The sequence below is a fragment of the Euleptes europaea genome, chromosome 11 (genome assembly GCF_029931775.1).
Source record: "Euleptes europaea isolate rEulEur1 chromosome 11, rEulEur1.hap1, whole genome shotgun sequence".
Classification (NCBI taxonomy): domain Eukaryota; kingdom Metazoa; phylum Chordata; class Lepidosauria; order Squamata; family Sphaerodactylidae; genus Euleptes; species Euleptes europaea.
The window spans coordinates 4,705,575-4,993,932 of record NC_079322.1 but is presented as its reverse complement, the minus strand read 5'-3'; the positions used below and the strand labels follow the sequence as shown (position 1 = coordinate 4,993,932).

At 46.5% G+C, this 288,358-nt stretch overlaps 1 protein-coding gene and 1 non-coding gene across 3 annotated transcripts; one reads left to right on the top strand and one right to left on the bottom strand.

Moving 5' to 3' along the window:
• The first annotated feature begins 88,669 nt into the window (after positions 1-88,669).
• EPHA5 (EPH receptor A5) lies at positions 88,670-256,744 on the top strand. 2 transcript variants are annotated; one of them, XM_056857022.1, is made up of 15 exons: positions 88,670-89,333; positions 156,123-156,278; positions 164,472-164,807; positions 209,383-209,507; positions 211,797-211,956; positions 218,509-218,611; positions 227,655-227,722; positions 230,193-230,318; positions 233,071-233,256; positions 239,851-239,912; positions 241,835-242,044; positions 243,683-243,832; positions 247,151-247,344; positions 248,334-248,489; positions 256,550-256,744. In XM_056857022.1, the coding sequence occupies exons 1-15, from the start codon at positions 88,736-88,738 to the stop codon at positions 256,653-256,655; spliced, it is 2,736 nt and encodes a 911-aa protein (XP_056713000.1). In that variant the 5' UTR covers positions 88,670-88,735; the 3' UTR covers positions 256,656-256,744. The 2 variants fall into 2 exon arrangements, with proteins under 2 accessions (XP_056713000.1, XP_056712999.1); XM_056857021.1 differs by having other exon boundaries at positions 218,506-218,611.
• Positions 129,409-129,483, bottom strand: TRNAT-GGU (transfer RNA threonine (anticodon GGU)). Its single transcript has one exon. It is a non-coding gene; the product is annotated as a tRNA-Thr (tRNA).
• Positions 256,745-288,358: the final 31,614 nt, after the last annotated feature.

The following is a 288,358-nucleotide window of genomic DNA, read 5'->3' as shown; positions in this document are numbered from 1 at the left end:
CGCTATTAACTGATAATGGCCAAGAAGGCTCCTTTGCACAGGCCATCCCAGAGCCGGCGCAGCATACCCTGAGGTGGGGCAGCTGCCAGGACTAGGGCTGTTGAAATTATATTTTTTGGTAAAATTCAGATTCGGCAAAATTTGGCCCGTTTTGATTCAGGAAATGCCAAAGTCCGAACTCCCCCCCGATTCGGATCCATGGAATTTGGAGAAAAAAGATTTGGAGTTCGGGGGAAAATTCGGCCGTTGAAAGCCATTAAAAACAGATTCGCGCCTTTCCGCGGCTCTGGGGGGCATTTTTGGAGATAGAAATCCCAAAATTTCAGCATAGCTTGAGGGGACCGTTCTTACAAGAACCCCCACGTTTTGTAAAGATTGGGTCAGGGGGTCCCGAGATATGGGGCCCGGAAGGGGTCCCCCCAAAATCGCCAATTGGAATAAAGGCATTAAAAACACATTTGCGCCTTTCCGCGGCTCTGGGGGGGCATGTTTGGAGGTAGAGGTCCCAAAATTTCAGTGTAGCTTCAGGGGACCCTTCTTGCAAGAACCCCCAAGATTTGTGAAGATTGGGCAGGGGCCCCCGAGTTATGGGGCCCGGAAGGGGTCCCCCATCTGCCCATTGGAATAAAGCCATTAAAAGGGATGTACTAAAATGAATGACAAGTCAGCCCATTGGAAGCAATGGGAGAGGCTGCCGAGCCCATTGAAGATAATGGGAGAGGGGAATGTCGGTTGACTTGCATTGACTCCACTGAAATACATTACAGGGGATGTACTAAAACGAATGACAGGCTAGCCCATTCGAAACAACAGGAGCGGCTACACAGCCCATTGGAAACAATAGGAACCAGCCAGAGAGAGACTCACTGATGCACAGTTAACTCCACACGAAGTTGGCAACCGGTGAAAACAGTAGAAAGCGCACAGTCCCACACAGAGGCAATCAAGCCCACCCCCCAGCAGAACAGATAAACCCACCTCCTTTGGCTTCCCCCCTCACACACACACACACACACACACACACACAGAATCTCCCCCCCACATGCACACACACAGGAAAAAAAGTATAGAGAATGATAGAGAAAAGCCCCCAAATGGGTCTTACTGTGGATGTCTTCTTCTCTTCTATCAGGAGCAGGGACTGGGAGTCAGGACTCAGGAGTAATCCAATATGATTCTAGCAGACTCACACACACATACTCTCTGGCACGGGAGGTTTTGCCTTGCATTTGCCGCTCTCTAGATGCACATTAAGGATTGCCTGCTCCCATTCATTCCAATGGGTGGATGGGGGGGACCCCATAACGGGATTAATCGCCTTTTAGTCAGACCCCCGGGCCGGGGTAATGGTACGGCCCAACTGCTGAGGCAACCAGAAACCAGGCCGGGGTAATGGTACGGCCCAACTGCTGAGGCAACCAGACCCCCAGGCCGGGGTAATGGTATGGCCCAACTGCTGAGGCAACCAGACCCCCGGGCCGGGGTAATGGTACGGCCCAACGCAAATGTGTTTTTAAAGGCTGTAATGGGCAGGTGGGTGGGGGGACCCCTTCCGGGCCCCATAACTTGGGACCCCCTGCCCCAATTGTCACCAAACGTGGGGGTTCTTCCAAGAAGGGTCACCTCAAGCTACACTGAAAGTTTGGGGCCTCTACCTCCAAAAATGCCCCCCCAGAGCCGCAGAAAGTTGCGAATGTGTTTTTAATTCCTTTATTTCAATTGGCGATTTTGGGGGGGACCCCTTCCACACCCCATAACTCGGGGGGCCCTGACCCAATCTTCACAAAACTTGGGGGTTCTTGCAAGAAGGGTCCCCTGAGCCCCTGAATTTGTTGAATTTATTCGGCAATCGCCCCGAACTCGCCAAATTCGGCTCATTTTCCAGCCTTTTTTTAATTCAGTTCCATCTGAACTAGAAACCGCCGAATCAGGGAAAATTCAGCTGTTTTTCGGTTCGGGATGAACCAAATCAACATCCCTAGCCAGGACCCAGGACCACCATCCACACACCTGCCCTGCAAAAACACTTCCCTGCCACTGATGAAGCAATCCAGCTGCCTTCAGTTAGTAGAAATGCACAAGTAATTTTCAGAGGAACTTGAGTTGGGCATCCCAGCTGCATGCCGCAACTGGAAACCTCTGCTTGTTGCGTCCGAAGACTGTCAGTAATAAAAATCTGGAGAGGACATAATCTGCAATAATCTGAGTAGGGATAGGGTTGCCAACCTCCAAGTACTAGCTGGAGATCTCCTGCTATTACAACTCATCTCCAGCTGATAGAGATCAGTTCACTTGGAGAAAACAGCCGCTTTGGCCATTGGACTCTATGGCATTGAAGTCCCTCCCCTCCGCAAACCACACCTTCCTCAGGCTCCCCCCCAAAATCTCTAGGTATTTCCCAACCCAGAGCTGGCAACCCTGATGGCAACACATCCCTGCTGAGCTCCCTCCCCAAATTCTGCCCTGCCCAGACTCTGTCCCCAAATCTCCAGGAATTTCCCAACCCAGAGTTAGGGACCAGAATCCAAGCAAGGTGGACCCTTCCCCTCCTGAGCCTGCGACACCGCTGACTGAGTCAAAGCCGAGCTGTGCCTTGACTGACTGTTGGCAGTGTGGGTCCAGGAGGCAACCTTCCCAGGTGCCCACTTATGGCAACCTCCCAGCAATTTTGGTCAGGGCCTGGTGATTTCAGATGGTCAGCAGGCATAGTTAAGCTGGGCCAACAGGAGCAGCAATTGTCGTTCCCACGCAATGACATCACTTCCAATGTGACATGGAAGTGCCAGCATTGTGCTGGGGCAACATTCTAGCACTCAGAAAACTCTATAGAAACCGTAGAGTCACACTGGAAGTGATTTCATTGCTCAGGGACAGTGATCATCACATGTGTGTGTTCTCTCTCTCACACACAGAGTAAGTACCTGCCTTCCCTTATCTCCCACTGGTTGCCACCCAACTGAAGCAGATCAATTGCTGTGATAAGTGGCTAAATTTCTAGGTCTTGTATGTCACTAAAAATATTTTGTCTTACTTAACTAGTCACCTCAAGCAATGATACAACTTTGAATTTTCAAAAAATTCCTTTTTATTGTAATAGTTTAAATAATACTAATAAAAAGTGAAAATCTCAAAAACTAATATATATGAACAGTAGATTACATGAAAAATCTAACAGATTCTAATATCTAAGATTCTAATAAAACAACACAGATCTGAAATACAGTAAAAATTACAATGAAAAAATGCAATAAAGTTACATACCCTTCAATGTGTCATGCCAGGGATAATTCTCAGACAGACAGCATGCAAGCCTGCCTGGCCAAGAATATGCAGCCTCTCACAATCTCAAGCCCCTTTATATACTTTTGGCTATGAGAATGAATGAGAATCAACAAGAAATTGTTATGAAATTCTTGTCAAATTCCCAGACATCAAAAGTGCATAAAAAGACTAAACATCCCTTTAACAAACATCTTTCCCAAACTTTGATCTCATATCAGACAAACAGATGTCATATTAATAACCCAAACATGTTTCCTTTCTCAAAATAACTTCCCATTCTCACACTTTCATCTTCGAGGCTTATTAACCACAAAAGACAAATAAGCTTGTTATTCTCATTTTCACTTGAAAGCACAAAAACCACAAAGATAGATAAACTTGTTTTCACTACTTGGTATTATCAGTAACCTTGACAAGCTATACAATGTCTGACCTTGTTTTGTGGTTCTTGTCGTTTAACATCCTGTCTCACACAAACAACTTGTTTTTCTCAAGCGTCTCTTCACATTTGAAGTCTTAAATGTTAACTTGGATTTTAGATCAATGCTGTAGGTTGTCAATAACCTATTCCTTTAACCATAAATGTATTGAAAACCATAACATACCAGAAGGGGATGCCAGTTTTCTCCTGTTCTGGAAGCCTTCTGAGGACCTTGTGGGGCACTGGTACCCTTGCCACTGTGCCAATACAAGCAGTCACTTGGGGGGCTTGGCTGGAGAACTGGCCCTATGGGCCTGGAAATGCATGGCAGTTGTGGTAGGGAAAACAGGGCCTCCTGCAAGTCATTTTCAGCTCTGATTGTCTGCCTTCAGCCTTTGTTGCCACCGAAAGTTTGAAAAGGTTTGGATGGAATGGGATATAAATGTGATCCATTCTAATACACCATCACAGTCCACTTTCCGTTCTGTTGCTCACACAGAGGTCAGTTGCACACAGGTATTTAGCATGTTTTTCAAGATGACAAGCGGAATCGGTCTTCTGAATGCTTCTTCACATAACCAGGCTGTGCAATACATATTATGGGAAGTGTGGTTTGAACCAGGTGACGTCTGGTCATGTATCAAAACTGTCTGAAGACCCATCCAGCATGAATGAAGATATCCTGACCGTGTTGACTGCAAAACAGACCACAGGTTTGTGCAGCTTGTCCAATTCCCACAATGCAATGCACTTATTTTCAATTATTTGTCTGCCACATGGGCCCAAAGATAGTTTTGAATATGCATGAAACACATACAATAATTATACAAAACAGCAGAGTACATTGGCACAACAACTAACAATGGCTTAAAACCAGACACAGCCAGCAGTGCAAAACTGGCAATAAAGTTTCTTGGGATAAAATTAGGAAAATGCTCCTTGAAATAAAACTCCTTTACAGGCCCTCCTGAAGACCAGCTAGAGCTGCAAACTCTGGCGTGGGAAATTCCTGGAGATTTGGGAGGGTGCCTGTGAAGGAGGGAATTTGGATAGAGATTTCTCCTAGAAACGATGGCTCACCATAACATTTGCCATCTGAAGCAGCCATTTTCTCCAGGGGAACTGATCTCTGCAGTCAGTTGTAATTCCAGGAGATCTCCAGGCCCCACCTGGAGGCTGGCAACAAGCAGTGGTAGCCTGTTCCAGTGGTAGCCTGTTCCAGAGCATTGAGACAACCACCCCAAATCCCTGAGTGTTCCACCACCAACCAAGCCTCACTAGGGGAAGGGACAGGGAAAGGGACAGTCTTCATACGACTTGGTCTCCAGAAAGGGTTGCCAACCTCCAGGTGGTGGCTGGAGAAAATATGCACAAGTACTACAGGGATAATTATGGAAGTATAGTACTAAGCTCAAATAAAAAGATACAATAATACTCAAGAAAACTATGCAAACATATATTGTGAAAGACATCTACAAACTAGTGAAAACAACTATAAATATATATACACGTGAGATCAAAGTAGAAAGTCTTTTTTTTCTTTTTTCAAGGTAAGTGAATGTCTTATCTTAAGGTTGTTTTCAACACGAGGAAAGCTGGATGAGGATGGAACAGTAACGCGGTCCGGATGCTCTTCAAGCGTTTTCACTGCAAAACTGCAGCTTCATCAGCTGAAGTCTTCATAAATATTGTATAATTATTCTATATAATATAATAAATATTTAATAAAAGCTATTTTATAAAAATATATACTTAATAAACAATTTCATACAAATATTAATAATTAACTTTCCTCATATATTCAAAATATCATACCTTTGTAGATGCAATAGTAGCAATCTGATACAGAAATAGGTATTCAGTCTTGCTGCGCCAAAAGGCTGCTCAAAATGGCTATGGCTAAAGTTGCATAGAGCAAGCTAGTCAAATTATTCACTTAAAATAAAAGATTGGTGGCTGAGACCAGATTCTGAAAATACTTAGCAAAAACCTTTTACAAGGTGGCTGAGACCAGATTCTGAAAATACTTAGCAAAAACCTTTTACAAGTAACAGGAAAGGTCTAACTCATTATTGAGACCAAAAGGAAAATATGATTTAAATAAATGGATAAACTTGCTTTCTTGTCTAAGCAAAATTCTTTGTACATTGTCAACATCAAAATTATTTCCCTTATATGTCCAGATAACAAAAAATCTAAGGTCATTTTCACTATGTTGTTTTTCAATAAAATGTGAAGTCAGAGGTGCTTCTAAATTCCGGGACCTGATCCTTGACTTATGCTCACCAATACGCAATTTGACGGGGCGCATTGTGCTGCCAACATAAAGTAATCCACATTGACAAGTAACGCAATAAATAACGCGGCTCGTGGAGCAATTAGAAAAGTGTGTGATTTTAAATTTAAAGTCAGAAGTAGTAGAAGTGAATTCCTTCACTGGAAGACTCAAGGGGCACATAGAGCACGAACCGCAAGGGAAATGACCAACAGTAGTGGGAGGCGGTCGTCTGGCTACAATGTCGGAATGAACAAGCTTATCTCTTAAAGATATATTCCTTTTTAAGCCAAACAAGGGTGGCGCGGAACAGCCAGGGATGGTGGTTAGCATATGCCCATATGCCGCTAGCATATGCATATGCCGCTATTATGACTGATCTCCAGCCGATAGAGATCAGTTCACCTGGAGAAAATGGCTGCTTTGGAAAGTGGATTATGTGGTATTGAAGTCCCTCCCCTCTCCAAACCCCACCATCCTCAGGCTCCGTCCCCAAAATCTCCAGGTATTTCCCAACCCAGAGCTGGCTACCCTATCTCAAGACCCCCCTCCATCTTCATTGCCCTCCTCTGCTTGTCTACATCCTTGTTAAACCGTGGTGCTCAAAAATGAACACAATAATCTAGGTGAGGTCTTACCAGAGCAAAGTGATACCATCACTTTGTGTGATCTGGACATGACACTTCTGTTGCTACAGCCCAAAATCACATTTGCGTTTCTAGCTACTGCATCACACTGTTGTCTCATGCTCAGTGTATGGTCTACTAAGATCCCTATATATATATGATTTTATTTATAAATGAAGTTAGGCTCAAGGTGGCAAACAACAATATATTCAACATATATATGTAAGATCTTAAAAACTAATACATGTCAATATATGTTAAAACCAGTTACTTAGTACTTAAAACTTAAAAATGACACACAGTATGCCAATAAAGGTATCGAAATTGAAAAACTTAAAAATGACACACAGTATGCCAATAAAGGTATCGAAATTGAATTGAAAAATGACACACTAACAATAGGGATTCCCCTTACAATTTTGGTCTCCTAGGGCAGTGGTTGGCAAACCGCGGCTCGCGAGCTGCATGCGGCTATCAGGCCCCTTGAATGCAGCTCTGCCTCCGCCCCACAGCTGCTTATTATAGCCATCTGTCTTCATCCCACTCCCCTTTCCCCTCTGAGGCTCCACCCCCCGAGCCCACATAAGGGCGAGAGAGGCTTGCATCAGCCTCCTCCACCCTCCCAGCCCGGTTGCTCCAATCTCCCTGCCCCCGGCCCGGGCACGCCCGCCCACCCGCATCTCAGCAGGTTGTCGGGGCTTTGAAGAGGCCGCGGTAGAATGCCACGCACCAGCTGGTTCTCTCCTGGCTCTCGGGTGGCTGCGTGGTCGCTGGCCGGGCTGTCTTCGGGGGTTCTGGTCTTCCCCCCACTGGAGATCCTGCTGGGAAAGGGTAGGTGGTAGCTGGTGGCCCCCTCCAGTTCCCTGAGGGGTTGTCCCACCCTTCCCGCCGCACCGGCTGCGGCGCAGAGGTTTGGAGTGGACTCTCCCTCTCCCTGTCGTACCCCTCCTCCTCCTCCCTCCCTTTCCCTCTCCTCACAGCGCGGACGGGTTTTGGACACGGTGCTCGAGGGTCGGCGGCACCAAGGCGGGTAGCAGCAGCCAATCAGTGGGTGGGATTTTTCATGCTGGTTTTGACTGGCGGAGGAGGCGGAGGCGCTGAGGAGGGGCGGACGGGCGGACGACAGGCCGGCTGGGGAGGGAAGGAAGGAAGCAGCCCAGGCGGCGGCAGCAAGGAGGAGGAGGCCGAGAGGCGAGCGCAGGAGGCCGAGGTGGCCGGGATGCTCCAGGGCAGCCGCCGAGAGGTCAATGGGGGTTGGGGGAGGCCACGGGGCCTGGGGGGGGGAAAGCCATGTTTGATTCATTCTCCGCCAGCTCTGGTAGGGAGGATGCTTTTATTTATTTATTTAGTTTCAATCAGTGTACCTATAGTTTAATTAAGACTTAAAACTTTAATTAAAGTTTATTAAGTTAATAAACAGTGTACCTACCTATATAGTTTAAGAAATCTCAATCGTTGTGCTATTGATATTTGGCTCTGTTGACTAATGAGTTTACCGACCACTGTCCTAGCGGAATCCCCTCCTATGGGCGGAAGATGTGCCCACTAGGGGTGCCAGGTCTATCTTTGCCACCGATGGGAGGTTTTTGGGGTGGTCTGAGGAAGATCTCTATCGGCTGTTGTAATAGCAGATGAGTTGTAATAGCAGGAGATCTGCAGCTAGTACCTGGAGGTTGGCAACCCTAGTAGCCATAGAGTCTGCCCTCTGAAGCTGCCATTTTCTCCAGGGAAATGGATCTCGGTAGTCTGGAGATTAGCTGCAATTATGGGACAACTTCTGGCCTCACCCAGAGGATGGCAACCCTAGAAGGGCACAAAGCCAGCTAGCAGAGGTCCCGTTTGTCACCTCCAAGTTTGTCAGAGTTTTTTTGAAACAATGAAAAATGCCCATAAAAGAGAAAATGGAATGGGTGTTACAATTTTCAAGCAGTGAATCTATCTTTAAATGGTTTTCAGTACTCTGAAAAAGCTATCTTCTGTGCCAAGCCAAAGTCATTACAAACCTTGCTTATCAAATCCTACTGAGAGCTTTTAAACTCCCCCCCAGGATCAATGTAATTTTGTTCTTCAGAGATTGTTTTCACCCAGCAAAAGATCCCTAGTCTGTTTCCAGCGGCCGGACAACTACTCAGGACAAGTCTCAGCAACTTGTTCAGCATCAACAATCAATTCTCATGTGATGTGATCCGAAGCCTCTTGGGAACTCAGATGGATTTTGGCCCATGAATGTCTTTATTTTACACCAACCTCACTTTGACCTTAGGTAAAGCACAAGCTTGATTAAAAATATAAGGAAAAGTAGCAGCCCTTAAAATTTTAATTCGTACAGAAACAAATTCCAAGGTGATCCCAGAGGAACTAGAGGACATCCTCTCTTACTTTCAGGTAGGAATGTGTATAACAATCTTTTGGTTCATTATAATTCTCAGAAAGGTTATTATTTGGCATTGTTGTTAAGTATTTTTGTTTTTTATTACATTCATTGCTATTTATTTCAATGGAAAATGTATTTCTGCTTGTAATTTTCTTCCCTTTCAACAGGGATTAAATTCTCTGGGATGGTGTCTCTTGTTGGAAGTGGATTTTGCGCTGTCTCTTAACCTCAGACTTCAGAGGGGGGCTAGACTAGAGAGTCAGAGAGACAGAGCAGGTGAAACCTGAGGAGGGTGGGGTTTAGGGAGGGGAGGGACCTCAGCAGGGTACAATGCCATAGTGCGCACCCTCCAAAGTGGCCATTTTCTCCAGGGGAACTGATCTCTGTGGTCTGGAGATCAGGTGTCATTCCAGGAGACCTCCAGGCCCCACTTGAAGGTTGGCACCCATACCTGTGAATTAGGTTTTCCTCCTTTCCTGGAATCATCAAGTGGGGACTGGCACACATGGGCAAATAAGGTATTTCACTGCTCTTGGCAGATGGATTTCAACATTTCCCCCCAGCCCCAGCTGACTTCCAGCAGCCAGGTATGGTGCCGGTGTTGAGCTCCTTTGCCTGCTTGTTGAGGTTTCATTGTGACCCAGTCTTCCCACCTCTCCTCTTTCTGTACATATAAGTAGGCTGACTCATGCGAGGATCATGCGAGGCAACATGCGAGGATCGCTTTGTTTGACTCTGAACAAAAACGGGCTGCCTGTCTTGCACAGAACTGGGGCTCCATCGCAAACTGAACCCACTCATGGCTGCTTTTAAATAAAAGTAAAGCTGTTGAGGGATTTCAGAAATTTGATCCTCGTTGACAACATTTGGAGTCCACACCACAAGAATTACAGTATCTGCTTTGGAAATCAAACCTTCCAGATGACCTTGACATCACTATCAAAAACCTGTTTCCTTGCATACAGTTTGGAAATGTGTGTGTGTTAAGTGCCGTCAAATCTCTTCCGACTCATGGCGACCCTATGAATGAAAGTCCTCCAAAATGTCCTATCTTTGACAGCCTTGCTCAGATCTTGCAAATTGAAGGCTGTGGCTTCCTTTATTGAGTCAATCCATCTCTTGTTGGGTCTTCCTCTTTTCCTGCTGCCCTCAACTTTTCCTAGCATGACTGTCTTTTCCAGTGACTCTTGTCGTCTCATGACGTGACCAAAATACGATAGCCTCAGTTTAGTCATTTTAGCTTCTAGGGTCAGTTCAGGCTTGATTTGATCTATAACCAACTGAGTTGTTTTTTTGGCAGTCCACGGAATCCGTAACACTCTCCTCCAACACCACATTTCAAAGGAATCTATTTTCTTCCTATCTGCTTTCTTCACTGTCCAGCTTTCACACCCATACATAGTAATAGGGAATATGATGGCATGAATTAATCTAGTCTTGGTGGCCAGTGACACATCCTTACATTTCAAAATCTTTTCTAGCTCCTTCATGGCTGCCCTTCCCAGTCTCAATCTCCTTCTGATTTTTTGGCTGCAGTCTCCCTTTTGGTTGATGGTGGAGCCAAGGAATAGAAAGTCTTGAACAATTTCAGTTTCCTCATTGTCAACCTTAAAGTTGTGTAATTCTCCTGTAGTCATTACTTTTGTTTTCCTGATGTTCAGCTGTAGTCCTGCTTTGGCACTTTCTCTTTTAACTTTCAGCAGTAGTTATTTCAAATCTGCCAATTTTCTGCCAATAATGTAGTGTCATCAGCATATCTCAAATTATTAATGTTCCTCCCTCCAATTTTCACTCCACCTTCATCTAAATCTAATCCAGCTTTCCTAATTATATGTTCTGCATATAGATTGAAGAGATAGGGAGATAAAATACATCCTTGTCTGACACCTTTGCCAATTGGAAACCATTCTGTTTCTCCATATTCTGTCCTAACCGTGGCCTCTTGTCCAGAATACAGGTTGCACATCAAAACGATCAGATGCTGTGGCACACCCATTTCTTTTAAAACCAGACATAGCTTTTCATGATCCACACAGTCAAAAGCTTTGCTGTAATCTATGAAACACAAGCTGATTTTCTTCTGAAATTCTCTCATATGCTCCAGTAACCAGCGTATATTTGCAATATGATCTCTAGTGCCTCTTCCTTTTCTGAAACCAGCTTGAACATCAGGCATTTCTTATTCCATATATGGTAACAGCCTTTGCTGTAAGATTTTGAGCATCACTTTACTTGCATGAGAAATTAATGTGATGGTTCAATAGTTGCTACAATCTTTGACATCTCCTTTCTTGTGTTTGCATAGGGGCATTCTATTCATCAGAGTTGATTTAAGTTGAATTTGTATCTACAAGCAGATCAACCTTTTGTGCCATGGTCAAGTTTTTGAGTCATAGTAGCTCTATTTTCTAAGGTGTTTGTCAGGATGTTGTTTCCCAAGGAACCCTTTGGCAAGCTGTTGATGTCCAACCACAGCCCCCAGTCTATAATATGGAGACAATGATACTGGGTCTACTTCACTGAGACCTTGTGAGTATTACTGGGGTAATGTGTGTGTGTGCTCTGCTCAATATTTTTTATTCTATCAGAGAAAATTCATTAACTGCCACCAGAAATGGGAGCCGCATGAGCGAGCACAGCAGGGTATGTATAAAACAGAGTTGACATCCACCGGTGTCTTTTAACCCCACAGCTCAGTTGGCAGCACTGGGGGTCTGGAGACTCAAGTTGAACATGAGCATATTATGCAAGAACACCTTCTGTCCCTCCTCCACATTTTAAAGTTGCACACAGACACGCTGAAGCCATCTTAATACTCTGATTTATGTGGTTTTGGCACAACACTTTAACTTGTCAACAGACGATTGATACAAGTAACGTGGCATGCTCCGGGTGTCACCATCATCTGAATGCTGATTTGTGGGGCTTTAACTGCAGATGTTAAGTGGGCACCATCCCTAACAGATGTGTAATCTGATTAAACATGCAATTCAATGATATTGTCAAAATCCATTAATCACTCTTTCAGGACACACAAGAGTGGGTCTCTCTGACAGCTGTGATCATTATACAACTGTCTCGGCAGGTAACTACTGCTCATCTGCTCTCTCTAGGACAAAAGGAGCCAAGAATGTATAAAAGGCATTGTGCAGCTATTTTATCTCATCAGAGGCCGCTACAATTTAAGTAGCACTTCAGATAGCTTCAGTGAGTTACTGAGCTGTACTGCTCTGGTATATGGCAAACAGAACAAGCTGTTAGGATTGCCAACCTGCGGGTACCAGCTGGACATCTCCTATTATTACAACCAATCTCCAGCCGATAGATCTCCAATTGCCGCTTTGGCAATTGGACTCTATGGCATTGAAGTCCCTCCCCTCCTCAAACCCCACCCTCCTCAGGCTGTGCCCCGAAAACCTCCTGCTGGTGGCAAAGAGGGACCTGGCAACCCTAGCTGTTAGGTACGAATCCAGAAGCACCTCAGACAGAGAGCAACAAGCCTTTTGAAGTATGAGCTTTCGAGAGTCAAAGCTCCTTTCATCAAATAATCAACTCTTCAAAGCTCAAACCCAAGAATCTTGTTGGTCTCCAGGGTGCTCCTGGACTCACTGTCCTCCTGCAGTCCAACCCAGCTACCTTCTGAAACTATCAGAAGGACCTGTGAATCAGGACACTCCCAGGCCACACCCTGCCTCTGCTGCTAGGGATGGTGATTCAGCTCTGCCCTCGACGTGGTCTCGTGACCCACTGCAAACCGCAATGTAGTGATAATAATTCTAACCTACTTTACAAGGCCCCTAACCTGGATGGGCCAGGGGGGCCCCATCTTGTCAGATCTCAGAAGCTAAGCAGGGTCAGCTCTGGTTAGTACTTGGATGGGAGACCATGGATGAAGTCCAGGGTTGCTACACAGGGGCAGGCAATGGCAAACCACCTCTGAAGGTCTGTTGCCTTGAAAACTCTGACTTACCAGTGCTCTCCACCACTTTACAGGGATGTTGTGAGGATTCTGAGGTACTGTGTGAACACTCAAAAGTATTGAAGAACTATTTCCTTTGCATTCAGATCCCAGGTATGGGATCTATCCTGTTGAGTTCTTCACGATTTGATCCTTTGGACAGTTTCAAAATGTATGGGAGACCTCTGTATGAGATCACCCAGACCTTTGAAGCTGGTGGGGCATCAATATGAAGATGACACCCAGCCCTATATTTCTTAGAATGAGCCAGCAGATAGAGAATTTAAAAAAAAAAGAGATGTGTAGGAGACTTGGCAAGCACTTTGTGGCATCAATTGATGAAGGGAGTTTGTCTAAGGTAGTTGCTTATCTGCTGTACAGCTGGGGGGTATGGACCTTGGTGCTGGGCATTCTCTGGTTTTGAAGTATTCTCCACCTCCACCAATCTGACCATTTGGTGTAGCAGTCAGCAACTGGAAACCCCATTATTGTTTTTAATAAACTCATTCTTGTCGTTTTCTTATGAAAGTGTTAAAATGAAACTTTCCTCCCAGTGGATAATTGCTAGGGTTGCCAACCTCCAGGTACTAGCTGGAGATCTCCTGCTATTACAATTGATCTCCAGTCGATAGAGATCAATTCTCCTGGAGAAAATGGCCGCTTTGGCAATTGGACTCTATGGCATTGAAGTGCTTCCCCAAACCCCGCCCTCCTCAGGCTCCTCCCCAAAAACCTCCCACCGGTGGCGAAGAGGGTCCTGGCAACCCTAATCATTGTATATGGCTATCAGCGCTTCCCCTTTTTTCCCTCACAAAGAGTTGCCAGGTTCATCTGCTCTCCCTCTCCAGCAAGAATTCTGCCAGGGCTCCGGCTGTCAGTGCTGCAATGGGACAGTCAATCAGTCCCTACCCAGGCTTGACCCTCTTGGTTCTCCACAAGGCTCCTGCTCTATTTTCCCAATGGTCCAATAGACCGGCCCCTTCCTCTCCCACCCTACAGGGTAGCTTGCTGATCAATGACCAGAACAGCCACACCAGCGTGGTGTAGTGGTTAAGAGCAGTGGTTTAGAGCAGTGGACTCTGATCTGGAGAACTGGTTTTGATTCCCCACTCCTCCACGTGAGTGGCAGAGGTTAATCGGTGAACTGGATTTGTTTCCCCACTCCTACACATGAAGACAGCTGGGGGACCTTGGGCTAGTCACACTCTCTCACACCCACCTCACAGGGCATCTGTTTTGGGGAGGGGAAGGGAAGGCGACTGTAAGCCGGTTTGATTCCTCCTTAAATGGTAGAGAAAGTTGGCATATAAAAACCAGCTCTTCTTCTTCTTCTTCTCTACCTTTAATAGATGCCTGCTGGCAGGCAGACTTCAGTAGGTAAATCTTAAGAGTGGCATGAACACATATGAACACCTGAAGCTGCCTTCTACTGAATCAGACCCTTGGTCCATCAAAGTCAGTATTGTCTACTCAGACCGGCAGCAGCTCCCCTGGGTCTCAGGTAGAGGTCTTTCACATCATCTACTTGCCCAGTCCCTTTAACTGGAGATGCCGGGGACTGAACCTGAGGCCTTCTGCATGCCAAGCAGATGCTCTACCACTGAGCTACTGCTTAGAGAGAAGTAATGGGCAAAGCATCCCCAGCTACGTTTCTTAGTGCCGGTCTGTTCCTAAAGGAACAGGGGCAAGGACAGCAAAAAAAAATTGACATTGTTTCTCTGGCAGTGAGAGGAGTTAGATGGAACCTAACTGAGGAGTTAGATGGAACCTTCTCAGATCTTGTGTCAATGGTTGTCAGCTGCTGATCTCCAATAAATTGAAGGGATGCTGTACAGAAGCCTCATCAAGCCCAACAGCTCCTCGTCCAGATCTGCAAAGGCTCCAAATGTATTCCTTCTTAGCTGGTAAATCTGATAGTAACTTAAGAGGAATCACTCAATTACTAGTTGCGCTATTGTTTATTCATTATTTTAATCCAGTTTTCATGGCTGATGGGCAGTCCCAAATTTGCCCCTGCTTTGTATGGTGGGTTACTCAGTGAAGCACCAACCTACTCTAGCTAGTTGCTGCAGTCTATTGTAAAGCCATGCTGGAGTGCTGCTACTGAAAAGTGACCAGCCGTCCTCATCTGAACTACTTGGAAGAGGCTCTAGAATACTCCTGGGGTGTCAAGTTCAGATCTACTAGAGAATCTGATGCAAATGTATACTCAACATAACAGACGTAATGGTAGGTATGTGTTACATTGAGTTTGAAAAATAAATGTTATGTCCTGAATACTCCAACTTATTATAAGACATAAAGAGGAGGATACAAGAAGATACAGCCATGCAGCCTTCTCCTGCTTCATCCTGCAAGTAGGTGATGTGAAAGACCTCTACCTGAGACCCTGGAGAGCTGCTGCTGGTCTGAATGGACAATACTGATTTTGATGGCTCAAGGGTCTGATTCAGTTTAAGGCAGCTTCTTGTATACATGTGAGATTAGAATGATGTATGACACTTTCTGTCCCCGCTGGGGAGACAGGCAGGTGTAAATGAAGTAAGTAAAATAATAAATTAAATAAATGACACAACGCCCACCCCAGGATGACATCAGGGAAGCAAATGTGAAAGTCATGGGCAAAAGCCAATAGAGGCCACCCATGAACCGCCATTCTCATGCCTCATTTGGCAGTGTGAGTAGGGTTGCCAATTGCCAGTTGGGAAATTCGTGGAGAGTTTAGGGGTGGAGGCTGGGGATGGCAGGGTTTGGGGAGGAGAGTATAACACTATAGATAATTCACAGTGGGTAGTCGTGTTAGTCTGTCTGCAGTAGTAGAAAAGGGCAAGAGTCCAGTAGCACCTTAAAGACTAACAAAAATATTTTCTGGTAGGGTATGAGCTTTCGTGTGCCACAGCTGAAGAAGTGAGCTGTGGCTCACGAAAGCTCATACCCTACCAGAAAATATTTTTGTTAGTCTTTAAGGTGCTACTGGACTCTTGCCCTTTTCTACTAACACTATAGAGTCCACCCTCCAAAGCAGCCAGGAGAACTGATCTCTGTGGTCTGGAGATCAAAGAGACCCTCTCCACTTTTAAGGATGGGGAGAGATTTACAAAAAGCACCTATTCCCACACCAGCATGGACAGTCTTATGTCAAAGATACATAACAGTAACTGGTAACTGGTCTCAATTGCAGCTATTAACATCAATGGATTGACACATGGGGGCAGAGCTATGCAGGCGCATGGAAGCTGGCCCAGGCGATGCCATGTGGAAGCATTTTAGGCAGGGATACAAAAAAAAAAAAGCCATGTAGCAGCATCTGTGGTACTTCAAATGCTTTAAAATGAGGGTGTTTTTTAAAGGATCCATTCAAAATGAGTGAAAGATATTTGGCTCAGGGAGTCGATAATAATATAGGGTCTTTGCAGGTGTCAAAACATCATATGGTTGAGGGACATCATGCATTTAGCAGATGGTAAAATAGGTTGCAATGCTAGAAATCTGGCGCTTCAGAGACAGCCAGGAATTCAAACTACCTGCAGTTGACTAAAGCAGGGTGGAGATTCAAATTTACACAATAGTTCTTGTAGGTTATCCGGGCTGTGTAACCGTGGTCTTGGAATTTTCTTTCCTGACGTTTCGCCAGCAACTGTGGCAGGCATCTTCAGAGTAGTAACACTGAAGGACAGTGTCCTTCAGTGTTACTACTCTGAAGATGCCTGCCACAGTTGCTGGCGAAACGTCAGGAAAGAAAATTCCAAGACCACGGTTACACAGCCCGGATAACCTACAAGAACCAATGAACTCTGACCGTGAAAGCCTTCGACAATATTTTACACAATAGTGTTGAGTATCTCAGGTTTACTAGAGTATTCCCCATAGATGTAACTGCCTCCAGCCAAAGGTCTATTGTATCTAGACAAAAAAAGAGATTTGCCTATTCCATCTGCTCAAATCTCACAGTCAGGACACAAATTAAGTGACACCTCCCCAGTAACTTGTATACAACATGGCTTTGCAAAAGAAATGTTTAGTTTGCACTCTGCCAGTCCTTAGGGGCAACTGTAAAATAGCCTCCTCAGTAACAACAGAGACCATAAAAATAGGTTTCTCATGTTATCCTTCAAGTGGAAACTGGCCTTGCTAGAATGACCCTGGTTGGTATGGAAATGAGTAAAAAGGTAAAGGTCCCCTGTGCAAGCACCGGGTCATTCTTGACCCATGGGGTGATGTCACATCCAGACATTTTCTAGGCAGACTTTGTTTACGGGGTGGTTTGCCAGTGCCTTCCCCAATGAAGGGACTTCCTCAGGTCTAGGTCAGCCATGTCAACTATATGGATCTGGGAAGCACTTGCAAACTTCCTTGTGGACAAATTTGTAGATTTGGGGAAATAGGACTGTGTTTATCACCACTTTTATTTACCTTTTGCTTAGTAGCTATTAATGATTTCCGTGCTCAGTGTTTGGTTTCTGTTGTCAACCTGGTCTTTTACATGACCCACACATGATTCTAACCTTAGCTCAGGCTAACAAATAAAAAATTCAAGGGGGTGGGTGGTAACTCTCTCCTCGATGTATACATCACAATACAAGCTTTTCTTCTAAGACGTGCCTCTCCCTGTTCAGCATCGATGGAGGCAGGTGGCCAAGGGAAGGCCTGTGTGCTCATTAAATGAAGGAAAGCAACTGGAGGCTCACATTGGCTTTCTTCCGGAGGGCTGGAAAATCCAAAGAGGATATAGAAAATTATAGGGCAGTTAGCCTAACACCGATTGCAGACAAAATAGCAGAAACTGTTGCCAACTGTAGAATTATTAGGCTCATAGGCTAAGGAACAAAGTCTGCTGAGGGGAAATCAGCATGGTTTCTGCCAAGGGAAGTCCTGCCTCATCAGCCTTTTGGGATTTTTTGAAAAAGCAAACAAGCATGCAGTATACTTGCAGAGCCAGCATGGAGTAGTGGTTACAGCGTTAGACTAGGATCTGGAAAACTCAGGTTCAAATCCCTACTCTGCCCCATGCTGGAAGCTTGCTGACACTGACCTTGGGCTAGTCTCATGTTCTCAGCCTAACCTACTTCATAGGGTTGTTGTGAGAATAAAATCATAGAATCATAGAGTTGGAAGGGGCCGTATAGGCCATCTAGTTCAACCCCCAGCCTAGAGCATCCCTGACAAGTGTTCATCCAGCTGCTGCTTGAATACTGCCAATGAAAGGGAGCTCACCACCTCCCTAGGCAGCCGATTCCACTGCTGAACTACTCTCACTGTAAAAAAATAATAATCCTAATATCCAGCGGGTACCTTTCCACCCACAATTTAAGCACATTATTTTGAGATCTATCCTCTGCTCCCAATAGGAACCACTCCTTGACCTCCTCTAAGTGACAGCCCTTCAAATACTTAAAGAGAGCAATCATGTCCCCCCCTCAACCTCCTCTCCTTCAGACTGAATGTTCTCTCTCCACTCCCTCAGCCTTTCCTCATAGGGCTTGGTCTCCAGGCCCTGGACTATCCTTGGGCGAAAACGCATGGTCGCTTTAGCCTCCTTTATTCCCTGTTTCAGCAAGGATTCAGCCAGGATCAAATGCACGTTCGGCGAAACGCATGTGTTCGATCCTGGCTGAATCCTGGCTGAAACAGGGAATAAAGGAGGCTAAAGAGACCATGCATTTTCGCCCATTGTCACTGTCCTGCGTCACACTGGCTGCTCATATTCAACTTGTACCCCAAAATCTTGTTCACACACACTGCTACCCAGAAGTGGTTCCCCCATCCAGTATGCGTGCTTCTCATTTTTGTCACCCAGATGTAGAACTTGGCACTTACCCTTGTTGAATTGCAACTTCTTCACATCTGCACACTTTTCTAGCCTGTTCAGATCTCGTTGAACTCTATCTCTATCTTCTGGTATGTTTGCCGCTCCTCCCCATTTGGTCTCATCCAGATCATTTATAAAAATATTGAAAAGTAACGGGCCCAGAACCAAGCCCTGGGGCACCCCACTGGACACCTTCATCCATTCAGATGAAATGACATTGACAACTACTCTTTGAGTGTAGTTCTCCAACCAGTTCCCTATCCACCTAGCTATCATATAGTCCAGTCTACAGTCCTCTAGTTTACCTATCAGAACATCATGGGGAATCCTATCAAAAGCTTTACTGAAATCAAGGTAAACACCACCAACAGCATTCACTCGATCCAGTAAGCCTGTCATTTGTTCAAAGAAGGAAACGAGGTTGGTCTCGCAGGACCTGTTGGGGACAAATCCATGCTGATTTCCCTGGATCACCAAGTTGTCCTTCAGATGCTCGCAGATTGATCCCTTTAGAATCTGCTCCAGTATCTTCCTTGGGACAGAGGTCAAACTGACTGGCCTGTAGTTTCCAGGGTCATCCCTCCTCCCTTTTTTGAAAATTGGGATCACATTTGCCTTCCTCCAGTCAGTAGAATCATAGAGTTGGAAGGAGTCTTGTGACACATCTCCCGTCCTCCAAGAGGTCTGGAAGATGATGGACAAAGGCTCTGCAAGCTCTCACAAAAGTTCTTTGAGCACTCTTGGGTGCAAATACCGTCTGGCCCGTGGGATTTGTACTCATCCAGTGCAGCCAGGTGCTTCTCAACTACCTCTCTGCCCATGTCAACCAGCAGCCTGAATGCTGTGCCTTGCCTACTATTATCTCTACATGAGCCTGTTCTCTTCTTCAGGAAAAAAAATTGAGGTAAAATAAGCATTGAGCCTTTCTGCTTTCTCTCCGTCCTCTTTCAGAGTTTCACCCAACAGTGGGCCTGTGGCCTCTTTCCCCTTGCGTTTGCTCCTCACATATCTGAAGAAGCTTCTTATTGTAGCCAGCCTCCCTGGCCAGCCTCAGCTCACTGTGAACTTTGGCCTCTCCGATGGCTGACAGATACTCAGCCATCTTCTAGAGGTCTGTCATTGCCTCCATTTCTTGAACTTTTCCTTTTCCTCCCTTATTTCATCATAGAGGTCTCTGTTCATTCACATCAGCTTCTTGGTTCCCCTACCATGTTTCCTTCTTGTTGGAATCGTGAGGACTTGAGCACTCACTTCTTTCCCTTCCAGCCGTCTTGCCCATGGAATGACTCGCATCATTCCTCTGAGTTCATTAAAGTCTGCCCTACTAAAATCTAACAAACACAGGTGGCTGCGAACATCCTTAGTCCCTCACTGCAGAAGGAATTCTAGGAAGACATGGCCATTTCCCCCTAAGGTCCCCACCACCTTCACCTCATCTTCCAACTCTTGCCTGTTGGCTCCTATTAAGCTGAGTATGGCTGAGCCCCTCGCAACTTCTTCTACCACTTGAAAAATGAAGTTGTCGGCTAGGCAGGTAAGGAAGTTGCATGACTGCGGACGCTTAGTATAGTTTGTCTTCCAGCACACATCAAATATGTCATAGTCCTGCCATACACCACATTGGTCAGATCGCTTCTGGAGTACCAAGTTCAGTTCTGGAGGCCTCACTTCAAAAAGGATGTGGGCAGAACAGAGCGGGTGCAGAGGAGAGCGATGAGGATGATCAGGGGCCTGGAGAGCAAGCCCTACAAGGAAAGGCTGAAAGACTTGAAAATGTTCAGTCTGGAGAAGAGGAGGTTGAGGGGAGACATGATTGCTCTCTTGAAATATTGGAAGGGCTGTCACTTAGAGGAGGGCAGGGAGCTGTTCCTGTTGGCAGCAGAGGATAGGACTCGCAATAATGGGTTTAAATTGCAGGCGGAGAGGTACCGGCTGGATATTAGGAATTTTTTTTGCAGTAACAGTTGTTCAGCAGTGGAATCGGCTGCCTAGGGAGGTGGTGAGCTCCTCCTCACTGGCAGTCTTTAAGCAGCAGCTGGATGAACGCTTGTCAGGAATGCTTTAGGGGGATCCTGCATTGAGTGTGTGTGTGTGTGGGGGGGGGGGGTTGGACTAGATGGCTTGTATGTCCCCTTCCAACTCTATGATTCTATTATTATACCTTGCCCTCCCCAGGCTCCATCCTCAAATCTCCAAGGACTTCCCAACCTGGCACCTGCAAACCTAGTCATGGCTGTACAACATGGATGGGAGGGTGATCTGGCTGCGACATCTGTCACCTCGTTGATCGCCAGGGTTGATTCAGCTGATCTGACTGGCTAGGCGGGTGTCCCTGACCTCCCTCACCGCTCCATGTGCGCCCCTCCCAAAGCTGCCTTATACTGAATGCGACCCTTGGTCCATCCAAGTCAGTATTGTCTACTCAGACCGGCAGGTCTCAGGCTTGCACACATATCTCTACATGGGGCCTGTCTCCCTTGAAACCTGCTGAGGTGGTTTTTAGGTGAAGTGATGGTTATATCTCTATGCTAGTCACACACCGGACACTGCCTTGGACTGAATCAGTCCATTGGTCCATCAAAGTCAGCATTTGTCTACTTGGATGGGCAGCAGCTCTGCAGGGTCTCAGGCAGGGGTCCTTCACTGCACCTTCTGCCAGATCCTTGGAGATGTCAGGGATCGAACCTGGAGCCTTCTGCATGCAAAGCAGAGGGTCTTCTGCTGAGCCATAGCCCCTCCCCCAATCTCATCCACACACTCAGTTGTCATTTGATTTTGCAGTCCTCAAGTGATGGTGATGAATGTTGACAGTCAGCTCAATGCGATTCTCGGCATTCGCTGATGCATGTCTGTCTGCCTGTCCATCTGTCCCTCCATCTGTTTTTAGACAGTCACAAAATTCATCCGGGATTGTCAGCATTCATACTGGAATGCCAGCACTTGCCCAGTTTAAGATTTGGGCTGTCCCGCATTTTTAAAAATCCAAAACAAAATGTGTAGATACTGCATATTTTCAATATCTCTTTCTTACAACTTGAAAGCATTTTTTTTCTTTCCCTGGCAAACAAACCCTTTTATTATATCGTGACTCAAATTTGGGGCTGTTGCCAGGGGCCAGATACATCTGTTTTGGAAGCAGATCTCGTCTGCAGACCACCGGTGGCTCGTCCCGGTTTACACAACTGGGTAACAGTAATTCACAGATCATATATTTACGGGTTGTCATGTCGATAAATCACAGATTAAAGGTCCCTCTCCTAATGCAGCTATTGATGTGAGAGTCTGAAGAAGCCATTAGTGTTTATTGTGTCAATGATACATAGACAAGAGAGGCTTGGGAGGATTTTAACAGGGGTTCCCTCCCCCCTTCACTACAATACCATTAGGAGGGAGTTCAATAAAAGGCATTCACAGAAAACATTACTTAGTTTTCTGCAAGGAATTTGATTCCATATCCTTTTCTTATGCAGACCTTTTGCTTTACAACAGTTTGGATGTCACATATTGTATCTCAGCTAGATTTTGTGAGAGCGTGTTGTTCCAACCAGTTCTCATTATTCTTGTCTAAAATGGTTGAAAATCCAGGAGACCTCATTCAATGAATGCAATTAGAAGTTGCGGGTAGTTACGTAATTTCAAAACTTGCATTAGTGTTCTGAGGCTCTCTCACTGATGTAGTAGTCAAGGATGTTTGTTTGTTTTTCAGCCAAGAGGCTACACTTTTAAAATGCCAGGCAGGGTAAGGGCTAGTTAAGTATTTCGCTCCCCAAACCACGTTCTGCTGACAAGCGCCCTCCCCAGCCACATTTCTATTAATGGAGGAAAAAATAAGAGGTGTTCATTGTAATAATATAATTTATTGCAGTCATAGACCAGTAAATATAATATTGCATTGCTATGCTACAAATCCAAAATCTCAAACCTTACATTTAAAAAACTGGTAACAAGACAGATAAAATACTATTTGCAGTATAAAACTTGGAGCAGAGTTTCTATACTTATTAAATTTCCTTATCCTTTCCATCAGCCCTTTTCTTTACTTGTCCTTTACTTATCCCTTAGAGAATCCTCATTCCATTATTTTTTCTTTACTTCTCCAACTATTCCATTGGTAACAGTCACTATGGCTTCGCTCCAGTGCTTAGCAGGTTTCTCAGAGGCTTTCTAGCCTTATTTCTATCCTAGAAGAAAATTCATCTCGTCATAGATTTAAAAAAAATAGTCAAAAAAGCAGATTTTCTAGAACTTAAGGCCAAAGAACAAACAAGGGAGAGTCCAGCAAGTCCTGCTTGTTGCAAGGAGATGGTCCTCCACTAAGGGCTGCACCTAATGCCTTCAGCCATCCAGCTAGGGATGGTGAACCTCTTAGCACCTAACACAGAAGGCTGCCATGACAGGGCTGCAAAAGCGGAAGCTGGAAACCCCGACTTTTCCCTCCTCCATTAAAATAAAATAAAATTGTAATCTCCAGCCAGATGAAGAGTTTGGTGAGCTCAAAAGCTCGCATGATTTGGGAGCCAGTGTGGTCTAGTGGTTAAGAGCAGTGGTTTGGAGCGGTGGAGTCTGATCTGGAGAACCGAGTTTGATTCCCCACTCCTCCACATGAATGGTGGAGGTTAATCTGGTGAACCGGGTTGGTTTCCCCACTTCTACACATGAAGCCAGCTGGGTGACCTTGGGCTAGTCACACTCTCTCAGCCTCACCTACCTCACAGGGTGTCTGTTGTGGGGAGGGGAAGGGGAGGTGATTGTAAGCCGGTTTGATTCTTCCTTAAATGGTAGAGAAAGTCAGCATATAAAAACCAACTCTTCTTCTTCTTCTTCATTTGGGTTGGCCCCAAGGAAAGCTATTCTATGGATTCGGGGGTTTCCCCTCCCCTCGATTTGGCATGGGCCAGTGGAGCTGTTCACACCTTTTTCCAATAAGCAGGGCAGGAACCGAAGAGCTGTCTGGCTGGGGCTCCAAGCAGCCCAGTCTGCTGCATTCTCTACATCTCCAGAAGGAAGACCAGCAGGCCTGCAAACATTTTCCATTACTTTAAAGTAAGAAATCAGTGGGACCTTCCCTGTCTCCTGACACCCATAACTGCCAGTTTTCTTCAAGCCAGTAGTACTGCACAACCTGAAAAATAAACTTGATTTATAGACCCAGTTTAAAGACAAAATAAAATGTTAAAAGTGATGTTTTCTCTGAACAAAAAGAAAAGAAAAAAGGGCCACTGAATAATGCAAGGCTGCAACAAGCATAACTTAAAAATTGGAATAAGTCAGCTGTTTTTGCAATTAATCATTCTGAAATTTGGCTACGTTACACCATGAGTGAGAAAGGTTATTTTTACCAAATGTCAGACTGATGGGAGAGGTATTATTACTGATTTTATGGAAACTCCAATGAAAGCAGTCGGACCCTTCCTCCTGCTAAGGGGTGCCATGAAGGCACGGGTGCCAAAGACTGGCATAAAGGACAAACACTGCTCCCCACAAAATGGAGGCCTCTCAGAGAGTTTTGGGATCCATCTTGTAAGTCAAGCCTGGGCAGGAAGGTAGTTGGCCACCGATCTTTCTCCCTGGCCCTAAAGTGTGCCTGGTTGGACAATGGGGCCAGCTAAGCCCCACCATGTTTTCTCAAACATATACAGTCCAAAAGGTAAGTGTTCATATAAGACGGTGGTCCCACGAAGGTTCCCACGAAGTGAAGCCACTGTTTGCTCGTAACCATTCATATTCCTTTAGGGTGTACACTTATGATGTTATTTGTTTGTATGGCTAGTTGTGGTTTTATATTTGTGTAGCTTTATAAACTTTGCACTTTGTTTAATCTTTTTCGCATCTATGCTGATTTCCAAACCTAAGTACTAGCATAGAGGTGCCTATTTCCTACAATACCTGGAGGTTGGCAACCCTGGGTTGGAGAGCTAAGGTGGCCGTGAGACCCAGAACTGAGTACAGCTATGATCCAGCAGGGGACTCTGCACCAGCTCGGTGAACAGCAATGTTCTTGCGCGTGTACTAGTCATTTCCATGGGTCAGCTGTCAGAAATATGGTTTTGGAGGAAGACAGACAATCAACCAAGCAAGTTGGGAATGGGCAACCCAGACGCATCTTGGTTGGCAGCCAGGAATCCAGACTATGGAGTCATCATCCCAAATAACTCCATTGTTACTGTATCACCGGGAGGCTGCTGAGTTGATATCTGGCCACTTGCAGTGGTCATACTGCAGGTGAGTCTTTGATGGCCACGAAAGGAAGGATTCTGAGTCCTGTTTTGGGCTTGACACTGAAGGTTCTTTAGAGTTAGGTTGTGAAACTTTCTTTTTGGTTTAATCCTTCCAGAAAACCCCCACGTCTGCCTTGGATCCGTGGTACGTCGTGGAGGCTGCCTTTTTTCTTTCTCATCTCTGAGGCCAAAGATGTTTCTGCTCAGAGCATTGCTGGCTGCTTTTTGTTATATGTAATGGCTAGAAATGATTGCAACATCAACACTCAGGGGAATCAAAAGGACATCAGCGGTGCTTTTGTTAGATTAAGCAGTATAGAATTTGGTCGTGGATGTGTAGTAAACAAAATTAAGTGCTTCTTATTTTAAAAGATGGCCTATTTGAAAATGCAATACAAAGTATACTATCCGATAAAACACAATAGTTACAATCAATAGCTACTCACACTGATTCAGAATGAGTGAATGGCTATTAGTTTACCCACAAAATATCTATAAGCTCCTTACACAGATCTAACACAGAATTAATTTATCGATTAGATCTGAATCCATTTAGTTTCAACAGCCTACTGTATTAAGGGAAGTTTGCTGGAAAACATACTGAAGAATCATGTATTTTTATCAGAAAGGGAAAACAGTAATCCCGCCAAGCCCCAGAGAGTTATCAATAATATTTAAGCAACCCTAGTTATTTAATTTCTCTGGATGGCTCAGGCTAGCCTGATCTTGTCAGTTGTCAGAAGCTAAGCAGGATCGGCTCTGGTTAGTACTTGGATGAGTATGCCAAAAAAATCCGCTGCATCCAGATGGAACAACTTGTTGGTCATGAGCTATGGGGGAAGGAAATTAGGACGAGACAGTGGCCGCTTTTTGACCTCTCACTTGCCTTCTTGGGCAGCCTTCGTGATTTCGACCGTGCTTCTGCTTAGTCCTGCTCTGCCTTCCAGGGATCCAGCTGACCTGACATTCTTTCAGCCGTACCCTAATGACCTGGCATCTATTTCCCATCCTGGGTTAACTTTACCTCTGGCCTGATGGGGTGTTCGCCAAGAAATCACTCCCAAGAAATGGAGCCCCTGAGTATGTTCGGGGGTGGGGGTCCATCCTTGGGAAGTATTTCAACCTGCTACCCCCCTAATGTGGAAGAAGAAGAGTTGGTTTTTATATGCTGACCCTCTCTACATTTTAAGGAGAATCAAACCAGCTTACAATCGCCTTCCCTTCCTCTCCCCACAACAGACACCCTGTGAGGTTGGTGGGGCTGAGTTAGGAGAGAACTGTGACTAGCCCAAGTCCACCCAGCAGGCTTCATGTGGATGACTGGGGAAACCAATTTGGTTCACCAGATTAGTCTGCCGCTCGTGGGGAGGAGTGGGGAATCAAACCCTGATTAGAATCCACAGCTCTTAACCACCACACCACACTGTGGTATGCCCTGACTTGGATGGCCCAGCATCATCAGATTTCGGAAGCCAGGCTGGGTCAGTCACAGTTAGTACTTGGACGGGAGACCACCAAGGAAGTCCAGGGTTGCTACGCAGAGGCAGGCAATGGCAAGCCACCTCTATATGTTTCTTGCCTTGAAAACCCTACGGGGTCTTCATAAATCAGCTGCAACTTGACAGCACTTACCACCACCACCACCAGTGTGGTATGGTCCAGGAAAACCTTCATAGCTCAATTCTACTGACTCCATAAACAGGCCCTTAAGTGTAGCTGACTGGCCATACTGGCAGGAAGGGGAGCTGCTGTTTGGATGTAGAGCCCTTGGCGAGCTGCACTGGGTTGGTTTCCAAGGATGTTTTCCCTCTGCCCTTTTGGCACGTCACTAGATTTGGAAGGGAAATTGGTCCTGCTGTTCTCATCTATGTAATATAAGTGATGGGCAATCCTTTGAAATGATTGCCCATCGCTGACCCAAACATTAAAACAATGGGCTAGGAGCAATAGGTTTCTATGGGGTGGGGAATAACAGTTGTCCTCCTCTGAGAAGGCTTCTAATATCTCTCATGGAAGGGAATTGGCTTTCTTTTTAAAAAAATATTTTTTTAAAAGGTAAAGGTCCCCCGTGCAAGCACCAGGTCATTCCTGACCCATGGGGTAACGTCACATCCTGACGTTTATTAGGCAGACTATGTTTACGGGGTGGTTTGCCAGTGCCTTTCCCAGATGCCTACATTTTACCCCCAGCAAGCTGGGTACTCATTTTACCGACCTCGGAAGGATGGAAGGCTGAGTCAACCTTGAGCCGGCGACCTGAAACCAACTTCCGTCGGGATCGAACTCAGGTTGTGACCAGAGCTTTTGACTGCAGTACTGCAGCTTAACACTCTGCGCCACGGTATTTAGACATGGGAATTATTTTGTTCCTTTAATCTTATATTTCAGAAGTTCTTTCTGAACTCCCGTCTCCCTTTAAAAGATGTTTCAGAGCCATCCCATTTTGCCTGGATTAATGCTCAGGCTGCCTTGGTCCCAGGGCTTCTTTCACCTTTGTCAAGACAAATTACTCACACTTTCTGTTTACATTAGCCTCCATTCAGGGGGAGGACTGTGTGGCATTTTTGTTTCCGGACGGGAAAGCTGCGCCTCTCTTCTCCAAGGGAATCTTTGTGCTTGCATTTCTCACCCAGGCAGCTCCCTTAGAGTCTGACTGTGGTTCAGCTCTCTCTGAATGGGGGGTGGGAGAGTGCTGGGGGCAGCCCTTTGCAGGAATGGCTTCCTAGTATCTTGAATGATGCTGTTTATTTACCAGTGTGCAAGCTGAGTAGACAGGGTTGCCAGATGCACCATAATGAAAAAGTACAGAGTACAGAGGTGCCGTTTTTCTCCCCACTACCTGGAGGTTGGCAACCCTAGCCTGGAAAGCTAAGGTGGCCATGAGACCCAGAACTGAGTACAGCTATGATCCAGCAGGAGACTCTGCACCAGCTCAGTGAACAGCAATGCTCTTGCGCATGTACTAGTCATTTCCATGGGTCAGCTGTCAGAAATATGGTTTTGGAGGAAGGCGGACAATCAACCAAGCAAGTTGGGAATGGGCAACTACCTAGAGGTTGGTAGATGAGAATCATGCTGGCAGGCGATGTAGTCCCACAGATCTGACCTTGTCAGCTAGGGCTGCCAACTCTAAGTATACAATGCAAAAAGGGGAGTGATACCTGGAACACACATATATACACAAAAAGTACCACTGATGCACTGGATATGAAAGTTTTATGTGGTTTCAAAAACGTGGTTTCCAACAAAAGATTCCAATTATGCAACAAAACAATTTATACAAGTTGCAACAATCTATGCAAGTTTACGACGTTTCGCGAATCTTATCCTTGTTTCGCTAATTGCATGAGCTTTATCAGAAGTCTGTTGCTGCTATACAGGAAAATCTTGACTTTCTGATTTTGCTCCTGTTCCTTTACACCAGAATTTCCAGATTTCCCCGCTCTATTGCATTCTTCACCAAGAGCAGCTGCCTTTTCTCCTAGTAGTTATACCAGGGCTGGCTACTCAGCAGCCACCCAGGCATTACTGCAACATTTCCCAAAACTATGGAGCAAAGCAGGTTTGAAAAAAGTGAGAGAAAAGCAGAGGAAAACCCAGGAGGTGAACAAACGTACTACAATGCTGGGGGAAGCTCAGGGAAAAAAACTGTCTCCCAACAGCGTTGAACCCAAGGCAGACAACCCACGGGGAAATGGTCTGTCGGTGAACCCAGCAATATAGCTAGGGTTGCCAACCTCCAGGTGTGTCCTGGGGATCTCCTGCTATTACAACTAGGGTTGTGCATATCGATAAACCCGAACCAAAAAATAAACCCCAAATTAGCTGTTTCGGTAAATTTCAGGATTTGGGTTTACCAGATACCAAAGGCTGGGGACAAAGCCGAAGACGAACTGCGATTCCCAAAGAAGCCAAATAGATATTTGGCTTTTTGGGTTCAGCTATTTGCCTTTGCTCAGAGGCATGGCTCTGTGCTTTCTCCCCCCCTTTTTTTCACTGGTTTTTGTTGGGGCCCTTTTGAGATAGGGTTATTTAAAAGTTGGAGCTCACCCAGTCCTGTGTGGAGGGATATACACTCCAACTAAAAGAGCCGGCTTCAATTGCCACCCACCAGGCTTCCGGAGGAGATTTCTTCATCCATGTGGATAAGCAATCTCCTTCAGACAGCCCCCGTGGTCATGACTTCAGTTGGCTCCAATATCAACCTCCCGCCCCCATGAAAACCTGCTTTCCAAAAGAAGGTTGCCCTGAGTAGAGGCTTTGTTTCCCCACACCATGACCATCTCTTGGAATCATTTTTCATGATCACAATAAAGGACTGCTCACAGGATGTCATTTGCCACCAAAAGGAATGTTTCCCGTGCCTTATTTCTCTTGCATTTAAGCCTTTTCCCTCTGTTTGGAAGCTGATTTGCATGGACAACATGCAAAGCGACCCAGAGACGAAGGCAGCCCCCAGAATTTGAGGCACCAGCTTGGAATTGGCTCTTTTCACCAGTCCTCGGCAAAGCTGAACTTTTGAACCTGAAAAGCGATGGACAGCTCGGCTTGCAAATGCCTGGAGGATGGGGACGACCCCTTTGCTAGCCCATAAAATTGGACCCCCTGTCCCAAAGTTCACTAATCTTTGGTGAGCCTCGAAGGAGAGTCCCTTGCAGCCATGCGGCAAATTTGGGGGTTCTACCTCCCAAAATGCTCCCCAGGAGCTTCAAAAAATTCCCATTGACTATAATGGGCTCGAATTTTTCAGGAAACCCAAAAATAAGCTGAATACTGAAATTTACCAGTATGGATATTTGGCTTATTTTGGGTTTATGGGGAAAAAATGGGCCCAATGAACCCGAAATTTACTGACATTTTTTTTTTTGCACAATCCTAATTACAACTGATCCCCAGACAACAGAGATCAGTTCCCCTGGAGAAAATGGCTGCTTTGGAGGGTGAACTCTATGGCATTAGACCCCTATCAGGCTCCGCCTCCTGCAGCAGCCATTTTGTGGCTGTGCCCACCGCCCTGTGCCAGAATTTCCAAGGTGCCCACAGGATCCAAAAGGTTGGGAAACCCTAGCTTAGAGGAGACCTCTACATCAGGCTCCACCCCCAAAATCTCCAGGGGTTTCCCCACCCAGAGCTGACGATCCTAATTATAGCCTAGAGATAGTTTGCTGCAGTATTGTGCCTCTCCCAAGAAGAAGAACGAGAGATAGGAAGAGGGTTATTGCTGCATCTTTGGGATTAATTTTTAAAAATAAATAAATAAAAGGAACCAAAGAATAATGCTCATGTCACTACAGAGTTAGTTCTGTCATTTGGGTGCAGTTAAACAGGAGTAGGAGGTTGCCGGTCTTGGAAGAATTCATAGTCTGAACTGAACAGAGCACAGGATTGCCAAGGGCTCACTCAGCAGCAGGTTCCACCCTCTGACTTTGGGAGTCTCTTAAAATATTCCGGGTCTCGGGGTTTGATCTTCATGAAACTTGCCAATGTTAACCGGGAAAGATGTAAAATCCATGGCAACATGGATTTGAGCACTGAGAGATCACTTGGAAAAAAACGTGGCAGGTATATTAACAATGTATTTTTAATTGTATTTTTTTTAAATTATTTATTTATTTGTCTGTCTGCCTGGAGTTCAAACACCAGCTTGGGTGTTTGGGGGGGGGGGAGCCTACAGTTGTACAATATCTTGTGTGAGTCCTCCTGAGCACCGTGGTTTAGTAGTGGCTTTAGCGGTAAGCATTACTGTCAGTAGATTAGAGTGTATGGGGGGGGGGTAACTAATCCACACTAAGAGATCCTGAGAATGCACCTGCTTGCATGAAGTGCGGCTTTCATGGGGGATGAAAGGGGAAATGGACATTCAGGTTGGCTCTTGAAAGGCCCAGGCGCTACCAGCGGGAGATGCTTTGATGACCACGATAGCAGAAAAGTCCGAGAAGGAAAAGCCGATGAAGGAGGATCAGCTGCTAAATCCATTTATATTTTTTAAAACTGAAATGTGCTTTGTGGCACTGCTCGCTGACTCAGGGACATCTGAAGCGCTTGTCCTGAACAGGGTGCTCAGAATTCTGCACAGGATGCCCCGCTTGACATAGAGCCAGTGTGGTGTAGTGGCTAAGAGGGTCGGACTAGTATGTGGGAGACCCAGATTCAAATCCCCACTCATGCCATGGAATCTCACTGGGTGACCTTGGGCCAGTCACACACTCTCAGCCTAATGTACCTCACAGGGATGTTGTTGTGAGGGTAAAATGGAGGAGAAGAGAATGCTGTAAGCCGCTTTGGGTCCCCACTGATAAGTGAATTAAATGAATTATAAATAAATATATTAGACAGTGTAATACAAATTTACTAGCCAAGCTTTGGGTGGCATAAGATCACATTTCCATCCCTCAGAACCCCAAAAGCACAACTCTTAAGAACACATAACTGTGTGTGTACACATTCCTCCTTCCACATTACCTTTGCCTCTCCCTTCTCATCCCCACTAAGGATTATACATTCCTTGGGGCAATTTTTGTCTTTTTAGCGTACTAAAATGTTACAAAATGGTTCATATACATCATTTTTAATGCCACAATAAGACACCAGTATAGTTGGTCAGTATTGCTCTCGTTCCGTCTTACAGAGGGATGGGCAGGAGTCAGTATATTTTAAGAGCACTTTGTGAAATCTGAACAGGGAATGGCTGCTGCATTGTTCAGTCATGACGAGGGGAGACTACGCTGTATTTCCAGTGCTCATTGAAACAGCCCCTACGGACCTCTGAGGAACCACTGGGTTCGAACTACTGCAAGAATGGACCCTGACAGAGCACAACACTCCAGTGTGGGGAAAATCTGTGCATAGGGAATCTTATGTAACCTTCCAATTAATTCACAAGCTATTATTCCTTCATCTAGAGAATGGAATGAAGAGGCAATGCTAAGCTGGAGGCATTCCAAATAATTAGCCAAGACCCGGTAAAACACAAAGGCCTCATAGACAGGAGCAAAAGCCAGAAGAATCGGAGTGTACAGGAAAGGAGAGAACAGTCTGGTCCATAATGAGAGCGGCCAAGTTGCTGTGGAACTCTGCTCACCCTGCTAAGGGTAGGCATTTCGCTAAAGCCATATAAAAAAAACCTGTTAGGTATTTTGAGGGGGGTGGGGTTACCAGGAACAAAATGGTGGCAATAAAAGGGGGCTGAAAAGGAGGATCCGGAATAATGCCATATTTATCCAGCATTATTCAAGGCCGCTTCGGCCCCGCTGCCCTTTTTTGTACCCCTCCCCCTCCCGCCCTTACCTGCTGGCTGTGTCCAACACTGCAAGGACATAAACCTGAAGGCTGGGTGTTCTGGGAGGGGGGGGGTGCAGCCTTCAGTTCTTCCCTGCCACACCCAAACTCCGTGCCCCATATTTTTCAGGTTCGGGTTTAGCCAAAATAAGTATTAGTCTTTTCTGGATTTTTTGGGAGGAAATTTCTGGATCTATTAAACCCAAACCCGAGAAATACTGAAAAAACGGGTGAGCACCCCACACCCTGCTTTGATCCAATATACAATATTCCCTGAGCTCGGAAGAAATGGGTTCTGTTGGATCTCTCGGCTGAAGGCTGCTTCACATTGCTCCGGTCAGCCTGTCTTTGTGACACCCTGAAGGAGGGGAAGGGAAGGTGATTGTAAGCCCCTTTGAGACTCCTTAAAGCAGGGGTGGGGAACATCAGGCCGGGGCCATATAAGGCCTGTGAAATCATTTGGTCTGGCCCTTCATGGGTCCTGGCAGATCTCTAGCTCAGAAGGATCTAAGACTGGTGATCCGCCCCTTCCCATGGACAGGAATAGCCTCTATTCAAGGCAGATGTGAGTTTGTTTTGCGGAGAAAAGGAACCTTCTTTCCCCCTTGCAAAAGAGTCGTTAGCTATGGAGCTGCTAGGACTGACCAAGAAACTGTGTTAACCCTTTCCCACCTGGGCCGTGAAGAGACGTATTTCTTCTGTACTTGAAGAGGGCTGGGGGCAGAAGTGGCAACAATGGAGGGATTAAAGGAGGCAGGGCCAGAATGTGCTGTGGCGAGTTCTTAGCCAGTGTGTCCTCATTTCATCCCAGCGACGGTTCCTTTGGAAATATTGGCCTCCCTGGTTTTCTTCCCCCTCGCTGCTGACTCCCCCCCATTTCTGTTTGATACCACCTTGGGGGTATAGTCCATCTCTCCGCCCAGCTGCAGCAGGATATTTACTATAGGGCCACTGAACATCTTGATCTTGGTATTAAAATTTCAGGCTGTTTTAATGTTTTGATTGTTTTCTTTTGTGTTTCTATTTTGTGAGCCACTGTGAGCCCTGCCTTGGCTGGGGAGGGCAGGGTAAAAGTGTAATAAATAATAATAATGCAACAAAGCTCATGCAAAGCAGCACCCCAGTGGATCCCAGCCAAGTGGCAGCTCAAGATACTAAGGCCAGCTCCTCAGGCAGGGGTCTTCCTAGCCAGGGTCTCCAACCTTTTTGAGCCTGGAGGAACCTTGGGAATTGTGCCACAGGGCGGTGGGCGCAGCTGCCACTGGAGGCAGAGCCACACACAGAGAAGGAGCCCAAGGGCATGGGAGGAGGGGGATAATTTTTAAAATTGCACTGGGAGAGAGGAGCGAGAGAGAATAAAACCAGCACTGTGGGTGGCAGGGGCCTCTGAAATAGGGCTGTCAATTTGGTTCGGCCCGAACCGAAAAACTGCTGAATTTCCCCCGATTCCCGATGGAACCGAACTCAAAAAAAGCAGGAAAATGGGGAGCCGAATTCGGCGAGTTCGGGGTGTTCGGCAAATAAATTCAGCAAATTTGGGGTTCGGCACAGCAGCATAATTGTCAGTAAGCAGCATTCTCCCGCGGCCAATCGGTGGTCAAGCAGGGTCTTCTTCTGGCCAATCAGTCGTGATTGAGCACGAGCCCAGCTGCTGCGTGGCCCGGGGAGAGAAAGAGAGAGTATCTGTTTGTGTGTGAGAGAAATCCCCGTGGGGGGGGTGCGTGTGCACATTCGCTCCTTTCCGTGGCTGCAGGGGGCGCATTTTTGGGGGTGCAGCCCCCAAACTTTCAGCGTAGCTTCAGATGAGGCTTCTTGCAAGAACCCCCAAGTTTTGTAAAGATGGGATCAGGGGGTCCAGAGATATGGGTCCCCCCTTTTCCCTATTGGGATGAATGGGATCAACCGATCCTATGCATCTAGAGAGCGGCAAATCCAAGGCAAAACCTCCTGTGTTTAAATGGAATCGTATTGGATTACCCAGTCCCTCCTGATGGAACAGAAGACATCCATAGTAAGACCCCTTTTGGGGCTTTAATCTATAATTTTTCCCATGTGTATATGGGGGGGGAAGCAGAGTCTGTGGGGGGCCGTTTCTGTGGGGGGGGGGAAAGCCAAAGGAGGCTTTCGCCCATTCTGCCGAGGGGTGTGTGACCGCTCACCTCTGTGGGAGTGTGTGTACTGCTTTTAAAGTTAAGTTTAAAGTTGAGTCTGTACGGCGGCTAGCGAGTCTCTCTCCGCTCAGCACCCTTGGTGTCGAGCCTCCTCCTTGGTGTTTTTCACTGCTTTTGCCTCTAGCCTGGGGTTGAGTGCAACGGGGCGGCTTGCGTGAGATCCCCTGCGTCTTGGATTTTTCCCCCGTTTGGGGGGTGCATCGCGGCGCCGTATTGGTTGGAGAGGTGGGGGGTGGTGCTGGTGAGACTTGCTTGAGTTTGGTGGGGTTGTTTGCATAAGGGGGGAGCATCCCTCCACCATGAGAAGAAGGAGCAGGGCAGAAAATACAAACTCTGGTTTTTTTTTTTGCACGGTCTGTTTTGCTGCTCACTCAAAAATGTTTTTGCAAAATCTGACTTTCACAATACATTTTCACGGTCCAAGTTACCTGCTCCTTTTTTCCTTTTTGCTATAGCTAGCCTAGTGCGCCTCTGTTCCTTTCCATGGCCGCTTGCGTGTTGCTTTGCATTGCAATGGTTAGCACGGGAGGTTTTGCCTTGGATTTGCCGCTCTCTAGATGCATAGGATCGGCTGATCCCATTCATCCCAATAGGGAAAAGGGGGGGAACCCATATCTCTGGACCCCCTGATCCCATCTTTACCAAACTTGGGGGTTCTTGCAAGAAGCCTCATCTGAAGCTATGCTGAAAGTTTGGGGGCTGCACCCCCAAAAATGTGCCCCCTCGGAGCTGCGGAAAAGCGCCAATGTGCTTTAAGTGGCTGTATTCCTGTCACTGTTGGCGATTTTTTTGGGGGGGGCAACCTCTTCCGGGCCCCATATCTCGGGACCCCCTGACCCAATCTTTACAAAACTTGGGGGTTCTTGCAAGAAGCGTCCCCTCAAGCTACCCTGAAAGTTTGAGACCTCTACCCCCAAAAATGCCCCCCAGAGCTGCAGAAAGGCTCGAGTGCATTTTTAATGAATTTATTCGGCCGAATTTTCCCCCGAACCTGAACTAGGCGCCGAATTCCACGGATCCGAATTGGGGGAGTTCGGACTTCATCATATCCCGAATCGAAACAGGCCGAATTCTGTCGAATCCAAACTATACCGAATTTTTGTTTCAACAGCCCTACTCTGAAATGGGAGTTATTTTAATCCACCCAGCCTACTGGCTCCCTAGTCGCCAGTCTGAAGCCCTGCTGGGCAAAAGACCCATCTGGCCCCACCCACTTTCTAAAAACAGCTGGTGGTCATCAGGAAAGGACACCAGGGCACCTATGGGCACCAAGTTGGCTGCACAAGCCAGCCAAGGAGTCCAGCAGCAGCCCCACATGTAGTCTGTAGCATAGAAATATTTGAAATAAATAAAGTAAATTTGCATCCCAGGAACGAAACAAGGGAGGAGGTCCCATCATGTGGATGGCCTCAAGGGGCATAAGGGTCTTCCTTTACATGAGCAATAGGTATAGTTGCCAACCTCCAGGTGGTGGCCGGAGATCTCCTGTTTTTACAACTGATCTCCAGCTGATAGAGATCAGTTCCCCCGGAGAAAATGGCTGCTTTGGCCCTTGGACTCGATGGAATTGAAGTTCCTCCCCTGTCCAAAACCCACCCTCTTCAGGCTCCACCTCCAAAATCTCCAGGTAATTCCCAACCTGGAGCTGGAAACCCTAGCGATAGGCTGGCCCTGGATGGATGAGTCAGTCCCGGCCACATGTTTCTCAGCCTCCAAAGGCTACCAAGGAAAGACTTGAGGAAGAATTTTCTAACAGTTAGAGCGGTTCCTCAGTGGAACAGGCTTCCTCGGGAGGTGGTGAGCTCTCCTTCCCTGGAGGTTTTTAAGAAGAGGCTAGATGGCCATCTGTCAGCAATGCTGACTCTGTGACCTTAGGCAGATGATGAGAGGGAGGGCATCTTGGCCATCTTCTGGTCACTAGGGGTGTGGAGGGGGGAGGTAGTAGTGAATTTCCTGCATTGTGCAGGGGGTTGGACTACATGACCCTGGTGGTCCCTTCCAACTCTATGATTCTATGCAGAAGCCTCCCCTAAGCCAACCTTTTGGATGTTGCGGGCACCTTGGGAGGGAAGGGGGGTAATTTAAAAAATAAAGTGGGAAAGAGGAGCGAGAGAACAAAACCAACACTGTGGGGGCAGTGGGAGCCCATGGGGTTTGAATCTGGACAACCCCTCAGATCTCCAATGGCCAATCAGACGCCCTGATGACGGTAGTCGCCTTGGCCACAACTGAGAAGTGGGCGGGGCTGTGGCTCAGCGGCGCAGCCTCTGCTGGGCATGCGGAAGGTCCCCGGTTCGACCTCCGGCAAACTCCCCTCCTCCGGGCGGGGGTCCAAACCAACCCGATAGCCCAACTAAGAGAAAACGTATATAAAATGATGTATAAATGGTATTTAACACCGAAGAAATTAGCAAAATCATATGCCTCAATGTCACCAAACTGTTGGAAATGCAATAAAGAAATAGGATCTTTTCATCATATGTGGTGGACTTGTGAAAAAGCTAAGAAATTTTGGGAGATGATATACAACGAAATAAGGTTGATTTCACAACAAAATATCCCTAAAACGCCTGAAATGATGCTATTAAGTATGATACCGGATACCATTTTTACTCATAGAACTTTTTTGATTTATGCCACCACGGCTGCACGACTGATATATGCAGCTCAATGGAAGACAGTCGAGATGCCAGACAAAAAAGATGCTGGAACTGACCGAGATGGCGAAGCTTACAGCTTTGATAAACCAGAATGATAATGTACAATTTTGGGGGGAATGGGAGGCGTGAAGAATCTACCGTGAAAACCAATTTTCAATGGGACCATTTAAAGGGTTACTCTTTGATCGAATCCCTTATTTATACTTTGCCCTAATTTTATATTAGGTTTCGATTTAATAACGTTGACTAGGATAAGGACAGGTTAATTAAAATAATATTGGGATTAGCTCCCTTAGCAAAAGTTGACGCAATTCATTTTCAGACGGAAGAGGGAGAGGGGTGGGGGGGAGTCGCCTTGTTGCTAAATTAGTGATACGACTTGTTTTTCTTTTTTAGCATCACTATTATTTTTAGCATTGGATATGGTTTCTGTCGAGCTGTTGAATGAAGAAAATAAAAAAAAATATTATTATATAAAAAACAAAAACCCGATAGCCCGAGCGGGGGGTCGAACGCGCCGCGTGGCCGGGGGCGGTCGGGCCGCTTCCCATCCAGCAGAGCGCGCGCGCGTGTGCGCGTGGGGGGGGGGAAATCGCTCCGCGCGCGCCTCCCCCGCCGGCCGCGCCAAGGGCCGGCTGGACTCCAGCGGAGCGCCTCGCCTCTCCCCTCCCCTCCCCTCCCCTCCCTGGGCGGCCCCGCCTCTCCTCCGCCGGGGGGCGGGGCCTGTCCGGGGGGCGGGGGGCTGCGCGCGCGGCGGCGGCGGCGGCGGCGGCTGGCGGTGGGAGCAGGAGCGCGGTGGGAGCGCCGCCCGCCCGCCCGCCCGCCCGCCCGCCCGCCCGGCCACGATGCCCGCCGCCCCGCTGCTCCTGCTCCGGCTCCTGCTGCTGCTGCTCCTGCTGCCGCCGCCGCTGCTGCTGCGCGGGGCGCCCCGCGGCGGGCTGGGCAGCGCGGCCGGCAGCCAAGGTGAGGAGGGCCGGGGGGTGGCGCAGGGGGGGTTCCTCAAAGCCCCACGCGAAGGGCCCGCTCGAGGGCGGGGGGGGGAGAGCGGCGCGAGGAAGCGATCGCCCCCCCCCCCCCACACGGCCGCCCTCGAAGGGACGCGCCGCCCCCGGGTTGTTGGATGCCGTGCAGCATCTCCTTGCTGGTGCCGGGGAGGTTGGGCCGCCTTGCGTTCCCCCCAGCCCCCTTCTCCGGACTCTGCCCGGGGGCTGATGGTGGAGCTCCGAGAATCGGGACGGGGGGCGGGAGGGCATCGCAGGAGCGGCGGATCCAAGGCGGCCCAACCTCCCCGGCAGAAATGGCAACGGGGTGGCGGAGGCTTGTCGCCTCCGTCGTTCCGTTTCGTGGCTGGGCGCGCATCAGCCATCCCTTCCAGCCTGTGTGCCAGTCTTGAACCCAGGACTTCATCTCCCCCCACCCTCCTTTTTTTTTTGCATTCCCAGAACCCTGAAACCGGTGCAGAATTGGGGGTTCTGCTTGGGGAGTCTTAGGGATGCGCAGTGGGTGTGTGTGTGTGTGTTAGGTGCCATCAAGTCGCTTCGGACTCATGGCGACCCTATGAATGAAAGTCCTCCAAAATGTCCTATCTTTGACTTCCTTGCTCAGATCCTGCAAATTGAAGGCTGTGGCTTCCTTGATTGAGTCCATCCATCTCTTGTTGGGTCTTCCTCTTTTCCTGCTGTGAGATCCATTGAAATCCTGGCTGGGGTGGGGGGGGGGTTGTGCTGTGTGTTGTGGCCGGCTGGTGGAGGCACTTGACCCCAGCTCGGTTCAGGTGGTGGGAGCCCAAATGACGACTCCCGCTTTGGGGTGATTCAGCCCCCTTGTGACTAGGCGGTGTGGCTGCCCTCGTTCCGTATCCACGCTCTGAGTATCCTGAATAAGCACAGGCTGCTGAAAGGCGGTTCAGCCGAGCCAGCCGCCCGGAGCCCGGCTTTTCGGGATGGGGAGGGCAGGATAAAAATGCAATAAAACAAATAAATAGACCAGGGATTCAGGCTGGCTGCTGCGAGCAGCTGTGGAGGCCCCGGCCCCGTGGCTCAGCATGGTGGCCGTCTGTCCGTGGCTCATTTCGGACACGGCTGCTGGGCAGGCAGGGGCGTGCTGCTCCCAAGGACGTCGTTTCACCGAGAGAGTTGCTAGAACCCAGGGATAGAGATTACAGGGCCAAGCTCAATATATTTATGCTTTTCCAGAGAGCCGGTTGCTCGATTGATGTTGCAGCTGTGTTCCCGGTGGCGCCCGTGTCAGCAGGAGCTACGACTTCGCTTCAAGGTTGTCTCTTTTGGTTGAGGCCGAGAGAGCACGCTCCTCCGGTGGTGCGAAAATGAGTTGTTGTCACCTATTCAGAAAGCCCCCCCCCCGCATTGCAGATTTGTGTGTACAACTTGTGATCAACTAGTTGTACAAGCATTCTTGAAATTCTTAGATCTGCGGGGAGAACTGTTGGATTTTGTGTTCGGCCTTTTGATGTGGAACGATTATATGAATCCCAGTCCAAATTCTATATAGTCTATGTATGAACTGGAGAAGTCACTGACTTCCTGTAACCGAACTTGTGGTTCCACAGCAACAGTGGGAGGAGGGCGCTGGGGGTGTGCTTGTTTCCCTGCCTTTCTTTGGTGTCTCTTCACGTCCCTCTAATAAGCGCCTAGTAGATAATATGGGAGGGAGGCTTAGAGGTGGACCCGGTTTATTTAATTTATTTGCTAATGGCCACTTGGTACCATTTGGAGGTTTGATTTGTCAACAAGCCTTATTTGACAAGCACTTGACGCAGCAGGACGGCCGGGCCAATTACGCCAGCATGTCTCTTTGAAAACGAGTCCTCCTTCGGAGAGCGCCCGGTCCAGTTCGTCGGAAGCACGGCTGCTCCTGTCCTTTTCCCGTGGGCAGGTGGCTTCCAGGGTGTGTGTGTGTGTTAAGTGCCGTCAAGTCGCTTCCGACTCAAGGCGGCCCTATGAATGAAAGTCCTCCAAAATGTTTTATCTTTGTCAGCCTTGTTCAGATCTTGCAAATTGAAGGCTGTGGCTTCCTTGATTGAGTCCATCCATCTCTTGTTGGGTCTTCCTCTTTTCCTGCTGCCCTCAACTTTTCCTAGCATGACTGTCTTTTCCAGTGACTCTTGACTTCTCATGACGTGACCAAAATACGACAGCCTCAGTTTAGTCATTTTAGCTTCTAGGGTCAGTTCAGGCTTGATTTGATCTATAACCCACTGAGTTGTTTTTTTGGCAGTCCACGGAATCCGCAACACTCTCCTCCAACACCACATTTCAAAGGAATCTATTTTCTTCCTATCAGCTTTCTTCACTGTCCAGCTTGCCGGGGTGTAGCTGTGCCCTTTCTGAGACGCTGAGCTCAAATGAGGAACATTTAAAGAACTCTTTCCTGTAGGCTGATGGAAAAGCTTACCCCCCCCCCCCAACAATCATTTTGATTGTGGGCACATGCTCTCCCAAGCCGACTGCATTTGCAGTGCAATGATTGTGGAGGGGAGGTTACCATGTTCTTTACCTCCCCGCAGAAACGAAAGCGCTGTAGAATTGCAGTGGACTTTTATTTCCAAGATTGAATTGTCTGACACTCACCCGTCGCTGCATGATGTTATAAAAGTGCTAGTTTGTTTTTGTTTGTCTCTTATTTCTAAGAGCGAAGTAATTACAATTTTATATTGATCTGTATTAAAACGGAGTCTCGCCTGTGAGGCTTTCTAAGGGCCTTGAGATGAAATCTAGGGTTTTTATCCTCAGGGCGGGATGAGCAATATAAAACAATTCTTTTCTGCTGGCTTTCAGAAGCCTTTGCAAATGGCTTGCCTAAAGCCCTAAAATCCTGTGGGGCTCTTGAGATTTGGAGCTTCCCCCCCCCAGTGTGGGAGGGGGGCACAGAGTTTGCAAAGACTCTCTTGGCACTGTTAGTTTGATGATTAGTTGGTTTGGCCCAGGAATGGACCTAAGACCCATCTAGCTACAGTGCAAGCAGCAACCTTGCCCTTTTGTTTGCCTGCCAGAAACTGGTATCTGGAGGTATACTGCCTCTGAACATGGGGGTTTCTTTTAACCATCATGCATAACGTTTGTTGATATCCCTGTTATTCATGATAGCTTTTTAAAATATAAGTCTGAGTAGATATAACAAAACTATGTGGCAATAAATCCTGTAAGTTAATAGTGGATTTTAAAACTTAAATTTCAACATTAAAAAGCCACAGAATCCTTTAGCCTTTCCACATTTGTCTGAACGTTTCTCATCACTGAATCCTTTTTCCTCATCGGGCCCTCGGCTCAGAACTTCAGCTCCATTTTAAATTGGCCAGCTTTGTTAAAATGGGTTGTCTGTGATGCCGTGTTGGAAGAAAGGCTGCCTTGAAATGCTTATTTTCGCCTGCCTTTTTCATTGAGCTGAGTGAACCGACTGTGGTAGCTGCTGCTTTCCCACCGCAAAAAAGTAGCGGCTGCAATTAACTGGGGATGCTTTTAGCTGAGATTGCAAAGAAACAGTGTAGTTATGGTCATACGCTTTTCTCTAACCCTAACTCCCCCCCCTTTTCTGGGAGCTGATCATTTCCAAAATCATGGCACCCTGTTGATGGACAGAGTAAATACAGTCCCTGGGCGGATTCTTTTTTCTTTGGCGCTGTTTGATAGTCTGCTATTGACAAAAGATAGAGCGGGAGCACTAAAGTAGAAGATTCAGCTTCTGACATGTCTCTCTTTAATGCACAATGTGCTTTATTGTCCAGACTGTTAAGTTGGCAGAGTTTCTCCTTTGTATGATTTCTTTGTAAATCTGAGGATTTCAACTGTGTGGAGCTTGAGTGATGCAGCTTTACAAGTTGCACCTAATATTTGTGGACGAGAGTTTTGTTGTGCTGTGATCTGGGCTTGTTAGCTGTGAAATGAGCCCCAAGGAATTCTCTGGGATTTATTTCTTAGTCAGTGTGTTTGGGATTGTGCTGAATAAAATGATTTCACCCATTTTAATCTGATGATAAGAGAGAAGTAAGCACTGATGGTGACTTTTTCAGAAGAGAGCAGAGATGATGTGTCAGTCTTAACAGCATTATAACTTTCTGAGCCCACTAACTTCAATGGACTTAGAAGGCTATAATAACTCTGTTTAGGATTGCAATGTTAAAGAGGTTAAATCTAGGTATTCATCATTTTTCCAGTGATGTAAGTGGGGAATAGCTGAGTCTTGTGTTCCCGAATACATCTCTCCTGGTTTAATTCCCCCCCCCCAGGTCATGTGAATGGAGGATCTGCTTTCTTTGCTCTCCCATGACAAGAACCTTCCTGCCAGTGTTTCTTTCTCGGGCGGAGCCAGTTAGTGTGATCAGGGAGCATCGCTGCACCATGGGTGTTGCGGCTGCATGCCGCGCTTAGATAAAAACTCATACATCGAATCAGTTAGGGCTTTAAAAAATTCATTAGGTATGGCAACCCTTGTGAGAGGTAGTCGGTGATTCTTGGTCTCTGAGTTTGCAATACACGTTTGTCAACATGTCTGTTGTGTTCACGCTTCAGTTTCAGATGGAAATTTGAAATGTCCTGGGTGTAATGTATGAAGCAGACACATTTGAACATAGGACTATACTAACGTATTGCATGGATTTCTGTTTAGAAATTAGCCTGTTTGTTATCTTTCTTTTAGATGTATAATGTATGCAATCCATTTTGCCTTTCAGAGCTGGTTTAGCGTAGCAAAAATTGTGGTATGGAAGTCCCCAATTCAAAGCCCTGCTGCCACAAACTCCCAGAGTAGTCTCATCCAAGCTTCACTCACTCCCCCCGCCCCCCGGGTACAGGGATAACATTATCCGGGCTTTGCAGAGCATTTGAAGGATTGTGATCATGTATGTGAAGCACTATGCATGCTTGACATGGGCTGGTCAGATGCCTAAGTTCTGTTGAGGCTGCAAGATTGGACTTAAAGAACTTTTTCTCCCTCTCCCAAAATGCTAGAACTCGAGGGGGCATCCATTGAAGCTGATGGGCAGGAGATTCAGGATAAACAAAATGAAATAATTCTTTACCCAGAGGGTGATTAAAATGTGGAATTCATTGCCTGAGGCGTAGACTGCTTCAAAAGGGGATGAGACAGATTCATGGAGGTCCTGGTGACTAAAGGCCACCGGTCTTTACAGTCCTGTACTGCTCATTCCGACTGACAGCAGATCTCTGGTGATTGGCCCTGCCTTCTCTGATCTGTGGCTGTTCTCCTCATAATGAACTGTAATGTAATGCTCAGAAGCAATTGGAGAGGATGTGGTCCCAACTGCAGGATGGTTTGCTCTTTGCGAGGGTGTCTGCAGGCTGCACAACTTCTGCTTGGCATAAAGCCTCCTGTGCCAGGCAGTGGCTTGATAGACCTGGATTTCTTTGATGGTGGCGCAGTCTGGTAGATTTGCTCTGCACTTGGAACAGCTTAATGGCACTAGAAGTAAAAGTGTTCAGTGGGGTTGCTGAAATAGGTGTGGGTCTGTTGTTCTTCTCCCTCCTTTGTGAATTCTTTTAATTGCAACTTGTGATTTGAATCAGCCCAAACATCTAAACTGAGGATGTTGAGGTACATCTCTGTAGTTTCTTGTGGGGGAGGGAGCAATTTCGAAAGGACAGTTCTAAATTATTGATACAGTAATTGCATCAAAGTCAGAATAATTGTTCGAGGCATAATAGCCGTATGACCAGCAGTGCCTCCAAGTGCCATCTTCAAGCAATTATTTTCAGTGATTGGACATTTTGGCACACAAAGGAGCCTTAGAATATAAGAAAAGTTGCTGATGGGGCTTCCATTTATAGTATCACACTACAGCAACACTGTAATTTGATGTATGAAGCATCTGTTAGTAAAGAGTTGCAGTTGGATAAATTGACATGTGGGAAAAGCAGCTTCCTCCCGCACACTCAAGGCTGCTTACAAACCACTGGAACTAGGGTTGCCAACTCCAGGTTGGGAAATTCTCGGACATATGGAAGTGGAGCCCTGGGAGGGTGGAGTTTGGGAGGGGAGAGACCTCAGCAGAGTATAATACCACCGAGCCAACCTCCAAAACAGCCATCTTCTACAGGAGAACTGATCCCTTCTATCTGGAGCTCCGTTGTGATTCTGAAACATCTCCAAGCCCCGCTTGGAGGTTGGCAGTCTTAACTGAAACACAATCATATAATGTTTAACATACAACTTTTGAATTTACAACAATGTCCACCAATAAGGTTGACGTAGAAAAAGCAACTGGACTGTCCAAATTCAGGAAGGAAAACACCAGTAAAGCAAAGGGCAGATGAGACAAATGAGTTTGGATGGTCCGCAAGGAAAGTAGTTTCAGGTGGCTAGCCGTGTTGGTCTGCAGGAGAAGAGCCTAGATTCGAGTCCAGTAGCACCTTGCAGACCAATACGCTACCCAGAGTATAAAGGAGTTTTTGAGAGTCAAAGGTCCCTTCATCAGATACATGTCTGATAAAGAGAGGTTTGACTCTTGAAAGCTCATTCCCTGGGAATCTTGTTGGACTTTAAGTTGCTACGGGACTCAGATCTTGCTCTTCTGAGGAATTTGTTCATCTCACCTCTCAGGGAGAGAGACTTCCATGATCTTGGTGGGCCCACCGGGGACACCTGGTCATGTGTCACCACCAGCTGAACTGCTGCAGGGCCCTGGCTAGAAGGGCTCAATGTTGGCGCAGGCTCACGCTGGAGCAGGATGGTCTCTTCAGTGTCTCATCCTGTTCTATGGAGAGTTTGAACACATTGCGTTATTAGACAGTATATGACTGCACTGGCACAGGACTTACCTGAGCCCAGCATTGAAGCCCAGGCCACTTTTGGGCAGCTGCCTTTTGAACAAAAGTTCCGGAGAGCTTTTCAAAGGCCACCTCACCTAGAGCACATTGTGGGGGTCTCGCCTGGATGACTGTGACCCCTCGGTCACACTTCTCTGGGATGGGCCTACTCTTGACAGGTGCACTCCTGGCCATGGCTGTCATCCACGACACGAACCAGGTCAAGAAGGACCCACAAGCTGTGAACATTTAGGGAAATACAACCACATGCACAGTGGGCTGAATCCCACAACTCAAGTCAGTGGAACTCCTAACTGACAACAACTCCCCCTTCAGTTTATTCACCCTCATTCATCTAGGGAGGCCAACTCCAGGTGTGAAATTCCTGGAAGCAGGAGCAGGTGAGGTTTGGGGAGGAGGAGGGAGCTCAGTGGGGTATAATGCCATAGAGTCCCACTTTCTCCAGGGGAACTGATCTCTGTAGTCTGGAGGTCAAGTGTCATTCCAGGAGAGCTCCGGGGCCCACCTGGAGGTTGGCAACTCTACATTCATCTCATCACTGTCTTCAAGCTGAAGTTCAGCCTTGGGTGTGTTTGTTTTAGCTATAGGCCGGGACACAACAGTACACGACACAGTGCGGCGTTGAAGTCAGCTGTCAGCCTTGCATTGAGTGTTCGTCATTGTGTGTTCTTGATGCAGGTGGCAGTTTCAAAACCACAAATTAGATATGAGTGCGTTTGGGATGAAACAACATTCTGTTAAATTTTGGGTGATTCCAGTACCAAACTGTCCATTGCTTGAGTAATCATTGCACTTAATTGGCAAGATTTTTTGGGGTAAACTAGCCAACGGCCATGAGCAGGCACAGGAGCGACTAAGACATTAGCCAAAAAGGCTATTGCCGCTACAGCGCAGAGTTACTTTGGGTAAGGAAACCCACTCATATGCATGCCTGTGTATTCTGTAGACCTGATTGTGTAGACTTGCTCCAAGCCTTTTTTTTTTATAGAAATGTATTTTAGTTTCCCCCTGTGATTAAACTAAATGTGAGATATCCCCAAGAGAGACATGAGTTTTAGAAAGGTGAACAATTGTTTCCATTACTTGAAGCGTTCAATATTTTCCACACTCTGAACTAGAGTTCTGCCTCCTGGGGCAAGGAGCTGGAGCCTCCTGTAAATTTTCCTTTAGCTGTAAATGAAGGCCCTAATCTCTTCCAGGAATGGGGGCACCTTCCCCACCAACAGCCTCTCTGTCAATTTTGATTGAGGTGCTGAGGAGTCCAACTGTTGCCCCGTATAACCAAACGGTGCATGAGCTCTTGTGGCTTACGTCTGTGGTGTACACACACCTCCTTTTACTGGAGGGAAGGAAGAGTTGTGTAACCTTCCCCTCACTGACACTGTCTGCCAGGATCATCTAGGATAGTGATCCAAAAGAATGCTTAGAATTGGGCATTTCCACTTCCCCGGAGTGTTAATTGCCTTGCCATCTCCAGGCTGGGGAATTCCTGGAGATTTGGAGGTGGAGCCTGGGAAAGGCGGGGTTTTTGAGAGGGGGAGGACTTCGGCAGGAATGTGATGCCAAAGAGTCCACCTTCCAAAGCAGACCTTTCCTCCAGGAGAACTAATCTCTGCAGTCTGGAGATCAGTGGTAATTTTCCACTTGGAGTTCGCAGCCCTGTGAAGAATTTACAGTGGTTGTCTGATTTGGGCGCCTTGCTGCAATTTAAAAAAAAAATAGAAGTTGGAGTTCTGGATGCTTGGTTTCCTCCTGTGTCGTGTGTAGTTTGGTCCTTCTGCATCATTTGCATTAATCAGATTCAGTGTCTGATGCGAGTTAGTGAAGGAGTGGGTTTATACACGCAAACACACGCACAGAGGGATGGATGGGAGGATGGGGGTTTGAAGCTTGGAAGTGGATGGCTGTTTGGGGGCTTGAGCACTTGAACCCCCCCCCCCCGAGAGTCAAGTGTGAGGCTCTCAATCCTGTGAGCTCGGCCTCGGTCTGCTCAGGATTCGGGATCACTGCCGGGTGATGTTTGCAGACTTCTTTTCTTTCTCTGTGTGCAGGCGGACTCTAGAAACATGCTGAATCTGTGTCAGGTGCTGCTCTGTGCTGGGGTGGTGAACTTGAAAAGGCATCGAGAGCTCCCTGTTCAAACCATTATCCTTAGCAGAGGGTTGTGTGTGAGTGTGAGTACTTTACAGCTGTAATTTTTATTAAAGAGGTAGGTATTGATGCAATCAAAAGAAGGCAATGATTCCAGTTCCATCTCCGCATTCCCTGTATGAACTGATGAGGCTTACTTAATAGGCTGATTTGCAGTATGACTTTTTTGAGGGGGGTCGTTTTTCTTGCTTCTAGGCGGGCATAAAAAGCAGAAGCGTTCAACTCACAAAAACTATGGAACTGGAAAGTGTAAGTCGTAAAATCTCTGAAGGGTTTGATGGGGGCCAAGGGCAACTCCTGATATTTCCTGTGTGTAGAAAATGCTCACTGCCTCAACGTTATCGTGTGTTCACCTGTAAGGTTTCCATTAAATTACTTCTAATGACATTTTTTAAAAAAAAGATCACAGAGTTTAGAGGAATTATTGGCAGTGAACTTTGGAGACAGAATGCACATTGTGTTGAAAAAGAATGTTTCAGAATGCAGCACACACAATGGGAAACCATACGTATTGCTCACCTAACCTTAACGGGACTTTTGGCTTAGCCCTTCCATCCTGTCACTTTGAAATGAGGCAGTTCTTTGCCTGAAATTTTTTATTCCTTGTCCCCACAAAAAGGTGTGTGTGTGTGTGAAATGTCTTTGGAAAGGGCGCTCAAATCAGCACCTTTCCACACAGGAAAACGTAGCCCACAGACCCTCAGCAAAGAGCTCTGTGCTGTGTGTTTGGCTGAAAATGGCCTCTCGGGTCTCTGGTGTGGGGATGGTGTGATTGCGGGGCTGATCCAGCCAACCTCCCAATGTTCTTAATGAGGCCTTCCCGCACACCACATACACTCCACCTCTGTCTGAGCCTTCCTGTCCCTGTCAGCACTTCTGTGGGAGTCCATAGCCTCCCCCCACCCCACTCTTTTATTTCTCTGTCCTAAATCAGAAGAGCCCTGACTTGGATGGCCCAGGCTAGCCTGATCTCGTCAGATCTCAGAAGCCAAGCAGGGTCAGCCCTGGTTAGTATTTGGATGGGAGACCACCAAGGAAGACCAGGGTTGCTGTGCAGAGGAAGGCGCTGGCAAACCACCTCTGTTAGTCTCTTGCCATGAAAACCCCAAAAAGGGGTCGCCATAAGTCGGCTGAGACTTGAAGGCACTTTACACACACACAAATCAGAAGAGCCCCCTTTGTGCGGGGACCTTTTGGTACGCCTTTGTGCATGCGGGTGGTTCTTAATAAAAGCTAAAGAGGAGCAATAAATGGAAAAGGGCCGTAATAAATACGCCCCAAATTGCCTCTTGGTCTCACCTTTCCTCCAAACGGACGTTAATGCCCTCAGCATCTTGGGTGTTCATAAAGGAGAGACTATCTAGGCTAGTCCATCCTCACATGAGATAAATGTGTGGCTTATTTCATTTTGTGAGCTTGTTCAGTTGTAATAGTTTTGCCCTCAAATGCGCTGTTGAGTATAAATGCTATTTATAACCAAGTTTTCTTCATAGCCAGTTTCCACTGGCGTCTAAATAGATTTATCCCAATATTTCCCCCTTTGTTGGTGAGCCTGCTTTTTCCTTCATATAATTCAATAATTAATAAAGTGTTTGCTTCATACCACGGCTTTTGATTTCTTACGAGGGCTGAGTGCTTTGCATTTTGATTTCCTGGATTGCGTCTGTCTGGGCTTCAGGAGTGCTGGGATTTACGGCTTTGCTGAATTACTTAACACAACTGGGAGAACAGCAGGGAAACGGGTTGGGGCTGCGATAGGGGTGAAATGGGTTGAGATTTATGAGGGGAGAAAAGTTTGCCTTGAATAATAGAGTTGGAAGGGGCCAGACAGGCTATCTAGTCCAACCCCCTGCTTAATGCAGGATCAGCCTAGAGCATCCCTGACAGGTGTTTGTCCAGCCTCTGCTTAAAGACTGCCGGTGAGGGGGAGCTCACCACCTCCCCAGGTAGCTGATTCCCCTGTCGAATAACCCTTACTGTAAAATTGTTTTTCCTAATGTCCAGCCGGTACCTTTCCTCCTGCAATTTAAACCCATGATTGCGAGTCCTCTCCTCTGCTGCCAACGGGAACAGCTCCCTGCCCTCCTCTAAGTAACAGCCCTTCACATACTTCAAGAGAGCAATCCTGTCCCCACTCAACCTCCTCTTCTCCAGACTGCACAATCCCAACTCCCTCAGCCTCCTGAAGATTTTACAGCTCCTCTTGAGTGAGTACCCAGCTTGCTGGAGGTAAATTGTAGACGACTGGGGAAGGCACTGGCAAACCACCCTGTAAACACAGTCTGTCTAGTAAACGTCATGATGTGATGTCACCCCATGGGTCGGTAATGATCTTGCACCTTTTCCTGGTCTTGGGTTTCTCCAAGGGGACGTTCTTTTGCCAGGCTCAAGAGACTGGTGAAATTTTGCTAATTTTGCTTAGCATGGAGTGTTAATTGCTGCTTGCTTTTCAGTAATGATTATTGTGTTCCAGTGGCAGTAATGTGTTTGCATTTCTTAGGATGATGTGTATCTCATACATTGATCTGAATTCATGTCGAGAAATGGTTTGTAAATACTGAGCTGTGGATATACAGGCTGGACCCACGTTTGCTTATGGTGCCCTGAAATTAAAGATCTGGCTCGACCTTACCCTTAGCCACTCTTTGTCTACCCAGTGGGCATGAAGCTAATTAATAATATAGATCCTGTATTGCTTTGTACATTTGTATTGACCTTGCGTTCGTGGTAATTAGGGCCCTTACAATGTTTGTGGGCTTTACTGTGTGAGACTCCGAGGACTCGATGCTGGGTCAAGGATGAGCAATTAAGCGCAGCCAGCTCACCAGAGTGTGTTACATGTCAGACGGACCTCCCACCCGTGATACTCTAGCTGTGTGGAATCAACAGTTTTATGAAAAAGCCCGGCTAGAGCTGGTTAACATAATGTCAACAAAACTCATTCAATTTTTAAAAATACTTTGATTTTTAAAAATGACTGGCTTTGATACTTAGAATAAATATCCAGTGGCACCTTAAAGGATGATGAATTATTTCAGTAAACCTCAATACTTACAGCGCATTCCTGAGCTCTAAGGGCGAAAGCCCGTAGGAGGCCAGGAAGGCGCTGCGTCGGTGTTCGCCCCCCGCACGCTGGCATCCGAGGCATGGCAGCGCTGCCCTGGGACACTGACGGGGCCTTCCTCTGGCGTCCTACCGCCGCCAAAGCCTGTGCCGGCGTCCCGGGAGGCGTTCCTGTGGTGTTCCGGCTCTGGGCTGGGGGAGAAGCCGCCTTTAGGCCTTGATGGACCAAGGGTCTGATTCAGTGGAAGGCAGATTCATGTGTTCATGTGGATCAGTAGCAGGTGCGCATCAATGGGAATATGTAGTTTGGCTTCTAGACCAGTCGCATTCTTGAAAAACTTTGCTTCTTTTTGCTGTTTCAGCTTTTTAAAAGCACTTCTGGCACCATCCTTTCAGGCTTCTCTACAGCCGTGAGGATTGCAGTCTCTTTATTTGTCCCAATGGAGGTCGTTGGGTGTCTGTGTTCCAACACCTTGAGACTCCTTGCTGTGCTAAGGAGCAGAACCTATGATATGGCTCTGCAGAGAGGACTAGGTTTGATTCTCAGTGTCTGGGGACCCACTGGGGTCAGGGAGGATGTTTAGTCCCCACCCCCAATGGCTTCCCCGGGTCAGTGCTCTTCACATTTGCCCATATCAACAAATGCTATTCACTCATATGCTGGGGGGGGGGGGGAAGGGGAGAGAGAAGTATTTCAATTGGAAATGGGGTGGAAATGTGTAAGGACTGTTCAAGTTGTAGTAAGGTGGATGTTAGGTGGGCGAGCCAAGAGTGAACCCAAAGCAAAGATGTCTTCCACACACCTCCGATTCACCATAATGATGAGCATTTTGCTCATTTGATTGAAAGATTTAGATTCAGACCTGAGCAAGCTTTTAACAATAGGACGTTTGGGAGGTCATTAACTGATAGGGTCGCCATAGATCAGAAGGGACTTCACACACACACACACACACTCTGCTGGAGGCCTGCTTGTCTGGGACTGTGCAGCTGAAATATTGGAACTATTGAGAAAAGTCCCTTAAGGTTTGAGTCCCCTGCATGCACGTGTGTAGCTGTAAGTGTGTAGGTTGTGCATATATCACTTCCTGCAGGTATGTTTCAAAAAAAGTTGACAGCTCTGGGTTGTGAAATACAGGGAGATTTTGGGGTGGAGCCTGGGGAAGGTGGGGTTTGGGGAGGGGAGAGACCTCAGTAGGGCATAATGCCATAGAGTCCACCAAAGCAGCCATTTTCTCCAGGGGAACAGATCTTGGTTGTCTGGAGAGCAGTTGTTATAGCAGGAGATCTCCAGGTGTCACCTGGAGGTTGGCAGCAACCCTAGTCTCAAGTGTGATACCCTCAAATCCTGATATTTGCTGCCTTAATAGCCACAGAATGTACAGCTGTTTGGAATTCCACTAGCAAAGAGGGAGGCTTTCCCCATCTTAACAAGACTTATTTGATAGCTGTGCAGTCTAGATTATTTTATGGGTTGGATTTTGGAGAGAACACTTTTCACTCAAGGTTCACACGCAGGATCCCTTACCATTGAACTACCTTTGGTGTAAAGACCAAGCTGGTGCTTTCCTGTCCATGGGTGTGGGGTTAGTTTTGTATTCTTGCATTGCTCACTGGGGGACGGATCCTGTTGGATAAACTCTTGGTATCGTTAGGAATGCCATTTTTTTCTTATTCCATTCACTAAATTTCTATGAATGCATGCCGTGTAGCTTTGTCAAGCAAACCGAACCTCATTTTTAAAACAATGTTTGATGCTTTAATTAATATATGCAAAGTATCTTGGTATTATCAAACATTCTGTCTAATTATATTCATTAGTTGCATCTCCAGGACAGGTTTTAATTAAGTTATCCAATGTAAATCAATACTCATTGCGCACCCATTACAATTTGAACAATTCAATTATTGCAACCGGAGCAGAGCAGTTTCCTCTGGATATGTTGCCTTGTTGACGGGGAGCTCTTGTTCTCTCTTGTAATAAGAGTCAGGATTCTTCAGTGTATTTCTGGATGTGCAGGATGGACCGGTGAGGGATGGGAATGTGGGTGAAGGCACTGGGGTTGTGTTTTGGGAATGCTGGTGCTGTTCTTGTGGTGACAGTAATGCACTGAGGGAATCTTGTGCAGGAGGAGGCCAGAAGGCATGCAGAGTCAGGAGGCAGAGGGCCAAATCACACCTGTCTGGTTTTTGTCTCTATCCAGAATTGGGCTCAGATAAACTGGTGGGGTCCCCTGTGGGGAGTCTTGTTGCAGACTCTTGCCACGTTGGCTCTTGCTGTCATGGGAAACCCATAAATGCTAAGTTATTTATTTATCAGAGTTGTCTGCTATAGTAACTTGCTGGGAAGTTGTCCCTCGGTGCTCCCCTCAAGAGGAAGTATCTGAATTTCTGGATGCGTGATTATGCTCTTTGATCACCAAAGGTAGGAGCTGGGTTAGGGTTGCCGGGTCCCTCTTTGCCACCGGAGGGAGGTTTTTGGGGCGGAGCCTGAGGAGGGCGGGGTTTGTGGAGGGGAGGGACTTCAATGCCATAGAGTCCAATTCCCAAAGCGGCCATTTTCTCCAGGGGAACTGATCTCTATCGGCTGGAGATCACTTGTAACAGCAGGAGATCTCCAGCTAGTACCTGAAGGTTTAAAAACCAAAAGCAAAAACAACCTATGCTGTAATTAATATTGTCAATTACAAAAGACGACACAAAAGGCTCTATTCATAAATCTATTCAACATCAATTAAATGCAAAGCAAAAATACCCAATGCAAGAGTTACATTCATGCAACATACAACAATGACCACGTATTCCAAAATCATATGCAAAAGTCCATCCAAAGGAACAGTTTGTTATTACAAAAATATTCATATATAGTCCATATATCCTCTTAGAAGGTGAGTAGCTTGATCCACATTGTGTATTTTTGCTTTGTATTTAATTGTTGAATAGATTTATGAGTAGAGCCCTCGTGTTGTCTTTTGTAATTGACAGTACCTGGAGGTTGGCAACACTAAGCTGGAAGTAGGGTTGCCAGGTCCCTCTTTGCCACCGGCGGGAGGTTTTTGGGGCGGAGCCTGAGGAGGGCGGGGTTTGGGGAGGGGAGGAGCTTCAATGCCGTAGAATCCAGTTGCCAAAGTGGCCATTTTCTCCAGGTGAACTGATCTCTATCGGCTGGAGATCAGTTGTAACAGCAGGAGATCTCCAGTTGATACCTGGAGGTTGGCAACCCTAAGCTGGGTAGGGTTGCCAGGTCCCTCTTTGCCACCGGCAGGAGGTTTTTGGGGCAGAGCCTGAGGAGGGTGGAGTTTGGGGAGGGGAAGGACTTCAGTGCCATAGAGTCCAATTGCCAAAGTGACCATTTTCTCCAGGTGAACTGATCTCTGTCGGCTGGAGATCAGTTGTAATAGCAGGAGATCTCCAGCTAGTACCTGGAGGTTGGTAACCCTAGAGCTGGGCCCAGTGTGGCCCCTAGGTGGTGACGACTAGATTTAATTGTTTGGCTTGTGTGGTTTAGGGTTACCATTGGTGGCTGTAGCATTATCAGGAATGTAAAGATTAGGCCTGGTGTAGCAGTTGCAAAAAAGGACTGGGGGAATACCTGACATTCGGTCAGACACAGACATTCGGTCTGTGTATACTAGAGAAAGTAGGTGCCTCCCGTGTAAACAACACGTCTCTCTTGATCGTTGAGTTTTGTGTCTTTTGTGCCTGCTTGACATAAACCTGGTTTTTAAACCTGGGAGGTGCCGTGGCTCAGTGGTAGAGCATCTGCTTGGCATACAGAAGGTCCCAGGTTCAATCCCCGGCGTCTCCAGTTAAAGGGACTAGGCAGGTAGGTGATGTGAAAGACCTCTGTCTGCCTGGGACCCTGGAGAGCCGCTGCCGGGCTGAGTAGGCAATATTGACTTTGATGGACCAAGGGTCTGATTCAGTATAAGGCAGCTTCATGTGTTTACAAAGGCTCAACGGACTCTTAACCGTGAGCCAAAAAGGAAGCTGCTGTAATTTCCCTTGGCTTGTTAAAGAGGGCGTAGATTTATTTTTTAATGTATGGCCTCTATTTGGGCTACCAACTTTAAGCAGTGCAAGAAAATGTTGCAAGCTGGGGAGGAGTTTATTGCCGTTTAATGTAAAATCGTCTGTTAATTGGCTTTGTAGCTTGACAGGGCAAAGCTCTGGGTTTAACCCTGAGCAAATGAACAGGCAGCAGTTCTGTCTGGGAGGGAAAACAGTCCGTCCCCCCCCGGCACTGCCGAGAATCCTATCGTGCCCAGCAGGGCCTGTGACTCCGCAGCGGGGTCTCTTGTCTGGCTTCAGCAATGTAGCAACCCAAGTCAGTATCTGAGATCAGGGGGCTAGAGCAAGTGCCCTATAAGGAGCGCTAAGGGCTGTTTAGTTTGGAAAGAAGGTGGTTAAGGGGAGACACGATAGAGGTCAATAAAATTATGCACGGTATGGCCTTCCTCTGCAGAGTCTTCCTTGGAGGTCTCCCTTACAAGTACTGACCCTGCTTAGCTTCTGAGATCTGATGAGATCGGGCTGTAGCGTGCCACCTTCCCTCCCAGCGTCAATGCTGTTATGACATTATCGAGCTATAAGCAAATCTAGTGGTTTAAAAGAGAGGCTGAAGGAGCCCCCTGGGGAAGAAGGAATGGCTGTGTGTATGTATGTGTGTGTCTGTGGGGGGTAGGGGCTGAGACAAGAAAATGTGAAGGAAAAGGAATACACACATGAACACACATGAAGCTGAAACAGACCCCCTCCCCTTAGCCCACCCAGGTCAGTCTTGTCTACTCAGACCGGCCACGGCTCTCCAGGGTCTCAGGCAGAGGTCTTTCACATCACCTACTTGCCTGGTCCTTTCAACTGGAGATGATGGGGATCGAACCTGGGACCTTCTGCATGCCAGGCTGGAGGCCCCACAACTTGAGGCACGCATCATCCCCCCTCCCTTCCCTTATCCTCGTGGGGGCTGGATTCTTTCTGTCCAGAAAAAGATGGTCCGCTGGGCCCAAGGCAGGGCTGGCCCGGGAACGAAGCCATCTCAGCATCTGCCCAGCAGCTCCTCTTCTTCGCCTGGGCAGCGGAGAGGCTGCTGTTGGCCAGTGGAGCCTTTCTGCCAACGGTAGCAGAGTTCACTGAGGTCCCCCCCCCGGGCCCCCTCATTTTATCTGTGTCAATTAAGACCTTGTTTCTCTTCTTTTTTTTCTTTCAGTGAACTTACTGGACTCGCGATCAGTGATGGGAGATCTCGGGTGGATTGCTTATCCGAAGAACGGGGTGAGTTTCTTCTTGTGCGCCCTGATATATGTATGTGAAGTTCAGGAGTAATGTTCTCAGAGCCTTATAATGGAAATGAAGTTTTGGCCAGATGTGGCAAGGTGGGATGGATCGGCGCCCCTGCGTTTACTTGGGCATTAGTTTTAGCGCTGCATTTCTCTATGCTCTTGGCTCCCAGTGAGGTCACCCAACTTCTGAGTGGTGGGTATTCCGGGGGCAGCTGGGGTCAGCCTCCTCTGGATGAAAGGGCACTCGCAAGGCACTTCTGGGGTCTTCGTAATATTTGCGTCAGTGGAGACAAAGGCCCTCCTAAAAGCAGCAAGTGCCTTGAGCAGCCCCCGCCACAAGGCCTCAGCCCCGGGTTCCAGGTAGCGTCAGCTAGAAACTCCTGGCATTTTTTGAGTTAGTGCTCTTCTGCTGCTCCCTCCCCTCAGATGAAGGGGCCTCTTCAGGAAGTCATCTCCTGGTCACTAGCTCCCATGGATGAACCATCAGTGGATCACCCAGAGCTTAACAGCATGTATTTATGTATGTACTCAAAATACTTATGCCTCATTTTCCCCCTGAAAGCCTGAAGCAGCTTACAAAAATAAGAGCCCCGCTGGATCAAACCAGGGATCCATCTAGGTCAGCATCCTGTCTCACACAGTGGCCAACCAGTTCCTCTGGAGGTCCAACAACAGGGTGTAGAGGCCTTCCCTTGATGTTGCCTCCTGGCACCGATATTCAAAGGTTGACTGCCTCCAAACATGGAGGTTTCCTTTACTCACCATGGCTAGTAGCTACTGATGGACTGATCCTCCACGAACCTGTCCAGTCCCCATTTAAAGCTGTCTGTAATAACTTAATACCAACAAATACTATCAAGCATCAGTCAGCTACCATCCCCGTGGGAAAGCCTGTGAAGTCTGTGAGCTGAAAGGTTCATTTGGTGTGGAAGGAGAGGTGGCCGACATCAGAGGAGAAAGCGGGTTCTGTGAGAGTGCAGTTTTGTAACTATGATTGTGGGGTCAGGGGATAAATGTACCTATGGAAGGTCCCTGACTTCTGCCAAGCAGAGGCATCAGAGAAGCTACTATTGTGTGGAGCCAGCATGCAGTGGTTAAGAGCTGTGATTTGGAGCAATGGACTCTGATCTGGAGAACGGGGTTTGATTCCCACTCCTCCACATGAGCGGCAAAGGTTAATCTGGTGAACTGGGTTTGTTTCCCCACTCCACATGAAGCCAGCTGGGTGACCTTGGGCTAGTCACACTCTCTCAGCCCCACCTACCTCACAGGGTGTCTGTTGTGGGGAAGGGAAGGTGATTGTAAGCCGGTTTGAGTCTCCCTTAAGTGGTAGAGAAAGTCAACATATAAAAACCAACTCCTCTTCTGCTTCTTCTACTACTTCTGCTTCTGTGGATGTGGGTATGTTTTTTCTCTAATATGCTGTTTAACAATAAAACCACAACAGAAGCTTCCCTTGCTCTCTTAAATTTTTCATATGTCATTAGAGAATCCATGTTCCCATGGCACTGAAATAATGGTGCTTTTTTCCCTGATTGTCCCCTTCCCTCTTTTTCCCTCCCTCCTTTCCCATCCCATTTCTTTCCTCATGTTTTCTCCTTGTTGTCCATATCCTCTCCTCCCCTTGAGGTATGATACTAAGCTGAATGGCTGTGTCATAGCCGACATTGTAACATCTCTCCTTATAGGGAATTTTATATGGTGCCATTTACAGACAAATGCATTAGCTCAGCATTGTTTTAACTGTATTTAAAATTATTATATGTATGTAAAATTATTATCAATGATGTTAGCCGCCCTGAGCCCGGTTCGCCAGGAGAGGTTGGTGTACAAATAACATTTCTGTTTTATTCTACATTTGGAAACTTTTGTAAAGCATGCACATTGGTGCATTTTCCCCTTTAATCTCACAGTTGTAGGATCCCTGGAATCGCTCACTTTGGGGCAACTCCACTTCTTTTAATTTTCCCAAGGTGTCCATCGTGGTGAGCAGAAACTTGGTTATAGATGTGTGAAAGGGGAAGAGGCAAACTACCAATGGAAGATCTGAAGAATTTAAGCAGATTTGGTTTCTCCCCTGAAAAGCCAGCCATCGGGGGAGGAACGAAATCAGATGCAGAATTTAATAGAAGAGGAGAGAGATCCAGGCTAAGAGTAGGTTAATACTGTGTATGTTTTGTTGAGGTCCTTGGAAGATGAGTGTGTTACACAAATGTGTGTACTATTTCTACTAATACTAGACATTTTTCTCTGATAGTGAGTCACTGGCACAACCTATTTTATTTTTAAATGCCCTTTAAGCTGGGGAGGCTTTGCTTTCTTCCAGTTAACTGTCAGATTCACAGGGATCTCATAATAAATTAATATTGAGCTTAATATTAATTTTTAGCCTGGCTAAAGCTTTTCCCTTAAATTGTTTTTAAGACCTCACTCAATATTTTCAGAGCTTGCGTCTGGTTATCGTTTAATTGTATTACTCTGCTTTGATCAACTGCTGATTGGATGATGAGAATGTCATTGTTGGGGGCAATGGCTGAATTTGCAGGGCTTTTGTGTTCACTCCCTGTCATAATGGAAGCTGCCTTCAGGCACAATAGACTGTGGAGCAGCAGGCATTCCTCAGGTGGCATTAAGGGCCTTTATCCATTCCCATCAGGACTATCAAGAATGCTTCTAGTGACTTGATGGCACTTGATACAGATCCCTTGAGAGGGGCACTTTGAGAGTGTCAGCATTTCTCTTCCCCCCCCCCCCCCCGCTCCACACACACAACAGCCTGTGCCAAGCACAGGCCTGTTACGTTGAGCTCCAGATCTGAAGACGCGGTCCCCTGGGACGTTTTGTGTAATCTGCATCAAAACTAAAAGGAGCTTCTCAAAAACAGACTGGGTGGTGGGGGGTGGGGGGGTTATCCTGTTCAGTGGGGTTGTGCAGTGGATTTGACTACGATGGCTTAAGAAGTATGTAAGAACTTCCTCAAGCAGTATGTATATATGTGTGTGCGAGAGAGAGAGTTTTTGCCAATATTTGTAGTCCTCCCTAAATCACACAGGTCCTCAGATCCTGTAAGCACGCTCTTTATATCCAGCTATTTTCGCCCGCTGGCGACAGTGGGAGAGGCAGCAGGCAGTTACAATCTGCTGCTTACTGGCTTTAGAACAGCGGTCCCTAAACTTTTTGAGCCGGTGGGCACCTCTCGAATTCTGACAAAGGCAATGGGCACAGTCACACAATAGCTGCTGCAGGAGGTTGAGCCAACCACAGAATATCAGGGAGTGAGGTTATTTATAACTGTGATAGTAACTCTTCAACATTTCAAGCAGAAGCTCTATTTAACAGGATGCCTTTTAATCTGCACAGCTAGTCTGGAGCCCTGCTGGGCAAAAGCCCCACCTAGCTCTGCCCACTTTCTAAAGGCAATTGGTGGGCACCGTGGCACTCATGGGCTCCATGTTGGAGACCCCTGCTTTAGAGTGTCTTCTATGAGAGTTCTCTCCCAATGGATTTGTAAAAATCGCTGTGATGATCGGAATTAAGAATCTCTCAGCTGAGAAATCTCCTTTTAAGGGGCCGAGCCTTATAAAGTGAACCCCTTGACATCTTTGGGAGATTACTGCGAATGGCAACTTTTTTTTTTTAAACTCCCCCATAACAATGCTGAAAAAAACAGGTCCGAGAGCTGTATGTGAGGGTTGGGGTGTGGTAACAGTGATGGCTGTGAGCACTTGGGAGACTGAGATTATAGGAAGGGCTGAATGTGTTGATGTCTGACGTCTCTTTCACCACTGGAGACAGCTGGAAAGAGATGCATGCATCTCCCTTCCAAGTCATGTCATTGGACTTAAACCTTTTGCCAAAGATCATGAATGCCAAACCAGCTTGCAAATGGCTCAGTGCAGGGGGCCTCCTTTTCCTGTTTTCTTTTTTCTTTGATAATTGAAGTTGATAAAAGGCCAGCTAGACCATCAGAATTAATTTCTGTGTGTTCAGGAGTCCTCACATTTTCCTCGTATCTGTGGCTTCTTAGAACAATTATGTCCGTCAGCCCAGTTCGCTGAGATTTGGGCTACGATATATTTTAAATTATGAGAAATATTGAATCTCAAATATCAGTTTGTCAAGCTAGCATTGCTTTTGTTTGGTTCTGTTTAATATCATCTGTCGCTTTCCTTTTCAAGATCTGATTCTTGCTTCTGGTTATGATTGAAAGGGAGAGCTATAATTAAAATAAGATCAGAGAAACAGCAACTTCCTCTTCTCGGTTTGCTGCTGCTGCTTGGAGATGCTTTGAGCAAAGCCTTGGAGTATCAAGAGTGAGCCAGAACACAACTTTGCCTGTCAGTATCTGGCCCAACTGATGCCTCTTATGGCCTTGGACTGTCATCCTTTGAGTGGCTTCCAGCGCTGTACTGATCTTGTGCTGATTGTAAGTTTGCTCTCAACTAGGAAATGAATGACTTCTTGATTTGAAGTTGCATTATACTGTTGTTTTAACAGTGGACAGTATATGTTTAATACTGACTGTAAAATACTTAGCTGAGATCTGATCACATGAACACATGAAGCTGCCTTATACTGAATCAGGCCCTTGGCCCATCGAAGTCAGTATTGTCAACTCAGACCGGCAGCGGCTCTCCAGGGTCTCAGGCTGAGGTCTTTCACATCACCTACTTGCCTGGCCCCTTTAACTGGAGATGCCGGGGATTGAACCTGGGACCTTCTGCATGCCGAGCAGATGCTTTACCACTGAGCCACAGCCCTTCCCCAAGCACTTCACCTCATGATTGTGGCCATGGGACGGCCCACCAGCATTCCAGGTCTTTCCTCCCATTAGGTGATGGGGTTCTTGGGTCTGCAGTGGATACCTCACACCTCTGCCTTGCGGTCAGCATCCTGGCAGCCGGTTAAGGGCGGGTGATGGGTGGTCCCTCTTCTTGATCCAGTCATTGCCCCTCTCCTTGGGGCTCGCTCCTAGCATGACATCACTTACCCCCACCAAATCTCCAGCTGAATGGCTGGATTAGCTTCTTCTTCCTCACTTTCAGAAGAGATTCAGCCACAGTTCCAGAGCACAGTCATCTCTGATCCACATGCTGAGGGACAGCCACCAGCCTCACCCCGAAGGTGGCAGTACAGAGAGCAGGTCATGAGAGGCAGGTCTTCACTGGTGGGCTGGGTAGTATGAGAGGCGGGGGTCCTACGGGTATCCCGGCCCCTAGCCATTTAGGGCCTTAACAATGAGAAACAGCACTTAGAATTGTGCCTGGAATCAGATGGGTAGCCAGTTTAGATCTTATGGAATCATAGAGTTGGAAGGGGCCATAAAGGCCATCTAGACCAACCCCCTGCTTAATGCAGGTTCAGCCTAGAGCATCCCTGACAAGGGTTTGTCCAGCACAATCTTTCAGCACAAGGTTGATATGATCCCTGTAACCAACCCCTGACAGTAACCTGCCTGCCACATCTGGGATCACTTGAAGGTTCCAGACCATGTTCAAAGGCAGACCCATGTAGAGTGCATTACAGTAATCTAACTTAGAAGTGATCAGAGCAAGTACCACCATAGCCAGATCACACTTTTCAAAGGACAGTCATAGCTGGAGAAACAGAAGAATCATTTGCTCTGTAGGCAGACTCATCATGTTTTAATTGTAATGAGAGGCCAATGTAGAACTCCATACATTTCTTTTAAAGCCAGCCAAGGTATTGGCCATCTGAGGCAGATAACTGTATAAATTACATCTTGTGTGAAGAAGTGGTTTTTTTGCTGTCTATGTGGAGTCCCCTCTCATCAGCTTCACTGGGTGATCGTAGTTCTAGTATTATGGGAGAGAGAGAGAAAGTCCTCTGCTGACTTCCCCCTTACAAGTGTAATCCCCCCCCCCAAGAAAATCAGGGTGGTGTGGGGAATGCAGGAAATGAAAAGTCATCAGCCACAGAACTGACGCTCCTGCTCCAGGAGTCCTTTCTGCCATTGCCTTCAGCATCTTTTCCGGCTCAGTGCTACTTTTTAGGGTGGGATGATGTGTCAGGACGTAATAATTCAAAGGCTTTGGTGACACCAATTATAAAAAAGCAATAGGTCTGTTTTATTTTCAACCCCTTTCCTATTAATCCCTGGCATAAAACTTGATTCTTGGAAGGGCAGGCTTCATGATGTGTTGATGTTTTCTCTACCTAATTAACCATGACGCAGAGATCTCTTTCCTGGCTGCCAGTTCAGACCTGGGATGTAAAGTTAGGATGCTTTACCGGATTTAACCAGTTTGGAGAATCGCTCAACTTTGAGCTCTTCATGGTCCACTTGCACAGGGTCCACCATCAGATGAGATGGTGGAGTCTTTCTGACTCCACCATATCATCCGACACTGACAGCTCCTTGGCTCCTCCAGCCTACCTGACCCATTGGGTAGATCAGGTAGCACTAGATAGATCTGGTAGCATTTCTACTCATTGAGTAGATGAGGTAGCATTTCTGAACACCTGAAAATGCTGTGTGGGAAAACCTGGAGTCAGCACTCAGGATCCTAATTCTTTCTTCCTAGATATCACAACTATATTTTACAATATCATTAGTATTGACTCTTCTGCCTTCACACTCTCTACCAGCTGATCTTTGCAGGCCTGTTGTCTGTATCTTCCAGTGAGTCAGGCAGATCCTCATAGGTCAGTTCTGCCAGACCAAAACCATCTTTCTGCTCCTAATGAGAAAATCCCCTACTATACCTAGAGCATCTGTCTTCTGAAGAGGCCACATTTGCTTGAAAGGGTTATCAAATTGTCATCCAAGGAATAGGTCATTGAATGATTTCCCTCTTCCTTATAAAGGCACTGTCCTGCGCTAATGGTCTTCTGCATTAATGTTGGCCTAGGAGGAGGAGAACAAAATAGAAGTCTTTAAGGTTCCACCAGACTTTTATTTTGTTTTGCGACAGTAGACTAACCATGGCTGTTAGTGGTGGAAAGTGCTGTCCGGTCACAGCTGACTTAATGGTGACCCTGTAGAGTTAAGGCAAGAGACATTCAGAGTTGGGTTGCTGTTGCCTGCCACCACGTAGCAACCCTGAACTTCCTTGTTGGTCTCCCATTCAAATACTAACCAGGGCTGACCCTGCTTAGCTTCCGAGATCTGACGAGATCGGGCTAGCCTGGGCCATCCAGGTTAGGGCAACCCCTCTGGAATTATCTAGAAGGAGGATGCCCTATGACAGCCCTAACAGCCTCATTTAATCACCTCTCTGCCTCTGTCAGCTTTTACAGGTCTGTTCTAGCATCAAGGGAGTGAAATGGTTCCATGAGACAGGCATTCATTGCTTTGAGCACCTCCCCCCCCCCCAACTACTGTTCAGTGGGCAGATAGTCTTTAAAAAAAAACCTGTGTTGCTGTTACACCTCTTCTGGGTCTCTGTCTTCATAACGGTTTATGTTTTTAAGGGATCTTGTTTGTAAAAAAACTTGGCTTTTATTAGAAGTTATGGTGCTAATTTTTCAGCTTTTTGTGGTTTGGGGGAGATGCTCCTTTGATCTTGGCCTTCTTCCCTGCAGCTGAACTCACACAAGTGTTTCAGTCACCTGGCTCCATTACATTTTTCTCAACCCTTGTCTGCTGGCACTTTGGCACAGGGGCAAGTGGCTGGAGAGGACGTTGGCTATGCATTGATATGTCCGTTGCATTGAAAACAGTGGAATATACATCTTGGTTCCTAAAAGTAATTATATTTGAGGAGCTCTCCACAGAATGTTTGCGGATATTTGAGGCTGTGAACCGGAAAAGAACGCGGACCTTGTGTGGGTCAGGGCAGGCTCTGCAGATGATATCTGCTTGGTAATGTGGAATTATGTGTAGTTGTCCAGTCCCCCCCCCCCCCCATTTGGCTCAGACTGATCAATTGCAAATAGTCTGTCTGGAATGGTCTGAGTGGTGACCCTGATGGAGTTTTTCTTCTGAAGGGAATGCCAGGGGAGGCAGCTCCAGTCCCTTGCTTGTTCTCCAAACCACTTTATGATGGGGCAGCTGGCAAAGTTTGTTTTGAAGGGTGGCATCTGGAGGGCAGCTGTGAGTTATGGGGTGTGGATTCACTTGGTTGAAGATTTGCTGATGAATTAATGATGCAAAGGCCTTGTCTTAATTGTCTCTTGCTGCAGTAAGGCAAGGTCGACCATCATCTTCTTGGATCCTTATACGCTGGGCTGGAGGTCAAGACGTTTCATAGACTAACCTGCTTCTGGCGCCTTTCTGCACTGTGTATGATCCGTGATGTATCTACTTTTTGTCCTCTTTTGTGAAGAGGATGCATTTAAAATGGCTACAAGGCGAAGGGACCGGCTGGAGGCAGGGCAGTGGCCTCAGAGCTTGTTAGCCAGAGTGGGTCTCCCTGCTGCTCAGCCTCTGCTGCTTCCTCGCTGGCACAGCTGTTTAGAACAGGACTGGTGGCAAAGGGCCCGAGGCAAAGGGCTCTGCTCTCTGGAGATCGAGTGCCCTGGATGAAAAGCACAGTAGTGGTGGGCAAGCAACGCCGCTTCAACATCTGCTGCCACCCAGAGAGAAGACTGCGATGTCTGAGGTTTTGATCTGGAAGGAAGGAGGATATGGATGCACCAGAAAGATTGTCTTTTGAACCAAGTGATGGCTGCACTTTGTGTACGTGGGTTTTCCACCAGGTGCAAGATGGGTCTGGACATTTTGTTTAGTGAGTTCTGCCTGTGAGTGTGTCTTTATTAACAGAGTGGGGAACCAAAGTGGCTTAAATCGTAGAATCATAGAGTTGGAAGGGACCACCAGGGTCATCTAGTCCAACCCCCTGCACAATGCAGGAAATTCATAACTACCTCCCCCGCCCCCCACACCCCTAATAACCAGAAAATGGCCAAATATTCTCCTGTCCTCCATTTTATCCTGACAACAACTCTGTAAGGTAGGTTAGGCTGAGAGTGTGTGATTGGCCCAAGGTCACCCAGCAAGCTTCCATGGCATAAGTGGGGATTCGAACCTGGGTCTCCTAGATCCTACCCTGACACCCTAACCTCTGTGCCACGCGGGCTCCAGCGCCAGCTTGGCTCCACTGTCTGTTGGTTCTTTGGTTCTTTCACTTACAAGTGAGAGAGAGGTGCTGATGGTGGTGGGGGGAATGGCTGACCTTGGGCTAGAGATGCACACTCAGCCTAGCCTACCTCATATGGTTGTTGTGAGGGTAAAATGGACGAGAGAGAAGGATGTCAGCTGCTTTGGGTCTCCACTAGAGAGAAAGATGAGGGTATAAATGAAGTAAACAAATACTTTAAAAACTTCCAGCGTATCCTCTGAGCTGGATAGATTTTATAGTTCTAACAACTAATTAGGATGCACTTGAACTGAAGAGGTATCTAAATAATATACAGAAAACATTATAAGATTGGTTTTAAATTGGAGTGCATAAACCAGTCCACGTTGTGCTTCCCCAGACCTCCTGAATCCTACTGTTTTCTGGTAGCTGTTCCCTGCAGAGACTGTTTTTCCCGCTCCGCTCTGCTTCCTTCCTTCCTTCCTTAAGCGATCCCCTCTAATCACTTTTGGCTGTCTGCTGCAGCTGCTTAAGTGAGAATGAAGCTAATCCAGAGCGAGGATGTCACGTGGGGCTAACCGATCAGGAACGCCCCCCTCTGTCCAGGGAGGCAGGGGGCTAGGAGCACCTGAGCCGGCTGAGCATTAGCGCCCCCCCCCCACAGGTAGCCCCCCTATAGGTGCCTGCCCAGAGGCTGGAGCTGAAAGGCACAACCCAAAGGGACCTTTTGTGGGAGCCACACTGGCAGAGCTGGCATCAGCCCAGAATGAGGCTGGGGCTTAGCAACAGTTTAAAGTTGCAGTGGGTTGGGAGTTGTATACTTTTGTTACACTGCTGTTAACAGAAGAACACAAGAAAGGCCCTGCTGGATCAGACCAAGGTCCATCAAGTCCAACAGTCTGTTCACACAGAGGCCAACCAGGTGCCTCTAGGAAGCCCACAAACAAGACTTTGACGGCAGCAGCATTATCATGCCTGTGTTCCACAGCACCTAATAGAATAGGCCTGCTCCTCTGATCCTGGAGAGAATAGATATGCATAACGACTAGTATCCATTTTTACTAGTAGCCACAGATAGCCCTCTCCTCCATGAACATGTCCACTCCCCTCTTAAAGCCTTCAGAACTCCTCAATTCCTACTTTTCCTCAGTCTTTTCTCGTGAGGGAAGTGGTGCTCAACATGGCATAAACAGAACATGTGATGAGGGAAGCGATTTGCATCCTAGAATTGGCATTGGGATAGTGCACAAACCCCTGGTTTCTTTAAATGAAACAAAATCCTCTGGGCCAGATGAATTGCACCCAAGGGTACTCAAAAAACTTGCAGATGTAATTTCTGAACCTCTGTCCATTATTTTTGAAAAGTCTTGGCAAACAGGTGAGGTACCAGAAGATTGGAGGCGGGCAAATGTTGTCCCCATCTTCAAGAAGGGGAAAAAGGAGGATCCGGGTAACTACCGACCCATCAGCTTGACTTCTATACCAGGAAAAGTGTTTGAACAAATCATCAAACAGTCAGTCCTTGAGCATTTAGAAAGGATGGATCTGATCACTAAGAGCCAGCACGGGTTTCTCAAGAATAAGTCATGTCAGACTAATCTTATCTCCTTTTTTTGAGAAAGTTACTACCTTGCTGGATCAGGGGAATGCTGTAGGTTCCACATAGTATTCTAGTTGACAAATTGGGAAAATGTGGTTTAGATCCTATTATTGTTAGGTGGATCTGCAACTGGTTGACAGATCGTACCCAAAGAGTGCTAGTTAATGGTTCCTCATCCACTTGGAGAGAAGTGACTAGTGGAGTTCCTCAGGGATATGTGCTGGGCCCTGTGTTGTTCAACATCTTTATAAATGATTTGGATGAAGGAATAGAGGGGATGCTTATTAAATTTGCAGATGATACTAAATTGGGAGGGGTAGCAAATTTAGTAGAAGACAAAGCCAAGATGCAGGATGATCTTGACAGGCTGGAGAAGTGGGCTAGAACTAATAAAATGCACTTCAACAAAGACAAATGTAAAGTTCTGCATTTAGGTAGAAAAAAATCAAATGCATAATTATAGGGTGGGGGAGACTTGTCTGAGCAGTAGTGTGTGTGAAAAGGATCTTGGGGTCTTAGTAGACCAAACACTGAACATGAGTCAGCAGTGTGATGCGGTAACTAAAAAGGAAAATGCAGTGTTGGGCTGTATCAACAGAAGTATAGTGTCCAGATCATGCAAAGTGATGGTATCGCTTTACTCCACTCTGGTTAGACCTCAACTAGAGTACTGTGTTCAGTTTTGGGCACCACAATTTAAGAAAGATGTAGACAAGCTGGAACGTGTCCAGAGGAGGGCAACAAAGATGGTGAGGGGTCTGGAGACCAAGTCCTATGAGGAAAGGTTGAAGGAGCTGGGAATGTTTAGCCTGAAGAGGAGAAGACTGAGAGGGGATATGATAACCATGTTCAAGTACTTGAGGGGCTGTCATATTGAGGATGGTGCCGAGTTGTTTTCTGTTGCCCAAGAAGGCCGGACCAGAACCAATGGGTTGAAATTAAATCAAAAGTTTCCGTCTAGACATTAGGAAGAATTTTCTAACAGTTAGGGCGGTTCCTCAGTGGAACAGGCTTCCTTGGGAGGTGGTAAGCTCTCCTTCCCTGGAGGTTTTTAAGAAGAGGTTAGATGGCCATCTGTCAGCAGTGCTGATTCTGTGACCTTAGGCAGATGATGAGAGGGAGGGCATCTTGGCCATCTTCTGGTCACTAGATGTGTGTGGGGGGGAGGTAGTAGTGAATTCCCTGCATTGTGCAGGGGGTTGGACTTGATGACCCTGGTGGTCCCTTCCAACTCTATGATTCTAAGTTAGCAGCCATCACCACATCCTGGGGCAGGGAGTTCCACCATTTAACTATGCATTCATGTGTGTTTTTACTAAGTGTGCTGCTCCCAGATTGGGAGCAAAGCAGGGTGTAAATATGTGAGTGAACGTGCCGCCAGACTGACCAGGCAATTCCAAGCCCTCGTATTTCGGCTGTCTCAGCGGCTTCTTCAGCCATCCTCAAGTCAAGTCAGTTCAGACTCCTCTGAGCAACTGCAAAGATAGAGCTCACGGGAGGGTTTCCTGTGCAGAACTAGAATGGAAGGAGGTATTTGGGTCCAAGCAGAGGCCTTTGGTTGTGAATTGTTTTGCAAGCAAGCCATTGTGCGCTATTGGTGGCTTTTAAACAGCCCTGTTGATTGATGCTGTGCTGATTGGGGTTGCCTAGTTGCTGCTGCTGGCAGGAAACCTCACCCCCCCTTCCTGGCCCTTCCCGCCATGGTGGGGGAAAAATGGGGCATCACTAGCACTCTGATATGTCATTGCATTGCCAGAGATGCTCTAGCATTCAGGGAATACTCTGTGATTAAAGCATAGAGTTTGGGCCAGATGATAGGGTGTCAATAGTGATATCACTTTTGGTCATGCCATAAATGATGTCATCATGTCACTGGCGTCCCCAACAAGTGAGTCTCCCGATGGTTGCCCACCTCATGCTGATACTGTGTTGGCAGAGGGATAAATAGTTTCCACCCCCAATATCATGGCTTGTAAAAGGTAAAGGTAAAGGTCCCCTGTGCAAGCACTGGGTCATTCCTGACCCATGGGGTGTCATCACATCCCAACATTTACTAGGCAGACTTTGTTTATGGGGTGGTTTTCCAGTGCCTTCCCCAGTCATCTACTCTTTACCCCCAGCAAGCTGGGTACTCATTTTACGTACCTCGGAAGGACGGAAGGCTGAGTCAACCTTGAGCCGGCTACCTGAAACCAACTTCCGCTGGGATCGAACTCAGGTCGTGAGCAGAGCTTGGACTGCAGTACTGCAGCTTACCACTCTGCGCCACGGGGCTCATATCATGACTGGACCAGCCTTCAAATGGGCTTGATGCCATCTTTGGTTGGGGTTGTTCCACAGTTTCTCGGAAGAGAGGGCATCTAGGGTTAATGATGGATAGAGCTGGAATCATCTCCTTATTCCCAAGATTGAGTTGGACATCAACAGGAAGAGTTGCCCATTTGTCCGGCAACTGTCTGAAAGCATCCTGGAAGGACCTGATGCCCTTCGAGGGCATGCCGTCTAAGTGGGCCCCCCACTGCTGCACGAGTTGAAGGAGCCCGGGAATTCTGACCTCACAAGGTAAATATTTGTGCAGGTATCACCTGAGTAGGGTCTTGTTGCACGAGAATAATTTTTTGGGGTGGAGGAAGATAGCGAGTCAGTCCAGACACCAGCTGCCAGTACCAACAGTACCATCTCCTCAGTAGGACAGCTCTCTGCATAGCACCTTGACCATTATTGTAAGACAGAGAGCTTCTGGCACGGCCAGGCTCTGACTTGGCTCCCCTCCTTGTTTTGTCTCCGTCTAAGTGCTTTGCTAGCTGTAATAACACCAGCAATAAATAACTCAGCCCCCTCCCTGCTGTGTTAAAAATGTTAATTAAATCCAGTTAAAGGTTTGACGAGCTGTTTTCTTACTGAATTATAATTTGATGTCATTACTTGATTAAAGCTGGAAAATAAATCTTTTTTTTAAAAAAAATCCTATTAGAATCAGCATGTGAATATTGCTTAATTTCTGCTTGATGGGGAAATAAGTTGGGTTTGTGCATTGAAGATGCCTCTTCTTATTTTCCCTTTGAAAGGGGAGGAGCTGCGCTTGGACTCACCTGAAGGCACCGGTGTCCACAGTCCTGGCTTGTGCGCATCCTTTAGTTTTGGCTCCTCCCTTCTTGCATGGAGCACAGGGAACCAGTCTGGGTCTAAATCAAGTTCCACTTACCAGCAATGGATGAATGCAGGATTTGGATTAACCTCCCCCCGCCCCCACAACTGGGATTTTCCCCTTAGAACTGCCATGGTACCCGTTTGCTTCTTGAGCCTTGGGAATTAAACCCCAAATGCCTTCAGTGCATGGACTGAGTGGATTGTCCCGGTCACCATCGCTTGGCCAGCTGATTGGAAGCAAAAGTGCCTCGCAGATGGACATTGTCACAGATGCAGACATGTCCGTGGGCTTGGCAGCCTCTGCTGGTGACCCTGCTGGGAGTCAGTCTTCCCCTTGGCTTTTGAAGGGTCCAGGGGCCCTGGGCAAAAGGCAAGGGTGAGTCCCTCACACCTTCTTCATTCCAACCCAGCTCACTGTTTTTCACCCACCTCATGGGGTATTGAGAGGCTTAAGGGGACCGAGGGGTCCTTCCGAGGATCCCTAGTCGATGGAGGAAACTAGAAGGATGCTGTGTTTGGCAACTCTCAATGTTTTCCCGATAGGCTCCATTCCCCATGACTGCCATTTCATGACTGGCACTGCCTTCTTGGCAGTGCTGGTGCCCGTTGTTCCTTCCCATGCTGCCAGAAGTGCCTGCAGGATCAACAAGCGCGGGAATCAGAGCTGCATCCTCTTCCTTGAGAGGGTTCCACTGAAGTCAGTGGGATTAGGCGGTGGCTCTGGCCGAAATAAAATGTCTGCTTAAATTGTAACAAAGTCCATAATAGACACCGTTCTTGTTCTTTCTGTACCTTCTTGTGTGTGTGTGTGTGTGTGTGTGAGGAGGGGGTGTCTGATTTTAGATTCAGAGGTAAGGAATCTCGTTCCCTCCACCACCTGGCCTCCCTGCTTTTTCTGACCTTGCACGGGAGTCAGTCTGGAGCCCGAGGCATCAGAACACACTGAGGGATTCCGATCTGCACCCTTCTTCGGAAAAAAGCCCTTCCCTGAACACGGCAGGGGCCAGAGGAGGAAATGTGGCTGGCCCTGAAAGGCAGTGGGGAAGCTGTGGCCAGCCAAGGGACAGTTTAAGGACAGATGGCACACAGTTGCCCTGGGATAGGAGACTAAAGCAACATAAAGGGTGTCTCGTGTTTCTCCTGAACATTTTTGCTGTCTTTTATTGCGTTGATCTCTTACGAAGTTTCCCCCACATTCTAGTGCTTTAAGTTGCTTTTGGGAAAGTGCCCATTCTTAGAAAACTTTTTGATGTATTCTACATGGCAAAGGTAACTCATCAAGCTCTGGCCAGCATTTCTTTAGTTTCCCAAGCCAAATTATATATTCTTGTTTCTTTTCTTTTCTTTTTTTTAAAAAGAGCTGTCAATTAAACCGCACAATCATCCTAGGGATGCTGTTACTCTTACGCAGAGGAAGAGGGGTAATTTCCATGTTGAAACATGTTCCCCGTTGGCACACCTTTTGTGATGGGGTAGCCCTTCTCTACTGAGCATTCTTTTGAGGAAAAATGTCCTCGTGGGCGAGCATCCATGATGGGTTTCTGCAAATAAATTGTTATACCTTTTGACAATCCAGGTAATTATGGCTTCCCCCCAATATTAATGTAAAAGCCTCTTAGTATTTTAAGATGGATATTGAAACTGCTTTGGAGTATTGTGGGCTAATATTCCGTATTTTTTGTTCATTGTCGTTCGTGCATGCACATGCGTTCAGACACACCTTTGTAAACAAGTATATAAACGTTCATAGTCTATCACTACTTCTTTTTTTAAAAAGGGAATTAATTAGCTGCCTGGCTACACACAGCTGTGTTAATCAGATTTGGCACTGGGGAGAAAAAAACCTGGCAGGCGTCAGCCAAGTTGTGATTCTTCCTTGCCACAGCTGACCTGGTGACTTTTGCTTTAGTAGTCTGGCTGGCACAGGAAGGGCTGTTTGAAAGGCTTCAGCAATGGAATCACATCCCCCCCCCCCCGCACAACCATTGTGACAGTGATAAGCACTGGGAGAGTAGGGTCTCTGGGATGCAGATCTGTGTTCACTGCCTGTTGATGCTCCACCTTTCTCTGCTGCAGAAGCAGTGGAGGGGCATCCATTGACTGAAGGAGTTAAGTCCAGTTGGGTCACACTTTGGAGAACCACAACAGAGCTAGTGGAGCCTAGGGCGTTTTTTGTTGTTCTGAATTTTTGAATGTGATTTTGGGGGTGTTCCAGCTGCACTCTTGGTCCTTTTAACCCAAGGGCTGTCAACAACCAGGACGGGGGGGGGGTGCTGTTTAAAAACCTTTTCTTTGCAGCCCTCTTTCCCCGCTGGGGTGGTTGTTCTGGTAGTTATCCTGGCTCTCACATATGCCGGAAGTTTTCTCTCCCTGCCTGTCCACCAGCTCCTCTGTTCAGTGCCGAAGGATCTGCTCAGCAGAAACAGAACAGTCCGGTTCATGTGAGTGAGCTTCTGCACAATCAGTTTACACTCAAAAACCATGCATAAATAAATCATTAATAACAAAATAAAAATCCTAGAAAGCACAAGTAATTGGGAAAAATGATTTAGGCAGAAAGAAATATGAAAAGGTGACTAATCCTAACTACATACAAAGAGCCTCAACGTTTTTGTGGGGAATGGGACAGGGCCTGTCAAAGGCTTGAAGTGGAATTCCACCTAAACTAAAAGTTTTATAGATTTCCCAAGAGCCTGGATGCTTCCTTTCCAACCCAGTCAGAAATTAGGCACTGCAGGCTCAGAGTTTCCCTCCAAGCCTGCTCTTGACCAGTGATTTCAAAAGTTTGGAAAAGGGAGGTTAAAATGCTGGGGAGGAAAATCCTAAGAACATAAGAAAGGCCCCCGCTGGATCAGACTGTCAGACTTCAGTACCTCGTTGCGTTTCTTTCATAGGGAACTTCACTCCAGACGTAGTCACGAGTTTAAAAGTTTTATTAAGAAAGCCAGCGAGTTCAGTAGGTCCATAGGAACATAAGGCCAGAATACAGACATGGGAAACACCGGTACATTTATAGGGTACATACAATAGGATTGATTACGTTCAGGGCATAACACAAAAGGACGAGGTGCAGCAGAGCTGTCTTGATTAGATCGGATTCAAGGTTACAGTAAAAGTATCTGCCGGTAATTACCCATTAAGACACATACAAAAAATTAAGGCGTGAATGGCTGGGTGATCCCCAGGGCTCCTAGGCATTGTTCAGCGGCCCCTGTTATCACAACAGTGAATCTCAGGGCAAGTCCCCATTGAGATGCAGATGCCGGGCGTGTGATAGCTTGGACACGGGGGGGGGGGGGCAGGGGGAACCAAACTAGTCTGGACTCCATTTTGTTCAAGCGAGGAGTCATCTTGTTTAACCCGGGGCCAGACTGGATGCCCTCGCTGACACAGACCAAGGTCCATCAAGTCCAGCAGTCTGTTCACACAGTGGCCAACCAGGTGCCTCTAGGAAGCCCACAAGCAAAACGAGTGCAGCAGCACCATCCTGCCTGTGTTCCACCGCACCCAAAATAATAGGCATGCTCCTCTGGTCCTGGAGAGAATAGGTATGCATCATTACTAGTATCCATTTTGACTAGTAGCCATGGATACCCCTCTCCTCCATGAACTTTCCACTCCCCTCTTAAAGCTTTCCAAGTTGGCAGCCATCACCACATCGTGGGGCAGGGAGTTCCACAATTTAACTATGCATTGCATAAAGAAATACTTCCTTTTTATCTGTTTTGAATCTCTCACCCTCCAGCTTCTCACCCACCTAAACATCCCACCTGTGTGCAAGGCTGATCACCCTGTTGAAGCTTATACTGCTTTCACTATTCATTTGTGTTGAAGTAGGATTTTGTGACAAGCCTGAGCAACACAGTCCACAGTTGTGCCCTGTATTGGGGTTGCCCCTGGCTTCCTTGCCTTTTCTCATGGCAGTCATGGTGGTGGTGATCATTCCACATTTCCTCGAAGCTCTTTAGAATGCCTTAAAAGGTAAAGGTCCTCTGTGCAAGCACTGAGTCATTCCTGATCCATGGGGTGATGTCACATCCCGACATTTCCTAGACCTAGGCAGACTTTGTTTACGGGGTGGTTTGCCAGTGCCTTCCCCAGTCATCTTCCCTTTACCCCCAGCAAGCTGGGTACTCATTTTACCGACCTCGGAAGGACGGAAGGCTGAGTCAACCTTGAGCCGGCTACCTGAAACCAACTTCTGTCGGGATCAAACTCAGGTCATGAGCAGAGCTTGGACTGCAGTACTGCAGCTTACCACTCTGCGCCACGGGGCTCTATTTAGAATGCCTTGCATGGGGGTTATCCCACATGATCCTTAGGGGAGGGGCCATACAAAGGGGCCATGGCTCAGCAGTAGAGCATCTGCTTGGCATGCAGAAGGTCTCAGGTTCATTCCCCGGCATCTCCAGTTAAAGGGACTAGGCAAGTAGCTGATATGAAAGACCCTTTTCTGCCTGAGACCCTGGAGAGCCGCTGCCAGTCTGAGTAGATGATACTGACTTGGATGGACCAAGGGTCTGATTCAGTAGAAGGCAGCTTCATGTGTTATGTGTTCAACAGCCTTATGAAGGAGGCTAGGACAGAAGGGTGAAGGGCTAAAGGCTTACCCAGTGAGCTTCATGGCAAGTGTGTATTTGAATCCAGGTCTCCCTGGAACAGCCACCCCAACATACTGTTGTATGCCCCTCTCCTGCGCCCCAACACACAAATTAATACATGGCACAGGTATTGCATTGTACTTTACTCGTGAATTCTACCTTCTGTTTTCCTTTTGAGGAGGAAGCATTGCCTGCATTCAGCCCTCGCAGATACCAGTCTCTGCCTGGAGGGCCAACAGTGCATGCTATGCATGTGTGTGTCATCAAGTCACAGCCAACTTCTGGCTGCCCCAGTAAGGGGCTCTCAAGGCAAGTGAGAGATGGTTTGCCAGTGCCTTCCTCTCCAGAGCCATTGTGGTCCCCCATCCAAGTACTGACTCCGCTTAGCTTCTGAGGTATGATGAGATTGGGCTATATCATGCTGTGCATGTGACTTTGTGTGTGTGCTAAGTGCTGTCAAGTCACTTGCGACTCATGGTGACCCTATGAATCAATGTCCTCCAAAACGTCCTCTCTTTAACAGCCTTGCTCAGGTCTTGCAAATTGAGGGCTGTGGCTTCCTTTATAGAGTTCATCCATCTCTTGTTGGGTCTTCCTCTTTTCCTGCTACCCTCAACTTTTCCTAGCATGATTGTCTTTTCCAATGACTCTTCTCTTCTCATAAAGTGACCAAAGTATGATAGCCTCAGTTTAGTCATTTTACCTTCTAGGGTCAGTTCTGGCTTGATTTGATCTATAACCCACTGATTTGTTTGGCAGTCCACGGTATCCATAACACTCTCCTCTAATACCACATTTCAAAGGAATGTACTTTCTTCCTATCAGCTTTCTTCATTGTCCAGCTCTCACACCCATACATAGTAATAGGGAATATGATGGCATGAATTAACTTGACCTTGGTGGCCAGTGACACATCCTTACACTTCAGAATCTTTTCTAGCTCCTTCATGGCTGCTCTTCCTAGTCTCAATCTCTTTCTGATTTCTTGGCTGCAGTCTCCCTTTCGGTTGATGACGGAGCCAAGGAATAGAAAGTCTTGAACATTTTCAATTTCCTCATTGCCAACCTTCAAATTGAGTAATTCTCCTGTAGTCATTACTTTTGTCTTCTTGATATTCAGCTGTAGTCCTGCTTTGGCACTTTCTCTTTTAACTTTCAGCAGTAGTCGTTTCAAGTCTTTGCTATTTTCTGCCGGTAATGTAGTATCATCGGCATATCTCAAATTGTTAATGCTCCTGCTCGCAATTTTCACTCCACCTTCATCCAAATCTAATCCAGCTTTCGTAATTATATCTTCCACAAGCGACTTCAAATTTATTTATTTATTTATTTACATTCTACCTTTTTTCCCTTACTTAAAATATTGACATACTTGCCTGTCTCCCAGGCATCCCAGGACCTGAGGGAGGGCACATGCCCACTTGGTTATTTGAATTGTCCCATTTTAAATTTATAGTGATGATGATTCACCTTTTCTACATATGTGCATTTCTAGGGCAGTGGGAAACAGGGAGGTGGAGAATTCAGGTGGTTTGTGCTGTATAGAAAACTTGCAAGAAGGGTTGCTAACTCTGGGTTTGGAAATTCCTAGAGATTTGGGGGTAGAGGCTGGGGAGGGTGGTTGGGGGGACCTCATCAGGGCGTGATGACATCAAGTCCACCCTCCAAAGCTGCCATTTTCTTCTGCAGAACTGAGCTCTGTAGTCTGGAGATCAGTTGTCATTCCAGGAGGTCTCCAGGCCCCACCTGGAGGCTGGCAACCCTACAGATAGACTCAGAACTGCCCCTTATGGGGTAGCCCTGCTCCCCACCTGGACATGAGGCCCTTCTCCCTGTGCAAAGGTTTCCGAAGAACAGTAGCGGACTGGGTCTAAAAATATTGGTTGCCAGGAGACAAAGGGGTCCTACCCATAACTATAAGGCTATCACTTAATTTTTAAAGAAATAAATAAAATTTTCAAAAAACACATACGTGGAAAAAAGGAACAATTAAAATTTTTGCGAGATAAATGTATATTTTTTAGTAATTGCAGTGTACATATATTGTACATATTACTGGCAGTATACAGTAGATACATATTGTATCAGATACAGATACAGTAGATACAGATGTAAATACAGATTGTTATAATTGAATTTTTAAATTATTTTTAAAATTTTAAATAAATAATTTTAAATAAATCGTTTATTTTTTCATGCTACTAAAAGATCATTAGCATTTTTAACGTATTGTCTAATGTTTAAGGAGGCCCACTTCATCAGGACCCACTGGCCATCGGGCAAGCTGACGCCCTGGTAAGGTTTTCAGATCCCTCTTCGCCACCGGCGGGAGGTTTTTCTGGGGGAGCCTGAGGGGGGCGGGGTTTGGGGAGGGGAGGGACTTCAATGCCATAGAGTCCAATTGCCAAAGCGGCCATTTTCTCCAGGGGAAATGATCTCTATCAGCTGGAGATCAGTTGTAATAGCAGGAGACCTATTCTCTCTAGTATTAGAGGAGCGTGCCTATTATTTTGGGTGCGGGGGAACACAGGCAGGATGGTGCTGCTGCAGTCATCTTGTTTGGGGGCTTCCTAAGGCCCCTGGTTGGCCCCTGTGTGAACAGACTGCTGGACTTGATGGGCTTGGGTCTGATCCAGCAGGGCCTTTCTTATGTTCTTATGAGACCTCCAGCTATTACCTGGAGGTTGGCAACCCTGGCCAGTCCTGCGCATGGGCTGCCTCTCGCCTGCCTTCCCGTTCGTGGCGCAGTGTGCGTTCCCCCCTGGACAGGGTCATTAATGCAGCTCACGGCATCCAGACAGAAAAGACTTCAGTGTTTATTAGGGGATATATAATCATTTAAGCCTGACTAAGCTTCAAAGCCCGAATGCGGCTGTTTGGCCAACAGAAATGAGATGTAAATTTGCGCTGAATAGCCACTGATTACAGAAAGATGATTAATGAAAGATTTGAAATTGATTTATGGGTGCAGTTGTCAAGGCCCCTCGCCCTGACTGTAATATTACCTCTGTGAAAAGCTCTGGGCAAATTAGAGACGAAGGAGACGGGAGTGAAACAGCGCTCTCTCTCTCTCGCTCTCTCTGTGTGTGTGTGTGCGCACGCGCGCAAAGTTAGCCTGCTTCAAGGCGCATTAGTGCTGTGGTATAAGCTCGAGAGAGAGGTCTGTGCTTTTTTAAATATTAGCAGAGCTTCGGGTTAGGCGAAGGGATTTTTGGTTTGATTGTTGCCCCTTAAAAATGCATCTTTTTTGCTCAAAAATGTCCCACAGGAAATGTGGTGGGGAGGCTTGATAAGACTGAGAGTTCCCCCTCCTCTAAATTCCTCCCCCCCAAAAAAAAAACTTACCAGAGAAACCTATCAGAAGCCCTAGTCTAGAGTGACATCCCATCCCCACTGAGAGGCCTCCTTTCTCCAAACTCTGCCCTTCCCAGGCACGGTTTCCAGATCTCCAGGAATTTCCCAACCCAGAGTTGTGTATTTTCAGCATTTCTGTGTGTAAGCTTTTTGCACGGCACTCCTGAATGGCTACTCAAGGGTGTGACCTTGGAATTCAGCACATGTGAAGGAGCTTTATGTGGATTCGGGCCATTGGTCTGTAGAGCCCCTTATGCTGCCTTCTGATTGGGAGTGGCCTGCTCTGGGCTTCCGGCAGAGAAAGGCCTCTGCTGTCTCGCCGCTGGAGATGCCAGGGATGGGACTGGAAGCCTTCTGCATGTCCTCAGCTAGTAGGGTTGCCAACCTCCAGGTAGGGCCTGGGGTTGTCATGGAATTACAACTGAACTCCAGATGACCAAGATCAGTTCTTCTGGAGGAAATGGCAGCTTCAGAGGGTGGACTCCAGGGCATCACATCCCTGCTGAGTAGATAGGTTTGCCAGGTCCTAGCTGCAGATCTCCTGCTATTACAACTGATCTCCAGCCGATAGAGATCAGTTCACCTGGAGAAAATGGCTGCTTTGGCAATTGGACTCTATGGCACTGAAGTCCCTCCAACTCCCCAAACCCCGCCCTCCTTAGGCTCCACCCCAAAAACCTCCCGCCTGTGGAAAAGAGGGACCTGACAACCCTATGAGTAGAGTTGCCAATCTCTAGGTGGAGCCTGGAGTGCTCCTGGAATTACAATTGATTCCCAGTCTACATAGATCTGTTCCTCTATAGGAAATGGTAGCTTTGTAGGACAGACTCTGTAGTTTACCATAGAGTTTAGGAGAAGCACTAGTCCTAGGGTGACATCACATCACCACTGAGTGCCCTCCCTTCTCCAAACTCTGCCCTTCCCAGGCACGGTTTCCAGATCTCCAGGAACCTCCCAATCCAGAGGACCCTGTTTGCCAGTTGAGCTTTGGCCCTTTCCCTTCCCTCGACAGACTTCGTTAAAAATTAGGAATTTATAGCCTAACCCTAAAGTCAAGGGGTCTTGTGTACAGATGTAACATTTTCAGAAAACGTGAAGCCTAGGGGGGAAAGGGTTTTTCTGAGGGGGGAAATCTAACAGTCTTATCAAACATATTTTACTGCTTTGACAACATATTTATAACTTAGCACATAAGTGTACCAAATAGCACAATTGTGGAACACGAAGATATTTATAATTTGGTGAAAGCAAATTGGTGGCTGAAACTAATAGAGAATGCCCCCTTCCAGCTGCTCCGCACCCCCTGAGCACGCACCTTTTCTGCCACCTGAGAGGAAGGGAAAACAAGTTGAAAATTTAGATCATAAAGTTTGTAATGAAAAATTTGTTACTTGGGTGGAAGTAAAATGGAAGTACAATGGTACAAGCAGCATATTTGTATAACACTGAACATTAACTGTTCAATAGCACATTATAATTGTATGCGTGGCATGTTAATTCTGGACAAAATTAGTCACATTGAAACAATAAAAATATACTTGAAAATGTTGTATATGTCTGTAGTTTGGACAGGAACTAACATTATCCAATATTATAGATTGTTTTACAGAAAAGTCTTGATACTACACATTCTGAGTAAGAGTTTAGCTTAAAAACATTTCACTCATTCCAAAAGATAAAATATCTCCTAGGATTTTTTTGGTGCTTCCTCAAATTTCTGTTGGAAATACTGAAAAAAGGTGTGTGTGTGTATGTGTAAGTAATCTTTTTTGCCCAAATGTTCATTTTGTTTGATGGGTATTCCCATCTCTAATCTTGTGGCACCTTAAACTATAATGGATTTATTAAAGTATATGCCTTTGTGCTGTAGAGTGTGCGTTATCATATGGATTTATTTATTTAGTCATTCCCTGCTTTTCTCCCAGTGGGGACTCAAAAGTGGCTTACAACATTGTTCTTTCCTCCTCCATTGTATTCTCACAACAACCCTGTGAGGTAGCTTAGGCTGAGAGGGTATGACTGGCCCAGTGAGCTTCCATAGCAAGGTGGGGATTCCAAATGGGTCTCCCAGATCTTAAAGAAGGAGGAGAAGAATAGTTAGTTTTTATACCCTGGTTTTATCTTCATGTGTTCATGTGAGTCGGACACCACTGCAGTGTACGAAAAAATGTACAAGGGGATGATAAAACACCACAATACAGTTGACCTCATTAAGACTGAAGAACAGATGGAGTATTTGAGTAATACAAGAATGAAAATAAAGTATTATTTCCCCCATTTATCTTAATATGGTGCAGAACTTGCATGACTTTATTACTGTTGTTCTTATAGCACCAGCAACGGTAATTTGAAAAAACTCCAAAGCTGTAAGGGGCAGCAAGAGAGAATGATTTGAATGAAGGTCATGGAGACAGACATTTCAGGATCTTGAAACGTGCCCTTAAGATGGACATTTGCAGTCTGTTGAATAAATGAAGCTGCCTTATCCAGATTCACACCATTGGTCTGTCAAAATCAGTCGACTGTGAGTGGTAGTATCTCTCCAGGGTCTCTGACAGAGGTCTTTCACATCACCTAATACCTGATCCTTTTAATTGGAGAGGCTGGGGATTGAACCCAGGACCTACTGTTGACCCAGGGCCTTTCCTTAGAGAATACACATCAAATGGCTTTATCCAGAACCAGCCCATTGGGCGCCTCAAGTTAGTATTTTCCCTGCGTGACAGTGGCTGTTCATGATCTCAGGCGGAGGTTTTTCACATCACCTGTGACCTGATTCTTTTACCTGGAGATGCTGGGGATTGAACCGGGGGCCTTCTGCATGCAAAGCAAATGTTCTGCCACCGGGCCACAGCCTCCCATGCTTTGTTAAGTGACCAGAATCCACGGTTGGGAACGGTGATGCTAAATGTGAACCCCCTGCTACTTGCCTCCAGTTACAGACTCTAAGGGTTAAGTTGGAAGGGAGCTGGCCTGTTGCAGAAGGCACCTTTAAGACTGACAGGCTGAAACATCAGCTTTTGTGGGCTTGGTTTTGTTAGTTCCATTATGTAACTCTTTTTAGTGGAAAAGCAGAAAACAGAGCTCTAAAATAATAAACCCTTGAAAGCTGATGAAGTCGGAGGCTGAGGGGGAGAGGGTTGCTGATGGCTGATTGCTCTCAGGACTGCCTTGGGTTTACAGTCGCTACGCCATGTGAGCTCTGCATAGTGGCCAATAGCCTCTTCTCTGGGCCCCTTCTGAAGATGAATGTGCAAAATGAGCAGAAATTACAAGCAGGTAGATCTTGGCTGCCCTGACCTGGATGGCCCAGGCTAGCCCAATCTCATCAGGTCTCAGAAGATACTCCAGGCAATGGCAAACCACCCCTGTTCATCTCTTGCCTTGAAAAGCCTGTTGGGTCACCGTCAATTGACTATGACTTGATGGAATTTTCCACACACAGAGATCTTGGCTCATAGTGAGAACTGTTTAATAGTGGAACGAACTGCCTTGGGAAGTGGTGGACTCTCCTTCAGCCAGCGTGGTGTAGTGGTTAAGAGCGGTGGCTAGGAGTGGTGGGATCTAACCTGGAGAACCGGGTTTGATTCCCCACTCCTCCACATGAGCAGTGGATGCTAATCTGGTGAACTGCATTTGTTTCCCCACTCCCACACATGAAGCCAGCTGGGTGACCTTGGGCAAGTCACAGCTCTCTTAGAGCTCTCTCAGCCTCACCTACCTCACAGGGTGTCTGTTGTGGGGAAGGGAAGGTAAGGTGATTGTAAGTCGGTTTGATTCTTCCTTAAGTGGCAGAGAAAGTCGGCATATAAAAAAACAATTTCTCTCCTTTCTTCTTCACTGGGGGGGGGGTCTTCAGGTAAGGGCTGAAGGGGCCATCTGCTGTCAGTGCTGTAGTTGTTTATGAGGCTAGATAAGTTCTAAAGTCTCATCTGAGAGTCAGGCTAAACTCATGCTGAAATGCATCAGAACAGTCTTCTTCAAAGGCCACGCTGTCACCCTTATGTTGCAAACGGTCTTTCAAATGGACAACACAGAGTCATTTCCAGAAGCGCTGGTGCACTCTTGATCCCGTGAAGAATATTGTTTTCATCTGCCTGCCATTTAGCACTGAAGGTGTCCATGCAGGGGGAGAAGAACTGGATGCAAAAGGTGACGGCAGGAGGGGTGACCGATATGGCTATCTACTTAGATGCAGAAAAACACAATTGGAAGCAAAGATGAAATGTGGCTGCCTCGAACTGGCTGCTCTCTTTGTAGCTGTTGACTTTTGCTTTCAAACCCGAGTGCCCCAGCCTCCAAGTCCTTCTTTTTCCTTCAAATACACAAAAGGAATAAATTTGGGGGTGTTAACCCATGACCACAAAGAGCCAAGGCTGCTCATTTGGCTGTTGCTGTATGCACGATGTCTGATGGGGGGGGGGGGGGGAAGCACTAGGTGAATGCTGAGTGATTTAAAATATAGCCAGATGCGTCTTCAAGGACAGTGCTGCTTAGTGGTGAGAGAGGTTAGTGAGGATCCAAAGCCTGAGGCAAGTTGAGGTGCTAGGCAGAGATGCCACTTAGATAGTGGCGTCAGCTCCTCCGTGATCTGCAGCATGCATCCGGCATTTCTTAATATAAACAAACAAGTTCAGTTGGGTCCTGCAACCAGATAATTCTCAGACTTTTTCATGTAGGATTGGGAAGTTTAATCCAAATTTTAAATATTTATGGGCCTGAGCTGTTGCTATGGCCCTATGTTAGTTTTGAGTCCTATATTCCATCTGCTGTTTTTCTTTTAATATTTTATAAGGTGTTGAAATGGAACCCAGTCTGGTTGGAGAAAATGTTTGGCTGTCGAATGGTGCATGCCCTGGACCTAGTACCTGAACTTCTGGTTTGCACAATTGGCTATTTTTCCAAGGGAAGTAGACAGCGGGACGCCCGCTGGCATGCATCTGGCCATTCCCAAACTATTCAAAAAGGTTGGAAATGCATCTGTCCACCCAGGGTGACAGGAAAAGTAAACTTAGGTGACAGATTCCTGTGCAAGTGGGACAAGTGAGGGTTTTGAGGCATTTGCTCAGAACAGATCTGGGCCACCTGATTGTGGTTCTCGATGGCTGTTCTTGTGTGGTAGACATTGGCAAGCCTGCGTTTCTGTATTTGTCATGCTGCCATCTTGTATTTGACATGCGAAGAAAATCCAATATTACCCCAAATACACGGGGTCAGTTAGAACAAAACTTCTTTAGTGCAAAAGTTGCTGTTAAAACTCAATATGGATGGGCCGGGCGCATCATGTTGATATTCACACCTAATGATAAACCCTTGACCTCTGTGGTCTTGAGTGTCCTTTCCCACCGCCTCTCCCCACGGTGTGGAAATGAACAACTTCCATATTTGCAGCAAATCGTAACTTCTCGTTTTGTCCTGGCCACCAGGTGGTTTGTTCTCTTCCATCTAATACAGGATTCCAGTCCAAACAATGGTTTGATCCTGGTTTGGAGAGGAGAGAACAGAACTTCGAGTGCATAGCTTGAAGAGGGTGATTTCCAAAAGGAAGGGTGATGGTGGTATGGCTGAGGATCTCTAGGTTCATTCTTCAAAAAAACAACCCACATTTTTTTAATGAGTGAAGCCCCCAAATCAATAGTATACTGATTACTTGCCCCAGGAAAGAACTAGGGTTGCCATCCTCCAGGTACTAGCTGATCTCCTGCTATTACAGCTGATCTCCAGCCGATAGAGATCAGTTCACCTGGAGAAAATGGCCACCTTGGCAATTGGACTCTACGGCATTGAAGTCTCTCCCCTCCCCAAACCCCGCCCTCCTCAGGCTCTGCCCCCAAACCTCCCACCGGTGGCGAAGAAGGACCTGGTAACCCTAGAAAGATCAGTTCATTGACGTTTGGGTTTGAATTCCTCACTGACTGGGGCCATGTGTCAATTTTGGGGTTAAACGCAATACACAGTCGGCTGCCACTGAGGAAGAAAATTAAGGGTTCATTTTTGAATTTTTCAATATCTTTTTTTTTTTAATAAATGGCTTCCCCTGTTGTAACTGAGACATCTTTCGACTGTTGCTTTAAAAAAAGAAGGAAAAGGGAGCTAATTTTCCTCCTTTACAAATTGTACCCAGTCATTCAGGCATGCTTTGGCTTTGAAAAGAATGGCTTGTACAGGCAGCATTTTAAAATTAGCACTTGAACCCGGGGCCAGCCTGCCACCTGCTGTGCGCCGTGTATTTTTAGTCGCCTGTGTGAGATTTTACACTGTTCATTTATTTCTGAAGTGAATAGTGCGCTCTTGTGTTGTTGGCAATATTGTAAGCCTTGCTCCTGTTAACTCTCTAGCTGTTAGCTTGTGAATGTTTCCAATTCAAAAAATAGATCTGCTATAAATGATTTAGCACGCTGTAATTGAAATGCATGTATGTTTTCCTTCTGACATTGTTGGAGACTTGGAAATTAGCATCAAATTAATGCCAGATTTTTTTGTGAATCCCATAGATATTCTCTCGGAGTACTGTGCTGCTAAGACAAACTGACCGCTGTGCAGTTTTCTTCTGCTGTACTATGTTTTTGTGCCACGTGAATTCTTCTGCACAGTTTATTTTTAAAATGCTTTTTCTTGCATTGTCATAATTATGGAATTCATCCCCACAACATGGTGTGATAGTCATTAACACAGATGGCTTGGGAAAGGATAAGTCTGTCAAATGCTTCTAGCTGCGACAGCAAAATAGAAACTCCATAGTCAGAGGCAGTATGTCTGAATTATACCTGATGCAATCTGGTGGGCTGTTGCCTTTGGGCCTGGCCTGTAGGCTTCCTGGAAGCAACTGTTTGGCCACTGTTGGAAGAAGGATATTGGGTGGAGCCTGAGGTGGGTGGGGTTTGGGGAGGGGAGGGATTTCAATGCCATAGAATCCAATTGCCAAAGTGGCCATTTTCTCCAGGTGAACTAATCTCTATTGGCTGGAGATCAGTTGTAATAGCAGGAGATCTCCAGCCACCACCTGGAGGTTAGCAACCCTATAGATGGACCATCCAGCAGTACTCATATCTATGTTCTCCGGATATGCTCAACTCTTTCATCATAGTTTCAGAGGGAAGCCTGGTTGTTTGCAGTAGGAGAGCTAGTATCCAGTAGCACTTTAGGGACCAACCGGATTTTGGGGATATGAGCTTTCAAGACTCAAAGCTCCCTTTGTCAGATACAAGTAGGAATGGGTGCCCTCAAGTCCTTACATCCCAGCCTGAATGTGGGAGGGGTGTTGCAAAGAAAGGATGCTGGGATACAGTGCACGTCGGAATCAGCTTGATTAAAGCCGGGGGAAGTGGTTAGGTGCAACTTTTGGCATTGTCCCTCTGCATCCTGTCTTTGCAACACCCCCTTCCACCTTCAGGCTGGGATATAAAGACTTGAGAGGTCTCCATTCTACTTGTATCCGACAAAGGGAGCTTTGACTCTCGAAAGTTCATACCCCGAAAACTCTAGTTGGTTTCTAAGGTACCAGGATTACCACCTTAAACCTCCCCCTCCCCAGTAGATAGCAAAGTAACAGAATAGCCTGTTAAGAATAAGAATCGCTCGGACAGTTTAAGAAGAGGAGGAGGAAGAAGAAGAAGAGTTGGTTTTTATATGCCAACTTTCTCTACCACTTAAGGAAGAATCAAACTGGCTTACAGTCGCCTTCCCTTCCCCTCCCCAAAACAGATGCCCTGTGAGGTAGGTGGGGCTGAGAGCCCATGGTCACCCAGCTGGCTTCATGTGGAGGAGTGGGGAAACAAATCCAGTCCACCAGATTAGCTTCTCAAAACCACTGCTCTTAACCACTACACGGTGCTGGCTCACTAGAGATCATTGTCCTACCCTGAGATAGTTTCCAAGGGTATCTGTGTTGGTCTGCAGTACAGCCGTTAGATGTGAGCCCAGTAGCCCCTTAGAGGCCCACAAGAGTTTCAGGGTATACGCTTTCGTCAGCCAAAGCTCCCTTGGTCAGACACAGTAGATACTAAGGCCGTTAATGCATGTCTAGGATGTCATTGGTTTGTCCCTCTCATGTCTCACACTTTTCTATCCTGAGATCAAAAAAATGATCATATGAGAGGGACAAACAAAAAGAGTCAGGCGGTGGGGGAAGAAGGTGCCGTCAACCCTGCGGCGTGCACCCCCCAACCTCGGCAGGCAAGGGCTGGCTTATATCTTCCTTCCCGCACTGCGCCTCACCTGCTAGAGGAAGCAGGGCCGGGAGGTGTCAGCTTGCAATGGGCGTGAGCTTCCCCCCCCCCAGCTGGGAGGAGTGGGAGGGGAAGTGGAATGGGCTGGAAGGGAGGGGAGTCAGCCCATGTGCTGAAATGCACAGGGAAGCAATCACAATTGCAGCGATTCTTTCTTTAAATTCGAGACAACACAGGAATTGGAAAACCAGGGGAAGTATCGCACCAGAAGTGGGTTGGTCCCGCAGACGGGAGACCACCATGTGTTTACAAAACGGAGATTCGCTACATTCACGGGAGAATCACAAGACAAAACAGCCATTCGATTTCGACCTAAGGAAGCTTTGGCTCACAAAAGCTTAAACTCTGAAACTCTTGTAAGCCTCTAAGGGGCTACTGACCTCGAATATAGCTGCACCCAGAGACAGGGATCAAGATGGTTTTGCACAACAATAAGGAAGGGAGGCTTCCTGGATAAGATCTTGATGTTCTGCCTCCTGGGCTGGCAGAGATAAGCAGCCTTCACTCATTAGTGCCCTTTCCCCACCTTCTCTTTCTCTCTAGTGACTCTTTTCTATACGTGCCAGACAATAATGAGGGTTGATATTCATATCTCTGCTGCAAGAGTTATAAATCCAATATATTCTGATGGTGCTTGTTGGCAAACAGATCGACACAGAACGCTCTAGTGCTGGCCTTGACCAGTTTTCATCAGCTCTCAGAGCCAGCTATGCTAGCTAACTCTGGGCTGGGAGACTGGGGAGGGTGGGCTTTGGGGAGGGGAGGGAGTTCGGTGGGGGTATAGCATCAGCGTGTTCACCCTCCAAAGGAGCCATTTCCTCCAGGGGAGCTGATCTCTGTGGTCTGGAGATCAGTTATCATTCCGGGAGATTCCTCAGCCCCTATTTGGGGGTTGGCAGTTCTGCAGTCAGCCCCACAATTTAGGAGACAAACTACTTTCTCAGGTACTAATTATAATGACTACATTTTCTAATTATTGCTATTGCTCTTTACCATTTCTTGTAATTTTATAAAAGCAATGGCAAATGTGTTGTAGTATATAAATTAATATGGTAATTAATATGGTTGTCAGCATCACAACAACAACAAAACCCCTCTCTGATCCTGGGGTTGGCAGCTTTTTCTTCCATGAGAGCTACTTCTGAGAAATGCAAAATATGCTGAACCAACTCCTCCTCCTCCTCCTCAACACAGCACATCACAGTTTTGTTCTGTCCTAGAAACAGAACTCATGGCGCAGAGTAGTAAGCTGCAGTTCTGCAGTCCAAGCTCTGCTGACTGAAGTCAGTTTCAGGCAGCCGGCTCAAGGTTGACTCAGCCTTCCAGCCTTCCGAGGTTGGTAAAACGAGTACCCAGCTTGCTGGGGGTAAAGTGTAGATGACTGGGGAAGGCACTGGCAAACCACCCCGTAAACAAAGTCTGCCTTGGAAACGTCGGGATGTGACGTCACCCTATGGGTCAGGATTGATCTGGTGCTTGCACAGGGCACTACCTTTACCATTTACCTTTTAGAAATAGAACATGGACTTGGAAGAGCTCCAGAAATTAAGCTGTCATCAAAGCAGCACAGAGAAAAATCCTGTGGCATAATAACTTTAAACATGTTTTTTTTTTTTTAGAAAAGTTAGGGTTGCTAACCACAAGGTGGGTCCTAGAGATCTCTCGGAATTACAGCTGGTTTCCAAGATATAGAGCAGATCTCTTTGTGATCTATTCCTGGATCTTCCAAGGGATTCACAAGCTACTCTGAAGCAGCCAGAGAGCAACCAGGATTCCTACTTGCTGGATTTCTATTCACAAACTACCTGCTGAAGACCCCCCCCTGCTCTAACCCAAATCTCCCCAGTTTCTCATAATTTCATTATTGCTTTGAAAAGCTCCCTTTAATTGAGCTTTTGGAGCCTGTGTAGAAAGCATCTGGTTAAGAAATGAATTCATTCTCCACCATGGAATGGTAAAAAGATAACATCTAAACCAGGGGTGTCGAACTCATTTGTCACGAGGGCCTGATATGACAGAAATGTCACTTGGTCGGGCCGGGCCATACCCAATCAATCAATCAATCAATAAAATAAATGCCATAAAAATGTAATGCCAGGTACCAGAGATATGGACTTTATACAAGCACAGGCAAAGTCACACAGGCCAACACTAAACAGCCTTTGGGCCAAGGATGCATCCTTATATGTCTCAAGAAACCCCTTTGCACACTCATACCACATGCATTTGAAAAAGCAAACATTTTTTTTTGGGTGGGGGGAGAGATAAAAAACAGCACTAAACAGACCCCATTTCGTTTGGAAGTTGGGACCGGTCGCTGGGCAATCCACCTTGCAAGCGATGATCACCATTTCCGGATGTTCAGGAAAACAGTACTCTTTGTGTGAGGCAGGGGAGACGTGTGATACGGGTGCATGCCATTTGCTTTCTTCCGAGGGGTGCACCCTAAAGTGGAAGGCCGAGGAATGGGGTCTTAGGTGCCCCTTAATAGGTGGTTGTGGTTTTTGTCCTGAGATTCAAACTGCTGAGTGCAGTAGCTGGAAAGTGAAGAGGGCAGGAGGGCAGGGGGATGGACGGATGCCTGGCCGCTTGAAAGCCGGGCCTCGTGACGGGCTGCTTCGCAGGGCATATTTCTGTTCCGGCCTGGGGCCCGTCCTTTCCTCTGGGCTCAGGGGTCCCCAAGTGGGGGTGGGGGTGGGGACTGCGTTCCTGCTGTGACTCAGCTATTGCATTTGGGATACCTGTGAATGCAGGCAGAAGAAGGGGAGGAGATCCGAAGGCACCAATGAGAACGGGATCCCTCCTTTTTCTGGTGCCGTCAGGCTAGTCTCTCCTTTGTAAGCTGGCTGCCAGCCCGGGGGTCCCCGGCCATTTTGAGCCAGCAGGTGCCTTAGGAATTCTGACACAGCGCGGTGAGCGCAGCCACAAAATGGCTGCCACAGAAGGCGGAGCCAGCCACAAAGTAGCTGCTGCGGCTTACCTTCAGTGAAGGCCCTTGCGCTGTGGTGGCAGCTGCTGCCGAAGCAACGTTTTTAAAAATCTGTACAACTGATCAAATCTCCAGTGGCCAGTCAGAAGCCTTTCTGGGGGAAAAACCCACCCGGCCCTGTCAAGTTTCTAAAAGCAATTGGCCGGCACCATGTTGGGGATCCCTGTGCTAGAAAATGGGGTGGTTCCAAGTTTTGCAAGGCTTTGCACTGAGCTCATTAAGCAGGGGATGCTTAAGGGTCAGAGCTAGGACTGTAGAGATTTGTCATCTGTTTCCCCCCTCTTTTTAAAAGCCATGTTTTCATTTCTCTTTCCCCTCCCTCCTCTCCTTGTTTAGTGGGAAGAAATAGGTGAGGTGGATGAAAATTATGCCCCGATCCACACGTACCAGGTGTGCCGAGTGATGGAGCAGAGTCAGAACAACTGGCTGCTGACCAGCTGGATCTCCAACGAAGGGGCCTCGAGAATCTTCATTGAACTGAAATTCACTCTTAGGGACTGCAACAGCCTTCCCGGGGGCCTTGGGACTTGCAAAGAGACCTTTAACATGTACTACTTTGAGTCAGACGATGAAGACGGGAGGAACGTGAAAGAAAACCAGTACAGCAAAATCGACACCATCGCGGCGGACGAGAGTTTTACGGAGCTGGACCTCGGCGATCGAGTCATGAAGCTGAACACGGAAGTGCGAGACGTCGGGCCCCTGACCAAGAAGGGCTTCTACCTTGCCTTCCAGGACGTGGGCGCTTGCATTGCCCTGGTCTCCGTGCGGGTGTATTACAAAAAGTGCCCTGTGGTGGTCCAGAACCTGGCAGTCTTTCCAAACACCGTCACCGGAGCGGATTCTTCGCAGCTGCTGGAGGTTTCGGGGTCTTGTATAAACCACTCCGTGACCGATGAACCCCCCAGGATGCATTGCAGCGCCGAAGGGGAATGGCTGGTTCCGATCGGCAAATGCTTGTGTGAGGCGGGGTATGAAGAGAAGGACAACATCTGTCAGGGTAAGGACTCAGTCAGAAGTGGCTTTTGGAGGAGAACGTTGGGTCTCTGTTACAGGGACGTGTACTGAGGGACGGGTCACGTTGGCAGTGTGAAGCGGCCCGTTCATTAATCCACGCTTGTCACTTCACATCCACCGCACCCCAGATGAGACCTTTAGGCTGCTGCTAGCAGAATGCAGGGCTTCTCCACACGGGGTGTTCACACTTTTAGCTATGGAGCTGTCTGACGACAGGGAATTAAATGGCGTAAAGTCAATGCCTGCGGGCTGGGTTTGATGGTACGCCGTCATTATACAGAACCTCTGGAAGGGCTTAAGCTTGATTGCCCATTATGGATTTGTGAGCACATTCTTGGTTGTGGAAATAGCCAAGTGGAAGTGAAGTTATACATTAGAAGGGGTGGGGGAAAGGCGTTCCTTCTCTGTTGCTTGAGAGGCAGGCTGCAGTTTCAGCCAGGCAGTTCTCGATTTCCTCTATATGCTTTGAGACAAGATTGCAGATACTTGCAAGCAGCATTTCTTGTGTCAAGAGAAGGATGTTTATGAACAGAAGTCATCTCTCTTCCCCCAAACAGCCTGCGCTCTTCTGGGGTTGTCGCAGCTGACCCGTCGCCAAAAAAAGGATCCCATGTTTTGTTAGCTATTGAGCAGGTTTCGACCCTTTGTGAATGTGACCTTGGTGGTTCTCCAGCAGTACCTACTTATCACGGCTCCTGGAGGTGAAATGGCTTTGTGCTGATTTGTCTCGTGTGCTTTCTCCTGCTTTGCTTGTCATGTTAAGGGATGTGCAGTATGAATAAGTGGCTAGAACTGTGAGGAGTTGCTCAGCATGCTTGCATAATGGGCCGAAAATGTGCATCGAGAATTTAAACCCTTTAACCGTGTAGTGTCCCCAGCCTAGTGGTCAGCATACACGTAAGAGAGCTGGTTGCTGGTGGGAATGGCCTCTCTAGGCCCTCCAGTGCAGGTGGGGATTGTCTGGGTTTCTTCGCATTCCAGTACAGATCTGAGCACCCATTTCTTATCCAGTTGCAGCTTTTCCTAAACTGTAAGGAAACCTGGTTCATTGTGTAGCTAACCTCTACTGGATCAGGATGCTCTTTCAGTGTTCATTCTGTGTGGCATGAAAAAGTAGATCATTTTCATAATTTCATACCAACAAGAAATTTATCTCTGAAATGAACGAAATGAACCTCCTAATCACATGTGCTGATATCTTCATCAGGATCAACCACAATGTGTCAGGATTGCTACTTCTCTTAGCAAGCTTTAGGTCATCAGAAGGCCCTACTGGATCAGATCTAGTGTCTGTCTAGTCTCTGGTTCTGACAGGGGTCAGTACAGTAATTCAAGGAGGCCCTGGGGCAGGGATGAGGGAAACTGTTGCCTCCAGCTACTGCCTCATCTCTCTTGCTATGGCAATATAGTTCCCACGTGGGAACTATAGTGTGGCCAACACGTAGGACTCCTTTAGAGGCTCCCTGGAATACCTGTGTGGGGTGTTGGATGGCTGTCAGTGGAAGCTCTGGGGGGGGATGTTGGCCGGTCCCCTCTTGGTTGCAGTCACTTGAGAACACGCTCCATTATTTACTCATTCATGAGACCCAGCGTGGTGTAGTGGTTAAGAGTGGCAGATTCTAATTTGGAGAACTGGGTTTGATTCCTCGCTCCTCTATGTGAACAGTGGACTCTGATCTGGAGAACCAGATTGGATTCCCCACTCCTCCATATGCAGCCTGCTGGGTGACCTTGGGCTAGTCACAGTTGTCTCAGAACTCTCTCAGCTCCACCTACCTCTCAAGGTGCCTGTGGTGGGGGGGGAGGGAGAAGGGAAGGAATTTGTAATCTGCTTTGAGACTCCTTTTGGTAGAGAAAAGCGGGGTATAAAAAACAACTCTTCTTCTTCTTCATCATCACCACCATTTACTGGATAATACTGTGAGATGTTGAAGAGGTTTTTGTCCAGCATAATGAAATTTTAGTTGCTTGAAAATACACTAATTTGCAGTTTTTCTCCATTGCTGTATTTATTTTATAGTTTCACTAGAGTTGCACTCTCTTTTGCCCTTTTCTAGAGTTATAAGACTTTAGGAAAGACTGAGAAAAATCAAAGATTTGCCCAAGGTTTCCTTTACTTGCATTTGTGAAGAATTTTACTTGACTCTTCCTTGCACAGAACCCCACTAATGTTGTTTGTTAGGGTTATTCCCCCCCTTTCTTTATTTAGCAATCCCATGACCCTTTGGTCTGGAACAGCGCCAATATTACAGATACCATCCTCTAATTTCATCCCTACATAAAGGCCACTGCTTATTTTTTAGGTTTTTGGGGGAGGAAAAAAGGTTATAAAGACCTGAGTTCGATCCCAACGGAAGTTGGTTTCAGGTAGCCGGCTCAAGGTTGACTCAGCCTTCCATCCTTCCGAGATCGGTGAAATGAGTACCCAGCTTGCTGGGGGTAAAGGGAAGATGACTGGGGAAGGCACTGGCAAACCACCCCGCAAACAAAGTCTGCCTTGGAAACGTCAGGATGTGACGTCACCCCATGGGTCAGGAATGACCCGGTGCATGCACAGGGGACCTTTACCTTTTCACAAGGGGATTCTCCCCACTCTTGACTATTGCATTATAGAGAGTAAACCATCGAACAGTGTTATGCTGCTTTCCTCCTTGCTTGTATGAATAATGGATTCTTCCACTGTAGGGAAGCTGTGGCTGGATTCACATTTGGCACATGCTTAGCCAGCCTGAGTTCCTGGCCAGCCTTGAAGCTTGCGGAACTGTTGGTCTGCTGCCAGCCAGGTTGGCAAGTAGCTGCCTTTCTGGAGGCTAATTAAATGCATCTTCATGATAGCAGATGTCATTGATTTGAGGGGGGTTGCTGGACTGAGCTGGTGATCCTGAGAGGCCTTCCAAAACTTTGAGCAACTGGATCTGGAAACGGACGGCTCTTTGCCTTGCCTTATCTGCTTAACTGCTGATGTCTGCTCCCCTCAGACGTTGACCTTTGAGATTCCACCCTTCAAACACGGCACCCTACAAGCTCTAGAAACACAGCAGAGGGGTCGTGGCTCAGTGGCAGAGCATCTGCTTGGCATGCAGAAGGTCCCTGGTTCAATCTCTGGCATCTCCAGTTAAAGGATGTGATGTGAAAGACCTTTCTCTGCTGAGACCCTGGCGAGCCGCTGGTGGTCTGAATAGACAAGACCAATGGTCTGATTCAGTATAAGGCATTTTCATGTGTTCATGAGTTGAGGGGCATTTCCACCCTGCTGCATCTTTGTAGATTGCCACAGCAACAGCCACAAGAACTGACCAAACAGAATGGTACTTGAAAATTGGAAGGGGGAAAAAAGAAAAGAAAAAGAGAATTTAGGATTAGTGTGCAAAAGCTGGCGAGGGTCATAGGAAGCATGCAAAGTCATCAGTCTTTGATTTAGCCTCTAGCAAAGCAATGGAGGTCATTTTGCAGATCCAGTATTTGAAAAACTGAGGTGTACTTGTTCTGGCTGCAACCTCAACCCCAATTTGCTTGTTAATGTATTTTTCTCTCTCCTGGAAATAGAATATAAAATTGAGCTGCAATGTCTTGCACTTTTTGAAAGTCATTTTTTATTGAAATAAGACAGGAGGCAAATCTTACTTGCCCTCTCAAACATATGGCCGGGATTGCTGCCTCCGTTTCCTAAAACTGTTAATTGGCAACGACGTGTCCAATGCATCACCCTGATGAAGGGGGACGCAGCGGCTGACCAATCCTCGTGGCTTAGGGTGTTCTGACTGCACGTGGGACACGGGCCTCATCTTGTTATGTGATTCACCTGTAAATTTGCGTTGCCCAGGCAGTCAATTTGTGTTTATTTAATGAACTGAATTTCTTGGTAGTTTATGCGGATTCCACAGCACAACCCATTGAGACTTTCTGTCTCAAGATTGCCAGCAATGAATTGTTGCTATTGGAGAAAGCATTATTGAGATTGCCATTCCATAATTATTCACACACCCAGAATTGCTACAGATGTTATAATAAAAGTTAGGTACCAGGAATATCGACTGGCTGCTGCTCTTAATCACTAGCTTGGTTACTGCTAGCCAGATTATAGCATCTGTGATCCGGGCTGTATCTAGGAGTGATGGAGAAGCTTTTCTCCCTCTCTCATAATACTGAAACACGGGGTCATCTGCTGAAGCGGGAGGGTGAGAGATTCAAAACAGGTAAAAGGAAGTATTTCTTCCCACAGCGCATAGTTAAACTGTGGAACTCCCTGCCCCACGATGTGTTGATGGTTGCCAACTTGGAATGCTTTAAGAGGGGAGAGGACATGTCAACGGAGGAGAGGGCTATTCATGGCTACTAGTCAAAATGGATACTAGTCATGATGCATACCTATTCTCTCCAGGATCAGAGGAGCAGGCCTATTATATTAGGTGCTTTGGAACACAGGCAGGATGGTGCTGCTGCAGTCGTCTTGTTTGTGGCTTCCTAGAGGCACCTGGTTGGCCGCTGTGTGTGAACAGACTGCTGGACTTGATGGGCCTTGGTCTGATCCAGCAGGGCCTTTCTTATGTTCTTAAATCTTGGAATAAGGAGGACTTGAACATAAATTTAAGCAGCTCAGGTTCTTCTGAGGCCCTGCAGACAAGGGCCTGGTTCTGATGGTGCTGAGTTCTGCATGAGCAACTCCTGTCCTTGGCTCCCCTCCTTGAATTTACTCATCTGACGAAAGAATTGGGCGGGGTGCCTCACACAAGGCTCCAGGGAGCATGTATGGAAGGATCCATTGGTGAACTGGAAACGGAGCTCTTCATTTTCCCTAGCACGAGTGGTTACTTCTGTAGTTGAATGACCATGGTTAAGTGATTTTATTTATGTATTTATTTTGTGATTTATATCCCGCCCTCCCCAGCCAAAGCTGGCACAGAATGGTTCCCAGAAATAGTTAAAAATCTTCTGGGGGGCTGTCAAATACTTGAGGCCTTACAACCGAGGTGCTGGTTGAAAATGGCATTGAAATGATTTCCTTCATGGAGAAATCTGAAGAAGTGAGCTGTGACTCATGAAAGCTCAGAAATGTTGTTAGTCTTTAAGGTGCTACTGGACTCTTGCTCTTTTCATGGAGAAATGTTAGGGAAGTCGTGGGCATAACCTTCCCACTCCCTCCCCAGCTTTAACATTCTTCCTAATATCTGGAATTGGGTGGATTGGAAGTGCTGAAGCAAGTTCCTCTCCAGTTATCTGTATGTTTTTGTGTCTGCTAATCTGAATAGGCTCAGGATCTATTTATGACCGTGGAAAAAAGGAAAGATTTCACCCAAGGGGATTGTGCAAGAACAGATCAAGTCTAGATGAGTAAAAAAAAAAAAACACCTTTGCATTAATTGATCTATTGGGAGGTGTTTGCATGTTATGGAAATAAATGTTGGAAATCCTGCGTATGTGGAAAGCTCTGCATTTGGAAACAGGAGCAGAAGGAAACACGATACCCATTACTAATCCTTGGGTACATTTTTCCGATTACACTGAAATGGCTGGGTGAACATTATCTTTGGTGCTTATAAACACCATGATCTGAAAATTAATTAATGTTAATGAGACACTTTCCATAGCAACCTCAGTTTAACCTGCTAAATTGCTGGCTCTGACAGAACCATTGCCCAGAAGTAAACAATTTGGAAGCGCTGGCAGTGCAACAAAACTAGTTTATCATGGTTGGAAGGAAAGTTGCTGATTGTTTATATCATATTTAGCTGGGATTTCCCCAGTTGTGTGATTTTCTGTTCTTGAGAAAACTGTGGGATTGGGGGGACAACACTGAGTTATGGTTCCTTGTTGAGCTTTTGGAACAGTTGAGACATCTTTGATTGCTTTGATACTTTTGCACTAATGTTAATTTGTTGTTCTGTGTATTAGTTTTTTAATGGTCTGGGTATGATTAAAGCTCACAATAAATAACACGTTGGTCATTAGACTTTGATGCATGCTTATTTGCTATGGATTTCTAATGGTTACTTACCTTCTTGCCTCTGGTGAGTAAGGACTGCTTTTCCTGTTTGGATGTTGCTTGTAATATATCTCTGATAGACGAAATGTCTAGTGTATTGTCAGATCCGTATATGGATTGTTTGACCGAGCTACCATGATGGATGTTGGCAGGATCTTGGGATGTGTGAAGGACACTGCTAGCAGTCTGGCTACTTGTCCATCCTGGTTGCTGAAATCATGTAAGAACTGTATTGAATATTTGCTGTCCGTCGTAAGTCGATCACTGACTCAAAGTGCTTGGCCGCTCAGCGAAGTGGTTATCTGACCATTACTTCAAAAAACTATCCTTATCGACAAGTCATGTGCTCAGTTATCACCTGGTATCTAATAATTTTATTATGTATGTTTTAAATTTGTTAGGCACCTTGGTGGCCCTCATGAGGGAACAAAGGTGGGATATAAATTTTGTAAAATGAAAGAAATAATCTGCTCTTTCTGAGCAAGGTGATTGAGAGAGCAGTTACAGAACAAGTTCAGGTCTTCCTCCTTCGCTCTTCAGCTCTAGATCCCTTTCAGTCTATTTACGGACCAACCTAGGGGGACGGATGTGGCAATATTGCCTTTAGTTGATGGTTTCCATCTGAGTGTAGACATGAACTGTGCCTCTTTGTAGCTTTTGGTTGGATTTATAAGTGGCCTTTGATACAATGGACAGTGCCGTTTTGTTGAGATGCTTGGAGGAGGAAGGTACGTGTGTAAGGGGGTGTACTTTGGACGAGTTTAAATTGTTCCATACGGATTGGATTTAGAGCATTGCTGTTGGAAACAAGGTGTCCTCAGTTCGGGATTTGTCATGTGGAATCCTCCATACTATTCAACAGGGTGGATTTAAATCAAATCAATTTAAATCATAATTTAAATCATGATTTAAATCAGTAGGACTTGATTTAAATCATGGTTTTTTACAGAAAGACTGGTATAATCTTAATAATAATAATATAATCTTAATATTTACAACCAGATGAAGGTTTCATTTTTGGAATAATAAATTTTCAGAGTAGTTTTTACAGTTACATCAAAAATTACTGATTTGGTTATACTATTAGAAATAGATAGACAATTATGAAATTATTGTGAGGAAGAGGAACTTCATTAAAATATTCCCAAACTGGGTCTCTTTTATGGCCTGCTGCCATTATAGGTTTTCTCCTCCAGGGAGAGAATATTGTGATAAACCTCAGGCTATACACTGTTGCGGAAAAATGGAGGTTCGTCGAGGAGAGAGACCCGAGACCGTTTGTCGAGAAAACAGTTTTATTGCAGCTGCGGCTCAACCCGCATTAACAAGCACAAAAGACTGAGCCCCGATTGTACTGGGGAATGAACTTTTATCCTAGTTCCATGCTAAGACATGACACGTCAACATTTGGTGCTTATCTGGTAGTTTGACATAGTCAGGAGCACAGGAGCACAGCGGTTCCATCCAGTCCCCTTTATCATTCACAATGACTTTCCCCCCCACTGACTCAACACACAGTCTTGTACTGCAGCAGACTTTCCCCTGCGGACTCAACACACAAATGTAATGGAAACTCAGAGAGGCTGTATCTCCCAGCAGCCCTGGCTCTGGAGAGGCTGGCCTTCCTTTTTCCAGAGGGGAGGAGGGAAGAGGAGAGATACAGGGCCTAGGCTGGAGCAGGCTTGCACAATTATTACACAAAGATCCCAAGACATGTGGAGTATTCTGCTCACAAGGTTGCACTTTCATTTTAACTGCTTGCCCCTCCCTCTTCATACTTAGCTACTTGTGCAGATCTATTCCACTCCAAACAATCTATTCATTGAACCTCTTGGAACTTAGCCCTTAAGAGGTAAGAGGTTGATTCTGTGTATATAGATTAATGGAAATTCATTTACCAGAAAAATTAAACATTGCATAAATATACAGCCTCGTGCTATATAATTGAAAACTAATCCTTATTTCCTGATGAATAGCCTTTGGACTGTAATGTATCTTAAATAGAAAACTATCTTTAAGTAGATTTTTCCTCCAAAAGCATTTTATTTTAAAAATTCAATTTAATTTAAAAAACTCCAATTTAAATTTTTAAAATCTGATTTAAATTTTTAAAATCTGATTTTTTAAATTTTCTTTTTAAAATCATCGATTTTTATCCACCCTGCTATTCAAACACATTTTAAAGCCATTATGAAAGATCACTGAAAGCCTTGGAACTGGATGTTATCAATATGCGGGACAATACCCAGCTCTATATTTCTTTATCCAAACTGCATGGTAAAGTGGTTGAGGGTCTTGACTGCTCTGGCTAAATGGTTAAGAGTGAACAAGTAGAAACTGAACTCTGGCAAGATGGAAGAAATGGCGCTTGGCAAGCCTGAGGTCTTGAAGGATGTTGCGAGTCCCACATTTGAGCGGGTTCGACTGACTCTTGGCAAAGAGCCTGGGCCCCAGCGTTATTGCTGGAGAAGCAAGTTAATGCAGGTGCAAAAAAAGAAAGAAAAGGTTTCCTCCATCTTCATTTAATTTGGGAGATGGTTCCCTACTTTGACTTGGCTGATCTAGCCGCGTGGGGTCCCATGCCACAGTGACCTTGAGACCAGACTGCTGTAACACACTCTCCATGACTCTCCTTGAGGTCAACTCCGACTGCCGCTGGTCTGCATCTGCAGCAGTTTGCACATGTGTGTTTTCCCACAGCCCCATGGGAATTGTAGTTTTCTACTCCATGGTGACAGTTAGCAGACCCAACCATCTGTGACCTTGGGGGAGAATCAGTTCCACCTAGTGCACCAGCACAAAATTGGCTACAAGGCAGAAGGAAACTGCGCCCTCATAGCTGCTATAGAGCCCCCCCCCCCCCCCGGCCACATGCTGCTTGAGTCTCATGGCAGTGAGGCGAGGAGACCTGAAGCAGAGTCCATCAGTCATCTCAGCTGTCCAAAATGGTGTGTTTGCCCATGGAACACATTCATTGCATAATGCTCAGCATCTCTCATCAGTTCTGTATTCGGTCAGAGAGGTCTCCCCACCGGGGATCAGTAGCCGGGTACTGAGAAGGTGAGGGGCGGCAGGCTGAACAGTTGGCTTTCCCTTGCCGGGCATCAGCAGTAGTTTTGGGACTGCCATGGAAGCAGCACGGTGCATCCCAGAATCTCCTAGAATTGGGTAGAGGGTGGTGACATGGAGTCTGGAGATGGTGCTGGTTCTCCGCAGCACTGCCAGAGATTTTGTGGTGACTGCCTTAGCCTTGCATGTGTGTTTTGTTCCACACGTCGTCTCTCTGTCAGTGAAGCGACGCCGTGTCAAGTTCTCAGGGGGGAAATGGCTAGAAATCCTTCATTCTCTTTGTAGACCAAGTGTGGCTTTCTGTATGGATTCCATCACACACTAAGGAAAGGCACTTTGACCTTAAAGCCTTTTGGAGAGAGGAGCTCTTCACATGCACAGAGGCATCGGGCCATTTTGTTTCTGACTGATGGCAACCCTGTGCTTGAAGGGATTTCTCTTAGAATTGCAAATTTTCCATGAGTATTTGAAATGGAGGGGCTTGTACTGCCACTTTTTGGGAGGCATTTCCCACAAGTATGCTCTTATTGGGCATTCAGGTTGTTGCTGAAACAGGAAGATATAAACCTTCTGGCATCTCTGCCTGGGCAAGTGTGGTCATGTGTCCGGCCTCAGCAACACGTTGCGTTTCTTGTAAAGGGACTTCACTCCAGACGTTGCAGCGAGTTAGAAGTTTTATTCAGAAAGTCAGCGAGTTCAGCAGGTCATAGAAACTTAAGGCTAGAATACAGGCATGGGGAAAACTCAGTACATATATAGGGTAAATACAATGGGATTTATTAGGTTTTAGAAACAATGAAGCAATACAGAAACTAACTGCCGGTAATGACTTAAGACAACGCATACAGGAATTTAATGAGTGTAATAACTGGTTGATCTTCCCGGGCTCCCGGCATTGTTCCGCGGGACCCGGTATCAGATCAGTGATTACTCGGGCGGGTCCCCATTGAGGTGCAGATGTCGGGCGGGGGACCAGGTGCAAATGGGGAGGGACGGAGTGCACAAAAAACTCCACTTAGATTGTGTGGGGAACCATCTTGTTTTTACCCGGGGTCGACAGAGAGCCTGGCTGACATCATGACTCAATAGGATCTTGTGATTATTCAAGGCAATGTTCTTCCATAACCCAGTTTAACTGCAATTATTAGTCCTAGCTGTTTGGCCATGGAGCTTTGAATGATTCCTGATGGCATAGTGAGGGGAGATCTTTCTAGTAGATAGGAGCATTGAGCCACTGTGTTTCTCTCGTCTGTCACACTCTGAACATAAGGAAGGCCCTGCTGGATCAGACCAAGGTCCATCAAGCCCAGCAGTCTGTTCACACAGTGGCCAACCAGGAAGCCCACAAACAAGATGACTGCAGCAGCACCATCCTGCCTGTCTTCCAAAGCACCTAAGATAATAGGCATGCTCCTCTTTTGACTGATATCTATCTTGTATAAGAGGTAACCCAGAGGTCCCCAATGTGATGCCTGTGGGCGCCATTGCACCTGCTGACACCTTTCCTGGTTCCCGCCAAGTGTTTTTAGAAATTCGGTGCGGCCGGGGGGAGGGGGTTTGACCAGCAGGGCTTCTGATTGTCCATTGGAAATCTGATTGGCTTGGAAGATTTGTAAAATGTTGCTTCAGCAACATCACAAGGATCTTCCTTATGTTACCGTTTGTGTTGGCATCCTGTTAAGCACAGCCTCTGCCAGGAACGTTGACGACTTACTATTCGAATTATGCATAACCTCACTCCCTGTCATAGCGTGGCTGGCTCCACCTCCTTTGTCAGCCGTTCTGTAGTTGGCACCACTTCCTGAGGCAGCCGTTTTGTGGTGGTGCCCACCACCTTATTTCAGAATTTCGAAGGTGCCCACAGGCTCAAAAGGTTTGAGGACCCCTGCAAGTCACCCATGCTGTTGAACGGCATGGACCGCCAGAATAAAATACATAGGGAGAGAGTTCTTGAAATGGGCTACAATGGGAGAGGAGTTTGATACATGATGCCGGGATGAATGTGGAGCAGGTGAAGGAGTGCGCGACCCCTTCCCATTCCTTCCACGTGCTCGGCAGCCCCACGTGCTGCGTTCAGAGAGGTTTGGAGGAAGAGGGGGTCTGACCACTGAGAATGGCTCCTGGTTTTGGCCACCGTGTCGTTTCTCGGTGGCTACGTGCGCCTTCGGCTGCCAAACAGATTTGGAAACTAGATTTTGAAAAATGGTATCCAAGCCCACCTTCCTCTAAAAGCAGGTGCGCGTGCGGTTGCTGTTAGTCATTAGCTCTGAAAAGTCGTTGGCAAGCTGATTCAGCTAGCAAATTATATAAAAGCCCTGAAAGAAAGTTATTTTGCAATTTTAAAGTGTACTTAAAACTGAACATTAAGGGAGAGTACGTTGGCTTTATATTCCTCAGCCACAAAGTTGTGCCTAAAAGTGAGTGTTAAAGTATGTTCTGCAATTGAGTGTTCTTGCAATAAATTTTGATGGTTCCAAAGACAATTGAAATGAAAATGGATCATTTGAAAACCCGGTGCCTTTAGCTGGCAATCAGTATCAGTCTGATGAGGGCCTCTTCCTCTATGCCAGGGAAGAAAATGCACTCAGGATCTTCATGCAGAATTCACCCCCTTCTTGTAGAGCAGGGGTGAGGAACCTTTTTTCCGCCAAGGGCCATTTGGATATTTATAACATCATTTGCGGGCCATACAAAACTATTGATGTGGTAAACGGGGGTTCGTGGGGGGAGAGAGAGACCTGAGATCGCTATTTCAAGAAAACAGTTTATTTGCAGCTGCTGACTCAGAGGCCCTAATGGGCAGAAATCTCTGAGCCCCGATTGTACTGAGGAAGGGATATTTATCCAAATTCAAGATGTGACAACCCATCAACATTCAGGGTAGGCTGATAGCACTACAGACATCGAGGCGGCAGTAGGGTAACAGTTTCACCCAGTTCTTGTTATGGTTTACTGTAACCCTCCGTGACTCTTGCCCCAATTCCTTAGCACACAGACATACACACACAGAGATATCCTGCCCAGCAACAAGCTATTCCCTTGCTGTCCTAATACATTTCCATACATTTACAGAAAGGAAAAGAGATTATTACCAATTGCTAAATCAGTGGATCTTCCATAGTCAGGGGAAGTCTACCTTGCTGTCTCACTATCAACTTAAAAATTAGCTGACCAAGCCCCAAGCAGGCAGCTGCCTGGCTGACACCCCCCCCCCCGGGGGGGGCGCAGGCAAGCAGGCAGGTATCCAACCGGTGGCACCAGTCTTAGATCCTTCTGAGCTAGAGATCTGCCAGGACCCACGAAGGGCCAGACCAAATGATTTCGCGGGCCTTAAACGGCCCCCGGGCCTGACGTTCCCCACCCCTGTTGTAGAGCAAAAGAGAATAAAGGCGGAGCTTACAGCTTCCGGTCTCTAGAGGCAAAATCTGAGGCTCAACATTAATAGCAGCCTGGTCGAAATGGCAGTTCCTGCAAGCTGCCTGCTCCAGCCTTTTGGTAATCTTTTTTATAATGCTGCCCTATCAAGGGGATTTATTAGGTGCCGGAATGAAACAGAATCACATACTGATGGCATTTTTGTGATTTAATTTTGATCCAATAACATGCATTTCTGAGCTCATCTGGAATTTGTGAATACACAAATTGTACTAATCTGGTATAAATAAGATTTAATCTCCTTTAATGCCCTATTTAAAATCTTGAAAACCCCTTCTGACTAGTTAATCGCATAAGCTGTTCTCTGTGATGAAGTTGTTGCTTCGCAGATGCTCTGGGGAAGACAATGTCATTCTTAGTAGGAAGCTGCCATGAGAGCTGGGGTTGCGAGGTCCCTCTTTACCACCGGCGGGAGGTTTTAGGGGCGGAGCCTGAGGAGGGTGGGGTTTGGGGAGGGGAGGGACTTCAGTGCCATAGAGTCCAATTGCCAAAGCGGCCATTTTCTCCAGGGGAACTGATCTCTATCGGCTGGAGATCAGCTGTAATAGCTGGAGATCTCCAGCTAGTACCTGGAGGTTGGCAACACTAGTCATGAGGTTCTCAGGCTAATTGGTTATCATCTGTAAACATGGCTACCGCACTGTTTACCCCCAAGTCCAAATTATTTATGAGCTAATTAAATAGAACCGGTCCCAATAGAAGAGGAGTTAATTTTTTATATGCCGACTTTCTCTGCCACTTAAGGAAGAATCCAACCGGCTTACAATCCCCTTCCCTCCCCCTCCCCATAACAGACACCCTGTGAGGTAGGTGGGGCTGAGAGAGTGTAACTAGCCCAAGGTCACCCAGCTGGCTTCATGTGGAGGAGAGGGGAAACCAGTCTAGTTCACCAGATTAGCGTCCCCCACATGAGTGGCGTCCTTGGGGGGGGGAGATCCTTGGGGGGGCCCAGTGCACTCCTCTCCATTGTGAGCATTGTGCATATATTCCTCTCTGCTTCCTGACATTTAACTAATTTTGAATCCATAAGCAGACCTGTCCTCTTATCCCATGACTGTACTCAGGATCCACATGTGGCTCTTTGTCATACCACCTTTGACTCTCCTGAGCACCATTTACTAATGTGGCCCCAAGTGGCCCCAGGTTTTCAGCCTCCAAGTGGCACCTGGAGATCTTCCTCTATTACAGTCGCTCTCCAGATGACCAAGATCAGTTCCCCTGGAGAAAATGGCTGTTTTGGAGGGTTGACTCCATGGCATTGTACCCTGCTGAGGTCTCTCCCCTCCCCAAACCCCACCCTGCCCAGGCTCCGCCCCCAAAATCTCCAGGTATTTCATCACCCAGAACCCTTCACCTGCCCCATATTTTGGGAAATTGGGCAAGGCCATTGCCTGGTAGACTTGTGGTTGGCGTCTGTTTCCGACCTTGAAATAGCTGCCGCTGAGGATGGGCGAGCTGCTGGTCTGATACCAGGGATAGAAGGGCCTGTCTTCTCCCACCCGCTGTCCCTCTCCACAGCCTCTAGACCCTCTTCCCAGCACCCAGGTAGTTGCCAGGTGGAGAGTAAGCAGGCTGCAGGTAAGGGGATGTGAAACTACCATGGTTGCCAGCCAGAAAACGAACCATCGTGGGGCAGTGGTGGGTTTTCTCCCCCTTCTCCATGGCCAGCTTTCTCTGCTCCAGGTGCCCGTAGCAATCTCACTCTCTCACCTGACCTGCTGGGCCTCTGCTGGGGAGGATGCAAGAGGGCAGTGAGGGAAGAAAAAGGTTTCCAGCGTGGTGTAGTGGTGTTAAGAGCAGTGGTTTGGAGCAGTGGAGTCTGATCTGGAGAACCGGGTTTGATTCCCCACTCCTCCATATGAGCTGCAAAAGCTAATCTGGTGAACAGGGTTGGTTTCCCCAGTCCTCCACATGAAGCCAGCTGGGTGACCTTGGGTTAGTCACACCTCTCTCAGCCCCACCTACCTCACAGGGTGTCTGTTGTGGGGAGGGGAAGGGAAGGGGATTGTAAGCCGGTTGGATTCTTCCTTAAGTGGCAGAGAAAGTCGGCATATAAAAAATTAACTCCTCTTCTATTGGGACCGGTTCTATTTAATTAGCTCATAAATAATTTGGACTTGGGGGTAAACAGTGCGGTAGCCAACTCTTCTTCCTCTTCTTCCTCCTCCTCCTCCTCCTCCTCCACCACCACCACCGCAGGATCCTGCTTTGAGCCAACTGCTGACTGAGTACCACTGTTCCAGAGCGTGCTCTGCACCATGTGGTGGGCAGACTATACTTGCTCAAAGACTTGTAGACACTATTGTGGCCCATAGCGTATGTGTTCAGTTGTGCATTCGCTTGTGGCCTCTGCTCAAACCAGCGTTGCTGTTTTCTATTGCCTTTGGGTGCCAAGGCCAGCTTTTAGCAGCACGGCCAGCAAATGTGCAAACAGCCCTTCTTCTGGGTTATCTGTTTCAAGTCAGAGCTGCTTCCAGTTGATCAGACAAGGATGCATTACAGATTTTTTTCTTTTTCTTTTAGGCCAGAGTAATTATCCGTGTAAGCAGGAAAATGAATACATTTTTTTGTGGCCAGAAGCTTCCCTGTAGGCGCCACGGCAATAGATGTGACCAGCTGTTGTGTGTGTCTGTTTGGCAGGGTGGTTAGTGCAGCAAGGACAAGGAATTCCCATCCTCCCCTGATGCCCCAGGGTAGTTTTAACTGTTTTTGAGTTGTGGGTTACGTTTGTGCACCCACTTCTAGCACAGCACCACACTCTTATATGTTGATTTTCAGTGCAACAATCGCCATCTCCCTTGCAAAGCATTTTTTTTTAAATCCAGCCAGCTTACAACATTGTGTCCCTTCCCTTTTCTTGTCGAGCATCTTTGTTGATGGAAGGTTTGTTCTGTGGAAACTGTTTTTAAAGTGGAAAGTGCCACATCAAAAATGAAACTTTTTCTGTTTGATCATGGTTCAAAAGATTGAGTGGCCGGGCTCTATTTCGGCTTAGTCTGTTCTATCCACCAATATTATGAAGCCTGTTGAGGAGGAACAAGAATGCAGAGTTATCACTTCCTGACAGTGATGCCTTGCCACCTCCAGGAAATTATTTCTGTTGTATTCAGATCCATTTTGTCTTTGAAGAAAGTTTGTTTTTCATCTTTCCAGCCCCCTTTGCAATGGGACACGTAGAAGAACATGCTGGAGCATTGTTATCACTATTTCATAATAGGTCAAAAAGCAAAGCAAGAAAGAAAAAAACTGGCGGTAAAGGTTGCAGCCGTCTGATATGGGAACAGTGGATGTTTTTTTCCCCTTTGAAGGATATAAATCTAGAAGAAAAGGCTGCTTCGTGAAAATGAAACCCAGGGATTTTAAAAGTAAAGTTTCCTTGCTGGAAAGGCCGCATGCTTTTTGTCCTGTCTTGAGCTGTGCTGATGCATCAAGGCAGGAGCTGTGGCTCAGTGGCAGAGAAAGTGCTTGGCATGCAGAAGGTCCCAGGTTCAATCCCCGGCTTCTTCAGCTAAAAGGATCATGTAGTTGGTGATGCGAAAGTCCTCCACCTGTAGGGTTGCCAACCTGCAGTTACTAGCTGGAGATCTCCCGCTATTACAACTGATCTCCAGCTGACAGAGATCAGTTCACCTGGAAAAAAAAATGGCCGCTTTGGCAACTGGATTCTATGTCATTGAAGCTCCTCCCCTCCCCAAACCCTTCCCTCCTCAGGCTCCACCCCAAAAATCTCCCACCAGTGGTGAAGAGGGACCTGGCAACTGTATCCACCGGAGACCCTGGAGAGCCACTGCCAGCATGAGTAGACCATAACGACCTTGATGGACTGATGGTTTTATTCAGTAGAAGGCAGCTTCATGTGTCTGTGTGTCCATCAACAGGGGTTATAGGCTGGGTAGAGCTGAAAAGTGGGGTCAAAATGTTTCCATGGTGGCCCCATGCAGACTGTGAACTTGAAAGCAGAGCAAAGTTTAAAAGAGAGTTAGCATGGCAGAGTGGTTTAGAGCGGTGGACTCTAATCTGGAGAACCAGGATGGTTTCCCCACTCTTCCACATGAAGCCAGCTGGGTGGCCTTGGACTAGTCACAGTTCTCTCAGAACTCTCAGCCCCACCGACCTCACAAGGGGTCTGTTTGAGACTCCTTAAAAAGGTAGAGAAAAGTGTGGTATAAAAGCCAGCCTTCTTATATTTCATTAAGGAGGCGCAACATAAGTTGACATAATTAAAGGGATTGAAATTTCCTTAATATTACATTGGGTGACCTGAGAAGTGGACAAGTAATTGATGAGACTTATCCCCATGCAGACTGTGAACTTGAAAGCAGAGCAAAGTTGTGCTGTCTCTGTTGACATGTTCCACGCTGACTGTGATTTGAGATCGGTGCTGGGTTCGCCATCTGTTTTTGGAGAGAAAGAACCTAAATGCCAAGACGCTACTTTCAGCCATACTCAGTAAATCATGGCTGCATGAGGCAGGGCTTCTTTTTATCATGGTGTGTGTGTATATGTACAGCTCATGATGTTTAGCTCATTTCCATCAAAATGGTTTGAAAAGGGGTGTTATGATGAATGGATTGATGTCAAAAAGACAGCACAAATCAATGTTCAGATTAAAATCTATAATAATGGAAGGAACCCCGTGTCTGTCTGTGGCAGGCATAATTCATCACAAAATGAAGACAGGAGTCTCAAAAGTGGCCACTGGCTTCAGGGTGGCGGTGGGAGTGACAGTGCTTAGCACAAAGGGAGTTGGAGCATCCTGCCCCCCATTATCTGCTGTTCACAGTGGAAGCGAAGGGTCTTTGTCCTTGGCAGGCAGAACAGAACAGAAAGGGTCTTTTTCTCTTTTTTCCTTTTCCCCCCTTTTCGGAGCACCAACTTTTTAATGTAATTTGAGCTGGAAAATCCAGAGGGGTAGTTGTGTTAGCCTGTAGTAGCAAAATTATATAGTCCATCTCCCTGTTATCCACAACGGTCCTGTGAGTTGGGGTAGGCCGAGAGAGTGACTGGCCTGGGCTTGGGCTAGGGTTTCCAGCTCCTGGTTGGGGAATTCCTGGAGATTTGGGGGTGGAACCTAGTAGAGGTGGGGTTTGGAGGGGTGGGGGGACCTCAGCCGGATATAATGCCATACAGTGGATCCTCCAAAGCAGCCATTTTCTCCAGAGAAACTGACCTCTGTCATCTGGAGATCAGTTGTAATACCAGGCCCCACCTGGAGGTTGGAAACCCAAGCCTGGACAGTGCGGGGTGGGGTGGGTAAACACAGGTGTCTGGGGAAATCTTTCCCAGAGGGAATTCCTACACATAAATGCTCTCATATCTACAACAGCGGGGTTCAGACTTGAAGGGAGAATTAGTGAATGCATCGAAGTCAGCTGATCTGCAAGATTATGTTGCTCCAGTAAAAAAAACCATTGTCGGTTTGATTTCATAATTGCATACCTGTATTTATACTGAGAGAGAAGCATCATCTTGTTGTGGTTGCAATATCACTTCCTTTTTTCTTGCTGAGTTTGCAAGTTGTCAAAGAGATTACACACCTGTTGCTGAGGAGTTCCTTTACCTTGGACAGTTAGTTGGAACAGTTACAGAAAAAGACTAGACTAATTGCTTTTTAAAAGTTGTGACTGGCCTTCTTATCTTGCTATATTAGATGGTCTTATGTGCACCTGCTGGTTGGCTGTTTGCACTTAACGTTGCTTATCTCTTATTTAGTGGTAAGCAATCATATATCTAGAAGTAACCACATGATTGTGATAAGTCAAACTTAGAGAAAGATAAGATTGATTTTTTCCCTATTAATAAGCATTCTGGTGAAATCAAATTAGATTTCTGTGGCTGGAAATCTCAGAAGAAGAAGAGGTGAGATCTCATGGTGAATTTTTTTGGTAACTTGGGCTCTTTTGATAATCCCTAAAAGCAGTAGAAAAGAGCAAGAGTCCAGTAGCACCTTAAAGACTAACAAAATTTCTGGCAGGGTAGGAGCTTTCGTGAGCCGCACCTCACTTCTTCAGATACAGCTAGATATGATTCCATCTATCTTTTAGTTGGGAGCAGTGAGTTAGACACGCAATGGCAATGTAAATGCCAACAGCAAGTAAATGGCATTAGCAGGTATGATTGCATTAGGTGTGATATGCAGAGGTGTAGTAGACGCAGAGAAATCAGCATTGGTAATGAGACAGGAATCCCAAATCTCTATTAAGTCCCAGAGAATGCATAGTCTTGAGCTTCATTATTAGTTGTATTTAGAGAGACTGCTGAATTACAACTAGTAATGAAGCTCAAGACTATGCATTCTCCGGGACTTAATAGAGATTTGGGATTCCCGTCTCAATAAAAAACAATCTTTTCTTTTTTCAGTAAAAGATAAAAGTTTATGCAGATGTCCTGTCTGGTTTGCTGGCTAATATTTCCAAAGAATAGAACTCACCCCTTAAGTTTTGTGTTATCAGAGTTAGGGGCAGAAAAGTTTCTCTAATATGACAAACCCTGGATATTTCTGTGGCTAATCAGTGACTTCACAGGCAAAGCCTTGAAACTGTCCAGGGCAGAGCCTCTATTAGGCTTCAGGAGAGAATCTCTCGCTTCAATCTCGATGCAGTACATGAGTATGGTGTGCTTACTGTTCTGTTTCCTCTGGGCCCAGAGTGATGATCTTTGACGTTTGTGTTGTGGGAAATGCTTCCTTCCTTCCACCCTGTCAGACACGCTAATTATGCCAGGCAGGGTTGTGTTAACTTCGTTGAGATGAATCTGCTCCCTAGTAAACCAAGTCTGTGAACGGTTCCTTTTCCTGCTCTGTTTGCAGTCACGTGGATCCACATCACAGCCATAGGCGAAAAAGGAGGCTGAATCATAGGAACTGAGCATATGGTCTGCCAGAGAACCCCAGAACCTGCTTAGCAACTAAAATATAGGGAATTTTCTACGATTGAGAACAATTTAAAAATGCTTCACAATTAAACCACTGGGACTCGGCTGAAACGGGATAACAAAGATGGAAACAAAACTGTTGTATTTACTTATTTATTTATTTTTCTCCCCAGCTATCCCTTAAGTGGTGTGTGATGAACAAAGAGTTAATCGTGGAGAGAAGCCCAGAGAAAGGGAGTGGGCAGACCTAAGGAGCTCGCTCTCTCAGTTGTTAGGAAAGGAACTGAATTCTGATTTTGGTAACCTGCGGGTTCAGTAGCTGTGACTTGACTCTGGGAATCAGAGGGTTCAGATTTGCCTAAACTGGTGTGAAACAACTCCTGTGGAGTGACAGGCAGAGATTGGGAGGAAAGGAGCCCTTTGTCGGGTCACTGAAAAGGGAATAGGCTCTAGGAAGGAGATATTCCAGACACAGGGTTTTGCTAAGGGGAGGGGCTGTGGCTCCGTGGTAGAGCACCTACCTGACCTCTACCTGAGACCCTGGAGAGCCACCGCCGGTCAGAGTAGACAATACTGACTTGGATGGACCCGGGGTCTGATTCAGTATCAGGCCGCTTCATGTGACCATGTGACTCATTACTGCCACAGAAGTGGGGTAGATCAATGGAGAGAACAGGAAGAGAGATTTGAGGGACAACCTCCATACTACTTTGATCTCTGGGGGAGAGAGATTGTATAAGCTCCATCCTTCCCTGTTAGCTGGGCAGCAGAATCTGAATGGGAACATCTATGGGAAGTTCTGTGAACTGAATGTGGGAACCGTTTCCCCTCTAAGTCCATCCCTTGTGCAGTGTTTAATAAATCTCTGTTACTTGGTTGTTAACTTGAAAAAGCCTCTGATGTCTCATTTCTACTGAGGGTAAAATAAGTAAAGGGACTAAGGAGAAAAATTAAAACTCTGTATGCAGGGTCTAATATACAGGCTTCCTAAAAAGCACAAATATAACCATTCTGTTCTTCACTTTTGTTGATGTTATACACATCCTGAAACGCTGGACTCCATATACAAGGTGGGAGCCGTGAGCCATGTTTTAAGGCACATGGACGAACATAAAGCCACACATGCTGTGGCACACTCATTTCCTTTAAAACCAGCCATAGCTTTTTGTGATCCACCCCATCAAAAACTGTGATCCACAGCTGATTTTCCTCTGAAATTCTCTCATATGCTCCAGTAACCAATGTAAATTTGCAATATGATTTCTGGTGCCTCTTCCTTTTCTGAATCCAGCTTGAACATCAGGCATTTCTTGTTCCATATATGGCAACCCTGTTAATCATCAAAACCCTGTTAACCCTATTAACCATCAAAATTCTCTTCTGGGGAAGTAAAGTGCAAGGAATAGCGTTCTTCCACCACCCCTAACTCCAGTTCTGAAGGAGCTGCAGCCTTAGATGGTAACGTCTGGTATGAATAGGAGAAAGTACGTATACACCCTCTCCCTACAAATCCTTGAAATTGTTTAAGAACCACTTAAGCAAGTCAGGCCCTTACCTGGATGACCCAGGCTAGCCTGATATTGTCAGATTTTGGAAGCCAGGGGATGGAGCACGATGGGTAGCCGTGTTAGCCTGTCTGTAGCAGTAGAAAAGGGCAAGAGTCCAGTAGCACCTTAAAGACTAACAACATTTCTGGCAGGGTATTTGCTTTCGTGAGTCACAGCTCACTTCTGAAGGTATCTGAAGACTCATGAAAGTTCATAGCCTGCCAGAAATTTTGGTAGTTTTTAAGGTGCTACTGGACTCTTGCTCTTTTCTACTTGGAACCTAGGGTCAGCTAGAGTTGCCAACCTCCAGGTGGGTCCTGCAGATTTCCTGGAATCATAACTGATCTCCAGATGACCCAGATCAGGTTCCCCTGGAGAAAATGGCTGCTTTGGAGGAGGGACTCTGTGGCATTATATCTCACAAAGATTTTTCCCCTCTGCAAATGCTGCCTTCCCCAGACTCCGCCCCCAAATCTCCAGGAATTTCCCAACCTAAGACTGGCCACACTACGGTCGGCCCTGGTTAGTATTTGGATGGGCAACCACCCAGAAAGTGCAGGGGTGCGCTATGGAGGCAGGCAAGGGCAAACTACCTGAATTGAAAGCTCTACGGGATGACTGTTAGTCAGCTGTGAATTGACGGCATTTTCCACCACCACTAAGCAAGTCAGAAGGAAGTTCTGAGGTCCAGAATGTCGAACCAGGAAGAGTTTTATTGAGGGAGATATGAATGCCAGCATCTCTCTTGGATTCTCTTTGAAGCCAGCTGGGTGACCTTGGGCTAGTCACAGTACTCTCAGCCCCACCTACCTCACAGGGTGTCTGTTGTGGGGAAAAAAAGGTGATTGTAAGCTGGTTTGATTCTTTTTCTTTTTCCTACTCCATCATCATCATCATCATCATCATCATCATCATCATGACAACTTCTCTCTGTTGAGCGCTTGACTTTACGTGGCCCTTCCTGTGGTGAAATATCGGAGAGAGTGTGTTTTTTTTTTAAAGTCTTTTCACTTTTCTGTTTTTTTTGTACAACCCTCTGTATAATTTATTTTCTGTAAGTGATAAAAATTCTGTGCTTCATAGGCTTCAAGATGTGTGTGCATTAATATCCTGTTGGATAGAAATGCACCCTCAAAGAGCCCTTTTCTAATTTCCTTCTATTTTAATGCCCAAGAGATGTGTTGTGCAATTTCATTTCATTTTTATTACCTTTGCACTTTTATTCTTGCATGTGGAGAAGATTAAAGCTCTATTCAAGCCATAAGGCTGACATATGATTTTCTAACATGAACAAGGACATTTAAAACGATTGATATTCAATTGCATAGCACTCGTATGGATATATTTATTTATTGGCAGGGATGGGATTGTTGGTTCTTAATGGCCAGACAATGTTCCAGTTGGTAAGATTCTGTGGTTTATATCTGTTACCACTTCTCTTTATTTTTTGTTCTTAGAAGTTACGCATATCAGCATTTATTGGTTGACAGGCAAGTATGAGAAATGGATCCTTTGGCTTTACATCTTGTGATTCTCAACACTGGTCGATTCAAAGGGTTTAACTTCACAAATATATTCTTTGCACAGGACTAATTCTGAAATGAAAATGAGGTTTTCATGGTGTGAAATTACATGTGGGTTTTTCCAGACATCCAGAACAAAGGTGAGCACCAGCGAAGCTAAACTGGAAATACCTTCTTAATGGGTATTATCGTGCCTGTTGAGAAGGCTTTGAATGAGCATGCAGAAAACATCTTATTTCTTACCTTTCTGCCTCCGAGCACTGAAAGCTGTGTCCAAGATTTCCATTTCCTCTGAGCCTAAAGCAGAGGCTGCATGGACCTCCCTCACAGACTCACGAGGTGACCCTTAGGCACCCAGCTCTCAACTTGTCACCACCCACCCATAAATACACTGAATCCTCAATACATTTATTTCATTTCATTTATTTTTCTTGAGTATTTATATTAATTATGAAAGTGAGTTTTAATATGCAAATTATGTTTTTAAATCGTATTATAATGGCTGTAAGCTGTTCAGAGCTGACCTGATTGGAATGAGCGGCATATAAATCTAATAAACAAACAAACATCCAACTTTTCACCTCGAAAGGATCTAAAGTGGCTTATAGCAAAAGAAAAAATACAGTACAAATAAGCCAGATTGATGGACAAAACAACACCATGTCTTGGATTTGCCAAGGTTTTAGAGGTGGTTTGAGCCAGCGTGGTGTAGTGGTTAAGAGCTGTAGACTCTAATTGGGAGAACTGGGTTTGATTCCCCGCTCCTCCACATGAAGCCTGCTGGGTGACCTTGGGCCAGTCACAGTTCTCTCTGAACTCTCTCAGCCCACATGGAGGCAGGCAATGGCAAACCACCTCTGAACATCTCTTGCTCTGAAAACCCTATAGGGTCGCCATAAGTCAGCTCTGACTTGACAGCACTTTCCACCAGTAAGAGGTGGTTCATCTAAAGCACTGGCTGTGAGCCAAAGGACAAGATTTCGTATTCCCTGCAGGAGACGAAAACAAAGTAGCTGAGATGGAATTCAGCTTCTGCCAGTGAGATCTTCTGTCCTTCCCCCTCTTCCAGGAACTGCCTCTGAACATACCCAAGCTGTGGACGTCCCATTTTAGGAATGCAAAGCCTCCCGCTGTAGCAGGAGGCCTTCTAACATCCTTGGTTTTTGCCTACCGGCCCCTCAGGCTCTAGCAGGAAAAAATGAGGCAGGGGAAATGGAGTGCGTACCAGCACTGGTACACTGATGTAGCTTCTGGTAAAAACCGGAAGTGACATGGTGGATGCTCTGCCATTAGCAAAAACTATAATAAAACCATAGAATTTTTGTAAATGCTGGAGGCTGTAAAGAGGTCATTTCTGGTTTTTACCAGAAGTTACATCAGCAAACCAAATCCCATGCCCAAATCTCTCCTGTCCTGGGATTGCTGGCTGTGGCCTGGCAACCTTGTGTGTGTGTGTGTGTGTGTGTTAAATGCTGTCAAGTCTCAAGCCAGCGTGGTGTAGTGGTTAAAAGTAGGGCTGTTGGGGGGGGGGGAAAGTTCGGGTTTATTGGCCATTTTGTTTTTCAGGAAAACCCGAATGCTGAATTTCCTATACCGGTAAAGGTAGGAATTCGGCTTTAAATTCAGGTTTCATGAAAAATTCAGCCATTTAAACCCTATGGGAGCTTTCCATGTCTCCTGGGGGGGGGGCATTTTTGCAGGTAGAGGTCCCAAACTTTCAGGGTAGCTAGAAGGGTCTCTCCTTGCAAGAACCCCCAAGTTTGGTAAATATTGGGTCAGGGGGTCCGGAGTTATGGGGTCTGGATGGGGTCACCCCCATCCTCCTCCTTTGAAAAGCATTGGCAAAGTGGCTGTGTTCAGATACTTTAGTGTGATCTTCACAATGTATCTCAGTGGAGAAGCCAGGCTTTAAATGGTGGGAAAATTTGCCCCGTGCCTCCATAGAGATGCAATGCATCTGGAAGGGAACGAGGTGCTGTCCTTCTCTTAAAATTGCAGCTGAATTTAGCCATGTCTTTTCCGTCATCTTACATTGTCTTTAAAGCCCTATATAGCAAAATGAAATGAATACAAGCCAAAAAAAAAATTACTTCTGTCATTCAATCATCTTTATTACAGCCATTGACCAGCATTACAAACAATAATAAAAATTAGTCCAATTGCACAAAACTTAGCTTATGGAAATAAATTTAAAATGTGACCTTTTAAAAAGCCCATTTCAGACCATTTAAAATCTGCTGCAACTATAGTTTTCCGTATCCTACTTATCAAAACATAAAATCTGGCAACTTGGTGTGATGTCTGAGAGTTCTTATCTGATAAATTCTGTCATTCTATGAGAAGTTATTTTTTAAAGTAAAAGTGTACTGTGGCAAATTATTTTAAATATGACAAGGATCACGGTTAGACTCCCCAGGGTTATAATTTTTTCCCCAAGACTCCTCAATAATTGCATGATCATCAATGAGAGTCTATAAACATTTACATGATTTCCCCCCTTTGTTGGGCATTGCAAATTAATGACTAATTGCCTTTGATGCAATGTGTTGGCAGGAGCTCTTCCTGCCCTCTTTGCTCCGGCCTTTCTGCTTCCCTCTCCCGGAGAGGTCTGGCCTTTGGCCTCATCTTGAATCCCTAATGAGATTTGTCAGTCAGGCATGGCGAAATCTAATCTCGTCCCCAGCAAAAGAAGAAAGCCGACCAGAAAATGATCTGATTTTCCGATTTCATGGCCAAGGTTACCCTGGGAAGTGTTGAAAGGGGCATTTAAAGCCCATTACTAAGGTGACCGGCCATACTGAGCGCTAATAATGGAGCAACCGTGCAGAAAGAGATTGCTTAACAATTTTACAGTTGCTAAGTGTGAAAATCGTAGTGTAAGCCGGCGGCCGATGGGATGTGTGGCCTCGGGCTCAAAGGACTGGAACCGATTTCAGCGGGGGAAGGGTCATGGCCCTTGAAGCCCTTAAACGGTGATGATCTTGGCTTCTAAATTGGTTGTTCTAAGATGAGGCGGAGGGCATTGGGTTTTTTTCCACTCAGGGAATAAGCCGAGGGGGGGGGGAGTAAGGTTTTATCTGTTTCTTGTTTAAGCGACAGATGCAACAGTCAAAGCAGTTTACAAGAGTAAATATAAAGTGTAATATTCTGAAATTGGTAGTTCCAAATTGTTTTCAAAATACTTCTTTTTTTATTGGGTTGGGGAGTTTCAAAGAGCATTTGTTCTTTGGTAAGTAGGGTTGCCAGCTCCAGGTTGGGAAATACCTGGAGATTTTTGGGGCAGAGCCTGAGGAGAGCTCGGTTTGAGGAGGGAGTCCAGTGCCATAGAGTCCAATGGCCAAAGTGGCCATTTTTCTCCAGGGGAACTGAGCTCTATCGGCTGGAGATCAGTTGTAATAACGGGAGATCTCCAGCTAGTACCTGGAGGGTGGCAACCTTCTTGGAAAGAAGAGTGTCTTTCTTTATAATTAGAAGATAATTGGTGTAAAATCAGATGATTCTGTTTATATCTGGTCAGATTTTTCTTGACCTTTCCCCCGCAGTTCAGCAGTGTGTTTGTTCTTGGCCAGAACTGGGGGGGGGGGGAACCCATGTGACTTAGTCACAGGAAGCTCTGGCTCGATATTTCGTCTGTCCCTTTTTGAAAATCCTTCTGAAATGCCAGCCATTCCTTGCCTCCAGTTGGAAGAGCTGCTTTTCAGCTCTGCATTCATTTGCTCTGTGGAAATGACACAGGGTGAGTGGAATTGGAACTTGCGCTCACCTGAGCTGAGAGATCTCAGGGCCACAGGTCTTCAAGACGGTGTTCTCCCAGCGCATGCATGTTTATGCAATATGTTCGTGAGTCCGCCTTTCCGACCCCGTCGCAACTCCCCAGGTTGCCGTTTCTGGCTGGTTCTCTGTGGGTTTTCCTCTTTGCTGGGTAGCTTGTGTGGTGCTCAGAAGGGTGAGTGGTTTGTGGGCCCCGAGGCTTGCGTGGGTGGGGTCCTTCCCTGCGGCTTTGGGAGGCTGGGCTGGGCTCCTGATGCTGTCGTCTCAGTAGCAGGGGTGGGGGAAAGAGTCTTGAGCCGGCGGTTTGAGCTCACCACTCGAGACGTCTACTCACAGCCACGAATCTCCGCTCAAATGGAGCCGAGCAAACAGCCCAGACAGGGGATTTTTTTCCAGGCCTCCAAACAGGGGTGCTCTAGAAGCTCAAACGCACACGAGCCAAGTCCTGGGCAGTTCTGGAGCTGCTCTGAACAACCTCTGTAAATCTCCTCCGTTCCACTCCCAGGGACTTGCAGCGAGGCTTTGTGTATGTTCTCTGCTTGCTAGTCCCATTTCTTGCTTTTTAAATAGCTACAGTGAGCAAAAACACATACACCCAAAAACAAAACAAAAAATCTTTGTCCCAGGAGTCTAGTGTTTGCATTTCACACTATGGCTTTTGGGATCACACAGAGTTAGCATTTGGCCATAATCAGCTACACCCCAAAGCCAGGAAATGCCTGTGCCTGGCTCTTCCTTTCCAGTATTTTTGCAGTTGGGATAGGAGGCAAAGAGGTGTTGCTGGCGGGAGGGGTCCAGTAGCGTAGAGATGCTTTTCTGATGGGTCTTCTGCAAGCATCTCTAAAGACGAAGAGCTGGGCTGGTGATTCCTTAGCACCGGAGTCCCCAGCGTTTTTGAGCCTGTGTGGTGGGCACGGCCACAACACGGCGGCCACGAAAGGGCTGCCACAGGAGATGGAACCAGCCATGTGCTGGCTGCTGCAGCTCACCTTCAGACACACAGTAAGGATCCGTGTGCTGTGGTGGCAGCTTCTGCTGAAGCAGTGTTTTTATAATTCTGCAGAGCCAATCAAATCTCCAGTGACCAATCCAAAGGCTTGCTGGGCAAAAGCCCCACCTGGTCCTGCCCACTTTCTAAAAACACTTGGCGGGTGCCAGGAAAGGTGTCAGTGGGTGCCATGGAGCCCTACCTCAGCACAAACTGAGCAAATGGTTGACATGGTGTCATTTGGCATGCATGTGGGTGGGTTGCATATCCCTGGCATAGAAGCATGCCTCTCTGTACCTATACCAAATTGTGACCAATTTACCAGCAATTAATCCCTGTTCTTTTTGAACATACTTGGACACATGAAGCTGCCCTATACTGAACCAGACCCTTGTTCCACAAAAGTCAGTATTGTCTACTCAGACCGGCAGCGGCTCTCCAGGGACTCAGGCAGAAGTCTTTCACATTACCGGCCTAGGCCTTTTAACTGGCGATGCTGAGGAATGAACCTGGGACCTTCTGCATGCCAGGCAGGTGCTCTACCACTGAGCTACAGCCCCTTTCCTTTTTCTATCTCTGTGCCCACAAACTACACGTTCAGGTGGGAAAAGGGGACCGAGCCTCATTTGATTACAGCTTGTCCACTTAGGCTAGTCATGGCAACGGCAGGATCAGCATGGGGGCAGAGCTAATGTGCATGGAGTGATACTTGGGCTTTGAAGGTCAGGTGAGAAGCAGGCATTTCTGGGGTCCCTGGCAGCGATGGCAGAACCTGTGGCCCCAGCAATGTCAACATCTGGCCTGTGGTGCCTGGCTGCCCCTGCCTGACTCAGCAGAGTAGAGGCCACCCCATTTCAAGAGGCTGGCTGATGTAGGTAGGGTGTGTGTGTGGCCATCCTGAAAAGTCCCACCTCTTTTCCAGGGCTCAGAACCAATGCTGGTGATTTTGGCTTCATACAAATCCCAGTGACTGTCAGCCCATGGCACTCCACTGGGTGAACATATGAACTCATGAAGCTGCCTGATACTGAATCAGACTCTTGGTCCATCACTGTCAGTATTGTCTACTCAGACTGGCAGGGGCTCTCCAGGGTCTCAGGCAGAAAAGGGTCTTTCACATCACCTACTTGCCTGGTCCCTTTAACTGGAGTTGCCAGAGATTGAACCGGGGACCTTCTGCATTACAGGCAGATGCTCTACCACTGAGCCAGCATCAGCCTTTAGGAAGGTGAAGGGAAACTTTTTGGGATGGGGATTTAAGGTCTCTGGCAGCTTAGCCAGGCTTTTATTGGGCTTTCAGTTAGGGTTTGGGGGTTGGCTGAGGGAGAAGGCTTATTTTAGTGTGACAAACAATCACCTTGTTAAGGGTCTGTCATTCCTGACTGGTGTGTGCAGGTCTTGTGGAAAGGTGCTCTTGTGTGGGGAAAGAGCAGCTTTAAACCTGCTGGGGCAACCTGACTGGAGAAAGGGGAATTACATCTCCCCTCAGGGGTTGTCTACTTACTGGAGAGCCAGCTTTACTTTATATACCGAAGATAGTTTCAATGGACTGCATGTTGTCCTGCACTAGAAAAGTTAGGTTCAAGTCCAGGACCACCTTAGAGACTAGCAGAAGTTCCAGGGTCTAAGCTTTCAAAGCTCATACCCTGAAACTCTTGTGAGCCTCTAATGTGCTAGTGAATTTGACTGTCTTGCAGTTGATGGTAATTTTTTTAAAAGGTGATGTACTTATGACAATTAAAAAAAAACAAAAAACCACCCAGCTCTTCTGTTGACCGAATGCTCCCTTGCCCTGCCAACTGCAGAGTCAGGCAGAAGTCAAATCCGGGTCACATTACAGGCGGAGACTCAGTTGTGGCTTTTCTTTGATCTTCTCTCTTTGCCTTTAAAGAAGCTGCCGAGGGCCAAAAGAGGACCTTGTTCTGGATCTGCTCCCAGATATGGGAGGACGGAGGGTCCTGAATAACTTAATCTGTTACTTTAAAACAAAGGCTTCCTTAACCTGCTGCATTCTTGTCACTACATAAATTAAAGTCAATTCACAAGCATCTGCGTCATCATGAGAACCGTCGGCCCTGTGGGGCAGTCACAGGCCTGCTTCTGTACTCTGGATCCATTGCTGGGGCTTAGTTCTGTTCGATGATAATTCACAGGTCACAAGTAACGTTGCTAAGTTCTGTGCTTTTGTATATAAAGTTCGCCTCGAGTACAATGGAAAAAATGTAAAATGAATTTAAATCTTAAATTTTATATTCATATTTTTACTGTGTTTTATTTTTATTTTAGCTTTAATAGATTTATTTATAGACTGGTGTTGCCCTATCGAAAATTGTTTTCTTCTTCACTTGAATGTTTTATATATGTGAATATGCATTTTACTGGTCAAAATCGTAACAATAATAAACTAAACTAAACTAAAACAGGTAGAGGTGAGATAATCACATCGCATAACGAAGAATCATCGAAAATGAGAAGAGTGTTGGCAGTTAATCTTGGCCAAAGGGCAGATTCTGAAATGAGTTGGGGGAGACAGCCTAGTTCAAAGGCAGCGCTCAGGAAACGTCCCCATTAAACCACCTGGTTATTTCCTGATTCTTTTTTAAGCCCCAGGTAGCTGGTTTTGGGCAAGACCTTTGGCAGTTCTGGAAAGTCAGCGGAGGAGGCAATGCTGGGCTGGTGGTTTGGTTCTGCAGACGACAGCTTTGTATGTTCAAGCTTAATAACAGGCCGTTAAGAAGAGCATTTTGTGTCTCCATAGCAGCTGCATATGAGGCCCCAGTCCATTTCTTGGATCTCACTCGTGGCAGCCCCCCAGGTGTGGGAGTGCTGGCAGGTTCCACTCACGTAAAGGCAAAAGGGTATCGTATGGGTACATGGTCTTGAATCAGAGCTTCTTCATGAACTTGTGGACGGGACCACTGAACACCTTAAAAGAGGTCCTGGTTCTCCCAGAATTAATCTTCAGGCTTTTTCCAAACATTTTGATCACTGGAGATGGAGAGGTCCTCTCATTTAGCATACCCACAGACTATCTGCCTGTGCAGTTGCAGGGGCAAAAGGACTATCTCCTTCCATATGTCTCTGTCCACTAGCTATGGTCATCAGGCAGCCTTCTGTTCACTACCCCAAACTTCAGGGTGGCCTTTCTGGCATCGACCAGATCCTGGGCCTTTTCCACTGTGGTTCCGGCTCTGTGGAAGGGGCTCTTTGAAGGATCCCTCCTTGGAGCTACTCCGGACGCACTGCAAGTCCTGCCTGTTTGCCAGGGCTTTTGAAGGAGTCTGGATTGGCAGAGGCCTCTTTTAGGGGAGGAGAAGGATTTAGGGCTTGCTATTTGATCTTTGGTTTTAGCTGGGGATGTTTTATCCATTATTGCAAGCCACCTTGAACTAAGAGGAAAGGCAGGATATAATTGTTTTAATAAATAAATCATTCAAGGGTAGCTCTCATTTATTTAATTGATCCAACATGGATCAGGCAAGAGAGAGGGCTTGAAATTGGCCCTTTGGTTACCTTTGGGAGTATGGTTGGGAGATATTGCAGGCAGGAGGGTGACAGTGGATAGTTTGATTCAGTGTCTGACTCTTATAAGCCTCTTGACAGGATTTGACAAGGCGTGCTTTAATTGACCGAAGCTGTGACAGAAATGTGAGCTTATACTGAGACGCTGACTAAAAGGGTATCGCCAAACTTTCTACCCTCAAGAAGTCTGCATATCAAAATCTGTGCACATTCAAAAGCAATATAGTTGACACCTCTTGCTCTCCTGCTTTCTCTATTTATTTTTAAAAGCGGCAAATACCTATGCTAGTGCAAGCATGTCTCTTCGCGTCTTCCTGCTGATGTATGCTCTTAGGTTCTCACCCCTCCCGCCCTTGCCCATTCATATGCTTGAGTCTGCACCTTCGTTTCTGTTTCAAAGTAATGGGAGAGCTTTCCTAAGCAATGGTGTGTCTGAATCCACCACAAAGGAAGCTGTGATGGGGTTTGCCTGGAAGCCTCTCAGACTACCCAGTTGCCTCAACCTTCCATGCTCATTTATTTTATTTTATTTTTCACATTTGTATCCCACCTTCCCCAGCAAACTGGCTCATGGTGGGTAACATCATTAAAAACATAACATACCCCCAATAATCACATAAAACAATAAAACAACAATAAAATCCTAAAAACCCCATATCAAAGATGGTGCACAAGATGCTAAACTGTGGGTACCAAAAAGGGGGCACCCCTTCCAGTCAATATTATTTATCCATGTTAGGAAGGGGAGGGGGAAACAAGAAATGATGGTATGGTTTCTGCGGCTGTCCTAAACTCTGTCTTACAGGCCCTGCAGAACTCTTTAAGGTCCGAAAGGGTCCTGATGTTACTAGGCAGAGCATTCCTCCAGGCTGGGGCCAGGGCCGAGAAGGCCCTGGTTCTAGTCGAGGACAGCCGCACGCTCATAGGGCCAGTGACCACCAGCAAATTCTCTTCAGATGATCATAGTGTCCTTCGGAGGGGGGATATACTCGGAGAGTCCCTGTTTCCTGCCAGGTATTGTGGGCTTGAATTGTGAGTCTTGGGACTTGGGCATCATCTTCTTACTCATTGTTCCGCTAGGGCTGGAGGTGAGAACTGGGTGGGAGGGGTATGGCTCAGGGGTAGAGCATGTGCTTGACATGCAGAAGGTCACAGGTTCAATCCCTGGCATACCCAATTAAAAAGATCAGGTTGGAGGTGATGTGAAAGACCTCAGCCTGAGACCCTGGAGGGCCATTGCCAGTGAGATTAGACAATACTGATTTTGATGGACCAAGGGTCTGATTCAGTATAAGGCAGCTTCATGTGTTCAAACTGTAGGCAGAAACTTTGGGGCTGAGGCCTTCTAGCCAGGGAATAGGTGGTAATAAGTCATCTCCCACCCCAAATGAAATGAGGCACCTGGCTCTGGGTCCGGCTGGGCAGTTATTTAGCTGTAGATAAGAACCAGTGTGGTGTAGTGCTTAAGAGCAGTGGTTTGGAGTGGTGGACTCTGATCTGGAGAACTGGGTTCGATTCTCCACTCCTCCACATGGGCAGCGGATGCTAATCTGGAAAACCAGGTTGGTTTCCCCACTCCTACACATGAAGACAGCTGGGTGACCTTGGGCTAGTCACAGCTCTCTTAGAGCTCTCTCAGCCTCACCTACCTCACAGGGTGTCTGTTGTGGAGAGGGGAAGGGAAGGTGATTGTAAGCTGATTTGATTCTTAAGTGATAGAGAAAGTTGGCATATAGAAACCAACTCTTCTTCTTGCTGGACGTTTCTTCTCTGTCTGCTTGTCTTGCCTATTGACAGCATGGCTCATTTGATTATTCTCTGTTGCCTTACTAAACCCACCAAGACCACCTAAGACCCAGTCGCCTGCGATCTTCTACTCTCTAGAAGTACAGTATATTGATTCTATGCGGGCTGAAAATCATCATGAGTGGCTTATGATCACAGAGGCAGGCATGCATCTCATGGTTGGAGGTGTTTCCCTCCTAGTCTCCTACATGCCTTTAAGAGATATCCACGGCTATACAGCTGTCTGTAATCTCTGTGTATCCCTGGGTCATGCAGGGCTCATCTAGCACAGACATCGAATACCTGAGCCAGAGTACACAAGAGACCTGTCAGAACAGATTTCACAAAAAGAACATAAGACCCCTTGCAGATCAGACCAGTGGTCCATCTAGTCGAGCATCCTGTCTCACCCAGCGACCAATTATAGATATAGAATTTCCAAAAACCCTGAAACTATGGAGGGAGAAAACTATTATTGAACAAATCTTTTGGAGGAAATTGAAATATATGCAAGACATAATAAATATCTCTGATCAAACCTGACCCTATTTTTCAAGTTTAACAATAAAAAAACACATTGTTTATAACTTATTAGTATGTAATGTTTTACCGATTCACATATTTATGGAATTTAAAAGCATAAAATGCCTTAGTTTTCTACAAGCAAACTTGCAAATCTACTCAGTACTTGAAGAGAGAGCTTTAACAGCTGCATCTTTTGTGCCTTAGCATATTGATGTTAATTTTTTGCTAACTGGGAGGTAGAAAAAATACTAGGTAAAATTAGAAAATTAATTTTGTAGTAAGCAAAAGACAGTGTAATCCATGGTCAGAAATAGTTTCATATAGGACTACCGGGATATTTTGATTCCAGAGTTAAACTTTATAATGTAAATGATGAGAAATTATTAAATTGTTCAGTATTTTCAAACACATTATAGTATATTGATTGTTACCAAAATGATTCACAATGAACATATCCTTGAAAATGTGTGTATATGTTGTATACATAGGAATTATCATTATTTAATGCTCTTTGTTTCGAGTTAGTAAAAACTTAAGAAAGCCTTCTGCTTATTCCCCCTCCAAAAAAGGGGGGGGGGAGAAGATTTCGTTGTTTAGTTCTACACAAAATGGTCCAATTCTCCCATTTAAAAAAAAAATTAGAAAAGACCTGGGGAGGGGTATAAATTCCCCCTTTCTTTTGAATTTTCTATTTCCCCCAGTCTTTCATTTCTCTAATAACAATGGATTTTTGGTTTCTAGTTGATTGGTTACTTAATCCATATATTGATTTTCCCAGGCAAGGGAACGAGGTATTAAATATGACGCTTTTAGTAAGTAGATTTGTTTCAAACAGTCTGGAGCAGGGTGGATTTCTTGTGTGTTCGGTGTTAAAAAGCCGACGTCCGAAGGCCAGGAAGACCTTGCCTGGATCTGCCCGTCCAGCCCCCGGTTGGTGGGAATGTGTGCCATTCAGTCATGCTCCCCCCCACACACACACACCCAAAGGGGGGCCGTTCCTCCTTGAGGATTCAGAAAGTATGCATTTTTCTTGCTAGAGACCCTGATTGCCTTGCCACCCAATCCGAGGCTGCTAACAAAAGACGGCTGATGACTGTCATTCAACCCGGGATTGAGCGAAGGCCCGTGGTAGTGATAAATTGCTTGTCCCGTCAGCTGTGGCCAGGGTTAGAAGAGGGCAATTGTGTGCCTGAAGCAATGCGAGAGGCAGCCTCCCCTTCCACCTTCCCCTCCTAATGGGAAGTGTATTGTGATACCTTCGAAGCCCAGTGGAGCAGGGGGCGGGGGCAGCGACAGAATTCGTGGAAGGAGCAGGCTTTGGGAAATGGAGAGGAATGGTCACTTTTAGAACGACAGGTCTAGGCCCTAAGCAGCATTTGCAATCTTTTCCCTGCAATCACTAAGGATTGACTTCCTTCAGTTTTTTCCTCACCAAATCCCAAAATTAAATATATTTTCCAGGGAGAAGAAGGAGAGTTGGTTTTTATACCCTGTTTGTCTCTTTTAAAGAGACTCAAACCGGCTTACAATCACCTTCCCTTCCTCTCCCCACAACAGACACTCTGTGAAGTAGGTGGGGCTGAGAGAGTTCAGAGAGCTGCGCATAGCCCAAGGTCACCCGGCAGGCTTCATGTGAAGGAGCGGGGAATCAAACCCAGTTCTCCAGATTAGAGTCCACCTATAGGCTTAACTGCAGCCGCCCCCCTCTTCAGGCCCTGTGACTGCTTTCCCCACGGCCGGTTCCCCTTGGCTCTCTTTCCTTTTTTTAAATATTTTTTAATTAAATTTTATAACATAAAAAAACAAATACAACAATAATAATAAAATAAAAAAATAAAAAATACAAAAGAGTATCTATATATACTATTTGATACATTTGTGATTACAAAGTTATTATTTTGTAACCCTTGGCTCTCTTTCCGTCTTGGCGCTTGGCAGTTCTGTTTCACTAATGCCTTGTCCTGATAATGTACTGGCTCTTGAGATGCCCCAGTAATCCAGGGGGTTCAGTTCAGACCCACATGCTGTTGAAAGCTTCCGAAACAGGTCTGATTTATTGAATACACTCCCTGGGTAGGTGAGACGGTGCAGCCAAAAAGCTTTTAAAACTGGCACTCATTTGTTTACTTTGTTTATACCATCCCTTTCTCACCAATAGGGACCAGTTTGGCTTACAGTATTCCTCTCTGCTCCATTTTATCCTCACAACAATCCTGCAAGGTAGATTAGGTTGAGAGGGTGTGACCGGCCCAAATTCACCCAGCATGTTTCCATGGCAGAGTGGGGATTCGAACCTGGGTCTCCTAGATCCTAGTCCAGTGCTCTAACCATTACTCCACACTGGCTCCCTTGGTATGGGAATAAGTGGGGGCGGGGGACACATCTACAGCTACCATATTTCTTCCTTTCCAAACCAGGCCTCTCTTCTCATACCTTTCTTATCCATGTCTTCTCCTGTGCTGGGCTTTCTAATGGTCTGTTTCTCTTCACTGGCAACTAGAGTGTCTTTGTCTTGTACGTGGGTTGTTTTTTCCTAGAATTGGAACTGGTAGTGGTGGAAAGTGCCAGAGGGCTTTCAAAGCAAGAGACCTTCAGAGGCAACTTTTAAAATATATTTATTTATTTATTTATTTATTTATTTCTGCGGTCACTGCACAACAGAAAAACAACAACAACAGCCACAACGGATAATAGATGTTCAGAGGTGCTGCTGTTGCTTTCCTCTGCATGTGTGTGTGTAAAGTGGCTTCAAGTCGCAGCCGATCTATGGCAACCCCTTATGGGGTTTTCATGGCAAGAGACTAACAGAGGTGGTTTGCCAGTGCCTTCCTCTGCACAGCAACCCTGGACTTCCTTGGCGGTCTCCCATCCAAATACTAACCAGGGCTGAACCTGCTTAGCTTCTGAGACCTAATGAGGTTGGGCTAGCCTGGGCCGTCCAGCTCAGGGTGGGATTGGAACTCGAGATGTAACGTTTCAGATATGCCCAGTGCTTGCCCCTATATTGCCATCTGAGAGGCAGGAAAAATAAAAGATGAAGGTAGAAAACGAATTCTGAAATAAAGAAGAAGAGTTGGTTTTTATATGCCGACTTTATCACTTAAGGAAGAATCAAACCGGCTTACAATCACCTTCCCTTCCCCTCCCCACAACAGACACCCTGTGAGGGAGGTGGGGCAGAGAGAGCTGTGACTAGTCCAAGGTCACCCAGCTGGCATCATGTGTAGGAGTGGGGAAACCAACCCGGTTCTCCAGATTAGCATCCACCGCTCATGTGGAGGAGTGGGGAATTGAACCCAGTTCTCCAAATTAGAGTCCACCATTCCAAACCACTGCTCTTAACTACAACATCACACTGGCTGGAGTATAATATTTGAATAATGGGAGTATAATGTTTGGATAGAAACTCTCTGGTAGAGACACAATGGGTAGGACTGCCAGCATGTTTCAATATCAAGCTAAACTTTATAATGTTGAAAACACTGACCTCTTTAATAATGAATTATCAATAAACAACTTATAAAATATTAATTGTTGCCAAAATCATTAATCATTTTTTAAAGTCTTGAAAATGTGTGTGTGTGTGTGTGTGCGCGCGCGCCCTCAAGTCACAGCTGACGTATGGTGACCCTGAAGGGTTTTCAAGGCAAAAGATGTTTGGGGGTGGTTTGCCATCACCTGCCTCCGCGTGGGCTGAGAGAGTTCTGAGAGAACTGTGACTGGCCCAAGGTCACTCAGCAGGCTTCATGTGGAGGAGTGGGGAATTGAACCTGGTTCTCCAGATTAGAGTCCTCCACTCTTGACCACTACACCATGCTTGCTCCTATGTATAAAAAGAAATCACCATTCTCTGCATACTTTGGGTTGGGGAGAGCGGGGTAGAAATGTAAATAAATAAATAAATAAATAAATACAAGTTTAAGGCCGGTGAGTAGGTGTTTTATAATCAGAAAAATTATCAGAACATTAAATTGTTTGGGATCATATTGAAAATGTTGAACTTTTATTTAATATGCAAACTTTTTAAAAGTGTGCCATGTTCATTCTATGCTCTGTATACATTCTGAAGTGGCTACCGTATATACTCGCGTATAAGCCGAGTTTTTCAGCCCAAAAAAGGGGCTGAAAAAGCCGAACTCGGCTTATACGCGGGTCAGTACGGTAGAGGGGGGAAGGGGGAACTTACCGCCGTCACCGCCGCCATCGCCGCCATCGCCGCCGGGCCTGCGCGGCTTCCCCCAGCCGGCAGCGGCCTTCCTGGGCCTGCAGGACGCCCCTCCAGGCCGCGCCGCCTCTCCCGGTGAGTAGTGGGTTCAGGGGCTCTTCCCCCTCCCCCCCTTGGATGGCACTGGGGTTGGGGTGGGTCGGGAGGGCCCGGGAGGCCGGCGGGAGGGCGACCTGGGGCAGGGGCGAGATCATCCCTGCGCTCTAAAATGGCGGCCGCGGGTCAATAAGAAATTTCCTTTTCTGGCCTCAAATTTGGGGGGGTCGGCTTATACTCGGGTCGGCTTATACCCGAGTATATATGGTAAATTCAGACATTTGATTAGGAGAAAATCAAAAAACATTCTAAATGTGCTTTACATTTTTGCCTTCAAACAAATTCAAAGCTGAAATAATACATTATTTTTATTGGAAGACTTGTAACTATTTTAAGGTTTTCCAGTTCACCAGCATGGGACACTGAAAATGTAGCACACTAATGCAGCTGGCCCCAAGAGCTGGCTGTGACCACACCAGGCCTATCTAGTTGAATGAATCCAAAGATGTTTCCAGCCCCAACCCTTTTTCTCTGCCTCCTGTGTAGAATGCTCTACACTAGAGAAAGTGATAGTGGATAAAGGGAGCCTTTAGCCAAGAAATCAGAAGGAGATTGAGACTGGGAAAGGGCAGCCATGAAGGAGCTAGAAAAGATTCTTAAGTGTAAGGATGTGTCACTGGCCACCAAGGTTAAGTTAATTTATGCCATCGTATTCCCCATTACTATGTATGGGTGTGAAAGCTGGGCAATGAAGAAAGCTGATAGGAAGAAAGTAGATTCCTTTGAAATGTGGTGTTGGAGGAGAGTGTTATGGATACCCTGGACCGCCGAAAAAACAAACTGGTGGGTTCTAGATCAAATCAGGCCTGAACTGACCCTAGAAGCAAAAATGACTAAACTGACTAAAATGACTTTGGTCACATTGTGAGAAGACAAGAGTCACTGGAAAAGATAGTCATGCTAGGAAAAGTTGAGGGCAGCAGGAAGAGAGGAAGACCCAACGAGAGATGGATGGACTCTATGAAGGAAGCCACTGCCCTCAATTTGCAAGACCTGAGCAAGGCTGTTAAAGAGATGACGTTTTGGAGGACATTGATTCATAGGGTTGCCGTGAGTCAGAAGCAACTTGACGGTACTTGACACACAACACACAGTGGCTGGAGCTGATGTCAGGCCAGCCCTTCAGCCTCCTGGGCTGAAGGAGGGGAAAATAGCTCCAGCGGAAAATGTATAAACCATCAGGTGATCAACTGTGTGTCTAGCGCCAAATAGGACACAGAAGTTCCTTAAAAGGCCACAAGTAGTGGGGAAATATAGCACTCTCTAAATAAAACTGGAGGTTAATTCAGATGATGCCCCCAGGTAAAGAGTGAATGGAACACGGTAAGGGGCAAGAAACCCAATAAACACAGCCTCCCCACCAGATTATCCCCCTTTGACTGAAAAAGTCTTTTTCATTAGCTAAATTCAGTGGCTCAGTGAAAGACATTCTAGTCCTTTCTTTCTTTGCTGTGTTAGTTCTGGTGTTGTGATCTCTGAAATATAAGGAACTTTGAAGCTCACAAGAAGTTTCCTGGGACCCTGGCAGCCACTTGCCTTCTCAGGGAAGAGGGCTATAAAATGCACCAAGAGGTCAGCAAGATGCATTTCCACAGAGAAGTACCCTTTGCTCTACCTATCTGTCTTGCACTCTCATTTAATAACCTATAGCAACTAAAGTTTTCCTGTTTCATAGAGTAGACTGTGTTTCAAACTCCTCCCTGTGTGCCTGGCCTCTTGCTCATGCAATCAGACACACAGGGGAAGGGCTGAAGTAGCTGGGGATTTTTGCCCTTTGTAGATGCTCAGAGGCAGCCTTTACTAGTGTTCCCCAAGCCACTGGTAGCATGGGAGGCTGGATTTAGTTTGGGGGTGGTGACACCGAAGAAGAACACGCTTCCATGCACACAAACATGCTTACACACATGTAAACACACAAAGACCCAAGGCGGGTCTATGACAGGGAAGACTTCGGAGTGTGATTCCACACCTGTAGTTTGATGGGGTCTGTGCGTCTGTTTACCAGAGCTTAGAAGATGGTGAGAACCTGGCAGAATGACAGCGGCGGCAGCAGAGGCTGGACTGGGGCTTTGCAGAAAAACTGGTGAGCATAAAAAGGAGACAAAATCGCCCTGGCTCCTTCTCGCTGTGAATGGCACCCCACCTTTGATTGAGGTCCATGGTTGCCATGGCTACCATTTTTGTGGGCTTCCATCCCACATGAGAGCTTCTCAGTTGTTCCTCCCACCCAGGCAGGATTAATTTGGTTTTTTTCAGGTTATCCGTCAGTTCCTTCTAAAGTTTGAATTCATCAGCAATACAACAAGTACTTCCCTGCACTTTCTTTCGGGCTTTCGGGCAGTGGTATATCTTCAGTGGCCGGTTTCCCAGCCATGCATTCTGAAACCGGTAAAACCACATAAATTGCCTGACAGGGGGGGTCACTTTCCTCTGATCCTCACTCCCATTGCAGCCCCCCCCCTTGGCCCCATGCTGTTTCTAAGGGGAAAATGGAGGGTGTGTGTGTCCCTGGACTGCAGAAGAAGAGGGCTTTGATGGAAACTGCCCTCTTGTAAGAAAAGTGTGTTTAAGCCTTCACACACATGAAGCTGCCTTCTACTGAATCAGACCCTCGGTCTGTCAAAGTCAGTATTGTCTGCTCAGACCGGCAGTGGCTGTCCAGGGTCTCAGGCAGAAAAGGGTCTTTCACATCACCTGCTTGCCTGGTCCCTTTAACTAGAGAGGCCAGGGATTGAACCTGGGACCTTCTGCATACCAAGCAGATGCTCTACCACTGAGCCACAGCCCCTCCCCAAAATATACAGGACTACTATTCTTTTTAGTCTAACGTTAAGGCTTTTAGCAATTTGTGCTTGCCCCAGCAAGGGGCCTCCCCATGGTGAGGGTGGTGGGTCAAAGGAGCTGGCAATCTCTAAAAAGGGGTGAGTGGGATTCTGTTGTCCCCAGCTGCGAAATGCAAATTTCCACAGTCAGTCATTTGGTTCATTCAGGACCCTGGACAGCGGTCCAGAAGTGCTGCTGCCCAATTAACCTCAAGGCGAATTCGCTCCCTCGGTTGTACTTTTTTTGACAGAACGCCTAAAGAAATGGCCGTGTCAATTTATCCTCTTAGGACCTTGCCATCTGCACAGCAGTAAGCGATGTTCCCAAAGTACTGCTAGCTAAGACTTGCAGTTTGCCCCGTGGCACAGTGTTAAACTGCAGTCCAAAGCTCTGCTCACAACCTGAGTTCGATCCCAACGGAAGTGGGTTTCAGGTAGCCGGCTCAAGGTTGACTCAGCCTTCTGTCGGTAAAATGAGTACCCAGCTTGCTGGGGGTAAAGGGAAGATGACGGGAAGGCACTGGCAAACCACCCCGTAAACAAAGGCTGCTTAGTAAACATCGGGATGTGACATCACCCCATGGGTCAGGAATGACCGGGTGCTTGCACAGGGGACTACCTTTACCTTCTGTAAACAAAAAGGCTCCTGGGGTAGAAATGACCCCAGGAATATATGCATTTTTCTATCGGGGTTGAAACATGAACATCAGCACAACTTTAACAGAAAAGAAGAGAGTTTAAGAATGAATAAGGCTTGGCTTCCTGTCCTGAAAACCTCCAGACTAACAAAGACTACAGTCCACAATAGCCATGCGGATTAGCTTTGGATTTCACACATTAACAGATCATTCAGCATACAATGGTTCCATATTAACATACCACACCCTCATTAACACATTATCTAGATACTTACAGGACAATGGTTAGCACATTACCTTTGATACTTTTTGCAGGACAATGATTCAGCCCAACCCAACCCCTTTCTGACTATATATTACTCTTCCTACACACTTGACACTGAGAGACACTGTCCTTCAGTGTTACTCCTCTGAAGATGCCTGCCACAGCTGCTGGCGAAACGTCAGGAAAGAAAATACCAAGACCACGGTCACACAGCCCAGATAACCTACAAGAACCAATGAACTCTGACCGTGAAAGCCTTCAACAATATTTTAAAACATGAAGTTTATTAAGGAAACACTGACCCAAGGAAGCATTTTTAAGTGCTCCAGAGCAATTCAGCCCTTAGGGATTGATGACCCTTCCTAATAAACCTGAAGAATATTTACCTAACCTCAGATAGACATTTCAGGGATAGAAAAATACCTCAAGGTGCAAAACCATTGTGTGTGTGTTAAGTGCCATCAAGCGCTTCTGACTCATGGCGACCCTATGAATGAAAGTCCTCCAAAATGTCCTATCTTTGACAGCCTTGCTCAGATCTTGCAAACTGAGGGCCGTGGCTTCCTTGATTGAGTCCATCCATCTCTTTCCTGCTACCTTCAACTTTTCCTAGCATGTTTGGCTTTTCCAGTGACTCTTCTCGTATAATGTGACCAAAGTACAATAGCCTCAGTTTAGTCATTTTAGCTTCTAGGGTCAGTTCTGGCTTGATTTGATCTATAACCCACTGATTTGTTTTTTCTTCTTTTTTTGGCGGTCCAGGGTATTCATAACACACTCCTCCAACACCACGTTTCATAGGAATTGACTTTCTTCCTATCGGTTTTTAAGAGTTTCAAGGAAAACATCTAAAAGTGTTTAAAAATGTGTTAGTTGTCTAATATCTTGGGTTCAAAGTGTAGTTTTTGTTGTTGTTTATTTGAAACAACAAAGCTTTCTAAAGGAACTGGTGTGAGTTGTTCAGTATGCTAAAGGGAATGGGTGGATATATACAAAAGAAAATTCTGCCCCATGTCAAAGTGCATTTTCAAGTTCTGGGTGTTTTAATCAGTGATAACTGCCACTTCAAAAAAATTGTGGGAATGTTTCTTTCATAAGACACGTTGGAGTTTAGCTTGGGATAGAAATATACCCCATAAGCAATATGTTTTTTTTTTTTTACAGGGTTGTTAAAGAACTCCTTTCTTTCTTCCCTGTGATAGCTGTGCCAGGGTTTCCTGGGCATGTACAGAGAGCTCAAAAAGGAAACATAACTAAGTAAAAACAAGGAAATTTCTTGTTTACACAAAGAGAGAGGATGAAAGGGCACTGGTGGAATGCAAGAAATGAAGTCCAGATTTCATCCTGTTTATGGAAAACCTTGTACTGAAGGATTGATAAAGAGTGAAGAGTGCTTGTATGCTGAGGTTTTGGATTTTTTTAAAGAAGTTGATATTGGGAGTCTTGTGAAGCAGTGTGTATGTATGGGGAAAAGGCAACAGGTCTGTCCTGGGTTTCAGATGAGCCACCAATTTGGAGCTAAGCATAGCGCATGGTGTGTGTGGGGGGGTGTAAGGAGAGAATCAGCATGCGATTATCACACCTTGGCCATCTGTCACAGTAATCTGTCAACTCAGTGGGGGATCAGTTTCTCTAGTATAATACTCCAGGATTTCCCAATTTTGCAGTCTTTCACATTCTGTCCCAAAATGGCTATGTTCAAAACCACCCTAGGATTATAAGGGTGGGAGGAGTTTATTGATTAACTCTTCCTTTGGCAGAAGTTGTGAATATTCACCCCTGAAGGACCCAAAGAAGCAAGCTTTTGTCCCTGTTTCCCAAGCTTGCGTGTCCCTCCCAGGGGTGGGCAGACACTGGTCCATTTCTCAAGGAGGGGAGATGTTCTGAAGGTAGCAGGAAGCCAGGGGTTCCTTTTGTTTTCTGTATTCTGTAGTTTCACCTAGTTAGGTTTCCACCCAATATCTCTTGGGTGCGTTTGTGAGTCTGTGTACAAAAAAAAGAAAAGAAAAGACACACCCTATTACATTTTGTATTTCTGAGTTTTTGAGAGACGTGTGGCTTATCTTCCCCATGAGCAGACACTTCTACCAGAAAGATCCAAGGAGGGTCAGAGTGGGAGATTAAAGGTGGGGGCTCTTCTCTCCACCAGCTCAAGTTCAAGAAGGGGTAGGGGAAGGGGCCACGGCTTAGTGGTAGAACCCCCGGCATATCCACTAAAAGGGACTAGGCAAGTAGGTGATGTGAAAGATCTCTGCCTGAGACCCTGGAGAGCTGCTGCCGGTCTGAGTAGGCAATATTGACTTTGATGGACCAAGGGTCTGACTCAGTATAAGGCATCTTCATGTGTTCATGTGCACCAAAGGGGTAAAGGACTGACTCAGGGCAATCTGTCTGCTAACAAAGGTATCTCTGATGGTCAAGTATATATATACTGGATATATACTTATATATACTGGATGCCCAGAAACACAGGGATCTGTAATCAGGTATTAAAACCGGGAGTATTATCAATTCTGGAATGACTATAATGAAGTGAGGAAAATACCTTTTTGAGAAGATGTAATATATCTCCTACCATCCTGTTATCATCTGCCAATCTGTAATTTCTCCACATACACACACCCTCTGGTAATTTAATACATTTGTTTATTTGACCTATCTAATTCTGGATCTACCATGCAATGAAAATCATATCATCTAATCTTCTCACTCTGGTGTTTTTTTTTTAATCTATCAAATGGTTTTTAAAAATGTGTTTTGATTGGTGTGAGGAGCAAATGCAGAGCCCCCTTTCTACACCCCCCCCAGTTCAGCTGACAGGCTAACAATAGCACCCTTCCTGCCTCACTGCCTGTCATCTGCCCTCCCTCAGCAATTTGTGAGGTATAATAAAAGCAAGACCCCTTTAGGTTTTCTGCGTGCCGACTAGAAGTACACAGTCCCAGATCTGGTTTTTCTCATATATTTTTCATGATCTTGAACGAAATGCATTTCCTGCAGTATTATTAGCTACATTTTCTCCTTTTGGATTGGTTTTTGGCTTCTTGTCCCTTAATGTGTACTTCCAGGAGACACAACATTCCAGGAGACACAATATATAGTCAGTGTTGCTCAAATTAATCTTTTTTCAGCAATTAGTTCTTTCTCCGCTACTTCACTATGACTTGCTACCCTACCCCTTTTGATGTATCAGAGAGACCTGCTCCGTTCTCCTATCTGCATTAGCCCCTCTGTTTAGACTTGTGACTGTCAGATCTGCTACAGCCTGAATTTCTGACTGATTTACAGTAACCAGCATTGGTCTGTGAAGATTGTCATAATCTGATTCTTCATGTTGGCACCACAAAACTGAAGTGAGATCTCATTCAGGAGGACTCTCCATTCTCATTTTGCATATGTTGAAAACCACATCTGTAAACAAAATCTGATTCAAGCAGACTCATCAAGATGTGTCCTTGCAAGGGGAAGGAACCATCCCTGGAGGAGAAAAAGTAGATGGCCCACTGTGTCTGGTTCCTTAACCCCCCCTTTTTTTACATTGCTCAGTCTCATCCTAAATTAACAAATTCATCCAACTGTGTCAGGAAATTAATCTTTCCACCACACACTTTAATTCATTCATCTACTGCCGTCATTGAATTGTGTTGGTGGTTCTCCTTTTATAGATTTCCTTCTTTTCTGCTTCCTGATGGATTTTATCTTGCTCAGTGTTTATCACAGTTATTTTCTTTTCCATATTTTGTTCTTGAAAGTTTTTAAATTCCACTGCATAGAGGCCAAAAAGCTAATTATCCTTTTTCTCCTGCTTATTTTTAGCTCTTCTGTTCTCCGCTATCTTTGCAAATATAGTTTTTTGACCTAATTTACTTTCTGCTTATATTTAAATAGCCCAGTTCCTCATCTCTCATATTGTGTTGTTCAACTTCAGATGTTATGACCATCACATCACAATCTAGGCAAATACCATGGCTCAGTGGGTAGAGCATCTGCTTAGCATGCAGAAGGTCCCAGGTTCAATCCCCAGCAGCATATCCAGTTAAGGACCAGGCAGTAGGTGATGTAAAAGACCTCTGCCTGAGACCCTGGAGAGCTGCTGCCAGTCTGAGTAGACAATACTGACCTTGATGGACCAGGGGTCTCACTCACTATAAGGCAGCTACATGTGGTCATGTGTGTGCAGTTCAGCTTATACATATTACAGTAAGAACATAAAGTGACTAATCCCAAAGTAAAGTTACATTTTTGCTGTCATTTTGACTTTTCATCCTTCCCTATCCTAGTATTTCTGGGTGGGGAGTTGGAATTAACTAACCACAATTTTTTTTCCTGGCTACCCGTCTACTTTCTCACACTTGGAAGTTACCATTAAAATATTTTCCTGGGTAGTACTGCCAATCTCCCTCTCCCAGTATTGTTTTGAGCCATGAACACAGAACACAACATCAAATATGGAATTACCTGGCCCTGTTTTCCAGTTGTAAATTCAGTGGGACTTGATTTGACCTTGGGAGACTGTTTTCTGTTTTCATGGTTCGATTAGCACACAGTTTAGTCCCTGATTATTCAAGCCAATGCATTCAGTTTCCCCCAGCCCGGGTTACTTTAATGTGCGATGAACCCAGGTCCAAGCAGGGCGATCCAACCCATGCATAAAAGACCAAAGTGTATTATTTGGACAGAAACTCTTTCATAGTCATAACAGGTAAGGACTGTCAGCATGTTGGGATATTAACTTTGTGAAAACACTGAACTCTTTTATTTTGTGGACATGCTAAAACCATATGGGCTAGGGAGTCTATTTGATCTGGACAAAATGGGCATTTTCGTAGTTCTCAACTCCATTGACTTGATTTCTTAATGTTGGCTTTTTAGAATCATGCAACAGTGGTTCAACATTATTTTCTGTTAATCATACCCTTGCCCTAGGGAAAGACTATGGAAAGTACTTGTTGCCTTTTTAAAAGATTATTATTTTTAACCCTGATAAAATATCCTTGGAGTAGCATGGTAAGAAATATCAACATAGACCAAACAAGGTGGAACTGAGAAATAATCTATTTATAGGAGTACATTAAGACCAATTTAGAACGGGTTGATTAGATAAAGCCATTTTAATCCAAGCAAAAGCATCAACCATTTTCTTATTTCATTGAATCAGCAGCAATGAACTCCTAAAAACACAATAAAAATATACCCCATCAGCTCTTTTACAAGCTGCTTCTGTTCTTTGCTTTAGTGTCAGGATTTGGGGTCGGTTTTAAATCGCTTCTATTATGTAGCTTATAATTATGTTTGCCCTGCCTGGGTGAAACAGGGAAGGTTAGAAGAGGGGCATTGCTTGTTGTGCAAGAAAAAAGCAGAACTTTTGGGGGATATTTTGGGTTTGTAGGTGGACAATCGGTGTTAGTGGAAGAGACTAGTGCCCATTAATCCAGGCAGTTCCTCCTTCTAAATGCATCATCTGGGCAAAGAGAGAAGTCTGGACGTGGCCACTTCTTGCATTAACTGACAGCAGTCAGACACCACAATGTTATACAGAAATGGTGGCAAAGGAACAGTAACGAAGCCCCACTTGTTGGCTCTAGTCCATGGTGCTACCCCTTTGGCTCACAATGCATGGCGAGTATAGTGAACCCAAAGAGTCCTGAGGCTCAGAATGATGTCAGATAGATGTCAGATGGGGAAAGCTCTGGAGATAAAAGGCCTTCTCCTCCAGCCCTTCTTGTTTTGCATGGTCCTGTGTGATGGTGGCAGCAAAGAAGCTTTGCCTGCAGACTCTCTAAGGACTTTCTTCCTCCTTCGTGGCGCCTTGAATGCTTCAGAGATTTGGGAATTTATTTTGCCCAAGCTGCCTTGTGTTTGTAGTGTAGACATTGAGCATCTTGGAAACTGCTTATCCCAGGTGAGTCCTGGGACGACTCCATCTCCCAGGGTCCCTGCCTCCTGAGGTGCTACCATTGCAGTGCTGAAGTCTTATAAAGGGCCGACATACCCTTTCTGTTGCTGCCACTGCCATCACCACCCAATGGAAGCCTTGCCCACATTGTTATGGTGAACACACACACACACACCCATCTGTTTGTGAGAAAGAGCCCACTCTTGTTACATTCCAGGGTCTCTCCTGGTAGTTCATAGCCTTTATGATCAGTTTCCCGGTCAGGGGTCTGGAGGGTCCTGACTGCCCCCCATTACAGTATACAAACTCACTGGCTTTTGAATCTGGGCCATCCCTTCCTCCTGCTCCCCCATCTGAATGGCTGAAAGCAGGTTCCTGGCATTCATCCAGGCTTCAGAACTGTGGAAATCAATCCCTTTAGTGCCTTTTCTAGTGCTTGAAGCAAAGCTCTGCATGAAGTGTTCAGTGAACTGCTTGTGGAATAGATTCAGAGGGCAGCTGTGCTGGTCGGCAGTAGAACAGCTAGACTGGAGCCCAGGAGCACCTTAGAGGCCAAGAAGATTTTCAGAGTATAAGCTTCCGAGAGTCAAAGTTCTTTTAGTCAGATACCAGTCAGAGTGGAGGCCTCTGAGTTCTCATATCCCACCTTCTAATTTTCTCCCCCTAAGCATTTCTCCTCTGCTCTAATCTAGCTGGTTCCAGCGTGCATTTTATCTTCTTTACAATACCCCTTCCACCTTCTCACTCAGGCATCTCCAACTTGTCTCTTTGGAAGTTTGTCCGGCAGTTTGTCCGGACAGGCTGCCATTTGGTTTCCAGGCTGGTTCTTCTCTATAGATGGCCTGGCGCCGGGTGGGGGGATGGGTTTGAAGGATGGCCAGCTCCCATATGCATCCACCCAGCAGTAAAGATTGGCCTTGTTGGTCTCCATCTATGGAAGGGAGGTGGGTCGCGGCCAGCAAGAGGGCTAGCCCTGATTACAGGAGCCCCACAACAGTTTCTCGGCCTCTAGTCACGAGGAGAAAACTCTTTGTCGATTGCCTAAAAAATACGTTTTTAAGGAACCATTAGGGCTTTTAAAGGATTTTTTTTTTTAAAAAAAACTTTGACAAAAATCATCACTTTTTATTGTGTGTGTGTTAAGTGCCGTCAAGTCGCTTTTGACTCATGGCGACCCTATGAATGAAAGTCCTCCAAAATGTCCTATCTTTGACAGCCTTGCTCAGATATTGCAAATTGAGGGCTGTGGCTTCCTTGATTGAGTCAGTCCATCTCTTGTTGTGCCTTTTTACAGGCCTCTTTTTCATTTTCATGCTTTTAAGCTCACTTTAGATGTTGTTGTTCTGCCACTTTATTTGTCACATTGTGGTTTTAGCTGCCTTTTTTCCTTGAGAGAGTGTGGCATCTCAATTGTGTTTTATTTGTAATAGAGAGGCTGTCGATAAATATTTAAATAAACTACTTATCTTTGTATATCGACTGTTTAAAATTACTTTGAATAACTTATCTAAGAATGGCTAGATTTGAGTCCAGTAAGATTTTCAGGGTATCAGCTTTTCAGAGTCAAAGCTCAGATAACTATGACTCTTGGAAACTGATACTCCCAAAAATCCTCTTGGTTTCTAAGGTGCTCCTGGACTTGAATCTAGCTGTTCTCCTGGGGACCAACAAGGCTACCCTCTGAAATTCTCGAAGAACCATATGAAGGGTTGCCAGGTCCCTCTTTGCCACCGGCAGGAGGTTTTTGGGGCGAAGCCTGAGGAGGGTGGGATTTGGGGAGGGGAGGGACTTCAGTGCCATAGAGTCCAGTTGCCAAGGTGGCCATTTTCTCCAGGGGAACAGATCTCTATTGGCTGGAGATCAGTTGTAATAAATAGCAGGAAAACTCCAGCTAGTACCTGGAGGTTGGCAACCCTAATTGTACACCATACTATGATCTGTGGGGAATTAGTTTAGACTCCCATGCTGTATGACTAGTTCTTAATATTGGATCTGGGATGTCCTTGAAGGAAACGAATAACGTGGGCTGGTGTTTGGTGGACACAGATAGCTTTCTTGCAGCAGAACCAAAGCACAGAGTGCGGAAAGTGAGGCGCTTCTGTGGTCCGGCACGGCTCTTTTGTTGCTGTTGGGTCCAACGGCTGGCGCGTTTGGCATTCCGCTCACATCCTGCGACTGCCAGCAAAGTGGCCCGGAGCAGGAGGCAAGAGGAGCCGGCTAAATGGAGCGCTTAAATCACTTCTTCTCTGGCTACGTGGCAGATTTAACGAGCATCCTGGAACGAATGCCGTGAAATAATATACTGTCAGACCTGACACAGCAGAGCGGCTCTGCTTCCAGTGGCCCAGGGGCCCGGGAGCTCATGCAATTACCATTAGCCTCCTGCTGGCCTGTACCTAATGAGAGATGATCCTACCAAAGAGGAAACCTGGGGAAGCAGCACAGTGACAAATAAACGATTTCTGGATGGAAAGAACGAGAGGAGGGTCAATTGTCATCCCTCTCCAATCAAAAACGGACGAGTCAAGGGTGGGGATTCTAGCCACACGTCAGTGGATTATGACCTCTGTTCTACTTGTGACTGCCCAGAAAAGTCATCTTGAAACTGGACACAACAGTATTGCAACACCTTAATATCAATCGGTGGTGTGGCGGCCTTTGGGATACCCTGTGAAGTTCAGGAGCCGGAAAAGGTGCAGGGAGAGACGCTCAGAATAGTGAAAGGTTCGGAGTGCTTTCCCACCAGCGAAAGGCAGGAGGATTTGAGGGCTGCTGTTTGTTTTTTAGTTTGGGAAAGAAGGTGGGGGGGATAAGGCTTTGTCTGGGGAGTAAGAGTGGATAGACTTTTTTGCCCTCAAAACATGAACTCCCAGAGAAACAATAAAATAAACAACAAAACAATAAAATTGATCTGCAATAGCTTTGAGACAGACAGTTTCATTCGATTTTTAATGAACATAAAGGGATGGCTAGTTGCCTTTAAAAAAATAATTGGATAGATTTATTGGAGAGTGGGGCCCTCCAGCTGTTAGATGGGAGCACATCTGGCATGCTATTTCAGTTTGGGGGAAGGCACCAATGATCAGTGCTTGAAATGCCTGGCCTTTGAAGGTGGCGGGCACAGATCCCTTCCTCTGTCTCCTTGACCGTTGCCCTTCGTGGCTGAGAAAAGCTGCAAGGGGGAGGGGCTGGACAAGTGGGTAAGAGGAGTGGTAAATCCTTCCTTGAGGGCAGGAGTTGTGCTGCCTGTGCCCAAGGAGGCAGTTATTAGTTCTGTTCTGGGGGGGAGCCCCACCACGTTGGAAAACGTCGGGCCAGTCCCCAGTCTCCCATTCATGGGCGATTTGCTAGAGCGGGTGGGTGGTTGCTTCTCAGCTCCAGGGGTGCTTGGAAGAGACTGGTTGTCTGGACCTGTTTCAAGTCTGGCTTTCGGTCAGGATTTGGAGCAGAGACTGCATTGGTCACCTTGGTTGATGACCTCTGCTGAGAACGAGACTCGGGGGGGGGGGGGAGGTGACCCTGCTAGTTCTGTTGGGGCTCTCAGTGGCCTTGGTGCTGGTCCATCGTTGTATCCTACCAAGCTGCATCTCAGTTCTGGGACTAACTGCGCATTCCCGAGAATTGGCGTATGGGAACGGCGGGGAGAAGGCGCAGGCGAGCCGTCTCCTAACGCCGTTCCCTGTATGCAGATAAACAAACCCAAAAAAGCCATTTTGTGGCTTTTTTTTGTTTAACGGGGCCTTTTGCCCCATTGAAAACAGCGAGGCTGCGCCTGCTAAAAAGCAGGTGCAGCAACGCTGTTTCCAGCGGCGGTGTAATGGGGCAAATGGGGATAGGAAGCCGCCAACTGGCAGCTCCTCCCCCCGGCCCACCCCAAGAATCCCCCCCCACGCCGGCATGGCAATTCTCCACCGTGGCCTTAGCCACGGAGAGACCACATTAGCGGAGGGGCGAGGCGCAGCTGCGGAACTGCCCTCGCCACCAGTGTAAGTGTGTCTTGTTGCGTGATTAGCCCTTACGCTGGCGGCGAGGTCACACCGCCTCCTAAAAGGACTCGCCCCCTCCCCAGGAATGCGCGGTAAGAGGCACCGTGTTATGGTGGTTCAAGTTCCATCTGGTGGGTCAGTCTCAGATAGTGGTGCTGGGAGATTCCTTCTCTGCCCCATAGCTGTTGGCTTGTGGGGTACCACACGGTTCCATCTTATCCTCCTTGCCACTTAATAATTAGATGAAGCCACTGGGAAACGTCACCAGGAGGTATGCCATCAATATGTGGGTGATACCCAGCTCTACCTTTAGTTTCCACCGCAGGATGCCATTGATTTGCACTCTAACAGGCAGTGCTGGCATTGACAAGACCTTCTCTTAGTGCCAGAGGAGCAAGCATATGCCTTTGCACAATGTACAGGCCTCAGGTTGGATCCAGCCAAGTTTTCACTTCCTCTCATCAAGTTGCCCTTCTTCTGATGCCCCCCGTTCTACGTGGATGGTGTCCCCAGTATGGGATTTTTGATGGTCACCAGTGGGAAATCTGGCTGGCTCTAATCCCCCATCAACTGCACTCCCATGACTTCTCGACAGTCGGGGGAGCCTTTGGTCAGGCCCCTTCATTGAGAGATCACAAGGGTGTGCCCCTGTGGCTCTTGGGGAAATGTCCGCAGGGCCAGCAGTCACTGCAGACACTGGCGTAGGGAGGCTGTGAGTAAAGGGGTAGGGGGAGAAGGAGCAGGTAAAACACCCCATTTCTGTCCCATGAATCCTTTGCCACTGAAGTCTGTGAACTTCAACAAAAGGTTTTTCGATTATATCCATAAGCAGGGACTGGAGAGGGCTTAAGCCTGAAATGCTCTGGAGTATCTGTCCATTCCCGTGAGGTGTGTCAGGCATTCTTCCAACAGGGTGGCTGCTGGGAGCACATCATGCCTACTTTGTGTGTTTTGGATCCCTCTGTGTCTGACATAGGATGTGCCGTTTTGCAATAATTAAAACATTTCAAGGCTGTTCATTAATATTGCTGTCAAAGCATCTCTCAGCTCACTTTATCAGTGAAGACCAGACCTGGATGGCCCAGGCTAGCCCAATCTCATAAGATCTAGTGAAGCTAACCTGATAAGTACTTGGATAGAAGACCACCAGGGAAAGTACAGGGTTGCTACACAGAGGCAGGCAGTGGCAAACAATCTCTGAATATCTCACTCCTTGAAAACCCCATAAGGGGTCACCATAAGTTGGCTGTGATCTGAAGTCACTTTCCACCACCACTATCTCTGAAGAAGCGGCTTGTGACTAAGGAAAGCTCCTTTTGAGATAAATGGTAGTTTTTAAGGTGCCCCTGGACTTTTGTTTTGTCTTGGAAGCATGAACACTTTGAAATGATCTGGTCATTAATACCCGTGGAGTAGCTGCTTGAAACAATTCCATTAAGTACTGTTTGGTCCCAGATTGATTGTTGTGCTTCATGCACACTTCTCATTCTGTTTTGCAGATTTTTCATCTGTTGTTGCTGTTAGTCTAATTGTGGGTGACCCGCGGTAAGAACCCTTGCAGAGGGATGGCAGAGGGATGGCAGACCCGTCATAAGAGGGTGGGGCAGTCCTGTTTTCAGCCCCTGGTGAGCTCTGCCAGGGTCTTCAACTCCCCAACAAAATATAAGTCTGGTCAAATCAATAGTTTCAAGAAGGAGCTCTCAGGTGAAGACCCCCCGACCCCTGTAATAGTATAACAAGCAGAACCAAGACGTCATGCTAAAGCAATATGTGCTTTCTTGGCTTATGTGTATGAGGTGAAATTACTGTGGATTTTCATTTCAACAACTGATTCTGTTAAAACTTCCTAGGTTGGCTGGATGTGCTGTGTTTCTGTGTGTTTCTGGCTCTTAACCACAGAGGAGAAACAAAAGTTAAATATATATGCCAGGTTGCAGCTGTACCAACAACTCTTTCATTTTGAAAGCTCAGAATAAGAAGAAAAAGAAGACAAAGAGCTGGTTTTTATACACTGACTTTCTCTAACACTTAAGGGAGACTCAAACTGGCTTATAATCCCCTTCCCCTCCCTGCAACAGACACCCTGTGAGGTGGGTGCGACTGAAAGAGTGTGACTGGGCCAAGGTCCCCAGCTGGCTTCATGTGTAGGAGCGGGGAAACCAAATCCAGTTCACCAGATTAGCCTCCGCCGCTCATGTGGAGGAGTGGGGAATTGAACCCGGTTCTCCAGATCAGAATCCACCACTCCAAACCACCGCTCTTAACCACTACACCACGCTGGCTCCAAGTTTTAACACCTGGTTAGATTATTTCAAGCTTCGCATATACACTGAAATTCTGTAAAGTTATTTATTTATTTATATTCAATTTGTACCCCCCCTCCCTGGCACTGCCTGGCTCAGGGCAACTTTGAACAATAAATACAATAACACAAAAACATGTAGATAACAGTACTTAAAATGTACAATAAAAGCTTAAAACTGCTCCCTCATTAATAGAGGGCTAATTGTTTGCAATAACATACAAGAGAATGTATTTTCCAAAGATCCCTGAGTTGTTTAAATGCAAACTCAAAAATGTTTTCCCGTGATATCTGTACAGGATGGGCTCCAAGAAACATTGCAGACTTCCAGGACTGCTCTTCCAAGGATCCCTCAATCATGGGATTGTGGAAGGTCATGTCCATAACAATTCCTCCCATGACTTCTGTGTCCATGAAAAAAAATGGTTTTTTTGTTGATAGGGAAGGGCTGTTTCTCACTGCTTTTGGGGGTTTCTGCACTTCAGAAGAAGATTGTTGATTATTTACCTCATTCATATCCCACATTTCTCCCCCAGTGAGGATCTAAAGCAGCACCCATCATTTCCCTGTCCTTCACTTTATCCTCACAACAACTCTGAGAAGCAGGCTAGGCTGAGAGCACATGTCTGGCTCAGAGTCATCCAGCAAGCTTCCATGACAGTGGGGATTCGATCATGGGACTCCCAGTCCCTAATTTGATTTTTTAACCACTACACCACACTGGCTCTTGGAGCAAATCTCTAAGAGGAGAGAGAGAGAGAGAGACTTGTATGAGACGGAAGCGAGGGAATCAACTAGTCTGTACTTATCATTTTGTTAGATAAAGTTGTGTAACATTTGGCTGGTCAGAATGCAGTGTCTTTCCCAGACAATAATGCAATTACCACTTTTGTAACGGACGTGCAACAATTACTTCAGATGGACACAAAGCAATTTCTTCTTCTTTTTCTAACTAACCCGAGTCCAAATTTGAATCCAGACCTTTCCATTGTTTTGCTAGCAAGCAGCAGCAGCTGGAAAAGTAGGTTGATTTTCCAGCAAAATCACAAAATCGCACAAGGTTGGAAGAGACCACAAGGGCCATCCAGTCCAACCCCCTGCCATGCAGGTTCCCACAATCAAAGCGCTCCCGACAGATGGCCATCCAGCCTCTGCTTAAAGACCTCCAAAGACGGGGACTCTACCCACCCCACCCTCAGGCAGCGCATTCCCCCGTTGAACTGCCCTCACCGTCAGGAAGTTCTTCCTAATGTTTAGGTGGAATCGCTTTTCTCTTAGTTTAAATCCATTACTCCGTGCCTTAGTCTCTGAAGCAACAGAGAACAATCTACTTCTCTCATTAACATGGCATCCCTTCAAATATTTAAACATGGCTATCATGTCAACCCCTTCTCTTCTGCAGATTAAACAAACCCATCTCCTTAAGTCTCTCCTCATAGGGCATACGGTAGATTCCAGACCTTTGACCATTCTGGTCGCTCTCCTCTGGACACGCTTCCACTTGTCAACATCCTTCTTAAACTGTGGAGCCCAAAACTGGACACAGAATTCCAAGTGAGGTCTGACCAATGCAGCAGATTATACATAGCTGATTTTTTAAATGTAAGGATAGAAACGTATGGTATGAATACATCAGAAGCTCCAGTAAAGAGCACATATAGCAGATCATCTTATATTATTATCTATTATTTATTTATTTACTTCATTTATACCCTACCTTTCTCCCCAATGGGGACCCAAGGTGGCTGACATCACTCTCTTCTCCATTTTATCCTCACACCAACCCTGTGAGGTAGGTTACGCTGACTGTGTATAACTGGCCCAAGGTCACCCTGCAAGTTTCCAAGGCAGATTTGAACCTGGGTCTCCCAAATCCTAGACTGACACTCTAATCCCTGCACCACGGTGGCTCTTACAATGTTAGCAGATTGTATTGGTGGATGTTGCGGTCACAGGGGTGCCTCCAACCATCCTCCAAGTCACCTGCCACCAGCTCCAGCAGCAGAACCACTTAGGGAGGAGGTTGGCTTCAAACATGAGTCAAAAGGACAGGTGGGGATTAAATAAAATAAATAAACTTTGCTCAGTGGAGTGGTAGGATCCACCTCATTGTGTGAAACTGCAGGCAGTTCCAAGTTGAAGAAGTCGGTTTTTATATGCCGACTTTCTCTACCAATTAAGGCAGAATCTAACTGGCTTACAATCACCTTCCCTTCCCCTCCCCACAACAGACACCCTGTGAGGTAGGTGGGGCTGAGAGAGTTCAGAGACAACTGTGACTAGCCCAAGGTCACCCAGCTGGCTTCGTGCGGAGGAGAGGGGAAACCAACCCTGTTCACCAGATTAGCGTCCGCTGCTCATGTGGAGGAGTGGGGAATCAAACCCGGTTCTCCAGATTAGAGACCACCACTCCAAACCACTGCTCTTATATTTCCCAGAGCAGACTTTGTTCCTTTCTCGGTTCACCAGGTTAGAGTCCTCCGCTCTTAACCACTACTCTGGCTGGAGTAGGGGAACCTGGAGATGTTGGGTCTGACTCAAGAGCTTGCACAGGGGAGCTTCCCTGGGATGTGCCCTTCGTCATTTCTGTGCATTTTGGTGGGACTTGGGCCACTTCTCAGAGAAGTCTACGGAGCTTCTAGTCGTCACCAAAATCCACTCCCCTGTTTGCACATACAAACCAGTGAGCTAAAAGGAAATTTTAAAAAAGAGCCAGTTACTTGTAAAGCTTTCCTCTACAGACTTCAAGGGACATCTCTCCCTTACCTGGTAAAGGGCTCTTTTCAGGCCTAGGCTTGCGCAGAAGAACTTTCCAGCTAATTGTGGCATTTGCTTTTTTATTTTCAAAAGCATGCTATCATCCCAAACCAGGTGTGCAAACTAGAACCCATTTCCCCCCACCCCCTGCGGCATGGTCTTGCCTAGTCATCCCATCTGCAGACGTATAAGTAGTTGGCTCCTTCTGTGCCATCTACAGAAAGGAGCTGCAGTTTCAGCAGTCTCCACTTTTCTGCCTTTAGGATGCATGCAACCACACAAAGCTGCCTTGTACAGAATCAGGCCCTTGGTCCATCAAGGTCAATCCTGTCTACCCATACTGGCAGCAGCTCCCAGAGTCTCAAGCAGAGGTCTTTCACCTACAGCCTGATCCTCCATTAAAATGGAGATGTTGCCAGGAATTGAGCCCGGGACCCTCTGCATGCCAAGCAGACTCTCTACCGCTAAGCCATGGCTCCATTCAAGTATTGCCCCATTAGGCCGTGCCAGGAGAAAATCTGAATCATTCACAGACTTGAATGTTCAAGTAAAGGAATCTATCATGGTTCCCTTTCCTTTTCCATATGCACTGAAATGTCACTACTTCGGGTACCAGTATATTACACAGAAAGGTTCTGCTTGTCTTAGCAAAAGAGATACATTAAACATCCGTTTATTCATGTTTTATGTAGTGGGTATTGCTATCGGAGTCAGCAGATCTTGTATTTTTCTTGGTGCAGATTTATGTTGTGGCCTGGAAGTCTTTTTCAGCGTTGAATTTTTTAGTGTTCCGTATTTTATAGGCTGCTGCTGCTGCGTTTCTTGAGAGCCCATGCTCTCTTCCAAACTGCGTGCAAAGGGGTACAAGGAAGACTTCTGGGGGCTTCAACCGGTTGACTTCTCCCCCATCCCCTTCTTTTCCTTCCCCTTTGCTTGGTTCAGCCATTTTGGAAAGTTTTTCACCCCCTTTGCAAAGTGACAGTTTTCTGCAAACTTGATGAGTCACCCCTTGAGAGACCCCAATCTTGACCGGCTTTGCTGCTTCTGCCATTTGCACAGGGGCTGGCCGGTTTGCCTTTAGATGGTTTTGCTGGCCTTCCAGCAGGGAGTGAGAAAGGGTCCCATTCTTCCCCTGAGGGGAAGGAGAAGGGTCTTCCCACAAATCCTTCAGAATGCCCAGAAAACATGGGCGGGGGTGTGTGTGTGCTACGGCTTTGTGCTGCACCCCCCACCCCTGAAGAGCACAGCCAGAGTGAGAAATGCTCAGCACACAGAAGAGCGTCTCCTGCCACATGTCCCTGAGTGCCAACCACAGCTGCTAGGCAGCCCTCTGTTGGCCATCCCATCACTTAGGGCGGTCGATAGGGTTGCCAGGCCCCTCTTTGCCGCCGGCGGGAGGTTTTTGGGGTGGAGCCTGAGGAGGTCAGGGTTTGAGGAGGGGAGGGACTTCAATGGCATAGAGTCCAATGGCCAAAGCGGCCATTTTCTCCAGGTGAACTGATCTCTATCACCTGGAGATCAGTTGTAATAGCGGGAGATCCCCAGCTACTACCTGGAGGTTGGGAACCCTAGTGGCCCATCTGGCATCGGCCAGAGCCACAGCCTTTTCCATCCTGGCTCCGGCTCTGTGGAATGGGCTCCCAGAAGAGGTGAGGTGGACCCTCCCCCCTCCTTGGAGATCTTCTGGAGGCGCTGCAAGGCATTGCCAGGGCATTGGAGGGGGTTTGGATGGCAGGCATCTTTTAAGAGTTTGAAGAACTTTGTACTTGCTGTTTTGTCTTTGGTTTTAGCTGGGGACATTTTAATTGTTATTGTAAGTTACCTTGAACCACAAGGTGCGGCAGGAAATACATTTTTAAATCAATCAATAATTTTTTGGTGTGGGGGCCCTTAAACAGTGTGGTGGTAAGGAGGATAAAAGGGAGGAGAGGGGAGCAATCTGTGCTGCCTGAACTTCTCCGGGGGGGACGGGGGACCTGTCCTCAATAAATAAATGGGCATATTGTGGTTCAGTGGTGCTTATCATTTTTAAAGGCTCCCATAGATTCCTGTAGTCTTTCTCAGAATACTTTCTTATAACAGCTTACAAGTTTAGGCATTTTAAAGCAAGACAAAATCGAATCACTGAACTGTTGTAGAGCTTCGGCCCTAAATGGCTTTGTGGGTGGTTGCAGGTTTGTGGGTAAACGGCACCTGGAATAGGTTGCTGATGACCACAAACCCCATGTATAGGGTTTCCCAACTCTGGGTTGGGAAACTCCTGGAGATTTAGAGGTGGAGCTTGGAGAGGGCGGGGTTTGGGGAAGGGAGGGAGATTTAATGCCATGGGGTCCATCCTCCAAAGCAGTCATTTTTTCTCCAGGGGAACTGATAATTCTGATCTGTGGTCTAGAGATCAGTGGTAATTCCAGAAGATCCCCAGGCCTCACCTGGAGATTGGCAACCGTACTTTAAGCCCCCGTAAGCAGGAAGTGCAAAATTGTCTATGGGACCAGAATAGTACCTTGATGAAGTCTTTAGACTGATTTTTTTCCCCCAATGTCCTGGAAACAGCAGCATATCGCACTGTGCATATCACGTTTGTTTGGCTTATATCCTGTGTCTAAAAATGCCAGCCTCTTTGGCAGTCATTTTATTTAGGAAACGTGTTCTCACTTTTATGGCTGTTAATCCAATAAGCAGATAAGAGCTCTGATGTCAGAAACTAAGAAAAGAGCAGGTGTTTGTAACAGCTTCCATTTTTAGTTTTTTTTTTATTTTCTTAGCTATCTGCTTCCAAATTAAAAGGATCGCAGGTTTCTTCTTATCTTTCTATTTCTTTCTTCTTTTTAATACCAGAGGGGCTGCTATTAAAAAGCGCTGTGGTGTCACACTCTAGATAAGTACCTTTTCCTAAAGCTGTTGAATAAGAAATAGTGGATTAAAAAATAAAGTGGAATAAAGTAGGACTTTATGAGAAATTAAACCCTCAGGATCCATGCAGTTTTGAAGCATATCGTTCACGATTTGATAGTACTGACGGCTGCGCAACTGGTAATCTGAGCAGACTGACTCCAAAGGTGCCGTTTAAGTCCATGGATAAAATAATGTTGTCATGTGCATTCATTATGATCTCAGGGTCTTCAAGCAAGGACTGGAAAGTGACAAAAAGACACTCGAAAGAAATTCGCCTGTGCAAGGGGCTCCCCTTCCTTCCCAGGTAGGCATATCGGATGCCCCCGCCCCGTCAAACCTCGGTCTGAAGACTAGTCAGCCGTGGTTGATCTTCTGCTCAGGGGGAGGCTGGTTGGTTTCTCGGTTGCCGTCTCGGTTCAGAGAGCTCGATGGTGAGGTCTGTAACGGCTCGGCCATCAACATAAGAACAGGCGCCGTGGAACAGGGGTCCCCAACGTGGAGCCCATGTCACCTTTCCTAGTTCCCGCCGAAGTGTTTTTAGAGAGCGTGTTGAGCCAGGTGGGGCTCTTGCTCAGTAGAGATTCCGATCGACCATTGGAGATCTGATGGGCTGCGCAGATCTTTTAAAGGTCGCTTCAGCAGCAGCTGCCACCACAGCACAAGGATCTTCACTGTATGACTGAATGTAATAGGTATCTATGCAAGAAAGTATTTTTAAACAATACGTTCATTTTAAAAGACATTTGGTTAAAGAGAGCTTCGGTCTGAAATGTTGAAGAGTTACCATTAGAGTTATGCATGAGGGATGGGGACGCGAGCCTCAGAACGTGCCCCAGAATCCTTTCAGGTACTCTAGCTAGGGTTGCCAGCTCTGAGTTGGGAAATACCTGGAGATTTTGGGGGCGGGGCCTGAGGAGGGCGGGGTTTGGGGACGGGAGGGACTTCAATGCCACAGAGTCCAGTTGCCAAAGCGGCCATTTTCTCCAGGTGAACTGATCTCTTATTGGTTGGAGATCAGTTGTAATAGCAGGAGGTCTCCAGCCACCACCTGGAGGTTGGCAACCCTAACTCTAGCATGTACCATTGGTAAGATGAGGGTTGCCAGCTCTGCCTAGCAACCCACTGGGATAATTTGAGGGGGGGTGAGGAGAAGTGGGGATGCTTTTGGTATTGCCCCAAACTCATGGGTATGATATCAATGTGCACCCCCTATTTCCCCCCATTTTTCTCCCACTGCCCTTTGAGGGGCCAGCAGGAAAGGTGGGGACCACTGTGAGGTCTCCCACTGAGACCTGACCCATTGGGGGGGTGATCCAGAAGTAGCCTAGGTGAGACACTGGGTTGTCAAAACAATGACTAACAGTTCGCTTTCTGACAATTCCCATGTCCAGTTGCAAGTATGGCCTGCCATCTCCTTCCAAACCAAACTGCCACAGATTATTTTATTTATTATTTATTTACAAAATTTATATGCCACCTTTCTGCCCTTACAAGGGCCACCAAGGCAGCTAACAAGTTAAAACATGCAAGATAAAATTACATTATAAACTGTTAAAATCAACCCTCCTCCAAAATGTACATCATTAAAACAAACTTAAAATACATACAAAACAGTTAAAAAACATACAGTACATTAAAACATTGGTTAGGAAGGAGGGATCGTTGAGGGAAATGAAACAAAAGAAGTCTTCACCCGCTGACAGAAGGCGGCAACAGATGGGGACAGACGCATCTCCTTGGAGAGAGAGTTCCAGGGCTTTGGTGCCTTGACCGAGAGAAGGCCCTCTCCCATGTTGGCATCCACCGGATCTCAGAGGGCACCAGAAGCAGGTCCCTGAAGCTGACCATAATGGTCAGGTGGGTTCATTAGAAGTATACATACATGATTCTGCCTTATACTGAGTCAGATCATTGGCCCACCAAGGTCAGTATTGTCTACTCAGACCAGCAGCAGCTCTCCAGGGTCTCAGGCTGAGGTCTTTCACATCACCTCCTGCCTGGTCCTTTTTAACTGGAGATGCCAGGGATTGAACCTGGGACCTTCTGCATGCCAAGCAGATGCTCTACCAGTGAGTCACGGCCCCTCCCCTATTATTAGTTACTACTGTTATTAATAATAACAGAATGCCAATAAACATGTGAATGTCCTTCTCAGAAAAAGGTGCAGAAGGTGCAGAAAAGAGCAACCAAAATGATTAGGGGACTAGAGCAACTGTCCTATGGGGAGCGGTTAGGACGCTTAGGGCTGTTTAGCTTGGAAAGAAGGTGGCTGAGGGGAGACTTGATAGAGGTCTATAAAATGATGCACGGTATGGAGAGAGTGGACAGGGAGAAGCTTTTCTCCCTCTCTCATAATATTAGAACGTGCTGAAGCTGGAGGGAGAGAGATTCAAAACAGATAAAAGGAAGTATTTCTTCACACAACACATAGTTAAATTGTGGAACTCCCTGCCCCAGGATGTGGTGATGGCTGCCAACTTGGAAGGCTTTAAGAAGGGAGTGGACATGTTCATTGAGCAGAGGGCTATCTGTGGCTACTAGTCAAAATGGACACTAGTCATGATGCATACTTATTCTATCCAGGATCAGAGGAGCATGTCAAATATATTAGGTGCTGTAGAACACAGGCAGGATAATGCTGCTGCAGTTGTCTTGTTTGTGGGCTTCATGGAGGCACCTAGTTGGCCACTGTGTGAACAGACTGCTGGGCTTGATGGGCCTTGGTCTTATCCAGAAGGGCCTTTCTTATGTTCTTATGTTCTCTTGCCTGGGTTCTTGTAAGGAGGAAGGGAGTGGAGAGATGGCTGTGAGGTTGCTTCTCCGGTTGTCCTTCCCTCACTTCTGTGGTGGTGGAGGAAAGTGCTGTCAAGTTGCAGCCAACTTATGGTGACCCCTGGTGAGGTTTTCAAGGCAAGAGACATTCAGAGGTGGTTGGCCATTGCCTGCCTCTGCGTAGCAACCCGGGACTTTCCCTGGTGGTTTCCCATCCAAGTACTGACCAGGGCCAACCCTGCTTAGCTTCCGAGATCTGATGAGATCGAGCTGGCCTGGGCCATCCAGGACAGGTTCTGCTTCTGTAGCCATGCTAAATCGTTCGAAGGCACCCAGATGCTTCTTGCCTGATACTGAGGAGCAAGACCCCAGCAGATCCCTTTCTTCCCTAGTATGTGATCAAAATTCAGTGCTAAGAATGAGATATGCTTCTCATAAGGGTGTTGCAGTCTCTGTTGTCTGGTTCTCTGTTGCGCTCATCCTTTGGTTTTATAGAGCCTGGTGTTTAATCTGGCTCTGATTTTGCTTTGACCACCAGCCACTGGGCAACCAAAGCTGGGCAACTTCAGCAACATGTCATTTAGACTAGGACTGTCGTGGCCTGAGGCTGGACTGGGAAAGAGGGAGCATGGCACTGTGGTTGATCATCTGTGTGACATGCAGAAGGTCCCAGGTTCAATCCCTGACATCTCCAATTAAAAGGACCAGGCAGGAGGTGATGTGAAAGTCCTCCGCCTGAGACCCTGGAGAGAGCTATTACTAGCCCAAGGTCACCCAGCTGGCTTCATGTGTAGGAGTGGGGAAACCAACCCAGTTCACCAGCTTAGCATCTGCCGCTCCTGTGGAGGAGTGGGGAATCAAACCCAGTTCTCCGGATCAGAGTCCACCACTCCAAACGACCACTCTTAACCACTACGCCTCGCTGTGTGTACAGAAGCTACAGTGTAGTAAACAGAGTCCCACCCACTGCTCATTGTCCTTGCTCAAAAGAAGTAGGCCTGTCAGCCCCCACTGTCCCAGATGCATTAATAGACTAGTCAGAGCTGTCAAAGCTAACAAGCCCCCCACCCCTCGACATGTATGAAACCCTGCAGGGATGTCTTCGACAGGGCACACGTTTAGCTTAGAGCACATTTCAAGGAATCCATCGGACGTGTGCCAGTCCACATTTCTTTGCAGGCTCTCTGGGGAGATAAGAAAAACAGCAATGAACAGGAAGAGAATCTTTTAAAAGAATTTCCTCGCAGCACTTTCTCTGCAAATCCTCTCTCGCCTTCAGGCTGATGCTATTACATTTCCCCTCCCTAAGGCACTCACTTTTTGGAACAGGGTACCTTAAATGAAAACAGCAAGTCGCATTAGGCTATTTCCCTGAAACACATCCCTCGCCCGGCATCAGAATCAGGGCGCTAATGGTTTCGGCATCAGGGTGGGTGCCTGAAGTTCTGTTATCTGCAACGTGGCAGCCATCCAGGGATAAAAGGCTCCTGTGGGTGAGCGCAGAGTTGGGGCCGGAGTAGAGGTCAGCAGCAGGTAGGGCAGACCCAGCAGTGTTGCGTGACTGGCAGTCAAGGCCATGGGCCCCCTTCCCTTCCCCTTTACCTTAGTCCCAGACTGGTTAGAACTCCTTCCCACAATACCTCCATGAGGCTTTCTTTCTTTCTTTCTTTCTTTCTTTCTTTCTTTCTTTCTTTCTTTCTTTCTTTCTTTCTTTCTTTCTTTCTTTCTTTCTTTCTTTCTTTCTTTCTTTCTTTCTTTCTTTCTTTCTTTCTTTCTTTCTTTCTTTCTTTCTTTCTTTCTTTCCCAGTCTTCTGTCAAAGCACAACTTTTATGTGAAGCCTGTAATTTTATCTCTGAGCACCCCCACCCGTTAACCTTCATGGCTAATTACAGCTAGCTGTGGGAAGCAGATCTATGCATTCTGCATGATAATTAATGCATCCTTTCAGGCAAAATGTTGTCGAAACAAGCTGGCAACCAGGGCAATTATCTTAAAGTCGGTGGCATTGCTCATGTGATCACAGAACACCGACTTTAAGACTTTTGTTTCTAAGCTCAGTTTACAGGCTGGTTTTGACATACAGATCCTGAGGTTGTCTGGCTCCTGATTTTCTTAGAGAGCTTCTTCTCCCAAGTGTTCAAACACTGAAACATGAAGGCAGAAGACCTCCTGCCACATGCAGGATTGTCTTCTACCAGGAACAGAGCTTTGTACAGGGGATGCTCTGTATTATGCAAAAAAAATGTCATCAGCATTAGAACTTACTTTGTTTGAAATGCCCATTTCTTGCTGCTACAAAGCTCACTTTTGATTTTGTTTGTAATTTCAAATGAGAAATACAGCAAAGAGTGTAACATTCCTATTGTCATGGCCCAGCCGGTTCCAGGGGACACGGATGACTGCTCTGATGAAGAGTCAGCCAGTAGCCCTGGCTTGTGTACACAGCCAGCAGCAAAAAATATGGTTAGTCAACGACTTACAGACATCAAATGGCAGAATGAGAGGGCCCTTCTTCCAAGACCATACAGAGTACTAAAGGGTTGGGAGGGATTGTCTTTGGCTCCTTATCTGACCTCCATTGCTTTTGCCAAATTTCGATGGGCTTTTTCAAGAGCTCGTTCGGCCTGGCTCAGCGGGAGATTCCCGCATTTACCTTTGGAGTCTAGGTTGTGCCCCTGAAACGCTGATGTTGAGACAATTACCCATATTTTATTGTATTGTGAATTTTATCAGGATGTCAGAAATTGGCTGATTTTGCCCTTGTTGACCAGAGTTTTTAGACATTCAGATGATTTTATTATTAAATATTTACTTGAGGATAAAGATGCCAACATTTTCTACACAGTGGCAAAGTTTTGTTACGTTGCCACTAAAGTGCAAAGAGCTCGGGTTAGCGGATCAAAATTGTAATCCTGGCTTTGTATTGTTCAGTTTTAACAATGTTTATATGCTGGTCAAATGACCATAAATAAATAAAGTGAACTGTACATAGCCAGCAGCTGAGGTGGCACAGGAAGAAGCATACACGCAGGACCTTACAGGACCGGAGGCGAAGCGCTTGACTGGCAGCTCGGTGCCCACCCAGCACTGACAGGGGGGATGAGTGTTTGCAGGAGCTGGTCTGAGGTGGCTGGCAGGTGCATGGCAGTACAGGCTGCCTGTTTATAAGCAGCTGGAAAGGGTGTAGCTGTGTAGAAGCAACAGGTCTATCCATGCCTCACCTTGCTGAGGCTGTTGTGAACTGTTTGCTCTGTCTGGACCTTGGCTTGAGCCTTTGGACTTGGTTTTTGGAGTACCCTTGGAATTGCCCCTGTGAGGTTTGAAACTGTTTGGCGTGTGTATGTGTGTGTGTGTGTGTGCTGGGAGACCACGACACCAATAGTGACATCACTTGGCCTGGGATCAGACTGTGACGCTACCAATCGCGCATCTTTCATTGTAATGTCGTCATTGGGTGCTTTCCTTTAAAAGCAAGTAAGTTTGGGATTCTGTGCTGTTCTTGTGCCTGTATGGCTGTGCCTGTATGGCTGGCTCCATCCCTCTCTCCTTTACTCACTCCTAGCTCTCCACCGCCGGGAACCTTTGTTTTCTTGCCCTGATGCTTGTTTGCTCCAGACGGCTGCGGTGGCTTGGAGGGCTTTCTGCTGGTTGAAATCCCAGGGAGAAGCCCTCCTGGCTGTTCCACCAACCAAAGAGGCTTGTCTGCTGGATGCATAAGTAGGGTTGCCAACCCCCAGGAACTAGCTGGATATTTCCTGCTATTACAACTGATCTCCAGTCGATCACAGTCAGTTCACCTGGAGAAAATGGCCACTTTGGCCATTGAACTCTTTGGCATTGAAGTCCCTCCCCTCCTCAAACCCCGCCCTCCTCAGGCTCCACCCCCCAAAACCTCCCACCAGTGGCGAAGAGGGACCTGGCAACCCTACACATAAGAGAGGGCCTTTTTGGTAGCAGTCCCACAATTATGGAACAACCTCCCCAGGGAGGTGCGCCGGGACCCTTCATTGTTGATCTTCAGAAGGCAGTTGAAGACAGTTTTATTTAGGACTGCAGTTGACTGATGGGTGGAACAATCCTCAAAGGAGGGGGGGTGGCCTTTGGAGCCATTGTGACCCCTGTGCTGGTGTTAGCGCCACTTGCGCTGGCTAAGTGGGCACTTGTGCAGGGCAACTTACCCTGGCTCCGGGGGAGCAGCATGGCAGTGTGAGGCTCAGGTGCCGGCGCTGCCTCCCTGGCCACGTTTCCCCTGGTGCAGGGGCTTGCGCCAGCGCCAAAGGAAGCATTCCTGGGGCATTCCTGGGAGCAAAGGTGACTTTAATCAGCTCCCTAAGCCCTTTCGCCCTGGGGAACCCCCACTTTTGCAGACGTGAACTCACACCTGCAAAACATGTGGCGTAGCCCCGTGAAACCTAGAGGAGGAGTTTCATGGGGCTGGGTTGTTGCTGTTCTTTTTAACTCCTTCTGCGCCACTGCAAGCCACTCAGGAGTCTGTGCCATCCCCGGGTGCTAACTACCCGCCCCTCTTCAGGATTGCTCTGTTAGTTTTTATTTGTTGGCAGGCAAAACTGGATTTTTCAACTGGGACCTTTTGTTCATATTGTTTTATTTTTTTTTAATATAATTGTTTTATTTATATTTAAGCTTCCTTGAGTTCTAGAAGGGAGGAAGGTGGCTAATAAGTGTTTTAAATAAACAAATGAATGATCTCTCTTTCCCAGAGGTGCACAGTCCAAATCTCAGAAGGCCGTGGTCAGTTTCTTTTCAGGATTGACTTTTTCATGCAAACTGTCGTCCTGTTGGCATTCCTGACTTCTCCTGAAAAGGCTGCCTTGGAAGCACATGCTGTGGCCGTTGTCCCTGTGCAACACCAAAAATGGCAGCTGCTCCCCATATTTGGCATGTGCCTCGTGAGACTTGCTCACGGTGTTACGCTGGCAATACACCCATTCAGGCTGGAGGGAGGGGGTGCAGATGAAAGGGGGGCTGGAAACACGCCTAGTCATAGAATGGGGTGCCAAGTGGGGTGTTTGTCAAGCAACGTTGACCAGGTGGAGAGGGGGAAAAAATCTTAATTTTTGGGTTTTGTCTTGCAGCATGCCAACCAGGATTCTTTAAGGACTCCCCCCAGAGTCCGACGTGCACAAAATGCCCCCCGCACAGTTACACTCGGGAAGAAGCATCAACCTCCTGTGTGTGTGAAGAGAACTATTACCGAAAGGAAACTGATCCGCCCACAATGGCCTGCACAAGTGAGTTTATTTGCAAGGAATGTTTGGTTTATTTGATGCGCTCTGTTGCCGATAAACACACGCACATGGATCTCCCTTCAGCCATCAGACCTTCGTCCCGTTACTCTCTGATCTGACTGGCAGTGGCTTTCCATGGCCTTAGGAACAGGACCTTCCCAGTTCAGAGACACTGGAGATTGAATCTGAGCTTTTCTGTGCTCAAAGCACACACTCCACAGAGCCCTTCGCACAGGCCCTGCTTGGGCCCCATAGGGTGTTCCGGTGCCATAAGCAGAGTGGAACAGAGATGTATTAAGGCAATTTCTCCAAACCACCGACAGCGTGTGTGTCTCTCTGTTTTCTGAGAGCCAAAGTAGTTGACAGCAGCCTTGTTTGTTCACGGACCTGCCCCATTCACGTATAAAGTGAGGGGTAGGTGGGTACCCAGGCGATATGAGCCGGACCCTCCTCCTCTGACTTCCCCACAGTCTGTCACCCCCATCTTGGCTCCCTTTCAGCATGGGAGCTGGGTTGGGGAGGGGAGACATCAAGCAGTAGAACTAGAGAGGGGCTCCTTAGGGCACTCCTTTTCATCTTTCCATATGAGACCCACCTCACTTAATGCACGAACAGGGCAGGCATGTGGACGACCTCCGTGGCTGCCTCTGCAGCGTGTAGGTTCTTGAAATGTTTCTGGGGCATGTAGTCTCTGGGGTAGTGTTGGTAAAAAAGGCTGCCCTCCCTTCCCAGACTGGGCAGTTCAGACCTCCTGCTGTGCTCCTGGACCCAGCCCTGGCCCTCGAGTCCCCGGACGCCTGCTTTGATCTCTTGCTGCGGAACGTGGTTTTGGCATGTTGCTCTGTTGCTTCTGCTCAGCGCCTCTGCCTGCTTTCCCCACCACCCCCTTCACCTGCTTCTTCGCCGTGTTGAATTTTCCCCAGTGGAACTTGCCCAGTTGTCTAAGTGATTGATCTGGAGAAGCTAGAAGGGTTCATGGAGGGGATTGTGTCACGTGGGCTGGGCTGGCTCTGAACCAGTTCGCTTTGTTTGTGGACAGACCCGTATCATGTGTGGCCAAAGTTGGTATCTTTCCAAGGGGCAGAACATTCTGGGAACCTTCAAGGGGAACTCCCTTGAGGCGTTTTAGTAATATCAGTAATGCAAATAAAGGTTGAACACAGCATGCCCTTACATACTTTTTTAGGAGCCTCCAACAATGTCGTGCTCGTCCAAGTGTGGCTTGTGCAACTCCCAGGTCTTTCCCCTTTAAGCTGGAGCAAAGAAAAATGTGCTTTGCTCTGCCTTAAAGCGGAAAGGGTGTTGCAACTGTAGGCTGAACCTCTGTGTGAATGCTCTGCCCCCAGGCAGTGAGGGGAGGACGCAGACCTTAGCTCCTTCAAAGTATCCGACATCAGCTTTGTTTTTTTCCAGCCCCCTTTCCAGCTCTTGAAGGGAGCTGTTTTTCTTTAACAGCTGAGGAGCTGCTCAGCTCTGAGTGGCCTCTCTGCTGTTAGGGACGGAGGGATGGAGGGGGGCTACTGCCAAGCTGCAGGAGGGCCTGGTGAGATTTTTGTCTGGTTGGTGATTCTGTGCCAGTGTGATGAGGGGGAAGGGGCTGGGGAGGGGTGGCTCCTGCAGCAAGCTGTGCTGGGCAGAGCGTAGGGTTGCCAGGTCCCTCTTTGCCACCAGCGGGAGGTTTTTAAGGCAGAGTCTGCGGAGGGTGGGGTTTGGGAGAGGGACTTCAATGCCATAGAGTCCAATTGCCAAAGAGGCCATTTTCTCCAGGTGAACTGACTTCTATCGGCTGGAGATCAGTTGTAATAGCGGGAGATCTCCAGCCACCACCTGGAGGTGGGCAACCCTATGCAGGGTGTGTGAATGCCTTGAGTCCGGTGTGGACCCAGTGCGATTGTTCAAAGCACCCTTTGCACCCAAAAGTATAGCCAAGGACACACGGACACACCCCCCCCCAAGCCCCAGGCAGCTGTGGAACTTTGATTGCGGCTCCTCCCAGCAGTTTCTCTCCGACCCCACTTACACAGGCGTCAACCTGCTTGGTTTCCCAGGCTAAGCCTCACTGCAAGAGGGGCCTTTAACGCTTATGCAGGGGATGGCACTTCCAGGAAAAAAGAATTTGGACAGCAGCCTATACCGTTTTATGGGGCTTTATTGGTACATAGGTTTTTAACAAGAATTTTGCCTGCCTTTAATTACATGAGAAAATTTCCAGAATGCACCCCAATGCAAAGAAATTGCCACAGGATACAGCTTGACTTTACCTAGGTGCCAGTACTTTGGAGTAAAAAAGGTAAAGGTAGTCCCCTGACCCATGGGGTGACGTCAAACCCCCATGTTTACTAGGCAGATTTTGTTTATTGGGTGGTTTGCTGTTGCCTTCCCCAGTCATCTTCCCTTTACCCCCAGCAAGCTGGGTACTCATTTGACCGACCTCGGAAGGATGGAAGGCTGAGTCAACCTTGAGCTGGCTGCCTGAAACCGACTTCCGTTGGAATCGAACTCAGGTCATGAGCAGAGCTTTTGACTGTAATACTGCAGCTTACTACTCTGCACCACGGGGCTCTTTGGAGTACATAACCATAAATCAGTAGTCTCACCAGTTCCCACGAAAGGGAGCAGGAAAGTAAGCAAAGAGTGGAGCGGTTCTTCTGGAAGGCCCCTCACTCCTCAGACGGGTATCTGAAAAAGAGGAAGTGAGGGAGAAAGGCTGTGGAGCTTCTAGCTCTGAAGTCCTTTGATCACCCTTTACTCTTTCCTATTCTGTCTCGCTTACTTTCCATGTAGCTCCTGATATCTGCTAGCAAAATCCTGGTGCTCCAACCCAGCTTTTATTTTTACCAACTTGCTGACAGAGTCTTCCATGTGGATTCTGCACCAAACCCCCCCCCCCCACAACTTGCATATGGTTATCTAAATATTACAGGGAAATACAGATGTCCTTCACTGGGTTTCCGTAGCCAAAAATTCCCCTCACTGTTTGCTCTGGTCATCCAAAAAGTCACCCCTTTGTGTATCCACAGCTCCCTAAAAGATCTCCTTCTTAAGGGTTCTTGACTACTAGCATTAATGGATATGTAGCACAGGTGTGTACAGTTGTGTGACATAGATACATATAGCATAGCATAACTATAGAGTTACATACAGAGGTATAGCATGGAAATATACTATATACAAGGATTTCAAATGCATGGGAAAAGGAAGGGTGTTTGCATTCCCTGTCATTTTAACTCACGCTTCAGAAGATTTAACAGAGTCATTCTGCTCTGTAAAGCTCCGGATGCCGGCAAAAACACTTATCAGATTTCACCAGTTTGTCAAAGTAGCTCTTGCCAGAGCTCACTAGAGAGCCAAAAACGTCTGGTTTGAGATCCTTTCTTTTCTTGTCTAGCTGTTGGATTTTTATCCAAAAGAACAACAGGGCAAATATCAAAACCAACTAGAACAAAGAGCACCCACATTTCGGTCACACTGTCATTCCTCTGGCACTGCTGCTTGATTTCCCCCTAAAAACAAACTCTAAAAACTATTTGGCACTTGTTATGGGTGCCGTCTATCTACATATGTCTCCATCCATGTACACATACATACATACATACATACGTGTGTGTGTGTGTGTGTGTGTGTGTGTGTATATATATATATATATATATATATATATATATATATATATATATATATATATATATATATATTCATAGAAGAGGGTTATTTATTTCCAGTACTGATCGTATTGCTTGTACTGGGTTTGATGCGGCTTCTTCTTATGCCGGTTTTTCTCTGCAGTCTTGATCCTGCTTACCATTCGTTCCCGGTGAGGGCCTCCACTCTCCATGTCCTTCCAGGCTCCACTTCCTCATAGATCTACTCCTAACAACTTCTGCTCTCATTTCCCACACTGTCAAACCCTTTTTTAAAAAATTCCCAAACCGATGAGGTGGGCTGTCCCCACCACTACTGAGGGAGCTTTCTTCCTGAAGATCCACATGGGAACTGAAGACCAATCTAGAGTTCCTAGAAGATTCTCCAGTTTGCCCCAAGTCTGGAGTTCGGGAGTACCCTTGGCCAGTTGTGGGGGGAGCACGGTGGCCCATCCTCTGGATTTGCCTCAGGTCCCGTCTCCTCTTCACTCAACTCAGCTACATCCTGTTGGCTTACCATGGTTAAAATATATTCCTAAAACCAAATTGCATATATACACTACCATATATTTTCTGCAATCAAACTTCATCTATCTTCATCTCTACCTATATAATCTTTTTTACACTGTTATCTCGAACCTCCTCCCTAATCTCCTTTCCATGCTTTCACTTGGGATGAACAGAACCACTTTTTCTGCATTCCTGACTCTGATCCCTTCCTTCTTATATCCACCAGATCAACTGGGTGAAGCCCTGTCTACCATATAACCTGCTGTCCAAATTCTTTTTTTCCTGGAAGTGCCATTCCCTGTATAAGAGTGGAAGATCTGTCTTGCAGTGTAGGCTTAGCCTGGGAAACCAAGCAGGTTAACGCCTGTGTGCTGGGTGTTCTGTGCCCCCCCAGCCTTCCAAAGCCCTTAACAGTCAAGGAAACATCTTGTAGCCATCATTGCCTCACTTGAGCTGCTGAGTGTGCAAAATGATAAAGAAGAGGATATCAAATTTTGCATTGCACATGAGCCAGGCTGTTGCAGTATATACGTGCAATATTCAGTGCCTTGTTCTGTGCTGCCAACCAGTTTTCCACTCGGTCTCCATAGCTCTGAATTAAGTGGAAATTATTTTCTGTATTGTCTGGGTGTTGGGATTTATGTTTATGACAGTTACAACAAATATGGAGGAGAGACTTATGGAACGTCTTCTGTGTGACCAGAGAGTTGTAGAGTAGAGAGGGGCTTGGTGTGTGCTGGGGTGTCCATAAATGGCAGCTCTTCTAGCTCTCAGCAATGACGGAACTCTTAATTTGTTTCTTTTGCCCCTTCCTGAAGGCCATCAAAACGCAAGGGCTTTCTTTTAAGCTCCAGCTTCAGTTCTGGAAGGATCAATTCAAACAGAAGCCACTGCGATTATCTTGTATTTACCTTATACCACACATGGACAAAAAAAAAAAAAACCCGGTTCACTGGTTTGGACATTTGAAAGACAGGCCAGAATCAGTCCAAGAAAAACTGCCTCTCTTTATACGCTGCATGGTAATAAATTCCACGTATTAGCTACCTATTAGCTACAACCTCTGCAGCCGAGCCTATAGAGTCGGTTCCCTGAGTCAGCCCCCATCTTGCTGTTAACTGGATGAAGGAAGGATGTAGTCCATAGTGGAAGAATGTGTTGATATATTACATATTTGTTTTGTTATTAGTTGGGGGGTGTATTGGGGGTGTCATTTTCCAATGGATTCCCCTAAACACTGAACTTAATTACTCAATCCTTTTCAACCTGGGTGGCCAAGAATCCCTGGGTTCCCCAGTGAACGGCTCAGTCCTCGTAGCAAGACAAGTTATCCTCAAACACAGCTTCTGCCATCCTTGTAGGGTTGCCAACTCAGGGTTGGGAAAGTCCTGAAGATTTGGGAGGTGGAGCCTGGGGAGGGCATAGTTTGGGGAGGGGAGGAACCTCAGTGGGGTATAATGCCACCCTCCAAAGCAGCCGTTTTTCTCCAGTCTCTCTAGTCTCTAGTCGGGAGATCAGTTGTAATTTCAGGAGATATCCAGGCCCCACATGGAGGTTGGCAACCCTACATCCTTTCTCATGCTATGCGCAGCCGGGAATCAGTGGCCTCTTTGCAGTCCGCAAAAGCAGTCAGAGTACTCTACAAAAGTACAAAAAATAGTGTTATTAACACATTCACGCAACAGACATTGCGTTGGTGCTGAGCAAAGACTGGAACTGCTTGCATTGGCAGCCAGTGGAGGGAGGGGAGTAGTGATAGCGGAGGAGGCTAGAAGGAGGACAAAGATGTTCAGTCTGGCAAGGCTGGGCAGAGGAGCTGTTTTGGCATGTGAGAGCGAGAGCAAGCCGTGGTGTGGGGAAGTGGCTTGGATAGTGGATTGTCGGTGGATTGCTTGGACCTGGAAGGAGAACTGGTGGGAGGAGGAGAAGGGTTATGCCCGTGAGAAGATTTGTAGAGGCAAGATGTGGAAAAGTGGCCCAGGAAAAGGGGTGAAGAGGGGTGTTTTTGGAAGGAAATCTCTTGTCTGACCCTTCCGCCCACAGTCAGCTTTAGTTTGGTGACATTGGGGTGGGAGATGGTGGCTCCAGATACCTCTGAGATTGGCTTTCCAGACTTTTTGGGTTTCCACGCTTCTGATCTGGTCCAACCTTTTGTTTCTACCAACAGCCAGCCAGATGCTTCTGGGACCTTACTAGCAGGGCACAGAGCTAATGAGCCATGCTTTGTTCTGGGTTTCCAGGATCTGGTATCCAGAAAGATGGTGTCTGGATAGGGTTACCAACCTCCATGTGGAACCTAGAGAGCTCCTAGAATTACAGTAGATCTCCAAATAACAGAGATCAATTCCTCTGGAGAAAATGGCTGTTGTGGAGGTGGATTCCATGGTGTTGTACCCCAACCAAGTTCCCTCCCCATCCTCCACACCCAAATCTTCAGGAACTTCCTAGCCTGGAATTAGCAACCCTATGTCCGAATGCTCCTTTGGGTTGCCATGACTAATAGTTGTGGTGATGGATCTATTAATATTCATTCGTATCCTAATCCCTTTCCAAACCATTGAAGCTGAGCGACCCTCACGATACCTTTGAGCAGTGAAATCTGGTAATTCTGCATTGGGCAAAGGTGTATGTTTACATCCTGAATCTACTACCAGTCAGCTTCCTTGGGTTGAATGTGTGGGGTTTGTGGACTGGTTTTGTAATATGCCATTTGTCTGGATGGATTTGTTTTGAAACACAATTGTACATGATTTTATCGGAAACTATTTCCCCCATCTGCCGCGTTCCTTAATAACCGTGCCGGGTCATTAGGCCAGGGCAGAGCAATGGCACTGCCTTCTGAATCCCAGCTGTGCAGAGACCGGGAGCCGGGCCTGACCTGAGAGGCAGACATGCCCAGCCCGCCATTCTGGGACTTCCCTGCATGGCCAAGGAGGCCTCTTTGGGAACTTTGCCTGCAGCGGCTCCCCATGTCCTCAAAGCACACGCGTGGCATTGAACAGCTGAACAGCAAACGCATGCACCATCTCTGCAATAAATAGTAAGACATTTCCCCCCAGTCCCCCCCCCCGGTGTTTTATTGCAGAGAAACTTGGCTATTTAAATATCTGTATGCCGTTCATCATTGGCTGCTCTGTGCATATGTCTGTTTGCCACTGAAACTCTGTTGTTTCACTTGAAATGGTAAACTGTGAATTGGCTTCAGGGGCCTCTTCACACTTGGCTTTTTTAGGTGTGCACCTAAAATGCAAAGTGTGAGCCTGAGCAGCTGTTTTAAAACATGTGTCTCGTGTAGGTGCACATGGGATGGCTCCCAGCTGCGTGCACATGGAATGGCAAGCCCAAGTTTGTAGCTGTATAATGCAGGGAAGAGTGCTAAGCTTTTGTGAGCATTTGGGGGATGTCTCAGGCCCTTTCTCTGGCACTTGGATCCAGAAAAAGAACCAAATGTGTCCCCAGAGGAGATTTTTGCTTCTCTTTTGCACAATCCAGGGTGGCAGAAGGACAAGTAGCAGGTCAGGGTCTAGTTAAGTTGGCATAGAAAGTGGTGGTGTTACCAGCTGTTCTGGGGCAGATGCCAGGTCAGCAGCAAGAGCTGACAGAACAGAAGGACCTTTCGGCAGCCACAACATTTGCCTGAACACAGGCTGGATTTCCAGTAGGATCCTCCTATACAAGAGATCTCAAGTGTCAAATCAGATGTTACTTATACCCAGACCAGGTCTGATTCAGTATAAGGCAGTTTCATGAGTCTGTCTTGAGCACATGAACACATGAAGCTGCCTTCTACTGAATCAGACCCTCGGTCCATCAAAGTCAGTATTGTCTACTCAGACCGGCAGTGGCTCTCCAGGGTCTCAGGCAGAGGTCTTTCCCATCACCTTCTAGCCTGGTTCCTTTAACTGGACGTGCCGGGGATTGAACCTGGGTCACTAGCACAGGGGTTTGGGGACACAACACCGTTCTTCAGAGGAGAACAAGATCATAGGTGGGAGATTTTGAATCTGATTTTGACCCTGTGTTTCTCTCGCTTTACTTTACACACCAGGACCGCCCTCTGCTCCCCGGAGCGCCATCTCAAATGTTAACGAGACTAGTGTCTTTCTGGAATGGATTCCTCCTGCTGATACTGGTGGAAGGAAAGACGTGTCTTATTATATTGCATGCAAGAAGTGCAGCTGGCACTCGGGGCAATGTGAGGCATGTGGCGGTCATGTCAGGTACCTTCCGCAACAGAACGGCCTGAGAAACACCTCGGTCATGATGGCAGACCTCCTCGCTCACACAAACTATACCTTTGAAATTGAGGCCCTGAACGGCGTGTCCAGCCAGAGTCCAGCTGCGCGGCAGTTTGTGTCGGTCAATGTAACCACAAACCAGGCAGGTAAGTGCCGTTTCAGAGGGGGTGGTCCCTAGTTTCCGGGGGAGGGTTTGGCTATAATGGCTCTCGTGGGGCAGAACTCCTGGAGCGGCAAGTGTCGAGGGCTTCTTGAAATCACACAACCGGGCTTTCAGTTGTGTTCTCTTTCTTTTTCCAATCACAAAGATTAATAACCCGCACTGTAAGTAATGTTTCCTCTCAGGAGCCTATTTAATAGCCTGTGGAGTTGCTCCTACAGAACATTTCCTGTTTGGATCAGTCATAAAATAACTAAAACAAAAGACATGGTTGTTATCTCTTGTAGGATGAAGGGTGATTAAATTGAGACATGGGTAAACTGTCGTCCCCCCCAATTTAGTTGGGTGTTTTGAACAGATCATTTGAAAAAAGAATCAGAAAGTATTGAATAAATGGGGTTGTTTTTAGTATAGATCTGGCACCAGGTTTCCCACGGGGTATGTTTCTGTAGCCTACAGGGTATTATCACAATGCTAAACATGTTATATTTTTGGGGGAGGGGGTTGTTAAATTTAACCTTCATAGTTGTCAGGAATCTGGCTGAAAATTGGATGGCAGAAAAATCACTCGTGGCTTAGAATCAAGGCAGTGGATTAAAGGAAACCCAGATTAAGAGTTCTTGTGCCTGTTGTGGTTTTAATCCCACATTGTGACATTATTTTGAAGGATTGCTTTGGTAGCATTCATGTTTTGAGAGTAAGAAAATCCCGCTTCAAAGCATCCTCAAAGTTGTGGTATTTGCTACCATTAAGCAGTTTAGGGATTTTGTTTGTCTTTGCATGTAGAATTAGTTCCATGTGATGCAGAGGTGGGCGGATGTCAGAAAAGGGAAACCTGCAAAGAGTTTCTTCACAGAAATAACAGCCCCTGCTCCACGTGTTCCCTTTGCCACGTACAAAGAACACCCCCCCCCCCGGTGGCTGTCGCTTCCAGTTGCCCCTACAGACGCGGCAGTTGCCCGTTCCTAGAGATACCATTCTGAGCTCATCCCACACAGCGGGCAGGGAGGGAGCTGCTGCTTCTGCCACTCACTCAACTCACAGTTTCTTGCCAGAATAAAGAAGGGAATCTCTCCCTGTCCTCTCTGCAGTAGGATTGCTAAGAAGGGGAGGGGGGCTGAGGGAACAAAATTCAGGGGCCCCAAGTCAGCTGAAGGGCCCCTGAAGCCAGACTCATGCTGCATGCACACAAACGCCTTCCCAACTATTTTCCTTTAAATGTATTTCTGGCTGCAGCGGCTAGGGGCGCGGGAAAGTCTGAGCACAAGAAAAGGCACTCGGACTATTGGCTAAACACCCTTTTCTGCAAGACAGAAGCAAATTTGCCTAGCAGGTCATGCTAAGCCCATCAACCAAGCCAGCACTGGAACAAGACAAGCCAGCTTGACTCATGGCCGCTCTACAGTAATGGCCAGCTTGCTAACAAGGCCGTTCTCTCCAATCGTCTTTTTCCTTTCCTTGCAGCCATCTCAGCCAGGTCTTGCAAAGTGGTAGTTAGTGTGTTGGCAGCAAGAGAAAACAACCTTTCCCTTAATTTCTCTCCATCTTTTCCGCTATTTTCTCATTCATTTCTCTCTCCCTCCACCTAATTTTCCATCCCCCCTCCAATTTATTTTCAAGTCTCGGACTCAACTAGGGTTGCCAACCACCAGGTACTGGATTGGAAAATAAATGCAACAGCACAAAAGCTCAAGTAGACGTTTAATCACTATAATATATTCACATGAGTTCACAAATACAAATCTCAAATAACAGTAATACTTATCCTAAATCCTAAATAATGTCCATGTAGATTGATCAGTATCCAAACAATAGGTTGATAATGTCCAAATAAATCAGTAAATTCAGTATAATGGAACAGACCGGTCTCGATTGCTTATACAGCAAGGATTGTAAAAGGACGCCTGTTCCATTCTACTGAATTTACTGATTTATTTGGACATTATAGTGATTAATCTTCTACTTGAGCTTTTGTGCTGTTGCATTTATTTTCCAAACCACCAGGTACTAACTAGCTGGAGATCTCCTGCTATTACAACTGATCTCCAGCCGATAGAGATCAGTTCACCTGGAGAAAATGGCCACTTTGGCAATTGGACTCTATGGCATTGAAGTCCCTCCCCTCCCCAAACCCCACCCTCCTCAGGCTTCGCCCCAAAAATATGCCGCTGGTGGTGAAGAGGAACCTGGCAACCCTAGTCTCAACTCCTCTTTATCCTTACCCTGCTTGGCAACAGAATGTGTGTAATAGTAGTATAGTAGCAAACCTTTGTTAATATTATGGACCGAAGGGTGGGGGAGTTAATATTTCCCATGATCTAACAAAGTAGTAAAAGGATTCTTTCCCCCTCCTCCATCCTTTACATGCATGGTATGTGTGTGTGTGTGTGTGTGCCATCAAGTCATCGCAGACGTATGGTGACCCCGTAGCGTTTTCAAGGCAAGAGATGTCCGGAGGTGGTTTGCCATTGCCTTCCTCCGCGTTGGCTGAGGGAGTTCGGAGAGAACTGTGACTGCCCCAAGGTCACCCAGCAGGCTTCGTGTGGAGAATCAGGGAGACCAACCCGGGTCACCAGGTTAGGGTCTTCCGCTTTTAAGCACTACACCACGCTGGCTCTCCAAATGCCTGGTAATGGGACATTAATCTGTTTTAGTGGTTATAGATGTAGAACAGAAGTTAGAATTCCCCGTGCAGATACTGGGTTGTTATCATTAATATTGTGTTGGTGGGAGAACTAATAGCCCTTAGTAAAGGCTCCTTTGCTATATGACAAACGAGGCAATCTTTTATAAGGTCATTAAAAATTAGATTTATAACAAATGTCACACTCAAGTCTTTCTCTCCAATGCAGACCCAAAGCTGCATTGTTCTCCTGCCCTTCATTTTATCCTCACAACAACCCTGTGAGGTAGGACTGGCTGAGAGTGTGCCACTCAGCAACCTTCCATGGCAGATTGGGGATCTGAGCATTAGAGACACATGACAGGTTGCTGAAAAGCTCCTTTATTATTAGTTGCCTGTCATTAAGATAACCTGGTTCAAGGTGTTCCCTCCATTTTTGCCACTAGAACTTCCATCACTATTCTAGGGTTGGTGGCCGGTTTTCAAACATGGAGCATTATTCTCTGATGAGTCACTCCTGCCACAAACAGAGACCCTTAACTTCCATTGCAGATAGCATGGGGTGGGGGGGTTGTTTCGAGATACACTGAGCCAGGATGTTCCAACGCCTTTCGTTTGGGGCCTTGGAACAGCCACAATCATCCTGAAGCTGGTGGCCAATTTGGAGTCTCCTGGCTTTATTCTCTGATGAGTTATGCCTGCCGTAAATGGACAGATGGACAGACAGAGCGATCCTTTTATTGCTATAGATTCCTGGCAACAGGAAGCAAAGTGATTTGTTTTTTTTTTACGACATTTGGTTTGGTTTAGGGTCCGGGGTGTGGGGGCAGGGGGAAACTTTTTATGGGGCTCAGGGTGGCTCTCAGGGTGGCTCTCGGCAGCCCGGTGCTTCAGTTCCTCATGTTCACTTCTCTGACCGTTTCAGCTCTTGTCTGCAACGTGGGGGTGGGGGGTGGGGGACACGGGGCAGCGATTCCCCTGTTCCCCTGAATTTTAGCTGCCTTGGGAATATCTCCAGGTGTCTTACCTGGATTTTCAGCTTTCGTTTTAAAAGCTTTTGTGCTCATGGAAGTACAAACAAACACAAAAATAAAAACAAGCAGTTGTTCTGTGAACTAAATCGGCTTCTTGCTTTTTTTCAAGCCACTGAGTGCAAAGGTGCCGCCGCAATATGTCCCGTTTTAAAATATGTACACACTTATACTTTAGTTTCTATTAATATTATTCAGTTAACTGTAATGTATTGGTTGAGGTTTTCAGGATTTATAAGGATGGCATATAGAGTAGCATACATGAAGGCAGAGCTATGAATCAGGGAGGACTGGGTGTGAATCCTACCACTGCTATAAACATACCAGGTGGACCTAGGCATCATGGACTCTCTGAGCATCCCCCCCCTTCATCAGTATCATGGGGTTAAGAATAATGACATATTCTCATGTTGTCGACAGGATTGTCACGAGATAATTTATAATTTATTTATTTAAGACATGCCGCCCTTCCACCCATGTCTCCAAGGTGGCGAACACCAAATCATTAAAACATTGACAACCTTGAAACAGCATTTAAAATGTCTGCTCAAAATTTTGTACACTGAACTCCTTGAAACCTCAAAAGGGGTCTATAAATTACAAATTCTATTGTGTGTCCCCCGTCACAAAGCATCTGCAGATAAGTCACTTCTATTGCTCTGCACGTTTGGTACCTCTTAGCTGGATAAAGCAAATTGACCTTCCAGAACTGCTTTCTTTCTCCTCCTCAGCAGCCCTTCGTGAGTTCATATTTCCTCCTCCTTCCTATCTGTGGAACATCATTGTAAAGAGGATTTTGGAGTGTCCCCCTCTAAGAATCATAGAGTTGGAAGGGACCACCAGGGTCATCTAGTTCAACCCCCTGCACAGTGCAGGAAATTCACAACTACCTCCCCCACACACACACCCAGTGACCCCTACTCCATGCCCAGAAGATGGCCAAGATGCCCTCCCTCCCATGATCTGTCTAAGTGTGAGGGTCTCTGTCTATGTGTCTCTGCTTCCCATCACCTGCTTTGTTATCAGTGAACTCGTAAAAGCAGTTCACACCTTCTGGTCTCAGGCGCCAGGCCTGATTGCCCCAAGTATCTTCCCCCCCCCCCGCTGTTCTTCCTGTCAGTACTCCCTCAGGCCGATGCGGCCTTGGAAGTGTGATAGCTTCACCAGACTTCCTGGGACTCGTCTGATGTTTTGTATTATGCCAAGCTTGTAACTTCCCATAACAATAAGTGTGAACCCCAGTGCCCCAGTGCCCTGGAGTCAATATATTCTGTAAACCCGAATAGCCCCTCACTTGCAACTTTCTACCTGTGCCTGTCTCATCTCCTGATGTCTTCAATAAATCCTTTGTTTCTTTACCACCGTCTGAACATTTGATTTGGAGAAGCAAACTCAGAGAGAGGGGATCTCTCACATTAAGTTGCAAGTCATTGCCTCTCGGACTGCTGCTGTACCTTTTGGGACAGAATGCAAGGCGACGAGGAAAACACCCCTACTACCCCTGTGGCACCGAAGGAACCGGTGGTGCCGGAGAAACCGGACCCCAAGGAGGAGGGTGCCAAGCCAAAGAAACCTAGGGATCCCATCCCCGACCAAGGCCGGGACGGACGTCCCCGAGGACTTTTCAACAATTGGCTGGACTCCCCCAAGGGTTGGTCTCTCTCCCGAACCGCGGCGAAGGATCGCCGATTAGCCTTCCCCAGCACGGGACTCGAAGGGGACCCGGCACGCAAGGAGGCCCTGATGGAGGAAGAACGCAAGCAGTGGCAGGAGGATCGCCAAGCTATGCAGGAGCAGATGGAGACCATGCAGCGTGTGATGGGTGAGATGGCAGCGGCCCTTGACGCACTGAAAGTGCAACCGCCCGCCGGCAATCTCCCGGACGGGGCACCGGCAGCCCCTCCCGCACCTCCTAGCCTCCCGTCCCGTCGGGACCTGAAAGTCACGTATGACGGTTCAGGGGACCAGTTGACCTTTTTCATGGTCCAAGTGGACATTTTTATGCGAGAACAAGGCCGAACCTTCACTTCCGAGGAGTCCCGGGTGCAGTACGTGGCTTCCTTACTGCAAGGGGAGGCGGCCGCCTGGATGGTGTTGCAGTATGAACTCCGCTCGCCGGTGCTGCGAACCCTGGACGAGTTTATGGTAGCACTCCGAAACCGCTTTGAGGACCCGACTCTGGGTGAGCGGGCTAAAGCCTCCCTGATGCAACTGCGCCAAGGGACCAAGTCGGTGGCGCAGTATGCAAGTGAGTTCCAGTCACTGGCCAGCCGAATCCTGGACTGGAGTGAGGCCACTTTGGTACAGTGTTTCAGGGAGGGCCTCAACCCGGACCTCCAACATTGGGCTTTTATGCAAGGGAACCCCCCGGATGTGGAAGGTTGGGTTCGCCACGCTGCCGACATCGAGAATCGCAAACAACTCCTGACCTTGTCCAAACAACGCGTTGGACGAGACCCGAGACCCCGGAGTGACCGGGGCCGAGACTTCCGACCGGGAGGGAGCGGGGGTCCCTCGGCCGCTGAACGCCGCAAGCGTTTTGAGACCGGTGTCTGCCTGACCTGCGGGGGAAAGGGACACTTTGCGTCGCAATGCCCCTCTCGTTCGGGTCGTCCCAACCCCCCTCGCCAAGCCCCGACCGAACCGCAGAAGGCGGCCGCTGAGGACCAGCCCCGCCGCAGGAGCGGACCACCGGGCCGGCGTTCCGGCGCACCCTCCGCTCTCCATGCGCGCCCCCAGGATGTGACCTCCACCTCTACAGGCCCAACGGGGTCCCGGATTACAAATACTACTTTTGATTCGGACGGATCCCCGAACGCCACCACTCCGTCCCCCTCTTCCAGCGAGGAGGAAGAGTGGGAACAGCCGGCAAAAAACGCCGTCGGTCTGCTGTAGAGGGGGCTCCGCAGCAGACCGCCCCTGTCGTTGTGCAAGGAGCTCCACCGATGGTAAGCGCCCAAGAGGACAATGTGTATGTGCGTGTTCACCTGTCCCTACCCAAAGGGGGTCCCAGTTTAGAATTCCCCGCTTTGGTTGACTCGGGGTGTGCCCGCACCATGATTAGTGAGGAAGCTGCCAAGAAACTGGGAGTCCGGCGCAAGCGGCTTCCGGGACCCCTCCGCTTTTCCCAAATGGACGGGAGCGATTTTAAACGGGGCCCAGTGACCCACAGAACTGCAGCCGTGATTATGTCCGTGGGGGAACATTGGGAACGCTTGTATTTTACCATCGCCCCTATTGTAACCCCAGTGGTGTTAGGGATGAACTGGCTACGAGGACACAACCCCTCCATCGACTGGGTTAAACGGGTGCTCTCGTTTCCCGAAAGCCCCTGTGGGTTGCATGACAAGGAACGGGTACTCAGGACTCCGGCCGCCGCATTGATAGGGTCCCCCACCCCAACCTCCGTTCCTCCTCAACTGCCCACAGAATACTCGCAGTTTGCGGATGTCTTTGATGTTAGAGAATGTGACGAACTACCTCCCCACAGAGAGACGGACTGTGCCATCGAAATTGTGGGGGAAGGCAAGCTGTCTAAAGGGAAGGTCTATCCCATGAGCCCTAGTGAGAAGGCGGTGTTACGGGACTATCTGGATGCCAACTTGGCGAGGGGTTTCATACGCCCTTCCAAAGCTCCTTATTCGGCCCCAGCCTTCTTTGTGAAGAAAAAAACGGGAGATCTAAGACTGTGTATTGACTTTCGTAGGCTAAACGCGGTCACCCAGTCTAACGCTTACCCTCTCCCTCTTATTCCCGACCTTCTAGCACAATTAAAGGAGGGCCGAATCTTCACCAAACTGGACTTGGTGGAAGCATACCACCGCATTCGCATTAAAGAAGGAGACGAACCCAAAACGGCCTTTTCCAGCTGTTTTGGAATGTTTGAATACCTAGTCATGCCGTTCGGACTTTCAGGGGCTCCCAGTGTGTTTATGCAATTGATTAATGAGGTTTTACATGATTTGCTGTTTCGGGGGGTGGTAGTATTTCTCGATGACATCCTTATTTACTCTGAAACCATGGAAGAACATGTGCGCCTAGTGCGAGAAGTGCTCCAGCGGCTGCGGGAGCACAAACTGTATGCTAAGGTATCCAAATGTGAGTTCCACCAACCTTCCATTACATTTCTTGGGTACGTGATTTCCCACCAAGGGTTAGAAATGGACCCCGCAAAGGTCCAGGCGGTGCGAGATTGGGAACCCCCCACTACCCGCCGCCAGCTTCAGCAGTTTTTGGGATTCGCTAACTTTTACCGAAACTTCATTCCCAACTTTGCCCAAGTTGCGCTTCCTCTCACTGCCCTGTTGCGTACCAAGGACAAGGGGGCTAGCGCCGCGCTTCCCTCAGCCCGTTTGCAATGGTCCCCCCAGTGCCAGCAAGCTTTTGAACGTTTAAAGCTGCTTTTTTCATCCGAACCCGTTTTGGCTCACCCGGATTGCACCAAGCCTTTTGTGGTGCAAGTGGATGCCTCGGATGTGGCCATGGGCGGGGCCCTATTGCAGAGGGATGAAGGGGGGCGGTTGAGGCCATGCGCCTACTTCTCCAAGAAGTTTTCCCAGTCCGAAATCAACTGGGCTATTTGGGAGAAGGAGGCGGCGGCGGTCAAACATGCCCTCACCATATGGAGGCACTTTTTAGAAGGTGCCGAACTGCCGTTTGAAGTGTGTACCGATCACAAGAATCTCGAGGCTCTCAAGGGAGCTAGAAAGCTCAACGCCAAACAAATTCGGTGGGCCCAATTCTTCGCAAAGTTCCGGTTCACCCTCAAGCATGTCCCTGGCAAAGAAAATGCCCTAGCCGACGCTTTGTCACGACTTCCCCAGTATCGCAACGATTTCGATCGCCCAATCGACTCCCTGTTCACTCCCGAGCAGCGAGGGGAGGTTCCTAGCTTAGCCGTCACTACCCGGTCCCAAGCCCAACAACCAGAGACCCCCCCTACGCTCAAAGGTATCCCGGAAGCCTTCCAACAGCGGCTCCGGGACGCCTCCTTACAGGAGGAGGAGCACCATCTCCTCCCCACTGGCTTGGAACGAACCAACACCTGGTGGGTGCAAGGGGGAAAACTATATGTCCCATCCTCCCTTCGTAAAGAGGTATTGGGACTTGTACATGGTGCCAGGTTGGCGGGTCATTTCGGTTTCATAAAAACTCTTCACCTGGTACGGAGGCAGTTCTGGTGGCCCGGTATGAGATCCGATGTAGAGCTGTATGTGCGCAGCTGCCCCACTTGCGCCACAGCTAAAAGACGGATGGGAAAACCCCCAGGGCTTCTCAAACCGCTTGAGAACCCCTCCCGTCCCTGGGAAGTCATCGCCATGGATTTTATCACCGACCTACCTCCAAGTCGGGGAAAGACGGTTCTCTGGGTAATCACGGACCTCTTTTCCAAACAGGTCCATTTCGTTCCATGTGCAGGTCTTCCTTCAGCCCAGGGCTTGGCTAAACTGTTCGTCACACACGTCCTCAGGCTACACTCGATCCCGAGGAAGGTCCTCTCCGACCGGGGGGTCCAGTTTGTTGCCAAATTTTGGCGAGCCTTCCTAAAGCTAATGGGGGTGGAGGAACAGGGCCTTTCGTCCGCCTATCACCCCCAAACGGATGGTCAAACTGAACGAGTAAACGCGGTGGTAGAATGTTATTTGCGTTGCTATGTAAATTTCCACCAGGACGACTGGGTCGACCTGCTGCCATTTGCCGAATATGCGTACAACAATGCGCCTCATTCCTCTACCGGCTTTAGTCCCTTCCAAGTAATATACGGGACGGAATTCGGTCCTTTCGGTTCCGCTCCCGTCACGCCAGATCTCCAGTCCACCCCTGATCTTCAGGAGTGGATTCAGGTAGTCAAATCTACCTGGCCATGGCTGCTCAAGAATCTTGAGAGGGCAAAAAGCAAGTACAAGGAACAGGCAGACAAACACCGGTCTCCGGGATGGGAACTTAAGGTGGGGGAGCAAGTCTATCTGTCCACAAAAAACCTCCGCTCTCTTCGTCCCTGCAAAAAACTGAGCGACCGTTATGTGGGACCTTTCCCCATTACCAGAGTAATCAACGAGGTTACCGTGGAACTGGAACTCCCAAAAACCCTCAAGGGGGTCCATCCAGTCTTTCATATAAGCCTCCTCAAACCTTATGTGCCAGCTCCCCAGTTCCACCCCCCTCCCGCACACGAGATTCCTACCGTAGTAGGGGGGGATACCCATTTGGAAATATCCAAGGTTTTAGATTCCAAATGGAAGAAAGGGAAACTGTTTTACTTTGTTCGTTGGAAAAACCTTGGGTCCGCTCACGACGAGTGGGTGGCCGCACCCCACATGGCGGCCCCTCGCTTGATCCGAGAATTCCACCTCGCTTATCCCGATAAGCCTCGCCCTCTCGAGGACCCTGGAGGGGAGCCTTAAGGGGGGCAGAATGTGAGGGTCTCTGTCTATGTGTCTCTGCTTCCCATCACCTGCTTTGTTATCAGTGAACTCGTAAAAGCAGTTCACACCTTCTGGTCTCAGGCGCCAGGCCTGATTGCCCCAAGTATCTTCCCCCCCCGCTGTTCTTCCTGTCAGTACTCCCTCAGGCCGATGCGGCCTTGGAAGTGTGATAGCTTCACCAGACTTCCTGGGACTCGTCTGATGTTTTGTATTATGCCAAGCTTGTAACTTCCCATAACAATAAGTGTGAACCCCAGTGCCCCAGTGCCCTGGAGTCAATATATTCTGTAAACCCGAATAGCCCCTCACTTGCAACTTTCTACCTGTGCCTGTCTCATCTCCTGATGTCTTCAATAAATCCTTTGTTTCTTTACCACCGTCTGAACATTTGATTTGGAGAAGCAAACTCAGAGAGAGGGGATCTCTCACACTAAGGTCATAGAATCCGCATTGCTGACAGATGGCCATCTAGCCTCTGCTTAAAAACCTCCAGGGAAGGAGAGCTCACCACCTCCCGAGGAAGCCTGTTCCACTGAGGAACCACTCTAACTGTTAGAAGATTCTTCCTAATGTCTAGACAGAAACTCTTTTGATTTAATTTTAACACATTGGTTCTGGTCCGACCTTCTGGGGCAACAAAAACAATTCGGCACCATCCTCCATATGACAGCCCTTCAAATACTTGATTATCATATCCCCTCTCAGTCTTCTCCTCTTCAGGCTAAACATACCCAGCTCCTTCAGCCTTTCCTCATAGAACTTGGTCTCCAGACCCCTCATTATCTTTGTTGCCCTCCTCTGGACCCGTTCCATCTTATCTACATCCTTCCTAAATTGTGGTGCCCCAAACTGAACACTATTGGTCCATTTCAACCACAATTCCTTTTTATTCATAGTACAGAAATGCAGGTAGAGTTGTCATCTCTGAGTTGGGTAATTCCTGGAGATTTGGCAGGTGAGCCTGGAAAGAGTGGGATTTGGGAGGGGAGGGACCTCGGTGGAGTACAACGCCATAAGCCCACCTTCCAAATCAGCCATTTTCTCCTGTGGAACTAGTCTCTGTAGTCTGGAAATCAGTTGTAATTCTGGAAGATCTTCAGGCCCCACCTGGAGATTGGCAACCCTAAATACACACCCCACACAGCCACCAGATCGAATGTCATCAGAATGCCGTTAATTAATTTATCTCAAGGAAGCCCTGTGACCCTGTGTTGAGAAGAAATGGAGGCCAGATAGGGTTGCCAGGTAGTAGCAGGAGATCTCCTGCTAATTCAACTGATCTCCAGCCGATAGAGATCAGATCACCTGGAGAAAAATGGCCACTTTGGCAATTGAACTCTATGGCGTTGAAGTCCCTCCCATCACCAAACCCTGCCCTCCTCAGGCTCCGCCCCAAAAATCTCCCGCCGGTGGAGAAGAGGGACCTGGCAACCCTAAGGCCAGAGCTGAGTGGCCAGAGGTCTGGCAGAGTGCCTCTGGTCATGATGCTTCTTTAGATCAGTGTGGCAAAAGTCCTTGTTTTGTAGGTCGTGGGTTGCTGCCCACTTTTTGGCAGAGAGGCATTTTGTTGGGCTTGGCCTTTCCCATTCACTACTGGCCGATTTCTGCTCAGAGTGTGTGTTTGTGTGTGTGGTGGTGGGGTGCTGCTCTGCATGGCTTGCAGCCCACACACATTGGCCATACGCTTGACTTCTCTGTCGCTGGTCTCGAGACGTTGGTTATTCTTCTGGCTTAAAGAAGGCCAATTTGAGCCACTACGCTGGAGGAAGGAGAGTATTAGGGGAACAACAGATTTTGGTTGAAATGGGGCTGCTCCCCAAAATGCCACAGCTTCTCTTTCCCCCATGGGGCTGAATTGGATGTCTGCATGTCATTTCCCCAGCCCAGTGACATATGTGACAGGACAAGGGATGGAGAGGAACGTCAGTGGGTTGATCAGTGCAAGGAGCATTCAACTGAAGATGAAAGTACCCAAAATCTAGGATCTGGACTTTGGATGGACACAGAATTGATCAAGTCAACATGTTTAAATATCTGGGAATGGTTTTGCTGGCTTCAGGAGCTAAGGCAACCCATAGTAATTATGTGGCCGAGCGTGGGGAAAGATCGGCACATAGTATAACAAAAAAAATTTGCTTAAAGGGACGATATTATGTCCCAGCCACCCTTGAAGTTTATAAGGCTAAAACCTTGGCACAACTACTAGATAGTACTCATATGGGGTCTTCAGCTTCCTGTTTCGGGAGGTTGGGAAAGGCAGAAGAGGGGTCTTTGGAGGCTAACTTGACTAAATGGGTGTTGTTTGGGGAGGGGGGTGTTTTAAGCAAAACTGATGTGCCTGGTAAGATCCCCACGTCACGCGTCATGTGCGGTTCTTCCTTTAGACTTGGACCAGGGAGTGAGTGCAAATTTCACTAGCTGATCTTCACTTTATCCCTTTCCTTTTATCCTGATCGACTTCTCAGGGTTATTGTGAGAGTGAAGTGGGATGAGATGACGGTTAACTACAGATGAAGCATGACGATGGGTGTAGTAATCTCTGGTCCAAAGCATTCCCGAAGACAAACACACACAAACACACACACATGCACAAAAAGTCTGATTACACGTTAGAAGTAATAAATGCTATTTCTGGCAATTCCAAACCATCTGCCATGATCCTGGCCTGGCAGCTACTTAGGTGTTGACAGAAATTTCACTAGCCAGCACTACAGATGGGATGCTACCTTTTTGTCTTACTTCGTTAGGCTGAGAAAGAAACAAATCTTGTGAATTTCAGAATTTACAAGAATGCTCATGTATTATGATTCGGGCTACACCAGATGTTCATCATATGTGATATCTTTTTGGTAACGAATGGGTTTTGAGTTTCAGCCAGGATTGTTTCCTGAAAACTTTGCTTCTTCCTTAAGTAAGTCCTCTCCTCTCCTTTGTATGAATAGCATCATCATTGTGTCTGGCTTTCAGGCAGAGACAGGGTTCTGCTTTTTTACTCCTTGGTGTACAAAGAACCTGGGAACCCAGGTGCTAACGGGGCGAGCAGCCTGGAAAACCAATGGCTCATGGTATAGGTTAAGAAATATTTTGCTTCTCTCAGAGATGAAGTGGATTAGTTAATGCTGGTGGGAAAGAATCTGGCAAAAAAGCAGTTTCCTCTGGGAAAAAAGTGGAGTGCTTCAGTAACTAGCCTATTATTTCCTGTTCAGTATTTTAACTATTTTAATTGTATGTTAGACTTCAAGATGAGAAGGAGGAGTTCAGGATCCAAGAAAGCCAGGGATATGGTGCTGGTAGAAAGTGCTGTCAAGTCACAGCCAACTCATGGTGACCCCTCCTGGCAAGATATATTCAGAGGTGATTTCCCATTGCCTGCATCTGCATAGCAACCCTGGACATCCTGGGTGGTCTCCCATCCAAGTACTAACTAGGGCCGACCCTGCTTGGCTTCTGAGATGTGATGAGATTAGGCTATCCTGGGGCTCTTTATTTTTTGGGGGGGGGGAATGATGTTCTGTGGCAAAGTGATCCATCTTTTGTGCCAAGATTGATACAGACTATGAAAACTAAGCAAATATGTATTTGAACACATTAATATATGTATCTTCCTTATACTGAATCATACCCTTGGTCCAGCAAAGTTAGTATTGTCTACTCAGACCGGCAGCAGCTCTCCAGGGTTTCAGGTTAGAGGTCTTTCACATCACCTACTTGCCTAATCTTTTTAACTGGAGATGTCGGGGATTGAACCTGGGGCCTTCTGCATGCCAAGCAGAGGCTCTACAAATTGAGCCACAGCCCCTCCCCTATTTGCATAATTGTTTTGTTTCTGCTTGTTCTGATAAAGAACAACTAAAGTCCCATCCCTGATTTCTGATCATCTCATTCTGCTCCTCCACCGGCTTCTGACTATTTGAGATGTTATCGACCCACTGGCAAACCTGACTGTGCACCCATAAGGACTAGAACCTTGCTTGATAGAGTTTGTTTCCCGGTGCCAAATGCTGCACCTATTAACAATTTCTGTTCTCGTGTGAAATCCGTTCATGGTGTCCCTCTTCTGAACCAGACACAAAGTATTATGACGGAGGGAGATGTACGCATTGAACGCTGTCCCTTCGGCATGAAAGGTGATGTGGCACTTGGTAATGCCTGCCGATAGCAGAACCAGATGGGTGGGCAGCTCACTGTTTCAACAGCAGGCTCTGCACAGGCCCTTCGAGTGTGCCCGAGGTCAGGGGCACCCATCCTGAAGAGTACTGTGCTGGCACAATGCCGCTGGAAGTAAACCCCCCAAGAGCAGGATAACAGGGCGAGGCACACCAAAGATCAGAGAAGAACAGAAGGCAAAGTCAAGAAGATGCTGCTAGAGATTCATAACTCCCAATGCGATTAAGCACTTATGATTTCTTATAGTAAGGCAGAGGAGATCAAAACAAGTATGAATTTTTTTCCAAAATGCATTTAAAAAAACTTTAAAGTCTGCAGGGGAGCCTCTTCTCACACCATCTCTCTCTCTCTCTCTGTGTGTGTGTGTGTGTGTAAAGTAGGGAGAGCCGGTGTGGTGTAGTGGTTAAGAGCGATGGTTTGGAGCGGTGGCCTCTGATCTGGAGAACCGGGTTTGATTCCCCACTCCTCCACATGAGTGGCGGACGCTAATCTGGTGAACTGGATTTGTTTCCCCTCTCCTCCACATGAAGCCAGCTGGGTGACCTTGGGCTAGTCACACTCTCACAGCCCCACCTCCCTCGCAAGGTGTCTGTTGTGGGGAGGGGAAGGGAAGGTGATTGTAAGCCGGTTTGATTCTTCCTTAAGTGGTAGAGAAAGTCGGCATATAAAAAACAAATCTTCTTCTTCTTAAGCGCCATCAAGTTGCAGCTGACTTATGGCAACCCTGTAGAGCTTTCAAGGCAAGAGACATTCAGAGGTGGTTTGCCATTGCCTGCCTCTGCATCACGACCCTGGTATTCCTTGGTGGTCTCCCATCCAAATCCTAACCGAGGCCGATCCTGCTTAGCTTCTGACAGACTGGGCTAGCCAGTTCAGGGCAAATGCAACCTATTTTTTTTATTATGTATTAAGTGTTGCAAATAAAAAACTGAATAGGAAATAAATAAAAACGGAGCACAGAGACCATAATCTAAAAAGCCACTTTTCAGTATGTCTTAGGCATCTTCAGTGGGGTTTATTCATTTATTTATTTTTTACCAGTGATGCCCCAGCCCCATTGTAAGCTGTTTCTGAAAGTTAGAGGAAAAGGCTGCAGTCTGAGATGTGCCAGACTGAGCCCTCCTCAAGCGTATGGGACAAGTTGCCCTGTTCTTTGGATCTGGGCTATCAAATATACTCAGAAAATGCATCCATCCAGGCAGTGTGCATGTTCTAGAAGAAGAGGAGTTGGTTTTTATATCCCGCTTTTCTCTACCTTTTAAGGAGTCTCAAAGCGGCTTACATCACCTTCCCTTCCCCTCCCCACAACAGACACTCTGTGAAGTAGGTGGGGCTGAGAGACTTTGGAGAGAACTGTAACTGGCCCAAGGTCACCCAGCAGGCTTCATGTGGAGGAGTGGGGAACTGAACCCCTCTTCTCCAGGTTAGAGTCTGCCGCTCTTAACCACTACACCATGCTGGCTGTATAACACACTAAGGGTACCACACTGTGTTGGCACTTTGCTAAGTTTTTTAAAAATAGATCTATTGCAATTCCTGTCCTGTCTTCACACAACCTATCTATTGTTTATATGATTTCTTGTCCCAGGAGCAGAATTACTGATTTTAAAAACTGGAAAAAAGTTACCACCTGACTCTGCCTAGAATGTTTAAAGACAATCAGAAATAAGATATCAGAAGAAATCACTTGCCATATTGACACCCATTTTTTGCATGTCAAATCATCATCATGGGCCATCTGATGCTTGCATTACAAGTTCATCCCCACTCCAGATGGCAGGATGTCTGTTCCCAATGAATTATGGATTAGATGAATACTTTATGCTTTTATTTATAACTCCCCTGTTGGTAATTGGCTTCCCTTAGTTGGTTACTAAGCTTTAAACAATCCTTTAGAAATCTAGAAACACACAATATGTGTGAGCAGTATGTTTAAAGCTTGAAGTGCAATTTTTTTTTTTTTTTTTGCAAAGCCTATTATGTTAAATTTAACGCCCTGTTATGGCAATCTGGTACATTTTATGCCATTCTAGATTTGCAAGTTGGTATACCCTGGGCTCAAAACGGATGCAGTTTTCTTCAGAAAGCCCTGGGCACTTTAAGATGGTTCCCTCCAGACTTGACTTTTAAAAGAAGCCACCAAGAAGGAGGGATACCGTGTGGATGGAGGTTGTGGGGCTGGGGAACAACAGGGGATTCAACTTTTCCTTTTTGCCATTTCCACAACCGCACTGCTTGTAGCCCCATTTTGGGGGAAAGGCACCATGTCTTTTTTCCTTATTGGGACACCAAGCGGCAGATGAAAAATGCAGAGGGGGGAGAGTCAGTGCCCCCTCATCTCCTGGTACTGTGGTCCGGACCTCCCATTCCCCCCTCTCTATAATTTTATAGAGTTCCATTCATGAAACTCCAGTGTCACGTGTCATTTGGCCCAAATTCTTACCTGCATCAGCGAACTAAATTCAGCTGAGGCATGCGCTACAGATGAGCACTGCCCCCTCCAAGGAGAATCCCCAGATGTTCTCACAGGCTCCTGTGCATTTGTTAGTGGCAAAACCTGACTTTGTAGGCAGCCCACTGACTAAATGGGAGAGGAAAGGATAGGGGGAGGAGCTTAGGTATGCTTCTTAGCCACTGGCGGGAGGTTTTTGGGGCGGAGCCTGAGGAGGGTGGGGTTTGGGGAGGGGAGGGGCTTCAATGCCATAGAGCCCAATTGCCAAAACGGCCATTTTCGCCAGGGGAGCTGATCTCTATCGGCTGGAGATCGGTGATAATAGCAGGAGATCTCCAGCTAATACCTGGAGGTTGGCAACCCTAAGGTTAGGGCAAGCCAGGGATCCTGGACTTCCTCTCTCTAGGCTAAGGATAATTGGTTTCCCTGGTTTTGCCCAGATGCTCCACTGAATCCCTCCTTCCTGAAACAAAAACCGCTTGTCCCAGCCCTGACCCCCGTGTTCTTCCTTGCTGGTCCTCAGCCACTCCACCCTCCCTTCAGTGCATTCCCTAGACTGTGCTCTGAAACTGAGGTCATTTGTGTATGGGTATTTGGACTCATGTTCACCCCCTGTCTGACTTGGTTGTTCCTTTGAGTTCTGCATGAGTTTCCCATCCATTAGAAATGACCTTGCTGCCAGCCCTCGCAATGGCCGGGTCTTCCCATTCCTCTGTTCACCTGACTCTTCCCTCTCCCCTGAGCTCAGCCCAACTAAAATTCCCGACCAGAAGGCAAAGCACTGGACACAGAAGCTGGGTTTCTCTCAGAGCCAATCACAAAGCAGCGTATAAAGAGGCGGGGATTCAAATGCTTCCTGCTTCCTTGGTGCTCTTTCTGAGCAAAAGAAAGGCTTTTTAAAACCGAGGGTTGGATTTCTCTCTCCCCCCCCCCACTTTCTTTCAGATTGCTCCATTTTTTTTGTTCTTAAAATGCTTTTTTACGCGGCAATTGGGTTTGGGGGTGGGGAATCTTCTCTCACAGTGAGCACTGCAAAGTAAGCCAATTACAAAGCAGCATTTAAAGGGGCGGGACTTGATTTGAGTTTGGAGACTGGTGGTGCAGAGATTCCCAACTGGAAAGTGGGTCTAGCCAGCAACGAACCTCAGGTAAAACTCCCGTGCATGAATGACTACAGTAAGGCTGTAGTGCTTGCCATTTCACCATCTTCCCTAACTGTGTTTTCTCTCACAAAGTAGCTGTGAAGAAACATCTGAAGGGGGTCTCCCTCAGACCCTTTCTTTCCTGGGACATAAGGGGGAAGCTTGAATTGGGAGCTCTTTCGTTACGAAGAGGAAAATATGGAATGTGGGGGGGAATGAACTGCTTTTGGAAGAAGCAGTATTTTGAGTGAAGCGATTTCTCCTGTGTATTGAATCATGCGACTAAGCAAAACTCTTATGTCCTGTGTATGTTAAGTGCCGTCAAGTCGCTTCCAACTCATGGTGACCCTAGGAATCAACATCCTCCAAAACATCATGTCCTTAAGAGCCTTGCTCAGATCTTGCAAATTGAGGGCAGTGGCTTCCTTTATTGAGTCACTCCATCTCTTGTTGGGTCTTCCTCTTTTCCTACTGCCCTCAAGTTTTCCTAGCATGATTGCCTTTTCCAGTGACTCTTGTCTTCTCATAATGTGACCAAAGTACGACAGCCTCAATTTAGTCATTTTAGCTTCTAGGGTCAGTTCAGGCTTGATTTTATCTAGAACCCGCTGATTTGTTTTAGTTTTTTTGGAAGTCCATGGTGTCCGTGACACTCTCCTCCAACACCACATTTCAAAGGAATCGACTTTCTTCCTATCAGGAATCTACTTTCTTCCTTTTGTCCTACTTTGTGTTAAACTTCCCCTCGACAGAGGCTTAAGTCTTGGTGGCCACGTTCAGACAAACAGATATTTGTCTGCAGTGGGTTCAGGCATGACTCGTGGTTATGCCTGCCTGCTCCCCTCATGCACACAGTGAAACTGGCTTTGGTAGGATTTAAAAGGGGGGGGGTTGGACTGCTTTATAGTGGATAAGTCTGAGCTTGGCTATTAGCCATGGCAGCCAATTGAGATTTCCAGTTTCAGGGAGAGGGTGCTTCTGATGGTCAGCTGCTGGGAAACAGTCAGAAGGGGGAAACCTGTGGGTCTGCTTCCTGGCCACTGCCTGGCCACTGTGGAAAACAGGATGCCGGACTAGATGGCCCCTCGGTCTGATCCAGCATGTCATGTTCTCATGCTTTTATGGTTTTATTGTCATATTGGTTTATAATTCTGATCTGTGCTGAAGGCCCCTTGGAGTCAAAGGGTATAAATGAATCCTTTCTCTGTAAACTCCACAAACATGCATTTTGATGACACCCTGGGAATTTTTTAAAGCACACTGGGTATGTGTCATGCACAGTGCATGAAAAGTAACCAGGCATCAACCAGGCTCTTGCAGTGGAGACTTCTGAACCCGCATCCCCAGACCCCCAGATTTCCCCCTCCTCTCGCTTTAAAGCAAGAAGTGGTCCCTGCTCCTGGAGAAAATTGTTCACTAAAGGTGTAATAAGATAAGCACAGAAAACAAGAGATGTGGAAGGTGGTTTCCCTGGCTCTTCGTAGGGAAGTCTTTCCAATTCCCGGCAGTCAGAGTCTGGCTTGCCTTTTTACCTGGTGCATGAAAACTCTGAATATTGGATGGGAGAAAGGGAGATTAAAGTATCCTTGAATGAAACGATCCCTCTTGAGGTGGTTCTCAAAACTGTGGCACTGACGACCGCTCAGTCTTCCACCTTCTACCTTTTTTTAACAGTAAAACCAATTTGTGGGAGGCTGTTTGGAAAGCCCTTGGTGACTGTGATTCAGCAAAGCAGGAGGGCGAGCCAGGCAGGCAGGCAGGCAGCAGTTCCTGGAAAGTTTCCACTATAGCTGTCCATGCTGCTGAAAAGAGGCACGGTGCTTTTTAACATGTAAAGTGGGGTTAGAGCGTATGAGGAAGTTCCAACCAACTTTTGGCTCTTCTGCATTTTCCTTATTTGCACTGTGGTCTTGGGGAATGTGCAAAGTCCACCAGGAATACAAGAACTTCAGAAGAGCCTTCCTGGAGCAGACCAGCTGCCCATCTAGTCCAGCATTCTGTCCCACACAGTGGCCAACCAGTTCCTCTGTAGAGTCAACAACAGGGCACAGAGGTTGAAGCCTTCTCCTGATGTTGACTCCTGGTGCTGGTATTTAGAGGTTTACTGCCTCTGAATGAGGAGTTTCACTTTAGTCACCATGGCTCGTGGTCACTGACAGACCTCTCTTCCATGAATCTGTTTAATCCCCTTATAAGACCATTGGAGGAAGGAAAGCGAGGAGGTGGGCTCGGTACTAGGGTTGTGCATATCAATATACCCGAATTGAAAATAAACTTGAAATTAGTCATTTCGGCAATATTCGGGTTTCGGGTAAACCGAATACCCAAACCTGGGAATATGCCCAAAGCCGAATAGGCAATTCCCGAAAAAGCCAAATAGATATTCGGCTTTTTGAGGTTCATATATTCGCCTTTGCTCAGATGCATGGCTCTGTGCTTTCTCCCATTTTTCTATCTTTTGACTGGTTTTGTTAGGGCCCCATAGTTGGGGCCCTTTTGAGGTAGGGGTTGTGTAATCGGAGCCAACTTGGTCTGACCAACCATCACCTTTAAGTGGGTTGAACTGGCTTCAACAGCTGTTCACACCACCAGGCTTCCGAAGGAGACTTCCTCACCCATGCGGATGAGCAATCTCCTTCAGAACAGTGGTTGAGAATTTGGCTGGCTCCGATATCAACCCCCTCCCCCGTAAACCTGCTCTCAAACTGAAGGTCACCCCGAGTAGAGGCTTTGTTTCCCCACACCGTAACCATCTCTTGCAATCAGATTTTTTATTACTATAATGAAGGACTGTTCACAGGATGTCATTTGCCACCAAAAGAAATGTTTTCCGTGCCTTATTGCTCTTGCATTTAATTTGCATGGACATCATGCTATGCGTCCTATATATGAAGGGACCCGGAAATAAGCCGAATACCCATATTTACCAGTATGGGTATTTGGCTTATTCCGAGTTTACCGGGAAAAAATTGGGCCCATAAACCCAAACCTGAAATGTACCATTTTTTTTTTTTTTTGCATGACCCTACTCGGTACCCTTGTGGGCTGCTGTGGGCTAGATCTCAATGCTGTGAGAAGGGCCACAAGTCCCATAGTCACAAAGGGGGGAGCCAGACATATTTGAGCTCTTTTCACACCTTCCTGACCAGCTCTTTCAATCAAGGTTCTTCATTGCACTGTGAGAAAGTGGGAATGTCAGGAAATCTGTAATGTAAATCACCTCACGGTGATGCGAAAAGAGGGTCTCTAGGTGTTTTTCCCTGGTGATCGCTTATGTCTGGTCTCCGATGTAAAATGTTTTGAAAAGCCCTTGGTTCTCATTTTGAATATGCTTTGTGGGAACAAGACCCAAACAAAGGCAAAGGCCTATTGGTAGGTAATCCTGATAGTCACATTTTTGGGGGCTGCTGTTTCAGATAAGGGAGGTGCTGTGGCTCAGTGGTAGAGCACCTGCTTGGCATGCAGAAGGTCCCAGGTTCAATCCCCGGCATCTCCAGTTAAAGGGACCAGGCAAGAAGGTGATGGGAAAAACCTCTGCCTGAGACCCTGGAGAGCCACTGCCTGTCTGAGTAGACAATACTGACTTTGATGGCTCGTGGGTCTGGTTCAGTATAAGGCAGCTTCATGGGTTCATAAACTATATTGTCTGGGATTTTGTTGGGCTAATGTTAAAGAGATCGGTAGTGTCGCCTGAATATCACAAAGTGTTTGGGCTGGCAGATTCTTGCAGCCACTGGGTGAGTTAACCTTGTTCTTTCAGGACACAAAAAGAAAGGAATTCCAGAGGGCCTTGGAAAGGACAGCTGGGAGAGGAAACGAGGGCTGGGGTGGAAGACAGGTTGGGCAAGGGGACTCGGTGGGAGGATAAGATGAGCAAAAGAATGGGCAGAAGAGTGTGAGATGCAGGGTGTGGCTGAAGTTCACAAACTGGTCTGCAAGAACCAGCCTTTGGCTCTAGGGCTTCAGGCCTGAAGTGTTGTCCGAGCCAACTGCCCTATGAGGAGCGTAGGGCTGTTGAAAAAAAAATTCGATATAGTTCGGCTTCGGCAAAATTCAGCCCGTTTTTATTCGAGCCGTGCCAAAGTCCGAACTCCCCCACTTCGGATCCCTGGAAATTCGGGGGGATCCGGAGTTCGGGGGAAAATTCGGACCCCCGCGCGCCTTCAGGGGGATTCCCTGAAGGCGCGCGGGGGTCCCTTTAAACAAGCCCCTCTGCGCTGTCTGCACAGGCAGCACAGAGGGTTTCCAGACCCCCCCAGCCCTGCCGGGACTCCCAGCAGGGCTGGCAGGGGCTGGCAAGACCCTCTACGCTGTCTGCGCAGACAGCGCAGAGGGGCTTTTCAGCCCCCCGCCAGCCCTGCCAGGAGTCCTGGCAGGGCTGGGGGGGGGGGTTAAATAGATCTGTGCCGGGAGGCACAGATCTATTTAAAGGGCCCGCCGCGCACCTCCAGGGAAGCTCCCTGGAGGCGCGCGGGGGGTCTTCAAACTGGCGGGGGTCTGGCAAGACCCTTGCCAGCCCCCCGCCAGCCCTGCCAGGAGTCCCTGAATGTGGACATCAGCTTTAATTATGATTTGTCCATTTGCAATGCATATAAGTCCATTGTGATTACATTTGCAGTTTTCTTTATTTAGTATATTTCCCCCCTCCTGCCTTTCCTTTAAGGAACTCACAGCACCACGTGTGCTGTTCCTCAGTTTTGCCCTTATCAGAACCCTGCAAGGAGGGTGAGAGAGAGAGAGAGAGACAGAGAGAGACAGAGAGAGACAGAGAGAGACAGACAGACAGAGACAGACAGACAGAGACAGACAGACTTTGGTGCCCTCTTCTCAAAAGGTGTGAGGGTTGACCTGCTTTGCAAATTTTATATATAAATAATGGTGCATACCGAGTCTTGTTATAACTTTATTTATTTATACCCCGCCTTTCTCCCAGTGGACACCTCTTAGCGGCTTCCATCTCTCTGCTCTCCTCCATTTTATCCTCACAACAACCTTGTGAGGTAGGTTGGAGCTGAGAGTATGTGACTGACCTAAAGTCACCCTGTGAGCTTCCATGGCAGAGTGGGGATTTAAACCTGAGTTTTCACATCCTAGTCCAACACTCTTAACTACTACGCCACACTGGCTGTCCAATAATACTGCAGTGTTTCAGATAAATATTCCATTACAATGTTCATGTCTCTGGTGACTCTGTTTGAAAGGTATGCAAGTATTAAGATTGTTTTGGACCCTGAGATATGGAATTATGTCCTTAGAGTTGCCAGGTCCCTCTTCGCCACAGGTGGGAGATTTTGGGGAAGGATCCTAAGGAGGGCGGGGTTTGGGGAGGGATTTCAATGCCTTAGAGTCCAATTGCCAAAGTGGCCATTTTCTCCAGGTGAACTGATCTCTGTCACCTGGAAATCAGTTGTAATAGCGGGCGATCTCCAGCTAGTACCTGGAGGTTGGCAACCCTAGATGTCCTGAATGTGTAGGGTTGCCAGGTCCCTTCTCCCCTCCAGCGGGAGGCTGCTTTCGGAAAGCCAATGCACACGTGTCACTTCCAGTTTAGAACCGGAAGTGCCGCCTCACGAAGGGCCTTTACCTCTTAGTTTGAGTGGTAAAGCGGCCCTTTACTACTCAAACTAAGAGGTATAAGGCTCCTCGCGAGGCGGAACTTGCGCGGTATGCACGCGTGCGTGCACATTTGCCCACCGACCCTCAGGTGGTCAGCAGGCAGAGGGGTAAATTGCCGGAGGTTTGCCCGCCACCAGCGGGTACCTGGCCACCCTATGAATGTGTGCACCAAGAAACTTAGAAGCAGATGATGCCCAATAAGGGAGCTAAACTGAAAGCCCGATGGGGATCTGTCAGTCACTGCTTTTCCTTTCTACACACACACACACACACACACACACTACCTTTTGGCACACCTCCGAACCCCATTCAGGGCTTGGAGGGGCAGTCTCACCGGTTGTCTCTGGGATACAGTCAAGAGCAGGATGAATTTTGGTCGCAACAGACGAGTCTGTTTCTGTGAGTCTCTCTATGCCTGGAAAAGATTAAAGGAAATCCTAGATAAAAGAAAGCAGTTTAGTTCCCGCCTCCCCCTGCAATTCCTCTCTATTGACTTTTTGTACTCTGTAGGAAACCTATTCCTACTTTCCTAGTTCACTTCTTTTAATTCCCCCCCCCACACACACACACACAACCCACGGGCAAAAAGAGGAGGAAAAACCTGTCTGAATCTGTTTGCTATTAAGTGCTCTGTAAGCGCCATTTTCTATGCAGGTCGAGGACTTGGGAAAGAAAAGCAAAGTCGGGAAAAACCATAAAGGCTCACGCAATATTGATGGCAAGAGGAGCTCTCCTCCTGAATCACAGCCCACATGCCATTCGCACAGACAGACCTCACCCACAGACAGACTAGGCAGAGTTAGGGTTGCCAACCTCCAGGTAGTAGCTGGAGATCGTCTGCTATTACAGCTGATCTCCAGCTGATAGAGATCAGTTCACCAGGAGAAAATGGCCGCTTTGGCAATCGGACTCTATGGTATTGAAGTCCCTCCCCTCCTGAAACCCCATCCTCCTCAGCTTCCCCCCTCTCAAAAAAAATATCTAGGTATTTCCCAACCTGGAGCTGGCAACCCTAGGTGGAGTCCACAGGCAGGTCAAGATAACCAGATCCCCTGAGTGGACAGGAAGGTTTATATGAAGGACTCTCTCTTAATTGCTGTAGGCATCTCAGTTGATTCAGGGCGCTTTGCACTGAGCAATGCCCTCCTCTTCTGAAGGGTTTGGGCCTGTGGCTAGTGTTGTCAACCCCCAGGTGGAGCCTGGCTCCAGGCTAAATAGATCCCTATCTCCAGGCTAAATAGATCCCTTCTCCTGGAGAAAATGACCACCTTGAGCGGTAGACTCTATGGCATTATACCCTGCCAAGGCTCCTCCCCGCCCCAAACATTGCCTTTCAGGCTCCACCCCAATTCTCCAGGATTTTCCCAACCTGGAGTTGGCAACCATGCCTGTGCCTCTTCCTCTTCCCATCCTAGTTAGCCTCACATGTGTAGAGTATCGGTTGACAATCTCAAAAGTAAGAAGAGGATGGGGTTCGCACATCGCAGTATTTCATTTTTTCACGAACATAAGAACATAAGAAAGGCCCCTGCTGGATCCGTCAAGCCCAGCAGTCTGTTCACACAGTGGCCACATGGTTACCGATTTGCCTGACCACGATTCCTTTCTAAACTTTCATACACCATTTAAAAAAAAATTATAAAAGGATCTCCCTCACCCAAATTTAACAGAGGATTCCTATTTACACCACTGGACTTTGGAAAATGCCCCTAGTAGGTCTTCAGTACGGGCAGGACTTTGTTGATGGGCGGGATCAAGTGGGGGGCTTATTCCCAGCAAGGGTTCTGATTGGCCACTGGAGATTTAGTTGGCTGTGAAGATATCTTTAAAACATTGCATGGGGCAGCAGCTGCCACCACAAGGATCTTCACTAGGGTTGCCAGCTCCTGGTTGGGAAATACCAAGAGATTTTGGGGGTGGAGTCTGAGGAGGGCGGGGAGAGGGGAGGGACTTAAATGCCATAGAGTCATTGCCAAAGCAGCCATTTTCTCCAGGGGAACTGATCTCTGTCGCCTGAAGATCAGTTGTAATAGCAGGAGATCTCCAGCCACCACCTGGAGGCTAGCAACCCTAGATGGACGAGAAGGCTGCACCCACCACCCGGGGTCAAAATTCCAAAAGTGCCCATAGGCTCAAAAAAGGTCGGGGGGCCCTGGCTTATACGATGGCAGCAAACACCAGATTTGGATGTTCTAACTGTTTAGGAGCTTTGCGAAAATACGTTCCCATTCCTCAAGTGCTCTACTTGCTGCCTAAAACTCAAAACAGGAGGGCATTTGGCACAGCTAGGGTTGCCAACCTCCAGGTACTAGCTGGAGATCTCCTGCTATTACAACTGGTCTCCAGCCGATAGAGATCAGTTCACCTGGAGAAAATGGCTGCTTTGGCAATTGGACTCTATGGCATTGAAGTCCCCTCCCCAAACCCCGCCCTCCTTATGCTCCTCCCCCAAAACCTCCCGCCGGTGGCAAAGAGGGACCCTGGTAACCCTAGACGCAGCTGACACGTGTTGCTAACTCTCTTGGTCATTTGCATGAAATATCAAGGAATGTTTCTCGTAAGGTGATGGCAAAAATATTTTACTGTGAAGTGGAATTTTATCCAAAATAATATCAACTTTTGGTAAAAGTGAAAAGGAAACCTAAACGCTGCAGCCCTGCTTAGAATTCCCCTGCCTTCGAGCTGTTAGTTTTTCAGTCTTTTTTTAGAAAACTAAAGATTATCACAAATGATATAAATTTATTGTAGTCTCATATGGGAAAATTTCCTGACAACTTTCCCCCCCCCCCGAAATGTTACTTTATGGATTGCTTCCGGCTCCTAGCAGTGCAACTCAAATTATCACCCCAAATATACATATGAGACAGAGATTCCAGACTCCGATTTGTCTGTGTGATGTCTTGAGTATGTTTAGAGCTCTTCTGTCCCCACACATCTAAACCCCTTGCTGCAGCCATTGTAGGGTTGCCCACTCTGGGTTGGGAAATTGCTGGAGATTCAGGAGGAGAGCCTGGGAAAGGTTTGGGGAGGGACCTCAGTGGGTTATAGTGTCATGGAGTCCACCCTCCAAGACAGCCATTTTTCTCCAGGGGAACTGATCTCTGTCATCTGGTGATCAACAGCAATTCCAGGGAATCCCCAGACCCCACCTGGAGGTTGGCAACCCTAGGCCATTTGCATCCGAACATAAGAATATGTCCAACAACAGAGCATAGAGTCCGAGGCCTACCCCTGATGGTGCCTCCTAGCACTGGAGTGTAGTACCGGTTTCGTTAAGTCACCGTGGCTAGTAGTCACGGATAGACTGATTCTCCATGAATCTGTCTCATCACCTTTTAAAACTGTCTATGCCTGTGGCCATCACAACATCCTCTAGCAGCAAATTCCACATTTTAATCACTCATTGAGTAATTTCCTTTTGTCCGTCCTGAGTCTCCTGCCCATCAGCTACATTGGATGCCCTCTAGTTCTTGTGTTTGGGGAGACAGAGAAAGAGAGAAATAGTTCTTTTTTGTCAACTCTCTCCACCCCGTGCATAATTTTAGAAACCTCTATTGTTTCCGCCCTTAGTCATCTCTTTTCTAAACTGAAAAGCCCCAGATTCTTCAGCCTTTCCTCATAAGCATACAGTCTACCCTCTTTTCCTGGCCTCTGGATCATTGCCTGGAGGATAGAATGCTCTCCCCCCCACCACCCAGGGAGGGGAGATAGGCAACTCACCCACCTTTCCCCAGTATATTAACTACGGAACTGGATATTTTATCTCCTGTTACATTGAGCTTTGAAGATGTTCATATGAATTTTAGTCATTAGATGAGGGGAAATAAGCTTACTTGCTGATGATGTTTACGAGACATTTAATTACATTTTGCAGAGTGATTTCCAATTATAGCAAGATGTACTGTATATGCATTAAAGGTCCTGTGATAAATCTGTGGCTAAGGAGTCTGGTAAACAGCCTTCCTGCCCTTAATCGCATCACTTGCATGCATCTATTTTTAGCCACGTGGTTATTTCCCACAAGAGTAAACTGTTTATAAGGGTCAGCGGGATTCTTCAAAAAAAAACCCACCCCCAACACACTTTATTTTAATGAATAGGAATAGGTAATTTGCTAGATCTCTCTGTGCCATATAGTTAACTGGCCTGTGAAATCGAGTTCTGAAACAGATAATATTCATATATTATCCGTCTCTCCCCCGCCCCCCAGTACAGAAACACTGACATTATTCAGGCATTTTGTATTAACTGACAAGACAAACATTGTGAAAATATTACACATCTGCTGTGGAATTGTAAAGGAGTCTCAGACAATAAAAGCATATAGGTTGATCCGCAGGTGTTCATTCATAACATGGAAGAAATGGAACACCCGGTCACTAAAGACCTCGCCACTATTAATAAATTAGGAGTTTTAGTGTGTGTGTGGTTGTTTGCTTGTTTTTTTTAAAAGAAAACCTCTCTTAGTGATCTGGTAGTGGTGGAAAATTCTCATAGGGTTTTCAAGGTGAGAGATATTTGGAGGTGGTTTGCTATGGCTTGCCTCTGTGCAGCAACCCTGGACTTCCTTAGTGGTCTCCCATCCAAGTACGAACCAAAGTTGACCATTCTTAGCTTCAGTGCTCAGCTGAGATCAGGCCAACCTCGGCCATCTAGGTCAGGGCAGAACACAAAATATAAACATAATACACAAGCAGGATATAAAATAGAACAAGGGTGTTGAAAGGGACAGAATCAGAGTTCTTCAAATAGTCATATAAATCCAGTATAACAAGGAATTTAACAGGTCATTGGATCAGTTAAACACAGGAAGTCCCATCCAAGTTCCTTTCCCAGTAAGTAAAGAACATTTCAACTGCCTTCTAGGGTTGCCCGGCCGCAGCTGGGAGAGGGAAATGGTGCCCCATTATCATGCTGGTGCACTGACATCACTTCCAGTACAAAAAATCAACAACTAGAGTGTCCATGCCGTCACTTCCATACAAAACCGCACTGTTCATAAAAAACAGTTTTTGCAACTCCTAGAGCATCTATGAAGTCGTGTCCAGCTTTTACTGAAGTGACAGCCGCACACCGGCATGATGTTGGTGCATGCCGCAATCCCTCCCCCCAGTTCCCTCCCACCTGCACTTCAGGCTCTTGTGGGCAAAACGACAGGTTGCTGGGACTCTCCCGTTATAGCAGACTTGGCAACCCTTTGCTTGCCCTACCTCAAGTAGGGCTGTCGATTCAGTTCGTCCTGAACCAAAAAACAGCCGAATTTCCCCTGATTCGGCGGTTTTTAGTTCGGATGGAATCAAACTCAAAAAAGGCGGGAAAACGGGAAGCCGAATTCAGCAAGTTTGGGGTGTTCGGCGAATAAATTCGGCAAATTCAGGGTTCGGCGCAGCAGCATAACCGTCAGTTATTAAGCAGCATTCTCCCACGGCCAATCGGTGGCCAAGCTGAGTCTTCTTCTGGCCAATCAGTCGCGATTGAGTGTATGAGCCCAGCTGCTGCGCGGCCTGGGGAGAGAAAGAGAATCTGTTTGTGTGAGAGAGAAATCCCCCTTGGGGGGGTACGTGTGCACATTCGAGCCATTCTGTGGCTGTAGGGGGCACATTTTTGGGGGTAGAGCCCCCAAACTTTCAGCATAGCTTCAGAGGACCCTTCTTGCAAGAACCCCCAAGTTTTGTAAAGATTGGATCGAAGGGGGGCGAAATATGGGGCCGGGAAGGGGTCCCCCCACCCTTAATGTGCATCTCTGACAATGGGGGTTTGCAATTAGCAGAGCTTGCCTCCCACGCCTAAAGCTCCCAGCCCGGACAAACAGCTGAGCTGCTGGGAGCAAGGGCCTGGCAGGTGCGAAGAAGATGGAACAAAAGACATCCACAGTAAGACCCATTTTGGGGTTTTTCTCTATAATTTTTCTCCTGTGTGTGTGTGGGGGGGGGAAGCAGAGTCTGTGTGTGTGTGGGGAGGGAGAGGTTTCTGTGGGTGGGTGGGGGAAGACAAAGGGGGCTTTTGCCCATTCTGCCAGGGGTGTGTGTGCCCCCTCGCGTCTCTCTCTCCCTGGTTTGAAGGGGGGGCTTCAGTTGTGTGTCCTCAGGTTTTCCCTCATTCATAAGATCGGTTAGGTCTATTTTGATGCTTGCTCAAAACTGGTTTTCAAATTGTGACTTAAAGAATGCATTTGCCTGGTCCCGAGTCCGATGCAAAAGGGGAAATTCCACCCCCTCCTGCTCCTTATGCATAGCTAGCCTGCCTCTGTCCCTTTCCATGGTTTGCAAACTCCCAGGCGTCACATGTTGCTTTGCATGGTTGCAAAGGTGTTGCTTTGCATGGTTTGCATGGTTGCAAACGAGTTGCTTTGCATGGTTTGCAAACTTCTTCGCAACTGCCCCGCCCTTGCTCCCCCCAGCTCAGTTGTTTGTTGGGGCTGGGAGCTTCCGGAGTGGGTAGCAAGCTCTGCTAATTGCAAACCCCCATTGTCAGAGATGCACATTAAGGAGGGGGACCCCTTTCGGGGCCCATATCTCAGCCCCCCCTGACCCAATCTTCACAAAACCTGGGGGTTCTTGCAAGAAGGGTCCCCTCAAGGTACGCTGAAAGTTTGGGACCTCTACCCTCCAAAATGCCCCCCCCCCGGAGCCGCGTAAAGGTGCGATTGTGTTTTTAATGGCTTTAGTCGGCCGAATTTTTCCCCGAACTCCGGATCTCATGCTGAATTGCACAGACCCGAAGCAGGGGAGTTCGGACTTTGGCATTTCCCGAATAAAAATGGGCCGAATTTTGCCGAATCCGAATTTTACCGAATTTTCTTTTCCAACAGCCCTAACCTCAAGCCCTGTAGTAGCGGTGCTTCCTTTTCTTCAGCTATAGTTCTTGCAGCTGCCAATAAATGTAATTGAAGTACAACCTCTTGGTTTGTACCTTTGAGAATATCTGAAAGTCACTACTGAGAGTCCTGTATGTATTGCTTCCTGCCATGTCCAGCATTTGCCCTGACAACTCTTACAAAGTCCGCTTCTTATACATATGGATATCTCCACCATGAGAGGTACCAGCATTCACTATTCCGTGTCTCCAGCGATTAGATAGTATCTTGGAAGATTCTTTTTTAACCCTGTAGGATTGCCATAGGGTTGTCAGGTCCCGCCAACCATTGCTTGGGGATGGAGGGGGGGGGGGCGGGTAGGGTTGCCAGATCCAAGTTGGGGAACATCTGGAGATTGGGGATGGAGCCTGGGGAGGTACAATGGGGTACAATGCCATTGAGTCCACCACCCTCCAAAGCAGCCATTTTCTCCAGGGGAACTGATCTCTGTAGTCTGGAGATGAGCTGTAATTCCGGGGGAATCCCCAGGTCCCACCTGGAGGCTGGAATCTGGAGGGTGAGAACACTTGGTGGGTGGCTGATCTTCTGGCCTGCCTCAAAGGGTTGTTGTTGTGAGGATAAAATAGTGGAGGGGAGGATGATGTTGTAGACCACTTTGGGTCTTCACAAAGTCAGGGCAAAAATAACTAAATAAATAAATAATGGGAATTCAGGAAAGTGCACTGAGTAACCGGCTTCTTTGCCATACCGAGTGGGTTTAAATTGTGAGCAGAAAGGTACCAGCTGGATATTAGAAAAAAATATTTACAATAAGAGTTGTTTGACAGTGGAATCTGCTACCGAGGGAGGTGATGAGCTCCCCTAACTGGCAGTCTTTAAGCAGAGGCTGGACAAACACCTGTCAGGGATGCTGTGGGCTGATCCTGCATTGAGCAGGGGGTTGGACTAGATGGCCTGGATGGCCCCTTCCATACTCTGTGATTCTAAAGGGGAATTTGTGTTTGAACATACACACACACGCTTGTCCTAACCTTGGGAGTTTATGTAACTCCTTCCTGATGTTCTTGAGAACATGATGGATGTTCTTTGGGACATGATGGAAAAGTTCAGGGAATACAAAGCGAAATGTGTGGCACTTCCTGTTCCTTCTGCTTGACGGGCCGGCCCGTCTCTGCCTGCCCCGGTTCTCCACTGCGTCCTTTGGCTTGGCTGCGAGGCTCACATGAGCCAGCTTTAAAGTGTGTGGGAAATTTCTTTCCATGCCCACACTGCCTCTTTCTAGGATACACCAATCAATCACGTTGATGAATTCTAATATTAAAGCCAAACCACTAAACACGCCACCTAAATCGGAGGCACCAAACTCCAGGCTTTACTTTACAGCGTGAGCTATAATTGTTAGAGCAGAGAAGGGGTTTTTATTAGTCAGTAACTAGTTTGGGGGGAAAGAGGTTTCTTTGAGTGCAGTATTGATTTCTTTCTAAAACTGCCCTATTGATCTTGGTACATTAGACTTCTTGCGAAACAAAAAGCAGACGTGAGGAAGGAGACCGGCCGCCTCTCAGGAGACTAGGGTTACCAACCTCCAGGTGGAGCCTGGAGATCTCCTGGAATTACTGCTGATCTCCAGATGACAGATATCGGTTCCCCTGGAGAAAATGGCTGTTTTGGAGGGTAGGTTCTATGGCATTATATCCAACTGAGGTCCCTCACCACCCCAAACCCTGCCCTCCTCAGGCTCCACCCCCTAAATATCCAGTGAAGACCTTTGTGCTGTGGTGGTAGCAGCTATCTTCATCGTTTTAATTACAAAGTGAAAGCCTGACGAAGGGTCTCTAAGGATTTGCTGGCAAGAGCTCCCTCGTACTTTCCTGCCAAAGCAACATTTTTTTAAAAAAATGCCAATCAAATCTCCAGTGTCCAGTGAGAAGCCTTGCTAGGCAAAAGACTCACCTGGCCCTGCCCACTTTCTGAAAACATGGGCATCACATTGGGGACCCCTAGCCTACAGAGAATACTCAGTGCATGGACGAACTGTAGTGTCTATGACAACCAGTACTGACAACTCCAAGTTCCTATAGCATAGACAGTGCATGAACAAACTATAGTGTCTATGAACTAACAACAGTTTCTGGAGAAGGATGAGTTATACCAGTCATGTCTTGACGGACTTCTCTGCCCACTTCGCCAGTTGTGGATTGCAAGGAATGAGGACGGGGTAAGACCGTAACTTGTGAATAGCACCATGCTGTGTGTTGGCATCCAGCGTGGCACAGGGGAGAGAGGAGGAGGAGATGCTGGCTCTCTTGGCCTTTTGGCAGCTGGCTTATGTGTCCCATAATGGCAAAGTTGCAGCATTGTTTTCTTCAGTGTACTAAAACTGCTCTGCTTTTGTTGTTGGTTAGCTGCTGACATTTGATAAAATCTATTTAATCTCATCCGTTGATGGGATGTTTCTGGAGTTTTTTTGGCACAGCTTCAAAGCACATGGCAGACTTTTGCAATGGATCTGGGGAAGAAAGATGAGGTGCTTAGACATGAAAAAAGCATTTGGTCCCATTCCCATTAAGTTGACACATACTGAAATTTTAATTTGGGTTCAGAAAATTGTCAGCAGATGTATAATACTCCTTAACTACCCCTTTGGATGTGTGCATCAGTACAGTACAGAATTCAGCCATTTTTGCCCCTATTGCCACAGGAGATCCCTTTCATCAGCTGACACATGAATTGTTTGTCCAAAGCAAAATGAAAGCTGATCTGTTGAAACCCAGAGAAATGTTGTTCAGAAACTTGTATGGGGTACAGATGCTCAGATCACAAAAGAAGCACACAGAGATGCCGTGAGCAAGGGGCGGCGGCGGCAGGAGTTGGGGCTGCGGATGTGCAAAACCTCCAGGCAGAATTCCATGGTGAAACCAGCTTACTTGCTCAGGAGGCACGGAGTTACACGGGGACAAACATTACCAACACATAACAGTTAGTCCTTAAAATGACCAAAAACTGACTAGACGAGTTTCGGCCTTTTGCAGGCCTTCCCCAGTGGTCATACATTTTTGCAATTTTACAGTTCACATCCTGACATATACACAAACATTGTACAAGGTAAAAATATATATATAAAAGCCTTTAATTCTGTGTGGTTTTATGTTAAAATAGTTCATCCATGTGCCTAAAAACATGTCTCACGGCTCACACCTGGTACCTGCTGTCCAGCATTTCAGGATGTGTGTAACATCAATGTTCTTTTCTTCACATTTGTTGATGTTATACATATCCTGAAACGCGGGACAATGGGTACCAGGTGTGAGCCATGAGCCATGTTTTTAGGCACATGGACGAACTATTTTGACATAAAGCCACACAGAATAAAAGGCACAGAATAGATTTACGTGTGCATTGAAAAATTGTAAATAGAAAAATTGTGTATGTATGTGTATGTATGACCACTGAGGAAGGCCTGTAAAAGGCCGAGATGCGTCTGGTCAGATTTTGGCCATTTTAGGGACTAACATCAACTGTTATGTGTTGGTAATGTTTGTGCTTTTTAGGAAGCCTGTATATTATGCCCTATGTTTTTAAATACAATTGTGCACAATGTATAATAAAAATAGATTTATTTGGTTGTCATATCAGATCGTGTTTAGCTTTGGTTTCCGCTGACTTTTAGGTTGAGTTTCTTTGTTCCCCTTTTTCTCCAGCTGTTAAACGGGGACTCCATCTGAGCCACCAGGAGGAGCAGCTGGAGCAGCAATACTTTATGAGCCTCCCGGAGGTGCAGGCGTCATGCCAAGGGTGGACGTAAACGTTGCTCTTTGGGTTCATGGGGACAGCACACGTGGCTCTCCCAAGAGAACCGTGGAGCTAGAAAGTTTGGAAGGAAAGCAGATATACAGATATCTCCCTTTCTCAGATTTTCAGTGCTCCATTTTGCCTTCGTAAGTAGCACACCTGCATAATAGTGCTTACCTGTGCAGGGTTCTCAGAGAACCCTGCAGAGGCAAGACCCCACTGGGCAGAAAATGGAGTGACTGCAGGAGCGGAGTAATATGCACGCTCCTCCTAGTGCATATTAATAAACAGGCTGCATCATTCTGTACCCCCTGAGCTCAAGCGGAGACCTTTCTAGCATGCATTACAGTAGTCTAGTCTTGATGTTAACATGGCTTGGATCCAGGTGGTCAGATGAGCCAAGTAAAGGTAGGGGGTCCATCATCTGTGCAAAACTAAGTTGGAAGTAAGCTTTTTTTTTTTTGCAGCTGTACTAACTTGTTTCCTTCAGGAGTAATGTTGAATCCAGTATGACCCTTAAGCTTTTAGCCAACTCAGCAAGGGTCAGCAGAACCACACTGAAATTGGGAAATACAATGTTGTTCAAGATCTCTATCTTCCCAACTAGCGTTATCTCTATCTGGTCAGGATTTAGTTTTAGTTTTCCCGGAATCAGTGATCGGTTTGTGATCGACATCAAGGGCTTGTTGATGTGATCCTTACATGATTTTGGCAGTCATTGTGGACCAGCATCCAGGGCAACGGTGGTGGCCTTCACAGATCCCAGGATCCTGTACATGTCCATCATGGTAACTAGTCAAAATAGCCCATAAACAGACAGGCAATGTATCAGACATTTCTTTGACCTGTGTTACAACCAGCATCCAGATCTGCGTACATTCACAATATTTTGTCAGCAAAACCCCCTTTGCATAAGTATTACAGCTAATTGTCAGTTCATGAAACAATAAAGGCTCAGATTTAGGAGTGAGCAGATGCCAGGATACCTTCAATAATTGGAATGGTAGTGAACTAGCTGATGCAGTGGTCGCAGATAGTTCATATTTCTTTGCAGCTGTCACTGCTGATTCATAAGTTTTCTGATGGTTATAGTCTTTCTATAACACATTCTGTTAGATTCTGAGATTCAGTATGAATTTTCTGGCTGGGTCATCATGGAGGATGCCCAGATCTCTTCTGGTCACCCAGAAATCTTCTGGTAAATCTTAAAGTTGCAGGTGTTGTTTCTATTATTTTGGAAAGTTTTAATCCCCCAATTTGTGTCTCTGTGTGTATTAAGATTTCAGATTTTTCTGCAAACCTGAGGCTTCCTCCCGACTCTCCCTGGCTCTGTCATTTGGAATTAGATATATGATGTAAGGTCTATAGAAACATTTGTGAAACCACATATAGGTTTACAGAGCCGAGTCCACACATACATCACAGTTGGGGGGGGTAGTCAAATGGACTATACCACTTTACACTTTGGGTGGGCATCATAATTTGAAAGCAGCCTTTGTTAAAACTTTGTGGGTAAAATAAACAGATATAAGAGGGATAGGGTTGCTCAGAATGGTGGCAGGAGTTTTTTTTTTTTAAGTTAGTGTGGTGTGAGCCATGGTGTCTCTTCCAGGGAAAATCCAGAAAAGAAGTTGGGTGACACTAGGAATTGCCAGGAACTCTGTGGATTTGCCATAGTTTCCAGTGATTCCTAGAGCTACCCAACATCACTTTCAGGTTTTCCCAGAAGTGATGTCTTGGAGCATGTGATGCTGCACCACCCCCGCCACCCCCATGTCTTGCCAGTTCCTTGGCACAGCCTGGTAACCCTAAACCAGGGAGCAACCTCATCTACAACTGTTCTGCCAGGCAGTCTAGTGTTCTTTATGTGCACACACACATTTTACTGCTTTATAGAACAGGCCTCTTAAATAAATAAAACAGGGTGGTACATAATGTTGCCGTCTTATATTAGAGTAGCTTTTGTTTCACGTTATGTGGTGAAGCAGTTGAGATTATGGGAAGACTGAAACAATTTTTATTTCAATATTTTCAAATCAGGCATATTGTACTAATATCAAGGACCTAGGAAAGACTCCATGTGAGTGGCTTTTGTTCGTAATGGTACAAGAGGATTAATAGGATTATATAACATCCTCTTACAATGCCATCCTAAGCATACCCTTCTGAGTACATTGAAGATTTAAAAGACAGAATCGGTGAATTTCTAAAGAAATTGGAAAAGGATCTGGGCACTACGGCACCGGAAATAGATTAGAAATGGATTTGGTTTAAAAAAAACTAGTATCATGTGATCTGAAAGGAATTTTCTGCAAAGTACAGTTTCAGTGCTGTCTAACTCCAGATAATTCACAGTGGGTAGCCGTGTTAGTCTGTCTGCAGTAGTAGAAAAGGGCCAGAGTCCAGTAGCACCTTAAAGACTAACAAAAATATTTTCTGGCAGGGTATGAGCTTTCCTGAGCCACAGCTCACTTCTTCAGATAACTCCAGATAGAACTGGTTGTATATATAAGCTAATGTTGAATTTTGGTTGGTGGTGCCAGAATTCAATTCAGATTTTGCACTTTTTTTGCCATCCCTGTTGATAGTGGTGAAAATTATCTCCAGTGGTGCTAATTAATTATAACAACAAAGACAGATGCCAATTTTATGTTAAAAAGTTACACCTGATAAGTGTGAGTAGACCTGGATGGCCTGAGTTAGCCTGATCCCACCAGATCTCAGAAGCTAGGCATGGTTGACCCTGGTTAGTACTTGTATGTGAGACCACCAAGGAAGTCCAGGGTTTCTGGGCAGCGGCAGGCAGCAGCAGACAGCTCCTGCACTTTTCTGGCCTTGAAAACCTTATGGAGTTGCCATAACTTGGCTGTGACTTGATGGCTGTTTGTCCTGACCTGGGTAACTCAGGCTAGCCTGATCCCATCAGATCTTGGAAGCTAAGCAAGGTTGGCCCTGGTTAGTATTCAGATGGGAGACCAAGGAATACCAGGGCCTGGCAATGGCAAACCACCTCTGAAGATCTCTCTTGCCTTGAAAGCTCTGCAGGTTCTCACTGTGAATTGATAGCAGAAATCCCCACACAAACCCAGGTCTGAGTAATTTAAATGTATTTACCTAATAACCTTCAGAATTATATAGTGCTTCTAATTTTTATAAAATACACAATAATTAATCTAAACCAATTGTTTTCTCTTTTCTGTTTATTTTTAGGATGTTCAGTACTTTGGTCAAGAAGGTTGTCATTTTAACAAATACGTTGTATGGTGTGCATTGTACAGATTTAAACCACTGAGGAAAGCCTCTTGGCATTTGGTGTACAGTATTTTATGCTATTAATAACTGTACCTGGTCATAAGAAAGAAGCTTGTAAATTTGTGACATCCCCGTGTGTATAACTGTAATTTTACAAAAACTTTTTTTACACTAGGGAATGGTATCCATATATGTAACTACTGTTTATGCTTTTTTATACACCGTTTTTAATATTTAACTTTTTATTTAAAATTCTTTGCTTTAATCTGATTTTAGCTATGCTTGGAATTGATGTTGATATTCCTACATACAAAGTTTTTCTCCTTTTTTCAACCTCTTTCGTTACCTGGCTCTTTCAGGACCACAGGTGGCAAGCCATGTACTAAGAACCATGGGCTAGGAGCCCTTGGACTGTTGCCCTTTGACTTGTGTCAAAACCTGAGGTAAAGATCTTATCTGGGGGGCTAAACAGTACAGAAGGAGGCAGTCCTTTAAATAAAAGAAAAACAAAAGTCCAGTGGCATCTTAAATAATAATATTATTTCAAAATGAGCTTTCATGTGTCACAAAGCACTTCTTCAGATAGATAGGTGAAGGAAAATCTGTTTAAGCCAGAATGACATATAATGTTTGATTTTTTTTTGGTGAAATCTACTTCAGCACTTTCACATTGTGTACTACCTTTGAAGTATTTTTGTAGAAGAGTGACTTTTAGGCCTGTAATAATATGTCCAGGGAATTAATGTGTCCCTCCCACTGGTTTCTGAACATTGTAATTTCATCTTATTTGTGTTTATTGATTTTCTCACACAGAGATCACCGGGTTTGTCCCAATGTGGTCAGTAGAAGGGCGTTGTAGGCACTTGATGTACAACTCTTATTTGTGAAAAGTGTTTTGAAGCTTCGTTGTAAAAAAATTAACATGGATGTGCAATTGTCTGTAAACAATTAGGATAAAAGATGTTCCTTCATTTCCCTTTCTAGTTCCACAGATGCTTATCCTGGCTTTCGGGAACTGTTGGGAGATTGAGCCTCCACGGTTCCCTTTTATTCAGAGGATATCGTCCTTGTAGAACCAGTGACCTTTCCAGGGCAGGTTTTATGGAAGTCCCTTTTTTCCCCTACCGATTGTATTGCAGGGGATCTCATTTCAAGCTTTTAAGATGGAATGATTACAGACTTTGTCCAACTGCTGAGATTGGATTACGTTTTCTGTTTGTCAAAGAAAGCTAAAAGATGCATACCTTCTCTCTCCAGTAACTTAGATGTGTGGTAGCTGCAGATTTGTGCCAGAACCGCAAAGATCGATTGAACACACTTAATTGGTCTTTATCTTGCCATTACAATTTAACACTTCTTTTGAGGAAGATTCTGCAAGGATACAGTTACCGCCTGTCTGAGGTAGTCTGAGTTTGCACTTACCCATTCCTCGTATCTCTTTCCCCTCCTCCAGCTGGACAGAGCCACTAATGAAGGTGGAAGAGAGCTGTGTCACTAGACACTAAGTGCCGAACCCACAGAGGTTACGAACGCTGCAGAGAGGGCCAGTTCTTAAAAATCACAAAGGTGCAGTTTGAGGGGGGGGGACTCCAGTGGATACAGCGCTCCCCATAGAGCTATATCATAAAAAATGAAAAAGCTGTGCATTATGGCTAGGATTTAGGACTTGGTCATTCCTGGTTGTGGTGGAAAGTGCCATCAAGTCACAGCTGTCTTATGGCTATCTCGTAAGGTTTTCAAGGCAAGAGACTTTCAGAGGTGGTTTGCCATTGCCGGCCTTGGTGTAGCAAACCTGGACTTCCCTGGGGGTCTCCCATCCAAGTACTAACCAGGGCCAACACTGCTTAGCTTCCAAGAGCTGACAAGTTCCAGCTAGCCTGGCCCACCCAGGTCAGGGCTGGTCATTCTTAGTGATGGCTAAGTGTGGTGATGACTCCTAAGTGCAAAACGCTTTTGCCACTTTAACAGTTTTAATTGCGTATTGGTTTTGACTTTTTGCTGGATGTTTTTGACATTTGTGTCTTCTTGACAGCTTTTGCTGTTCCGTTAGCTACCTTGAGTCTGAGGAGATAAAGCAGGGTATATGTATTTTAAATAATTATCCAATAGGAGTTTTTAGGCGTACCTCCACAGCAGCATTATTTCTTTAAAAAGCAGGCTGGCCTCACAGCTCATCTTCAAAGGCTGAAGAAAGGACTGGGGATGAAGTAGAGAAGGAAACAATTATTTAGAAATACTGGAAGAGAGGATGCAGGATCAGAGGGTCTTTATCCAGAGGTCACAACTGATGCAGGGATGGAAAATGAAGTTTGAACATGACAGAAAAAGGGGTCAAGTCCCGGAAGAGGCACTGTGCGGCAAGGATGCAGGAGGGCAGAAGTAGATTTGAAAGTCTGGGGGGTTTTATGAGCAGACCTCAAGAAGGTGACTATGCAACTGTAGTCTCAACTGAGGCAGAGGTCCAAATAGCAGCACATGTTCCACAGTGGGTGAAAAAATAAACAATTTGCTGTTCTGTATCAGCCCCTAAAACTTGCCTGGGGTGACCCTTCCTTTGACGAGCTGCTAGGGCTGGTCCCTTTGGTCATGTGCCGCAGGACCTGGGGGCGTGGCCCTGATTCAGTAGCAGTTGGTATTTACTAGGGCATAGACGGTATTTACTTATTTTTTATTAATTTAAAACATTTATTAGCCTTGTGAAGTCTGATCTTCAAGGCTACTTCAAGGGTAGCCCCAAGTAGAGCACATTGCAGTCGTCCAGTCTAGATGTCTGACCAGTAGTAAGCAGGGCTCCTAGGCTTGATAAAAATTCACCCCCTTTGGTAGGTTGCTTTATCTTGTGATGCGGATCATCTGAGGGCTACTTCGCACAAGATGAATTTCGTACACAGGTACGGTTTCAATAAGCATAAAGTCAGATTAGACGTGTTCTTCCTTGTGGTCTCTGTGAGCTCATACCAATCAGCTCTGCACATATGCAAAACCTACTTTTAGAATGTTTTAAAGCCAGACTTGTAGATGTGAAACACTTCCCCCCTTTTGAGTTCATGCGCACAATGAAGGAGAAGGAATTATGGCTTTCCACTCAGTTTTCCAACCACCACAACAGCAGTATCAATTGGCATCATTTTCCTCAGAGAACAGTGAGCTACGTTTTCCAGCATTTGCCTCTACTTTTTCCAATCCTTCTCCTCAATATTTCCCCTCCTTTTCTTCCTCCATTTTCTCCAGCCTTGTTTACCATCTTTTATTCTGAGGACCTTTCCCCCCATTGGATGCTGTCCAATGTCCAAGAGGTGCCAGCAGTGTGGTTACCTTTCACAGAATGGCAGGACTAGTGTCTTTTTTTGTTGGAACAGAATAGAAAGCTGAGGTTTGCTCCGATGGGCAAAGGTTCACAAAGCAAGCCAAACGGAGCTGCTTGTTCTGTCTCTGAGTTGTGCGCTGAGATGTAATGTTGGCTGTAATGGTGAGGCCTCCTTCAGGCAGATAGCTCCAGTACTGACAACTCCAAGTTACTCTTAAAACTACCCACAAAGCCCGCAAACTCTGTTTTGGCACCTCAATACTGACCCGGACTCCAGAACCCTCCGTACCATGGACCCTGGAGCCAGTAAGATAGAAGGAGAAACATCAGCTAAGAACTGAAGAACCAAGAGCCACCCCTCAAGACATGATCTTGGTGGCAATTTGCCACACACCTCTGCCTAAATCGGGTGTCCTCTGCTCAAGTTGCCAGATCTCATCCCAGACAAGGTTGAAAGAGTTCCTCCCTGTCCCTCATGGTGTTTTGGGACCAGTAACTTGACATACAACTCATTAGACGGATAGCTTGATGTTTCCTCACAGGCTGTCCTCCATTCTTCCCCGTGTCGAGCAGATATACCCGCTGCTCCACAAGAGCCTCTCCCCTTCCCTCCAGGGCAGTGGTTCCCAACCTTTTTTTGACCAGGGACCACTAGGACTTTTTTGTTCGGTGCAGGGACCCCAAGGTTCAAAATAAAAATTCCAAGAATTTGAAAATAAACTTTAATCATAACTGTTAGTTAAACATTAAACTTAGAATAATATTTGAATATATATTTTTATAATAGAGAAGTTTTAATTAAAAATATTAATTTATTATGGGTTTATAACTTTTTTTCGCGGACCTTAATTTAGTTCTCGCAGACCCCTGGTTGGGAACCAGTGCTCCAGGGAGAGATCTCTGTACTAGAGACTCACTGTCAAAATCCTGGGATCAAGGCCATCTCTCTGGATGCCAGGCCTAAGAGGCTTACTCCATTTCTGACCCCCACAGATGGAGCATAACTCTTTCAGTACAGACTCAGAACATGCCATCTGTATCCTGAATTTTTGCAGGATATTGATTATATGCTCAGAGCTTTCATACATGGTGGTGATGGAAAGTGTTTTCAAGTCACAAGCAACTTATGACAACCCCACCAGGTTTTCAAGGCAAGAGACATTCAAAGGTGGTTTTCCATTGCCTGCCTCTGCATAGCAACCCTAGAGTTCTGTGGGGGGTCTCCCATCCAAGTACCAACCAGGGCTGACCCTGGTTAGCTTCCGAGATCTGAGAAGAACGGGCTAGCCTGGGCCATCCAGGTGACGTTGAAGCTATAATCGATCTGTAGTATCATGGCAAAGGCCAGAAATACAGGGGAGCAGTCGCTGGTCTTCGCCGCAAAGATCATGGAGGATGCTTCCACAAGCCAGACCTGAACCCAACTCACTTTCCCCACAGACATGCATTTTAAAAATTATCAGGAGTCCAATTCTTCTTGGCATGGTGGCATGCGTGTGTGTAGGAGGGAGGAATCCTGCCTTGCTTTGTGTAATTTTCCAGAGCTGAAATGACCCCAAGTAGAGATCTCCTCCTTTTTTTGCAGCCTCTTTCCTCCACACTGCAGTTCCAAGCTGAATCAGGCTCCTACTGATTTTCAGAATGACATTGCACACCAGCTACTGTGTGGTTGCATGGAAAGTGAGTCTCAATCCAACTCTTTAAAAAGCATTATGTCTAGTTCGGCCCTGAGATACGCCAGATGGAGAATTCAGAAACCCAGAATAGCTCAATCCTGCAGAGGGACGGAGAAGAAAGGAGCTACAGACTGCTGTGTGCTCTAGTAGATCAGAAGTAGTAATAGATATAATGTGTACTGGACCCAGGTTGAAGGAGCACCCGAGAACAGCAAGAACGTCCAGGTAATTGCAGAAGTAACAATGTAATTCAAAGACAGTCCAACAGACAGTCGTATTTATGAATAACTTGTAATCACTACTTTTTTAACATTCTTGGTCAGAGGAGCATGCCTATTATCTTGGGTGCTTTGGAACAGAGGCAGGACAATGCTGCTGCCGTCGTCTTGTTTGGGGGCTTCCTAGAGGCACCTGGTTGGCCACTGTGTGAACAGACTGCTGGACTTGATGGGCCTGGGTCTGATCCAGCAGGGCTTTTCTTATGTTCCCATATGTGATTAGAACTATTAAGAATGCATTTATACAGTTTTTAGAACATGCACAGGTATACCTATCTTAGCCAAGAATGTGAGCCCTCTCAGCTGGGATAGATAGCTATTGTTGGAAAGTGATTTTGAAAACCTGTAAACATGGGAGTCTAATCTGATTGTCAGCTTCATCTCAGTACAAACTCTTTGCCTTGGGATTTCCTTGGGACTCTGGTAATCACTCTCCTTTAATTAGTTCTCTGGAATTAGTGGATGGTATTACTTTCTTTTAAATCAGTGAATCTTAAAGATGCTAATAGTGATGTTTTAATAAAAAAAGATTAAATGGAAGCAAAGATTCTCTAATTCACCCCAAAACAAAAAACCCCAAACAATGTCGTTCAGGTGCACCTTTTGCCAGGAGACAAAGGATCTAATACTGGGGTGTCCAACCTTTTTCAGCCTGCAGGGACCTTTGGCATTCTGATATAGTGTGGAGGGTGCAGCCATAAAATGGCTGCCACAGGAGGAGGAGCCAGCAACAAAAGGGAACCTTTTTTAAAAAATCTGCCCAGCCGATCAAATCTTCAGTGGAAACCAGAAGCTCTGTAGGACAAAATCCCCACCTGGTCCCACCCACTTTCTAAAAACATTTGGCAGGCACAAGGAGAGGTGTGGGCGGACGCTGTGGCGCTCATGGGCACCGCATTGGGGAACCCTGATTTAATATATAGGAATACCAACTAGCTACCTAAGGCTTCTTAAGTGCACACCTATATCTGAATCAACGTCACCTGGAACAGGTGGTCAGCAGGCATCATTCCAGTCACTTTTTCTCCGTGTATCTATTTCATTTTTATCTCTCCCTTACTGCAAGGGAGCTCCGCCATCCTCACAATAATGTTATGAGGTGGTTTGGGCTGAGCAAGTTCCTCTCCATGGTCATGCACATTGCATCGTGGCATCCTAATCTGAAGTCACCTCTCCCCAATCCTAGTACAGCATTCCAATCACTATATCACAACAGCTGACCATCTACACAGGGCGAGAAGCGATATCAATGTAGGAAAATGATTTTCTGTGAAGTAGACTTGAGAGGTGGTGTGGGAAAATCTCCAAGCTTTGCCTTTGTTTCTGTCATTCTTCCCCCCTTATCCCTTTTGTTGTCAAAAACTACTAAAACTAGAATTGCCACCTTTTCTCTGGCTAGGTCTCTGTGCCCTTCAGCTGTTTGGCAGGCAGAAATTCTCACTGGCATGTCAAGCTTGCAAGCAAGGAAAGTTTCGGCCTGCTGTGCCTCTTGTCTTTAAAGCATAGAAACTCGATGCAGAAGTTGTGTTTTCCAAACCCCAAGCCGTTGTTCTAGAGGTTCAGAATGCCGAAGGCTCGCAATCTCCCTCCTCTTCCTCTCTGGCATCATGTTCTGCCTGGCTTTGTACTTGACCTGAAATCTCGCTGTGCTTTTTGACAGCCTCCTTCTCACAGATACATCTGGTTGGCTCCTGTTGGAGACAAAATGCTGGGCTCAGTCTGCTCCATCAAAGCGACCCTTCCGCTCTTGTTAAGGGAAAGAGCTTCGACACTGTGGTGAAGAGACCGGGAGAGGTCAAGGGCCAGAGTCTACCAGGCAAAAAGGTGGCAGCTCTACTCCTAACTCTTTACCACTTCAGTTCCTCAAAGCACAGGGCTGTTCCGTGTTGGACAAACTGGGCGTTGTGAGAAGGGGCTGACCCTGGGTTAGTTTAAGCTAACAGTTGTTCTGACTTGGTTTTGATTTCTTGTCCTCTTTTACAGCTCCATCTCCCATCACAAATGTAAAAAAGGGGAAAGTCAGCAAAAACAGCATCTCGCTTTCCTGGCAGGAGCCAGACCGACCCAACGGCATCATCCTGGAGTATGAAATCAAGTATTTTGAAAAGGTGTGCTGGTCCTTTCTTCACTGGGAGGAGAAGGGAAAGGGGAGCTGGCAGGCGTAAATCAGCGTCAGACTGATTATCCTGGAAGTGATTAGGAAAGCTTGGAGTGTGTGTGAGGGTGTGGGGGTGCTTTTCATCAGCATGTCACATCTGTTGAATAAATATATGAAAGCATCTCCCATTGTATCATATTACAATTAAGATGACTAATTGCCTAGGACTGAAGCGGTGCGTGGGAACCGGATGCCTCCCTGTCGTCATCTCATCTCCCTTCTTTTATCATCTCTCATAATATTTGGCCTGGATATAGTGTGCTCAAGCGCTTCAAATTCATACCCTTGTAATTCTCACACCCGCCCTGTGATAATCCCCATATTACAGATGGGGATGCTGAGGCTGAGAGAGCGTGGCTTGCTTAAAGCCACCTGGTGAGTTCACACCAGAGGTGAGATTCAACCTGGGGGTTTCCCCCATCTCGGAGGCGCTGTGCTATGGCGCATGGAGTTGGGCTTCCCAGAAATTGATTTGGTTATGAAACCACAAGAATGCAGTTCAATAGAGAGAGCATTTCTGAACCACGCGTATGCATTGATATTGATGCCAATGAAGGTTGTAGCCGCATTTATTGCTTGTAATTAAATTGCTTGTAATTGTAATATTAAAAGCTGGCAACCTGGCTGACAAGCCCTGAAGTATCTTTTAGTGTAAACTGAGCTGTTGTGCACACATCACTTGCAATGTTTGTTTAAGTCACAGATGCGAATTCTGTCTTCCGAAGAACTAAGCCAACACTGCAGTGGAGGGGTTTATTCACGCTGCAAGCCCAGGGACACCCCAGAGCCTAAGGGAGGGGGGGATGGAAAATGCAATCTGTAAGATTGCCTGGCCAAGCTCTGAGAAGCTTTTCAACCCTCCACAGCCAGGAGTTTCTATAGAGGCACTGTCATTTTCACTGCTGGTTCTCCAGCCTTGACCTTTTCAACCTTACAGAGAGCCATCAGCACACACACACCCCAATTTACTCTCCAATCCTTAGTATGAAAATATTTGTTTTATGCAAGAGGCGCTTCTCGCAGAGGCTTTCTTGAAGGGCAGCATTTTTATGAATGAGATTGTAGGGGCACTTCCTCAGCTCTGCCAGGGTTGCAGCTCGTGTCTGACTCAGGCGAAAAACAGAGGTTTAGGTAGGGTTGCCAACCTCCAGGTACTAGCTGGAGATCTTCTGCTATTACAACTGATCTCCAGCCGACAGAGATCAGTTCACCTGGAGAAAGTGGCCGTTTTGGCCATTGGACTCTATGGCATTGAAGACCTTAGGCTAGTCACACTCTCTCAGCCTCACCTACTTCACCGGGTGTCTGTTGTGGGGAGGGGAAGGGAAGGTGACTGCAAGCTGGTTTAATTCTTTCTTAAATGGTAGAGAAAATTGGCATATAAAAACCAACTCTTCTTGTTCTTCTCTTCCACTTAGCCACAGCGCCTCTATTAATGTAGATATCCTGGCTCATCAGGGCTTCTTCCCCGAGAGGTCTGCATCAAGGTTAATGCCAGATACAGCGAGCTCTCAATTAGTATTTTAGGTAGGGATATTTATGAAATCCAGTTGGAGCAGATTTCACAATCAAGTCTTGGACTTCTCTGTTGGCCTGCTCATCCCTTGTTTGAAACTGGTTGACGAACCACAGCTGAAGTCGACTATAATTGGTGTAGATACAACTCTACATTGTGGTAAACATTAAGAAGGGAAGGGAGATGGGAAATCACGCCTGTGGCTTGCTCCCAAACTGTTATGCATGGTTAAGAGACAGGAGCATGATGCCCACACCGGACCTGAGGCTATTGTGCGTGTTAACTGGCATCAAGTCACTCTCAACTCATGGCAACCCTATAAATTAACAACCTCCAAAACTCCTCTCATTAACAGCCTTGCTCAGGTCTTGCAAACTGAGGGCTGTGGCTTCCTTTATAGAGTCAATCTATCTCATGTCGTGTCTTCCTCTTTTCCTGCTGCCGTCAGCTTTTCCTAGCATGACAGTCTTTCCCAGTGACTCTTGTCGTCTCATAATATGACCAAAGCCACAGTTTGGTTATTTTGACTTCTAGGGGCAGTTCAGGCTATCCATAAAATTCTCCTCTAACACCATGTTTCAAATGAATGAACTTCCTTCCTGTCAGCTTTCTTCATTGTCCAACTGTCACACCCATATAGAGTAATTACCGTTCATGCTTGTCATTTAAATGTTTGACCTTTCTCTGTGTTTATTATGCCTGTGTGGGTATTTTCTGAAAAAGGACCAAGAGACCAGCTATACCATCATAAAATCCAAGGAAACCACCGTGACTGCCGACGGCTTGAAACCAGCTTCAGCATATGTCTTCCAGATCCGAGCACGCACCGCAGCAGGGTATGGGGGTTTCAGCCGAAGATTTGAGTTCGAAACCAGCCCAGTGTGTAAGTCATCTTAATTACTGCGTGCCCATGTCTCTGTAACGGTTGCTAAAAAAGGGTCTGTACCTTTGCAGGGTCTGAACCTTTGCAGGGGGTTCACCGGGCTCCCTCGCTGTTTCCCCTGAGCCTTTCTTGGCCTGTTGTGTTCAGATGTATCATTCTTTAGTGTGGCTCAGCAAGTTAACCCAACTTTCCCAACTTTGCTTCTTCTCATTCAGCCTGTTGAGAGATAGAACTTAAGGAGTTATTTAAACTTAGAGCATCTGTCAAGCCTGATTGTTAAGGAACTTCCCACACACTTCCTTTATATGGCCATTTTCTAAACATGTCTATTAAAAATTGCTCGGTTCTTCATTGTCAGAAATAGTCTGTGGTATCTTAATTAGCTGCTTTTAGCCAGTGTGGTATAGTGGTTAAGGGTGGTGGTTTGGAGCGGTGGACTCTGATCTGGAGAGCTAGGTTTGATTCCCCACTCCTCCACATGAGCGGTGGAGGCTAATCTGGTGAACTGGATTTCCCCCCCACTCCTCCACATGAAGTCAGCTGGGTGACCTTGGGCTAGTCACAGCTTTCTCAGCCCCACCTACCTCACTGTTGTGACTGTTGTGGGGAGGGGAAGGGAGGGTGATTGGCACAGGTAGAGATCTGGGTACTCAGCACGAATACAGTGAGGGACCAAATAAAAGAGCTTTGGGGCTTTCTTCAGAGACCCCCAGAGAGTGGAATTGCTTCTTCTGCCAAGAGGCTCAGATGAAATCCTCGCTTGACTCTGTTGGAAACAAGTGGAGAGTGTGTTCCATCACACCTTTGGAAGTTGCTTTGTTGGTCCTTGTTGCAGTGATCCGCTCCTGGTGCTCCGTATTTATTTATTTATTTTTATTGGCCGGCCATAGCTGGCAACAGCTGTTCTCTCCACCAGAGCCCTGAGGGTAGCTACTGCCAGTCAGAGTCGATAGGACTAGGCTAGAGATTGGTGCATCACCTGATTCAGCGTACTTTAAAAAATTGTTTATTAATACATACGTTTTCCTTTTTGATTTTCAGATGTGTAAATTAACAATCCGATGGCTTAAAGAGTTCTAGATATATATTGTGGTCCTTCAATTTATTAGTGTAAAGCATCTTTGGGGCATTTTTTTTTAAAACGAGTGGTGATATGAAGGAAGATAGAAATAAGTATATTGCCTTGTTGCCCTGTGGGAGCGCAAAATGACCCAGGCAACCCTGTGTGGTTCCTCTTTCCTCCTCTAGCATCTAGAACCGTGTTGGCGAACCTATGGCACGGGTGCCACTTCCGGCACGCGTAGCCCTTTCTGCCGGCACGCACGGTTCCGCTGGCCTTTCCGGCTCTGCCCCACCCCGGATGGGGGAGGCTGTAGCCCAGGGGTGGGGAACCTCCGACATCATTGGCGGTGGCCCCCGGACTCTCCCACAGAAGCTGCCGCCATTGCCGCCGCTGGAGCGTGCGTGGCTAGCCAGGCGGGTGGGAGAGCGGGGAACAGAAGCCGAGCGCTCACACTCGGCATGGCCGGCGGCTTCTCCGGCGCCCTCTGGGCCTGTGCGGGCGGAGGGGCATGGCTGGTCGGTGGGTGCGAAGGAGGCGCCCTCTGCCCCACCCTGCTCGCCTCTCACAAGCCTGCCGCCGCGCCCCACCGAGTGGCAAATCCAAGGCAAAACCTCCCATGCATAAATGGCCTCTTTCTTTTTCTGTCTCCCTCTGTCCTTTTCTTTCTCTCCCTTGCTCCATTTCTTTCTCCCTTTCTCTCTCTTTTTCTTTCTTTCTCTCCCTCCCTTCCTTCCCTTTCCCCCTCCCTTCCCTTCTTTCCTTCCTTCTTTCCCTCCAGCGGCTTCTCCGGCACCCTCTGGGTCTGTGCGGGCGGAGGGGCGTGCAGTCCTATTCCACCTTTGAAGTGCCCACAAGCTATCCTCCAAACACCTTTCCATTTGTCTTGATATGTAGAGAGAAAACACTAAGGAACTAGTTGCCAATCTCCAGGTACTAGCTGGAGATCTGCTATTACAGGTGATCTCCAACCAATAGAGATCAGTTCCCCTGGAAAAAATTGCCACTTTGGCAATTGGACTCTATGGTACTGAAGTCCTTCCCCAAACCCCGCCCTTCTCAAGCGCCACCCCAAAAACCTCCCACTCATGGCGAAGAGGAACTTGGCAACCCTAGCCTCTCCCTCTGGGCCCCCTCTGGGGGTGGTATTCAGGTTAAATTGCCGCATTGGCACTCGGCGATAAATAAGTGGGTTTTTGGTTGCAGTTTGGGCACTCGGTCTCTAAAAGGTTCGCCATCACTGACCTAGAATGTGGGTCATCACCCCCTGGCACATCTGAACAGTGACTTGCCGGACTGGTGGGCTTGGGGCTTATACTCTGCTTCCTCCCAGGGTGGCTGGCCAAGTCCCACCCCCCTCTCCTCGCCCTGTGGTTTGCTGGCAGATCAACAGCGCCTACAGGTAGAGGCCGCTGCTTTTTTCAGCACCTGGGCAAAAAAGGCTGCCTTCCTCTGGTCGAGCACGACTCATCCTGCCTCCTGATGTCACTCCTGGGTATATCTCTCTTCCTCCCCCCCCCCCCAGTCACTGGACAAGGAAATGCAAGATAAGTTGAGCTGGGTGATATAGAGGAAGTGGGGGGGAATCTATAGTGGTAAGATATAGTGTCCCCCAGGAAGTCCTTTTAAAATTACAAGAATAGAATGAAAAGTCTTACTTCTGTTGCTTTTTTATCTCCACTAGGGCTTCCAAGTCTCCCCCCCAAATGTGGGATCCCCCCCACTACAGCGTGGACTGGAAGTGCCATCATAACATTTCTGGCAACACAGGACACTGTGATAGAGTTGCCAACCTCCAGGTACTGGCTGGAGATCTGCTATTACAACTGATCTCCAGCCGATACAGATCAGTTCACCTGGAGGAAATGGCTGCTTTGGCAATTGGACTCTATGGCATTGAAGTCCCTCCCCTCCCCAAACCCCGCCCTCCTCAGGCTCCGCCCCAAAAATCTCCCACCGGTGGCGAAGAGGGACCTGGCAACCCTACGCTCTGGTGTTTGGGCAAAAGCTCTATGGTGAAAAATGGCTTCTACCATAGAGTTTTTGCCCAAATACCAGAGCGATGCGATGATGTCACTTTCAGGACAAGCTGCAAGTGACAGTGCCATGTGACGTGGCCACATCGCTGACGACATCACTGCCATGCCAGGCTAGACCTCCTCCTCCTGCCAGTAAGTTCCCCCCTCTGGGGGCCAGGAGGGCATGGCAACTCGTGCAGAATAGTCCTATAAAGAAACATCATCATTGGAGATCATATTCATCTGAATTTGAGGGCTGCACTTTTTCCCAACTGTGCTAATATTCCAATAGATGCCATAACAGGAGACGCCGGTCTTTGTGCCCAGTCTGCTGTGGCCAGTTTTTTTGCGGTCTTGTTGTGGGCAAGTTTAGCCCAGTACTAAAATATGTGTGTGTGTGTACCGCATACCAGTTCCAGTTTCAATTTGCATGAATGACATATTTATTATATTTTCATTCTCTCCAGGAAAGGTTTCATAATGGGAAAAAATTCCCTTCATTTCCCTGTTGAATAGAAACTCATTCTCCATATTTATCTTCTGAGTTTAAATTCATCAGCCTTTGATTATTGTTTGCCTTAAGCTCTCATCATCCACCTTCTTTCTTTTCTTTTTTTTAACAAAAAGCTGTCAGTTTTCCAATTTTCAGTGCCTCTTGCCTTTTTAAAAAATGAAATAGATTTTAAAGGAATCATTACATATGGGAAGACATGGCCATGGAGTCAGCGAGCAAGCTAATATAGAGAAAAGGGCTTAGTGATGCAAACATTAATGTAATAAAAATTATCTATTTAATGTATCTCATATTGCATTAAGCATTAATCATGTCCTATAAGTAGAAACAAAACCTTATTATGCTGCCAAATAAATCTCTATTATGAGTTCTGCATGCAGTAGGAAAACTTCTCATTGAGAGCAGTTCAGTAATCATGTTTCAAGGTATTTAAAAATAACCTGCTGGCATTTCAGCGCAATTGGTCTTTTGCCATCTTGACCTTAAACACATGAGCAAAAATACCCATAATAATTATGTTTAAAAGCCTGGCATGAAGCTGTGGCTAGAATGTTGATAGAAAAGCCGTCCTAATGACATATGTCTCCAAGTACTTTTTAGTTAATAATGAATCAGCTTTAGCAAATGTGCTGGAGCAGCAACTAAATGGTGTTACAGGTACAAAATAGGGCTGCCATCCCTTTCCTTCTCAACCAGAATCTGTGTCCAGTTTCAGAGGTCTCGCTGGAACAGAATGTTTGCTCCTGAACAGGGGCCGGGCATCAAACAGAGGGTTGCCACCCTCCAGGTGAGGCCTGGAGATTTTCAGGGATTACAACTGATTTCCAGACTGCAGAGATCAGTTCCCCTTGGATAAAATGGCTGCTTTGGAAGGGTGGACTCTGTGCTGTTATTCCCTGCTGAGATCCCTCCCCTCCACAAACCCCACCCTCCTGAAGGCTCCACTCCTAAACCCCCTGGAATTTCCCAACTCAGATTTGGCAATCCGACAGGCACTAGAGTCGGTGAAGGGTTCTAAGGGCTCCAGTGGGTATCCCAGCACAGACAGACCTTTTTTATGCTTGCTTATAAATACATTTTGCAACTGGGCTGCATCCCAGTGATAATGATCATATCAGAAATAAATGTTGATGTATCTGTTGTCTGCAGTTTGCAATGTACTATATAATTTAGCCAAGCAGGGCTCTACTGATGATTTACAGATGAGATACTTAACATGAAATTCGAGTCCAGTAGTACCTTAAAGACCAACACAATTGTCCAGGGTATAAGCTTTTTGTTCATTAAAGCACACTTTGGAAGTGAGTTTTGATTCCTGAAATCTCATACCTTGGAAAACTTCGCTGGTCTCTAAGGTGCTACTGGGTCGAATTTTGTTCGACTACTACAAAGTAACAGGGTTCCTCGCCTGAAAGTAACATTAAATTGTTTCTGTAAATCGCATTAGAAAGTAATGCTTAATGCATTAAGGATTAGCATTTAATACTGGATTGCAGTTGATAAATGTAGAAGAAGAAGAGTTAGTTTTTATACCCTGCTTTTCTCCACCTTAAGGAGTCTCAAAGCAGCTTACAATCACAATCCCTTCCTCTCTCACAACCGGCACCTTGTGAGGTAGGTGAGGCTGAGAGAGTTCGGAGAGAACTGTGACTAGCCCAAGGTCACCCAGCAGGTGTCATGTGGAGAAGTGGGGAATTGAACCTGGTTCTCCAGATTAGAGTCCGCTGCTCTTAACCACTACACCATGCTGGCTCTCAGGCTGAGTATCCCTTACCTGAAATGCTTGGGACCAGAAGTGTTTCTGATTTTGGATTATTTTGGATTTTTGAATATTTGCATATACATAATGAGATATCTTGGGCATGAGATCCAACTCTAAAAACAGAATTCATTTATGTTTTATATAAACCTTATACACATCGACTGAAGATAATTTTATGCAACATTTTATACCTTATTTTTTATAATTTTGTACATGAAACAAAGTTTGTGTACGTTGAACCATCAGAAAGCAAAGATGTCACTATCTCACCAGAGGTTTTGGGTTTGGGATCCCAAATCTCTAGGGTGAGGAGGTAGAGTCTGGCAGTTTAACTGCTGGTTAGCTGACAGAGTTGGGGGTTGCTGGATTTTGGTGGGAGAAGGGTTAGGAGGTCCTCTGGTTAGGCAGGGAGTACATTAGGCACTTCAAGGATTTTGAAGATAGATAGAGTTGGATGGTGTTCCTGTCACACAGCTAAAAGTTAAATGCTTTTCTTATCCATATTACAGGTTTGAATCAGTCCAACAAGAAGTGTGCTTTGTCCCTTACCCTTTCTCTGGCTCCAACTCTCCAGAAACTTTGCTACTGTGATACTGAGAGGGCTGGAGAAAAGGAAAACACAGAAACAACTAAGCCATGCAAAGCGCTGAAAGAAACCAGTTTCTTAGTTGTTTTCAGCAGGTTCCTTCAAGCCTATAATCCCCTCATAATAGGCCGAGTGAATATTGGGTGGCACCCTCATTGCCCTCATTGAGGACTGGAAGATTTTAAGTGGTCCCTAAACCCTCAATTATAAAAATAAAAGTATAAAAAACGAAGATTGTACTATCTGAAACTTAAGTCCCTCGTTTCTAAGTCTGGAAATGGGCTGTCATCACCGGGGGGTGGGGGGGAGACATCTAAGGAAAGAAAATCTGAGAAAGAAAAAGGATTTCATTTTATCTAGTAACATTTCTTAGGGGGAGGAGAGTGGTTATTCCTTGCACTCCTGCAACATATGAAACACCATTTGTACAAAATCTTCCTTGATGATTTTCCTAAAAGCTGCACATTGTACTTTTCCCATTTTCTTTCTGAAAGCTGCTTTTTTCAGCGAGTGAACCGACATTTCTTTCCAGCAGACTTGAGCTAAAGGCCCCCGTGAGAGAGGATGGCAATTTTCACCTTAATCTCCCATTTTTGTTTCTTCTCTCAGCAGTGGCTGCCTCCAGCGATCAGAGCCAGATCCCTATAATTGCTGTGTCTGTTACAGTGGGAGTGATGCTGTTGGCGGTGGTTATTGGTTTCCTTCTCAGCGGAAGGTAAGAGGGGAATGCTGCATATCTGATATACTTGTGCTGTCTCTTTTTCTCTCCCCCTGTAACTTTGATCTGGCCAACTGTCTTAGAAGCACGTTTCTTTACAATCGGAGGGACTTGGAAGCTCTTTCATCTATTAAACTCCAGTGTGTGTGGATATGTTTAATGGTGGAAAAGCTTCTCTAAGAAAGAGAGCCCCCCAAAACCTTTGCTCCCCAGAGATGTGGCTCTCTGTGCCAAGGGCAATGCCAGTGAGTTATATTTCATGCAGTCCGTTGTATCTGTCCAGCTGCTGTGTTTTGTACCAGGATTAGCCCTGGATAAAATTTGGATGGGAGGCCACCAAGGAATACCAGGGTCGTGACAATGGCAAACCACCACTGAATGTCTCTTGTCTTGACAACCCCATGGGGTTGCCATAAGTCAGCTGTGACTTGACGGCAGAAAAAAAGGCCACCCCCTCAAAAACAATGAGTATCTATATACAAGTAGCCTTTTTAAAGTTCTTTAATCCAGCCATTTAAAAAGCGGCTTGCTGAAGTGCGAAGCAAGTTTACACCTCCGCAAGTAGAAAGACCGAGCCTCAGGGTTCAATCCACCCAAAGTCATGTTTTCCACAAAGTATATATTTGGACTCAGGGTCATAATCAGTCTTGACTGAGTGTATTTGTATGATGCATTTGTTTGACTCATTCACACACATATTTTGTGCTCAGTAGCAGCAGGGCCTGTGATATTTTTTTCCCCTCTTGGAATATGTCAGAGGCCCTGTCAAACAGCAACATGCATAATTTTTGAAAATGATTTTGAAAGGAAGCCATTGAGGAAAATCTGTTATGCCCTGCCCTGTTGAAATGGAAGTATAGAATTTGAAACATGGTGCAGTTGAGTCAAATAATGTCTTCTATACCTCTCTGAGAGGAACGAATGGATGGGAAACTTGGGAAAGAGAGGCTGCTCTTCCTGAGATTCTGGAACTCTGCAGAAAATGTCCAGTGAAAAGGTCTTACTGGCCATTTATGCATGGTCTATTTCCGCTGGATCTGCTACTCTCTAACTGCACAGTATTTGCAGTCGGATTCTCAAAACACTATGCACAGGGGCTTTTTGTCCCAAAGAAATTCCAAGAGTACCTTGTGATTAATTAAGCATCCCCAGCAAAAACACAGAACTTCTGAACCACGCGTGAGTCCCTCCCGCCTAAAAACCCTGCTTTGTAATTGGCTGTACATCACCAGCCCCTTCCAGCCCTGCAGTAGGATTCTTTCATTTGATCTGAACCGAGTGCTCATTTTACAGCCAAAGCAGAAAAGGGTCTGACCCCCACCCCCAACCAATTTGTTTCTGCATAACTCAATGCAGGGGTCATAAGAGCATAAAAACACTCACACGGTCATTTGTGGAATTCATTGTTCCATCAGTAGTCTTGCACTCACAAACAACAACAACAAAGAGGCTTTCATTCCTAAGGAGGACATATATAAGGGGAGGGCGGCAAATCAGCCCAGCTCTGTTCCATTCTGCTGAGAACTGAAACTGACCCACTTGCTGTGAATCTGACCAAATAAGCAGCCGCATAGGTCCTTTGTGATTTTTAGCATTCTCTCAACTGTTCGATGTGAAACTGACCCACACTCACTGTGAAACTGACCAAATAAGCAGCCTCATGGTATTCCAGCATTATTCTCTCGCTACCCAGGAGAGGGATTGGATGTAGTTTATAGAACACTATTTCTCACCCTTATGAGCAGTAATTGTAAATATTTGTGTAGTTTGCATGTGAGATGTTTGCCTTAAAATGTCAGGGGAAATAGAATATACACTGTATTACATGTGTGGCAAAGAAGCCTCTGACATATATATGCTGAGCTGTTGTGAGGCCCTGGAGTGTTCATGAATACTCCAACTGCTCAGGGAGTAAATCTGTCAGCAACAGAATGCTCATAGTCCAGCATCTACACAAGGAGCAAAGTAGTCAGGTTGTCTAGGATTCTGCAGCCTGAGGACACTGACAGATTAATTGGACAGATGCAACCTAGGGAGGTGGTGAGCTCCCCCTCACTGGCAGTCTTCAAGCAGAGGCTGGACAAGCACTTGTCAGGGATGCTCTAGGCCAGAGTTTGCCAAACTTTTTGCGTCATAGAGCACTTTTCAGGAGAGAAATTCATCACGGAGGACTAATTTTCACCTAGCACCTGTATACTAAACCGAATCACAGTAGTATTTTTCTTTCCAATCTCCTCATGGAGCAGTAGGAGATGTTTTGCGGAGCACCAAGTGCTCCTTGGACCACAGTTTGGGAATCTCTGCTTCTAGGCTGATCCTGCATTGAGCAGGGGGTTGGACTAGATGGCCTGTATGGCCACTCCCAACTCTATGGTTCTATGATTATACCACCTCTTTCCTGGACCCTTTCACATCTTTTTATTATTATTACAGTTTAGAGGAACGATGGAGGGAGTGGTTGAATTTGGGAGGTGTTTAATTCGTCTTTGAGAGAATGGGCTGTCCCAGTCTCATTGAAGGAGGCAGGTGTGGGAACTCTTCTGAAGAAGGGCTTCTTAGATGCCGTTGGTCTTAACAAACAAGAGCAGGAAAGGTTGCATGCCATTGTCCAGAAGCTCTAGGAATGAGTGTGGGCAGAAAGAGAATCCTCCCACTGAATAACTAGAGCTAGGCCATGTGCATCTAGGATTTGAGAAAAGACTTTTTCTGTTACAGTATAGGAGTACTGGAACCTCCCTTTCTGTCATGGGATGAATACCCAGATCCCATTCCGGCGGGGGCGGGGGGGGGGGGGTTTCTCTGTCAACCTTGGGAAAATTATGATTTTTTTTTAGCCCTAATTAAAATAAATAGTGATACTGCTTCAAAGGGCCGCTATGAGGGCGAATGAAGTAAAATGGTCATACTCTCTTATCTCATGTTAATGAGTTCAACTTTAATTAGGAGTCGGCTTTAAATTCAGATGCATAAATATGAATCTCAGAGTGTCAGTTGCCAACTATCTCAATTCAGGGAGCAACCCAGCAATTTATACGTGATACTGACACGAATGTATTCATTGTTTCATTAGTACAAAAGAGGGGCAATAGAATTTGTATAAATTTTTGGACAGTTTCTGGGTGGAATAAATTATGAAACGCGCAGAACTGAGGTAACTATTAATTAGCAATTCATAAAATGAAAGGGGTGAATTTGAGTAAGATCTTCTGCCTCAAAATGTGTTTGGGCTCCCTGTGCCAAAGAAGCTTGAAATAGTGTGTCCTTCTCAATATAGGAGACAGTGTCTGGGTAGCTAACGCTTTCTTAACAAGTTAACAATTTTCATGACACGAGTCATCATTTGCAGCGCACCAGGGGCTGTTTCTCACCAGCAGCTTGCTTGCCCAGGTGGCTCCCACAGGTGCCAACAGGGGCAACTCCTGTCTCGGATACACACCGCAGTGTGAGCTTTCCAGGATACAGTCCCTGGATAAGATTCGTGCCGGATCTCAGCATGTGAAGTTAGGTGATGCGTTATCTTATGGTAAAGAACAATTTCCTGTTTTCCTGTTTGGGCTTTAAGATATGCATAAGAGCATAAAATAAAACCTAACAACTCTGCAGGTCATAACCTTTGCAACTGATGCTGAGTGGCGACTTATATTGAGAACCGACTAACTGCCAATTCTGATCTCGCCTCAGCCACAAACCATACCGGAAGGCCTTTGGCGAAGCCGCTGTCTTCTCAAACTGACTCCGCATTGCAGAATATAGGAATTGTGGTTCCCAGTGGTTAAGAGCAATGGACTCTAATCTGGAGAACTAATTTTGATTCCCCACTCCTCCACGTGCAGCCTGCCAGTTGACCTTGGGCCGTTCACGTCTCTCTGAACTCTCTCAGCCCCACCTACCTCACAAGGTGCCTGTCGTGTGTGTGTGGTGGGAGAAGGGAAGGCAATTGTAAGCTCCTTTGAGACTCCTTACAGTAAAGAAAAGCAGGGTATAAAAACCAACTCTTCTTCTTCTTCTATTTTTTTTAACAAATAAAGTTACTGTATACTGAATCGGGCCATTGGTCCAACAAGAAAATTGGTTTACTGAAGGGAAAACTTCTTCATATTATCTTGTCAAATTCACAGATGGAGTAATAAGAGGAGATTTGGTGGTGGTAAAAAGTGCCATCAAGTCACAGCCGACTTAGGGCAGCCCTGTAGGATTTCCAAGGCAAGAGACAATCAGGGGTGGTTTTGCCCATTGCCTGCCTCTGCACAGCAACCCTCGACTTCCTTGGTGGTCTCCCATCGAAGTACTAACCAGGGCCGACCCTGCTTAGCTTTTGAGATTTGAAGAGATGAGGCTAGCCTGAGCCATCCAGGACAGAGCAGCAATCTATGGAGGGCTACTGAGGTGTCAGGTTCCTGCAAGGTGGAGATCCGTTTCTTTTAAAAACAGAGCCGCCAACAGTCTGAAATGCTGCCCCTTTCCACCGTTTCCTCCGTCAGTGCATGTTCGTTGTCTGAGAGCAAATCCAGGATGATATATGATTTAATGGGGAGGAAGACGGGGGAGAGCAGCAAGTCTCCTTTCATTAGCTGTATATTGCATGACAGAAACAATTTTCATCGGCTCTCTGAAATTTATTACAAACTTTCCCAAGCAGCGCAACGCAGCATGAAAAAGATTTGTTGTTACAGTGGCTTATGATTGGTGACATCCGTGCTTCCACTGAACTTGCTTTCTTTGTGTTCACACTTGGCTCTTGCAGTCTGTGACATTCCAAGGTCTAAACACAAAAGACATGGGAGCCCTTTTCTTTTAAGTCCAAGCAAAATAAAACAAAACATTGCACAAGCTTTTGAGTTCTGCAGAACTGTTCATCCGACTGGATTTTTTTTTAAGAAGCGGGGAGAAAGAAAGATGTTTCAGGCCCTGATCTTAAGGCCTCATATCTGCATCCTGTGTAGAAAGTCTTCAGATCGGAATAGATAAAGTGATGTTGGATGGACCTCATACCGAGTTATGCCTCTAGTAGTCTTGGAAGAAGGAGGGAAAGTGCCATTGGAGAGCCAGCGTGGTGTAGTGGTTAAGAGCGGTGGTTTGGAGTGGACGACTCTCATCCGGAGAAACGGGTTTGATTCCCCACTCCTCCACAGGAGCGGCAGATGCTAAGCTGGTGAACCGGGTTCGATTCCCCACTCCTCCACAGGAGCGGTGGAAGCTAATCTGGAGAACAGGGTTGGTTTCCCCACTCCTACACATGAAGCCTGCTGGGCTAGTCACACTCTTTCAGCCCCACCTACCTCCCAGGGTGTCTTAGCTCGTATGAATGCCTTTCCATCGAAGGTCCTACTAGGTAGATTTAGTCACATTCGGTATCAGGAGAGACTCTGCCCCTGCGGTTCAGGATCTCCAGATTCGCTTATGCATATTATATTGGAATGTCGTCTGGGTGAGAGCCCTCGTAATGACTGTCTATTAGATCTGCTTGATACCAAAATAGTCAATAATAAAAGTCGAATGTTATTTGCTCTATTGTCTGATACTAAGCCTGAAACAACTGCTTCAGTTGCAAAAATTTTGGTAACGTTATTGAGACCGGGATCCATGAAGCCCGTCTAATATTTTAAGTTGCTGTTGTGATTGTGGTTTATCTAATGAATGGTCAATGATTATGACTATTATTGTTTATTGTATTATATCACAGTCCGGCTGGATGGGCAGGTTATTTTAACTTTTTGCCTAATTTCGATAATGTGGTATATTTTATATATTTCATACTTATTTGTATTTTATATATTCTGTTTATTTTTGAGCCTGATAGGGGCCCTGGTTTGTTCATCTTGGGTTGGTGTGATTTGATTTTGATTGTGAGAATTTGTACGAGATGTCTTTTGAACTATGCCTATTAAATGTGAATGAATGAATGAATGAATGTGGGGAGGGGAAGGGAAGGTGATTGTAAGCCGGTTTGATTCTTCCTTAAGTGGTAGAGAAAGTCAGCATATAAAAATCAACTCTTCTTCTTCACTGTTTTATCTCAGGTTTTACTGCTATATCGGGTCAATCAATTAATTCATATCTTACTTTGTTGAGTTGGTTTCCTGCTCTGCTATTCTGCTTAGATTATATTTGGCTGTTTTGTTTATATGCTTATAATATGGCCCCATGGCGCAGAGTGGTAAGCTGCAGTACTGCAGTCCCAGCTCTGCTCACGACCTGAGTTCGATCCCAACAGAAGTTGGTTTCAGGTAGCCGGCTCAAGGTTGACTCAGCCTTCCATCCTTCTGAGGTCGGTAAAATGAGTACCCAGATTGCTGGGGGTAAAGGGAAGATGACTGGGGAAGGCACTGGCAAACCACCCCATAAACAAAGTCTGCCTAGTAAATTTCGGGATGTTACGTCACCCCATGGGTCAGGAATGACCCAGTGCTTGCACAGGGGACCTTTACCTTTAATATGGCTTGTGGGAGCTGTTCTCTAGTTGCTTTTAGTGTGGAGGGTTTGGGTCTTAACACTTACTGCCTTTTTATTTTATTATATCATGAGCCACCCCAAGAACCTTTACAGTGAGGGGTAGGATATAAATTTTAAATAAATAAAATAGAATGCAGTTATTATTTTGCAACTTCAGCCGTAGGTGGGGGAGTCATATTTTGAATGTTTCCCTATGTAAAAACCAAACCCTCTCTACACATAGGTAGTTTCAGAGTGTAGCCATGTTGCTCTGCTGTAAAAGAGCTAGATTTGAGTCCAAAGGCCCCTCAGAATCCGGCAAGATTTTCGGGGTATAAACGTTCAAGAGTCAAAGTATCATTTGTCAACTGATGAATCTTGCTGTCTACATATAGTAAATTAGCACATGTGGAAGAGGGCTGAACTTAAGTCATGTTGTGAAAAACTGCGCACCTATAAGCACCTCGGCAAAGAGCTCCTCCCCACCCATCCTGTATCAGCCGCTGCCCGACTGCGTGAGGCCTCAGGGCCATTGGGATGTGTGCCTCGGGCTCATTCTGTCTCTGTGTTGAATAAGATTTGCCATATTTCTATCAGACCATTTTCTCTTTTATAAGTTTGTCAGGAGAAGACTTTATAGCCTCAGTTTTACGATGCAAGTGATAAATATTTCACTAGATGATTGTCAGTGTGAAAGTAGGCTTTAGACCACGTAAAACGCCACAAGAATATTTAGAATGGAAATGTCTCTCTTCTGTTGAAAAGCATTGACCTGTGATCCAGAGTGCTTCTTTTTTGGTGTGATGGGGGAAAAGACATAAATTTGCAGTGCAGAAATTGTTTCCAAGGTATGGAAATGATCAACCACAGACAAGACCACATCTTTTGGATTTATACCAGACAAAGAACATTCATGTGTTTAGATAAGAGGTGGATAAGCTCAACTTTAAATGTGTTACCGTATATCTATAGCTTATTTAGCAATGTTCACTTACAGAAAATAATTCTTCCTGAAATGAAGATTAAACAAAGCTGAGTACTAGTCACGTTCCGTTACTCTGCAGTTTATACCACACTTGTCAGCCCCTCCTTGAGAACCGGACACTGGCACATTTGCAGAAAAGACCTTACCAGAGTACACAGTAATTGCATTGGTAAAGGTAAAGGTAGTCCCCTGTGCAAGCACCGGGTCATTCCTGACCCATGGGGTGACGTCACATTCTGATGTTTCCTAGGCAGACTGTGTTTACGGGGTGGTTTGCCATTGCCTTCCCCAGTCATCTACACTTTACCTCCAGCAAGCTAGCTGGATACTCATTTTACCGACCTCGGAAGGACAGAAGGCTGAGTCAACCTTGAGCCGGCTGCCTGAAACCAACTTCCATCAGGATCAAACTCAGGTTGTGAGCCGAGCTTTTGACTGCAGTACTGCAGCTTACCACTCTGTGCCATGGGGCATTGGACTCTGTAGCAACCCCAGGGCAGCTCTCCATGTAAGCATGCTTATAACAGTCCTGTGATAGGCACATGGATGCAGCCAACCAGGATCTGCTGACATGGCCACACCCCTGACATCAGACCACAGCTGCCCATATGCAAAATGGAACCAGCGGAGAGCGATCACACACATCCCAGAAGGAGTACTGAGGCATGTCCAAGGACCTCTGCAGATGCAGCTTTGTATTGCCTTGTGCAGCCATGTTCCCTTTCACAGGGAAGGAGGCATGGCTGCAGCTCACTATAGAGACAGGCTTGGCAGAACACCCAAGACTTCTCCCACACAATGGGGTCAGGTCTTGGGGATGGAGGAGGGGGTTGCCAGAACTGAGAGCCAGTGCGGATTAACTGGGATCGAAGTGAACCAATTTCAGTCTGACTTCTGTTTGATTGCGTCTTTGTAACAAAAGTCGGCAGATTGAAAAGTTCTCGTAATAGAAATGAATAGGGTTTTTTTGCGAAGCTCCTGTGGGGGCATTTGTGGGGGTAGAGGTCCCACATTTTCAGGGTAGCTTTCAGGGACTCTCCTTGCACAAACCCCAAAGTTTGGTGAAGATTGGGTCAGGGAGTCTGGAGTTATGGGCTCTAGAGAGGTTGCCCCTCCTCCATAGAAAAGCATTCACCGACTCATGAAGGAACGGAGAATCTGACTGACTCTTACCTTCCAATGCATGTCAATGGAGGCGGGAGAGGCGACCTCTTCCAGACCCCATAACTTCGGACCCCGACCCAATCTTTACCAAATTTGGGGGTTCTTACAAGGAAAGTCCCTGCAAGCCACCCTGCAAGATTGGGGGCTCTAACTCAAAAAACATCTTCCCAGGCACAAAGCCTGGGGAGAACCCAGAAAAGCCGGGAAATCACCCGGGGTTTTTGGGAGTGGCCAATTCGGCTTTGGCTTTCCCCCCAGGTTTTGGAATTCAGTAAACCCGAACCTGAAATTTACCAAAATTGCTTTTTTTCAGGAGGGGGTTCGATTCGGGTTTTACCGAATGCACAGCCCTAAAGAAAATGAAAGCGCAAACAGGGCCTTGAAATGTCTATGTTCTTTATTTGTGATGGAATCCATGAGAGGTTTCTTTATCATGCCTTAACTCCTGTTCTATCCTAGGCGGTGCGGTTATAGCAAAGCTAAGCAAGACCCGGAAGAGGAAAAGATGCATTTTCATAATGGCCACAGTGAGTAAATGTCAGGCAACATGCTTGAGAGATTCTGTTCTAAAGCTGCCTGGTATTGTTTTCTTCATGCAAAAGGAGAAGACTGAGAGGGGATATGATAACTATCTTCAAGTACCTGAAGGGCTGTCATATAGAGGATGGTGCCGAGTTGTTTTCTGTTGCCCCAGAAGGTCGGGCCAGAAACAACGGGTTGATATTAAATCAAAAGAGTTTCCGTCTAGACATTAGGAAGAATTTTCTAACAGTTAGTGTGGTTCTTCAGTGGAACAGGCTTCCTTGGGAGGTGGTAAGTGCTCCTTCCCTGGAGGTTTTTAAGAAGAGGTTAGATGGCCATCTGTCAGCAGTGCTGATTCTATGACCTTAAGCAGATGATGAGAGGGAGGGCATCTTGGCCATCTTCTGGCCATGGAGTAGGGGTCACTGGAGGTGTGGGGCAGGGAAGTAGTTGTGAATTTCTTGCATTGTGCAGGGGGTTGGACTAGATGACCCTGGTGACTCCTTCCAACTCTATGATTCTATGATTCTATTCTACGATTCTAATATATAGAGTGGGTGGGGGGAGCAGACCTCCTGCCCCATGCTAGTTCTGCCTGCTGCTGCCTACCTGAGGGAGGAAGTGCTGTGCAAAATGGGGAGCAATCATCATCTGACTGATGACCTTGCCAGTGAGACCCCCCCCCCATAAGTTTCCTGCAACTGGGAGGAGAAGACCCATTCCCTTCCAGCTCTGGGATCTAAAGCCTGCTCACACAGACTCTCTTTCTCCTCCTGCCAACATGGAGAATCCTTTTCTCTGCCTTCTGGCTCCCCTCCAGCACAGGCTCACATTTTCCCCCTCACCCGCCAGCCATTGTGGCCACCTAGGGGTCCCAACTCTGGGTCAGGGAATTCCTGAAGTCTTGAGGGTGGGTTTTGGGGAGGAGACAGAACTCAGCAAGGGTCTAATGCTAAATAATTCATCCTTCAAAGCAGCCCTTTTCTCCAGGGTAACTAATCTCTGTAGTCTAGAGGTCAGTTGTAATTCTGGGAGAGCTCCAGGCCCCGCCTGGAGGTTGGCAGCCCTATGCCCCCCAGTTCTCCTGCCACCCCTGCCTCACAATGCCCTGTGCCCTTCTGGATGGGGAAGGGGAAGCCTCCTCCCCACCCATGTTTCTGAAACAGATCTGGGAGCTGCCTGAAAATTGCAGTCCCCACAGCCCCAGTCTGAAATGCTGCCCTCTCCGAAACACAGAGCGATCGTTTCCCTGTGGATTGCAGTGATGGGAGGACTGAGCCCCATCTAGGGTTGCCAGGGTCCCTCTTCACCCCTGGTGGGATGTTTCTGGGGCTGAGCCTGAGGAGGGCGGGGTTTGGGGAGGGGAGGGGCTTCAATGCCATAGAGTCCAATGGCCAAAGTGGCCATTTTCTCCAGGGGAGCTGCTCTCTATCGGCTGGAAATCAGTTGTAATAACAGATCTCCAGCTAGTACCTGGAGGTTGGCACCCTAGCCCCCTCCCTGATACTAGTCACAATGTTGCAAATATTTTGGGAGGAGGAATTGTAGCTCAGTTTAGAATAATGTGGTCAAAATTTGGCTTTCTTGGAATTCTGCCAGCAACGCCCACTTTGGAGTCCACTCCTCTGAAGGGTTTTTCATGGGATTGGTTAATAATTTTAGTGTTATCTTATTGGGCAGATTTTCAGCCAGAACTTCAACCTTTATGCCTCTCTCTCTCTCTCTCTCTCTCTCTCTCTCTCTCTCTCTCTCTCTCTCTCTCTCTCTGTCTCTCTCTGTCTCTCTGTCTCTGTCTCTCTGTCTCTGTCTCTGTGTTTGTGTATGCACACACAAGTGTATGTGCCTTAAAAAAATTGAATTAAACAAGTATCAGCCATGGTGGGAAATGCAATGTTCATTTTCATAATGAACAAGATAAACGTCCCGCCACACCTCTTGCCCTGTAAACCCGAGTAATAAAGTCAGTATAGGACACCAAAAAAGGAACTGTGAATGTCTTATATTCAATATATCATGTACATTTTGATGAATGGGAATGTGAGCATCAGTTTCATCATATATTGATTTGTATTAATACATAATGAGCTGTTGAATGGCATACTGAAGAAGTTTGATTACGAAACGGTACATATTTCTGGAAATGCCACCTTGTGCTGAGAATTGCCTCGCATAGTAACAAGCCCCACCCAAGAAAGAATTTGGGACAGATGTAGTTGATTGTGTTTGTATTATCATCTTTGGACAATGTCTGCTAGTTGTGGACTTAGGACTACTTGGCTATTATTGTACTATTGTAAATATTGTCTGAATATCAGACATTCACAGTTCCTTTTATGGCATCCTATACTGACTTTGTGGGTTGTATATTTAGTTTAGAGGTGTTCCTTTAATTGCTGCACACTAAACTCAAGTGCCAGCTCTGTCGTCTTTATCCATCACTACTTGTAATACCTGGAACTATAATTTTATTCACAGTTAAATTGCCCGGAGTCAGGACATATATCGACCCACATACTTATGAGGACCCCAGTCAAGCTGTCCATGAATTTGCCAAGGAGATAGAAGCATCGTGTATATCAATTGAAAGAGTGATTGGAGCTGGTAAAATGATACATCCATCTTTTTCTCTGTCCTTTGTACTGTGGTGAGGGCGGGGCTTACTTAATGAACATTCATATGCAAAGACATGTCCATTTACTGCAATAGGAAAGGATCGTTTGGGATCCTGTTCCCGAGAAAACAATGTGTGAAGGAGTGATTGCCAAACAAGAATGAAATCAATGTAATATCTTTTATTGGCACCAACCAAAATAGACACGAAATAGTGGGTGTGCTTTCAAGCCTACCAGAACTCATCAGGCTGGATGCTAGCAGTGATTTAAAAGACAGGAGGGTAGAAGGCAGATTTTGCAGGCCAGGATGGCATGGGTCTCATGCAACACACACCCTCTGTGAGACCAAGCAGGCAATTAGTTTCACTGGACGGCTGAGGGGTTGAGTTCCCACTAGGGTTGCCAACTGCCTAGAGAAAAAATGCCCCCATTGCTTTAATAGCGGTGTAGTGTTGGGAAATGGCCTGGCTTTAAATAACCTCCCCTGATAAATCATATCCCACTAAGCCTCTATCAGGTCTCTCCATTGGTATTTAAGAAACTGGACATTTTTCTTCAGGCCTGTTGGCAACTCTCATTTATTCGCACACAATCTCTGGGAAGCTGCATTCTGTCTGTGTTCTGTCATGGAAATACAAAAACCACCCAGGTCCATCCCAAAATGAAGTGAGCTCTGGCAGAAGAAGAGTAAGAAGAAGAAGAGTTGGTTTTTATATGCCGACTTTCTCTCCCACTTAAGGAAGAATCAAACTAGCTTACAATCACCTTCCCTTCCCCTCCCCACAACTGAGGTAGGTGAGGCTGAGAGAACTGTGACTAGCCCAAGGTCACCCAGCTGGCTTCGTGTGTAGGAGTGGGGAATCAAACCTGGTTCTCCAGATCAGATTCCACCGCTCCAAACCACCACTCTTAACCACTACACCACACTGGCTCATACTGGAATAAATGTTAGTTTTCAAGGTGCCGCTGGACTTCTGTTTCCTTTTGCCACAGTAGACTAACATGGCTACCCTACTGGAATAAACAGTTGGGGGACCTGCCAATTGGAGACATGACTGATTGGTTCTTTGGCACCCATCTGGTTGCGCCTGAGGCACATACATTTCCCACTTCATGTTTGTTGTACTGAGCACTGCTTTAAATGTGGTTGTCTCCTGAAGTATATATGGACTTTTAGCAAAGCAGTGTTTTGTTTTGTTTTTTAAGTCATGGGTATATATACTTGCCACAAAACAAAGAACAATTCTCTCTTCAATTTATGGGCCAATTCTGTTTTCAACTCCGCCTCATATGGCTCTTATAGAGCTGCAAGCCTGTATAGAACCATCTCTTTGGGGAGGGGCAGCCTGTGGTGCAGCGAACAGTGGGACCTTGCCTCCTGCCTCTCTTTGCATGCATGCTCAGAAAAGCATCAGGACAAAGCGGTGAAGCACGCAGTGAGGAACACAATTCCTTCATGTCTCCACCCCTTAATATGCTCCTGGCTCGGGCACAGGTGTTGGCATCTGGTTCCTGTCCCCAGCTGCTTTAGTGCACTGCTTATCCAGTCCCAGTGCAAAAAGAGCACCTGTATGCAAATGAACATTTAGGCGTAGCTTGATTATAACTTTCAGTGTATCTTCAAAGCGGCTGTTAAGTAGTAAACTACTGATAGCGGTGGACTCTGATCTGGAGAACCAGGTTTGATCTCCCAGTCCTCCACATAAGCGGCGGAGGCTAATCTGGTGAACTGGGTTTGTTTCCCCACTCCTACACATGAACTGGATTTGTTTTTCCACTCCTACACATGAAGCCAGCTGGGTGACCTTGGGCAAGTTACAGCTCTGTTACCTTGGGCAAGTTACAGCTGTCTCAGCCTCGCCTACCTCACAGGGTGTCTGTTGTGGGGAGGGGAAGGAAGGTGATTGTAAGCCGGTTTTAATTTCCCTTAAGTGATAGAGAAAGTTGGCATATAAAAAACCAACTCTTCTTCTTCTCTCTTCTTCTGATAGAGTAACAGCCTTATCATTACCAGACAGCAGATAAATTAAGTGGTAGTCATGAGAACATTATGGAATAATCAAAGAAGATCTTATAGAAGAATAAGAACACACGAAGCTGCATTATACTGAATCAGACCCTTGGTCCATTAAAGTCAATATTGTCTACTCAGACTGGCAGCGGCTCTCCAGGGTCTCAGGAAGAGGTTTTTCTCATTACCTACTTGCCTAGTCCCTTTAACTGGAGATGCCGGGGATTGAACCTGGGACCTTCTGCATGCAAAGCAGAGGCTCTACCACTGAGCCACAGCCCCTCCCCAATATAAATCACAACTGAATAAAAAATGGGTAAGCATTTCTGTCTTTGCCTTTCCACATAGGCAGACTTTCTGTTCGACTGGTGTTTTCAAAAATCTGCCAGTTAATTCATTGAGGGGTAAGGCATTATGTCTGGCTTATCATCCCAACCTTGATGTCAGTGAGGCCATAGGTTGTAACTCTGACTATCCTTCTTCTAATCAAATGATTCTGATGTCACATCCCTTTCTATCCCATGCTTGCATGTCAGTGGGTTCCATTCTCAGTGTGTCCCATGTCTGGAAAGATTTAAACCACTGTTCTAGACTGAGTATGTATTTTGATTAGCAATCATGCTTCTGCTCTTTGAAGACATAAGGATTCATCAACATCTTTCTCATTAATTGTAGATTGCAAACAGTCACTAAAAGATGTTAATGCTGACATTCATTTATTTCATTGTAGGTGAATTTGGGGAAGTGTGCAGTGGGCGTTTGAAAGTGCCCGGGAAGAAGGAGCTGCCGGTGGCCATTAAAACCCTGAAAGTGGGCTACACCGAGAAGCAAAGGCGAGATTTTCTGGGAGAAGCCAGTATAATGGGCCAGTTTGATCACCCCAACATCATTCATTTGGAAGGCGTCATTACAAAGAGTATGTACTTACTGATGATGAAGGCTTTAATTAGAGATGTTTTGAGACCTGAAATAAATACTAGTAGCTGGTATCTCAGGGATATAATAGGTCCTTGTTGGAGAGGAGCTCCTCTCCTACTTTAAAAAAGTAAGCATCGCTCTTGACATTTAGGAATGGGGTTGCCACTCAAAAGAGCAGTCCCTTTATCAACCGTGCCTTCTTCTGTTCTGAAGCTGTAACTTATCTCATGGGACACTCAGTCACTCGCCAATTCAGTGTTCAGCCTGTTAATTAGTTTTGATCATCTGAGCCAAAAGTTGGTATGTTTATAAATAGTCCAAACAGTTTCAGTTTTGAGGAAAAGATGACTGTACAAACATACTTACTGTGCCACCTCAACTTGTTAAAAAACACATTGTTAAATGCAAAAAAAAAGTTTTCTATTTTTGAGGTGAGACTCTCTGTATCCCTTATGGCAGCATCAGTCAGTGTTCATTGATGACTGGCAATCAGTACCAATCTGTGTAAATTTGCATATCACTCTGCCTTACAGGAATTGTACTCTTCCCCCAATATCACACAAAATATTTTCTGAACTTCTAGACTACAAAAAAGAGATAGAGAGTGAGTTGTGTCTTGGGAATTATGTTACTGCACTGTTTCTAGCACACAGTGACCACACTAAAACCATATAGAATCATAGAGTTGGAAGGGGCCATACAGGCCATCTAGTCCAACCCACTGCTTAATGCATGATCAGCCTAGAGCATCCCTGACAAGTGTTTGTCCAGCCTCTGCTTAAAGACTGCCAGTGAGGGGGAGCTCACCAGCTCCCTAGGGAGCTGATTACATTTTTTAACAACTCTTACTGTAAAACATAGGTTTCCTGTGCCACTATGATACATGCTGCTGACTGTACAAGCACAAAAAAGACAATTTATCCACTGTATATTATTTATACAATGCAGCTAGTGCAAAATAGGGCTGAACTGTGATTGTTCTGTACTTGACAAGATCACTGTCATGATCAAACCATGACCCGTGCATTCTTCTGTAGTTATCAAGAAGCATTATTCCACTGTGTAGCAACAAAAGTTGTTACAAACTGCAAACAATAAGTTTCAAATATATTTTACAGCTGTACACCAAGGCACAACCTAATCATGACTTTGAAGCACAGGTATCCAGCTGTGCTGGCTAGAGGTGTGCATCAAAAAATTCCCGAGCCAAAAATATACACAGAAATCACTGGTATAGGTTGTTACAGTGATTTCCCAGAACGGGAAGACAAATCCAGGATTCTTGGTAATTACAATCCTCCCTACCTCTGAACAATCCTTTTCTTTCCTGAGCTGGGGTGCTTATCAGCAGTGCACCATGTGCTTGTGTTTTTCTTTGATTCTACTGATTTCCCGAGCAATGGCATTTCTCCCTTCTCACAAGGGAGGAGCACAGAGTGCTCCCAGCTCATCACTTTTGAAGACAAGCTGCAGAGAGCTGCTGTTCTCCTTTGCTCCTTCCTTTGTGAGGGCAGAGCCCTTTTTAATCTTTGCAAGGATAATGGGAAGCAACCTGTTCAAGGGCCTGTAGACTTGTATCCCTTGGTCCGATTCACTTGAAACAGGAGAGCAGTTTTGCTGTCATTTGGTTGAAAAACAGCCACTCCCCCCGACAGAGTCCTGCATAGGGAGTAATGGAAAAGATGAGATTTTTGTTTGCTTCTTCTTCCATCCCGTCTTTGTGGGGCTGGAGCCCTTTCTTTCCCTCTCCAAGTAAGATAGCTGAGGGCCTCTTGTTTGGGGCCCACAGATTTGAATCCTGAACCAGCAATGTCCTACAGAATGTAAGCAAAGTGCAAGTGAAACTCGGAGCCAAAAAGTCAGGGTCATCTGCCCAAGGGACTCAATTCATTTGTAAATGAGGAGTTTGGTCATGGTAAGTTCAACTGGCAGCTGCAGGAGTATTGCTGTTCTCAGCATCATTACACCAAGCATTTCATTACCCCCACCATCAGCAGCCAGTGGTGCAGTGCAAGAGAGGGTTATGCACAGCTGGACTGTCACAGGACACAAGATAAGTTGGTACCACATGTTACTAGGGTTGAGGTGTGTGTGAACTCAACATGGAGCTTCCATTTTCAGCAGCAGTCCCCTTTTTCTTATAACGGGCATTTTCTCCTTTTCGTGTCCCATCTTATGCATCGTCTACATGGCAGCTACGTCTTGTCAGTTTCTCCCCCAGGCTTCTATAATGATGCCAAGGTCACTAGTTCGGAAAGGCTGACGCTTGCTGTTGGTTTTTCTTGTTGAGGCTCACCCTTATTTAGTTTCATGTTCTCTAATGGCATGCTAATTTATTCAGCAATTACTCTCCACCTGCAGCATGCAGATAATGAAGCAGAAGGGCAAAGAAAGATTATTTCCTCGTGATTGAAATGGAGGGAGGAAGCCAGAAATAGGACTCCTAGGAGGTGGTGTCATGATGAGGTGCCATGCGTCTTGTACCACTGCCTTTAAGTGCCTGAGGGAAGGGACCCATGCTATGCCACTCGGCTGTGATGTCCTATTAAAATGGGGCGTGTCATAAATGCTGCTGCAGTCTGCAGAGATTTTATGATAAATGACTGGAAGATCAAAGCTCTTACCTTAAATTGCTCGTTTGTGATGCCTGAGCACACCTTGGAGAAGCCCGCTCGCTCCAGTGCCGGGAAGCTCTTTGGGCTCTTCCATTCCCCCCGCCGTATGTATCAATCAAGCTCTCCCTCAAAGGGGGGAGGGGGACTGACTGCACAAAGTGATTGAAGCTTCTTGGGGGGAAGCCAAGCAGCCCAGGTAATCTGTGTGAGAGCGTACCTGTTTACTTCTAAGGGTGAACAATTACTTCCTGCATCTTTACTGGACCTGAGAGAGAAAATCTATTTTTCCTGTGGTTTGTGGATTGAAATCCCACCTCTGGTTTTAGGAGAGTGGTCAGTTTCCTCCACAAATGTTGCTTTGGCTATTCAGAGCAAAAGCAGAACACTCCTTGGCACTGTGGGTCTTCGACTGGGGAGGTCTGGCTTGAAATCCCTTCTCAGAACACCACCCTACAGAACAAACACAGTGAGAAACACCTAAGAACACAAGAAAGGCCCTGCTGGATCAGACCCAGGCCCATCAAGTCCAGTCGTCTGTTCACACAGTGGCCAACCAGGTGCCTCTAGGAAGCCCACAAGCAAGACAACTGCAGCAGAATTATCCTGCCTGTGTTCCACAGCACCTAATATAATAGCCATGCTCCTCTGATCCTGGAAAGAATAGGTATGCCTCATGACAAGTATCCATTTTTACGAGTAGCCATGAATACCCCTCTCCTCCATGAACTTTCCACTCCCCTCCTAAAGCTTTCCAAGCTGCCAGCCATCACCACAGGGAGTGGTGTTCCACAATTTAACAATCGTTATGCCCGGCGTTTTCTGAGGGAAAGGTGTAATGTATGTGTGGACAAACCAATACATGCATGTACATGCTTCTTTAAACTGCTCCGTGAACTCATTTGTGAACCTTGGAAAGTTCTGTGAGTATAAAGATGCTTTAAATGTCCACGGATATGTCCATTCCAAGAAATACCCGTGCAATGTCAGTACGGTCATAATGCTTGTCACTTCCCTGAAGCTCGCTTGAGAGCGTCGGCGACTCACTCTCCAGCTAACAATACTTTCCAGAGCGAGTGTGAAGATAAAATGGGGCAGGGAGTGGGGAGAGATGTTTGCTGTCCTGCGCTCCAAATGTCATCAACAGAGAGCTTCACTTCAGATCTGTTTTAAACCAATCAGCTCTTTCTTTTTCTCTGCACTTTGGGCCAGCTAATGAAAATTGATTTAAAGCTGTGCGTGCGCTATTAGAATGTCATTGAATTTAGAAGGGCGGGAGTGAGCCACGTTAATCATTGCTGTGTCATCCTGCCAAAGTAGTGAGAAATTAATGTAAAAATTGAGCCAAAATTATACATAATCCCCATTAAAAGGAACCAGTCATGAAAACTAGATTAATTATTATTCATATCAACAAAAGAAAGGCAAATCCTTATTGTGTCCTCTTTGTCTCGATTGAACTTTTTTTGTGTTGTTTTTATTCCCAGGGTACTCCTGGTGATGCATGTGCGAGTGATACTTCTATTCAGCATTTCCGCAGGGCATGTGCACACGTCCCACTGGCTCAACACCTGCTAATGCAGGCGTGCTCCCAGATGCAGATCCACATTCACATGGCTGGATCATGTTGAAGGATGGACTGGTCCCAGTCCAAATCCAGGCTGTGGGCACGGGCAGTTTTCCTTTTCCAGATGAACCGAGATCACTGACCTCTGTCGCATCTGACGGTGTCCTTAGTCTTTACCAAAGATGGTGAGCATCTGCAAAAGGGCAACGGTCCTCTCTTTCCCTCGCAGTGTCCGGCCGTTTCACAAACCGTTCTGCAAATCCCTTCTTCCAGGCTGCGCTCACAGCCTTTCATGGGCCCTGCCTTGGGAGCTGAGGACTCGGAGGACTCTGAAGCTGAAGTGGAGGAACAGGTTGCCTCTGGGCTCTCAGTACCTCCATTGCAGCCAGTAGCATAGGAGCCTGAAACAACTCAGCAGGAACCACAGCTAGGCAGGGAGATGGAACAAGGGCAGACAGAAGCTACTCTTCCCCCAATCCCTGCAGTGGAAGCTGAGAATGGCAGCCCTCCAAGCTCACCTGAACCTGATAGGCGTATCAGGACTCGGCAGCATGTGGTTCTGCAAGGTAGAAGGAGAAGTGCTCGCTTGGAGAGGCTAAGCAGACAGAGAACTGGTGCTGAGTCGTTTCAGGATGAAGCCTAGCCTGGAAGTGCACCGACTGATAAGGGCAGTGCAGGCGTGCTTTCACTTTGCGGAAGCAACCCTGCAGTTTCTCTGTGTTCCAGCTACCGCTCATGATTAATCTCTCCGGCCGTTGACTCCTGCCTGCTTTGACGACGCTTCCGACTTCTGACCTCGGTAGACAGCATAACCTTCGTCACACCGGCCGGCCCTTGGCCTACGCCGGCACACAGCCTCTCCTCTTGCATTCTTGGATGTTTTACCAGCGAGTCCCAACTTGATGCTTCCCATGGCTATAATAATACTGGGATGCGTATGACAAATGCCTTTTATTTGTATTTAAACATGCTGCCTGTTACTTTCCTGGGATCTCCTCCTGGTTCTAGGATTTTGAAACAGACAGAGGTAGTTCTCTGGGCGGTTTTGCTGCTCACAATAATTATGATGAACTGCCTCCCTTCCCAGGTTCTGCTTCTGTAAAGACGTTCTCCCTGTATATCCCAGTGATCCAAATGGCTGTTCCCTTTTTCTCCTTTTCAACCCTGCCCAGTACTGAGGAAACGCCTCACAATCCAAAAAGCCAGATCTTTCATGAGAGGGCATCAATGATTTCCATGATGCCCATGCTGGATAAAAATGGATGACTTAAAACAATGTAAATCCGTGGCTCAGAGTGGTAAGCTGCAGTACTGCAGTCCAAAACTCTGCTCACGACCTGAGTTTGATCCCTACGGAAGTTGGTTTCAGGTATCCGGCTCAAGGTTGACTCAGCCTTCCATCCTTCCGAGGTCGGTAAAATGAGTACCCAGCTTGCTTGGGGGTAAAGGGAAGATGACTGGGGAAGGCACTGGCAAACCACCTCATAAACAAAGTCTTCCTAGGAAACGTCGGGATATGATGTAACCCCATGGGTCAGCAATGACCCAGTGCTTGCACAGGGTACTACCTTTACCTTTACTTAAATCAGAGGTTATAACTTAAACTGCATTTTAAAATATTTTCATCAGTTGCATTTAAATTACATGTCCCATAACAATAAATAACTTGGTTTAAAGTGATGTCTGGGTTTAACGCAAGTACACGTCTCCTTGTTAACACGTGGGGCAGGCCCATTTGCTGGGTGGCCTTGAGGCAGTTGTTCGATGCTATATCTGGCTCAAACGCCATGCCCAACATCTTGGCACCTGCAGAGGGGCTACGCCTTGGTAAATAAGCTACATTTGTAATGTTTGTGTTGCAGGATTTTTGCAGTTGTTAAGTGTGGAGTTTGGTGGGGGGCACATGTATACCTGAAGTTGCCTTACACTGAATCAGGCCATCAAAGTCAGTATTGTCTACTCAGACTGGCAGCGGCTCTCCAGGGTCTCAGGCAGAGGTCTTTCACATCACCTTCTGCTAGATTCTTTAATTGGAGATGCTGGGGATTGAACCTGGGACTTTCTGCATGCCAAACCAGTGTTTTACCACTGAGCCATGGCCCCTCCCCGAACTGGAGATGGTAGTGGCAGGCACAGTGGCCCGGGGACAAGGCAGCTGCAGCAAACTGATATGAGGTGACACACAGGCAGGTTCCCCCCCCCCCATTATGAGACATGCTTGAATTGTCCAAATGCAGACAATGGTCCAAATGATTAGGATCTCCCAGGTCTCCATTTCAGCAATGCAATATGTGAATTAGCCCTGACAGTTGAGAGTGACTGGATTGGACTGTTGAGAGTGACGGGAAAGCAAATAATTTGCTCTTTGCTATTTCAAGAGTTAAAGTTGATAGGCTTGTAATTTTTTATACAGGTAAACCTGTCATGATTGTGACTGAATACATGGAAAATGGATCTTTGGACACTTTCCTAAAGGTAAGAAATGTTTTAGAAAGTGGACACTTTTAGAAATGACTTTTATAAATTAGTGTTGCCAGCCCTAAAAGAATGCCCAAATACAAAAGCTAACCAAAAATTACACAAAAGAATGTGGAAACTTCCTTGCTCTTCAGAATTCTTCATCATGTTTTGGTTGTTAAGACAAAAAAAAAAAGGTGAAAGGAATGTGTTGTTTGAGTTTTGAAGCCTCATCTCATACGCATCCTGCCTGAAATGCTGCTGAGTAGGTTTGCGGATTTGGAACGGCACATCCTCGGCCTTCTGGGAAGAAAAGCCAAAACGGATGCCTCCCGCAGAAACCATAAAACTAGCCATTAGTCAAATATCTGTCTGGCACAGTTAAGAACATAAGAAAGGCCCTGCTGGATCAGACCAAGGCCCATCAAGTCCAGCAGTCTGTTCACACAGTCGCCAACAAGGTGCCTCTAGGAGGCCACTAACAAGACGACTGCATTAGCACCATCCTGCCTGTGTTCCACCGCACCCAAAATAATAGGCATGCTCCTCTGATACTAGAGAGAATAGGTATGCAGCATGACTAGTTGTGCTCACTCCCTGGCTCACGGAGAGCCACGTGCATATTTGCCATCAACCAGAAGAGCCACTCGGCTACTTTTATACCCTGTGCCTTACCACACAAAACACACTGATACCGTAATTTAATGTTAAGTATATAACCATAAATATTTAAACTACCAGAATACCTCCAAGCACGTAGGGTTGTCTCTCCCCACCGCTGTGGAACCTTAGCCAGCCTTTGCTTCTTGCTCTCTCCTCAGTATGAGGCTCTCAGGTCTGAATCATAGACTCACAGAGTTGGAAGGGGCCATCCAGGCCATCTAGTCCTGCCCCCTACTCAATGCAGGATCAGCCTAGAGCATCCCTGGCAAGTGCTTGTCCAGCCTCTGCTTAAAGACTGCCAGTGAGGGGGAGCTCACCACCTCCCTAGGGAGCTGATTCCACTGCCAAATAACTCTTACTGTAAAAAAACTTTTCCCTGATATCCAGTTGTTACCTCTCTGCCTGTAATTTAAGAACATTATTGTGATTCCTATCCTCTGCTGCCAACAGGAACAGCTCCCTGCCCTCCTCTAAGTGACCACCCTTCAAATACTGAAAGAGAGCAATCATGTCTCCCCTCAACCTCCTTTTCTCCACACTAAACATGCCTACGTCCCTCAGCCTTTCCTCGTAGGGCTTGTTCTCCAGTCCCCTGGTCATCCTCGTCACTGTCCTCTGCACCCACTCAGTTCTGTCCGCATCCTTTTTGAAGTGAGGCCTCCAGAACTGCACACAGTGCTCCAGGTGCAGCCTGACCAATGCGGTGTACAGTGCAACTATGACATCTTGCGATTTGGATGTTATGCCTCTGTTGATGCACCCCAAGATCACATTAGGTTTTTTGTCGCTGCATCACACTAGCTGGTCATATTTAACTTACGGTCCAACTGTACCCCAAAATTTGTTCACACCCACCGCTGTCGAGAAGTGAATCCCCCATCCGGTATGCATGTCCCTCATTTCTGTTACCCAGATGTAGAAGGAGATGTAAGAGGTAGGAGAGTGGGGGGGGGGAGATCTTGCTGCCAACCTTAGGCAGATCATGAGTGGGAGGGCATCTTGGCCATCTTCTGGAGGGGAGGTAGTTCAGAATTTCCTGCATTGTGCAGGGGGTTGGACTAGATGACCCTGGTGGTCCCATCCAACTCTATGATTCTATGATTCTACCTCTGTGACCACACCCCTGCGTTTTGATCCATTTTGTCACCCACCACATCCCCATGTAGGACACCCACTTTATTGACAGAGAGGTTGACCAGCGCAGCTTCTGCTTCTGGATCAAAAGTTTCCCTTAACCGCAGATCGCTTGACAGTCCCACGCTCTGTTACTTTTGCAGAAGAACGACGGGCAGTTCACTGTCATCCACCTGGTGGGAATGCTGCGAGGGATTGCATCTGGGATGAAGTACCTGTCTGACATGGGCTACGTACACAGAGATTTGGCTGCCAGAAATATCCTAATCAACAGTAACTTGGTGTGTAAAGTGTCTGACTTCGGCTTGTCCAGAGTTCTGGAAGATGATCCTGAAGCTGCCTACACAACCAGAGTAAGTTCTCAGCCAACAGCTATAATAAATAGACTGCAGAACTAGAAAATACAATCCCCTTGTAGACATTCCCCTTTTCAGTCCTCTTCATTGCTTCGTTGCCCCTCCCCCCCCCATTCTTCAATTCCATTTTTCTCACCCAGCTGCTGCCCTTCCTCGCCCTGAATTAGTCAGATCCCAACAGGAGACCACAGAAGAAATGGTGCTCCATCTGATGGATTGCAGTAAAGGAACCTGATCAGTCAGATTTTGCTATGTAGATATTTTCAGAGGGCAGAGGCCATGTTGTGTCAGACTGCAGTACTTCGTTGCGTTTCTTTCATAAGGAACTTTACTCCAGACGTAGTCGCAAGTTTAAAAGTTTTATTAAGAAAGCCAGCGAGTTCAGTAAGTCCATAGATACATAAGGCTAAAATACAGACGTGGGGAAACACCAGTATATTTATAGAGTACATACAATAAGATTGATTATGTTCAGGATATAACAGAAAAGGACGAGGTGCGGCAGAGCTGTCTTGATAATTCAGATACAAGGAAACAATACAGAAGGTAACTGCCGGTAACTACCCATTGAAAACGCATACAAGGAATTAACGCGTGAAATAGCTAGACGATCTCCAGGGCTCCCAGGCATTGTACTGCGGGACCTGGTATCATACTAGCGATTATCCCAGGCGGGTCTCCATTGTGGTGCAGATGCCGGGCGGGGGACAGAATGTAAACGGGGAAGGACGGAGCGAACTCAAACTCCATTTTGTTCTGGTGAGGAACCATCTTGTTTATCCGGGGTCGACAGAAAGCCCTAGCTGACATGTTGGTCTGCAGTAGAACAGCTAGATTTGAGTCCAGGAGCACCTCCGAGACCGACAAGATTTTCATGGTATGAGCTTTTGAGAGTCAAGGCAAAGGGAGCTTTGCCTCTTGAAAGCTTGTACCCCCAAAATCTTGTGGGTCTCCCAGGTGCTCCTGGACTCGAATCTAGCGATTTTGCTATGTGATGATCACACTGAGGGCAAGTGAGGTAAACCTAAGCAAAGAAGTAAACATTTTCTTGCTTCACTGCACGATGCACCTTTCAGAGTCCACAGTAGAACTCAAGCTGTTGACCAGTGTCTGGCCCAGCGTTTCTCTTTCCACCTGTGAATATGAAGATGGGTTGTCATGAGTTTGCCTTCTGCCTCCTCTTCTTTTATGTCCATCCTTACTGATCTGGGGGCAGGTTCAAAGCCCCCCCCCCCAACCCTCAGCATATGGCTGCCATGCCCAAGAAGCTGTTTTGAACAAAGCCCCCAGAAGTGGTGTTTCCATAGTACCCCATCAGGTGCTCTGTGCTGAAGGTTTACTTGTCTGAATTTCTCTTCCCCCCCCCCACCATTCTTGTGACCTAATTGAGATGTGAATTCTGCCCATGTCTTGGTGACAAAATTAAATGTGGACAGCTAAGCCTCAGGAGAAGAAATGAGTAGCCAACTTGCAGGCCCATCGAGAGGACATCGATACTGGAAAGGGGTTTTGTGAGCAGATTTACATCGCAAATTTCCACATCTCTTTCCTGCCTCATTCAAAACCAGAAGTGTGGTGTGTTGGATTTTTGGGGAAAATGTGGATAGCTTAAATCTGTTTTTTTCTTCATCCCAGGGAGGGAAAATCCCAATCCGATGGACAGCTCCAGAAGCCATAGCCTTCCGAAAATTCACCTCTGCCAGTGATGTCTGGAGCTATGGGATTGTGATGTGGGAAGTGGTGTCCTATGGGGAGAGACCTTACTGGGAGATGACTAATCAAGATGTAAGTAATTCAGTTCCCTTCTATCTATCTTCGGACTGAAATCCGAAGTTCTGGTCACTGGGTCTCAAAAAGGACATTGCAGAGCTGGGAAAAGTCCAGAAGAGGGCAACCAAGATGATTAAGGGTTTGGAGCACCTTCCCTAGGAGGAAAGGCTGAAGAGTCTGCAACCTTTCTGTTTAGAGAAGAGACAACTAAGGGGGGACATAATTATAAAATTATGCACAGGGTCAAGAGAGTGGACAGAGAAAACTTTTTCTCCCTCTTCCAAAATACTAAAACTTGAGGGCATCCAATTAATCCGATGGATTCAGGATGAACAAAAGGAAATAATACCTTACATAGCAAGTGATTAAAATGTGGAATTTGCTGCCAGAGGATATAGTGATGGCCACAGGCATAGGTGGCTTTAAAAGGGGATTAGTGTGAGGGTTCCCAACCTCCCTGTGCAAACTCCATAAAATCACTTGCTCAGACGGTCATGCAGAAACAAGGAACTTTATTGGAAGCTTCAGGTTAGTATAGGCCTTACAATGGCAAAGTTGCAAGTGCTAGCAGTTTCACAAAGACAGAATTATAACCCCTACAGGGAAGCAGATGTCAAAAGCATGTTATGGGAATCTACGAGATAATTGTGCATGGTACAGGAACATCAAAGACCTCGTTATTACTATCTACACACCAAGGCCATAGCTGGTGGGAGGGAGTCGGAGAGAGCAAGGGAGGAGGATGGTGGGAAGAGACATTCCAACCTGGGGCCTGCTGGACGCAGCGCCTGAACCAAAGAAAGGCAAAAGGCCTGGACTGCTTTTATGAGTCCAGGGGGGGGGGGGGAGCACACAAAGCAAAAGCTTACAGACCCTTACAATTAGACAGGTTCATGGAGGAGAGGTCTATCACTGGCTACTAGCCATGGTGACTAAAGGGAACCTCCGTTTACAGAGGCAGTCAACCTCTGAACATCAGTGCCAGGAGGCAACATCGGGGAAGGCCTCAGACTCTGTGCCCTGTTGGTGGAGCTACAGAGGAACTGGTCGGCCCCTGTGAGAGACAAGATGCTGCACTAGATAGACCATTTGGCCCTTATCCAGCAGGGCTCTTCTTATGTTCTTATCTAAATTGCGAAAAATCAGGTGCCCACTTTTGTGGAGAAGCATCCTGGGTGCTGCATGCAGTACAGCAGACTCATCCCGCTAAAAGAATTAGAAGGCTTCATGCCTTATACACACACACACACACCCCAACCTGGCCCAGCCCGCTGCTTTCGGCTTGAACGCAGCAGCTGCGTTGCAGAACCCCAGAGAATGGGTCCCACTTCCTCCTTCCAGCCCCTTTTGTTACCAGCCCTTTCATTTCACCAGCACAAACATGCTTTTCAACAAAGTGAAACAACAAAACCGAGACAGATTCGCTTGGCAGGAACATTGTTGCCCCATGAATAGGGCTTAACACAGCGTCCATCAGTATTATTTTTAAGGATGAATGGCTGTCATGGGATGAATGCTTTTTATTACTCAATTCAGGCACACTGACGGACTCGCATGGCTTAATCTTTGGAAGCCCAGCCTGTGGCTCTCCAGTAGAGTCCTCTGGGAAAGGAGGGAAGGCTGTGTGGTCTGCCGGAGAGTGTGCGAGCAGCCTGGATTCTGAATGAGTCTTAGGGGAATGTACGCACCATCTCTTAATGTGGATTAGATACTCTTTTTAGCATGCTTCAGTTACCCTTTTGCAGGGAGATTAGACACAGATAACAGCCTGGAGCACACACAATCCTTCCCACTAGCACCTTTTCTACTATTTCCTCGAAAGGGAGATGGCAGTTATAATCTTCATTTGGAACTATCCACACAGGTCTAGTTTTAGCAGTTACGTTGAATAAATTTCTGCAAAACGTGCTTCTCAAGAGCAGCCTCTGCTTTGCATTATTCCTCATGAGCAGCTCGGCCTCTGGTTATTTTGAGAAGCAAATTTATAATTGCATTTGCAAATCTCTTAAAATATAAGAACTTCAGCCACTTTAAGGGAAGTGATCTCCAGTATTATTGGGCCATGAAGAGAAAATTTGCATTCTGGGGGTTTCAGAGATGTCTGCAGCTGGATTTGAGTCCGGACCAATATGATTTTAGGGGATTTTAGAGCTTTTGAGAGCCAAAGCTCCCTTCGTCAGATACAGAGATGTCTGCAGTTTGCTTACACTGCGCCAGTTGAAAAGAAGCAGAACACAGACGGTGGAACCCACCCCATATTGTGAAGCACTTTGCCACCTGTCCTCCAAAACACACACACACACACACACCAGGGTTGCCAGGTCCCTCTTCACCTCCGGCAGGAGGTTTTTGGGGTGGAGCCTGAGGAAGACGGGGTTTGGGTTTCGGAGGGACTTCAATGCCTCCTCAAAGAGTCCAATTGCCAAAGCGGCCATTTTCTCTTGGGGAACTGATCTCTTATCGGCTGGAAATCAGTTGTAATATCAGGAGATCTCCAGCTAGTACCTGGAGGTTGGCAACTCTCCCCCTGAGGAGCACCATCAAACCATTGCCCCTCTGATGGCTTGGACTTTCAGCAGGTAGTCCTAAGTGGAAACCTCTGAAACCTTGGCGGAAAATGCTAGCTGCCGGGTCTCTCCCATGGCTGCAATAGGAGTGTAAGAATTAGTGATGATAACATATTTTGAATTGGGTGGTATGACGAGTTGGAGTGGCAGGAGAGGGCATTAAAATATTTTTGGCGGGGGGAAACCCCTCTGCCCAGTGTTCCTCTCATCACAACAGTAGTGTGTATTGATTTGGGGATTAATTGAGAACGACTGCCCACACCAACAAGCACTCCTGTGAAGGAGGCCAAAGAAAAGTTCTGTCACTGGCCTGGCAAGCCCTGGTAGTATTACGTGCTAACCACCCCTGAGATAAATCATGAAGGCGTTCCCAAGGTACCCTCTCCCTTGCCTTGGTATAACCCAGTTATGACCTTTTCCATCCTTAATGCCGAGGAGGACAGAGCGTGAACACAACGAGAGAAAGATTTATTTTCCAGTGAGGGGAAAATAAAATCTGGAGGCTCAGGACTAACTTCATACAAATGTAACCTATTAAGAGCTAGAGATAAGGAGACACAGTTTCTATATCTATATTATGTGAGAAGAGAGAGAACCCCAGTAACTGCCAGATGGGAGGTAGAAAGTTTTTGAATTCAACCTCCAGGTGGTGGCTGGAGATCTCCTGGGATTACAACTGATCTTTTGCGGGGCTGCTTCGAGCGCCTGGGTGAAAAGAGTTTTCCTTCAGTGACAAGATCTCAGAATCTGATCTGTCTTTCTGTAGGTGATTAAAGCTGTCGAAGAAGGGTATCGTCTGCCAAGTCCTATGGACTGCCCTGCTGCCCTCTACCAACTCATGCTGGATTGCTGGCAGAAGGACCGGAACAGCAGGCCCAAGTTTGACGAGATCGTCTGCATGTTGGATAAACTCATCCGGAACCCCAGCAGCCTGAAGACACTGGTGAACGCATCGAGCAGGTACACGGCCCATCCTTGGGTGGCCGTTCCTCGTGCTATGCTACCTGCTCTTTAACATTGTCAGGATTATCTGGTCTGATTAAATGCTACCTTTTTATTGTTGCCAAATAGTTTTGTTTTAGAATCATAGAATCTTAGAGTTGGAAGGGACCTCCAGGGTCATCTAATCCAACCCCATGCACAATGCAGGAAATTCACAACTACCTCCCCCACACACACACACACACTCCCAGTGACCCCTACATGCCCAGAAGATGGCCAAGATGCCCTCCCTCGCATGATCTGCCTAAGGTCACAGAATCAGCATTGCTGACAAATGGCCATCTAGCCTCTGCTTAAAAACCTCCAGGGAAGGAGAGCTTACCACCTCCCGAGGAAACCTGTTCCACTGAGAAACTGCTCTGTTAGAAAATTCTTCCAGATGTCTAGATAGAAACTCTTTTGATTTAATTTCAACCCATTGGTTCTGGTCCGACCTGGTGGCAACAGAAAACAACTCTGCGCCATCCTCTATATGTGCTGCCACCATGGCTGTGCTGACACCCATGCATGGCAGTGCCGTGTCGCTCCCCAGCACCGGCTTAAGTGGCCCAGTGCCAGTATAAATGCCTCTTTAGCCAGCGCAAGTGGCATTTACACTGGTGTCAGGGTCACGCTGCCTCCTCAGTGCTCCCCCCCCCCCCGGTTAGGATTGCACTCAAAGTCTGCTCATCAGTCTTCCATAGGTCAGATTTCCGTCTGAAGAGCAGCGCAGTTGGAGAGGACCAAGAGATTCCATTCAAATCTGTCGTACTCCAATTTCAGAATCACTTCTGATTAATTGGGGCAGAAGCCAGTTCTGGGCATTTTAACAGGACATAACGTTGGATGGTTCATTCTGTACCATTGTGTCTCTCTGCAAATCAACCTTTTACCTGACATGTAATGATTTAAAAATAATTATTACCTTGCTCTCTCTCTCTCTCTCGCTCTCTGTCTCTCTCTCTTAGAGTGTCCAGTTTATTAGGTGAACACAGCCCTCTGGGAAATGGTGTCTACAGATCTGTAGGTGACTGGCTGGAAGCCATCAAAATGGGACGGTACACAGAAATTTTTATGGAAAATGGATACAGTTCCATGGACGCTGTGGCTCAGGTTAACTTGGAGTGAGTAGTTTTCCTCATCATTTTCATTGAAATAAGGGAGAGGCCTGTTGGTTGGAAGCCAGCTTGAGAGTCAAGGTAGGGGACAATTGGAAACATTTAATTTTTGAACATTTTGTCATCTGCTTCCAAGGAAGTCCTCATTGCGTATTTCCTATATAGAAGATAACACACCCAGGAGACAGTTAAAATTGTGGTTACCACACTTGTTGATGTTATATCAGGGTTGTTGTTTTTTTGTTCTAATAAAATGGCCTTTGTGTTGTGGATATAGCAACCGTACCCCAGTTTTGGGTCCTAGGCTTAGAGTCCTTTTCATGTGACCAAGTTTCCTCAGCCTGAAGTTACAGTAATATGAGCTTATGGCATTTTTGGAGAGAATGCTCCTGTGTTGTGTCCCCAGAAAAACAAAAAGCAATCAGTGACTCTGCAAGCAAAATAGAGCCCAAACGAATTATTTTCCAAACAATTGTGGTGAATTTCAGGATAGATGAGTGGATTCCATTTCCAGTGCTGTTTAATAAATGCTGAGCCGTGGATTCGGTCAGGGTCCTTGATTGAGCATTACCGCAAGCATTGGCAGGTGTGTGTGAAATCTCCTGAAGCATAAACAAGGACCAGAAATAGAGTCCAATAAAAAATGAAGCCATTGCCAAAAACAGCTGGATCTGTTTTGCTCATGAATTCTGCTTTTCAGTTATATCAGTTTTATTGTGAAATCTCAGAACCTGTTCGACGCACAATTCTGATGCACAGTGCTGTCAACTCTCCAATTTAACAAGCGGTATGAGTGGGCGGGTGGGAGTTGGTGACTGTTAATTTCCACCTTCTTGGCCACATGATGATGTAGACCTCCTTTCGGTGGTTGAAAGGCTGAAAGAAGTGAATGCAAAAAAAATTGCATTCTAAACTCTTACAGATTTTTTTGCTCGTTTGGGATAAATTCGGTATTCTCTTTTCTATATCATGGGACGGTCACTCCCAGTCCACACAAGAGTTGGGAGAACTCTGCTATTTAAAGGCAATTCAGAAAGCAATTTGTGATTGGGATCAGGCATGCCCTGACTATTTACATGTATTCCTGTGTTCAGTTGGATCTAATCCCATGGAATACCAAGTACTTTAAACCAGTGAATGCTTGAAGTCTGCTGGCTTTTTGCATTTCTCTTAAATAACATGTACCTGTAACTTGTGTCTGTACTTAGGGTTTATTTCAACTTTTGACAAGATGCTATATTTCTCTGTGGATGACACCAACTTAGATTACTTTCAGAAACCTTGAAGTGCAACTTAAAACAGAAACAGCCCATGCCCACTGGTGCTCACAGAAACCCAAACTGTACAAAGCAAGAGATAGATTTGAGTTCAGTAGCATCTTAGAGACCAATGAGATTTTTGGGTATGAGCTTTCAAGAGTCAAAGCTCTCTTCATCAGATACAAGTAGGAATCGAGATCCCTGAGTCTTTATATCCCAGTCTGAAGGTGGGGGAGTTTTGCATAGAATGGAGTCAGGATACAAAAGTACAATGCAAAAGGTTTAGAGCCTGAAAATTAGCATATGTAGTGAAATAAGAATTCTGTGTCCCTATTGGGGATAAGGATCCCAAAGCGGTAGAATTTATGAAGGAATCAGGCTCACACATGTGCAGGAAATACAAACGCAGTCAGCACTTTATTCTATTCCTGCCGTAGCTTTCAACTCTGCAGCAGTTAAGGGCATAGCAACACCACAGACGTAAACTAGTTTTAATAGTTGTTCTTTCTGTCCAGGGACTCCTGGGAACTATAGTTCATTGGGTAGGCAGCTTGGAACCTAAAAGGGGTTCTCTGCAAATCTTGGCAAACTCCAGTTCCTAACATTCTCCAGGAGAAACTGCACTAGTAACCTGGCGAGAATATATTTATAATATAGATATATGCTAAAAATTGTTATAATGTCAGTATGGTTTGGCAAATCAAACCACTGCTTAGGGACATGCACTCCCCATTAAAAATCAGCCACATCCAGGTTATTGCCATTGATACTTACCACAAGGAGAAGTGATAGTAGGAATCCCTCTAGGAATCCAAAGCAGACCTCAAGAGTTCCCAACTCAAGGGAATGTATGTCCTGTATGTCCCCTCCACTCCCATCCACACTTCTGTTCCCAGCTCCTGTGTTTTCTTATGAACCTTTACATATGTTGTGGGTTCTCAGGCACAAATACTACAGAATATCTTGGGAATCGGTAATTTTCTACCCTAACTATGTAGTAGTGAGAACAAGAAGCCTAGGAATACAAGGGTTTGTATTCAAGGCAGAAACAGCACATGGTTTTGCTTAGGTCCAGGTTGCACATATGAAATATACATGTGAAAATGGGAAGCATGAAGCACATTAATCTTATCTAAAGGCCACTAAGAAAGAGCTTTTGGGCCTGATACAACATTGTACACGGTGCCTTCCCCGCACTGCAGGGTTGACCTGACTCTAGTTTAGCACTCTGGAGTCTAGGAAGTAAAATTAAGCAGAAGTAAAATTAAGATTTTAAATTACGATCTTCTCATTTTTTCTTTAATAATCAGTTTATTTACATTGTAAGCTGCCTTGTGTTCTGGAAGGTAGGAAGGTGGCTAATAAATGTTTTAAATAAAATAAATAAAATGTAAGAAACTTCGATAAGGATGGTGGGAGAAAGGAAACAACATACACACAACCACACACATTGGCACATATGGTTCTTTTGGGTTTGGAGATGCTCAGGAGAAAGGTGGACATATAAATATTTTAAATAAAATTGCCCCGCTACAGATGTTAAGGCTGTAGCTGGCGGTGGCAACCTGGAACTCATTCATACTTGTGTGTAATATCTAAACCATCTCTGCATTTCAAGCAGCTGTCGATCTTTACCTGTCAACAGTGGAATTTGTAAACAACTCACGTGAGTTGGACTATGAAGCCATGTTGCCTTTTTTGATTAGATGATTGGCTCTTGAGAAAAACTGTAACCAATAAATTGTCAGCAATGTCATGTCTATTCTCTTTTGGAGCATATTGGTATCACCCAAAACACACACATTTCCCTCAACTTAACACACACAATAATACAATGAAGTAGCCATTATAAATAGTTTAATTGGATGTGGCTGGTTTAGGATAGGGAGAAAGAATAAAGATGCGGAAAAGCATGAGAAACTTCACAAATTTTATTTTTGTCTTCCTGTGGAATTCTTCAGATGTTTCCCCCAAGGAGGAGGGCTTCCCAGTTTCATTGGAGATAAAATTTTGGCACAGTTCCAGGCAAGGAGTCACTCAGTTTGGAAAACTGGACCCTGGCTGCACCTGGTATATATCATTTTAACTTTTGTAAAACCTCTCACAATTTACCTCAGTTGAGGAGCTGAGCACACTGTTAGTGGAACAAGGGAAGCTCCTCATCTTTTTACGTGACTGACTCTACACTACGGCCATGAAGCAGCTTCGATATTTTCCTGAAGTCTAGGAACTGGTTAAGAGTTTGTTTTGAAGATAACATGCATACACACACAGAGAGAGAAAGAAAGAGAGAGAGAGAGAGAGAAATGGTAGGAACCAGTTAGCTTTTTCAGTCTCACTTCTGTATAATATATCCTCCATTCCTGGTGGCTTTTGTGCATGCAGGTTCTCAGCATAGCCTATTTGGATTGGATTTCCTTTTCCAGAAGCAGGATAGCTGGTTGGATCCAACCCCTTTTACAGTTAAATATATTACAAAAATTTTAGTCAGGGTATCTTAATCCTGTTCCAGAGCTGGGGTTTAGGGGCTTATTCAAAAACCGGAACTGGACATCTCAGAATAGATTCCATCCTCCATGCTGCAGAGCCGAGCAGGCTTTAAAACTGATGAAAAAGTTCTCCTGATTCCCACAATATTTTCCCATCCTGGAATTCCAGCCTGCTTTTAAGCCACAGGTTGGGATGGGACCATTCTGAGAGATGGAGAGAACAGTCTCTGTAAGAATCAACTCTGGGTTTCTGCCATGTAGTAGAAAGATGAGCGAGCAAGTATTAAATAGATTCCCCCAAGCCAAGGTTTTTAAATGTGCCCGATGGTTTTGGGTGGCTCTGAATATGAGTGCCTAATTCAAGACTCTTCCAGTTCGAGATTCTGTTTCTTGCTATTTAGAAATCAGAGCCTTTGAAGGGGTCTTGAACTGTTCACTCAAAATCTGGATCACCTGAAACAATTTGAAAACCTTGGCGATTTCCCTTCGTTCCATCAGAATCCTGCCTGCCAACACGACACCACTCAAATGTGCATCCTCAATCATGCTGCTTTTAAAAAGGTAACAACAAACGTTGACTCCTGTGGCCGAGTCCTGTGCTCTGTTCGGCCCACAGCAGCCGAGACCCCTCCCATCCATGTCTTCCACCATTCATTTTGCCACATAGTTCTAATTCTAGCCAAGGAGATGGATACCCTTTCCCCCTGTCCATTCTTTCATCTGGAGTATCAGACTGCTACCACGGGCGAGAGAGAGAGAGAACACCTCTTTTCTAAGCTTCTGGACAATCTCTGGTGGCTTTTGAGTGTCTTTGGAGTCCTTCCCTTATCCAACAAGGATAACTTTGCCAGAACGACTGTCAAGGATAGCTAGCTCATAAGACCGGCCTCTTTAGTCATATTCCGAGCAGGACTTTAATGGCTCACAGCAAAAGGAGGACTTCTTCACATCTCCCTTTTGAACGAGGCGTGCACGCAGAATCTCAGGACACTTTGTGGCTTGTCACTCAGTGGATGGCTCTGAATATTTGTAAAAAAAAATATGTGTGTCTGTTGTGTTACGTTGTAATTGTTTTTTTTTCCTTTTAAAATAAATGTTAATTTATAAAAAAAAACAAAAAAACCCACCATCCCTTACTCAATGGTGGGAGAGAATCAAGAGTTCACCAACTCTTGTTTTTTGTTTTGTTATTTTATTCCTCGCTTCTCCTTCTGTGAAACAGTAGTTATTTCCTAAAGAACACCAGGGCTAGCCTGATTCTGGGAAGGGGGTGCATGGCCAAGAGCAGATGAACATACATTTTATGCAAACATCCCTGGAAACTGCGGCGTCTCTGGTGGTAAGACTGACCTTCGCTCCACAAGCCGGCTGGGTGATTTCATGGGGGGAAAAACCCTGTCAGGGAAAGACAGCAGCAGCTCAGAAAAGAGCTTATTGCCTTCCTGAGAATCTCAGCTTTCCTCAGTTTAAGAAACAAAACATCTTTCTGGCCCTAATGGTTGCAAGTATGTGCTTGAAAATAAGGAGAGGGTACCTGCAGAAATCTCAGAAACCAGGGCAGATGCCAAGTAAGGGGTGATGGCAGAAAGCACCTTCAGGTGGCAGCCAATTTATGGCCACCCCTCACGGGGTTTTAAAGGCAAGAGGCATTCAGAGGTGGTTTCCCACTGCCTGCCTCTGCGTAGCGACCCTGGACTTCCTTGGTGGTCTCCTAAGCAAATAACAACCAGGGCCAACCTCGCTTAGCTTCCAAGATCTGACGGGACTGGGCTAGCCTGGGCCATCCAGGTCAGGACAGTAAGGCCTAGGTTTCCCCCAAAGAGCAGGTCCAACAGTAAACCTCTGTCGGGGCTCTAGTGCTTCAGGCTGCAGGCGGGGCTGCTATTACTGAATACCCCTCCATTTGAAAAGGTAAAATCAGCATGTCAGAGAGAAGAGCTCTTGTCAGTTTGCCATCTTTTAAAATCCTATGGGCCCCTCTGCTATCTGCTGCTTTTAAGAACCAGGCCTAAAGTTTCCAGAGAGTTGGGCTGCAGTGCGTCATGTGGGTCCTGGCGCCTCCCTAAAGCTAACAAAACCCTAGGAGTCAAACCTGCAGAATCAGGTATGTAAAATAAGAGAAATTAGTCATGTTAGTCCCGCTCTCCTAATACCAGAACGCGGGGTCATCTGTTGAAGCTGGAGGGTGACAGATTCAAAACTGATAAAAGGAAGTCTTTGTTCACACAGCACATTGTTAAATTGTGGAACTCCCTGCCCCAGGATGTGGTGATGGCTGCCAACTTGGAAGGCTTTCAGAGGGGAGTGGACATATTCATGGAAGACAGGGGTATCCCTGGCTACTAGTAAAAATGGATGCTAGTCATGATGCATCCTTATTCTCTCCAGGATCAGAGGAGCATGCCTGTTACATTGGGTGCTGTGGAACACAGGCAGGATGGTGCTGCTGCAGTCGTCTTCTTGGGGGGCTTCCAGGAGGCACCTGGTTGGCCACTGTGTGAACAGACTGCTGGACTTGATGGGCCTGGGTCTGATCCAGCAGGGCTTTTCTTATGTTCTTATGTTCACATTTACTGAGTGGGCCTAAAGGACGTCAATAGCATCGCTGCTCAAGTCTGGTATTAGCTAGCTTGGGTTGTAAACGGTGATGTTTTTCATGGCATGGAGGTCAATAACATCACTTGGTACATAACATCCCACCCAGCTTCTTAAAGGGGCAGGGCATTTTTACTCTCCAGGCTGTTGGCCAATGGCCCGTTGGGCCTGATTCGAACTTGATGCTAGCAAGGCACAGGTGCTCCCCTGTAAGACTTTGCACTCCTGGAAGCTGGGCTGTTACCTGTGCAGAGCAGCTGTTCTCACCCTTGTAGCTACTTTGCAGGGAGAGCATCCCAACTGAACCAGAACACCAGGCCAGTTCAAAATCTCACCAGTCTTTGCCTTGTCAGCACCCTGTTTGGTTCAGGCCTCGGCTGAGCAAGTTCCACAATCAGGTGGAGGAAGGAGAGGAGAGGTTACCGGGCACACAGAAATTAGATGTTGCAGTAAATGTCCAGCCAGCACAGTCACGAAACTGCTGCAGGGCTTCCCTGACCCCCTCTGGCTCTGGGCTGATCTCTGAAATGCTATTTCTGGACCTGAGGCAGGGATGACAGAACCCAACCGGCAGATTTGTCAGTGCTGGAAAAAAAAACCCATCCCAGAAGGCCGACAGCGTGGCTTGGCTGTGGAGGTCCAAGTCTGAGACGAGAGGGCTTGGCTGCGATCTGAAGGTCCACCACCCTTAGGGTTGCCAACCTCCAGGTAGTAGCTGGAGATCTCCTGCTATTACCACTGATCTCCAGCTGATAGAAATCAGTTCACCTGGAGAAAATGTCCGCTTTGGCAATTGGACTCTATGGTATTGAAGTCCCCTCCCCAAACCCCGCCCTCCTCAGGCTCTGCCCCAAAAAACCTCCTGTCAGTGGCGAAGAGGGACCTGGCAACCCTAACAACACACCATACTTTATAACACAAGCCATTTCCAGCAGCAGCAGTAGGCTTGCTAACTTCCAGGTGGCGGCTGGAGATCTGCTATTACAACTGATCGCCAGGCGACAGATAACAGTTCACCTGGCCGCTTTGGCCATTGGACTCTATGGCATTGAAGTCCTGCCCCTCTCCAAACCCTGCCCTCCTTAGGTTCCACCGCCAAAATATCCAGGTACTTCCCTGCCTGGAGCTGGCAACCCTAAGCAGCAGCCAGGTTTTTATGCTGTTCCTTCTTTATGGAGCTCAATCGAAGCCAGATGGGCTTTTGGGCAGCAGTGTTTCGGACTGGCCGTTGAAGAGGCACTTGCCTGGGCAGGTTTTTTTTAAAATGTTGCTTTGGCAGCAGCTGCCATCACAGCACAAGGATCTTCAGTGTGTGACTGAAGGTAAGCTGGGGCAGCATATTGTGGCAGCGCCCACCACACTTTGTCAGACTTCCGAAGGTGCCTGCAGGCTCAAAAAGGTTGGGCACCTCTGAACTAAACAATATAGAGGGCTTCTTTCATGGGGAAGCATTCAGGCAAGAGCCCCCCCGTTTTCAGCCCAAGAAGAAGGTTTGTTATTTGATGCTGCTTGCAAAGAAGACCTTGCTGTCTTTGGTCTGTTGGGGGTGGTGGGAGATTTTCACTTCCAGCAATGCTGACAATGATTGTGAAGGACTTTAAAGGAGTTGACTGGAACGAAATTGAATTTTTGGGTTTGTTTGGCCAAAAAAACGGTCGCTTGAGTGCAGCCATCTTCTTGATAAGTCGACCTTGTGGAACCAACGTGTGCTTTCTTCACGCAGGGATTTGAGGCGGCTCGGAATCACACTTGTTGGGCACCAGAGGAAGATAATGAACAGCCTTCAAGAAATTAAGGTCCAGTTGGTGAATGGGATGGTTCCCTTGTAACTCACGCCCTTGTTTTTAGTGCCACTTCTTCAGGTGATCAGCTCTGCACTTTGTAAACTTAGCCCTGAAATTTATTTTATAGAAGAGCGAGAGAGAATGAGAGAGAGAGAGAGAGAGAAATTCAGCGATTTCTGTAAGGCATTGGAAAAACATTGGCCTCGGTCACGTAATTTATAGTCAGTGTTAGAACCTACCTTGGAGTGACTTCATTCCCTGTGCATGAAAAGCAGACGGGAATCTGTTTTATGTGAGGTTAACCATTCTCTTCTTCACCGACAACAACGAAGCCTTCCTAAGTACCTTGACTGGAGAGGAATACAATGTGTGTGTGTGCAAGTGCCGGTACATATACACACACACCTTTTATAAAATCTGAAAATGGCCACCTGTATTAATACTTCCAAGGACTTACTTGAATGGAAATATCTTTCAAGCCATTTGTGGGCTTAGCGAAAGCTGCCGTTTACTAAAGTTTACTCTTGAGTCTTTTGCGTCAGTGGAAGAATACCGATGAGCAATATTAAGACTGTTTCTTGACAGAGATGTCTTGTTTTGTAAATTGTAAAGAATGCTGTTACTCGGCACTGAAGCTCTCAAGACTGGTGTACAAACATTTCTTGATGTTCAATGCAATACAGGGTGTGTGTTTTTTCTTCCCCTATCTTAATACTTTTTTAACAATTGGGAGACTCACATGTTTAATATTATGTATATAATGTATAATTTACTAGACAGCTAGATACAGGATACTTTCCTTTTCATGCTACCTGTCTGCATATGCATTTTGCAGCTATTTCATCACAACCAGAGCTGCGTGCATTCCACAACAGCACAGAACTGGTTAATGGGTGCCGATTTCCAGTCCCTGAGAACCTCCACTTCCGTATAGAGAGAAGAACCCCACAACTTCCTGGCACTTTCAGTTGTGGAGATAAGCTTGAAAGTGTGTAGGTAACTGCAGGTGAAATCTTAGGAGTGAGAGGGGTTGCTGCCTATGATTCCCAGTGGCTGGGATTGGAGTCCTGTCCCTCCACAGCTCCGTTCTCCTCCCCCAAGTGGATGCTGTTATGCAAACGGACCTCCTTTATACCAGCTGCAGAATTAGACTTTGTGTAGCACAGAATTTTCACTTTTTAAAGCACAGAGTACATGCGACTCCAACAATAGCAGCACGGAATAACTTTCTGTATCTGATGTAGAGTGGGTACATAAAACCTTGTTTTATTTGTGACTTTTATTGGTTTTTAGTGGGCCTGTAGACGGTTAATACCTGTCCTAACTCTCTTCTTCCTTCCTTAACCTATAATTGCCCTGCTTAAGAAACAGAGTGAAGTGGGGGGTCAGAAAAAGCAGGTGTCGGGTCTCACCACTGCTTTCATCATCCAGGACTTGCTTGGCCCTGCTGCCAGGCCAAATGGTAAACCAATTGGCGCACTTGCAGTAGAACTTGGGCTGTCACAGTTCCGCAACACGGACGGCAGCTTCCAAACAGCTGGGAATTGCGACCAGGAAGGCAGAAGACCTGCCTCAACCACAAACCACAAAGTAGCAATGGCAGGAAGCCACCGCCGGCTCACACCAGGCAGCAGGGGTGGCTTTAATCATCTCATTCGCCTGCCAGAGCTCATTCCAGGTTCAGCCATCAGTTCTGCCTTGACACCCGCACCCCTCTCAGGGGATGATGCAGTCTGGGAGCTGGACTCCGGAGAGAGGGGCTTCCAGTCGTTCCATTCCAGACAGACGAGGCTGACGACATATGACTGCTCTGGTCCACGGTGAGGTGAGTGTTTGGGAGTAGATGGGCAGCCCCAGGAGGGAGTCTCTTGATTCTGACTCCTCACCCACACAGAGAATGCCCAAGGAAGGTGACGTTGCCACCAATTCCTTGGCCACTAGCCACCCTCAAAGGCATGGCTAATGCCACAGCGGAAACACTGCAGCACAGTGGCTGAAACCGTCCTAGTGAGTGTGTGGTTTCCAGACTGGATCGAATGTACCCAGAACATTTGCTCTGTTGTATACTACTTCCCTCCCCCCACCTATAGTATTTAGATCAGACCTATCCTATGCCAGCTGATTCAGTGTCTGGATAATAAAAAAACTTGTTCCTTTCTGAAACAAGGATACTGATGATCATCCAAGAGACAAAATGGAGTTATGCTGAAACCCTAAGAACACTTTCCTGGGACTGAGCCCCAGTGAGCCCCTGTGTATCCTACACAGGACTAGATACTGCTCAGACTTGCTAAGGGCAGCACAGTTAAGCGCCAAACTGTTCTTTGTGCCTTGAGAATATATTTTGCAAAAATACCCAGCCTCATTAGGGTTACAGAAGGATAAAAGGAAGCCTTTGTTGCCACTAAGAATATTCCATCCATTTCCACACCAGAACCTTTCTCGGGGCCTGGCCTTTCAACTAATTGAGCCTGTGCTTAGAATGGTCCAACCAGGAGAAGCAGCAATTCCTGGGGCAGAGCCTGAGGAGAGTGGGGTTTGAGGAGGGGAGGGACTTCAATGCCATAGAGTCCAATTGCCAAAGTGGCCATTTTGTCTAGGTGAACTGATCCCTATCGGCTGAAGATCAGTTGTAATAGCAGGAGATCTCCAGCTAGTACCTGGAGGTTGGCAACCCTAGAAGGAGGCATCAAGCGGCAGGTGCTCTCTGAGAATCCAGTAGCAGGGGTCGAAGCTGATGGGAATCCTTTTCTGAGCCCCAGTCTGACTGTAGCTGAATTCAGAACAGATCCAAGGGCAGGAACTTCACCTCTGCCTGCCCCGATCTCAGGGCTTGCCACATTTCTGAAAAAAGACATGGGAAACAAAAGAGAGTTCCTGGGTTTGGAGAAGATGGTCTCAATGACTGTTAGAAAGTTTTACATTTCTCTGTCTCTGTCAAAGCTTGAGGAATCTCTCTCTCCCTAAAGAGTCCTTTCTGAGCCATTTTCCTTCAAGAATTGTCAGATACTTCTCAGTAAGGTGCATAGGTGGCCGTGACCTGTAAAATAGGAGGCCTTGACCACAAATCAGGTGCTGGTGAAAATGAAGATTGAACAAATGCCTTCTCTAACCCCCTTCTTCTCCCCTGGATCTGTCATCCTTTGGCGTAGTGCCCAGCTCATCTATCACTGTGAAGCGCTGGAGGGGGGGGGGAGGGAGGAACTCCCTGGGTGGTCTCCTTTCATTGGAACAGCAGCAAGCCAGCCGCCAGGGAAAGCCGGACACAGTCTGGCGAGGGGATTTCTTGTCTTTCAAGTTTAATGTTGTTAGCTGCCAGGGCAAGAAAAATACTTTAAAGAATCTGACAAAACAATTTCAGCACAAAGCTGATTTCTCAAGAAATAAATAGCATTATTAGAACTGTCAAAAGACCCGTTTTAGGATTATTTGCACTTTTCTGCCTGCAGTTGTTCGCAAAATAATCCACAGGAAAGCTGAACCGACAGCCTGCTTCTTCTGGAGAAATTCCACGATCTTCTCTTGCTCCTCCAAACTGGTCTACTTGGAGATGATTTTATTAATAGATTAACTTTGGCACTTTTCTCTCTGATCCCTTAAATCTTCACTTAACTGCTGGATAGCAGTGGATGTCAGTACAAATCTTTTCTTTCCTCTCTCACATAAAATATCCTCCTGTGTCCAATAACACATGGTTGTGATTTATCCCACTGAAGTGTGCTAATACTTTTCTTGGTGCTGTTAAATAAAGGTGTAGTACTTTATACCGACTTTCATTACCTTTCAGTGGATAGTTAGAAGAGAAATAATGCCATTAAAAGATTTTGTATTCGTTGATAGGTTGAGTTGGTCTTCCTAAGTAACAAAAAAACTCCTTTAATTCAACTTTTGGCACTGCAACATTTCATTATAGCAACAGACTGTGGGTTCAACTCAGGCCAGGCCAAGCACTTTTAAAAGATCCCACTGATCTTAATGGGAGTGATTTGAGCACATCCTTAATGTTCACAATGAAAAAAATGGAACCTGGAGTGCCTCTCTCATCGCAGTATCCTTCACGTATTGTTCTTGATGGGGCTTGTTCCCATGATCAATGGTTCTCAACCTTTAACCCACTACCACCCGTGATACATGCAATGTTATTATCCTATCCTCAACTCCCGAGCCACAAGAGACAAATTAGGACCTAAAGACAAGGCCTTGGTATTGTGCCAGGCTCAAGCACACATTCATTGCCTAATGGCCACAACCTGACTCCTTAATGTCAGACTTGATTCCTATTTTTCATGTACCACTTTTAAAAGGGTTTGTGGGAGAAATCTGGGAATTTATTCACTGGGCAGGTTGAGTGATTAAAAAAAACCCCTCTTCTTCACTAGCTATTGGAAGCAATTGTGAGTGGGGCAAAGGGGCAGCCTAAAATCCATGTGTCCTCCTCAACAGTGTGAATGTGCCCACAATTTGAAGATTGCCCTGGTGGGGAGGGGGGTAGAATGACCTGATGGAATTAGATAGTATATTTTCATGGAATAAAATAAGGACGGAAATGCTACGATCCTCTGCATTCTTACTTTGGGGTGAGTCCCATTAAACACAGTGCTCTCACTTACTTGGACTTCCCTGTCTGTGACCATGGATGGAACGGGGCTTCAGGCACTGCAGGGTTTACTCCAGTGGTCAAGTCAGATCCAAAGTCAAGCGTTTCATAGAATCATAGAAACATAGAGTTGGAAGGTTCCTCCAGGAAATTCACAACTACCTCCCACACTACACCCCCAGTGACCTCTTACTCCATGCCCAGAAGATGGCCAAGATGCCCTCCCTCTCATGAACCGCCTAAGGTCATAGAATCAGCATTGCTGACAGATGGCCATCTAGCCTCTGCTTAAAAACCTCCAGGGAAGGAGCGCTTACCACCTCCCAAGGAAGTCTGTTTCACTAAGGAACTGCTCTAACTGTTAGAAAATTCTTCCTAATGTCTAGATAGAAACTCTTTTGATTTAATTTCAACCCGTTGGTTCTGGCCCGACCTTCTGGGGCAACAGAAAACAACTCGGCACCCTCGTCCATATGACAGCCCCTCAAGTACTTGAAGATGGTTATCATATCCCCTCTCAGTCTTCTCCTCTCCAGGCTAAACATACCCAGCTCCTTCGACCTTTCCTCATAGGACTTGGTCTCCAGACCCCTCACCATCTTCGTTGCCCTCCTCTGGACACGTTCCAGCTTGTCTACATCCTTCTTAAATTGCGGTTTGTGGGGGCCCTGGCTTTTGGGGGGTTGGGCACCTGAGCTATGGGGCTGGGTATTGAGCAGCAGAGCAGCAGTGGAGAGACGAACGAGGAGCAGTGCCCAGCTGATGCTCCATCTTAGCCGAGCCCGGAGCTACTACTGCTCTCGGCTGTGACCGAGGGTCATAGAATCCTGCTGTTTGGGTCACTTTCAGCAAAGCTGGACCCTCTCAAAGCCATGCGAATAAAGGTTTAACTACTATGAGGCAGCATCTCTGCTCTGATCCTGTTTGACAATTGCTAGATTTACTGTGTAGTGACACTTACTGATCAGAATGAAATAGTGGCTCAGGGGAGTTCAGGATCAGGGCCGACTCCAAGTGGGTGCCCTTCCCAGCATGCAACACAGTTGCTTCCCTGGATGGCTTTCCAAGTAATTTCCAGTGGGGTGCCGTATACAGTCCATAGGTTTCCTCTTGTTTTGCTGTTTTTCCCCAGGTTTTAAAAAAAAAATTTGGTGAAGGGTAACCCATCAAAAAAACTGAAAGCATTTTTTAATCTCCCCACCCCCCAAGAGATCGTTCTCTTGTACAGAATGAGTTTAAGGGATGACTTTAAAAATGAACTTTATTTATTCTTCATACTGTTGTTAACAAAAATCCTAAGATTTCAGCATATATCCTATGCTGAATATAACTTGTAAGAGCTCTTATGGTTGGGAAAGTCTGAATACATTGACCACTGTACTTCCAGTTAATATGCGTGAGATTTATTATTTCTAGTCTGGAGGGAACATGCCCTTCCCGTCCTTTATTCTGGTGTTCATATAACCTCTGGCCTGCCGTCCACCCTGTTTCACACCAAGAATCTGTTTCCCATGTCAGGCCTGGAACCCACAGAACATTTAGCATTGCTGTATGTATTTCCTTTTAGCTTTCTTGTGTATTTTGCCTGTGTACATGTTTTTTGTAGTGTAAAGATACAGAATTTTATATTTTTTCATAAAAATAAAAATCTTTGGATAACAGCTGATCCTTGGCGAATGATAGGTTTGTCAGTGTTCTTCTCTCTGTTTTGTTCGCTACTGAACCACCCATAATATTCTCTTGCACATCTTGGGATTTGTTGTCATTTTTTGGAAATGTTCCAGAGTACCTACTGGTGGGTGGGAGGGCCAGATCCTGAAGCTTAAGCTGTTATTTATTAATTAAAACATGCATATCCTACCTTTCTTCTTGGTTCAAGGCGGCTTACAATAATAGTTAAAACACCTCCAGTTAAAACCAAAGCTAAAATAGCAAGCCCCAAATCCCTCCCCCCTTAAAAGATGCCTTCCATTCAAACTCCCCCAGAAGCCCTGGCAAACAGGCAGGCATTGCAGCGCCTCCTGAGGATCTCCAAGGAGGGCCCCCGCACCTCTTCGGGGAGCCCTCTGTTACGTGGCAGTGCATGCAAACCACTCGCTGTGTTGAGAGGAAGCTGCTCCTGAATGTTTAGACTGGTGAGACACACACAGTCTTCGTCTCACGTGTGTCTAACTAACCACGGATCAAATAAGAAAGCAGCCATGTGGTCGGAGGAGAGGAGCGCTTTGAAGCCTGCCCAGAGGGATCTGGCAGGATTTGTAAGAAGGCTGGTCATCTTGGGCACAGAATCTGCTCCATCGAGGTTTCCTTTTCTCTCTTGTACTTCATACAATGGAAACTTAAAGCAGTAGCATTTTCAGCAATTGAATATCTTGAACCCATGCTCTGAAGCCCCAACTAGCTGAAACTTACCTGCCTGGGCCAGGGTTCTCCTTTCACCGGAGACCTGGGCTGCTGAGAGCTCTTCTCCAAGGACAACCTGTGCATAAATAAATGAATAAAGCTTCTTTCTTATTGGCATAAAACTCCTGCCTCAGTCGTCTCCGTGTTCTTCTCGCTCACCACCAAACTTACCTCACAGCAGCAAAGCCTTTACCCCTGCTCCCCTAAGGACCTCTTGTAACTGAGGGGAAGGTTTACAGTTTAAAAAAATAAAATAAACCTGGTTGCCCAAAGTCATAAGAGGCTTTGCGGGGGGGGGGGCTTAGTTGGTAGAAAGGGCTTGCCTCACACACACACACCTCTATGCATCATTTCACATTTTGAATGTTTTCCTTCACTGACCAACAAGGATATTTTATTGAAAATCAATTCTATATCTTTTTAAAAAAAAGAAATACTACTCTGGAACAGCAGAGCAAGAAAGTAGCTGGGTGTTGCGGTCTTCTCCTCTCCCAGGTAACAGCGCAGGAAAGAGAAGGGGAGGGACAGAGGTCCAGCAGCAAAACAGCAAACACTAGTCTGGTTGGAGGCAGGGTCATTCCGGTGGGTAGAGGATGAAAAGACAGTGGAATAATGCTATTCCTATACAGCTTTGTGCATATGTCCCCCAAATAAAAAGGGCAGATGGAGAATAATGGTCCACAGGACGACACAGCAATTGGGGGGGGGGCTTAAATGCATATTAGGCATGAAAGGGGACAAAACGGAGAGCAGCAATATTGCTCTGAGATGTCTCAAATCTGTGCAGCAATTCTACCCACAGTCTCCTCAGCAGCAGGGCTACATTTCTCAGCTATTTTGCCTTAGGAGGAATTTCCAAATTATCTTTAAATTTCATTTAAAGCCTAATTCAGTGACAACCTCAGCATGTGTGAACCCCCCCCTCCCCGTTACTCCACCCAGAAATTTATCTAGGCCTGAGATAAGGATATAAGTGCCCTGCTGGATCAGCCAAAGGGGTTCATCAACCCTGACTTTCTGTTTCTACCAGTGCCTAGCCATTTCTTCCTAGGAACTCTGCAAATGAGGGTAATTTCCCAGTTGGGGGAGTCTTCAAAGATATACTGCCTCTGGACATGGAACTATCATGGCTAGTAATGGCTGATAACCCCTCCTTCTTGAATGTTCTCAAACCCTTTTAAAGCTTAGCGACCACAACTACATAGTGATGTAAATGCCATAAGCTTTTCCTATTGTGTAAATGAATAGATGGGGCTGCATGGATCCATTCCACTGAGGGAGACATTTTTCCTCTAGTGGAAAGGAGGGATTCTGTTGAAGGTACAGAGCTGGAAAAAAGCACCTCTGACACAGAAAGGATCCACAGAATCCAACTGGACAGCACATGTCCTAAAAGGACTCCCCATCAGTTTTGTTGGGTGTGCTTGAATTCTACTATTGTGAGAGATTGGGGGTGAGGAGAGAGATTTCACTCTGTCATCTTTTTTTACACCACACCATTTCACTAGCATCTGTCATGCTGCTACTAGGTGGGTCGCCTGGGCCATCCAAGTCAGGGACACTCCTTTTTTAGGCTTTTTTTTAACCTAAAGGTGGAACCCCCGGTGCCTTCTGCCAGTACAATGGCAGCGCAGTCTTCCCAAGGAAGGTGTAAGGATGCACCAGGATTCCCATCGAGAGAGCTCCCCGCAGACAATAGTAATTGAGCAAAAAGGTTATCTTCCCATTCTTTCTGGAGTGGGTTGAGAAAAGTTATATATTCCAGTGTATAGTGATGCATACTTCTAATTTTAGGGCTGGGATAAAATGCAAGTGTTTCTCGTATGCAGTTGGAAAACACGGCTCGCTCCATATTGACCTCAAGGGCTTTGTTCCTTTTATCACTCCCGACACGCTTCCCATTGTGTGTGCCTGGAAGGCATCGGCACCGATAACAGAAAGATCTGTATCATCACACCCCACAGGGACCGCTTTGCTCTCAGAAAAGGAGGCTCTCCCCACTTGTCAGCAAAGCTGATATGAGCCTGGCAAGGTGTTAATTAGTTCCAGAAGCTCCATTCTTGGAGGCTGCAGAGACCTCCCCCTCTCCTCGACACCAGCCTTCCAGATTGCCCACCAAAGACAGGGCTATGCACACCACTGAACCAAAGGTCTCTCCTCACTGGATTTTTGTCTGCCCTCACAATAATGAACCCAGAATTGTCCATAGAATGACTTCAACTTTCTGTGTGCCTTTGTCTCCTTCTCCAAAGTACTAGGTGGTGGGCTTGGGAGGAGAACTCCCCCCCACCCCGCACAGCTGCCTTAAGTCAAGAGGAAAGGAGGGGTATGAATATTTTAATAATTATTAAAATAATGTGAGATAGTTGTCATCTCCTTCAACCAGCCTAATGTTTGCTAGTATGGTTGTGCAAAAAACAACAACAACGAATTCAGTAAATTTCGGGTTCAGGTTTATTTGACCAGTTTTTTCGGTAAACCCAAAATAAGTCAAATACCCACTGGTAAATATGGGTATTGGGCTTATTTCCGGGTTTACTGAAAAAAGTCGGGTCCATTATAATCTATAGGGATTTTTTCCCCAAAGCTCCTGTGGGGGCATTTTTGGAGGTAGAGTCACCAAATTTGCAGCATGGCTGTAAGGGACTCTCCTTAGACGGTCACCGAAGTTTGGTGAACTTTGGGATGGGGGTACAATTTTATGGGCCAGCAAAAGGGTTGCCCTCAGCCTCCAGGCATTTGCGAGCCGAGCTGTCCATTGGTTTTCAGGTTAAGAAGTTTTGCGTTGCCAAGGACTGGTGAAAAGAGCCAATTGGCAGGCTGGTACCTCAAAGTCTGGGGTCTCAGTTCGTATCTGGGGTGCATAGCATGATGTCCATGCAAATTAGCTTCCAAACTGAAGAAAAAGGCTTAAATGCAAGAAAAACAAGGCATGGAAAACATTTCTTTCTGTGGCAAATGGCATCCTGTGAACAGTCCTTCATTATAGACATCAAAAATCTGATTTCAAGAGATGGTCACAGTGCAGGGAAACAAAGCGTCTACTCGGGGCGACCTTCTTTTTGAAAGCAGGTTTTCATGGGGGGGATATCAGAGCCAGCTGAAGTCTTGATCACAGGGGCTGTCTGAAGGAGACTGCTCATCCGTGTGGGTGAGGAAGTCTCCTTCAGAAGCCTGGTGGCATGAGCAGCTGTTGAAGCCAGCTCTTTTCAGTTGGAGAGGATATCCCTCTGCATGGGACTGGGTGAGCCCCATCTTTTAAATGACTCTTCTGCTATGCAGACTAGTCTTCTGTTGGGTGATATACCTGGGAAGTTGGTCAGACCAAGTTAGCTCTGATTACACAGCTCCGACCTCAAAAGGGCCCCAACTATGGGCCCCTAAAAAAACCAGTCAAAAAGAGAGAGAAAATGGGAGAAAGCACAGAGCCATGCCTCTGAGCAAAGGTGAACAGCTGAATCCGAAAAGCCAAATAATTATTCAGCTTTTTCGGGAATCATCTATTCGGCTTTGGCAAGATTCCCGGGTTTTGTTATTCGGTCAACCCAAAACCCGAATATTACCTAAATGACTAACTTTGGGTTTATTTTCGGTTTGGGTATATCGATATGCACAACCCTATTTGCTAGAATATCTCTGGCATGGAGTGTGCTTGCTTATACAGAAGAACAACCCTCCCCAAGCCAGTGAGGCAGCTGGATAGGAAAAAATGTTAAACATGCAAATACCAGTCAAGTCTGATGCTGTGTGGTGTGAACATGAGCTAAGAGTTGCGGCTGGGTGGCATGCTTGACAGGCACCTATTGGCTGTCACTCTCTCCCTTCACTGCCTCTTCCTTACCATTTGTTGACCCAGAGGAACAAAAATTCAATATGGGATGGAGAAATGGAATTTGGAAACAGAATGCAGCATCAGAAACTGTGGTGATGGTGGAAGCGCCATCAAGTTGCAGCCAACTTATGGTGACCCCATGGGGTTTTCAAGGCAAGAGACGTTCAGAGTTGGTTTGCCATTGCCTGCCTCTGCATGGCAACCCTGGACAGGGCCAGTGAGGGAAATGGCTCAGACATTTTCAATGCAAAAGTCACAGATAATTTCATTCTGCTTAGTTATGCTTTGAAGTTGAACAAACAGATACTTTAGATTTGATTAGTTATGTTCCAGATACAATTTTCTATTGAAAAGTAGATTTAATTGCAATAGGACAATATCACCCTGAAGACAAGTTTATCTTTTTATTTCTACAGTGTTGAAAGAAATATAAATCCTTTCTTAGCTATTTGTTTTTTTTATCTTCCCCATAACCCAGGGCTTTAAAATAAGAATTAAACCTTATAATCTGCTCACTGCCTTGTCTCAATCCCCAAAACAGAATGAATGTCTAGATGAATCAGGGGCAAGCATGGTATATGTTTTGCTACCCGTTGGTTTCAATCATATTAAAAGCTTGAAAACCTACAAACAAAGCCCACCTGCATTTTAAAGAACCATTATTCTAAGCAGAGCTGTACAATATTCATTGGGGCTAAGTAGGAAGCAACAGAGCTAACAAAAAAGAATGATTCTACAGGAGGATCCAAATCTTAGTGCAAAATCAATTTTCCTGTGTGCATATCAGTCTCCCAAATCAATGTTCTGAGTCTGCAGCGTCTAGTGGTGACTTTGTGTGAGTGAATGAAGCAATGCCAACAGATCATGCACACCCTTGTGCATCATGTAAAATACAATATCTGGCAGTGACTAAGTGTTCAAGGTCCCCAGACCAATAGGATGAATTTTCAGACAAAAACAAATGAAGGGTGAAGTAGTGAAATTGTTTCAGACTATGGTGGGAAAGCCCAAAATCTGCAGCTTCTAGAAATGGAGTCTAGGAGACAGTACCAGGTGCAAATAGATTGCAAGATGCACTAGAGACTACTTGGGCAAAGGAACCAAAAGGCTCACTAGGAAATATCTTTGTGTCTTTCTATCTCCTGGTCTCATCAGATCTCAAAAGCGAAGTAGGGCTGGCCCTGGTTAGTACTAGGATGGGAGACCACCAAGGAAGTTCAGAGTCATGTGGCTGTGTCACAAAAGGAGTTGTTCCACAGAGAGCCCAAGCCTGGTCTCTGTGCTGTGCATGTGCACTCAGCAGCTTCCATGTGGGAAGTAGAGGCAGCGCCAGAGCTTCAGACCCCCCCCATGCACATTGCAAGGCTAAGCTGCCCTATCACACACCCCTTCCCACGTTACCAGCCCACTTGAAACTCAAGGCACAGCTTCAGCCCTTCAGCCCCACCACATGCAAAATAGGGCTGTCGATTCGTTCGGACTTCTGCATTTTCCGAATAAAAACGGGCCGAATTTTGCTGAATCCGAATTTTACCGAATTTTTTTTTCAACAGCCCTAATGCAAAACCAGGCTAGAAAACACATTGCAAAGTAAAACTGCCAGTCTACCTCTGCACATGACAAAGGAGGCTCATTCACCTCCAGGAAATGGCATTAAAAAAAAGTATCACTCAGCCAAAAGTACTGTGCTTATGGGGGGGGGGGGAGTTATTTGGTCCTGGAGATGATGTTCCTTTAGTCCTTTAATCCTGCCCTGGTCCTGGGTCTTCCTTGGTTGTTAGGTTTAGTTTAGTTTAATTTATTTATTTACGGTCATTTGACCTGGGGAAATCCTGGAATTGCATGTGATCGCTAGACTGCAGAGATCAGTTTGCCTGGAGGAAATGGATGCTTTGTAGGGTTGACACTATGGCATTTATACCTCTCTGAAGTCCCTCCCCTCCCCAGGGTCCACCCTCCCCCCCACAAATCTCCAGGCATTTTCCAACCTGCAGCTGGCAGCTGTATTAAGTCATTTCACACTCAGCACATGTAGTTTCACTGCTGTAGAGAATCATCACGTGAGATACCTGTATGCCTGTGCTCAATCATGGCTAATGTGAATTTGTTTCCATCCAGCTTTTCCATTCTTCTTTCAGGAGTTACACTTGAATCACATTGCAGTAAGTAATTTACTCAACTAATTTAAGATTCCGTGGAGTCTCACCACCACAGCAGGCAACAGTAGTATTTTCCTTAATATAAGAAGCATCTGGAATTTTCTCAAGTGGGTGGGGTTTGATAGGTGAATGGGATAGGGCAAAATCTGTAGAACCACCATTTTAGAAGGGTACCAGTGGCCGCTGTCCTGGTGAAAAGTACTCTGCTGCTGCTGCTTTTTGAATTTTGCCTAAAGGCTGCTTAAACTCTTTGTATTGTGGCTGTGTGAACCAGCAGCTCATGTCATGGGCCGTGGAACCGGCTGGACTGAGGTTTCCCCACTGAATATTACAGGTAGCAGGATCAATGAAGAGAGATCTGAATCAGTTTCATGACATGTTCCAGCTTTCATGGTTCAGCTGCTGCTGCTGCTGCTGTATAGATCCAGTGATAATATTTGTAAATCTGCTTGCCTATTTGAAACATTCATCAGCCATGAAGGATATGTAGTTTTCACTTCAGGAACTGAGATTTTTATGGTGCCCCTATTCAGTCTTCATTTTAATGCATTTTGGGTGCTGTGTAAATTCATCACTGGTGCCTATGAACACAACACGACAGCTAATCAACATATGGTGTACATACATCCCGAACATAAAAATACTAAACCTAGCGCTGCCTTTGAATTTCTCTTCCCATCTCGGTATTTCTCTAAAACCATATTATTTCAAGGTAGGGCCTGCACATGTTATTCCAGCTCCCCTTGGAAAGAGTTCTACTGAGATATTCTCATCCTTGATTAACAAGTAAGTTTTTCTGGTCTGTCTATCATACCCAATCAAGGACAAAATTTTCTACCATTGATGCCTTGCCGTACTGCCTAATTAAAATATATGTTTGATTTGAAAATCAGCATTAATGACGCCACAACTAGTGTCAGGGGTCAACCCTTATTAACATGAAATTGGGAAATAAGATAGAGATGAATCCATTCACGCTTAATATTAAGCGACGGGACTAAGAATAGCTTCAGAGATGAGATATGTGGCCCCTTTCTGCTGACAATGCCTGATTGCCACCCCCAGGCTTGGGAGCAAATTGAAATCACGATGGAATGTTGGATGCCGTTAGGTGGTTGTCACCATAGGGAGCCACTGCGGTGGCGGAGGGGAATGAAATGAGGGCCCCATTCTGTGCTCAAGAGCATCTGAGCTCTTGAAAATTGCAGCGATTGCCGTCGCCTGCCTCTGCAGAGCAACCCTGGACTTTCTCGGTGGTCTCCCATCCAAATACTAACCGGGGCTGACCCTACTTAGCTTCGAAGATTTGACGAGATAGGGCCATCCAGGTCAGGGCACCACAGTGATGCAATCTGCAATATTCCTGAAAAGTCAATCTCCTAAAAATGATACACAACATACCTAAAATGAGCCTGACTACCAGAGGATTTAAAAGTGGCAAATTTTACAGTTTTTAAGAAGGGATCTGTGGGTCAGGAACTGGAAAATTATAGACCAAACAGCTTCGTGGTATTCTGGGTACAACGGTGGAAACCATCATTAAGGACCAGAGTTATTAAGTATGTAGAGGAATAAGCCTTTCCAAGGAAGAATCAAAAGGCTTCTGCCGAGGGAAGTCCTGCCTCACCACAGCCATGAAGGGCCACACCCCGGCTCTTGGTTCTCCCAGCATCGCCTAGTTTCAAAGGGCGGCCTTGCTGGTCTGCACTAGAACAGCTAGACGGGAATCTGACGGCACCATGGGGACCAAGAAGATTTAGAGGGCATAAGCTTCTGGGAGTCAAGGCTATGGTATCTGATGAAGGGAGCTCTTACTCTCAAAAGCTTAAACCCTGAAAATCTTGTTAACTTTGCTCAAGACCTTTGGTCAGAGGAGCGTAATAATAAAAGGAAAGGAAAGTCTTGTTGGTCTCTGTGGTACTACTGGACTCAATTCTATCAGCCTGGTCTAGTGTCAGTGCCCCTGTTGCCAAAGTATGGCACATCCTGCAACCTCCTGACCTGGGCTTTTTCAGTGGCTGCCCCATGCCTCCAGACCAGCCTCCCAGAAGAGGTCAAGGGGCCTCTACTCACTAGGCTTTCCAGCGAGGCTGCAAACAGAGTTGTCCTGAAGAACCTTTGGAGAAGCCTGAACCTGAATAGAAGGGGGATGCCCTGCTGGTGGCGGTATAAGGTGTTTTAAAATTGGGTTTTTTAAATATATATATCCAAGGTTATCAGTGGCTTTTGTTTAATTGTTGTTTCCTGCCTTGGGTCCTGAGATGTTCACACAAAAGGCAGTTATATAAACATTTTAAATAATTAAATAAAAATAACAAAACACTTGGTATTCTTTAAAAGCATAAGGGTGAGCCAAAAGACATTATGTGCTTAGACTTCCCAAAAGCTTTTGACAAGATGGCCCATCAAAGGCTCCTGTGTAAGATTAGGCAGCCCAGGAGAACAAGAGGATGAGCTCTCACATGGATCAGGACCGTCAAGAAGCAGAAGGTAGGAGAAAACTGATGTTTCTCAAAAAATGATTTGGAATTGGGCATGAGCACTGAAGTGGCTGTGAGGGTCTGTATGCCTTTGCCTTGGGTAAGGCCTTCGCCTTGTAGGTTTCCCCCCCCCTCCCTGGACTCGTAAAAGCAGTCCAGGCCTCTTGCCTTTCCTTGGTTCAGACACGGCGTCTGACGGGCCCCAGGTTGGAATGTCTCTCCTCTCTTCCCACGTCCCTCCCTTGCTCTCTCTGACTCCCTTCCATCGGCTGTGGCCTTGGAGGGTAGATAGTACTAACAAGCTCCTTGAGTTCTTTGATGTTTTGTACCATGCACAGTTATCGCTTCCCATAACATACGCTTGACGTCTGCTTCCCTGTAGGGGTTATAATTCTGTCTTTGTGAAACTATTCACTTGCAACTTTACCAGTGTAAGGCCTGTACTACCTGAAGCTTCCAATAAAGATCCTTGTTTCTGCATGACAGTCTGAGCAAGTGATTTTATGGAGTTTGCACAGGAAGGTTGGGAACCCTCACAATGGCCAAGATTGCAGCTGACAACAAAATATTCAGGATGAAAGAGTGAGTGAGTAGACAAGAGCATGAGAAATGAGTTTTAATATAAGTAAGTGCAGCATGAACACATGGGAATGCCTCATGCTGGTTCAGACCAATGGACTACCAAGGCCAGACTTGTCTACTCCCACAGTCAATGGCACTCCAGAGGCCTTTCACATCTCCTGCAACCTGCTCCTTTTAAGTGGCGATAATGGAGATGGAACTGGAGCCTTCTGCAGCCAAAGCAGGTATTCTGTCATTGAGCCATGAACCCTCCCAGAATGCGGAAATTGCAATTCCCACAGCAAAAACATTTATCTCAAATTTACCTTCTATCTCATTTACATTGCATTGGGAAGGGAGAAATCAGCAACTGGATGTCATTGCCAGTTTGGTTGCAGTAACTGGTACCCAGTGTTAGTCAAAGAATCATAGAATCATAGAGTTGGAAGGGACCACCAGGGTCATCTAGTCCAACCCCCTGCACAATGCAGGAAATTCACAACTGCCTCCCCCCCACACACACCCCAGTGACCCCTACTCCACGCCCAGAAGATGGCCAAGATGCCCTCCCTCGCACGATCTGCCTAAGGTCATAGAATCAGTATTGCTGACAGATGGCCATCTAGCCTCTGCTTAAAAACCTCCAGGGAAGGAGAGCTCACCACCTCCCGAGGAAGCCTGTTGCACCGAGGAACCGCTCTAACTGTTAGAAAGTTCTTCCTAATTTTTAAGCAGAAACTCTTTTGATTTAATTTCAGCCCATTGGTTCTGGTCCGACTTTCTGGGGCAACAGAAGACAACTCAACACCATCCTCTGTATGACAGCCCTTCAAATACTTGAAGATGGTTATCATATCCCCTCTCAGTCTTCTCCTCTCCAGGCTAAACATACCCAGCTTCTTCAACCTTTCCCCATAGGACTTGGTCTCCAGACCCCTCACCATCTTTGTTGCCCTCCTCTGGACATGTTCCAGCTCAATGGAGTACAGCAGAGCCCCTTATGAAGATGAAATCCATCTCCTCAAAGAGCAGAGTAGATACGGTTGCTTAATTGCATGGGAGAAGTAAAAAAAATGAAGTTTTCCCTGATGTGAGGAAATTTTATTTACTTCATTTACAACCTGCCATTCTCCACAGTGGGGACACAAAGCAGCTTACATTGTTCTCCTAGCCTCCATTTTATCTTCACAACAACCCTGTGAGGTGGTGGAGGAAAGTGCTGTCAAATGCAGCCAACCTTTGGAGTTTTCAGGGTCAGAGATATTCTGAGGTGGTTTGGCCATTGCCTGTCTCTGTGTAGCTACCCAGGACTTCCTTGGTGGTATCCCATCCAAATACTAACCAGGGCCGACCATGGTTAGCTTCTGAGGTCTGATGAGATTAGGCTAGCCTGGGCCATCCAGGTCATGGCAAGAGAGGAACAGAGGTGGTTTGGCCATTGCCTGCCTCTGCGTAGCAACCCTGGACTTCCTTGGTGGCCTCCTGTCCAAGTACTAACCAGGGCCAGCCCTACTTAGCTGCCAAGATCTGGTGAGATTGATCTAGCCTGGGCCATCCAGGTCAGGGTAACTGCTAGACTACTTTGAACATGAAAGGCTGTTACAGCATGTGTACCTGACCCTGCCACCTCTCCCCTCCAAAGCAACAAAACCTTACTGCTGGGAAGGTGAGTGGCAGCATGGATACAGAAGGTGGACACCTAGGGTTGCCAACTGCCAGGTAGTGGCAGGAGATCTCCTGCTAATTCAACTGATCTCCAGCCAATAGAGATCTGATCACCTGGAGAAAAATGGCTGCTTTGGCAATTGAACTCTATGGCACTGAAGTCCCTCCCCTCCCCAAACCCCGCCCGCTTCAGGCTCCCCCCCCCCAAATCTCCCACCAGTTGCAAAGAGGGACCTGTCAACCCTATGGGCACCTGACGGACTGGGCCTTGCAGAGGCAAATCCTGCAGCTTTCCTGGCCATCATTGCCTGCTGGGGTGATATGATTTATAGTTCTCTCCATTTTCTGAAAAAGTACTTCCTGAACACACAGCGATACTTGGGGGAGGTGTGGGGAACGAGGAGGTGGCATTCTGCCAAAGGTTGAGCTTTACCCAGCACCAATAAGAATGGCCGTGGCAACTGTCTGAGTTAGGAGATGGGTTAGGAAACTTCTCTTTCAAATATCTTTGGTTATCTGATGCTTTAAAATTATTTCTGAAATCATGAAAAGTTCAGTCCGGTTCCCCACACACACTGTCAGAAGAAAAGATGCTTGGAAGACTCCACTACCTGCACTCATGATAATATCTTTTATGACTTGGCTAGATAATTTAGATATTTCAATCCTCATTCTACTCTTGATTACTGTAATTTATTATTCTTATTTTTATTTTATTAAAACATTTATATATTGCCTTTCCTCTTGGTTGAAGGGATTGTGTGTGTAAAGTGCCCTCAAGTTGCAGCTGACTTATGGCATCCCCAGCAAGGGGCTTTCAAGGCAAGTGAGAAGCAGAGGTGGTTTGCCAGTGCCTTCCTCTGCAGAGTCTTCCTTGGAGGTCTCTCTTACAAGTACCAACCCTGCTTAGCTTCCAAGCTCTGATGACATTGGACTACACCATGCAGCCGTTCCTCCCTTCAAGGTGGCTTACAATAACAATTACAATATCTCCAGCTAAAATAGGGTTGCCAGATCCCTCTCCACAACCAGCGGGAGGTTTTAGGGGCGGAGCCTGAGGAGGGTGGGGTTTGGGGAGGGAAGGGACTTGAATGCCATAGAGTCCAATTGCCAAAGAGGCCACTTTCTCCAAGTGAACTGATCTATATCGGCTGGAGATCAGTTGTAATAGCAGGAGATCTCCAGCTACTACCTGGAGGTTGGCAACCCTAAGCTAAAACCAAAGATAAAATAGCAGGCCCCAGATCTAGGGTGCCAGCTCCAGGTTGGGAAATACCTGGAGATTTTGGGGTGGAGCCTGAGAAGGGCGGGGTTTGGGGAGGGGAGAGACTTCAATGAGGTATAATGCTATAGAGTTCACCTTCCAAATTTCCAGGTTGGGAAATACCTGGAGATTTTGGGGGCGGAGACTGAGGGCAGGGTTTGGAGAGGGGAAGGATTTCAATGCCATAGAGTCCAATTGCCGAAGTGGCCATTTTCTACAGGTTGTTTGATCTCTGTTGCCTGGAGATCAGCTGTAATAGCAGGAGATCTCCAGCCACTACCTGGAGGTTGGCAACCCTAGGTGAAGTCCAAGCATCACCTGAGCCCTTTGCCAGCATGTGTAGCATTTCCTATAGTGTGCAGATTTTGACATTGGCAAAACTAATAATTTTCGTTGCAGGAGATTTGCCATCTCTTCCTCCCTTTCTCCTTTTCCTGTGTGCTTCTTGAGCTGAACTGCGGAGGCAATTAGCATTCAGTTGTCTGTGCTTAGCATAATTAGAAGGCCAAAGGGCTGACAGTGATAGCACAATGCCAAGGCCTGGCCCCTCCGTGCAACGGGGAAATACATTAAGCCCACTGAGCACGTCCAGATCCAGAATTTAGACACAGCTGGTATTAGGAAAATACCTCCTTCCTCCTGCTAGTTTATCATTCACACTTCAGTGGTCTTTATGGAAATCACCCATAAGTCAGGCCGGGCACAAAAAGACTCACTGAGGTAGTGTTAATACCCATTCTTATCAAATAGAATCGCCATGGAACTAATCTTCTGCAAATTATTTCAGGGAGCTATACACACATTAAGGCCTCCGGGAAAACGTCTCTCCGTCTGGCTCTGATTTCCATCCGGTTTCATCTAGCCTGGCGTGTGCCACATCTTCTCCAGCACTGTGATGGGAAAAGCCCACCTTCAGGTGGAGCCAGGTGGAAGGAGAGGAGGACAGAGGAGATGAGACATTGCAGAGATGGATGGCTGCATGGTGAGGTTAGGTACTGACCCCAGCAACTTCCTGAGAAGGGGGATTGCTACACTGGCCCAAGTCCTTGGACCACCACTCCCCCCATAGCAGCGGCAGGAGTCTGGCTGAAGGAAACCCGAAGGCAGCTGGTCTGGTCGTCTCACTGCAGTTCCTGGGAACAGAGAAGTTAATTTTGCAAGGGGTATAAAATCTATCTATGCTTATAAAGGGTTATTAAACCATGTAGGACACCGGGAGAAGCTCTGAAGGAGGAAGTCCAAGAACAAGTGAGTTTCTTCCTGGCTGTGGTTGAGTGCGGTGTGTCTGCGAAGCCAGCCTTATTGAAGAAGAAGAAGAGTTGGTTTTTATATGCTGACTTTCTCTACCACTTAAGGAAGAATCAAACAGGCTTACAATCACCTCCCCTTCCCCTCCCCACAACAGACACCCTAATCATTTATGCATGGGAGGTTTTGCCTTGGATTTCAATGGTCAGTTTTCACAATGGCGGGATGTGAGCAGTGGGGTGCCTCAGGGATCTGTGTTGGGACCGGTGCTTTTCAACCTGTTCATCAATGACCTGGAGTTGGGGTTAAACAGTGAAGTAGCCAAGTTTGCAGATGACACCAAATTATTTAGGGTGGTTAAAACAAAATCGGACTGTGAAGAGCTCCAGAAGGATCTCTGCATACTGGAAGAATGGGCATTAAAATGGCAAATGAGATTCAATGTGAGCAAGTGTAAAGTGATGCATATTGGGGCAAAAAATCCCAACTTCACATATACACTGATGGGATCTGTGCTGGCAGCGACTGACCAAGAAAGGGATCTTGGGGTGGTAGTGGATCGCTCAATGAAGATGTCAACCCAGTGTGTGGCTGCTGTAAAAAAGACAAATTCCATGCTGGCCATAATTAGACGAGGAATAGAGAATAAAACTGCTGATATCATACTGCCCTTGTACAAATCTATGGTGAGACCACACTTGGAATACTGTGTACAGTTCTGGTCACCACACCTAAAAAAGGATATTACAGAGCTTGAGAAGGTGCAGAAAAGAGCAACCAAAATGATCAGGGGGCTAGAGCAACTGTCCTATGGGGAGTGGTTAAGATGCTTAGGGCTGTTTAGCTTGGAAAAAAGGCGGCTAAGGGGAGACATGATAGAAGTCTATAAAATTATGCATGGTTTGGAGAGGGTGGACAGGGAGACGTTTTTCTCCCTCTCCCATAATACTAGAATGCGGGGTCATCTGTTGAAGCTGGAAGGTGACAGATTCAAAACAGATAAAAGGAAGTATTTTTTCACACAACATTAGTTAAATTGTGGAACTCCCTGCCCCAGGATGTGGTGATGGCTGCCAACTTGGAAGGCTTGAAGAGGGGAGTGGACATATTCATGGAGGAAAGGGGTATTCATGGCTATTAGTTAAAAATGGATACTAGTCATGCTGCATACCTATTCTCTCTAGTATCAGAGGAGCATGCCTATTATTTTGGGTGCTGTGGAACACAGGCAGGATGGTGCTGCTGCAGTCGTCTTGTTTGTGGGCTTCTTGGAGGCCCCTGGTTGGCCACTGTGTGAACAGACTGCTGGACTTGATGGGCCTGGGTCTGATCCAGCAGGGCCTTTCTTATGTTCTTATGTTCTTATTTGCCATTCTTTAGATGCACATGTTCCCCATCCACATTCTCAAAACTCAAAAGTAAGCCCTCACACAGAGTTTTGAGAATTCAGATGGGGAAAATGCACATCTAAAGAACGGCAAATTCAAGGAAAACCTCCCATGCATAAATAGCCCCTGTGAGGTAGGTGGGGCGGAGAGAGCTCTTAGAGCCCAAGGTCACCCAGCAGGCTTCATGTGGAGGAGTGGGTAAACCAACCCAGTTCACATGAACCCAGTTCATGTGGAGGAGTGGGGAATCAAACCTGGTTCTCCAGATCAAAGTCCACCACTCCCAACCACTGCTCTTAACCACTATATCACGTGTGTGTGTGGTGTATCTCTGAAGCTAACTTCACTGGGTGTGGTGCACCTTGAAGCCAACCTCAGTGTTCAGATACCAGAACCCCACAAGTCCTCAGTGGTATCCCACCCACAGTGGTGGTGAATGTGCTGCTTACAAGATGGAAATGAAACACAATACTAGGGCATAATTAATCCCCCCGAATACATAATTCCTTATTTGAAAAAAAAAAAGATTTTGTTGAAAATTGTTGGTACCCCCCCCCCCGCCCCCAAACCTTACTTAGCTGAGTGGTGCTCTCTAAAGGAGACTGCTCATCCACGTGGGTGAGGAAGTCTCCTTCAGAAGCCTGGTGGTGTGAGCAGCTGTCGAAGCTGGTTCTTTTTAGTTGGAGGGTATATCCCTCCAGACGGTACTGGGTGAGCCATGTCTTTCAAAGAAGACATGATAGAGGTCTATAAAATTATGCATGGTTTGGAGAGAGTGGACAGGGAGAAGCTTTTCTCCCTCTCCCATAATACTAGAACGCAAGGTCATCTGCTGAAGCTGGAGGGTGAGAGATTCAAAACAGATGAAAGGAAGTATTTTTTCACACAACGCATAGTTAAATTGTGGAACTCCCTGCCCCAGGATGTGGTGATGGCTGCCAACTTGGAAGGCTTTAAGAGGGGAGTAGACATATTCATGGAGGAAAGGAGTATTCATGGCTATTAGTTAAGATGGATACTAGTCATGCTGCATACCTATTCTCTCTAGTATCAGAGGAGCATGCCTATTATTTTGGGTGCTGTGGAACACAGGCAGGATGGTGCTGCTGCAGTCGTCTTGTTTGTGGGCTTCTTGGAGGCCCCTGGTTGGCCACTGTGTGAACAGACTGCTGGACTTGATGGGCCTGGGTCTGATCCAGCAGGGCCTTTCTTATGTTCTTAAATAACCCAGATGATCCAGATGAACCCACTAAATGGTGATGGTTGGTCAGACCAAGTTGGCTCCAATTATACGACCCCTACCGCAAAAAGGCCCCAACTATGGGGTCCTAACAAAACCAGTCAAAGACAGAAAAATGGGAGAAAGCACAGAGCTGTTCATCTGAGCAAATGTGAATAGCCAAACCCGAAAAATGAAGGTATAAATGAAGTTAAAAACAAAAACAAAAACCAGGCACACCTCCATGCCGTTAAGAAGGCAGCCTTCAGTCAATGGCAGGTAGAGGGGGTGAGGCCTTGGGGTCAATTACACAGTTAGATCAGTAAAAGCCACAACATAAATAATGTGGGTCAAAGTAGGATTGCCAACCTACAGATGGGGCCTGGAGTTCTCCCGGAATTGCAACTGACCTCCTGGCTATCCGTTCCCCTAAAGGAAATGTCTGCTTCGGAGGGTATACTATATGGAATCAGATCTTCACTGAGCTCCCTCCCCTCCCCTCCCCAAACTCTGCTTTCCCCAGGCTCCATCTAAAATCTCCAGGAATTTATCAAGCTGGAGTTGGCAACCCTACATCCTGAGAGCAGAGGGCCTGGTGGGCATGTCAGAGTACCATCCCTTGTTGGCGTCATGGTGAGCATGTCGGCCGCACGATTCCAAATGGAGAGGAAGGAAGCGGGATGATTTGGCTGACTGCCCGCCCAAACCCCTGAACAGGAGTCAATTTTCAGCAAGAATGGAAACCAGCATGGGTGAGTTCTTCCAGCTCCGCGTTAACATGGAGGGACCCTTGCTGGCCATGATTAGAGTGAAATGGTGCGGGGAGTTGACAGAAATGCTTATTTGGGGGAAATCATATGATTTTTTCCAGTTATATTATAACTGCACAAATTATTGGTTTGATTTAGATAGTTCAGAGTGATTGCTCTTGATCGGCAACAACGCATCGCTTCAAGACAGTGGATTCTGCCAGTTTCTAATTGCATTTTGCCTCCACTGTTGTTATAATAAGCACGACTTCAGGAGAACGCTGTAAATACTCAAACGCAAACTCGTGGTGACAGCTAAAATAAAACAGAATTAATGGAATCAGTGGGGAATGTTTTAGAAATAAGTGATGCTGGGAGGGAAACTGACAGTTTCTCCGCCGGCAAAATGATGACTGTCGCTTGCAGAGAAATAACTGCTTAAGCACCTCAGTCACTTGCTGATTCCTCCCAGGGTGGGTTTCAGACCGCAGCTGAGGACACAGTCAGAGCCCAACACCTGGGTTGACATCTGTCTAGATCCCCCCTTTTTGAAACAAATCAATTTAAATGAATGCAATTCCTGGTGTAGATTGAAGGTTTCCCCACACCTTATGCAGCGGAAACCCCAGGTGACCACAAGAAGTCCTCTCGAGCCAGGCTCTCCATGGCCACGGTCTTGGTGGAGGACAGTAGCATCAAGTTGCATCAAATAAGGCAACCCTGTAGGCATTTCAAGGCAAGGCATATTAATAGAATCACAGAATTGCAGAATCATAGAGTTGGAAGGGGCCAAACAGGCCATCCAGTCCAACCCCCTGCTCAATGCAGGATCAGCCTAGAGCAACCCTGACAAGGGTTTGTCCAGCCTCTGCTTAAAGGCTGTCAGTGAGGGGGGAGCTCATCACCTTCCTAGGTAGCTGATTCCACTGTAGAACAACTCTTACTGTAAAAAAAAAAATTACTAATATCCTCCTGCAATTTAAACCCATTATTGCGAGTCCTAACCTCTACTACCAACAGGAACAGCTCCCTGCCCTCCTCTAAGTGACAACCTTCAAATGCTTAAACAGAGCAATCATGTCCTCCCCCCCTTAACCTCCTCTTCTCCCGACTAAACATTCCCAACTCCCTCAGCCTTTCCTTGTAGGGCTCGGTCTCCAGGCCCCTGGTCATCCTTGTTGCTCTCCTCTGCACCTGCTTGACTCTGCCCACATCCTTTTTGAAGTGAAGCCTCCAGAACTGCACACAGTACTCCACGTGTGGCCTGACCAATGCTGTGTAGAGTTGGACTAAGACATCTTGCAATTTGTATGTTATGCCTCTGCTGATGCACCCCAAGATCGCATTAGTTTTATTTGTTGCTGCATCACACTGGCTGCTCATATTTAACTTACGGTCCACCCATACCCCAAGATCCTGTTCACACACACTGCCCAGAAGCATATCCCCCATCCAGTATGCATGTCTCTCATTTTTGTTACCTAGATGTAGAACTCGGTACTTATCCTTGTTGAAATGCATCGTGTTCACATCCACCCACTTCAGAGGTGGTTTGCTGTTGCCTGCCTCTGAGTAGCAACCCTGGACTTTCTTGGTAGTCTCCCATGCAAGTAGTGCCTCAGGAGACACTGTTGCCATCTGGAGCAGAGCTTTAACACCTGTTCTGTTCTCTTTCTCTCCCCTGTAGACTAGTTTGTTGTTGCCAGGTAGATTTGTTGTATTTTTGTCTGCATGTATTTATGTATGCATTTATGTATGCATGGTCTGTTATTTTTTTATACTGCAAGCTGCTTTTGAGTGGAGAAAAGCAGGGTAAAAACAGGGTTGCCAACCTCCAGGTGGTTAAAGCATAGGACTAGGAGTCACTCTTTTGAACTGCAATGGTGCAGTCAGAATATTGTTGCACGGTCTGAAGAAGCTAATTGTACACAACGCGAAACAAGAGGCAACCGGGATCTTGTTACATCTTTGTGTGTGCTTTATATGAATTTTGGATGGATCCACATTCAAATATATAGCTGCTTTTAGCCAAATGAGAGATATCGGCAGGAACGGGATTCCACCGTTGTGATTGGATCAGTCTACATCACCTGAGCGCGGAAGTAGTGCGGGTTACAGCGATCCCCACAATACTGCTTACTCGTGAGCAAGGACAGTGCTGCCGGCATTTGGTTTTTCCCGAGGGATACTCATCAGTGTTAAAGATTCTGATAAGTGTTTGTATAGTGAAGTTTAACTGTATTCAGAACTTACAATTTTGTTGTTGTACAAGTTGTCAAGATAAGTTAAAAGGTTAAAATTAAAATAATATACACTTGGAGAAAGAAACTTTGTAAGAAAGAAATATATTTATAAGGAAAAGTTGTGGTAGTGTACTGAGATAATTCCCTTAGGGTTGCACAACCTCCAAGTGGTGGCTGGAAATCACCTGGGATTACAAATGATACCAGGTGGCAGAGATCTGTTCACCTGGAGAAAATGACATCTTTGGAGGATGGACTCTATGGCATTATGCCCTGATGAAATTCCTCCCTTCCTCAAATCCCACCCTCCTCAGGCTCCACACCAAAAATCTCCAGGTATTTCCCAACTCGGAGCCAGCAACCCTAAATATCCAAAGAAACAAACAGGGCTAACCTGGTTCGTTTCCAATAGCTGACGAGATCATGCTAGGGGGCACCACTATCTGAAATGGTTCTAAAAGGGGTTAGGCAAGTTCATGGAAGTTAGGCCTATGGCTAGTAGACAGGATGGCTAAAGGGAACCTCTTTGTTCAGGGGCAATACATCATTGAATACCAGTTGCTGGGGGCAGGGGAGAATTGCTTGTGGTCTACCTGTGGTCGTCTGGTTCACCACTAAGAAAAACAGAGCAGGACTAGATGGATCTTTTGTCTGATGGAGCAGGAGAATTGGCTTCCAAAGAATTGTGACTTTAAAAAAATTGCTCTGTAACATTTCTGATTGTGTAGATATGGTTGCAAGTAGGTGGGTGAAATGGCTGGCAAAATCCTGTAAGGAAGGTGTTGCTAAATCCAGAGTTCACGTAGAGGGGAAACGGTGCCCATCACAGCATCTCTCCCCGCCCCCAAAGTAATAGAAGCAGAATAAATTGTGTGAAAAAGTAAACGTTATGCATTCATTGGAGTTAGAATCATAGAATCATGGAATTGGAAGGGTCCCTAGAGGCCATCTAGTCCGACCCCCTGCTTAATGCAGGATCAGCCCAGAGCATCCCTGACAAGTGTTTGTCCAGCCTCTGCTTAAAGACTGCCAAAGAGGGGCAGCTCACCACCTCCTTGATAGTGATTACAGAGTCTGGGGTACCTCTTTGCAGAACTAGGTACAGTGAGCTGAAGCACAGTGGTAGATAACGAGGACCCGTTTCACAATCCAAAGGTTAAACCCTCATTACCTCTAGGGAAAAGGTGTCAGGAAGCAAAGTTAAGAAAGCCCTAGACTGTAGATTTGAGGTGGCCTTATATTAAATGATTTCCAAACGTACTACTAGCTAGGGTTGCCAGGCCCCTCTTCGCCACCAGCAGGAGGTTTTTGGGGCAGAGCCTGAGGAGGGTGGGGTTTGGGGAGGGGAGGGACTTCAATGCCATAGAGTCCAATTGCCAAAGCGGCCATTTTCTCCAGGTGTATTGATCTCTTTCAGCTGGAGAGCAGTTGTAATAGCGGGAGATCTCCAGCAACCACCTGGAGGTTGGCAACCCTACTACTAGCTCTGTTATCAAGGAAATGCATCTAATGTTCTGGGGCACACTCCAGGGTAAACAGCCGGATGGTGATAGGCCCATGGACTTCCCCTGTCCTATTTGTCCCCCAGTCATTTATTCTTTCAAAAAATTTACTCCTCAATTAGAGGGTAGTTAGGATAAATAAAACAACAACAACAACCAACCCATGCAAAGCACGTGCTCTTCCTCCCTCCCCTTCACTGAGATCCAGAATGTTATGACGATGATGCAACTCTCAAACCAGGCTGGAGCTGCATGGGGAGAAGCTGCCGCTCAATGCCCCTCTGTCTAGCCAAAGAGCACCTCCTCTGACGGACAGCGGCTCTCGGCCAGAAGTCTTTCCCGGCCTTGCTCCGTGAGAGCCTTGCAATTACGGGTGCAGTAAGGTTGCCAATCTCCAGGTGATGGCTGGAGATCTCCTGCTCTTGCAACGGATCTCCAGCCGATAGAGATCAGTTCACCTGGAGAAAGTGGCCGCTTTGGCAACTGGACTCTATGGCATTGAAGTCCCTCCCCTCCCCAAACCCTGCCTTCCTCAGGCCCCGCCCCCAAAATCTCCAGGTATTTCCCAACCCGGAGCTGGCAACCCTAAACTGCGCCCGGCAGCAGTGTCTCTGCAGGGAAGACTTGTGCTCTACCTCTAGGCTACCCAGGACACACATTCCTGGCTAAGGCCCCTCTTTGGCTACTCTGATATTGAGGAGGAGCACATTTCGGTTGTCTTCAAGTGGCAAGGACGGTCCAACGGTCCAAGTGCACTGGGCCAGTACAGTCCCATCCCACCCCAGTAGCGCACCCTTGAACTGAACTGAGGGGCTCTGCTCTCTTGCCCGCCTGCCTGCCTGCCTCTCTTTTGAATGGCAGTGAAGCAAACAGTGTTGTGAAGGTGGAAAAAACGGTACGCCTGACGTTCTTGGCAGCTCCGGCAGCCTGTTTGGCTGGAAGTACATGCTACAGCGACCTTTCTTCTGATCAAAGAACCCTGTCTCTAAATGGCAGTCCGGGCAGGGGAGAAGAGATTTTAGCAAGTATCATTGTTGGAATAACAATTGTTTTATTGCCATGGGTTAACAAGGATTTATGTCAAGGGGGGTGGGGGGTGGAACACAGCTCCACAAATGGAGGCCACGGCATGCAGGCAGCACACTGAAAAAGCCTTCCGATCCCTTCTCAGGCCCTCTGGGGAGTTTCTTCCCATCCAACCCGAAACCCAAATGTCAGAGATGTGCCCTGCTTTCAACAGTTTCATTTTCTTCTTCAACAACAGTTTTGTTAAGGGTTGGTGTCGTGATTAGTTCATCAATTCACTTTTCATTTCCGTTGCTGTCAGGGGCAATCTACTTCCTGGTTGACTAAATTGGGGGATACAGCTTTCTGCCCAGCCCTCTTTCGAACCAGGCACGGGACTCACATGTGGAATAGTAGACCAACCGGGCCTTGCATCGGAGTCAGTTTGGGACGAGACAATCTTGGAAATAGTATGCTGGGTGATGTGTTTGGGGGGACCTGCATCCTTCCTGAGGTGGAGCAAAGCCCTTTCCCTTGAGGGTAAGGTTGCCAGGTCCAGGTTGGGAAATACCTGAAGATTTTGCAGGTGAAGCCTGAGGAGGGTGGGGTTTGGAGAGGGGAGGGACTTCAATGCCATAGAGTCCAACTGACAAAGTGGCCATTTTCTCCAGAGGAACTGATCTTTATCGGCTGGAGACCAGCTGTAATAGTGGGAGATCTCCATCCATTACTTGGAGGGACAGCAGGTATGAAAAGGCTCTGTCAGTGCTGAGTGAGGGGTCTTGGTTACTTCAGGAGCCAGCAGAATTCCCTCCCTCTGCCTCCTTCCTACTCACCCATTCAAAAATTCCAGGTCCTCCTTGGCAAAGACGCCCCAGGTGGCAAATTTCAAACATCCCAACCATTTCATCCATATCTAACTGATATAACCACCCTCTAATTTTCTGTGCATCCCAAGAGGGCTGTTAGCCCGCTCTGTTGATCTTTTTCAGACACCACCAGAATCATTGAGTGACCACCCAGGGGACAGTTTTATTGAATGATTCTGTGCACAGTGTGTTTCCTTACTGCTTTTGCCAAATGGTTTCTGCATTCAGCCACAGCCTGAGATGGAAAAGCAGATTGAAACATACTAGTTAGTCACAAATGAATTCAGAGCAGGTCTTGTAAAAGAGCTTAACTATATGAAAAGCTAGCCAGGTATGTGTGTGTGTGTGTGTGGGGGGGTGGACCTCCAGAGCTAAACAGCCCACCATAAATCAACCAAAACAGGCATGATATTTAAAAACAAGGCAGTCAATATTATATATTGAAACATTATTTTACAGCATTGAGTTTGTACTTGTTTGCATTCAAAGGTTTAGGGTATGCCAGTAAAATGCCTTCAGCGCAGGAGAGACAGGCCATAAAAGTAGACAGCAGAAAAGAGATGCTTTATCAAATCAATACAAAGGCCCCCCGGGCGTGAGTGTTCAGCCATATAAATGATAGAGCACAATGCAATCTTTATGTGCCAGGAGTTCTCCCCCTCACATTCAATAGTTGAAGGTGGGGCAATACCCAGTTCTGATGACTTCTAAAATGACAATGTCAGGGTGCTCTCTTTGCAATTGTTTCCCCCAAGTTCTACTGGTGCAAAAATAAACTAAAAAAATGGGGCTAACCCAATTTGAACAAAACTTTTCAAAACTCTTCAGATTGCTTTCTTGCTGAGAAACACCCCTGCTTCGGGCAGAAGCTCGAGACAATGTTTGGATGCTTCACCCTCCATTTGAAAAATATTGTCCATCACAGAACATGGCTGACTGGGCTCAGCTGAAGTGAAGGAAACAGAAAACGCTGCTCCATTGGCTGGGCAAGGGCAGTTTGCCCAAATTCCTAATATTTATTACAAGGCCGGGATGACCCAGATGCTTCCTACCCAGTTTCAGTCACAGAGTCACATCTCAGAGTTCCAACTGTTCCTCTTGACCAGGGAGGGCCCCCCACTTCTCAGCCCTTGTCCTTGACAGAGAGTCACAATAAGCTGCCTTATACCGAATCAGACATTTGGTCCATCAAGGTGTGGCTGAACAGCTCCGGTCCTTCCTGTGGGACGCCTCTGTCCTTGACCCCTTTCAGTCCGCCTTCTGACCTGGCCATGGGATGGTGACCATGCTGGTCACCGCCGACAGCTGGATTGTTGCTGCTGCTACTGTTTTGTCTCTCAGTAGCGTTCGACATGGTTGACAACAACCTGTTGGCCCACCGCCTTGAGGGACTGCCTTACAATGGCTGATCACTTTTCTCCATAGTCAGGAACAGAGGCTGGCATTGGGAGAGAGAACATCAACCCAGCACCCCTTAACATGTGGGGTGCCTCAGGGGGTGATCCTCTCCCTGATGCTCTTTAACATCTGCATGTGCCCCTCGCCCAGCTGGGCCAGAGTTTTGGGTTGGGTTGGCATCAATATGCAGATGGCACCCAGCTTTTTCTGTTGGTGGACGTGCTCTCCTGGATTCCCTGGCCAGGAGTTTGGAGGCCATGGTGAGATGGTTAAAGCACAGCCGTCTGAAACTAAATCAATTTAAGATGGAGGTTCTGTGGCTGGACCAGGGAGACCCAAGTCTGGCAATTCAACTCCCCACTCTTGACGGGATACAATTGATACCATCTTCCTCTATCAGGAGTTTGGATGTGACTTTGAATGGCTCTCTTTCATTAGAGACCCAAGTCAACAGTGTTGCCAAAATTGCCTTTTCTCATTTGATCTAGCCACAGTAATCCATGCTGGCCATAGTTAGACGAGGAAGAGAGAATAAAACTGCTGCTATCATACTGTTCTTGTACAAATCTATGGTGAGACCACACTTGGAATACTGTGTACAGTTCTGGTCACCACACCTAAAAAAGGATATTGCAGAGCTTGAGAAGGTGCAGAAAAGAGCAACCAAAATGATCAGGGGACTAGAGCCACGGCCCTATGAGGAGCAGTTAAAACGCTTAGGGCTGTTTAGTTTGGGAAGAAGGCAGTTAAGAGGAGACATGATAGAGGTCTATAAAATTATGCATGGTTGTTAGGAGCAGGCCACGGGAATGGTATGCAGTAGTCTGATTGTGCTGCTTCCAGGTGCTGTTGTGCTATTCTGTCCAAGGCCAGTCTATGCCCCGTGTTTAGTCTTCATAGATTCCCATACTGTGGGAATTGCCAAGTACACCTTCCTGCCTCTGGGAGGGGGGTTGCCTGGGTTACCAGTTATCTCCTTTTGCTCTTCCATATATGCTGTGTACCTTGCCTTTGCCCCTTACTAGTGTCCTTTTGAATATGGCTTCTGAAACCCGTTGATCCTAACCAATAAAACTGCTTTTGTGGACTTGCCATCTGCTGGAATCTGTTTATGGGTTTGCCGCAGGGCTAGAGCTTACATTAGGACACTAGTGCAATCTTTACTT

Excerpts from the sequence above, each read along its gene's own strand:
- EPHA5 (XM_056857021.1), top strand. The coding sequence starts at position 88,736 with ATGGAGCAGAGTCAGAACAACTGGCTGCTGACCAGCTGGATCTCCAAC. Across the intron at positions 89,334-156,122 it reads GAAGGACAACATCTGTCAGG|CATGCCAACCAGGATTCTTT; the intron begins GTAAGGACTCAG and ends TTTGTCTTGCAG. Across the intron at positions 248,490-256,549 it reads GTGGCTCAGGTTAACTTGGA|GGATTTGAGGCGGCTCGGAA; the intron begins GTGAGTAGTTTT and ends TTCTTCACGCAG.